The 249972-nt window shown below is 39.7% G+C and overlaps 1 protein-coding gene across 2 annotated transcripts; it reads left to right on the top strand.

Moving 5' to 3' along the window:
* The first annotated feature begins 58356 nt into the window (after positions 1-58356).
* On the top strand, positions 58357-204036 carry SH3RF2 (SH3 domain containing ring finger 2). 2 transcript variants are annotated; one of them, XM_063445246.1, is made up of 9 exons: positions 58357-58782; positions 139933-140202; positions 161490-161585; positions 163323-163637; positions 182462-182544; positions 187528-187698; positions 197414-197640; positions 201375-201712; positions 203165-204036. In XM_063445246.1, the coding sequence occupies exons 1-9, from the start codon at positions 58402-58404 to the stop codon at positions 203495-203497; spliced, it is 2214 nt and encodes a 737-aa protein (XP_063301316.1). In that variant the 5' UTR covers positions 58357-58401; the 3' UTR covers positions 203498-204036. The 2 variants fall into 2 exon arrangements, with proteins under 2 accessions (XP_063301316.1, XP_063301317.1); XM_063445247.1 differs by having other exon boundaries at positions 203168-204036.
* The last annotated feature ends 45936 nt before the right edge of the window (positions 204037-249972 follow it).

A 249972-nucleotide genomic window follows, 5' to 3' on the forward strand; every position in this document is an offset into this window, starting at 1 on the left:
AGTTCTTTACCAAGGTCCTCCAAAATCGGTGGGTCAGTAAGCAGATTCTCATTAAGACGCCAGGTTCCCCTCCTCTTTGCAGGAAATTTTTCATTTAGGTGGAGTATAATCGGAGCATGGTCCAACCATGTTATAAGACCTACAGTCATGTCGATAATGTTGCTAATCAGGGAGGTGGGTAATAAATAAGTCTTTTTCATGAGGGTGTGTCACCCTTCAAAGGTCTATGAAGTTCTGTTCTAGGAGAATTCGATTGAGGTGTCTTGTAGCCGCCTACCTTCCTAACACAGTAGATGAAGAGGAAGTGTTGAGTTGGGTGTCTAAGATGAAATTCGTATCTCTTCCTATCACAACGTCCCCTAGTCTCCATTTGTCCAGGTTGTGGCAAATTTTTGTAAGAAAAGCTGCTTGATCTGTATGCGGGCCGTATAGATTTATTAAAGTGTACGGGGCATTGTTCAGTAGGCATTGCAAAATTAAATATATGCCTTGTTTGTCTGTATGTTTTTTCACTAGTTCGAATGCCACATCTTTATCTATAAGAATCGATACCCCCTCCTTTTCTTAGAAAAGCAAGAGTGAAAATCAAATGGGTATAGAGGAGAATTGAATTTAGGCCTCTTACCCCATCGAAAGTGGGTTTCCTGAAAAAATGCGATTTGGGCTTTTGCCTTTTTCTCCTTTTATTTGGGTAATTGAGTCTCTTAGAGTTCAATGAGAGAAAGGTCAACACCATTTAGTCACAGGTATCCTAAGTAGCTGTCCATTATGTCTACATACATTTCCATACATTATGTCTACGGCATTTCCACATGGCCCCGCCTCCAGCACCAGCTCTCTTGCCAGCCAATAAATGCCATACCAGGGAAAGTGAGGTCTGGGATATCAGTCTGTCGTCCACCTCCTCTTCACTCCCTCTAACATACAATGGTACTTTAAGCCCTCCTAAATTCAGGCATTGTGGTTCCCTCAGAAGAAAACATATAGAAAATAGATAGAACAACCTAAGAGTGAACCAAACAGAGAAACCTTTATACAGTTGCCAATGGTCATGTCATGGGCACATGATAGACAAGTAGTAAGAGTGGCACATACCGCATACGCCACTTTGGCTTGGACTGGGCCAATGGGGGGTGGAGTGACGGAATGTACCATCTAGTGGGTTTGTCATGTCATTTAGGACTGTCCTTTACCAGCTCTCTAAGACTGGACCTAGGCCTGAATACATTTGCGCATAGAGAAAGAGAACACACATTATACTTTATGATTATGCAGATCACTTCTATGCCTACAATTTTAACCTGGGTAAGTATGCATTTTTTGTACACAGATCAGCATAAGCATGGAAATACACTTAATAAATCAGATTGTCTTAAACCTTATTTAAAAAAAAATGTATTACATTTTTCAGATGTTTTTATATTATTATTATTATTTTTTATTTTTTTAATAAACAACTGTGGTCTAACTTAGATGTGGCTCGCACACGGCCACACTGCCCGTGCCAGAGTTATCTGTCTGCAGGTGGTCCATTTTTTAGAGCGATGTGGGCAATTCTGCTGGGCACCCCTGCAGCCCGAACCTTTTATACAACCTCTATGGGGCCACAAAATTCATATTAACCTGCAAACCTTAACACAGTCTCTCCTTCTAAAAGAAGCAACCTAATTGTCTATTATTAGCTTTTCACTTAGCTGCGGCGACACGGTTCCAATCTCCAGCCACTCGGGGCGTTTGGGCAGGGGGAGCTCCAGTTGATGAGTCCGTCTGTGGTAGGGGAATGTTCCACTGCTCCATGGCGGTCTCCCCATCCTCTGTGTTAATAAACACCTTCTTCACTCCATTCCTCCTTACGATCAGGCGAGTTAGTAAGCCCCACTTGTAGGGTATGGATGCCTCTCTGAGTGCTTTAGTAATGAGGCCAAAGGTTCTCCTTTTCGCCATTTTAGACTCTTTTGAATCACCACCTTGGATTCCACATGTTTTAATATTGCACTATGGAATAAAAATAAATTTTGTTTGTATTGGTATTTTTCCATTTGTTTTATACCATATGCCAGGGGTGGGCAATCTGCGGCCCTCCATAAGTCTTGGACTACATCTCCCATAATGCTCTTAGGGCCATAGTGCTAGCAAAGCATCAAGGGAGATGTAGTCCAAAACATCTGGAGGGCCGCAGATTGCCCACCCCTGCCATATGCCTAAGACCTGGAAAAAAAAAATGTATTGCAACAAAAAAATATAACTAATTAGACATGTTGGTTGCATATATTTCATTGTCATTGCTATGAAACCCTTATATATAGTCTGGTGCTACTGCCTGACTACAAACGTCACCTAATTAATTGAATGCAGATGTTTTTGGTTGGCCCCAGAGTTTGCAAGAGAGTATAATTATTAAAACAGCAAGATGAGCAAATAACTCCAAAAGCTATCAAAAATGACAGAAATTTAGCTCAGGGAAGGTCTTTTCAAAATTAGGTTATTAAAAAGAACTTCTTAAATATCTCCAAAAATCTAATTCAAGCTAAGCAGCATGGTGGTGAGCCAGATCACATTATGTGGTTCTACAATGGTGTCATTTCCAGCATGCAGAAGCAACGTCGCTTTCATTCTACCTGTGTGTAACACTCCTATACTACAGCAGAGCAATGCACTAATATTTATCTTTTCCATGCTACGGCAAAGCAGTGTACCATTAGGAACCCCTTTCATGCTGGAGCAGAACAGTGCAATCCCTTCCATGATGTTGCAGAGCAGTGCAATATTATTACTCCCTGCTGGTATTACCGTGGTAGTTTTGTAGTACCTTGTCTATAGATTTGATTTCTTTTTAGGTGGTCATGCAACAAAGTTGCTGAACAACCTGTTTTGTGACGATATTTTTCAGGTTTTCAAGCAACAACGTTGCTGAACAAACTATTATTTTATATTAGGGTTATTATTATTATTATAGGAGACCAAGCAACAAAGTTTATGGACAACCTATTGTTTTTGTTAAGATTATCATTTTGTATTATTATTATGTTTATTATTATTATTATGATATTTATAGAGCGCCGTCAAATTCCGCAGCTTTACAATGGGTGGACGAACAGACATGTAGTTGTAACCAGACAAGTTGGACACACAGGAACAGAGGGGTTGAGGGACCTGCTCAATGAGCTTACATGCTAGAGGGAGTGGGGTAAAATGACACAAAAGGTAAGGATAGTATTAGACTAGTGACAGAAGAGGAATCAGTTGGGAGCTATTAACGGTTTAATTGATACGCTTTTATGAAGAAGTGGGTTTTTAACAATTTTTTGAAGGAGTGGAGACTGGGTGAGCATCTAACGGAGGAGGGAAGCGAGTTCCACAGGAACGGTGCAGCCCTCGAGAAATCTTGAAGGCGAGCATCAGAGGTGTGAGTACGGACAGAAGATAGACGTAAGTCTTCAGCAGATCGTAAGGGCCTAGACGGGACATACTTGTGTATAAGGGAGGATAGATAGGTGGGAGCAGCATTATGTAGAGATTTGAAAGCAAGAACCAGAATTTTAAATTGAGCTCTATATTTTATAGGAAGCCCATGTAGGGACTGACAGAAGGGTGAGGCATGGGAGGTGCAGGCGGACAGGAAGATGAGCCTCGCCGCCGCATTCATTATGGACTGTAATGGCGCAAGTTGGGAGCACGTAAGACCACTGAGAAGCGTATTACAGTAGTCAAGGCGAGAAAAGACAGTGGAATGGACCAACACCTTAGTCGCATCTGGCGTTAAGTAGGGGCGGATGCGCGCAATGTTTTTGAGATGGAAATGACAGGATTTGGCAATAGATTGAACATGAGGCTTGAAGGAGAGGTCGGAGTCAAAGAGAACACCTAGGCAGCGAGCCTGCGTGGTGGAGCTGATGGTAGCACCGTTGACTTGGAGGGAGACAGACACAGGAGTAACAACACTTGAGAGAGGAAAGACCAGAATTTCAGTTTTGGTCAAGTTTAGTTTAAGGAAGTGGGCAGCCATCCAGTTAGAAACAGCAGAGAGGCAGTCAGAGACACTAGTCAAGAGGGACGGGGAGAGATCAGGAGAGGACAGGTAGATTTGCGTGTCATCTGCATAGAAATGATATTGGAAGCCAAAGGAACTAATGAGTTTACCAAGGGAGGCAGTATAGATGGAGAACAGTAGGGGACCAAGGACTGAACCTTGGGGGACACCAACAGAGAGGAGTTGGGGAGAAGTAGCAGAGCCAGAGAAAGAAACACTGAAAGAGTACTGGGAGAGGTAGTTTAGGTAATGTTTAGTATTGATATTAATATTCCATTGTTTTATTCAAATGCCTATAAAAAAACAATCCGTTTGTAAAAATCCTCATGAAACTTGGCACAATGGTAGACTACACTATAGGTAGACTTTGCAACATAAATGTCATAGGTTACATGGCCTTTCAGCATGCCTCCCAACAGTCCCGATTTCAGTGGGACATCCCAACTTAATTCCCTGGTGTCCCGCTTTTGGGGAGACCAAGTAAATGTCTCCAACAATCATAATGTGAGTGTGGCATAAGACGTGCTTGTGCTATGTTCAGGGCACTTAGACCCTGCATTCTTTATATATCTTTCTCAATGAAACTGTTTGACAAAACAACTCAATATTTGGCCCAGTATACATGTCCACCGCAATATCTTCTACCACGATTGTTTAAAGCAAATCAGTAGGAAATTCAAGATGGCTGCTGCAAGCCAATTACATTTGCAATGTCCTCCAATTCCATAAATGTACCTTTAGTTCACTGTAACATAACTTGCTAAACATTTGATTACTCCCCCTCCCCTCTGCAATTCGAACTCTACACAATCCACCAACAACATAATAGCAATGGGATACAATACCGCATGGAGAAACCCACATAAGCATCTCCCCCTCCTCACTCAGGGATGACACCCACACAATGCTACACACATATACATACTCATGAGCAATGAGCACAGCACAAACCAACCTACTCTGGCCACCCTGGAGACTGACACACGGACCCAGCCACCTGGTGGCACAAGAAACCTGACCTGCTAGGTCGGTAACCAGCCCCTTGAGACTAAGCGCTAAAGCCCTGCACCACCGATGCCAACTACATTGCGCCACATAACACCACGCGGTCTAAACGATACTCTACTTACAGGACATACCAAATGGCCCACAGCTGTGTAATGATACCCTTGTGGAACTCGAACCACTTGTCTGCAGGCCCAGTAATCATCTGATACCCCTACTAAGATAGATTAGTTGCAGATGCTGAAACAACCTTACGCTCCATATGTTTTCTCTCGACACACTAAATTTTGAATAATAACAAAAATAAATAAAGTACAACAGTATCACCACTATGAAAAGGCAAGCCTACCCACAGTGTTTAAACGATAGTGTCTCAATATACCATGGGCGGGTTGGGAAGACTTTTACAGAACCCCCCCCCCCCAAACGAAAAGCCTCCTGGCGACAGACCTCCCCATCATAACGCAAACCAACCCACTGACCACAGATTTCCCCACTCAACCCATTACTTACCGAGCAGGTATGGCCGTAGTGAGGCCCAAGCTTAAGTCTCCCTGTTAGTTATAAGATTTCTCTCTGCTTCCTTGACTGTTAAGTTTTATGGTTCACTACAACATCTACCTAGAACTATACGGTCCACCGACACTGCTTACTGCAGCTAATTTCTATCAAGCAATGTAACCACATAGGTGATACAACAAAGGCGCTTGTGGCTCTTAGTTAAAGTTGTTGGTTGCACGAACTGACATGCATATATTGTACACTCACAAACTACGTATTGAATTGTATACTTTTTCAATTGGTCAATCATTGTACATTGTCATGTGAACGTTATCTTCTTGTGATTACTAAACAACAACAATAAAAACTTTGAATAAAAAAAAACTCCAAAAAAACAAATTTGATTACTCAAAAATATAATGGCCAACAGCCATGTTGGGGCACAATGTCACATAGATTAGCAGCTATATTGAATTTAAAAAAAAAATCCTAAAATGTTGGCACAATGTAATACATGTTTTATATGCTGTATATGAAATATGGCTGCCAATTTGATGTATGTGCTCATTTTTCAAAATGTTATGAATATCTTCTGTGAAACCTTTTATGTGACAAATTTGAAACTTTGTTTGTGTTTTTTTTTGTTCAAGATAAGTCAATACATCATGTGGTTTAGCAGCCATTATAAAATATAAAAAAAACATTGCAGTGTATTTTTGACATAGCTGTAAAATAAAAAAATGCTAAACTTTAAAATCAGTGTGCCAAGGATGTGTGTAGAACAAAGCCCAATGGTACAGACATCTTCCAGCGAGCACCTATCTGACTTAACAGCAAAGCTAGACAACATATGTAAAAAACAAACAAAAACAACCACACAATTTAGGTGATAGACCAATATATCTGCTAACTGCCTGCAGTATCATGATTACAAAAAACAGAACCTACTTTAATATATCAAGCAGTCAGCTTAAAATGGTTTTCCTGTAAAATTATAGAATTTAAATGCACACAAAGCCAGCGCTAAACAAATAGATACAAAATATTAAGTGTAGTGGTGTAGTCATCTGCAATAGAGAGAATTAATAACGAATGCATTCACGTGCACAAAACAGGATAAATAGAAACAAAATATCCTGTATTTTAACAATGTATCTGGTATGTAATTCACAGTTGGTAAAATGAAATCTTCATATAACCAGGTGATAAGGTTCTCTGATATTAAATAGAAGTACCCATAGAGTAGCACTGCAAATTTATTTGAGAAAGCACACTAAAGACAAAATAGAGATCCTTACAATGTAAAATATAAGACCCTTACAATGTTATTCTGTCTCTCACTGTTAAAATACGCCTACCATTAAAATTATAGACTGATCATTTCTTTGTCAGTGGCCAGTGGGCAAACGTTCAAAATCAGCAGGGGATCAGATACTTTTTTTCCTCACTGTAAAATATTAAGTTCTCCAAAACATCTTAAAGGGCTTCTCCGTGCATCACAACCATTTCAGTCCACTGGCACCATTCCTTTGTAATGGGGCAAACCATTTAGCAACAATTTGCCTTTTACTGAGATCCCTTAGGGCACCGAGGCTCCTAAGATGTCAGCTTCACCATCTCTGGCTTTGCAGTGCTGTAGAAACCAGATGCTGATTCTGTCAGTCATTCATTCGCTTAGAGCATCAGCACTGTTTTGACATTAGGCAGCCAAGAACTCTCGTTTCTGGCTGGCTAATAATGCTACCAGAGGTTTAGTTACATGTTTGACAACTTGCCTGAACTGAAACTCTGCAAATATGGATACACTGAAGTGGTCATAGTGCTTGGAGTAAACCTTTAATTTTCAATGAACCGTGGAAGGTAATGATGCTACACAGCAAACAACCCACAGTTGCCAGAAAAATAAAATGATATGCCTGTCCCAGACCCACTTAAATGTCAAATTTATCTTAACTCACAGGAAAAAAGCTGATGTGATGCAAATCAATTGTGGGTTATAGAAAGAACTAGGGGGAGGGTTATTAGATGATGTTTTAATACCCACGAGTTAATATTAATCTGTGGATATTTTTTATGCTGAATCTATACATTTTTAGGTAAATGCATTTTCACTCCTTATATATATTTATGTCTTACTGACATACTTGTTTGATATGTTTATTATCTTATGTTATCTTCACAAATTAAAGGGTCAAACTAAACGCTATAACCACTTCATCTTGCTGAATGAGTTATTATAGGCAACTACCCCGGCCTGTCAATCAGTCAACTGGCATACTCTCGTGCTGGCCTTTTGCTCCCATGCAAATTAATTCTATAAGTCACTGATAAAGAAAAAAAAAACATAAGTCGGTTTTGGTTTTTGACCACTGCTGTACACATGCCACTGTGATTTATGTCTCATCACATTGAATGCAAGATGTTGCCTGTCTCTCTGGGGGTAGGATCTATCTCCTCGCAATTTTCTCCAGTCAATACTGGTAAGCTGTGGGGTTTCAAGATCTTAAAAAGCTGAGAATATTTTTAATTACTTATTTTTAAATGTATTTCAAGCATTATCTAAACAATGTATAAAGTATAATCCCGTGGACAGACTTAGTAGAAGGTCAGTTTTCTTTTATATCTGTTCTAGGGCATCACTAAAAATCACCCGTGCCCAGTGTAATTGATTAATACATTGGATTTCAAAGGCTGGGAAGTTTTTCTTTATTTTCCTGGCTGAGAAGTTCCTGTTTCAACTAATGTGATAGTGAGCACAGAAAATGTCAAGCAGAGAACACCAAAATCAGGCCAAAGAGATCAGTATGCATTTCATAGAATTGACACTACCTAATGATTTACTGATTATTTAAATTAGACATATGCTGGTCTATAATATTACACAGTTGGAGACCAATTTAGATTAAATGTGTTTTATCATGGAATTTACGGGGTTTCAGAGCTGCGCTAACACTGTTGAGAACCACTGTATTCTTGATATTCTCATTAGATTTTTACACCAGCTGCAGGGTTATCCACTAACCTGATGGGTGATAACAGATGAGGGTTTCTGTGTGAATGGTCCTACTCATGCAATGCATATGGAATAGATAGAGATGCTGAGATAAAGTGATATGTGACATATTATACCCCTGCAACCTCCAGCATAATGCGGAAGCCTGGTTAACCCCAGATACTTCAGTTTCTAGGGCAATATTGCAATGGCCCAATCTAGCCCTGAAGAGCAGTGAGATTATTGGCCATCTGCCCAAAATACAAACTCACACAGGGTAGACATCCCAAAACACCTTCTCATGCCACCTAACTATCCCGATTTGAGCAGGACAGTCTAAATTTTTGGGTCTGGTCCTGTCATCCTAAATTTGTTCTTTTGGGTACAACTGGGAACTATTGCAAAAAAATGGAGTGCATCATTAGTCATCTAAGACCGTACAGAGTGAACAGCTTGATTGGAAAGCAACCTGGTGTGCATTTACACCTGGATGACCTGCCAGTAATTTGTGCGAATCCACTCGCTTCTTGGTGGAGTTTAATTGAGTTTAAAACACAGATCATGTTTATGAGTCTTTAAAACCCCATTACTTTTAGCCTTACCTATAATTGCATTCTAAGTTCAAGTCTATGTCGCTGTACTTTCTCTGTAATGTCAATGCCATTACGGGTCATGACAAATGTCACATTTGTTTTTATCAAATAAAGAATAAGACTTAAGCACTCGGTAATATCGGGTGCAATGTAAGTTTGTCAGCCATCCATCAAGCCAAGCTTTGCTGGATGGATGAATAAACCTACATTGCATCTGATATTACTTTGTGCCTAAGTCTTATTCTTTATTTGGTTATACTTTGGATCCATTTGAACAGGGGTTTGACATGCGGCACAGGTACCAAGATTTGGAGTTAAAAAGTGCCCCTCCTCTATAATAATGCTTGTTTTATGTGAATTATTAGATACCTATCTTGTAATGGTCACAGCCCTTGAAGTTATGGGCGCTCTTTCCTGTCTGGCTCATATCTTAAATGTAAATCACAACCATAATCCTAACCATAGGTGTTAGTGTAAACAAAATACCTAGTGTGTGCTGGATGTTAGACTTGTGCACAAAAAAATCCGACTAGGCCGAATAACTTCATAAAAATCTATTTTAGGTAGTTCGTCCAGATATCGTCCATGAAAAAATTTATAGAACTCAAAATCAAAGAAATCGTCCATTGTGCAAGTTGCTTGTTCAGTTATACATCTATATGGTGCTTCAGAGTTTGGATGACCTGCCAATCAGCGTAAATTTGGATCAACCACAGTTCAGCAGAAAATGTATGCACAAGTCTACTGGTTATGCTTTTTATCAAACTGAACTAAGATCCCTTTAGTGTAAGAAAATGCCAACAGACGTCAACTCCTGTTTCATTTTGTGTTTAATTTTCACTTTTTCTACCAACTGTATTCAAAGCCATATTTTATGAATTTAGGACTAATTAAACATTTTTAAAAATTTAACCAGCCAGCTTCATCTCTGAGTATTTTGGAAGCATTTGGAATTATTTTGGATGTAGACAAATTTGAATCAATTGAAAGGTGCTTAGCAAATTTTTGTGAATATTCCTATAAAATGCAGGCATTAGCATTTTTTTTTTCCAAATTCTGAAACCATTTGGGGTTTATTAAGTAACCCCTTTATATTTTGTTCTCCACTTACTATCAAAGACAAAGCTAAATTATTTACATCCAGGGGACAAAACTATTATTTTCTTTTAGTTCAAAACTTAACAGACTTGAACACTTCATAGTAGTTTGTTTCATGCTTTGCCGTAGTGGGACCATATACCAAAACATAACCAATCTAGGAGAAGTACTCCTTCGGGCTGTATTTAGAAGTTTTGATATCTTTCATTGAAATATCTCCAATTGAGAAGTTCATTTAGCTGTTAGCAGTTTGAAGCAATGTCCTCCCATAGGTATTTTAAAAATAGTTAATTTGGTGCATTTTTCTACAAAAATAAAAGACTATATCCAGACTCGATTTAAAATTAAACATTTTTTTTGCTTATTTAACCCCTTAAGGACACAGCTTCAGAAGCTGGACATACCCTTAAGGACTCAAGCAATTTTTGCATTTTTTGCTGTTTGTGTTCAACTGCAATTTGCATCTCTCTCATTTATTGTACCAACACATATTATATATCGTTTTTTAGACAACAAAAAGGGCTTTAATTTGTTGTGACATATACATATATAAATTCTCATTTATTACCAAAAAAATGCAAAGTAATGTGGAAAAAAACTAAAAAAATGTTTTTTCCCCAAGTTTTGGCAATAATAATGTGTGTATAATATGTCCAGCTTAGGAAAAGTAATTCAAAATAAATTCATTTATGTGTCTTGATTTGCAAAATGCATAATATGTGTAGGATTTCAGTTTATTTTGAAAGTTACAGGTCACAAACTACAAGGTCTAAAATAAAATTTCAATGTGAAACAATTTTAAAAGTTGGTATGTTTGTATTGGAAGTTTAATAACCATTACAGGAAGCAAAATTGCCACACAAAAGTATATATTTATATCAAGTAGACATCACAGGCTATTTACCTAAGGTTAGTTTGACACTTTTTGCGTAGCCATTTCACCGCCAATCTCTGCTAAATATTGCAGTGAAATTTATTTTTTTCTCTATTTTTTGGCATATACACATATTACAATGTTTTTGTAATGTGTATTTCGTAAACCTAGTGTGTGCTATCCCTGTACAGAACCCCATATTGTGTCCAGCTACATCTGCTGAGTAAAACGATACCCCCATTGTATACCTTTGCCCATATTCTGTGAAGCTACAATGCCATATAGGAGACCATGCTATTTCAGTTTCTATAGTTGGAATTTTCATAGATGGTCATATGTCTGATTTTGTGGCATTATAGCCATTTGACTGTTCAAATAACCCCACAAAGGCCTTCCATTTGAGAAAGCAGACACTCCAGGGTATGTTATTATGCATATATTATACCTTAACTTGCCACCATTTTTTCACCAATTTCTTTCAAATTTTGTGGTGAGAATTTTTTTTTTTTTTGCATACATGTTGCATTTTCGCTGGGTATTTCTTACATTTGATAAGTGCCGCTGTCATATATTCCCCCTAAGTATGCCCAGTTACCTCTTCTGAGTAAAACAATAAGCCCAATGTATGACCTAGACACTATTTTGTGAAGTTACAGTGCCGTGAAAGAGACGTGACAAGTTCAGGTTTTTAAGTGTGAATTTACATGGAGAGTTTTAATGGGTCCGTATTCTATTTTGAAATATGTTAGCAGGCTGCTTTTTCCAACTAGGCATACTATTTCTTAAAGAAGACGCCCAAGGGTATTTCAAAAGGCAAATTTTGAACCTTAGCGTGGGATAATTTTTCCGTTAGCTAGTATCAAATGTAGTGGTAATAAGCATTTTTTTCTGCCTTTTTGACACACAGTGAGTTTGTACTGTGTATTTTGCAAACCTTATGTGTGCTACGGCTATATAATACATCCTATCTTGCTCAGCTATGTCGTCTGAGCACAGCAATACCCCCATATGTACCTTTGCCAGGTACATGCAGACATTGAAGGGGCACATTTGAGACACAGCCATTTAAGTTAGAATTTTTACGCTGGGTCCATGCCCCACTTTGGATTTTTTTTAATAGGTTGTGTATTCCAATTACTTCACAAAGGCATACTATTTCCTAAAGAAGACACCCCAGGGTGTTTCAAAAGGCATATTTGAAACCTTAGCGTGGTATCATTTTTTCGCTAGCCTGTACCAAGTGTAGAGGTAATACATATTTTCCCCCTTTTCTAAACATTTTTTTTAACTTTTTAAAAGTTTTATTTAGCTTTTAACAATTTATTTTACTATTTTAAAACTTTGTGTAAACTTTTCAAAAGTTTTTTTTCACTTTTAATGGTTTTCTAACTAGCATAACCGGAAATCCCCCAATTTCCCCCCTAACTTCTACCCACCCTAGCTAAATAAATATTTTAAAATATTTAAATGAATTGATTAAATACATTTAACCCCTGAGGATTAAAAAAAAATAAAAGTTAACCCTCAGGGGTTAAAACAAAATAATCAGATCACAGTGAAATACTGTGATCTGTATTTGGATCACTGCAGACAGTGATCAAAGGGCAGGGAAGGGGCTACATTTTATTTGAAAGAGGTGAGGGGGGTGGGATTTTATTGCTAACACTTTTTTTTTCTTGCAGAGAGAAAGATCAGCACCGATCTGTCTCTCTGCAGTTCACAGCTCACACGGAGCTGCAGGGAAACAGATCGGGTTTCACTGCAGCACGTGTGATCGCTCTGACTCCCGGTCAGAGCGATCACATGGGCTGAATCAGTGAAACTGCCCATGGTAGTGTGCCTCCGATATGGAGACACACTACAGGAAGATTAACCCCACGATTGCCGCGATTGTGGCAATCAGGGGTTAATTTTCATTTTGGATGAAAATTTTCCGTCCAGCGTCCTTAAGGGGAGTGCTGCAATGACGGAAAATTTCTGTCCAGCGTCCTTAAGGGGTTAAAGTGTCAATGGATATTTCATTTTGTTAACATGAATGCCGGTCTTTCAGAGTGAATGTAAATATATGCATATTGAGATAGTCAACTCTAATATTTGTACCTGATTTGTCCTGATCTGTCAAGTTATCACCCAAGTTATCATCATCATCAGCTGTTGTTCAACGTCAACTCCACTGATTCTCAGCCAATCCCTAAAATAGATGGAAGCTCAGATCAATACCCCTAGGTAAGCTGGTTTACAAATTGTATGTTTGGTTATTATGTCATAAGCGCAGCACAGTGATCAAGTAAGATTTTAAAATCTCAGTATGCTTACTAGTTCACTGATTGGTTAAGAAGATGATCAATTAATCATGTAGCAAGCAATCTACACAGTGAAGTGGTCCTTAATTCTCGTCTAACATTTCTATCTTACTGTAAATAGTGGTCTGCACTTGTAGAGAAGCCCTGGTCAAAGAATGCCCATCACCACATACCAACACTAGCTGTAACAGTCTGTCACATGCACTGATGGTACTTACCTGTCCCAGGGCGCAAACATTGCTGTAATTGTTGTTTGATACACTGTGCCCCTGAGGAAGTCGGATGATTCAGACTAAACGCTAGGGCTGTATAGTTGTTTACTATTTGCCTAATATACATGAGTTTTTAACATACTTACCTAAAGACTGCCTGCAATTGCACTTCCAGTAGGAGTCTTGCACATCAGTGATGAAGTGTCCCTGTTCTTATTGATGGGCTTGCAGGAATTGTCTGTTTTCTACCAATAAATGCTTGTTATATTTTGATATACTGCACCATATTCTGTGTCCTTTCTCCCCATATGTACTCCACGTTATACCGAGGAACTCTTCAAGGGACATTGTACCTATGAAGTGCCTGACACTCCTTACTATCTAGCAATCATTGACTATTCCCTTCTAGATATACCAACTGTGCTACTCTATGTATGTTTTTTCTCTTGGCACTTGTAGATTTTTCTGTGTTATGAAGAGATATTTGTCAGTGTTATGCTCAGACCTCGAACTTGAAATATTGTTTTCAGGATAAGAAGTATAATACTGTCTTTTTAGATCAACAAATTAAGGAAGTAAGGCAAATCCCAATTCATACAGTATTAGAGTATAAAACCAAGGATATTAACAAAAAGAAAAAAAATGAAGAATAGCCTTTGTTAATTTTGGGCTATAATGCGGAAGCCAATCAAATTAAATCCAGACCTTTTAAAACCGTATACGTGAACACATGGGCAACATACAGAGGAGATACGCCAAACATAGTGTTTCCTCACATTTTGCGGAACATCATGGTGGTGATCCTTCCTTGATTGGTCTTATGGTTATTCACCAAAAGAAAAATGACTGGAGGCATGAGGATAATTTTAGGGAATTGAATAAAGTTTAAGAAAGGATTTTCGAACTAGAAATTTTAGCACCTCAAGGTCTCCATTTAGACTTTGAGCTTACACACTTTTTAAAACATGTTATATAACATTATTTTTTCCATAAAAGAATTCCTAACATCATATCAATATTTATAGTTTCAATATGCTTTAACATGTTATTTTTTATATATATATTTTTTTATTATTTTTTATTAATATTTTATACTTGCTAAATTTCTCCAACATTCAGACCCTCCCTTTGACTTTGCTAAGTTCCCCCACTCCAATCCTATCCTGACAACCAAAATATTGTTTTATTGTATTACTGCAATACCTGTTTCTCGCCTCTAGTGGCCTCCCTAGCCACCAGTCAATCCTCAGTCGCTCTCACCTGCTTCATATGATCTTCCAAATCTGCTATAAAATTCCACACCCAACTAAAAGGGGTTGCCTTTACATTGAAAGAAGTTGTGTTCTACACATGGCTCTTGCTGATACTTGTTTATGGTCTGATATAGACAAGACATCTGTTCCTGGCTCAAACTGATTCCTGATAACCCGCTCAACTCTGATTTCCTTTGATCCATCCTGATTCACCCAAACATCCTGCTTTAATTCAAACTGGACTTTGTTTTCTAACTATTCCTTATTTGCTTTGGATCTAACCTGTCTGGACTTTACTAACCATCCTAATAATTTCAACTCTCCTGGAAAACCCTGATCCACATATCTGGTAACTTCTGTACAAATCCTCCAAATTAAAGAGACTGTTCACCTTAACTTAGAACCAACCTGAATTCCATTATCCTTTATTATGCTGTTTATTATTGTCTGATAATATTATGTTTACTTGTTACCTATTATTTCACTGATAGGTTTTCCTGTCTCCTGTAAACCTGCTTTGGGACATATTGCCTAAACGTCTAATTCTTCTACTACTACTCCTTCATACTTACCTGTAATTCTGTTTCTAGGTTCTGCTCTCCCATTATCTTTATTAATCTTTTTATACTGGTATTCTTTTTGTTATCTTTGTATAAACCATGTCTAATAACTCTAACTACCTGAAGTCAGCCCTGGGATAAGTCTCCTCTCTGACCTGCTCAGAATCATGACCCTTATTCTTTCATCTGCAGTTGAGTTCCAAATTAAGTTTTTCCAAGTATTATACTAACATACATATTTGTTTTAATATTTTATACAGTATTTGATAGGCAGTTTATTAATCCACCTATTCATAAGTCAAAACTCTTCTTTTTTTTATTTTTGTAAATCTGTTTATTTAAGAGAGAGAGAGTTTACAAGAAGATTCGGCTCGCAGGCCAGTGTAAGATACATATACATCGTAATGGTGCCGTTGAGGTTGGAGTTAGGCTTTGTTGTGCCTAAAGTATCAGATCATCCATTGAAATTTAGTTACAACAGTACTTTTCATGCTTAACAGGAGGTATAGATGAAATAACAGAGAAATAAGGTTTATAAAGTGTTGACCGAGTTATTTTTGGTACCCGGACATATATACATCTTGGCATATTCTCAACAACATTGTACATTTTCCTAACACTAGGCTGAGCGGTAGGTCGATTATAGTCATGCGGTACAGTGTAGATGTCAGTAGGAATACTAGATGACGGGGTGGGCGTGGATGTCTGGTGTCTCGTGTGTGAGAGGCAAAGATGTCTCGATCGTAATAGTAGGTCAAGTCATCCCATGAGTGAGCACCCATGTCCCTCAGCTCGAAGTGCCCGAGGTAGTGTCATTATCAGGTATTCCCTTTTTAGTCCCCTGTTATCGATTACCATGGTTCGTGTTGGCAGTGTGGTATGGAGAGATAGAAAGGGAGAGGTAGAGTAGCGATCAGAGTGGGTCCCCCCGGGTCCCCAGAGCGCACCCCATATGCGCGTTGGCGTCATAGACATGGTAGGAGTGGGAGATCTCAGTTGGGTCGTGTGCTCTCGACCTCGCGAGGTGTTTGTGGGAGGATCGGGTCGTTGGGCCGATGCTGATTCTGCCAGTCCTGGGGGTATGCCTCTAGCGATGTGTTAGTCCCAATCCCAAAAGTGTCAGTGGCGTGGGGTGCTAGCTGTCTCTTAGGCCCCCGTCCCCCCCTTCCCACGGGATGTTTATCGTCCCCTAGCCTGGTATGCGAACCACGGTTGCCACATCTCCGCATGCCTGGCCTCCCGACCCATCAGGGATGCCTGCAGTGCTTCCACCAGTTGTATGTCCCCAATCCTATGTAGCCATTCTTCGACTGTGGGAGCCTCAGCTCGCTTCCAGTACACAGGGATAAGGGCTTTAGCTGCGTTCAGTAGATGGCGTAGGATGGACTTCTTATAACCAGAGATAGACAGGGAGGTGATATGTAGGAGGGCCAGTTCTCTGGACCATTCCGTGTCTTCCCCCAGCATCGTCTTGATTTCAGACCAGATTCGTTCCCAATATGGGGCGATGAGCCTACAGTCCCACCAGAGGTGTACAATCATACCCCTCTCTTCCTGACATCTCCAGCATGTTGGGGATGTTGTCGGGAAGATCCTGTGCAGTGCGACCGGTGTTCTATACCACATGGATATTAGCTTATAGTTGACTTCTTGATAGTGGGAGCTGGAGGAGCTCTTGTATTGCCACAAGAGTGCTGTGTCCCACTGTGGTTGCGAGATCGGGCCCCCCAGTTGGTTTTCCCATTGCCTCCTGAAAGTGTTATTCAACGTGGTGTTACCCACCAGCAGGTGTTGGTAGAGCAGTGAAATTGCTTTATCTAGCGTGGCTCCTCAGTGACATAGGCCCTCAAACCACGTGAGGTCTCTGTGAAGGTGTTCCTTACGCGGGTGAGATCCATAGTAGTGTGTTAACTGTAGATAGCGAAGGGACGCCATAGGCGTATTAGGTCTATCTGCCATCAACGTGCGAAGGGGTCGAATTGCACCCTCATGGAGGACCGTTCTAATCGGAATGTAGTCCCTCTCTTCCAAGAATATCCAGGCCCTGGCTGGGATGCCACCTGCTAGGCTTGGATTGGGAACTATAGGGAGAAGAGGACTAGGGATCGGGGACACATGTGTAGTCTTCTGCAGTGTTTCCCATGTCTTTAGTGACTGTGTCGTCGGGTTCTCCATTCCTCCTCCAGTGCGACATCCCGTTCCTCCTCGCCACACCATCACTTTAAGTGTGGCACGCGATTCCCAACCGTCCAGAACGACCCAGTGCTTCGGGGGTTCAGCCACGTGCCACTCCAGGATTCGTTGCAGAGTGGTGGCTTGATGATAGCGTTTGAAGTCTGGGAGTGCTAGGCCACCTCCAAGTCTAGGTAGGCAGAGCGTGTCGTAGCACAGTCTAGACCTCTCCCCCCTCCAGACATAACGGATGACCGCCGATTTCAGGGCGGAGAAGAAGGTAGTTGGCGGTGCCATGGGGATTGTTTGGAATAAGTAGAGAAGTCTTGGAAGCACGTTCATCTTGAGCACTGCGATTCGTCCGTGCCACGTGATGTGTGGGTATGCCCATTTATCAAAGTCTGAGGTTACCTTTCGTAGGATAGTAGCAAAGTTATGATGATAGAGCTCCTGTGGGTTCATGGTGATCCATATGCCAAGATATTTCATCTTCCCTGCGCACCAGCGAAATGGGAAGATGGTTCCCAGTTCCATGTATTCTTCCGGTGGAAAAGTTAGATTGAGCACTTCACATTTTGAGAGATTAAGTTTGAATCCCGAGATTTTCCCGAAGTTTTTATGCGGCCACTTTGTGTTCCGTTCCCATCCAGGTATATCCCGAGATGTCTGGGTTATGGCGGATCGCGTGCAATAGCGGTTCTAGGGTCATCGCGAATAGGAGCGGTGACAGGGGGCATCCTTGTCTAGTTCCATTATGGATTTCGAAGCTGGAAGTAAGGGCCCCATTCACACGGATGGTTGCGTGGGGTTTATCGTATATGGCTGTAATCCACTTCATCATGTTGTGTCCCAATCCCATGGCCCGTAGAGTGTCCATCATGTACGACCAATTAACACGGTCGAAAGCCTTTTCGGCGTCCGTGGAAAGAAGCAGAATTTTATCCCGTGTCTCCCGCGCCCTGTGTTGTATGGAGAAGAGGCGCAGCGTGCTGTCCCGTGCCTCCCTCCCCGGTATAAACCCCGTCTGGCCTGCATGGATCAGGCTCGGTAATGCTCGTTGTAGCCTAGTTGCCAGGACCTTCGTAAGTAATTTCGTATCCACGTTTAGCAAGGATATTGGTCGGTAGCTGCCGCAATGTTCTGGGTCTTTCCCCGGTTTGAGGAGGACCGTGATAGTAGCTGCCAGTGATTCCACTCCGAAGCTTTTTCCATCTGTGACGGTGTTAACGGCTTTGGTTAGTCGAGGTAGTATGGTTGAGGAGAAGCGCTTGTAGTACCCTATAGAAAATCCATCAGGGCCTGGTGCTTTGCCTGCTTTGGTATTCTTCAAGGCTGCAGCCATTTCTTCAACGTTAATCGGTTCGTCCAGTGTATTCGCCGCTTCCGGGGACACTCGTCTGTCTACGTTGTCGCGTAGGTAGTCTTGAATGAGTGTGTTGGTCCGGTGTCCCGACGGTGTGTCTTCAGGGCCAGAGATGTTATAGAAGGCACAGTAATATCATCGGAATTCATTGGCGATGTCCTCAGGAAATTGTGACACTTTTCCCGATTGCAGACGTATTTTATGTATCCTCATGCGGGGGGGTATCACCTTTCAGGATGCGGGCGAGGTACTTGCCACCTTTGTTAGCATGGATATAAAAGACATTTTTGGAGTGTTGTAGTGAGCGGTGGTATCGTTTCGTGAGGAGATCTTTCAGTCGGTGCCGGGCATCCGTCAGGCAGGGGAGGGCTGGCAGCCTTAGGCCTGGGGGGCAAAACCAGTCAAGTGGCCCATTGCGCCACCAAATCAGTTCACCATCCATGCCCACCTTTTTCTGGTTTTATAATGGATATTGATGTTATGCTAATCGGTAGCTCTTTGCCATACCTGCTCCTTCACGTCTCTGACTTTCAATGTTGTCAGAGCACAGGCTTAGAATCTCTGAGCCTGTGCTCTGACTCACTAACTGAGCACCGGAAACCACGAGGGAGAGGATTTGATCTGACTGCACCTACTGCTGGTGCGCACCAGTGGACCACCAGCGAATCGTTTAAATTAAATATGCTGGTGTACCCAACTTGTGAGCTGTGTTGGCCGCCGGGCGCCTCTGTTTTCATGGCACCCTGCGTGACCGCACAGCTTGCCCACCCTAACGGCTGGCCCTGCTGACACACACTGATGTTACTACTTAGACATCCCTCAATATTAATACAGAGATGAGAGTAAACACCAATAAACTGTGGAAACAGAGCTGATCCTCCCAAATTTATAAAGGTTTGCTTAGAGGATTTATTCAAGATTAAATCATGCCTCCTCCTCTCTCCCCCATGCGCTGCTCTGTAGGCTGGGAGGAAGTGAAGAGTAATCACAGTCTCCCAGCACAACGCCACCTGTGGCTGCATGGGGAACAGCTGTTTAATGTAATGCTTGCAGGACGGCCAGCTGCCGCAGAACCTCTTTGTTTTCGTCTCTGCAAAGGGCTCTAGGCACTGCTTGTTGTGAGCGTGAGCCACTGTAAATTAGGGGCAGAGGGCACTTGCACTGCGGTCAAGACGGGTCTGGGCAGGAGGAGAGTGCAGTGCAATCAGTGCACTCCCCTCCTGTGGGTCACCAGTAGACTGGTGCACCTGCCCAGGATCAGAGCCGGTGCAAGGATTTTTGCCGCCCTAGACAAAATATAAATTTGCTGCCCCCCCCCATGTGACATCACAATGCCCCACCCATATGATCTGCCATATGAACTAACGCCAGTGCTGCACACAGTGTGTGTTTACATTAAAAAGCCTGCAGGGACCAGCTATAGACACCAGAACCACTTCATTAAGCTATAGTGTCCCTTTAATGTGAGGTAAATTATAGATTAGTGTCACTAATAATATACTAGATTGCCTACTTACAATTAGATGAGGATGATGATGGGCTGCAGTTTGGCTCCACTGGTCTGGTGTAGAACAGGACCTCTGGAGGCTGTTTGCAACTGTGGTCACAAAATTCAACGTTCTGGGAGAATTGGAAGCAGCTCCATTTTTTTGGGGCCTCTTACACAGCTCAAGGTCTGGGCCCCAGTGCCTGACGGTGAGTATGCCCATAAGGCCCACTCATAAGTCCACTTATATGTTCCACCCACCCATGAGCTCGCTCACAGGGAGTGGAGTGTGTAGGGGATGTGTTATGTCAGGGCTCGAGTCCTGCAGGAACGCACGGGAACGGCGTTCCTGCACTTTTTCCAAAGCAGGAACGCCGTTCCCATTACCAGTCCTGCAGGACTTGCCCTGCTACCTGCACACAGGGACCCATCACACGCTGTGTTCCTCTCCAGCACTAACTCTCGCGAGACCCGCGGCTGTAAGAGCGTTGCCACGGGTTACCATGGCAACGCTCCGCACAGGCAAGTCTCGCGAGAGTTAGTGCTGGAGACGAACACAGCGTGTGATGGGTCCCTGTGTGCAGCGTCTGCTTCCCTCCACCGGACCACCAGGCGATCTCCCCCCTCCCTGACAAGGTAAGAAGCAGGGAGGGGGGAATAAAATAAAAAAAACCTAAACACATACAGTTTAAAAAACAAATGCTTCCCCCCATCATCCAGCACACACACACACACACACACACACACACATCATCCAGCACACACACACACACACACACACACACACATCATCCAGCACACACACACACACATCATCCAGCACACACACACACACACACATCATCCAGCACACACACACACACACACATCATCCAGCACACACACACACACACACATCATCCAGCACACACACACACACACACATCATCCAGCACACACACACACACACACACACATCATCCAGCACACACACACACACATCATCCAGCACACACACACACACACATCATCCAGCACACACACACACACACATCATCCAGCACACACACACACACATCATCCAGCACACACACACACACACACACACACATCATCCAGCACACACACACACATCATCCAGCACACACACACACACACATCATCCATCACACACACACACACATCATCCAGCACACACACACACACACACACACACACATCATCCAGCACACACACACACATCATCCAGCACACACACACACATCATCCAGCACACACACACACACACATCATCCAGCACACACACACACACAAACACACACATCATCCAGCACACACACACACACACACATCATCCAGCACACACACACACACACACCATCCAGCACACACACACACACACATCATCCAGCACACACACACACACACCATCCAGCACACACACACACATCATCCAGCACACACACACACATCATCCAGCACACACACACAAACACATCATCCAGCACACACACACACACATCATCCAGCACACACACACATCATCCAGCACACACACACACATCATCCAGCACACACACACAAACACATCATCCAGCACACACACACACACATCATCCAGCACACGCACACACACACACACACACATCATCCAGCACACACACACACACATCATCCAGCACACACACACACACATCATCCAGCACACACACACACACACATCATCCAGCACACACACCTCATCCAGCACACACACATCATCCAGCACACACACACACACATATCATCCAGCACACACACACACATCATCCAGCGCACACAGACACACATCATCCAGCGCACACACACACTTCATCCAGCACACACACACTTCATCCAGCACACACACACACACACATCATCCATCACACACACACATCATCCATCACACACACACTTCATCCAGCACACACACACAAACACATCATCCAGCACACACACACAAACACATCATCCAGCACACACACACAAACACATCATCCAGCACACGCACACACACACACACACACATCATCCATCACACACACACTTCATCCAGCACACACACACACTTCATCCAGCACACACACACAAACACATCATCCAGCACACACACACAAACACATCATCCAGCACACACACACACACATCATCCAGCACACACACACATCATCCAGCACACACACACACATCATCCAGCACACACACACAAACACATCATCCAGCACACACACACAAACACATCATCCAGCACACGCACACACACACACACACACATCATCCAGCACACACACACACACATCATCCAGCACACACACACACACATCATCCAGCACACACACACACACATCATCCAGCACACACACCTCATCCAGCACACACACATCATCCAGCACACACACACACACATATCATCCAGCACACACACACACATCATCCAGCGCACACAGACACACATCATCCAGCGCACACACACACTTCATCCAGCACACACACACTTCATCCAGCACACACACACACACACATCATCCATCACACACACACATCATCCATCACACACACACTTCATCCAGCACACACACACACTTCATCCAGCACACACACACTCTACATTCATTATACACACTCTGCACTCACTAAAAACCCACTATATTCATTATACACACTATGCACTCACTACAAACACACTACATTCACTATACACACTTTGCACTCACTACACACTACATTCATTATACACACTGCACTCACTACAAACACACTACATTTATTATACACACTGCACTCACTACAAACACTTCATTATACACACTCTGCTCTCACCACAAACACACTACATTTACTATACACAATCTGCACTCACTACAAACACACTGCATTCATTATACACACACTGCACTCACAACAAACACACTACATTCATTATACACACACTGCACTCACAACAAACACACTGCATTCATTATACACACACTGCACTCACAACAAACACACTTCATTATACACACACTGCACTCACAACAAACACACTACATTCATTATACACACACTGCACTCACAACAAACACACTACATTCACTATACACACTTTGCACTCACTACACACTACATTCATTATACACACTGCACTCACTACACACACTACATTCATTATACACATTCTGCACTCACTACAAACACACTACATTTATTATACACACTGCACTCACTACAAACACGTCATTATACACACTCTGCTCTCACCACAAACACACTACATTTACTATACACAATCTGCACTCACTACAAACACACTGCATTCATTATACACACACTGCACTCACAACAAACACACTACATTCATTATACACACACTGCACTCACAAAAAACACACTACATTCATTATACACAAACTGCACTCACTACAAACACACTACATTCATTATACACACTCTGCACTCACTACAAACACACTACATTCACTATACACACTTTGCACTCACTACACACTACTTTCATTATACTCACTACACACACTACATTCATTATACACATTCTGCACTCACTACAAACACACTACATTTATTATACACACTGCACTCACTACAAACACGTCATTTTACACACTCTGCTCTCACCACAAACACACTACATTTACTATCACAATCTGCACTCACTACAAACACACTGCATTCATTATACACACACTGCACTCACAACAAACACACTACATTCATTATACACACACTGCACTCACAACAAACACACTACATTCATTATACACACACTGCACTCACAACAAACACACTACATTCATTATACACACTCTGCACTCACTACAAACACACTACATTCATTATACACACTCTGCACTCACTACAAACACACTACATTCACTATACACACTTTGCACTCACTACACACTACATTCATTATACACACTGCACTCACTACACACACTACATTCATTATACACATTCTGCACTCACTACAAACACACTACATTTATTATACACACTGCACTCACTACAAACACGTCATTATACACACTCTGCTCTCACCACAAACACACTACATTTACTATACACAATCTGCACTCACTACAAACACACTGCATTCATTATACACACTCTGCACTCACAACAAACACACTACATTTACTATACACAATCTGCACTCACTACAAACACACTACATTCACTATACACACTTTGCACTCACTACACACTACATTCATTATACGCACTGCACTCACTACACACACTACATTCATTATACACACTCTGCACTCACTACAAACACACAAAATTTATTATACACACTGCACTTACTACAAACACACTACATTCATTATCCATACTCTGCATTCACTACAAACACACTACATTCATTATACACACCCTGCACTGCACTATATGCATAGGAGTGTAATTTAATTTACCCCCCTTAAAAAAAAAAATTACACTCCTATGCATATAGTGCAGTCCAGGAATCTTGGGTGAGTTCCCACACTTTTTTCCCCAGGACTTGACCCCTGTGTTATGTGTTATCTCATATGTGTGCTTATGGTATGTAGTGTATAGGGATACCAGTTTGTGCAGGTGATGCAGTGTGTTTGTGTGTAGTGGAAGCAGTGTGTATTTGTGTATAAGGGATGTATTATGTGTTTCTGGTTGTGTGTGAGGGATGCATTGTGTGAATCTGTGTTTGTATGCATAAGGGATGCAAGGTGTGTGTCTGTATGTGTGTGCATTGAGTGTAAGAGATGCATTGTGTTTCTGTGTGTATGTAAGAAAAACAGTGTGTGTGTTTGCATGTGTGTGTAAGGGTTTGCATTGTATGTTTCTGTGTGTGTGCAAATGATGCATTGTCTTTGTGTGTAAGGGTTGCATTGTGTGTGTGTGTAATGGATGCATTGTGTGTTTCTCTGTGTGTAAGTGAAGCATGTTCTGTTTCTGTGTATGTATAGGGATGCATTGTGTGTTTCTGTGTATGTATAGGGGTGCATTGTGTGTTTCTGTGTATGTATAGGGATGCATTGTGTGTGTATGTGTGTGTGTGCGCGTAGTGTTAAAGAGCTCCCTGTCTTGCCCCCTGTCCTATAGAGCTGTCCCTTCCTTCCCTTAGAGCTCTCCCCTGCCCCTTAGTGGTCTCTCCTCTCCCCCACCCTCCCCTAGCGGTCTCTTCTCACACTCACCCACCCTCCCTGTGCTCTTCTCATCCCCCCTCCACCCTCCCTGTGTTCTTCTCACTCCTCCCTCTGTGTGTTCTCACCCCCCCGTGTTCTTCTTACCCCCCCTCCTCCCTGTGTTCTTCTTACTCCCCCCTTGTTCTTCTTACCCCCTTCTTCTTATTACTACCCCCTTCTTCTTAACCCTCCTACTTCTTCTTACCCCCTCTTCTTCTTCTTACCCCCTCCTCTTCTTCTTACCCCCTCCTTCTTCTTCTTACCCCATTCTTCTTCTTACCCCCCTTCTTCTTCTTCTTACTCCCCCCTCTTCTTCTTACTCCCCCTTCTTCTTCTTACTCCCCCTTCTTCTTCTTACCCCCTTCTTCTAATTACTCCCCACTCTTGTTCTTACTCCCCCCTTCTTCTTCTTACCCCCCTCTTTTTCTTATCTCCCCTCCTTCTTACTTCCCCCTTCTTCTTACTCTCCCCCTCCCCTCTTCTTACTCTCCCCCTCCCCTCTTCTTACTCTCCCCCCTCCCCTCTTCTTACTCTCCCCCCTCCCCTCTTCTTACTCTCCCCCCTCCCCTCTTCTTACTCTCCCCCCTCCCCTCTTCTTACTCTCCCCCCCTCCCCTCTTCTTACTCTCCCCCCTCCCCTCTTTTTACTCTCCCCCCTCTCCTCTTCTTACTCTCCCCCCCTCCCCTCTTCTTACTCTCCCCCCTCCCCTCTTCTTACTCTCCCCCCTCCCCTCTTCTTACTCTCCCCCCTCCCCTCTTCTTACTCTCCCCCCCTCCCCTCTTCTTACTCTCCCCCCCTCCCCTCTTCTTACTCTCCCCCCTCCCCTCTTCTTACTCTCCCCCCTCCCCTCTTCTTACTCTATCCCCCCTCTTCTCTCTTTTTACTCTCCCCCCTCCCCTCTTTTTACCCCCTCCCCTCTTTTTACCCCCTCCCCTGTAGGTGGCCGAGCTGCACTCCGGTCCGCGGTCCCGGCCGGAGTGATAGGAAGGTGCTCCGTGTGCACCTTCCTGTCAGTCCGGCCGGGTACAGGAAACAGAAACTCCTGTTCCGCGTGGAACAGGAGTTTCTGTTTCCTGTACCCGGCCGGACTGACAGGAAGTGCACACTCAGTGTGCACCTTCCTATCACTCCGGCCGGGACCGCGGACCGGAGTGCAGCTCGGCCACCTACAGGGGAGGGGAGGGAGGGAAAAGCAGCTGCAGCCGCCGAGCGCTCTTTACAGAGCGCTCGGCGGCTGCAGCATTTAAAGGGCCGGCCCGCCGCGGCTGGTCCTAAAATAATTTCGGGCGGCCTGGGGGGCAATTGCCTCCCTGCCTCCCGGCCCAGCCCGCCCCTGCCGTCAGGTCCTGTTGAACTGTGGTAAGCTGGGTTTGTTTGTGTTGGAGTTCCAGCCTCGAAATGGTTCTATATAGGTCTGTCATTTCCTGCATGGTTGCCTTACGTCTACGGGAGGCTATTTTTATGAGAATGCCACGTATGGTACTCTTGTGTGCTTCCCAAAGTGTAATTGGAGAAGTGTCTGTCACATCGTTTTCCTGGAAGTAGAGGTCAAGAGCTCGCGTGATTTCACTTTCCACCTCGGGGTCCTGGAGCAAGGTTTCATTCAGACGCCAAGTCCACTGTGCCGGTTTGAACAGTGGGGAGTCCAGCTCCACAGTTACCGGACCGTGGTCCGACCATGTGGCGGGGTCGATTGGGGCTTTCCTCAGACGCGACAAGCCTTCTTGTTGGAGTAGTATGTAATCAATCCGCGAGTAGCGGTTGTGGAGTGCAGAGTAGTGGGTGTAGTCTTTGACATCCGGGTTGAGCGCCCTCCAGCAGTCCACCAGTCCCAAGTCACCCATCGACTTACGTATCGCATGAATGCTAGACATAGGTAAAAAGCTGTGTCCCGTTGACGTGTCCATCTGAGGGTCCAGCCGGGTGTTAAGATCACCCCCCACAACTAGCGTGCCTTCCGAAAATTCACTCAGTTTGCTCATTGTTCTTCGTAGAAAACGTGCTTGGTTCTTATTGGGCACATATATGGAAGCCAGGGTATATATTCTGTCTGCTATCGTGCCTTTTAAGAAAATAAATCTCCCTAGTTTGTCAGTTACCTTGTCCAATTCTTTGAAGTCCAGGTCAGCTGCAAGGATAATAGCAACTCCTGCCCTACGGGTTGTGGGGTGATTGCTGAAGGAGTTGTTGGGGTATTGCCGATTTCGAAGTTTAGGTGCGGATCCCTCAAGTAAGTGAGCTTCTTGGAGCATTGCTATGGAGATTCGCTTTTTCCGCAGTTCACGAAGCAGATGAGTGCGGCGTTCAGGTATGTTGAGGCCCCGACAGTTGAGAGCCATAACATTGAGCGGAGCACTGAGGTACGCCATCGTCTTTCCGCTCGTCGGGCCAGGACACGCGGAGGTTCAAGCATTAGTTCCCATATCACAGTTATCCAGAGGCCTTTGTACACCTCCGAGCTGTCACCCGGTGGCCAGACTATCGTGTAGTCTTGAAGGCGGAGGGTCAAACGGCGTGGAAGTCCCGAGAATACAGGGGCCCCACCCCGTGGCCGATGCTACGTCAGGTCGACAGGCTTGTGGGCTTGTGGGTCTATATACGTCGCCTTTATTTAGTAAGGTCAGGGTGAGTAAAATAGTAGGGGCGACGAGTCTTTCTGTATGAGGGGTGCGCCCTAGGGCCAGGGGGAGGGCGTCACAGGAACGCCAAGGTTAGGGTGCAGAGTATGGAAAGTGTGTAGAGTAAAAAAGTGGGGAGTTAAGAGGATCCCCAAGTAGAGGTGACCCCGATAAGGGGAAAGGAAAGTGTCCACCTCAGTCCTCCTTCGAGAAAAGGAGGGAGTAGCCGTGCGACGGCAAGAGATGCCCGGGTCCACCCAGGTAACCAGACCAGGGAGTGGGCCTACGGGGAGCTCCGTCATCCAGACCTATGCACGGCCCGTAGTGGGGGTTAGTAGCCCTGCCCCGATCCTTAATGGACCAGAAGCAATAGTGTGGTGTCCGGTCAGTGTCAAACAACTCTTCCCCGCCAGCACCACAGCCTAGTGCCGTTATCCGTACATGGAAATCCAAACGTATAAACACAAGCATATACACATTTCAACAATATAACTTAGTAAAACAGTGGTTAGAACCGATCCGGCCCGCCCCCGTCGGAGTCCCGACCCCCGCCCCCCCCATCCCGGGGACGTCTCTTACGTCCCGAACGTCAGCCAAGGAAAAACAAACAATGCTTAAGCAATTGCATCACGTACATTAGTCACATATGCATAGTATATTGTTGACAGTACGATTATTATGTGTTTTTTTTTTATATATATATATATATACATTTAATAATAATACATAAAAGATAGGTTACTGGGAGGTAACACGTGTCTTCGAAATATAGCTTGGGTGTGTCTCATCTACGTCCCAGTCCCGTCCCCCTTCACAGCTATCTATTCCGTGGTTTCTTATCTGTTTTAACGGAAGCGATATAGTGAGATCCCCCCCTCCCTGTTTATGGTAGTCTAGCTATCCACTAGTCAGCGTGAGGTGTGTTGTGTTCCACCCACCCATCCGTTTCTATGTGGTAGAGAGAGAATAGTGTGTGTTGGAGGAGTGTGGTCTATCTAGTGAGTGGTTTTCGAGCCACAGGGAGGAGCAGTGTGTGAAGCTATGGGTACGATCTAATCCCTGGGTGTCGTGTGGGCCCTGTAGCCATACAAACGGAGTACCTGACATGCATTTGAGCGGGACCGAGCATAACCAGTGTCCTGTGTATAGGGGTATTGCCCCGTACCGTATGTTCGTGGTGAGCATCTTCTCAGGCGGTGGTGCAATGTGGGGAGTCCAGGTCTGCGGTTGATGGAGGCGCATGCGCCCCGTCCAGTGGTGCCCCAACGTGTAGGTGGGTACATGCCCAAGATATGTGTGTCCCCCCAAAAAACTTAGTCCAGCTGATCGCCGTGTCGCCTCCAGCGGTTCTTCCCATAGAGGTCTGCCCATGTCGCAGAAAAGGTGCCCCCAGTTATCCCCACCCCAAATTCAATGCATACGTGATGGTAGGGTAATGGTTGCTCAAGCCCATAGTCCCGGCAAAAAAGAAAAGAAAATCTGTACCTTCATGTTATCAAGCTGGTTAGGTCCCCAGGTCCCACAGTAGGGTAGTGCGGTCAATCACTATGTGTGACGTGAAGGTCAAGGCGCGTGGAGGGTCCCCAGGCGGGAATGAGAGTCGGGGAAATGTGCCCAAGGGGGCAGTGGACATACCCCTTATTCTGGCGCCTCCGGGTTGTTGCGCCTGCGTTGCGCTGGGCCCTGCGGTGGTCCCCCACCTCGCCTCCTGGGTGCTCTTTGCGGTTGAGGTCTCCCCCCTAGTGGGCCTAGGACCCAATCAGGGGTCGGGATATGTGGCAGGTCCATTTCCTCCAGAAATCTCGGGATCTCCTCGGGCCAACGTACGGAGGCCCAGCCATTCCGGTGGCGGGCCAGCAAGGCAAAGGGATAGCCCCATCTGTATTGGATATTTAGTTCTTGCAGTGCTGCTGTTATGGGCTTCAGTGCCCTCCTGGCCTCCAGTGTGATGGGCGAGAGATCATTGAATAGGGAAACTACTGCGTCCCCAAAGTTCCAAGTACATCAAGACCTGGCCGTCTTCATGATGGCATCCTTGTCTCGGAAGGAGCTGAGGCAGCATATTATATCCCTCAGATTGCCGTCTGATGACCTGGGGCGTAACGCCCTGTGCGCTCGCTCATATCTGAATGTGTGTGGAGCGTCTTCTCCCAGAATCATATGAAAGAGGTCATTTAGGGTATTCTCAGGATTTTCTTCTCCGTCAGGTTCAGGGACCCCGCGAACCCTGATGTTACATCTCCTCCCCCTATTATCCAAGTCCTCTATTGTCCTCCTCATGTGTAGTAACAGCTCCCCTTGGCGTGCAAGGGCCATATCGGTCGCCTGCAGCCTTGTGGCTTGTGTTTCCTGGGAGCGCTCTAAATCTTGGATGCGGCCTGTGTGTGCAGTTACCTCTGTCCGGATTCCTGCTATCTCGGCTCGCAGAGCGTCTTGTATGGAGGTGGTGTGTACCAGGAGGTCTGCCTTTGTGGCCATAGCAGCAGCCATAGACCTGATCTCCTCCCCGATTTGTTCCAGTGTAGCGCCACAAGGTTCTCTGGAGGACGGCTCCGTCGGCGCCATCTTGGATCTGCTCGCCTCCTCGCACATGTCGGCTTGATTTTGGAGGAAGCCATCCATCGGGCCGTGAGTGTGCCCGGTTTGGGAGCTCCTCGGGTCTGGGGGGTGTCGGTATGGCGGTGGCGTCCCATGTATGCTGATGGGATCAAATTAAAAGGCTGTGGTGAACGCTGGCGGGTCAGAGCTCTCACTCTATGCGTCCATCTCGTTCAGAGCTCAGGCCACGCCCCTCAAGTCAAAACTCTTCTATCTTACATCATCAAAGTATGGCATTCGTCTATTTAATTTTTGTATGAGAGAGAGAGAGATTTATTTTTCCAGATAGGAAAGATAGTTATTTTTAAGATATCAGTCAAAAATATTGTATATTAGATTTCTATTTCATTGTTTTTATTTGTTTACAAGTTTATCATGATATAACAGGGACATTTTGGGTAAATCGCCCTCAATAAACATGGCTGACTCGTCCCAAGAACAGGAGGGATGTTTTGCTGATACCTAAAGAGGATAAAATGTCTTATTCCATGGTCCGGAAATGATGTCACACTGATTAGAACCCGTCCCGGCGTGATGAACAAACGACTAAGCTCACGGCTATTTAAACATTGCATACAGGATTTGTTAGAGACATTGAAAAAGACTTAATAGTCGAAACGCGCCTGATCTCTATTGTGATGGACTACCTATAAGTATTATTTAATTTGTTTTTAACATTGTTTTCATTCTCCTCAATAAACCGTTTACTATTGATCCTGCTGCTTCGGACATTCAACTTTTTCTGTGTTTTCTTCACCTGGACCGGTCCATAGGCGGTTTCCATTTGCCTTTATAAGCACCAATGGGCACATTATACAGAGCTTGTATTCTCATATTGAAGCATTGTGCTGTGGTTAACTTCACAATAAATTGCATGGATGTATCAGGCCAATCAGGATGTCATTGGTAATGGTAAAACAAGTTTCTGGGCTTACTACCATGTTTAATATTGTTCAGCCTCTCTCCCCCTGAAGAAACCAGTAAACATGCTGCAATGGCAGCACTAACTGGTTTGAGTCTCTTTTTAGCAAAACTAAACTAACTGGGAACTAACTACAACTACTATCATCCCTAGCAGCATGGACTAGAAAGACATCTAATAGTCCATTTTACCCACTACCTAAGGCAGTGTAGGAAGCCATAATCTTACCTGGCATGGCAATCTATAGCGGCATGGTCCTTAAGTGTTTTTGCAGGCTTCACGTTCCAGAAATGTCAGCTCGTTATCGCGTTCCGGGTTTTCCAAGATGGCGGCGGCAATTACTTTTGTTTCTACCGTGGGGATCTTGCACACGTGTGGTAAGTTTTTGTAGATGGAGGCGAGGGCGCCATCTAGTGGTATAAAAGCATACTGCGGCTAGGAAATTACCCGGGAATGCTTCAAAGATTAAAATTGCTTCATTTAAGTAATTATTTTATTAAACTATATCTAATTTGTAAAGATAGCCTCTTCTCCCACCTCCCTTAGAAGTTAATATTGAAGAAAAAGGAGAGTCCAGTTCGTGGGGGTACAAAAAGAGTGCACTGACTAAGAAGATATGGCCTTGTCATTACAGCGCTAGAACCTCTCAGGATTTATCTCCCAGAAAGAGGAAACAAAAAACCAATTGCTGCATGGGCTGTGGTACAAAAGCACCAGAGGGGATGAACCTATGCTTCCAATGTATGGAAGAAGTAGCGGAGAGACAAAGTAAAAGAAGATCACCCCAAACGGAATTTAAAAAAATGGATTTATGACGCCATCTCTGAAGTCTTTCAATCAGCATCCAAAAGGGGTTATTAAAAGGTATAGAGAAGCTTGTCTCTTCAGCATCTAGCCTGAAGCAAAATGATCCAAATTCAAAGGAGAGTATTATTAATACTGGAACAAATCTCTACACTCCAGGAAGGTGGATAAACAAATCTCATTAGTTAGATGCACATTAAAAATTCCAGAGGATAGACCAGAAATTTCAGCATCAGATGTCTTCTTCAAAGACCTAAGATCTGCAAGGCCTACTTTTCTGCTCCATTCTACAATAAAATAATTAATACTCTGAATGGTCCAAACCAGAAAAGAGATTCGCCCTACAAGCAAAAGTGAAAATAATGTACCCACATGCATCAGAAGAAGTGAAGCATTGGGAAACCATTCCAAATGCTGACGCAGCGGTAATCCGGTTAGCAAAGAAGACTATACTTCCTATAGATAGCATGGCATACCTGAAAGAACCTATGGAAAAAAAGAATGGACTCAAATCTGGTGTAACAATATCTGGCAATTGGACTTGGATTACATACAGCTGCAGCCTTAACATCAGTAGCCAGAAGCGTGAAGGTCTGGATTGAAAATCTAGAAGAAGATCTAGCCAGTATCATAAGTAGAGAACTTGATTCCATGAAAGACCTAAAACTGGCAACGGACTTCATGTCTGAATACGATCTAGACGTCATAAAAGCCCTATCAAAAAGCCTTGCATTATCAGTAGGGGCTAGAAGAGCACTGTGGCTTCATTCCTGGGGAGCAGACTACACCTCCAAAGCCAGCTTTTGTGCCTTACCTTTTTCAAGGGCAAAGGTTATTAGGTAAAGTCCTCGATCAAGCATGTCAAACTTGTGGCCTGTGGGCCACATTCAGCCCACAATAAATATATGAAGATCAGGAAAAAGCAGAAATTTAAAAAAATATATTTTTCTTCAGTATATATTAATGAGGATCCTATGGCAAGAGATATGCAAATGATTGCTGCAAAAAATTTGCAGATAACTTGTGATTGGATAACTCGAGACAAGGTGCTACAACTGTTAAAGAAAATTAATGTAAATAAAGCTCCGGGGCCTGACGTCATTCACCCATGGGTACTTAAGGAGCTAAGTAAGGAAATAAGTGAACTTCTGTATTTAAACTTTCAAGATTCTTTTGTTTCCGGTATTGTACCAGAGGATTGGAGGAAGGCACATGTCGTTCCTATATTTAAAAAGGGTTCAAAATACTTGCCTGGAAATTATAGACCTGTGAGCCTAACTTCTGCGACGGAAAATATTTGAAGTGCTATTAAGGGATAATATTCAGGAATTCATCGGGAAGAACTTTGTTATTAGCAATAATCAGCATGGTTTTATTAACCTCCCTGGCGGTATGATTATGTCAGGAATTTTGTACCAAAAGCGGTACCATTTTTTTGCATTTGAATTACCCGCCCAGTTCCGCCCCCATGTCAGGCATGTCAATCAAATTTTAATTAATCAAATCACATAATTACATTAAAAGATTATTTAAATATACATGTAGAATTTTAATATATATGCATTTATAGGTATTTAAATTCTACGTGTATACTAATGTAATCTTTTATGTAATTATATGTATTTATCTATATATATATATTTGCGCTTATTTGTATTTTATATATATAGATATATATAGAATGTCATTCTAAGTGTATTTTGTTACCGATATATATATATTAATAACAAAATACAGTTAGAATGAAATTACATATGCATATATAATTTATATAAAATTTTGTTTCAATATTTTATTTATTTATTTTATTATTTTATTTATTTATTATTTTAATTATACGTATTTATATATAATATATATATATGTACATCTATTATATATATAATATATATACATATTATATATATATATATAAAAATATATTTAATTTATTTTTACACTTGTCTTTTTTTATTTTTTTTATACTTCCCACCAGCAGGGGGACTGTCTGATATTTCAAACAGTCCCCCTGCTGGCAGATCCACAGCCAGCTATAGAGGGCCATGTGATCGCTCTTTGAGAGCGATCACATGGCCCCCGGGGGCCTGATTTGCCGTGGGAGGGCTGCCTGGGCTGTGAGGCAGTCCTCCCGAAGCGGATCGCGGCGGAGGTAAGTAAATCTTATCTACCCCGAGCGTGACTCGGGGTTACCGCTTCTGGCAGCGAAAATTAACCCCGAGTCACGCTCGGGAATACCGCCAAGGAGGTTAAACATAGGTCATGTCAAACTAACCTAATTGCATTCTGCGAAGAAGTAGAAGTATAAATCAGTCTTCAAACTAAAAGAAATTGGTCTAGATGATTATGTTATTAATAGTAAATTTTCAGGCTGGACAAAAGTGGTAAGTGGTGTCACTCAGGGTTCTGTTTTGGGACCGCTTCTATTTAACATATTTATAAATGATCTTGAAATAGGCATTGAAAGCCATGTTTCAGTGTTTGCAGATGACACAAAACTTTGTAAAGTAATACAATGTGAGCAGGATATTGCTTTGCTGCAGAGGGATTTGGATAGATTGGGGGACTGGGCACTAAAATGGCAGATTAAATGTAATGAAGAGAAATGCATAGTTATGCACTTTGGGGTCAAGAATGCAAAAGCAACTTACACCCTAAATGGTAGTGAATTAGGGATAACCACACACGAGAAGGATTTGGGAATTGTTATGGACAACAAATTAGGCAGCAATATACAATGTCAATCTGCAGTTGCTAAGGCCAGTAAGGTTTTGTCGTGCATAAGTTCTCGGGATGAAAATTTTATTTTACCTTTTTATAAATCACTGATAAGACCACACCTTGAATATGCTGTGCAATTTTGGGCACCTGTTCTAAAGAAGGATATCATGGCACTAGAAAAAGTGCAGAGAAGAGCTACAAAATTGAGGAATGGAGCATTTTAGTTACGAAGAAAGGTTAGAAATTTTGAATCTCTTTTAGTTTGGAAAAACGGTGCCTCAGATGGGCTATGATGACATTATACAAATGTATTCGGGGCCAATACAAACAATTATCTATTCATAAACAGGGTGTTACGAGCGTGAGGACGTCCAGTGTCAGTTAGGCAGCTTTTTTTTTTTATACTGTACTTTTCTAAAGAAACCAAAGTTTCTATGAAAACTTTTAGTTTTTTGTTTTTTTTTGCGGCCCACATGAATGTAAACCTTGTTTATTTGGCCCCTGTAAGCCTTTGAGTTTGACATGCTTGTAGTACACTCATATATTTTCTTGCTTGTATACATGCTCTTAGAATTAGTTCTGATATTTTGTTATTGATCCTAATAATGCAATCGCTTGACAGAGAAATTGTTGAATCTTCTGTGTTTATACTTGCTCCTAGGATGGAATAAGGTTGCTATTGTTTTTGTTTATAACATATTGTGGACCGCAAGTCTGACATGCTTGTCCTACATTAACACACATACTCCATTCAAACCCATGCTTGCATACAAACACTGCTCAGTGCTAAATACAACCCTTCAATGAGAGGCAAATGGTAGATCCCCAAAGCATTGTGGTAGGTATACAATAGATGACAATCTACCTTTTGGCCATCCTTATGATAGAGGAGGCCCAACAAAAATCTTGCACCAGGGCCCTATCTAGTCTAGTTCCGTCCCTGGCCCCACTATCTGAAAACGTTTCTAGCCGCCAGTGGTTGTAAAGTGTGTGTAGCAGTGTACATACCGTGTTTGCCCTGAAAATAAGACAACCCCTTGTTGTCTGGGGATGCTTGTAATATAAGCCCTACCTCAAAAATATTCCCTAGTTGCTAGTTCGCTAATCTATGTTCAGGGAATTTTCCCCGAACATAGATTCACAGGATTCCATTCACGATTAAGCTAATCTATGTTTGGGGAAGTTTCCCCCAACATAGACTTGTGGGATTCCATGCATTATTGGACTGGTCTATGCTTTCTAGTGCATGCTTGCTACCATTTTCCCCCAAAATAAGCCTGAGTGCATTTTTCGTGGGGAAAATTTTATATAAGACCCGGTCTTCTTTTCGAGGGAAACACAGTAGAATGTGTTTGTATATAATCTGTGAAGTAATGTGTGTGTCTGGAATGTATGTCAGTGTAGTGTGTTTACCTGGGTATGTGTATATGTGTAGTACTGCCACAGGAAGCACGTCCAGTGGCTACTAGAGGTGTCCCTTCGGGTCAATGTAAACACTTCCTTTTCTCTAAGAAGACCATGTTTGCATGGAAATGCCTGAAGGGAATGATTATATTCACCAGAATAATTACATTAAGCCATAGTTGTTCATGTGACTATAGTGTCCCTTTAATGTGTTTGTTTTAGAAAGATTTATATGTATTACTCCCATTTTGATATGCAAATAAAGAGATGACAATGTTTTATAAGTACAGCATTAATGTACGGCTAAATATTTAGTAACTTAACTTGAAAAAATTTATATTTAACTCTCTCAATTTCCCCTTCCGCAGTTCAGCGCTCTCACTGAAAGCACTTGCTGTCAGATTGGATAGAAGGAAACAGACTCTCTACTGTGATCCACTGCTCAGCCACGTTACATGCTGTGACTGGCAGGAGGGGAGCACTGTGCAGTGTGCTCCACATCTGCCAGTCTCCCAAGATCTCACACCCCCTGCTTAGTTCGTCTAGTGCTCGTGCCGGCCCTGAGTGTGGGTTTTATGTGCCTGTTACCTGTTTTGTTCTTATCTGTAAAAATATTTAATTAAATCTTGAACATAAAAATTTAACAGAGTTTCTAATTTAGATAAACTTGGAGAATGATCAATTCTAATATCTGTTTTACTTGGGTGCAAATTAAAAATAATAAATCTTATTGTGCGCTTTATTAATTTGCCCCAGGAAGTCTATATAAATGACCAGGGAGTCATAAACAGTTAATTCCACTTTTATTTTATTTTTTTATCATTTGACAATTAAACTCATTGGTTAATTTCCTCCTCAAGCCATCATGTGGAAATGTTTTTTTATTTTAAAATTAACCCATTTTTCATTGACCTCATTCTCATAACTGCTCACCACCTGGCTGGGAAATATACTTTTCAGCTGAGTATCTATTCAGTCTCCATGCATACAGTCGGTACATATGCCATACCATCTCACACTGTACAGACAGGGCTGGATTTACCCACCTTGCTATCTCAAGGACCGTTTCTTTCAATGCCCCTCCCCCCCATACATATATGCAAAAGGTTTGGTATATGTGCTTGGATGGGCGAACAGGACTAGTTTGGGGTCTGACTGGATAGTGAATGTAACTGAGTGGGTAGTTGGATAAGTGGGAGAGTGTGTGTGTGTGTGTGTGTTTGTTTGTATGTGTGTGTATTATTGGGGCTGTTTATGATGTAGTATGTATGTTGAGGGACCAGGGGCTCTAGTGTGTGTTTGAGGGTTAGCAAGGAGTGTTTTGGGCAACTACAGATTAAACAGTTTATTTTACCACTTGTATTTATATTTTGTTGCACTCACAAAAAAGGAAACGATTAATTAAATATATGTAATTTCGTTAATTAACATCAATTTCGTATTTAGGTATCCTAACAAAATAATAATAATAAAAAAAAAGACATAGAAAGAGAGATGCATAGGAGAGACAGGTAAACAACTCAAATATAGCAACAGGAACTTTCATTCAAAGCAAGTAATAAATGCTGTTAATGTTTCTAGATGTTTCAATAAAAATGTATACATTGAAAAAAAAAACATTTAAGAAGTAACTTGTATCTAAGAAAATCTAGATGCATAATAAAGATAAAAATAATGGGGTCCTGTTTCCCAAGTCTCAGAAATTATAGGTGCAGTGTACTGCAAAAATGTTGGCAACTATTAGACTGCATATTTTCCCTCTGAAGTTCAAGGTTGAAATTGTATTTCTTCGAGACTTGTACAGGGCACAAAATAGTCTGGTTCGTCTGAATTGATGCATCCAAAAATTGTTGTTTTTTTGGATGACTATTGTTTTCTTCTTGTGTCATTTGAGGTTCAAAGAACAAATTTCACACATCAAAATTGCATGAAAATGTGCCTATTAGTCTACTGCAAAATATTAAAATAATAGAAAATGGCATGAAAATGTGCCTATTAGTGTACATCGAAATGTAGAAATTATATTTTTGCAGTAAACTAACAGGCAGCTTTTCATACCATTTTCTATTTGTTAATATTTTGCAGTACACTAATAGGTACATTTTCACAACATTTTATATAATTCTTAAATATATAGATTTGTTTCACTGCTCCTCCTGGTTTCCTTCTGTTGGTTACTTCTTACTTCCTGATCTGTGAATAAAATCAGTATTTAGTACTTTCCCCCTAACCATCAGTTATCGTTTTTTTCCATCAATCGTCTTTTTTTTTTGGCTCCATATACAGAACCTTGAATTCCTAAACAATTTTTCTATTGTCAATTTTGTTTGTTTCATTCAACGTCCATATAGTGTTTTGATGTTTTGAAGTTGCGGAATTCAGACGAATCGCTGATCTCCCAAAATTCTGATAAATCGTAATTCACTTGAAAACATAATTAAAACCAAATTTGCACATGTCTAATTTATTATAATTTCTTCCTTTTCCATTTAAATACAACCAATTTATTTGTCTGACATACACTATACCCATTAAAGCAGAGTTGCCAATTATTCATTATTACTAAATTGCAGAGGATTTGGGGGCAGGAGTTCTGTTTAGGCACCTGCAGAATAATGCTTTAAACTCCTTTTCACAATATTATGTCTACAGTGTGAACATGCGGAACAGGTGGATGCCATGTACAACCCTACCACCCCTAAAGATGTGGCTATGTGCATGGACAACACCTTGGAGAACCCTGTGCCCATCCCAATAACAAAACAGTAAATAGGATTGAGATATGGCTGATATGGGAGAACGTATAATTACATACCTAATATTCATCAATAAGTTAATGGCTGCCAATGAGACTTTTATGATCACGATCCCACTATTCCGATGCTTTTTCAACAGCACCATTATTGAAACAGTGAGAGTTCTTAGACTGTAACTCGGCTCGGTGCCCACTATGTGGATTTAATAAATAAGCAAGAAGGTTTCATGATTTACTCACTTCTAAGTTGAGGCTGTTTTTTGGTATCAAATACCCATGGGGCCAGCCATTTTGTTACCGTGATCTGTATGCAGAAGAGGAGACGTCATGGTAAGTCTCCCCATATCTACAGCTGAAGGCTCACCAAAGTATTTTTTTTTTATTACAGTAGTTTCCTACTCATTGTTGCAGCCCCTCCATTTAATTCTGTACTTGTAAAAGGTTGGTTTTTCTATACCTTCCATAAATGAAGAAAAAGATTTTTCATGTCTCCTTCTGTGGAGAGAGAGATCATCATCAAAGTTGGTCGTCCATCATATTCCCGTGGAATGTTATGAGGTAAGTAGATCCTTATCGATTAGGGAGTGATACAAGTCATCAAGACATCTCTGGGGACCTCTAATAAAATTTTAATTGACTCACCCTGAGAAGGCCTTTGAAACAAGAGTGGGATATAAGGTAAATAGTGAGACTTCTTGTGTGTCCCCACCGTTTCACCAGAGTGGTAAGTATTTCTATGTATATCAAATCAGTATCTATCCATGGTAGAATAGAAATTATTCATGGACCAACACTGGAGCTCCATTCACTCATGTCTTGCCTGTAGCACACCTAACCACATACAACATTATATAATAGTAAATGCTATTGCATCACTGGTGCCTTAAATCTCCAGTGAGGTTCATTTACTGTTTAATTCCCATTACATATACATATCCAGGTGTCTCCAACATAAATATCCACATGTGCAAACCAGCACCAGCAAAGCAAACAGTACTTAGGTAGTAGGCAGTGCCTTGAAGTCATATGGACCACCACAGAGAGAAGAAAGGATGAAACTTAATGCAAAGTGATGCGCCATGAATTGTACAGATGTGGCATTAAAAACCTGAAAAACACAATTTACCTCATATTAAATATTAAAATATCCATTGCAATTCTTAGACACAATAAATGTAGACTCTACCTCCACTAGAGGCCAGTAAAGTCTCATTGAGCCTGAAATCAGCTCAATACATGTTTAATTTGCATAAAACATTCAACCTTTTTTTCAACTTGATGTATTAAACACAAAAAATATAGAACATTTCTAGTAATTTGCTTCACTTCATTTTACCTATACGTTTAGGTTCCCTTGATTAATTAATTTGTGTTAAATATTCATAAGCACCTTCCTAAAATGGGGTTTAGAAATTACGTTACTGCTCTGAATCTAATTCTTCTCTTTTTTTTTTATGTATTTTTTAAAATCTGTTTTCTTACAAGATTCTAGTTTATGTGAATGGCAAAATATGGTGTTTTTTTCCATTAATACTTTATAAGCACTTTTGCATGCCAATCATGATACATTATATATGAACATCTTCTTAGTTTTCCTATTTATAAATGAGACTCCTTAATGTAATGCTTTGTCATGGGTAGCATTTCCCACTATATTTGTTAACTTTCTGGATACGCGGCTATTGCACTCACTGTCACATTCTAACAGATAGATTTTTGGACTCAGTTGGCTTCTTCTCCATGTACCTCCCAAGAGTCATGGATAAAGTAAAAAATAGTCCAAATTTAAAAACCATGTCCCTGTGTTTGGCTTATGCCTCTGGTATGCTGCTTTTAGCCAAAGATAAAAAAAAGCCATAGAATCTCTTTAACCAAGAACTATCCCTTCCTTGTACAACTTTCCCTAAGTTGTAGTTCATGGGGTTCTCGGAGTGTTAAGAGTAACAAAAGATCTCATGGTCCAACAGTTTGTACCTTTATATTGCATATCGTAGATGCATTCAATAGTACCTCTCAATACTTTTTTGACAAGGGAGGGTTGGGTACTTTTGGCCTAGGAAGCAACTCTAAAAAGTAGCCCAATTTCAGATCAAAGCAACACCATATGTCAAAATCGAGAACAAATGTTCCACGGAGACCAAATGTTCCACGGAGACCAAATGTCCCACCATATTACACTACCGTTTATTTTCATGTACATATTGTATACTAATGCTCCACCTCTTCGAATACAATGATAATATTAAAATATACAGTTGCATATTGCATATTGTAGTATTGTGCAGGCAGGCGACAACCAAAAGCCATCTTAATACTAGTGGTTCTGGGGGGCAATTGCTCCTCTGCCAGACCTCCCCTGCTTCTTGAGTATCTCAATTAGTGCCAAATTGAATAGTGTTTTAACTTAAATTATTTCTTGAGAATAGGTGGCTTAGTTAATAACTTAGTCTTGACAGGTTATGGCTTTCATAACCATAATACAGAACCATATGGAAATAAATACTATGTAAGTTTTTCTATATTTAAGGTGTAATATAAACAGTGTGTTTGTGTGTGTATGTATGTATATATATATATATGTATGTATATATATATATATATATATATATATATGATATTTCAATATTTAAGGTGTAATATAAAAAGTGTATTTGTATGTGTATGTATGTATGTGTATATGTATGTGTATATATATATATATATATATATATGATTTAAAAGCATGTATATTGTATTCCATATTTATCAAGTGCACAGTTTAAGGCTGTAGGCCTTTAAAAGCTATCGCCACCTTTCCCCTAAAACTTTCAAAATTATAATGTTCTGGCAATATACATACATATATATATATATACAAAAAAACACACCTTTTTTTTTTACTGAAAGTCAAGTGCAGTTTAGAATGGGAAGTCTTTTGCAGAGGCATGCTTTAAAGTTGATTTTTATGACAGGTAATTTAAAATTATGGCTTAATTACTCAGATTTTTGAGTTCCATTTAACTTCGTAAGCCTAGATGAATGAATACATATGTTTAAGCTTCTTCCTTGAGCAGATTGTCTGAGATAGGTGTTGGCCCTGCAAGAGTTAAAAGGGGTGTTTACAAAACCTGATGCCAAGGTATGCTAAAGTTTTTGATGCAGCTCTGCGTATTTACCTGGCTTAAAGTTTAGGCTACACGAGTCACACGTTGAAGAGATAAGGTCAGTTTCACAAAGAATATTTTCTCAGTTTAGATGCTCTGATTGAAGATATTGCTTAGAAATTAGATATAGATTTGTAGTTTCTGGAATCGTACAAGGTAAACCAGGATAAGGGTGTCGTAATCCTTAGTAGCAATATGCAATCTATGGGGATTTGGAGGAGCACAGTTCTTCTTTAAAATAGATACAATATCCAAATGCGTGTGCTGTTTGATTTGCCAACCTAAACATCTGTCTAAGGCCCCCTGAATACTGAAGGCGATTTGCATTTGTATAGGGCGTATTAAATGTAGCAGGCAGTAATCAGTGATACGTATTTATTTGACGTCAAGTTGAAAGAAGCAGATCTGGAAATAGTATATATTTAAGTAAGTTGGAGATTTTATAATCGAAGTTGGGTATTTTAGCCAAACTGCTACAAGGCAGGTTTCCATAATTCGCTTTATAGTGAATATCTTTCAAAGTGTATTACAAATTAAACTGCTTACAACAGATGCAAATGTCAGTGCACTGTCATGGAACAATGTAATCACAAACTAACTTGTGCTTAAATGTATTTTAAATCACTGTAGTTGTCAAATTTCATAAAATGTAAAACTTGAGAATGTTGAATTCTACGTTACACTTTTATCATCTAGGAAAAGTCATTAATATGTATATCAATTAATATTGTAGAGAAATATGATTTCTAAATCCAGAGCAGAAATGCTGACCTCAGTAGTAGAGTATTGGGGTAATGTCATACAAACAAAAAGTGATATTTACACACAAGAAAAGTGCTACTGTAAGCAGTCAAAATACTGCACAGGCGTATCAATTTTGTTGTTGTTGAAAAGCTTCATGGGAACTGTAGATCTACAACAGCTGGGTATCTATCAAGCAATATACAAACAGGAAGGCTGAGGGACGTCCAGAAATTTTGTCTAATCTGCCAAAAATTCTAGGTATGCCTCTGTATCTACCTTTTATCTACTATTATGCGAATGGTAGGAAGCCTGGACTTAAAATCGCATTGATAATATGAAACATTTACTGCCTCTTTGACCTCTGTATGGAATTTAATGGGACATTATAGGCACCTATACCACTTCAGCTAATTTAATTAACTGCAATAAATCCTTTTATGGGTGAACTCCACCTCTAGTGGCTGTTTAAAAGAGGAACTTTTGGGTCTTTAGGTGACTTTTGGTTGCCTAGCTGACGCTGGACGTTCTCACGCTATGCATGAGGACTTCCAGAGTCACCAGAAACCCCACAGGACAACATTGTATAATGTATTCTGATGGGGCTGTTCTAATGGGAGCGTAGCTATTGCAAAGGCAGTCCCCAAGCCAGGGCCAACAGACATCGGTTTAGGTAAGTAACAGAAGGGTTTTTTTACCCCTTCTTCCCACAGGGTTAGGAGAGGGGGCAATATAGGGAGCAATAGTGCCAGGAAAACATCTTCGTTTTCCTGGCACTATAGTGATCCTTGAAGCAGAAGCAAATTGTTACCATTGAGTTTGCTACTTAGAGGAAACATACTTGGACCATAAATATTTAACCGACAAATAATAATAAAAAAGATTATAATATATAAAAACATTCTGCATTTAAAGGCATATAAATATCTATTTTTATAATGATAGGTTCTATTTTACTTTACTGGCATTTATGTCAGGTAATTTTTAATGCTGTAAATACATTTCATCATAAATAATAATTTTACTAAAACTGATATTTATGGGGGTTTTTACATTTCCTTTGTAAATTACAAGGAATTTAAAAATTTCAAGGGGGAATAAACATTTTAAGTCTGATTTAATGTCTTTAACATTTTTAGGAAAATGCTTACAATAACTTGCTATTGCAGAACCACTGCAGATGTCCAGCCAGTCACAGAAAAAGTATAGTGACAAACGAAAGACATCTCTGGCATATCACGCCAAACTTAAAAAGAATAAACTGGTGATTTCCAAATTGTGACAATAAACTTTAAAAGGAATTGATGAAGAAATACCTGACCGAGGATGTTGAAATTCCCTATGTGGTGTACTATAGCTTGTGTGATTTTCATGCACATATATTGTTTGTGCTTTTAATTTCAATTCAATGTTTGCTAAGCTTCCTCAAAATAGACATGCACAGTGCAAAAAAGAAAAAAAAAAGACAAAATGTATACTCTGTGACTAGTAAATATTGATGGTAAAATAGCTTTAACCCCTTCAGGACGGAGTCAATAGTACACGTTGTGATCAAAACAAAACGTAAACAAAAACTGGAATTTGCGCTATATGTCTGTTCAACCGTAATTCACCTCTTTCATATTAAGTGCACCCACACTTATTATATATCATTTAGTTCAGGAGAAACAGGGCTTTAATTTCTCATGAACTATTCATATATAAAACATAGTTTATTATGAATACAATAAAAAAAACTGTGAGAAATTAAGATTTTAAAATAATTTATAGTTCTGCTTGACATTTTAGCTGTACATATCATAATACTGTTAGCTTTTGCTATAAAATGCACATATTTGTATTCATCAATGTCTCACGAGTAAAACAGTACCTCCCATTAACAGGTTTTACAGTGTTTTGGAAAGTTACAGGGTAAAATATAGCACATTTTTCATTTTGTTCACATTGAAATTTGCCAGTTTGGTAATGTTACCTTTGAAACCGTATGGTAGCCAAGGAATGAGAATTTATATCTTATATATATATATATAGATGTAACTTCACTCTGAGTGTATTTTAATACTAATATGTATGTACTTAATATTAATATTAAAATACACTACGTATGACGTTGCATATATATGATGTGTGTGTGTATATATATATACATATATATATACACTTTTAACTTATTTTAACATGTCTAATAATATTTTTTTTTACACTACCCACCAGCAGGGACACTGTCTGAAAGCCCAGATAGTCCCCCTGCAGGTAGATCCACAGCCAGCTATAGGGGACCATGTGATCGCTCTTTGAGAGCGATCACATGGCCCCCAAGGGCCTGATTTCCTGATTTTCCTGATTTCCTGTGGGAGGACTGTCTGGGCTGCCAGGCAATCCTCCCGAAGAGGATCGCGGTGGAGATGAGTACCGCGGAGCTCCTGGAGGCTTAAGTCGTTATAGCGTTCTATGCCGCCTCAACGGCTTTAAAGCCCATTATAATGGGGATAGCATAGAACGCCGTAACGGCATTAAGGGGTTAAGTACTGAGCCAAATGTACACATTGTGATCAAAACAAAACATAAACAAAACCTGGAATTTGACTATATGTCTGTTCAACCATAATTCACCTCTTTCATATTAAGTGCACACACACTTATTATATATAATTTTATTCAGGGGAAACAGGGCTTTCATTTAACATCAAATATTTAGCTATGAAACATAATTTAATATGAATAAAATATAAAAATGGGAGAAATAAAGAATTTTATTTATTTAGTTCTACATGACATTTTAACTGTGAATGTCATAATATTGTTTGCTTTTACTGCAATAAAGTACACATATTTGTATTCAGCGATGTCTCATGTGTAAAACAGTACCACCTATATACAGGTTTTATGGTGTTTTGGGAAGTTACAGGGTCAAATATAGCATGTTACATTTTTCAGTTTTTCCACATTGAATTCGCCAGATTGGTTACGTTGCCTTTGAGACTGAATGGTAGCTGAAGAATGAGAATTACCCCCATGGTGGCATACCATTTGCCATAGTAGACAACCCAAGGTATTGAAAATGGGGTATGTCTAATCTTTTTTTAGTAGCCACTTGGTCACAAACACTGGCCAAAATTAGCGTTGATATTTATTTGTGTGTGAAAAATGCAAGAAACTAATTTGAACGCCAAAAGTGGCTTCTAAAAAAGACTGGACATACCCCATTTGCAATACCTTGAGTTGTCTACTATTGCAAATGGTATGCCATCATGGGGGGTAATTTTCTTTCCTGGCCTACCTGGGCTCTCAAAGGCAATGTAACCAATCTGGCAAATTTCAATATGAAAAAAACTGAAACACAAGCCTTATATTTGACGCTGTAACTTTTGAAAATATTATAAAACCTGTACATGAAGGGGTACTGTTATACTGAGGAGACTTCACTGAACACAAATATTAGTGTTTCAAAACAGTAAAACATATCACAACAATTATATTGTCAGTGAAAATGTAATACATTTTACTGTTTTGAAACAATATTTGTGTTCAGCGAAGTCTTCCGAGTAAAACAGTACCCCCCATGTACAGGTTTTATGGTGTCTTGGAAAGTTACAGGGTTAAATATAATGTGGGCAAATTAAATTCCCTTGACTTTCGACTTGAGTTGTCAGTCAGGTCCCGCAAGTTGTAATTAACAAAATGACCTAATTATAAAAAAAATTACATAAATATATGCGAAGAATTATTATATATATATATATATATATATATATATATATATTGATTGTGTACACGCGTGTATATATATATATGATATATGTTTATGTGTATATGTACATATATATATATATATATATATATATAATTATTTTATAAATTGAAGGAACACTATAGTCACCTAAATTACTTTAGCTAAATAAAGCAGTTTTAGTGTATAGATCATTCCCCTGCAATTTCACTGCTCAATTCCCTGTCATTTAGGAGTTAAATCACTTTGTTTATGTTTATGCAGCTCTAGCCACACCTCCCCTGGCTATGATTGACAGAGCCTGCATGAAAAAAAAAAACTGGTTTCACTTTCAAACAGATGTAATTCACCTTAAATAATTGTATCTAAATCTCTAAACTGAACTTTAATCACATACAGGAGGCTCTTGCAGGGTCTAGCAAGCTATTAACATAGCAGGGGATAAGAAAATCTTAATTAAACAGAACTTGCAATAAAGAAAGCCTAAATAGGGCTCTCTTTACAGGAAGTGTTTATGGAAGGCTGTGCAAGTCACATGCAGGGAGGTGTGACTAGGGTTCATAAACAACTGCTAAATGGCAGAGGATTGAGCAGTGAGGCTGCAGGGGCATGTTCTAAACACCAAAACTGCTTCATTAAGCTAAAGTTGTTCAGGGGACTATAGTGTTCCTTTAATTTTATTTATATATAGGTATATATTTAGTGACTAGCCTTGGTTTGCTAGCACACGGTCATTAAGGGACTTTAAGCGTGAGAGAGCTTTTTCTCTTTTTTACTTATGTATATAGATATATATATTATTTTGTTCTATGTGTATTTTGATATTAATATATATGTCTATATTAATATCAAAATACATGTAGAATGATATTGATTAAATATATAATATATATTTTTATATATAATAAAAAATAAATAAATATGTAAATTTTACATATTTATTTATTTTTTATTATATATAAAAATATATATATTATATATTTAATCAATATCATTCTACATGTATTTTGATATTAATATATATAATTATATATATAGTAATATTAAAACACACTTAGACAGTGTATGTGTATGTATGTGCATATATATATATATGTGTATATATATATATATATATATACTTAGATCATATATATAATGCTGCTGGCACTGCTGTGGACGGATATGCCGTGCATGTGATTGTGAGGTCCTCACAAGGACCTCGCGATCACATGACCCAGGAGGGCTGGAATGGCAGCAGGGGGACTCCCTGGGATGCCCGGTGAGTCCTCCCACCGTGATCACCGGCGTGGGATTGCCGACAAGTGGGTAAGTACATATGACGGCAGGGACATGCTATGCCGCCAGCCGGCGTTTAGAGCCGTGTCGCCCGCCGTCCTTAAGGGGTTAAACAGGAACTGTCCCTTCTCTAAGAATTTACACCACTAAACAAAATGTAAGAAAAACACCTATAACTTGTGTTAAACATTTCTTAAGAGAATGTTGTTTTGACAATTCATATAAAAGATCTAGAAATCACATCATAATCCAGTTTAGGTAAGGCATAGCGAGGGCAAATATTGCAAATGAAGAGGAGAAAATGAGAATAGAGAAATAGGAGAAAACTATTTTTCTCCTCCCCTCTGTATGCTTTCTCTATGCTGACTGACACGTGCAAAGGATGTAGCTTATATAGCAATGATTGACATGGAGCTAAGATAGAGGCACCCAGGTGATGGGTAAAGAGGCATGGATGTTTACTTTTATTTTTTTACACATCACACAAACTAATTTGTAAATATAGGGATGAGTAAACATAATATAATAAAAAAAGTGGGAACAGGCAGTTCCCCTTTAAAAGTGAAAATAACCGTAATGACCCCAGTTGCTTCCTTTTAAAAATATTTGTTTTTGACATGATATATTGCAGCATGCTGCAGAGTATAGCTGAATAATACCTGGAATGGGCTCTAGTTCTTGATCTAAGGGGAATACAATAGTAAAACTGCACATTTTAGAGTGGCCTTTTATTGTGGCTAGCCTAAGGCACACCTGTGCAATAATCATGCGGTTCAATCAACATCTTGATATGCCACTCCTGTGAGGTGGATGGATTCTTTTGGCAAAGGAGAAGTGCTCACTAACACAGATTTAGACAGATTTGTGAACAATATTTGAGAGAAATAGGCCTTTTGTGTACATAGAAAAAGTCTTAGATCTTTGAGTTCATAATTGAGTTTATAATTTTGTTCAGTGTATATATGCAAACTGAGACACAACTCCACAAGCGTAATCCACACATGCATCTAGATAGACTCTGTCTTGTGATTATTTACACAACATAAAATCTCTGAAAGTTATTTAACCCCTTAAGGACGAGTGACGGACGAGGTCCGTCACTCAGGGGAAACCCTTAATGACGAGTGACAGACCTCGTCCGTCACGCGGTAAAATTAACCCCAGATCGCCGCAATCGCGGCGATCGTGGGGTTAATGGTGCTCCGGTCTGCCTCTGTATTAGAGGCAGACCGGGAGCACCGGATCGGGCTGTCCCAGTACATGTGCCCGCTCTGACAGCATGTCAGAGCGGGCACATGTGCTCAGTATACTCACCTCCGCCTCCCTGCACTTCCGGGTTCACTGTGAAGTGCAGTGAGACGGATCAGTGCTGATCCTGCCCCCTGGTGGGAAAAAAAATTAAGTTTAATTAAAATCCCACCCCCTTTACCCATTTTAATAAAAAAATAACCCCTTCCCTGCCAATTGATCACTGACTACAGTGATCAATTGGCAAGGATTACATTTTAATATGATCTCATTTTTTTTTAACCCCTGAGTGTTAATTCTTTTTTTTTTTTTTTTAACCCTCATGGGTTAAATTTATTTTATTAATTAATTTAAATATTTTAAAATTATAAATTTAGCTAGCTGGGGAGGGTGGAAGTTAGTGGGGAATTGGGGGATTAAGTGTTAGGCTAACTAGGGGTTAACATTAAAAAAAGTTTTAAAATAAGCTTTAAAAAGTCAAAAAATTAAGTTAAAAAAAGTTTTAATAACGTTTAAGTAAAAAATTAAAAAAATAAACCCTTTACCCAGTCCAAATAAAAATTAACCCCTTCCCTGCCAGTCGATCACTGCCTAAAGTGATCAAAATACAGATCACAGTATTATACTGTGATCTAAATTTTTTTTAACCCCTGACGATTAACTTTTATTTATTTTTTAACCCTCAGGGGTTAAATTTATTTAATTAACTAATTTAAATATTGTATAATTAAATATTTTGCTAGCTGGGGTGGGTGGGAGTTATGGGAAAATGGGGCATTTACTGTTTGTGCTGCTTACTGCTAGTTAGGGGTTAACGGTAAAAAAAAAGCTTAGAAAAATGTTAAATCTGTAAAAAAAAGTTTTACGAAAGTTTAGAAGAAAAAAAAATTAATAAGCAAAGCAAAAGTTTAAAAAATAGTTTTAAAAAGTAAAAAAAGTTTTAAAAAGTTAAAAAAATACATTTAATAACGCTCATTACCACTACACCTGGTACAAGCTAGCGGAAAAATTATCCCACGCTAAGGTTCAAAATATGCCTTTTGAAATACCCTGGGATGTCTTCTTTAAGAAATGGTATGGCTTTATGGGGTATTTGGATTATATAGCCTGGTAAAATACGCTAAAATGGGACATGGGCACAGCGTAAAAATTTAAAGTTTGAAAAAAAATGGAATGGCTGTGTCCCAAATGTGCCCCTCCGATGTCCACATATACCTGGCAAAGGTACATACGGGGGTATTTTTGTACTCAGCAGACATAGCTGAGCAACATATGAAGTATTATACAGTGGTAGTACACATAAGGTTTGCAAAATATACTGTGCAAACTCACTTTGTGTGTCAAAAAGGCAGAAAAAAACGCTTATTACCACTACACCTGGTACAAGCTAGCGGAAAAATGATCCCACGCTAAGGTTCAAAATATGCCTTTTGAAATACCCAGGGATGTCTTCTTTAAGAAATGGTATGGCTTTATGGGGTATTTGGATTATATAGCCTGGTAAAATACTCTAAAATGGGACATGGGCACAGAGTAAAAATGTAAAGTTTGAAAAAAAATGGAATGGCTGTGTCCCAAATGTGCCCCTCCGATGTCCACATATACCTGGCAAAGGTACATACGGGGGTATTGCTGTACTCAGCAGACATAGCTGAGCAACATATGAAGTATTATACAGTGGTAGTACACATAAGGTTTGCAAAATATACTGTGCAAACTCACTTTGTGTGTCAAAAAGGCAGAAAAAACGCTTATTACCACTACACTTGGTACACGCTAGCGGAAAAATGATCCCACGCTAAGGTTCAAAATATGCCTTTTGAAATACCCTGGGGTGTCTACTTTAAGAAATGGTAGGCCTTTGTGGGGTAGTTTGAATTTAAAACCTGCGAAGATGCTTGGAAATTGCACATAGGCCCAGGGTCAAAATTCAAAGTTCGGTAAAAACTGATATGGCTTGGTCTCCTATATGGCACTGTAGCTTCACAAAATGGTGCGAAAGACATTCATTGGGGTTGTCTTTTTACTCAGAAGGCTGAGCATAATGTGGGGGTTTTGAACTTAGTGGCACATATGAAATATACAAAATGCCCAGCAAAAATGCAATCCATATGTAAGAAAATGGCCAAAATAATTTTTTACCACATACTTTGGCATATATTGGTGGAAAAATGGGGGCATGTTAAGGCACAATATGCACCTTATGCGATACCCTGGAGTGTCTACTTTTACAAATGGTAGGCCTTTGTGGGGTTTTTATGAACATTCAAACTGTTATAATACCCCAAATGGAAGCATAGGCTCATTAAATCCGTCTCTCAAAACTCTACTGTGAATACTGAAAAGGGCAGGTCTCCTGTATGGCTATGTAGCTTCACGAAATAGTGCCAAAGGCATACAATGGGGGTGTAATTTTACTCAGAAGACTTAGCTGAGCATAATTTGGGGGGTTTGAACTTAGTGGCACACATGAAATATACAAAATGCCCAGCAAAAATGCAATCCGTATGTAAAAATGGACAAAATTATTTTTGACCACATACTTTGTCATATATTGGTGAAATAATGGGGGCATGTTAAGGCACAATATGCACCTTATGAGATACCTTGGAGTGTCTACTTTTACAAATGGTAGGCCTTTGTGGTTTTTTTTTTAAACAGTCAAACTACTATAATACCCCAAATGGAAGCATAGGCTCATTAAATCCGTCTCTCAAAATTCGACTGTGAATACTGAAAAGGACAGGTCTCCTATATGGCACTGTAGCTTCATAAAATAGTGCCAAAGACATACAATGGGGGTGTCATTTTACTCAGCAGATGTAACTGAATACAAAATAAAACTTTGTACAGGAATAGCACACACCAACTTTACAAAATACACATGAGAAAATGCCCAAAATATTTTTTTACCACATACTTTGGCATATATTGGTGGAAAAATGGGGGCATGCTAAGGCACAATATGCACCTTATGTGATACCCTGGAGTGTCTACTTTTACAAATGGTAGGCCTTTGTGGGGTTTTTATGAACAGTCAAACTGTTATAATACCCCAAATGGAAGCATAGGCTCATTAAATCCGTCTCTCAAAACTCTACTGTGAATACTGAAAAGGGCAGGTCTCCTGTATGGCACTGTAGCTTCACGAAATAGTGCCAAAGGCATACAATGGGGGTGTAATTTTACTCAGAAGACTTAGCTGAGCATAATTTGGGGGGTTTGAACTTAGTGGCACATATGAAATATACAAAATGCCCAGCAAAAATGCAATCCGTATGTAAAAATGGACAAAATTATTTTTGACCACATACTTTGTCATATATTGGTGAAATAATGGGGGCATGTTAAGGCACAATATGCACCTTATGAGATACCTTGGAGTGTCTACTTTTACAAATGGTAGGCCTTTGTGGTTTTTTTTTTTAACAGTCAAACTACTATAATACCCCAAATGGAAGCATAGGCTCATTAAATCCGTCTCTCAAAATTCGACTGTGAATACTGAAAAGGACAGGTCTCCTATATGGCACTGTAGCTTCACAAAATAGTGCCAAAGACATACAATGGGGGTGTCATTTTACTCAGCAGATGTAACTGAATACAAAATAAAACTTTGTACAGGAATAGCACACACCAACTTTACAAAATACACATGAGAAGTTCTTTGTTATAAGTTTGTGTGCCAAAACCCCCCAAAAATAAAATTTTACTCCAATATTTCAGGTTGGCGGTGAAATGGCTAAGTAGAAAGTGTCAAAACAACCTTAGGTAAATAGCCTGTGGTGTCTACGTTATATAAATATATACTTTTGTGTGGCAATTTTGTTTTATTTTATGGCTATTAAGCTTACAAGACAAACATACCAAATTCTAAAATCGCTCCACATTAAACGTTTATTTTACTCCTTGTGCTTTGTGACCTGTAACTACCAAAAAACTTAAAATCACAGACACATTATATATTCTGTAAATCAGAACAACTAAATGAATTTATTTTTAATTACTTTCCTTAACCTGCACTAATTGTGCACACATTATTATTGCAAAAACTGTAAAAAAAATATCAAAATTTTTCATTTTGTTTGCATTTTTCTGTATTTTTTTTAATAATAAATAAGCATTTATGTATATATATATATATATATATATATATATATATATATATATATATATATTACATCAAATTAAAGCCCTTTCTGTCCTTTAAAAAACGGTATATAATATGCGTCGGTGCAATAAATTAGTAAAATGCAAATTGCAGTTGAACGCAAACAGCAAAAAATGCCGTTGTCATTAAGTGAAAGACAAGCTTCTGAAGCTCTGTCCTTAAGGGGTTAAACAACATACTTCCCAATACTAAGAGGTTTCAATCTGGGTCACAGCGTGTGATTTACTTGGAAAGGGTGTGGCATACTAGTTGACAGTCAATTAATCAGAACAGATTATATTTTAGTGTGTTCTCATTTTATTATTTTCTCTGTAAATGCATGACATCAGATCCTACATTATATCAATTGACATAATTTGATGTACGCACACATATGTTCATGTAAAAACACTTACGTTGTAAAAACAAGGAGTAGCCTGCTAACAATGTCTATGACGATAATAAAAAATGTAGAGCTGCATAACTGGCTATCAATCAGACAACTGGTCCTGTTACTTCCTGGTTTGGTTAGCTCAGTGGTGCTAAATTCAAGAGACCGCAATTGCCCAGATCATCTGCCTTGCAAAGACTTATCATTGAGCTGCACTGGACAGCCACAGAAAGTCTCAGCAGGGTTAGAAGGGGAGGGCTTGCAAAGGCTTCAGACCAGATATTTGCAGCTTTGACAAGCTGTTTTTAGATACACTCTGTGGCGGAACCAACCTCGCCACCGGGCACTGGAGAAGCCTGGTTGCTTGCCTGCTCACTTTGGACTATGGCCCTACAGGTTAAAGCTTTTATTTTCCCTGCAGAAAGGCTTGTTCGTGCCTTTCTGCCGGGGGTTCGGTAGATTCCAGCTACAGAAAAAACTACCATATGAGGGACCACATGGGAGCTGGAGTGTGCCGTCAATTGACCGCCCAGAAGCTGCGGTTAACCGCAGCTTAATTGATGAACGCTGGGTGGCCTTTGTTCGTTTGCCGAACACGTAGCAGCGGCCATTTTAACTCCCGAACGGCCAGCAGTGTTCAGCACTCAAACTATGGAACTGAAAACGGACACTTTATTGCGCGAACACCGCTGAGCCGCCAGCCTCCTTACCTCTGCATTCGGAAATGGAACCGACTGGCTGTTCATTCGGTAGTTTGACCGTATGAACAGCCTCACCCCAGATAGCCATGCCATGGAGCCTATTCGTGTAACGAGAGACTATGGGATTGAACTGTATGTATGTGATCTGAGCGCCATTCGGTAATAATGTGCGCTCAGATCTAAGCTATCTGGGGATATGTAAAATGTATATGTTTTATGTACTAAATGTATCAGTACGTAATTTTAAGTCTTTTATTGTCTTTTTGTCTGCCATGTGTGTAATGGAGTTTTGCCTCTGTCCTTGGAGATAATTGGATTACTTCTCAATTATCTCCAAGGCAGAGAGCAGGAATTGTAATGCATTGTGGGATTGTTTAAAGGTGTATGTCTGTGATTGGTTAGTGTCCTATTTTTCCCAGTTTCCCATCTGGTCCCCTAGGGGAGTGTCCACCAGGTGGGAGACCTGCATAGAAGCCGGGCAGTTAGCCCCAGTAAACCAGATTCTGCTTGACCCTCAAACCGAAGTGTCGTCTTGTATTTGGGGGAATTGGATTGTATGCTGATTGCCAGGAGTGTAAGCGGATTGTATGTTTTTCCTGTTCAGCTATTCCAGTGTTCGTATGTTTCCAGTTCGGGAGATTGGGGAATTCAAGTGTGTGCAGTTCGGGAGTTGGAAGATTCGTGTAGTTTGCAGTTTGGGAGATTGGTGCTTGCAGTAGCTGGTTGTCTATTTGGAAGGGGAATATCGCCTAAACGTTTTTTAACCTCTGGTGAGCCAGTTACACTGCCAATGTTTAATTGGGGTTGTATCTACTTATCACTGATTTTAATTTTTATTTTTTGTATTTGGGCAGTGGAGTGTCCCCGTAACCGTTACAGGACTACAAACGTTTGCAAATATTAAGTAATCAAAACTAAATTGCTATCACATTATTATTATTATTATTATTATTATTATTTATAGAGCGCCATCAAATTCCACAGTGCTTTACAATGGGTGGACGAACAGACATGTAGTTGTAACCAGACAAGTTGGACACACAGGAACAGAGGGGTTGAGGGCCCTGCTCAATGAGCTTACATGCTAGAGGGAGTGGGGTAAAATGACACAAAAGGTAAGGATAGTATTAGACTAGTGACAGTTGCAGAAGAGGAATCAGTTGGGAGCTATTAAGAGTTTAATTGATACGCTTTTATGAAGAAGTGGGTTTTTAATGATTTTTTGAAGGAGTGGAGACTGGGTGAGCATCTAACGGAGGAGGGAAGCGAGTTCCACAGGAACGGTGCAGCCCTCGAGAAGTCTTGAAGGCGAGCATCAGAGGTGTGATTACGGACAGAAGATAGACGTAAGTCTTCAGCAGATCGTAAGGGCCTAGACGGGACATACTTGTGTATAAGGGAGGATAGATAGGTGAGAGCAGCATTATGTAGACATTTGAAAGCAAGAACCAGAATTTTAAATTGAGCTCTATATTTTATAGGAAGCCAATGTAGGGACTGACAGAAGGGTGAGGCATGGGAGGTGCGGGCGGACAGGAAGATGAGCCTCGCCGCCGCATTCATTATGGACTGTAACGGCGCAAGTTGGGAGCACGTAAGACCACTGAGAAGCGGATTACAGTAGTCAAGGCGAGAAAGTACAGTGGAATGGACCAACACCTTAGTAGCATCTGGCGTTAAGTAGGGGCGGATCACATGGATACAACCTGGAGAATCATACCCAAGAAGGAAACGTAGTAACAAAATTAAAAAATCACATAGCAACATTGTAATACAAAATAATCAATTTAAAAATTAAAATAAAAATTACACTTGATATGTGCCACAAATTGAAATTTTAAAAATTAAATCAAATTTGATTTAACCATTGGGTTATTTGATGTAATAATTGCTCAGGTAACCTGTTTAACAGAAAATGTTGGTATTTTTTTCCATTAATTTAATATTTAATAGGAAACTTATACCAAAACAATGTTTCGGAAACTCTAGGTAGCCTTTGACAAGGCTACATTGAGCTGCCAAAGCATTGTTCTTTGCATCTGATTCCTATTAAAGCCCACAACCACACTTATCCAGAGTGTCTCCCTCCTCTCCCCCCATTGTAAGTATTCAAACCATTTTTGAATTGCTATGGGGACCACCAGGCACCACTCCCTACCTCCACTACTTCCTGCAATGAGCCAGAAGCTGTCTGTCTGAGGTATGTCTGGCTCGTTGGCTAAGGGCAGCTATGCCCTGTTTTTAAAAAGTTTAGACAGTTGTTCTGTCTAGAGGTCCTCATCACTCTGCCTCCTCTTTACTCTTTTTGGCTGTTCAGCTAATAGAGGAGCAGTGACTTGGGCACCCAGTGATGGAGTAAACATTTCAGCTGATGTTTTCAGCCTATCATCGGCTTGCCCTTTTTGAGCAATCGTATGTACTGTTACTCACCATGTGAGTTCAGTAATAGGCAGAACTTGTTTTCGACACACTCAGCATATGATTGGCTGGCTATATGCATTGCTTCCATTTAAAGTATATTTGGTTGCCTTTACATAGCCCAAACCCTTGCTATCAGTTTGACTTCTTACCCTGGGTCTGCAAGGAGAATCTCCCTGCAGTGGGGTGCTCTGAGCCAAGTTTGGCGCAGGGCTTATTTCATTCGTTGATAGAGATCAGCTGGCAATCTCAGCCAATGAGCTTGCCCTGCCCTGCTGGACTTATCTCAAGCTCTCTAGTGTCCCTGCAATGTAAGTAGTCAAACTATTTGAAGCTCCCTGTCTCTCTTTGATTTGTGCTGAGATCCAGAAACTTCTGCTAGGAGGTGCGGTTAGTTCTCCTGTGCTAAGTCCTGCAGTGCAGTGCTGGCTCATTGACTGAGGACATTAGCTGATCTCAGCTAATGAGCTAAGCCCTGCAATCTCAGATGCCTGGCAGACCCCAGGTAAAAAGTCAAATTGGTTTGATTACTTACAAGGAGTCTGTAGTGTCAGGGCACTCACTGCCCCGTAATTGCTATAGCGCACTGTAGTGGTTATGGTGTTTGCCTGTAGGTATGCCATCTATAGCTGTATCTTTCATTTACCACTATAAAGGCTTGATGGAGCATCTTAGTTTATTTTAGTTATACTTTACGCATTCTTCATATATCCATGTATGATATACTCATGTGTACAGAATTTACGCCATACTGTTTAACCGACGGAGATGCTCCTGTCAGTTTTCTAAATCTCCACTTGCCTATGAGCCAAGCTATTCAATTTCACCATCAGAGTGAAAAAAAATTTCCTTGGAACTTGACAGCCGGTTGAAATGAAGGCAGCATTTTATGGATTCTTTTCTTTTGTATTTGTGAATCACAAATGACTCACTTGAATCTGGGCTGTAAAACAAAGGTACACATCTGCAAATTGTCTACGGCATTACTCGTTTCTCAAAGTATGGGTGAACTAATATCATGCTCCTGACTGATTTCTGAAACTGATTTCTAATTTAGGAAACATAAACACTGCGTATCTTTTTGACATTTTAACTATTATCTACCAATGTATTTTTTTTAGTTAGAAGAACCATGTCACCTTGATATTTTCGTTTGGCTGGATTTTTGAGAAAACATGGATGAACTTCTTCTTTTTGACCTGCTTTTGGATTGCCCTATGTGCCAAAGGAAATTGGATGTCACTGCCAAGGTACTGCCATGCCAACATACCTTCTGCCAACCTTGCCTGCAGAGGTTATTGAAAGCAAAGAAAGAACTCAGGTGCCCGGAATGTCTTACCCCTGTATTTTGCAACATCAATGAGTTGCCAGCCAACATGTTTTTAGTGCAACTACTGCATGGCGTACGAGGCAGGCAAAGCCTTGTGAGAAAAAACTCCTTACAAAGAGTGGGTGGGCTGTTTGCCAATGAATCCTTCAAGAGAAATCGAGAACAAAAGGCAAAATTTGATCTTCAGTACAGGATTTCCTCAAAGGCCAGGATGCCCAGAGAAGAGGTAAGATGTCCTACTGTAATTATCTATGATTTAAGTGTCATGTAATAGAGAATCCACAATGTCAGTAAGTCAGAATTATATGTATAGTGTTTGGGTCAGTAACAAGTTTGGACATCTTGATCGTTCTTTTTTAAACACAGTGTTAAATAGCAAGTGTTATTAATAAATGATAAATTGTTTGCAGTTAGTATGTTATAAAATAAGCAAAATGTGTATCTCCAGAGATAACAGCAGGGAAGATGTTAATACATTTTTTTTAACTGTGTATGATTGTACCCCCAACAGTCAGTATGAACAGTTTAATGTGACTTCAGCGACGACTAAATTTGTTACCAGGCAAGAGTTTGGGGTTTTTAATGTCTTGATGGTTTCTATCTCTTATCCAACAATAGAAATAAGCAAATGTTAGAACATCTCTCACAGAAGCAAGATTTTACTGTTTTAACTGAAAAAGGATGTGAATTTAATGAGAGCTTTTAACAGTCAAAAATTAGAATATATTAGCCTGAGTTTAGGAATTCGCCAATTTTCGGCTACGTAAGATTTATTTGTACATGTTTATTGATTTTACATTGTAGGTCAAAGTTAATAAGGTTGCTATAAATCTCCGAACTAGAAGTCATTGTTTAAAATGCTTGGCTGTTAACCAACTACTCCCACAGTATTCTCCAAATAATATAGTTTAGGGATTTTTTTAATTCAAGGTCATTGGGCAGTCTAGCACAGGGGTAGGCAACCTTCTGAACTCCAGATGTTGTTCGGACTACATCTCACCTGATGCTTTGCCAGCCTTGTGGCTGTAAGAGCATTATTGGAGATTCAGTTCACTCCACAACATCTGGAGTGTCGAAGGATGCCTACTTCGATCTAGCATAATCACTTTCTGTGGGGGACAAAGTTGTCCATCATTAAATTATATGAACTACAACAGAGATTTTTTTTTTTTCTATTCTTTCTTGTAAAGTGTGTATGAAAAAAAACTATTTAAGAATTTTTAACCTGGGTCATAAATCAAAGCCAACAGAATGAAAAATATACACAGAATTTATCGTTATTAACAATGAAATAAAAATTAACCTGAGGCTTTCAGCCTGCTATTTCATTAGTCAGCAGAACATGCTCCGCTGGAGGTATTAAAGGACTTATCAGATTTGTTTCATTTTTTATAGTACTAAATGTTTTAGTTTTGTCCTCAGAAAGCCAACTTAAAAAAAATGACAAATTAAAAACTCACTTTTCTATGGGTTCCTCTTTCATTTTTTTTGTCAATCTTTCTTTTATTGAGGCATAGGGTTATGGTGATACAGAATAAAGAGAGGGAGACTTGCAGGGGTTACACAGGTTAATATCATCATATCAAGTTACAAAATCTCCAAGAGTTATCCGCCTCATTTTATATATATATATTTTTTTAAACCAGCTTAAAACATTGAGCCATTCAAACATGTGTGTTATAATGTATGTCTCGGTTATCCTGCTTAATTAACGTGACGTTGATACATCAAAACATATTTTGTGTAGAAACATAAAGATATCGGGCTTTACAATAGTAACAGATTAGTTTAAGTACGCTTATGGGTCGTTCGGTGAAGACGATTTTAAGCAAGCTAGAAATAGATGCAATACAGCAAATCAAAGCTTTACATTCAAGGGTATTATCATGTGGAGCATCTAAAGTGAGTGATTCAGGCTAAAACTGAGCCGTGGAGGCCAAGATAGGGACAAGTTAAACTGAGACCACAGGATTATGACAGTCGTATAGTTTAGTTATGCTAACAGATAACAGGTAGGCCAGTATATCGCACAAAATGCCACTTAGTGTCTCGTGCAGCTAAGCCTAGGTATGATGTTTAACGGCCTATGTCAGCCAGACCGGGATAGAGGGTTTACACTGGTTTCAGCAGCCTATTAGCAAGTCGGTTCGCCAGTAGGGGTACCGCTCGAGTGGCCTATGGTTTTTGCACCGTATGGTGGCAAGTAACATTAGGATGTATGTGGGTTAGGAGCCTAACAGAATACACCAGCATAGTCGCATTAGTGTGAGCAGCAAGCAGCTAAAAAATATCGCTGGGCAGGACTGGTTAAAGGGTATACATGAGACATTGGACATATAGAGGAGACATATATTACATCGCTGAAATATAGGGCAGCATGCATGGTGACTGCCTGGAATAATAGTGTCCCTTCTGTTACTGCATATTGTCCAGTGGAATATGCCTGCTGTGCTCCGGGGTGTATGGGTTCTGTCCGTTGAACCATGGGTCAAGTGTGGTCAGGCTGTCAGGTAGTCCAAAGCAGCCCATAGACAGGTTCCTGTAGGCGGTATCCGGGTTGTGTGGCCCAGAACATGGGTAGGCTTGTAGGGAGTCCATATATGGTGGTCGGTGTGTCCGGTCATCTCGGTTATATCTCGCGCCGGGTGCGCCGTGATACCTCAGTTGCTTGGTCGTAGGATTTCCCGGCGTTGTGACATTGCCAGCACCATGGGTCACCAGCCTTCGGCCTGGGGCCTTCGTAGGCGCTCGCGCCCTTGCGCCATTGATCCCATCAACAGGATCATGGGCCCTGGGTTCCGCCGGGTTGCGGTCTGTCCCCGGGGGATATGGCAGGCTGTAGAGGGGATCCTCTTGGTGAGCGCCCAGCCCAGAAGAGGGGTGTGTGGTCCCACAGGTAGCTCCGTCTCCAGGAGTAGAGTGATGCGTGTCGGTGAGTTACCGGATTTAGATGTTGCTGTACGGTATATGTCACCACAGGTTTGCAGCTTTGTATTCCATGCTGGGTCCTGTCTGCAGTCTGCCTCAGGGTCTGCCGGTCTGGCCTCGCACACGTGGCCGCCGCCATTTTGACTGCGGGTCTCAGGCCTTCTTGGTGGGTAAGTAGTGCCTCCGAGTGTGGTCATAAGGCTTGGACCGGGATCACCCCCCCGGTCCGGTGGGGGGGGGACAGGGCCGGACCTGCCGATGTGCTGTGCGCTTGATCGGCTCCGTCGGGCAGGATAGCGAGGTGGCGGCCGTCCACCTCACTCACCGCCAGGTCGGGTCCCGCTTGGTGCTGCAGGGATCCCGCCTCCGGGGGACTGGAACTTCAAGAGCGAGCCTCACCCCGACTTCGGTAGTCCGCATACAAGGTAGTTGGTCGCTGGGTGCCCCATAAATCGCGGGTTATAGCGTGTATATCACTCAGTCTGCAGGAGCTGCTCTTCCCTGCGACCGCTCGGCTCGGCTCGGCGGCCCGGCCCCGCCCCCCCTCTTTCATTTTTAAACACAACTAATATGTTTAAAATTGAGGTAAGTATAAAGCACACTTACCCCTGCTGGTTCTGCCATCTCCATCTTCTGTTAGAGCCTGGCAGGTCATTGGTTTAAAATTTGTAATGAAATTATATTTATATTATATTTTTATATGTACCAGCAATCTCCTTCTTGGTAATGTCCCATATCACGGGTAGGCAACTCCAGATGTTGTGGATTACATCTTCCATAATGCTCTTACAGTCATAATGCTGGCAAAGCACCAACATATATGTAGTCCACAACATCTGGAGTGCCACAAATGCCTACCCATGTCCTAGATCATACGCTTGTTTCAGCAGGGCCTTGTTTACTTAATGTTTTTATTTATAAATTAAAGGATCACTATAGGGTCAGGAACACAAACATGTATTCTGACTCTATAATGCTAAACCCACCATATAGGTGGCTTACCTCCCCTTAGCACCCCTATAAAAATTTAAAACTCAGGTTATTTCCAGCACCGCGCTGGCGCTGGTTCCGCCCCCTTTGTGACATCATCAAAATGGCAGATATTTAGCCAATCCAATGCTTTCCCATAGGGAAATATATCCATGTGTAATATACTCATGTGTGCAGAATTTATGCCATACTGTTTAACCACTTGCCTATGAGCCAAGCTATTCAATTTCACCATCAGAGTGAAAGAAATGTCCTTGGAACTTGACAGCCGGTTGAAATGAAGGGAAAGCATTGGATTGGCTAAAATTGGCACGAGGGCGGAGCCAAATGGTGTTTTGACCAATCAGGACCTCCTCATAGAGATGCATTGAATCAATGCATCTCTATAAGGAAAATTCAGCATTTCCATGCAGAGCGTGGGGACGTTGAACGGCAGCGCTGCTTGCTGTGCAGCCCTGAGCCAGGAAGGCCCTCCATCTAAGGAGTGGCCACTTGGAGTTGTCCCTAGGGGCAAAGTAAACACTGTTTACATGAAAATGCCTGAAGGGAGCTATTATACTCACCAGAACAACTACATTAAGCTGTAGTTGTTCTGGTGACTATAGGGTCCCTTTAACTCATGTTATATCCCTACTATGTAACTGTAAAATAACTAAAGACTACTTTGGTACTATATAAATGCTAATAATCATAACAATAATAATTATTAGAAGTTTATCCTCTCAAGCATTACCCTGGAAGACCCTGCTTGTTTGGGCAATTAGTATAGAAGGTAAAGAGCTTAATTTTTCAAAAAGAAAAGTGAGAGAGGATGATAACTTCAGGTTGCTTAGCAACATTTAATTTCAGTGCTATTCCATCTACAGTTGTTTGCTACTCCCGTGCTAATTTTGTGCTAGACAAGCGTGATGTTTGATAGAGTCAACTGGCACTCAATACTCAAGATCACAGGTCCCATATGTCTACTAGGTGTGCTGATCATTATGGGATTGCAATCATGGGGTTTACTTTTATTTACATATTTATGAGGATGAGATAATATATTATACATATTGCACATTTAAAATGTTTACATAAAAAGTGTCACATGAAAGTTCGCGTGCCTTTGCCATTTGTCCAATATGGAATCTGTCATAGCTATAAACTTGTATAAACCTGAACATTTTTACATGGGTGTATTCACAACCTGTGATTTATTGACATGTTATTTTGTCTCTTTCGTGTATGTTAATGAAATCTTTTATGAGTGCACAAGATATAAACAGACTATTTATAACATTTGTATTTTACTGGAAGTCTAATTGTTTGTCAAAACAAGTGTCTGGCTCATTTAGTATAGTTCAGAAACATATAAGTTTGTGAAGCAGTCTTCAGTGATAGGTACATTTGGTTTGTAAAGAAAATCATGCATAAAAACAGTTTTTTGCTGTTACCTGTATATCGGTGTATATATATATACTGAACAATATAATAAACTGAACACTTTTTTGTTTTTGCCCCCATTTTTCATGAGCTGAACTAAGACTTTTTCTATATACACAAAAGGTCTATTTCTCTCAAATATTGTTCATAAATCTGTCTAAATCTGTCTTAGTGAGCACTTCTCCTTTGTCGAAATAATCCATCCACCTCACAGGAGTGGCATAACATGATGCTGATTAGACAGTATGATTATTGCACAGGTGTGCCCTAGGTTGGTCACAATAAAGTCAACTCTAAAATGTGCAGTTTTATCACACAGCACAGTGCCACAGATGATGCAAGTTTTGAGGGAGCATGCAATTGGCTGACTGCAGGAATGTCCACCAGATCTGCTGGCCGTGAACTGAATGTTCATTTATCTACCATAAGCCGTCTCCAAAGGCGTTTCAGAGAATTTGGCAGTACATCCAACCGGCCTCACAACCGCAGACCACGTGTAACCACACCAGCCCAGGACCTCCACATCCAGCATCTTCACCTCCAAGATCGTCTGAGACCAGCCACCAGGAAAGCTGCTGCAACAATCAGTTTGCATAACCAGAGAATTTCTGCACAAACTAAAAGAAATTAGAGATTGAGGCAATATTCAAACTGGTACACTGGAGATGAGTAGACAAAGAGTAGTGTACCAGTGGGCACTGGGATATAATATACTCTAATTAGAGGGCCAGCTATCTTCCAGACTAGGAACAGTTAAATGACTTCCAGACTAGGAACAGTTTAAAAAAAAAAAAAAATACATACAAGGTGCTTGTATGCAATAAGTGAGTGAACCAACCGGTGTGTGATAGATAGATACAAACAACCAGCTACTTTAGTAACGTGAAATTCTGCTATTTATGTAAAGCTAGTCTCAACATATCAAAATTGCCTGTTTGCAGTGATATTGAACTGCCTCTTACTGGTAGTATGAGGATAGGTATATGTATATTAATTTGCTATAACCCATTAGTACTGGTTGATGTAAATTTGCTAGGTAACACAACAACCTGTTAAGGGATCATAATATATGATTAAACAGAAACTGATAGGGATATTACCTTGCACACGTCTGTGCCAGTGTATATCTCCGTAAAATACGGCAAGAGGGGAAAATAACATAGCAATAGGAATATACGTGGGGGGGAAATTGGGGAGGAGTAAACTAAGCGGTTAGTCAGAGTAGATGCCGAATCTATAAATCAGTGGAGTGGCTATCTGACTATGTAAGAGGATGATAACCAGTGTAACCAAGGTCATATACACACATTTTCTGACCGATAGCTTTCATTGGTATTGCCGATTTGAATAGATATCCGAGTAGTGCTATCGGAACGGAATAATAAGTACTAAGATCTTCGCTGCTTAAGTGGTCTCTATAAATTCCCTTCCGTGCCTAAACCAGTACCTCTCTCTATTCCCACACTTGATGTCAGGTTTGTCAAAGTAATTCTCCCTGCTTACAAGCGTGGTCCCACGCTTAGTGGCTATCTGACTGTATGAGAGGAAGGTAACCAAAATAAGCACTGTGGTGAGTTCTATGAGATCTTTGCTGCTAGAGGGATCCATATAAATTCCATTTTGTGTCTAAACTAGGCCTTTTGTGTACCTGGAAAAAGTCTTAGATCTTTGAGTTCAGCTCATGAAAAATGGGGGCAAAAACAAAAGTGTTGCGTTTATAATTTTGCCCAGTGTATTTGGCACCTTTTCACTTGGGGCAATTAAAAACATAAAACAATTCTAAGGCTAAGCTCATTTAGCTTCTTGAGGTTCAATATTAAAATGACAAACGAGGAAATGACAAAATATAATTTTAATTCATTTTTTAACATCTTATCTAATCATATGATGCACAAGTAAGTCCAGGCTGTTTGTCTATCTATCTATCTAGTATTTTTTAAACTTAATATTTCATCATTTACCAATGTGAGAAATCACACATCTTAGCTGGAAGTATCCATAGGTTGGACTATCAGGAAGAGTTCATATTAGAAGCCTAAAGAAATAGAGATATGATGAGTTTATGCACAGTAAGTGCTATTTATAAAGAGCATTGTAAATGCAAAAGATGATAAAAGCTCTAGTGTGTGTGTGTGTGTGTGTGTGTGTGTGCGTGCGTGCGTGCATGTGTGTGTGTTTTAAGTAATCTCATATATATAAATATATATCTATCTACATCATTGTACTTGGACAAGAGTCTGCTAATTTAATAGATATATTTTCTATTTTGTCTCTTTATACGTACATAAATATTAGGAGAGCATATGATAATTGACTGTGGATAATTTTACATTACTCACTAGGGAGGTTTCCGAAAGCAAAATGGAATTTGTCTGCAAACCTGCTGGAAGTACGTTGCTAGCTCAGTAAAATATACTGCTTTTATAGGCAGTGATTATTGAAATGGATGGTGTTTATTAGAATTACATCAGCAGTTACACCAAGATGCAAATGATAAGTCACATGCGAAGGTTAGTCAGTGAATTCAGAGGCATCGTATCAACAATTACAGGTTGACTTGTTGTTTGAAACAAACAGTGTCATGTACTTCGTTTCGATTAGTTTTGGCATTTCTGGTGCATTATAGGGATGCATGGAGTTTGCAGTGATACACAATTAACGTAAAGCTCAATATACACACGTATTTTACCTGCTTAAACTCTACAGTTTCACAGATAGCAGTGTTATGTTAATTATTTTGCAGTTGAAGCTGTTTTTTGTAATAGTAATTTTGAACTTGCAATTTTACTAACTGGTGTAAGTCTGTCATGACTCCAATGAGTAAAAGATTCCATTTAGAATACAGACCATCTCATTGAACTCATAATTATAGATTCTAGTTCTCATATTACTACACTGCGTGCAGAATTATTAGGCAAATGAGTATTTTGACCACATCATCCTCTTTATGCATGTTGTCTTACTCCAAGCTGTATAGGCTCGAAAGCCTACTACCAATTAAGCATATTAGGTGATGTGCATCTCTGTAATGAGAAGGGGTGTGGTCTAATGACATCAACACCCTATATCAGGTGTGCATAATTATTAGGCAACCTCCTTTCCTTTGGCAAAATGGGTCAAAAGAAGGACTTGACAGGCTCAGAAAAGTTAAAAATAGTGAGATATCTTGCAGAGGGATGCAGCACTCTTAAAATTGCAAAGCTTCTGAAGCGTGATCATCGAACAATCAAGCGTTTCATTCAAAATAGTCAACAGGGTCGCAAGAAGCGTGTGGAGAAACCAAGGCACAAAATAACTGCCCATGAACTGAGAAAAGTCAAGCGTGCAGCTGCCAAGATGCCACTTGCCACCAGTTTGGCCATATTTCAGAGCTGCAACATCACTGGAGTGCCCGAAAGCACAAGGTGTGCAATACTCAGAGACATGGCCAAGGTGAGAAAGGCTGAAAGACGACCACCACTGAACAAGACACACAAGCTGAAACGTCAAGACTGGGCCAAGAAATATCTCAAGACTGATTTTTCTAAGGTTTTATGGACTGATGAAATGAGAGTGAGTCTTTATGGGCCAGATGGATGGATTGGTAAAGGGCAGAGAGCTCCAGTCCGACTCAGACGCCAGCAAGGTGGAGGTGGAGTACTGGTTTGGGCTGGTATCATCAAAGATGAGCTTGTGGGGCCTTTTCGGGTTGAGGATGGAGTCAAGCTCAACTCCCAGTTTCTGGAAGACACCTTCTTCAAGCAGTGGTACAGGAAGAAGTCTGCATCCTTCAAGAAAAACATGATTTTCATGCAGGACAATGCTCCATCACATGCGTCCAAGTACTCCACAGCATGGCTGGCAAGAAAGGGTATAAAAGAAGTAAATCTAATGACATGGCCTCCTTGTTCACCTGATCTGAACCCCATTGAGAACCTGTGGTCCATCATCAAATGTGAGATTTACAAGGAGGGAAAACAGTACACCTCTCTGAACAGTGTCTGGGAGGCTGTGGTTGCTGCTGCACGCAATGTTGATGGTGAATAGATCAAAAGACTGACAGAATCCATGGATGGCAGGCTATTGAGTGTCCTTGCAAAGAAAGGTGGCTATATTGGTCACTGATTTGTTTTTGTTATGTTTTTGAATGTCAGAAATGTATATTTGTGAATGTTGAGATGTTATATTGGTTTCACTGGTAAAAATAAATAATTGAAATGGGTATATATTTGTTTTTTGTTAAGTTGCCTAATAATTATGCACAGTAATAGTCACCTGCGCACACAGATATCCCCCTAAAATAGCTATAACTAAAAACAAACTAAAAACTACTTCCAAAAATATTCAGCTTTGATATTAATGAGTTTTTTGGGTTCATTGAGAACATGGTTGTTGTTCAATAATAAAATTAATCCTCAAAAATACAACTTGCCTAATAATTCTGCACTCCCTGTATTACCCTTTACAATACAATCCACTGGGTGCAGGGAAGAGTACAAAGAATTGTCATTTCGGAATAAAAGATGAAATGAAAAACTCTCTGCAGAGTTATGTTCCCTTGCCTTTATATTTTATATATCGTTTGGAGACTTGCAGCTCAAATACATCTTCAAGTAGGGACTTTATGACCTATGCATAACAAATAGAGCTAGGTTTGGCTCTAATACGTGTGAGTGTAACATATATCATACATCACATATATACTCACCTAGTTTTCATACTGAATTATCCAATTAAAGTGTTTTTGTCTTCCACGTCAATTGAATCAGGATAGGCTTCAGTCAATAATAGACATAATTTTAGAATATTGCCATACCCATAAATACATTCTTTGTTGCTTTCCTGTTTGTTATCGTGATAAATTATACTTATTCTGTAGAGATTAGTTAGTGCAGCCAGTTCAACGTGTATCTTCTATTATACTATGTTGTACATATTGGAAGTTGAGCTACTAGTTGATTGAAGATTTATCATATAATTTCTTGGAGCTTTAATATTATTTTATCCTAAAATTCCATTAGTGTTAGGGGTGCCCTGGAAACCCTCTGCAATGTAAAAGTCAAACTGTCTGGTAATGGTTTCAGTTCTTACCTGGACTCCTCTCAGTACAAAGTGAGAGCCAGGAGCTCCTTCTATTAGCTTCTGTTAGCTCTTCTGAGCTATGCCCTGCAATATTCAGTTGGTCCAGAATTGTGATTCAACCGAATTGTAGACTGTCAGTAAGCCGTTCGTATTTCCAAACTCAGAAACAGCACATTAACAAGTAACAAAGCAAACAAAACAGACAAAAGAGGAGCCATCTCGTTTGTTTTTTAATTTGGAGTTTCATCTGTGTGGCCCAGAAAAAGATGATTGATGAAAAAAAAAAAAAATGATTGACGTTTAGTAGACAGCCACAACATTTTTAATTTATTCACAGATGAAGTGAGAAGTGACCAAGAGAAGGAAAAAAAGGAGGAGCACTAAAATTAAAAAAAATATTTTTATATATTATATTTGAAAAAAAAATCCCAAATTGCATGAAACATTATTTTTTCATTTTTTTTCCATCAAATCGATTCGGATAAACCAATTTGTTTCTGCATTAAAAAGTCTATCTTCAGTTATAAAAACAGATGCAAATAAATTCAAATAAATATACAATAGAATCTTCTCATACAATTACAGAAGTAAAACAACTTTTTACTATGTTTACTCTGTTTGGAAATGAAGTCATATTTATATTTCCAGAAATAAGACAATGCCACTTATTTTGATGTTAGTGTGTAAATCTGAATTTTTTATATATTTACAAATCTGGAAGCAAAATACCGAACTAAAATATCAGGCATTATTTTGTAAACTTTTCCTTAGTATATCTATACCTTAGTGTCATATTATTTTTCTGCATTTTAAAAAATTAACAATCCACTGCCCAGATAAAACATGAAAATGACCGTTTAGGAGATATACATGCAATTAATGATGCATTTTTCCTTTTGGGGGTATACATAGAAACAGATTGCAAAAGGTGCAGATCTCTTGTCTTGCCTTTGCAAACCCTCTCCTTCTAACCCCGCTCACACTTTCTGTGGCTGTCCAATTACATCTCAATGAGACGTTGTCTGATTGACAGCCGGTGAGATGTAACAAGGTTAATTTATAAAAGTGCCAATTTCTACTGAAATATGTACTTTTTGTAAAATCAAAAAAGAAGACACACTCTTCACACGAATAGCACTTCAGCTAGCTAAATTACTTCATGGTTGTGGAGTGTCCCTTTAAGTTTTTGATTATAATGCTATTGTATTAAAAATATATAAAAAATATAGATATATTGTACAATGGACCGATTCTCTGCCAAGGGGTTTGATTTCTGAACTCATACAAATGCAAGTTTCAAATATATCATATTAAAAGGAACCTTTCAACACTGACTTTTTTTCTGGTGAAACAATTTTAGTTTCATTTGATATATTATTCATTACAACATAAAATGGTTATTTGAAAGTTATGCTTTCAAAGGTGAGTAAAAGATGACTGACATTTACTTCTTAAAAAGTAATTTAAGCTGATGATAATAATAACGATCTGATTCTTCCTGCATTAAAACAAAAAAAAAAAAAAAAAACTTTCACTCAGTATGAGTGATTATTAAATTATGCAAATAACAGAATTCTGATCTCTTCAACTCTATGTGGAAATATTTAACTTTGCTTTGCTTTTTTTTTCCTGGCTCTAATCAGAGCAAAATTACAGTAGTATCAAACTATGTTACAGTAATATGTACAGGATTCTCTGCATGTTACAGGAACAGTAAAACGCACCATATGTAACATAATATAATACGGACTGGCCTTCAATAGTGAAAGAATAACATTGGGAATTCTGCTTATGTTATCACGATTTATTACCTCACGTCTTCAGCGAAATTGCATAAAATGATCACAGCGTTAATATTTGTAACACTCCTTTTGAGATGCCTAACTTAAACAACTGTCACTTCCAGAGAAGTGATAATTCCTCGTTCCCTCACCTGTGGAAATGTTATTTCAGTATTTACGTAGGTGAATGAAGCAGTGGAGGTAAGTAAAAAAAAAATACACAATTTTCTCACCACAGAACGCCATGGGCATTCTTGTACGCATCAAACAGAGAAATTCTGTACACATGCATGTGCCCTGTGTTCAAAACCACATTCGGTAACTAATTTACATATGTTGCCGGGCAAAACATGCACGTAAAAATACAATTAATTGTAAAGAATATTTTTTAAAAACTTAGCACCTACCAATAGCAGACTTTTAATTAGCTATCCAGTTGCGCTAAAATTCCAGAAATTAAATACATATTTTTTAATTGTCTGACGTATGATAATCACTAATTAATAACAATTATTTATAATTACAATTTCATTATAATTAACATTAATACTGTTATTACTACTAATGTTTAGGTACACTTATAAATTTATTTCTAAAATATTACAATACAGTCAGTTAGTAACTAACAGGTCTGTGACTACTTGGTCATTGTAAATCTTCCTTTATGGTTTCTCTTTCTCACAACTCAGAAACTAAAGTCTCTTGCCCTAGTTTGTACCCCTGAACAATGTATCAATTTGTTACTTTGGTTAATGAACTCATTACATAATTATTATATATTTTTTTTTTAGTGTTTTGTTTTTTTGCAGTTTTGGGGTGGTACAAAGTTACAGCATGTGTATATTTTTCGTCATCATCGTGCTGTTACATGTTGTTACATACATTGTTCTATGTTAACATTTCAAACGTATCTATCGTCCTGTTTTTCGTCAGGTTGTATACTTGTATTATCCTACTTCGTGTAGGAGTTTGTCATGCTGAACTCTGTACACTTTTTGGTCTTATTTAATACACAATATAATATAGTATAACGAGGAATAGTGAGTATGGGAGGGAGAGACGGGGGGAAGGGATATGTGTCGAGGTAATTAGTGCTCATGGCTCAGTTATGGTTGTTTTTCATTCCAGACGTGTGTTAGTTGGGGTTCTTTTTCTGTTATATTCATCCCACAACTCCCAGGCCTCTACCCAGAATTTTGTATGGGTCCTGTCTTTCTGGACATGGTCTCGTATTTTTTGGAAGATTCTATAATTTGGGTGCATGTCGTCAACTTCGGTGTGTGGTTCGATAGCCAGTTTCTACTGATCGTTTGTAATGCCGCTATAAGTATATGGTATGTTAGATATTTTGTAGTTTTTGTTGTGTTGTGGGAGTAATTGTAGTAGGTATTGGTCGGGTCGAGGGGGCATGATCACCTTAGTGGTGTCTGTTATCAGCTGCGAGATTGGCGTCCAAAATGGTGTGATTTTCGGGCATGTCCACCATATATGGTATGTGGTGCCAGGTTGGTCATTGCATCTCCAACATTTTCCTGAAGGATTTATATGCCTTAATTTAGTTGGGACAATGTGCCAGCGGTATAACAGCTTCCTGGACATTTCTATATGTGTGGCGCATAATGTCAAGTTTTTATTTGCTGTGAATATGCGGAGCCACTGGGATTCCTCCAATTGTATATTGAGATCTGATTCCCAGGCTAAGATGAAAGAGGGTTTTGCTATATAAAGCTTTTGGATGATCGTGTGGTACAACTGGGATATAAGTTTGGTAGGTAATTTGCTTTGTAAACACAATTGCTCAGTGGTTGATAATTGCCTGTCCTGCCTGAGTGGAGTGTCCGGGAGGTGGTGTTTGCGAAACCATGACTTTATTTGTATGTACGTGAAATTTAGGGGTTTCGGCACCTGGTATTTCATCTGTAGGTATGCAAATGGGACTAGTTTGTCATTTTCTACTATTTGATGGAGGGATGTGACTCCATGAGTGGCCCACTCTTTTGCGTTAAATTAGGGTATGAGTGTTGTGAGAGCTGGCTGGTGACGGGTGTGCTGATGGCCATGATTTGGTTCTGTGTGTGTCCCATATGGACAGAGTTAACCTGGTGGTTGGTAGCATATTTTTGTATTTGGGTCTAGTGAGGCGTGGTATCCATGCCAGTGTAGTTATGTTGTGTCCTTCCATGTATGCAGCCTCTATTGTAAGCCACAACGGTGCTGGCACCTGATGGAATGCCGTGATAAGTGGGCTAAGGAGCAATGCTGAGTAGTATGTGTCAAGGTGTGGTATCCACAGACCGCCTTGTTTTAAAGGTTTTTGTAATGTGGATGCTGCTACCCTCGTTTTTTTGTTGTTCCATATGAATGCATTTATCAAGGCCTGTGTTTCGCGCAGGAAAGTATTCGGGTTTTTGATGTGTAGCGTGCGGAATAGGTATTGGAGCTTGGGCAAAAGTATAATTTTTGTTGCAGCTATGCGACCTAGCCAGGAGACATACTTGCCCCTCCACCCCATAATTAGGCTCGTCAGTTTGTTTACTAGTTTGATATAGTTTGCGTGCATCATGGCGTGTGAAGTGGCTGTAAAAGCTACTCCTAGGAAAGTTAGGTGGTCAGTGCGCCATTCATACGCATAGGCCATTCTCAGGTCTTGTGAAGTGTGCGACGGTATATGCATACCCATCGCTTGTGTTTTTGAAATGTTAAGTTTGTAGTATGAGCACGCGCTGTAGTTGGCGAGTATGTTGTGTAGGTGTGGGAGTGTCGTGTTTGGTGACTTGAGAGATAGCATAATGTCATCTGCGAACATTGTGAGTTTGTGTTCAGCATTCCCTATTTGCATTCCCTTGATGATCGCGTTTCTCCTGATGTGTTGCGCTAGTGGTTCTAAGACCAGGATGTACAACAGGGGGGACAGCGGGCATCCCTGGCGTGATCCGTTTGTGATTTTGAATTTTGATGAGGTGAATCCGCTGTTGGCTACTTGTGCTGATGGGGTTGAATATAGTGCTGTTATCAGCGACATGAAGTTTGGACATAATATTTATATTTCCTCATCTTTTTTTTTTTTTCTTCTGATTTATTTTCCCAAATCTTTGTTCCTTAATTTTTATTTAATTAGCACACTGCAGTCAAATTTTTTTTTCACCCTTGTAACACTATCATTGCCAAATAAAATCATTAAACAGATGTCGCACTCTCATTGACATAAAGATAAGTAAAATAATCTGTAGAAGTAGTCCTTTATGCTTTAAACTGGTTTTGGCTTTTAATAAATTGTTTTCTTAATTTGCCTGACACTGAAAAAATGTCTTTTAACTATTGATGTGTTTATCAGAAAAGCTGCACACACACACAAAAAAAAAAATCAGGTTAATAATGTGCTATTGTTTTGTTAGAAGATAATAGATTACTTAAATGCAGATAAAATAGACCTTTTTCAATCCACAAATAGAATGAGCTTTACATTGTACAATAATTACTGGCATGAGCCAAGTGTATTCCAATATTTCTATAAGCAATTTGTAGATTGTAGATTGCAATGTGCTTTTGGTAAAAATGAAGGAAACAATGAGCAATTAACTCTCAAAGAAAACAAGCAATATATTATCGAGATCAAGAATATAAAGAATTCAGCATAGCCATCCTTCTTAAACATAAATGCTTTCAAAGAAATAAAAAAAGAATGGTAAACTTGTTAAGCTCCATAAGCAGTACAGTTCGGTATGGAAATGAGGAAGCAGCGCCTTGTAGACAGTAGACTCAAATCCAGGCGATGGTCAGTGGATATGTGGAGAGAAAAGAACAAAGAGAAAACAATATAGTGTAGTATCTTCTGGCAGTTGGTGAAAGGAGTATAAAAAAAACTTACAATTTTCAGAAGCTATAGATCAGGTCCAGATGTTAGCTCTTGGGCGGTACAATCTCTGCCTATGGATGTGATGGTCCTGTAGGGCTTTGGCATACGTTGTATCTGGATCTGATTGCAGTAGAAATTGTGTGTATCTCCAAACTTGAAAGCAGTGGGTCACCATTGTAGATCTGTATGAAAAAACTAAAAAAAAAACAGCAAATAGTATAAAATCAAACTTAAAAATAAATAAAACAAGAGGTACTCACAAAAGGGGAGCAAAAAAAAGTTATTTTTGCTCAATCCCAATCGCATACGTGGTATAATTCCCACCAAGGATATAGCTGGAGTTTTCCTCTTGATAAAATCTTCTTTCAAAACTTACAGGAGTGTCCAGAATAGTGATAAAAGAGATTAAATATTTAATTATAAATACAAATATTAAAAAAACACTTATGTGTTTCCCCAATCTATAGGTTTTTTCAAAGTAAGAAAGAGCTAAATGTAATTTAAACATTTATTGAATAACTTAAAATATATATATATATATTTTTTTACCTTTTTAACCCTTTAAAAATATGGGAGTAGAGAGGGACTAGCTATTTTAATATCCTAGGTGAGCGGGTAAGACAAAGCAGATACCTCCCGTACATTATGGAAATTGGTGAGATGAAAAACGTGCTGCAAACATTAGGAAAAAAAATAACAAAAAAAGGAACATAAAAGATGCTTACATAGAAATGCTGCAAAGGTACAGGGCATGACAATAAGTATTTTACATGTGTGTGTGTGTATATATTTTAAATGGGCAGAGTGTGCTTTCAAACCTTGTACTGCAAAATAGGTGCCTTCATCCATGTGTTAAATTCTGTAATACATAGTTGTGTTTCCAGACTGCAGCTGTTTAGAACAAGTACAGTTTGTGTGTGTTTGAATGTGTCAGATTTTAGTGTCTTCATGCAACATAAACGGTGACATGTAGTGCAATTTAACCTTTAGAAACATGAAATCTACATTTGAATATTTTTGAATAGTCTTAAAAGTGGACTACTACAAGGAGATCATCTCTTCAACATGTTCACATTTTCTGGTCATCACCTTTTTGCACTTTTGCTTTGAATACATGAATTGAAATGTGCCTAAATCAGTCTGCTTTGCTGTTTCATACTGCTAGTTTTGGCATGATATATTTTATTTCACAGAGAAGCTAATTACGGTATATATGTCTGAAAAGTTTTAATTCTGTCCTTGGGTCAGAATTCCCTCTGGTTTACTATGATAATACTATAGTTCCCGAGCTTTCATAATGTAAAAATGGGACAATATTTTTGGAGAAAACAATAGAGCTAAGGATTGAGCATTACAGACAGCGTTGGGCTTCTAACTGTGTAGAGGAGTATATTATTTACAGTGATTAATTAAGTGCATTTACTGTAAGTAAAAGATACAAACATGTTGTTGTATGTTCCTTAAGTAGGGGAACACAAGATCAGGAATAGTGAATTTGTGTCTCAGTATAGTAATGTCAAAGGATGGACAAGCAAAGGTACCAGAATGCAATCTAAACATCCCACATTAGCTGACATGTTAGATATTTGAAGGCTATTATTTTCCCAAAGTTTTATTATAAATAAACTAACTGAAGGTTTTCAATCTATATGATACAAATTACCATAGAAATCTGCTGATTATGCAGCCCTCGAGAACCAGATTTTGAAAGCCCTAGGCTAATTCAATGTTGTTTTTGAAGTTTCTTGTAATCTATTTTTTTATTTTTTTTGGTCAAACTCAGCCAAGGTTAATACATATAGTCAGTAAATATTTATTGTTTTGTTTGAGTGTATTAATCATAAATTATTCTTATTTTGTCTACTATTTTTATTAACTTGTCGACACTTGTTTTATTTAAGATGTCTACATTTATTTTCACTATGGAAAATGTTTTTGGAGCATGAACTTTTCTTAAAGGGACACTATAAGCACTAAGACCACGGCATCTCATTGATGCTTCCATGGTGAGAACCGAGTCAGTCTTCGTTTTTGACAATCATGTCATCACACATTGCATGATGATATCAAACATTCAATCAATGCATCTCGTGGTGCATTTGCATTAACTCCACAATGCTCAATGAGAAGCATTTGATTGGACAGGTCTGAAGATATCAGTGGAGGTGGACCATGCTGAGAGATGATTTATACATTTTTTTGCCTAATCTAATCCATTGACGATTCCAGATAATGGAAAAGACAAGCATGGTCATGTATCTATAAGAACTTTAACTTGAAATAATGAATTGGTTAAACAAAATTTTTAAAGTAGTTCTTTTATACAACAAATTGCATGGCTGTCAAAAATGGTGTATTTATGCATTTTTCTCTTATTAATGCATGTATTCATTTAAAATCACAAGTATCCATTTCGAAATTAGAAATCTCTGGTTTCATCTTTCCTAATTAAAATTTGAAAACAGTACATTAATGAGAAGTGGTGCTTCTGATTTCTAATCAGCTTTTAACATAGTAAATTATTTTAATTATAAGCTAATGCTTAATATCAGGGGCAATCTAAGACATTTAAAGAAAAGATTCACAATTTAATCCAGCATGCAGAACAAGTAAACACATGAAAAACACTGTTTCACTGACAAACAGAATTTTAAAAGAAATGATCCTTTGAATAATGTAAGACCAGAAAAAGATTTGTCAGGGCAGATTCTTTCAACTATTGACTCATACTCACCTGGTACGGCAGGTCTGACATTTGGAGAAAAAAGGGTGTGTGGGGCTCACCAGGCATTTGGCATCTGGCATCATGTATGGTGTACCCCACTGCAAAGGGGCATGTGTGCCAGGATGACAGGCTGCATGCAAATTAAGGCTTCCCATACACCCTTAAATGCCCTGTATTTCATAGCAAGTGCAGTCAGGTGATTAGGGAGAAAATTAGAAAAATGTTTCTTACGCAAGAACATTGTGTGGCATGACAAGTTGGCTGACTGATGCTATATTATATTTACAATACTAGAGCATAGTCTGTCATATACAGTTTATTTCATAATGTTATGTTAACCATCAAATAAGAGCTAGGTTGAAGTGATAGTCTAACACTTTCTAATACATAGATTTGTATTTTTTATGTAAAATGCACTATTGGGCATTTTTAATAGGTTCCCAATATAATAATAAAAAAAAAAGATTAAACTCCCCTTAAATCATGCACCGGGCAAAATTCTGAGTGCATGCATGCAGTCTGAGTGGGGGGAGGGGGTGTTTAAAAAAACAAGCTATTGTGGCAAGGGAGGGAGGTTCTAGGGAGGAATGGAGGAAAAGCTATCTTCTCCTTGCAGGCACTCTCCCTGCATGGGAGAAAATCTTTACCTCTGTTGCCAGCGCACTGCGTGCACTGACAACAGATGTAAAATATGCACAGAACTGACATTTGGATGTCCGGAACAGAGTTCAAGCAGAAAAGCTGCACATACAGACTCCTACTGCCATGCAGTGGTCTTGGTGGTTTGAGTAACCCTTTAATACCCATGGGGTATTGAATGCAGAATATTCACCAGTTTTGGTAGCAGAAAATAATATGACAGCATTCCCAGTCAGACTGGTTCTCTTCAACTTATCAATTTACTAAGCACCTATTTGTCATTTTTAGATTTATATGTTTCATAACCTCCATTTATTTAATTTTTTTTATAATGTCCTAATCTGGGACCAGGTTAGTGCTCCAATATTGTACAAAAAAATCTCTGTTGCCTCTAGTGTAGGACTCTTGTCAGTACAGATATTGAATCTCTCTGCTGTTGACCATTGCATGTCCCCTCAATATAATTCCAGGAACACCACACACTTTTACAACTAAATGTTATATATTCTTCAATGTGTCACATAATCTGGAGGGAAGTAAATCATTCATTGAGCTTGTAAATTGCAATACCAGATGAATCATTCATAGTCTAGACTTGAAATCCATCACTCTAATGGTAACTTAAGTTTCTTCGGCAAAACTATGTTTAACAGGAATGTCTGCTTCCGTTGCCCCAGGGAGACAAGTGATATAGTCTGAAGTTCATATAAACTCATAATTTTTTATTTTGAACATTTCACACTGAAACTGCAGAAGTAATATTTAACCAAAAAACATAATTAAACAAGTGCTAGGTTTTTTCATGAGCTAGGGGAGTTTTTCTCTCTCTTTAATATGCGTTAACGAACAGATCTACTAGAGCAGTGGTTCTCAACCTTCCTAATGCCGCTCCTCATGTTGTGGTGACCCCCAACCATAAAATTATTTTTGTTGCTACTTCATAACTGTAATTTTGCTACTGTTATGAATCGTAATGTAAATATCTGATATGCAGGATGTATTTTCATTGTTTTGAACATAAAGTATAGTGATTAATCACAAAAACAATATGTATTTATACTATACTATACCACCATTTTACTGTGGAAAAATTGGGGGTACTGCTCTCTTTCCCCTTTTCTCTCTTTCCCTTTTTTCTCTGCTCTCCTTCCTCTTTTTTTTTTGCTCTCCTTCCCATTTTCTTTGCTCTCCTTCCCATTTTCTTTGCTTTCCTTCCCATTTTATCTGCTACTCTTCCCCTTTTTTTGCTCTCCTTCCCCTTTTCTCTGCTATCCTTCCCTTTTCTTTGCTCTCCTTCCTCTTTTCTTTGCTATCCTTCCTTTTTTTTGCTCTCCTTCTGCTCTCCTTCCCCTTTTCTCTGCTATCCTTCACTTTTCTTTGCTCTCCTTCCCATTTTCTCTGCTTCTTTTCCCCTTTTTATTGCTCTCCTTCCCTTTTCTCTCTTTTTTTTGCTCTCCTTCCCATTTTCTTTGCTCTCCTTCCCATTTGCTTTGCTTTCCTTCCCATTTTATCTGCTACTCTTCCCCTTTTTTTTGCTCTCCTTCCCCTTTTCTCTGCTATCCTTCCCTTTTCTTTGCTCTCCTTCCTCTTTTCTTTGCTATCCTTCCTTTTTTTTGCTCTCCTTCTGCTCTCCTTCCCCTTTTCTCTGCTATTCTTCCCTTTTCTTTGCTCTCCTTCCCTTTTCTTTGCTCTCCTTCCCATTTTATCTGCTACTCTTCCCCCCTTTTTTTTTGCTCTCCTTCCCCTTTTCTCTGCTATCTGGGTGTGCAGGCTTGACCTGTGGCCTGAGCTATCCCAATTTGCGATAGAACTTCTGGCCTGCCCCGCTTCAAGTGTCCTGTCAGAAAGGACCTTTAGTGCAGCAGGAGGTATTGTCACTTAGAAGAGAAGTCGCCTAGGTCAAAAAAGTCTAGATTACCTCACCTTTATTAAGATGAATGAGGGATGGATCCCGAAGGGACTGACAGTGGGTGATACATTCGACTAAAAAAGGCCTGATGAGGGGGACGTAACAGGGATTAAACTGATAAGAATAGTACTACTTAACACACCACTCCTATCTGGTGGCACATTAGATTGCACGCGCAGTGCCCCAAATTTGAAGTAGGAGGACCGACCAAGCATCTTTTTCCATCTCCCTGTTCCTAAAATCGGTGCCATATACACATCCCCTGATAGGGGATGTAACAGGGATTAAACTGATAAGAATAGTACTACTTAACACACCACTCCTATCTGGTGGCACATTAGATTACACGCGCAGTGCCTCAAATTTGAAGTAGGAGGACCAACCAAGCATCTTTTTCCATCTCCAGGTTCCTAAAATCGATGCCATATACACGTCCCCTGATAGGGGACGTAACAGGGATTAAACTGATAGGAATAGTATTACTTAACACACATTATAATAACACAGAGAGAGGCAACGCAGAGAGAGGAGTCTGAAGAAGAGGAGTCAGAGGAGGAAGGTGGCTTTGAGGAGGTGGAAGACCAAACACAGCAGGCGTCCCAGGGGGCTTGTTGTCACCTTTCGGGGACCCTTGGTGTTGTACGTGGCTGGGTGGAGGAAGAGACCTTCAATGACATCAGTGAGGACAAGGAACGGGACATGGCTAGCTTGGTATCCAACCTTGTGCAAATGGGGAGCTTGCGGTTGTGCAAATGGACTGTTTGCGGTTGTTTGCGGTGCGTTAAACGGGGAGTTTGGTCTGTCACTGTGAAGCGGGTGTAACCCTTACACTACCTGATCGATGCAACATCATACCTGATGTTTTAAAGCACGTTATTCCAAACAATTTAGGAATGTTAGGTGATTTATGCCCTTTATGGATTAAAACCAGACTCTGCATCAACTATGTAATTTTCCATGGGAGTTTTGCCATGGATCCCCGTCCGGCATGCCACAGTCCAGGTGTTAGTCCCCTTGAAACAACTTTTCCTTCACTATTGTGGCCAGAAAGAGTCCCTGTGGGTTTTAAAATTCGCCTGCCTATTGAAGTCTATGGCGGTTCGCCCGGTTCGCGAACGGAAAATTTTATGTTCGCGACATCTCTAGTTATGGAGGCTATGGGCTAATAAGGAATGTAGTGTTGAAGAGTATCTGTCTTTAATTTGCCATTAACTATAACACACAAGACTCTCAGCCAGGCTGGGTATACATTATGGGTTTCCCTAGCTTTCGGTTCTTCTATTAGCATTAAAGTTGCCTCTTACGTTTTTTTTTTTCCTTTAAAATGTATTAAAATCATGTTTTAAGTATTTGGTTGTGTAAATTGTGCAGCTGTATGCAAGGAATAATGGAATTTCTATATAAAGCATTTTCCATATACCCCGCCTAACTTTGTAACATTATACATTGGTATATCCAAAATATATTGCCACAGAAATGGAAGCCGTTGTATTTACTTCTAGAATCATAAATGGATTTCCACAGCCTAAAATGATTTTCAAGTAGGTTGAATACCATAATTTTTTTTGTTTTTTTGTTAGGGTTTTATTTAACCCCTTAAGACTGCAGGACGTTCTATGCCGTCCTTATTTTGGTGGCTCTAAACGCCGCAGGACGGCATAGAACGTCCTGCGATCTTTTGTACTTACCAGGTCGCCGGCGATCCCACGCCGGCGATCGCGGTATGGGGGACTTACCTGGGAGCCCAGGGAGTCCCCCTCTGTCCTCTTCGGCTCCCCAGGGCCATGTGATCGCGAGGTCCTTGCATAGCCGTCCATGTCAATGCCAGCAGGGGGAGTGCCTGTAATGACAGGTACTCCCCCTGCTGTCTGAAAAAAAAAAAAAAAGTTAAAACAGTGTAAAAATAAGATTATATATACTTAGATCATATATATATTTATTATATATATGATCTAAGTATATATAAGTATATATATATATTATATATGATCTAAGTATATATATACACATACACATAAATATACATACACTGTCTACGTGTATTTTAATATTAATATATACATAATTATATATATATATATATATTAATATCAAAATACACGTACAATAAAATTGATTAAATATATATATAATTTTCATTATATATATATATATATATATATAAAAATAAAGATAAAGATAATTCAGGCACTCACCCTTAAGAGATTTGCAGTTATCTTGCCTTAGGTGCTACCAGCGTCTGAGATATATAGTCAAAGATGAAGTAGGAGCACTCAGAAGGACTTTTTTCGGTGATTTTAATGTAGTGAAAAAAAGTTTACAACAAAGTGTAACGCATCTATTCAATCGACGTTTCGACCCCTAAGGGTCTTTTTCAAGATCAAACAACTAGTGACAAAACGGCATTTAAATATACAATACAGATGAATAACTCACCAATCGCTTGCGTGTGATTAGCCGAACCCGGAAGTATCCCAACGCCTCACGTGGTACTGGGCGTGCGTGGTGACGTGCATCGTGGTTGCTAAGCAGCGAAGCTATACCCGGAAGTGTCCGGTCCTCGCTCAAACTACTGGGCGTGTATAGTGACGTGCACCCCAGTTGCTAGGTGATGGAGTGTAAACTCCAAAGGCTAAGGTACATGTAACAAACCCTCGTGAAAGAAATGCTGTAAGCAAAATTTAAGGGATCTCAAAAATGAGATCTAGATGTGGGATATTTGAAGGTGAAAGAGTACTTAATTCGTATTCTATGGAAGAACATTTTTCTTACTATTCATAATGTAAGAATGAGACAGCCGAGGGGTCAATAGTGCTCCCACTGTGAAAAGTGTGAAAGTGTATCAATAGTGACAAAGTGACACATACAAAAAAAGTTACAATCTACTCGGCAACTATGTCTCTAAAAACAATATGTTTTTAGAGACATAGTTGCCGAGTAGATTGTAACTTTTTTTGTATGTGTCACTTTGTCACTATTGATACACTTTCACACTTTTCACAGTGGGAGCACTATTGACCCCTCGGCTGTCTCATTCTTACATTATGAATAGTAAGAAAAATGTTCTTCCATAGAATACGAATTAAGTACTCTTTCACCTTCAAATATCCCACATCTAGATCTCATTTTTGAGATCCCTTAAATTTTGCTTACAGCATTTCTTTCACGAGGGTTTGTTACATGTACCTTAGCCTTTGGAGTTTACACTCCATCACCTAGCAACTGGGGTGCACGTCACTATACACGCCCAGTAGTTTGAGCGAGGACCGGACACTTCCGGGTATAGCTTCGCTGCTTAGCAACCACGATGCACGTCACCACGCACGCCCAGTACCACGTGAGGCGTTGGGATACTTCCGGGTTCGGCTAATCACACGCACGCGATTGGTGAGTTATTCATCTGTATTGTATATTTAAATGCCGTTTTGTCACTAGTTGTTTGATCTTGAAAAAGACCCTTAGGGGTCGAAACGTCGATTGAATAGATGCGTTACACTTTGTTGTAAACTTTTTTTCACTACATTAAAATCACTGAAAAAAGTCCTTCTGAGTGCTCCTACTTCATCTTTGACTATATATATATATATATATATATATATATATATATATATATAATAAAAAATAAATATATATATAAATATGTTAAAAAAATAAAATTAAAAAAATAATAAAAAATAAATAGATAAAAAATATATAAACATGCGTAATTTCGTTCTAACTGTATTTTAAAATTAATATATATATATTGATATCAAAATACATGTAGAACGAAATAATATATATATATATCTATATACATAAGTATATATGTATATATCACTATATATATATATATACCTATATATAAATAAAAATAATACAAAAATTATATACATATATATATATATATATACACATATATATATGCACACACATATATATATATATATATATATAATAATTCTACGTATATATTTATGTAATAATTTTACATAATGAGGTCATTTTATTAATTACAATTTGCAGGACCTGCCTGACAACCCAAGCCGAAAGTTCAGGGAATTAAATTTTCTAGCACTATATTTAACCCTGTAACTTTCCAAGACACCATAAAACCTGTACATGGGGGGTACTGTTCTACTCGGAAGACTTCGCTGAACACAAATATTAGTGTTTCAAAACAATAAAATATATTACAACGACGATATCGTCAGTGACAGTGAAATTTTTTGCATTTTTCACACACAAATGGCACTTACACTGACGATATAATTGTTGTGATACGTTTTACTGTTTTGAAACACTAATATTTGTGTTCACCGAAGTCTCCTGAGTATAACAGTACCCCTCATGTACAGGTTTTATGGTGTTTTCAAAAGTTACAGAGTCAAATATAAGGTTTGCGTTTCAGTTTTTTCCCATTAAAATTCGCCAGGTTGCCTTTGAGACCGTATAGTAGCCCAGGAATGAAAATGATCCCCATGATGGCATACCATTTGCAATAGTAGACAACCCAGGGTATTGCAAATAGGGTATGTTCAGTTTTTTTTAGTAGCCACTTAGTCACAAACACTGGCCAAAATTTGCGTTCAAATTAGTTTTTTGCATTTTCAAATATTAACACTAACTTTGCCCAGTGTTTGTGACCAAGTGGCTACTAAAAAAGACTGGACATACTCCATTTGCAATACCTTGGGTTGTCTACTTTTGCAAATGGTATGCCATCATGGGGGTAATTCTTATTCCTGGGCTACCATATGGTCTCAAAGGCAACGTAACCAATCTGGCGAATTTCAATGTGAAAAAAATTAAATATGTAACACGCTGTATTTGACCCTGTAACTTCCCAAAACACCATAAAACCTGTACATAGGGGGTACTGTTTTACACATGAGACATTGCTGAATACAAATATGTGTATTGTATTGCAGTAAAAGTAAACAGTATTTTGACATTCACAGTTAAAATGTCACGTAGAACTAAACAATTTTAAAAATTCTTATTTTCTCCCATTTTTTTAATATTTTTTTCATATTAAATTATGTTCCATACCTAAATATTTGATGTTAAACGAAAGCCCTGTTTCCCCTGGATAAAATGATATATAATAAGTGTGGGTGCATTTAATATGAAAGAGGTGAATTACGGTTGGACAGACATATAGCGCAAATGCCAGGTTTTGTTTACGGGTTTTTTTGGATCACAATTTGTACATTTGGCTGCGGTCTTAAGGGGTTAAATAGCAAATGTTTTTTTTCTATAAAAATGCATTATTTCCTTGACTGTGTGACAACTTCTGTTTTGAAAACCTGCTTTGAATTAAAAAAAGAAAAAAAATCCCAAGCCTTATTACGGCTTTGAAGATATCAATATTAAAATAATATCAGCATATAAAATACTTAGTTACACAAATCTGTTCATACAATGATTGGTATCTTTGGGAAGACTAATTAATATGTTAAGACTGCAATGTGAGAAGTTGCAATTATCATCTGCAATACCGTGAAATAGAATACAAAAAAAGAAGACACTTCAATTGTACCAAATTAAATGATAATCATGATAATGCTAGTCAGATTCTTGTTTTATTTTTTTAAGCTTAATAGCCCTAAAGAGAATCGGATAGAATTATTAATTTTATTCTACATTCTATACAAGTTACAGTTCCCTAAAATGTTATACATTTGGCAACAATCTGGTGCATTTGTAAAGCAGTTAATGCCAAGGATTTTAGGAAGCCTAATGTTATCTAAAGCAAGATCAAAATACTTTTTTACAAATAGTAATTCATCAACACTGTTATTGTAATTTAATCATGCATTATTGTGGTTTTCATTGTTGAGAAACACACTGATAAACTTCTTCATCATACGCATCATTATTGAGAGTATTGTTGATTTGAAAGTCTGTGACACATTCTTAAATTTTGACTAATAATATGGTATTTCTGGGGAGTGCTGCAATACAGATAAAGGGTTACTCAAACCACCAAGATCATTTCAGTGATTTGAAGTGGTCCTAGTGGTTGCTGTCAGTATGTGCAGTGTTTCAGAGAAGCCTGTGATTTAACTGCGCAAGATTCCTGTAAAGTTGGAGGGGGCGCAGTAGATCAGCACCGGGGGCACAGTAGATCAGCACCGGGAGCTTCACCTGGCACTGGATTCCAGGTGAGTATAAGCTTTATTTTGCAGATCATACTGCATTTTCCGCATTTTTATAGAGTAACACTTTAATCACTTCACATCCTAAATCGAACATAAACTTTTTTTTTTAAATGTATTTTGTAAAATGAAGTTTACTCTAGTTATAAGCCTGTAGAGGAAGTCATTTCTGTGCCAGAAGCTACTAGTCACTGATATAATGCCTGCAAGTTTGTTAAAAATGTAAGCTCACCACCTGCTTTCAAACTGTACAGGAATCTGTAATGAGACATATCATTCCTACAATCAGGGAGGGGGTGGAGTGACTGGACTCTACCATTATTCTCAAATGCAGACATTCATTTTTAATTGTAGAAAGACTGAACAAATAAAAGTGAAAAATAAAAATTGTGTAAATATACATGCTTTTATTGTTTTATATTTGTCTCCAAACCAATGTATACACAAACTTCCTATGGTATGATATGTGTATATGCTAGCTATGTGTCCCTTGCTCAGTAGTGAAGGTGTTAAAGAAACTGGGTGTTTCTAGGGGTTTTAGAGATAATATAAAGCTCATTTGAAAGTCAAAACCTTTTTTATTTGCTTTTATTTGCAAGCACATTGTTATAATTTACATCATAGATTCTATTTAAAACTATACGATGTGTAATTGTTGTTAGTTTTTGTCTATGATTAAGCTTCTCAACAGATGAGACACAATCGGTTTCACTGTCACTGCTAGAAAAAAATGAATTTTTCGAACAATTTATGTTCAGTATCTCCAGTAGCCATCGTTATCTTGTGCAAGTTGGGAAGCTATGGAGTAATTTAATTACCATCTGACCTAAATAAATTTCCCAATGTGTTTGGTAGCAATATAATTAGTATCTCCACCTAAAAAAATAATTATGAGTCTCACTTATTTGGCATAAAAAACAAACAAGGTGCATGCTTCATGATGTATGAATTATGTTTCCAAAAATACTGCACTGCAATACAGGAGTGTAAATTATCTTTGTGCAAAGTACATCTTTGTAACATTTGTTTTTAGTGATGCTCTGCCATGATGAAACAAAAAAACTTGATTGGTGCATTGTTCATCAAAAATTAAATTAACATGTATAGCTTGGATTAAAGACGAGACAGGGGGGATATGATAGAAACATTTAAATACATAATGGGAATCAACACAGTAAAGGAGGAGACTATATATATATTTAAAAGAAGGAAAACTGCCACAACAAGAGGACATAGTCTTAAATTAGAGGGGCAAAGGTTTAAAAATAATATCAGGACCTATTACTTTACTGAGAGGGTAGTGGATGCATGGAATAGCCTTCCAGCTAAAGTGGTAGAAGTTAACACAGTAAAGGAGTTTAAGCATGCGTGGGATAGGCATAAGGCTATCCTAGCTATACGATAAGGCCAGGGACTAATGAAAGTATTTAGAAAATTGGACACACTAGATGGGACGAATGGTTCTTATCTGCCGTCACATTCTATGTTTCTATGTTTCTTATTAAAGGACCACTATAGGCACCCAGACCACTTCAGCTTAATGAAGTGGTCTGGGTGCCTGGTCCAGCTAGGATTAACCCTTTATTCTATAAACATAGCAGTTTCAGAGAAACTGCTATGTTTATGATAGGGTTAATCCAGCCTCTAATGGCGCTTCCGCGCTTCTCACTGTGATTTTCACAGTGGGAAGACGCCAGCGTCCATAGGAAAGCATTTGCATTCAGCCGATGACGGCGATATGGAGGAGGAGAGGAGGAGGAGAGTGCCCCGCCCAGCGCTGGAGAAAGAGGTAAATTTAACTTCTTTCACCCCCTAGAGCCTGGCGGGAGGGGGGCCCTAAGGGTGGGGGCACCCTCAGGGCACTATAGTGCCAGGAAAACGAGTATGTTTTTTTCCTGGTACTATAGTGGTCCTTTAAGGCTATGAATTTACAATTACAGTTGCTTACAATTCATAACCACTTGTTCAGTCTTACTGACCTACACAATACAGCCTTGCTTTTGACTGATTCGTTTGCAGGAGAACATACTTTTATATTATTGTGCTTAGCCTTATGCATAGTTACCATGTCACAAAATGTTGTATAGCAATAATGCTACATTGTAGCGGTGAGCAAAATACATTGCTCACAGAAAAGTCGTAAATGTCTGTGGATTTCTCACAGTAAATGCACAGATTATGCACAAAGAACTCACTGTTCAAGAAAATAAACCTCAATCACACAGAAAGTTGATGAGAACATTATTACCAATGCTAAATTGCCTACGATGCGCAAAAAGCAAAGGCTGTGCATTTTGTAAATTAAGTCTAAATTGGGGTGTAAGTTTTGCTTAAAAAATGTCACAGCTATATAGTAATGCATTTTTTATATATATAGAATTTGAGGGGCACATACAATTACAATAATGTTTAATACAGCTATACAGTGGATAATTTAGTTGTAAGCAATTAGTTTGAAGAAAATTCCTTCTAATCTGCGAACAAATTTAGTCCAAAAATTCGGTTTGTTCGTAAAGAAACCAAATGGTCTTAATAAAAAATGTTTTTTTAAAAGATTTTAATTCTAAATTTTGTACAGGCAAAAAGTTTTTCACATGTCTACTACTGGATATGGACATTTGGTTTACATATACATTTTTCAGAATTCTTTAAACATCTTCATACATCTCATTATATACTGTACAGCGCTACAGGATTTGCTGGCGCTATATAAATAATAAAATAATGATCAGTTGTTTTAAAAGTATCATATTTTTTATTTTCCTGAACATTGCTGTATTGACTGATGGATAGTTATTCCCGGGAAACAAAGCAAAAGAAATAAAGTTCTTACATATAACCTGTATGAAAAATTAAAATACATAGAACTGTCAGTTGGAATTATGGGTATTGCCTCCAGTCTACATCTGTGAATCTGTTAGCATACACTCATAGAGATTTCACACGTCAGTGCTTTAACAGAAGACATAATAAGAAAGTATATTTTAGGTAAGAAGGGACACTATAGTCACCTGAACAACTTTAGCTTAATGAAGCAGTTTTGGTGTATAGAACATGCCCCTGCAGCCTTACTGCTCAATCCTCTGCCATTTAGGAGTTAAATCCCTTTGTTTATGAACCCTTTTTTTCATGCAGGCTCTGTCAATCATAGCCAGTGGAGGTGTGGCTAGGGCTGCATACACAGAAACAAAGTGATTTAACTCCTAAATGACAGTGAATTGAGCAGTGAAATTGCAGGGGAATGATCTATACACTAAAACTGCTTTATTTAGCTAAAGTAATTTAGGTGACTATAGTGTTCCTTTAACATCACATACAGAAAATTCACATACAGAAACTATTCCTATAGTTTTCCATCATTGGGAGACTTACGTTCAGGTGCATGCACACCGCTAAGAAATGTATTAGCATTTATTATTTACTAGGTAAAAGGAACTCTAAAGTAGAAAACTGAGTGCTATAGTTGTTGTGGTGCCAGAAGTGTCCTGGTCCCCAGTGTAAGCAGTCAAACCATTTGCTAAAACTTTGACTTCTTACCTATTGTCCCCTGGATGCCCCTCCATGCCTCTCTGTACCAGAAGCCTGACTGTGCAGGGTTTATCTAATTTCCTGAGAATGATCATCTCATGCTTTTCAGCCAATGTGCTGTTTCTGTACTACAGGGCTTAGCACAAAATTCGGAGGTGCCCCCTGCTCCCCAACATGTATTCATATTTGAAAAGTACATATGTATAAATGTATGTATGTGCATATTTTTTGCTCTGCTTGTAATATATTGTGTTTGAATCTATGAGTATGGTGAGTGTATGTAGCTGCATAAATGCATGCAGGGAGATAATGTTAGAAGTGGTTAGGGTTAGGGGGTTAAGGAGGAGTTAATGTTAGAGTTAAAGTACATAGGGAATTTAGTGTTGAGACTAACTGAAGCTTGACAGGTGCTAAAAGTTGTACTGTAAGGTCTGTTTAGGATTGTTGGGTTAGAGTGGGTTAAATTTAGCATCTGGTTACACGGGATGTTTTAGGATTATTGAGTTTAGAATTAGCATTAAATTCAGTATTGGGGTACATGAGGTGTATTTTTTTTAGGAGGAGTTAAACATAGCATCAAGGTAATGGGTTTATTTTTGGGTTTAGGCTGGAGCTTGAGAGGTTACTTGCAAAGTGTGCACCTACCATGTAATCTATACGGCATTTCAGAATGTTTGTAAACAATAGGCACCAAGATTCTTTCGGGTGGCAGAATGCAAGTGGCTTCCACTGAACTGAAGAGATCCAGCCGGCTACTGTAAACATAGAGAAGATAGCAAGACTGCCTGGTGGTGGAGTAGCCACTTCCCGGACATTCTCCTCTCTTGAAGGTATTAACAGTCACTCTACGACTTTAAAGATACAATATAGTCACCAGGACAAATACAGCTTATTGAATTTGTTCTGGTGAGTAGAATCGTTACCGTCAGGCTTTTTGCAGTAAACACTGTCTTTTCATAGAAAACGCAGTGTTTACATTACAGCCTAGTGATAACTTCACTGGCCACTCCTCAGATGGCTGTTAGAGATCCTTCCAGGGTCATGACTGCCGAAAATGCATCCAAACATTCAGTGTCTCCTCCCTCTGCATACAGACACTGAACTTTCCTCATAGAGATTCATTGATTCAATTCATCTCTATGAGGAGATGCTGATTGGCCAGGGCTGTGTTTGAATTGTGCTGGCTCTGCCACTATTCTGCCTATTTGTCAGTCTCAGCCAATTCTATGGGGAAGCATTGTGATTGGATCAGGCTACCACTTCTGCTGATGTCAGCAGGCAGTGGGCAGGTCTAAAGGAAACATGGACAAAGTAAGCAGCTGCAGACTTTAATATAAGTAAGATTTTACTATATTTAGGGAGGCAAGAGGGTGCCAGGGGGGCTAGATGGTGGTTTTAACCCTATAGGGTCAGGAATACATGTTTGTCTTCCTGACCCTATACTGCTCCTTTAATTCCATTACTCTGTGGTCATTTTTATTACAAACATTACCTAACATGCATTGGCACTCCAAATGAAATTCTACCCAGAAGGGCTTGTGAGTAATGCAAAGGAACAAGTTATTTTACTTGTATCGTAAGTGTTGTTTTTTTGTGCTTGTTGGTGTGTTTTTGCAGCTGGTGTTGGCGACTTTATTGGTGGTCTGGGGCCTGTGCTACTTGTCCGGAGGTGCCGGGCTTGCTCCTTCCGGCAGGTTTTGTGCTCATGCGGTTCATGGGGGTTGTCATGTGGGCCCTGGCCTTGTTGACCGTGTTGATGTCTTTGGTGCCTTGTCTTCTGCTACTCCAGTGGTGGAGAACAGGGCTTTGGCTGGAGATGTTGGTGTGGGGGTTCGCCTCGTCGCTGGCTCGGTGGACGCATTTGCCCGGTGGGGGAGTGATTGTGGGAGTGAGGTGTGTCGCTCCTTGATTGCTTTCTTTGTCGATGGGGTCTCGCGGCGGTGGCTTTTGCGTGTTGCGTGGGAGCGGGCAGTGGTTAGGGGGGTGGCGGCCTATTGCCTCGTGATCATTTTTGTGATACTTGTTAATCTATGGAATGCACGGTAAACAGACAGAAAACTGTCTGAGAATTGCGGTATATGTACAGAGCTCTAAAAGCCTACAATGATAGAGCTGTACAGCAACTCTACATGTACATGGAAGAGAGACTCATATATATTTTAAAACTAATACATTTGTGTAAACGCTTTCATTAACCTGAACCACTAACTTCATTCATATTTTTTACTTATTCACAACTTACACACAACCAGTTCTATAAGCAGAGTACAGCTTTCATCTGAGAATGCTTCGGCTTTTGCCACCCGGAAGAACGTCTATTATTGCTGTGACGTCATGGTGAATTGTTGTATAGATCAGTAGATTGATTACATACTGAGGGTTTCCCCTGCAATGCATTTCCTGTGTGAGAGGCTATTAGTAACAGATGGAAGGTGATCCCTCCCTGTCCAGCCTTAGTCTCGCACACTGTTAGGGACCAGGAACCAGACATAGACTGAACGTAGATGCAAAACAGCTCTTATTAATAAAAAGAATAGCAAAATGAAAATAGTCCAAAAGTAATGTCCAGGTGGCGAGCAGAGATCAGGAACTAAAGCGGGTAGTCTTACGAGCCAGACTCAGAAGAATGGAGAGGTAGCATAGTCAGGAACCAGGAAAACACAGGAAACACAGGGAATGTTCTGGGAAACAGGAAACCGTGCAAAGTCAAGGAGGTGTACTGGGATTAGTTGCTTAAATAGGCTGCCAGGGCTCCTGGCACTTATCTCTTCCCACCAGCCTATTAAGTTCAAAAATGCACATTATAAGTGCTGAAAACAGGCTCCCAATAGTGATCAGGCACCTGTAGATGCCTACTTTGCCTAATGGGAAATCTTCCTTTAAGTAGTATAATTATTATATATTTACGCATCAGTTTGGAACTTTGATGAACCAGTATTCTTATAATTTGACCAATTATCTCTCTGAGGATTGATTGTACCAAAATGCAACAACATTATATCAGTTTGGGCTTATATATTGCATGAAAACATATGAAGGGCTTCTGATATTCATATAAGACTTTATAACTGTATTAAGGTAAATCTTTTGAGATCAGTATATGTTGATAATAATAACAAGAGACATTTTTATTCTGTTTGGAACTGGAGATGTGATTCTTACAATGGTGTCATTTACACTCTTGTTGCAATTATTTACCACAAGTGGGTCATTGCTATGGTAATTTTCAGTAATCTGCAAAATGTTACAATTACAACCACGGAATGATAATCAAAATGTTATGGTCTCCCCTAGAGATTAAAAGGAGAAGGTAAATTCTGAGTAACACCTGGTTTCCATGTTAGACGCCAAAAATTACCACCTGTCTCTATATGACAAAAATGTAAGCCTGTTTCATCAAGTTATAAAGAAGAAAAGGCATGTTAAATGAAAACCTTTAATACATCCTCTATCAAAACAGCGTGACACATCTGATTCTGCTCTATCCTTCCATTCCCACATTCCTACACTCTCTAAATTTTGCCACTGTCACTTATAGAGACACTCTAAGCACCAAAACAACTTTAACTTAATAAATCAGTTTTGGTGCATTGCTTACGTCTCTGCCATTTAGGAGTTAAATCCCTTTTGTTTTTATTTATACAGCCCTAGCCACAACTTCCTTGGCTGTGCCTCACCCTGCCTCAATGAAGAAATAGTTTCATTTTCAATCAAATCGTTTTACTTTACACATTCTCATCTCCTGCTCTGTTACTTGAACTTGAATCACACACACACAGGAGGCTGCTGCAGGCTCTAGCTGGCAATTAGTATTATAGGATATAAGAAACTCTAAATTAAACACACCATGCAATAAGGGAAGATAAAAGACTGTGTAGGAAGGCTGTGTAAGTCTCAGTCAGGAGAGGTATGGCTAGGGGTGCACAATAAACATAATTTAAATTCTAAAAGGCAGATAATTGAGTAGTGAGACTGTAGGGGTATAATCTGTACACCCAAATAACTAGTCATTAAGCTACACCCAAATAACTAGTCATTAAGCTAAAATGTATTGACGCACAATCAGACTTCATCCTCTATTCAACCTATTAAGTCTCTCACACTCACCCCCTACTAGATTGTAAGCTCATATGACCAGGGAACTCTGTTGTTCTAGGTGTTGGCTAGGGTAAACCTTTGTGCTATGTACTAACCATCAACTGGAATCTGATGGCATAACATATGGGAAAAAAAGTAATTAAAGATTCTTTATTTTCAAAATAAGCACCAAAGCTTGAACCTCTAGTAATTTACTATATCTCCTCTGTAGCACTAAAATTGTGAATTAACTAGTTCGTGCTACATACATTTACATACGATATATAGAAATAGGCAAATTGATCAATTAAATGTTGAACAATAGATCAGGGTTCATTGCTATATGGAAATATAGAGTATTGCAATTGAATGTTGATGTTTAATGTGAAATGCAGATGGAATGCTTATTTTTAAAGATTTGAGGTCAATGTAAAAAACATTAAGTAGAATAGATTGCTTTTAAAAAAGGCTATATTCTTATAGTGCCTTTTACTGCACTTCATAAACCTTTGCTACTTTTTCTTATTACCTTATGACATAGCAGAAAGGTCGTATGTGCATAGAGGTGTATTTTTAAAATAAAAGGAAAATAAAGAGGTCTAACAGACAGTAAAATTACAAGTTCCAGCTTAACCATGAAAACTAGTCATTTCTAAACAAAATATGTACTAGCTGCTGTGTGCAATTTTCAGCTCCAGAATACATCGCAGCCTACATGCCACATGGAGAACTATTTATGCTCAGTGAATTTAGAAAGCAATCTGAACAGCTATCGGAGATTTCAGTTCTCGTATAAAAACGCAAGTGTTGCTCTTATGCTGTCTTTTTCTATGAGCACCGAGCCATGGATCAGCAGCAATCAAGATACAAATGCAAGGTGAAAACACATTTCAAAAGATAGAAAAAAAATAAAAAAAATAAACCATAAGTAATGTATTGCAGATAGAAGGTTTCGGCATAAAGTAAAGGAGGAGGGAACACTTAAGGCGCAAAGCTAAAATCCGCATCCATGAAATCCAGGTCCATCATATATATATATATATATATATATATATCCTAATACGTTTTATTCTGTGGTCTATATATCTTTGGGGACACACGCACACGCACACGCACACAAGCGCACACTTTTCAATCATCTAGCAATGGCTTTAAGCGTCTGTGTTCAGAAATGACGGTGGATTGCAATGTGTCCAAGTGCCTGCGGCATTGATGTCATTTGGCCGTATTAAATATCCCAATTACAAGTTAACCCTTGTCACCTTCTATCTGCTAAACAATAATAAGCAACAATAACACTGAGTCGACCAAGCCAGAAGCTCCTTTTTAAATATGCATGAATGCCTAATTAACAGTGTTACATGTAAATGATTGAGTTATTTCTCACAGTAAAACTGCAGTTTGTTTTGCAGAAGCTTGTTCGTGGAAATAAACAGATAATGAAATCATAATATTAAGAATGTGTAATTTAATTCTAGTTTAAATGATACATTTTTATGTACAGACTTTAGGCTCCTCAAACCCATGCAACTATTACCAAATGTTCTTTATCTTCTAGGCACGGTTTTTGTTTCTGGTGGACCAACAGGTGTGCAACAAGTTCCTTAAATAATTTATCACTTAACTCTATGGAGATTGGAGGAGACAATTTGGTGTGTTGAGCACTGGCCATCACAAGGATGCCTGTGCCATAAACACTGTGGCCTCCTCAGTCTTACCCTGAACCGGTGCAAAAACAGAGTTAGTGGGGGGTCAACAGTATGTATCATCACTATTAACATTGTATCAAAGTTAGCTAGATGAGCCTCTTTGGCTTTATATATTCATCTTGGTACCGTTGAAGGTAACCTGACCTTTCTCTGTATTTTTTCTCCTCAGTGGGTGTGGGATGAAACAACACAATCTCCACTAAAAGTGCAATTCTGTGATGCAAAGTGCACATATATATTTACAGCAAATATCACTCACAAGCGTAGAGCACACTCAATCTCACTTACTGATTGGTCTTTTTTAACCGAAAATAAGAATAGAAATGTGGACAGCGAACTCTGTATATATTTTAATCTCCAGTAAAGAAAATACATGTTCTGTGTACCTATAGTGCATATCTTACATATAATATGTACATTAATTTAAAAGACTAAAATATGAATCCATTATAAATGAAGGTGCATCCACCGATCCTGGCAAAGCCTTCATGAGCTTGAACCCAAATAATCACCAAAGTAAATAACTAAAAGCATGCCATAGGTGAAGAGGACACTTTCAGTTATGTTGGTGATATACACATTAACATTGTTTTACATTATTTTAATGTTATTTCCATTTTTATAATAGACGCTGATATATTTCTTAAATTACTTTTAGAATTCAAGTTCTTCAACACTGCCTAGTGGAAGGCCCTGTCTTTTCTTAAAGGAACCCTATACAAAACACTATATACAATACAATATATACATTTGTATTTCTAAGGTCCTACTAACTATTAGAACTATTTCCAATAAAGAAACTGTTTAATTTACCTTGTAGCCCATGCCACACTGGTCTCCTGGCTGAAGGTCCTACCACCACGGCTGAGATAAGAAATATTGATGTTCTCATCCAATCCAATACAATGCTTCCCTGTAAAGCATAGGGGGCTAGTGGGCATAGGCAGCAAGTCATCACGCTGCACAAGTCAGCATCTTTTCATTGAGCCCATCCATACCTATGGGGCGTTTTCATCTTCTACATGTAGAACAAAGACCCCGCAGGGACATACTATATGCCCCAGAACACTATATTAAGCTGTAATGGTTCTGGTGACTATAGTGCCCCTTTAATATGTCAGAAATGATGGTTCTAATTCATGAATTGAGATGTTGCACTCACATTGTTGCTTCACACAGTTATATAATGTTTCACAATGTCAATATGTTTCTTTTATATATCAAGCTAAATAAACAGTATGTACTTTCATCAAGCACTCAGGTATACCTCCCCACAGTCAGGAAAAGGCCATTCTTGTGTGTATTGCTGTACAAATAAATGTGCTTTGCATCACAGAATGAGCCTATTGGGGCTGTTCATGTTTTGTACATCCTCTGACGAGAACGAAACCTACAGGGTTAATCACTAAAGTGGGAATTTGAAGTGAATCCAAAGTGAATTTCAAATTTAGGCCTTGATTTAATAAGATTTCCGAATGATTCATTACTGTTAAAAAAAAAAAAAAAAACCTTTCCAAATGACTTATCTACAACAGTTCCTATAGACGTTAATGGAGACATCTGCAGATAAATCATTTTGATAGTGTTTCTAGCAGTATTAAATCATTTGAAAAACGTCATAATTTTAAGGCCTTAATGTCAAAATAACCGAGTTGGAAACAATCTCAAAGCCAGCTTTGCTTTCAGTTCGACTACTCTGGCCTTAATTTTGAAATTCGCCTTGAATTATCACTTAAGGCAGCACTGTAACCCCCTCCTTCCCCTAAATATTTAGTATATCATAAAGATAGAATCTTTATAAAATACTCACATTGACTGTGTTTGAAATTCACTGAAATTCCAACCCAGTCTAGAGACATACTGAGACAAAGTAGGGACTACTTTGTCTCTGTATATTTCCTACGCCGGACACTTACATTCCTTTCCCCACCCTCCCAGTAATGCTCCTGTCAGGTACCATCACAGTGGGCCACATGAAGACTATAAAGTGTAATTGTGCAGTAAATGATGAACTATGGAGTAATCAGTAGTGCATATACAGTCCTCCCTGCATAGTACATTATTATCCTATGAATAGAGTGAGATATTCCAGTTTCATAACCTCCACAGTGAAACAAGTTACCTATTGATTTACTGGTGAAATCGTATGACCCAATTTGAAAGCCTTGGTGTTTTGCTTTATGATGTGTTGTGACCTGATCGATGAATCACTAGTAGTTTCACAGTCTATTATTTGCTTTCTCCAGGGAGCCTCCTTATCCAGGCAGAATACTGATAATTAATCCCATTCTCTAAGCCTAGTCTCTAATCATTAATCACTTAGCACAAACCTTTAATCAGCAAGCATATACAGAGTAAAGCTTGCATTCACACAAGATGATTCAATGTACCCTAGGTTAGAGATAATGAATGATAAATCAATCAAATGCATAGTGTGTTGGCGTTTAACTTTTAAGGAAAAATAAGTGATCACTGGAGCAAAATGTATTCTTGATTGGGTTATATTTGTTCAAGCTGAGTTGTATTTTTTATTTGAACCCATGTTTTAGCAATGGCTATTTTCTACCTTGGGGATCATTTTTTACATTTTTGCTTAATCTTTGTTCTGTGATTATTGTTCTCTTGCTGTTTTTGTGCATACATACATAGAATACTCTGGATTTTAAAAAATAATAATACTTAGCCTTTTTTTATTTATAACCTACAAAAATATATAACTTCTCATTTATCATGTACAAAAATGGGAGCGATTGGAAAATTCTTCTAGATTCTAAAAAAATATAGAAATACATGCAACTTATGCAGCTAAAGTAGTTTGTGAAGATAGCTTTGTCCTGATTTAGCAATACTTGATCAGTCTAAGATTTACATATTTTTTGTATGCGGTCCTTAAGGACCGTTTTTTGTCAGACTTACTTAGTATGTCCGCGGTCCTTAATGGGTTAAAGACAAATTAATGTGAGTTTCCTTGCTGTAGAGCTCTGTTATATACTCAGACTCACCTATAGTATGTAACTATTTTAAAAGAGGGACTTTGGGACCGAAATAGAGACTGTCCCTCCTAAATAGGGACACTTGGAAGGTATGGATTTATTTAAAATTCTTTAATGTCAAACTAAAGAATATGTAAACCAAAATGTAGTTTTCCGAACGTAATATCTGTTTTACATTGTTTCGAATTTCTGCTTCCAAGTAGACTTTTTAAAAAAGGTTGCAGTGTGTGAGATGCCAATTGATAAACTATATTTTTTATCATCTTTGATGCACGGCCTTATTAACCCTTGACAGTGGACTGAATAATGTACTACACTGCATGCTGTCCTAGTACGGAAACAATAAGCATGCAATTAAATAACAGAACTTAAAACCTTCATGTTGTATAACATAACAGATCACAACAGAAACAACCTGAAAAACAAACAAGATCTCATTAGAATTATTTAATGTTGTGAGATAGAATTTCATGACAATACAAAGTTGGTTTGTGCTGAACCTGTTTTGCGGGTTTATAAAGTTTAGTTAGAAAACAGAATTTTGTGGCCAAGTGAAATGTGTGCACGATGACTCAGGCTTGGTTTAAAAGCAGGCAGGGAACACTGAGAGCATTGTCATGAAATAATAATGCAGTAGAATGGGATAAATGGATCATGTAGTCGTCTCCATTTAATGATAGCTAGTTAAAGCCAATTGGGACTATGTCTTGGAAAAAAAATAAAAGATTCTCCAACAGGAAGTATCTATAAACGGTGAATCATTAAACAAATGGATGTAACGCACAGCATAATTTTGCATATTTATGTGCTACTGCAGGACCTCAGCAAAGAGAGTGCATTGCCAACACTTATACAAGATAACAATAAATTTTTGTGTATGCAAATGGCTGTGGAAAGTAGTGACATTGCTGCAGGGGGGTCGAAAGAGTCTGCCACAGTCCTCTTTGCTCTGCCTGCCCCCACAAGTGCACCCCTTGTATTCATTTTTATTTAATATACTGCTAATTCAGCAATGTATTAAAGGAACACCCTTGGCACTGTAACAATGACACCTCCATGAAGTTGTTATGGTGTCTGGATGTTCTGGCCTCCTACTTACCTAAAGATGTTTAACCGTATGGAACTATTAAACCACAAAGTGTAGACGGTGCCTGTTAGCTCGACCCCTCATCTTCTAGTGAAGTCCTCTGCTACATTGAGGAAGCCTCAGATAAGGTGCTAAGTCTATTACTAGCTTCCCATTCAGAAAACTGTGTGAGAAAGGTACATATCTTTGCGTGTTTATTTAAATAAAAAATAAATTATGGTATAGGTGAAAGGGATGGTCTGCACCAGTTGCACACGGTGTCTCTGTGTAAAAGTAGTATGTCTTTACATAGTAGTATGTTTTCTTTCATTTGTTCTCTGCTTTCCACTATTTAGTTAAAAGTTGCAGATTATTTACTATAATTAATAATATAATTAATCAAAAGGTAGATCCAGGTGCTGCTAGTGTTTGTCTTTCTCCTATAGCCTCTCAAGGCTATTTACTAAACTCAGTTAATTTCAAATTTAAGGCCAGAGTACCTAAACTGAAAGCATAGATGACTTGGAAATGTTCCCAGTTCCACCTTAAATTGACTTTAAATTCTCACATTGCCAGGGTGACCAGACGTCACAGTTTTACCGGGATCATCCCGGTTTCGTGTTCTGTGTCCCAGAAACTTTCTCGGGGCGCATAAATGTTTAGTTTCTTTTGTACTAATAGAGGTCTTGTGGCCAGCCAAACTTAAAGGACCACTCTAGGCACCCAGACCACTTCAGCTTAATGAGGTGGTCTGGGTGCCAGGTCCCTCAAGGATTAACCCTTTTTTATAAACATAGCAGTTTCAGAGAAACTGCTATGTTTATAATAGGGTTAATCCAGCCTCCAAATCCTCTAGTGGCTGTCTCACTGATAGCCACTAGAGGCGCTTGCGTGATTCTCACTGTGAAAATCACAGTGAGAGCATGCAAGCGTCCATAGGAAAGCATTGTAAATTGTAAATTGTAAATGCTTTCCTATGAGACCGGCTGAATGCGCGCGCAGCTCTTGCCGCGCATGCGCATTCAGCCGAAAGGGAGGATCGGAGGCAGAGAGGAGGAAGAGAGCTCCCCGCCCGGCACTGGAGAAAGAGGTATGTTTAACCCCTTCCTCCCCCTAAACCCCGGCGGGAGGGGGTCCCTGAGGGTGGGGGCACCCTCAGGGCACTATAGTGCCAGGAAAAAGAGTATGTTTTCCTGGCACTATAGTGGTCCTTTAATGAGAGAGTCATTGGCTCCTAAAATGTCGGTTCTATCAAAATGGATGCGGCAGAATGCGGACCCCTCCGCTCCTAAGATGGAGGGGTTACATTACGCATCCTCTCCTCCTGCCACTGTGCTGCTGGCAATGGGTCAATCCGTGTCTTAATGCTACGCGGATTGTGCCAATTGCCACCCAATTAGAAACCACGCTGAGTGGTGACGTCACGCCACAACCTCACACCCTCCCTTCAGTACCCCGCCTTTGGTGAGCTGAATTTGCTGAAAGCAAAAGCAGAATTAAGAGTGGATAATGGAGAGAAAGGTAAATAAGCAGAATGGAGAGAAAAGTAAAGGAGAGAGAGGGAAAGGAGGAAACAGGAGAGAAAGAGAAAGGAGGAAACAGGAGAGAAAGAGAAAGGAGGAAACAGGAGAGAAAGGGAAAGGAGGAAAAAGGAGAGAAAGGGAAAGGAGGAAAAAGGAGAGAAAGGGAAAGGAGGAAAAAGGAGAGAAAGGGAAAGGAGGAGGAAAAAGGAGAGAAAGGGAAAGGAGGAGGAAAAAGGAGAGAAAGGGAAAGGAGGAGGAAAAAGGAGAGAAAGGGAAAGGAGGAGGAAAAAGGAGAGAAAGGGAAAGGAGGAGGAAAAAGGAGAGAAAGGGAAAGGAGGAGAAAAAGGAGAGAAAGGGAAAGGAGGAGGAAAAGGAGAGAAAGGGAAAGGAGGAGGAAAAAGGAGAGAAAGGGAAAGGAGGAGGAAAAAGGAGAGAAAGGGAAAGGAGCAAAAAGGAGAAAAAGGGAAAGGAGCAACAAGGAGAGAAAAGGGAAAGGAGAGAAAGGGAAAGGAGCAAAAAGGAGAGAAAGGGAAAGGAGCAAAAAGGAGAGAAAAGTAAAGGAGAGAAATGGAAAGGAGCAGAAGAGAGCCAATGAAAGGAGAGAAGACAGTGTCAAGAGGTCTTGTGGGACCCCCCAGAGACTTCAATGCTGTACTTTCATGCTTGCGCAAGAGTAGAGCAATGACATCAGCTGCTAAGAGAAGAGGAGCGACCGGAAGAAAATGACAGTGACCTCGAGAGGTAGGTTCAGGTAAGCAAATCTCACCTTCATTGCCCCCACTGCAGCTACTAGACCACCAGTGGCAAAGTCCTTAGGCATGACAGGAAAACAGTAAACGGGAATTAACCTAATTTGTGAATGCAACAGGCAAAGTGGTAGATAGATTACAAGGATGTCAAGTAATATTCTTCATGTGAATTCCATGTAATAGACGGGAACAATAGGCAGAAATGATTTCCAAAGTTTCAAATTCATTAACTATACAGATACAACATACATAGGTGCATCTTGACTTTTATTGTTTGTTTGTTTTCTTAACTCAGGTGTGGCACATGCCGTTCTAGTTAAGCTGTTACTCATGTTCAATTATATGTTATTTGGTTCGGTTTTATATATACTTTTATTAATAAATCTACATACACTTTGGCTTCTCAAAAAGCACAGATAGGGAATATCTAATATATTGTCATTCTCAAATATAATAAAGCTGCATAACTGAACTTTTTTGGCTTTTTTTTAGACAGTTTTGGAGTAGACAGTGTATAAAAAACAGAATGAATTAGTCAATGTATTGCTCAATATACACAAATAAAAAGTTTAACATTTTGGAATGAAGAGTACACATGCAACATACACTCTGAAGGGTGCTGAGTTTGTGGTATTGTAAAATCATAAGGATTTTGGAATAATTATAACCACGAAGTCTGCGACAATGTGCAATGTCAGTCAGCAGTTGCAAAGGCCAGTTGTATGTAGTCATGCATTACATGTGGTTCTAATTCACAAGTTGAAAATTAATTTTGCCTCTTTTTTAAATCAAAGGTAAGACTCCACATTAAATATGAGGTTGTAATTGTGTGCCCTACTTTTTAAGAATTATATTATGAATATGAAATTGCAGAGGTGAGCTATATAATTATAAGAGTAATATTTTAATTATATGGTTGGAAAAAGTGGGTTTGTTTCCAAAAATTCTTTGCATGGATGCACTCGGATATCAGATTCAGCAGATGTATAAAAAAAAATGGTCTGCCGGAACAAAATACCCTATATATCTCTATATGTTTATGCAACTTTTTGTAAGCCTTTGCATTATATATGAGGCAAATAAACGTTAATTCCTACCGGAAACACTCCATATATGGTAAAGAGGACGGACCATCAATTCCACAGCTGTTAATGTTTGTAATGTAATTTTATTCATTATGTATGCTATATAAGAATGTTGTGGTACTGTTTATGTTATGCACCTGAGGAAGACCTATTGCATTAGGTCAAAACGTGTTGTGCTTTATTTTTATTTTTGTTTTAATAAAAGTACTTACCTTTTATTCATTTGGTAACCTGGTTCCTGACTTTTATAAAAGAGAAGACTCTAGACGTTTTCCAAGGGACCTACACATCCAAATCCATATCAGATTGATATATCTGCCTCTAAAGTTCAGAGCCAGCACTATGCAAGCACCGGCCCTACTGTGTGCCATGAGGGCAAGTAGGGAGAGCAAAGATCTTCCTCACTGGCCCACAGGTAGTGAGATGCGGAAGCCGGCACGGGAGGGAGAGGAGACCAGGGAGCTCTTGCCAGGTTCCTCTTGTAAGGTTGGTGCAGTGTTACCATGGCAATGCTCTGATCTTGAGAGAGTGAACTCTCCTACAACTGTCATCAAAACAAAACACTAAGCCCACAATGAATACTATCCTAGCAACCTACTTTTCTACCCTACCCTTACCTTTTGTGTCACTATACCTCACTCCCTCTAGCATGTAATCTCATTGAGCAGGGCTCTCAATCCTTTTGTTCCTGTGCGTCCAACTTGTCTGGTTACAAATATGTGTCTATAAGTCCACCCATTGTACAGCTCTATGGAATTTGCTGATGCTTTATAAATAGTAATAATATTAATAATAACTCTAGATGAGCTGCAGGCTAGAGTGTACTCCCCACTAGCACCACCAGGGATTGTAAGCAATGTCCCCCCTCCCGGGCCAAAGGTAAGATGGGAGGGTGAATACAACGCCTATTTTTTTTATACATTATATATATATAATATATTTGCATTAATCTGCCACCCATACACAATACTTTTAAACATATTCACACACAGCAACCCTCTCAAACACATACTGCACCTCTCTCATACACATACTGCACCCCTCTCATACACACTGCTCCTCTAACTCACACACAGCACCGCTTACACAAAAGCACCCATCTCACACACAGCACTCCTAACACACACACACAGTACTCCCTTGTCAGTGGGCTGATGTGATTAAAAAATGCCTGGGCCATATTTTTTCCCCAATCCGGCCATGAAGGCAACCCAAAATTATTTTATCATTTAAATATTAATAATAAAAATATTTGGCCAAATATAATCATCCCTCTTTTATTTGGATAGTTTAACTCTCCATCAATATTTTGTTCAACATTGTAGTTATATATTTCTTCATCTGCATGAAATAATCGATCTTCTAATACAGCGACACACACTAAATAAACAAATCCATCTTTATTTACATTTAAAGTGTGAAATGGAACATAATCTGTTATTTTCCAGAACTTCACTTACTTTGGTGTTTTAGTCAAGTGGAATGCTATTGTGTGACCTTAATGACATTGAACAAATGAACTAGCGCTGGGCACTTCTGGTCCATTTTCTTTGGAATGAATTGCACTGTTCCGGTCTCCTTAACAGCAGTTTGTTTCTTCTACATGACACTTAAAAGAGCAGATTGCAAGTGCAAATATAAATCAAGCCTTTGATAGCAATTATTTGAAGACACCTGTTATTTAGTCCAGGTGATGAATCAGCCATGGTCTCCTTTCCTTTTGGGAAATGTCTGCATTTCATGGCAAAGTTATTTCCCGTGCTGTGCAATTTTCTAAGCATGTGTTGCAGAATCTAGCACAATCTTTGTCTAAATTTCTAAGCATTTGTTCAGTGATTGTTTGATCCACATTTGCTTTCTGATGATGGAGACATACGGAGGTGTAGACAATATCCCTCTAGTCACCGTCTGGATTACCCTTTGAAAAACAGGGTGCATGAGAATACTAAGAATGCTCAATCAGCTTGCTCTTCGGTGGGCCGCCACTCAGATCTAGTTTTAGCTTGTCTTGTGCCATTACAAAGAGAACCTCAGACATTTGCATATCAGACTGATCCCACCCAAAATTGCAATCTAGAGCCAAAATGCAGCCTAGCTCTCTCTTCAAGACGTTCAGCAACCCCAGACAATCGTTTTGGCCTTGTTAGGTCTCATCAGTGAGGTATAGCCGATACCCATCTAGGCACTGTGAGCAAGGGGTCCACATTTTGTTTACCCTTTAAACTTAGGGAGAGAAAAAAAAATCAGGGTGCAAGAGAATACTGAGAATGGACAACAACTCAAGTATCTTGCCCTTAGGTTGGTCCCCAGAGTTTTTTTGGAATTAAGATTTTTGAATAAAAAAATTTATTTTTACAAATGTCCACTTATATTTACAACGCAAGACTTAATTGAATCCTTTATTCTACATCCCAGTAACCAGTGCACCTTACATGACTCTGAATGCTGCACTGGTGTTACTGAATTACGCACCCTGAATGGTAGTTTATACGTGCAGTGGTTTTTCCCTAATGTACTGAAGGTTAATGGTTAATGATGGTATAGTGTAGGGGTTAAAGGAAACCACCAAGCACAATAAGCACTAGGGCCCTGGCATCCCCAATATAAATAGTCAATCCATTTCATAACTTTTTGCCTTTTTACCTGGGGCCCCTGGAACGAGGTCTCTGCTCCTCTGCATCTTCCTCTCTACTAAAAACTCTCAACTCTGTGTTAAGCCCAGTGGTGCAGGTTTTGGCTTATCGGCTGAGAGTGATTAGCTGAGAGTAGGCTGCAGTGGAGATATGGCAGGTCTTAGCCCAGTGGAGCTAAAAGGAGGTAACTAGAATAAGCTTCCAGCTCTGATTTCCAGGTGAGAGGAAAGGCGCCCTGTGAACCCCAAAAGATTATTGGGATTCACAGAATATTTCTATATTCTCAAAAGAAAAACTCAAAATACCTGGATATGTTTTGGCAACAGTCTAATGCAAAAATACTTTAAAAGGTTATTTTTGTAACATATGACAAATATGTTTATCCTTTAGCAGCAAAAAATAAAAGGTTTTTAAGAGGCTTAATATGTGTGAACCAATTACGTAGTTATTTTAATGATTGTAAGAATAAAGCTTTATGGAATCTTATCAGTTCCACCAATAAGTTGTTTTTAACTGCTGCCATAATTGTGAAAGTGAGTTTCTAAGACAAGGTAATGGATTCATAATTAGTTGCAACTTTAAATTTGGTTTTATCTACAATGCTAGCTGTAATGGGCTCAGTAATGGGCTCAGTAATGGGCTCAGTGTTCTACATTACGTTGCCTCTGCTTGCTCGCTTACAAACCACTGTCCTCAATGTCTGTCTGTACTATATGCCCTATTGCTTTTAATGTGGATATTATTATCGACTTATTATGAGATTAAATTATTGGATATCTGAAAATTATACATTATTTCCATCATCATATTATCCCAAAAAATGAAAAGATGCTGCATAGATGTTGTGCCTTTTTCTTGACTAGGTGAATGTAAAATGTTTCCATTTTGTCTAAAAACATGCCCCTTTAGCTGCCGGACAGACAGTTACTAGAGGCAGTTCCTACTAAAGTCCTTCGATTTTCAACGGTATTTGTATTTGGCTGCTTCCTTTGCAATGCTTCTCACAGAATGAGTTGGATTCATTGCTTCTCTATGGGATTTATGGAGCGCAGAGCTTGCGTCCTGTGTCTTAGGTTGATCTCTATGAGAACCATTGGATTGGACAAAAAGCATGGTGATCTCAGAGATGATGGAGAGGTTGCTTCGAGGTGACTGTCCCAGTTAAGGATTACGGGTCAGGGTATAGGCTTTCTCAGAAAGCAAGGCACATTAGAAATGATTATATTTTTTTCAAGTGTTTCTTGTTTTTTGTTTTGTTTTCTTAAAGTGCCATAATCACGACAGCACACTTACCTGGGTTACCTGGGCGCACACGATCTGACCCCTCTCCTGAGATCAAGTCCCTAAGTCTGCATTAGTGATACCAATCCCACCTGTATTTGAGTAGAACGCACCTGCTTACAGCACCAGCACAGGAGCTTAAAAATGTGTACTTACAAACATAACAAATAATGGAAAAAATATTAACTCTCCACTGGTGCTGATTTTGAAATTATACCTCATTATTTTCTACAAATCCTCCACAGGAGGAGTGTTTAGTCTTTAGACTATTTCATCACCCAGTCAAATTGTCAGACTGGGGTATAATTCTTGAATGGACTGGAATTCAAGTTAAATTAAAGTGTCTATTATTTATAGAATCTACTAACAGGATTATTTACTAAGATACTTTGTCCTTAAATTTGGAATTCACTTTGAATTCTCGACGATACTTACCTTAGTAAATAATCCTGTACTATTTTAAATGGGAATAGATTCATAAAGAGGTTGAAAGTGGTGAGCTGTTACAGAACATTTTAATTGCAATGATCCCAGCAGAGCTGTAGTCTTATATCCAATTTATATATCCTTGATGTTTGCAGTGGCAATAATTATTCTTATATATATATATATATATTTATATATACGTGTACATATAATATATGTATTCGTATACCAACACTTGTGTTCCATCTTCCTAAAAACCTTTTATTCAGTTCTGTTAAACCCCTGCTGTACATGCCCCCATAAATGTTATTCGCACAGGAACTGTAACAGATGTGGGAGAAAATCCCCTCAAGAATGCATAGGGGTATTTTGTGGGGACTGTTATTTTGTCCTAAGTTTTGCAACTAAGAGAATAAATGACTGCTTATTTATCGTTTTTATTTTAATAAGGCGGTGTGATTACACATAAGATGGAGCAGTGATTTTTCTTGTATATTACATTTCAACAGTTTAGTAAAGTGGAAAAATATCTCCGGGAAGCAAGGCATGTCTTATCAATGAAAGATTAATGCATGGATGAAAACGATCTTTAAAATAGCATTTACTTTACAGAGCAGTCCAACGAAATGTTACACATAACTCACAATTTCTGCAATCGTTGGCTCGTGTTACCCTGCGGCCAATCCTGATAGCTTTACGCTTTGTGATAAAAGAGAGACATTAATGAACATTGGGTGGTCCAGTGATAAAGTCAGACAATTATGGTGCCTGGTGTAATGTGTACGTTATGAAATAATAAATACAAAACTTAAAAGCGCTCTCTGGACTTGCTTATTAAATTGATATTTACAGAAATGTTCAAAATTCTGGGAAAAAAGAGCACATTTTTATTACTGAATTGTAAGGTTGACCATTAAACTACAAAGAACAAAAATGAATAATTTACTTTGGGATGTATAACTAGAAGAAAATATATACCGAATTATGCTGAAAACATTTTGGAAAGGACTGATGCCTTTGGGTAATAAGTCAATAAAGTCAATAACAGCTTTCAGTTCATGCTGTATATTCTTTGGGACAGTCATTCTCTTCGGAAAGTAAAAGATTCCTTTTTGTGTGCATATTTTCTGTTTTCCCTTAGATGCCCAAAGTCAGATGTCAGGTGCCTGTAGGTACAGCATTCTTAGTTTAATGAATGTATTAAACGGACCTTGCAGGTATAAAAAAATAAATTCAAATATGACAAGTGCATATGTATAAATGTAAACGTGAGCACACTTCTTCTTGTGATGCATTGTGTTTGAATCTATGACTATAGTGAGTGTATGCAAATGTGTAAATGTGTAAATGCATGCAGGGTTAAAGATAATGTTAGAAGTAATTAAATGGGAAAGGGGGGGATAAAGTTTAGAGTGGGTAATGTCAGAGTTAGGGTTCATAAAGTGTTTGGACTGACAACTTGAAACTGGTTGTAGTTGTGATGTAGGGTGTGACAAATGCTCCTTAACCTGGACGTTTGTCACAAACTCTTCGAGGAGCCTGCTAGCTTGACTCATGCCCAAGGACTATGGGCCACATACAAAGACCCTGTTCGGGAGTTAAATCTCCCCAGCCTCCATTACCTGCTTTCCCTGCGTGCCTGAGACTAAGGGGAACAAACACTACCTAAAAGCCAGGCAGAGCACCCTGTATTGCGGCCACAGGAGCTCCAGAAAGTTGACCCGCAAAAGCACCAAACGCCCTGGAACTGTTTTGGGCATAGGACCATGTGTGCGGCCAGTCAGAACTTTGACACTGTGGCGTTTCCCCTACACTGCATGTATCTGAGAGCTATTTGGACAACATGCTCAGATCCAAGCTATCCAGGGATAGATATAACATTTGTGGGGGATCCTATATGATTATTGTGTATTTTTACGTGTTTTCTTATTTTATGTAATTTATGGTTAGTCATGCTGACTCTGTAAATTGTAGCCATTTTGTGGGAGTGTTCTGGGCGTGTTCTCCAGCCTCCTGATTTTGTATATAAGTGGGCCAGATTAAACACATTCATTTCTACCCTTCATCAAGTCTAGGCTGATGTTTGGGGCATTGGTCGCTATAAACACTGCTTCACTGGGGATTTGGGAGAACTACAGTGGATATACTCAGTCAGAGTATAGGGCAGGCCTGTCCAACCTGTGGCCCCCCAGATGTTGCTGAACTACAACTCCCATGATTCTTTCAATTAAACAGGGAATCATGGGAGTTGTAGTTCAGCAACATCTGGGGGGCTGCAGGTTGGACAGTCCTGGCATAGGGGATCTGTTACATAGGGGTGTTTGTGTACATAAAACACAGGATATATATATATACTAAATTGCATTACACAAATCCTCCCTCCCTCCCGCCCCCCCCCCCCACAGTAACTGAATACCATAAATTAAACCACTATGCCTTACATCAGTTCTTGTATGTCACAGCCAAGCAAGCAGGGGCTGTAGCTTTGGACATACCTTTTCATGATGGCCTCTCTCCTCTGCCCATTCCCACCAATCTGTCTGCGAGATGTGTGGGAGAAAACAGGGATTTTTATATAATGTTCCTGTACTCTCCAAACAGTCACAGCTAAGCAGCAAGGGATTTCTTAACACAGTGCCAATCTATTTTGCATAAACAAATATTAATAAACAATACTATTTAAAAAAAAATCTGGCTGCTTACGAAATAATTCACTTTTGCAAAAGGTTCCAAGTTGAGGTGGGAGCTTTGTATGTGGTTTCTGCTTAGCCATTCCAGCGCCACGTACGTAATGCACTGGCAACATATCCAAAGTTCTACACAGCAATGAATGGGAAAACTGTAACAAACTGATAATGAATGCTCGGTTACAAGATTTGAAGACAGCAAGAGAACAAATTCTAGACATGTTCTTCTTCTGACGGACATCGGCATGGGTTCTATGAGTGAAAGGTGTGGAGGAGGCACAATTTTAATAGAGAATTATCTAAAAACCAACACATTGGCTAGGAAATTCCCTAGCACTATGTATAGATGGTTTTCAATGATGAACTGAATTGTAAAGAGTACAAAGTAAATTTAGGGTTAGGGAAAGGAGTATTTAGGGTACAGGCACTTTGAATTGAATATGAGAATTCTGAGAACCAGCAAAAGCTCAGAGGAACCTCAATGGTTTGCCCTTCAGTTAGTCCCCACACAGGTGTTTAAAAATAGTTTTGCTCACTTGTGCCATTACAGAGAGAACCTATACCATTTACAAATCAGACTGTTCCTGCCAACAAGAGTAGTCCAGATCCAAATGCCGGCAGTTCTTTGTATGATAGATACTGCAACCCTGTACAATCATTTCAGACTTCTTTGGCCAAACTCAACAAGGCGTAGCTGATAGCACTCTAGACTCAGTGAGCACATGGTCCACGTCTGGATTACCCTTCTAACTTAGGGAGAATCTAATTAAACGCTTTGCAGCAAGAACAGCATAACCCTGAGAACAGGCAAAAGCTCAGAGAAACCTTAATAAACCTCATGTTTCAAAAATGCTTTTGCTCACTTGTGCCACTATGGAAAAGAATGTATACCATCTACATATCAGCCTAATACTGCCCTCAAGGGCAGTCTAGGCCCGAAATTCTGGCAAGTTTCCTCTTGCCAGAGAGATACAGCAACCCCTGATGATTGCTTTGGTCATCAGCTATGATTGTTTACACCATCAGCTAAGGATAGCTGACACCCCTCTAGGCACATTAAACAAGGGGTCCATATCTGAATTACCCTTTTAACTTAGGAAGAGCCTAAGTAAATGCATACAAAGTAAATTTACATTATTTGCAAAGGACTCACCCTTGTGTGATTGATAATATTGCTGCAGAAGCTGTTATACAGTGTGCATCACCCATTGCTGTCCCTGATCCTCTTGCAAATTATTTACTGTGTATCAGGTTGTTAGTGGGCAGATGGGAAGCAATCCCATACACTTCCTGTCCAGCCTCATTGGTTTTTAGACACTTTATAACTTCCAACAGCATTGCTATCACGGATAGCTGACTGAATAGACTACAGAGAACGCTACCCAGACCCCCTGGTACATTATAAGTTCTGTAAATAGGTGCCTCTACAGAACATTCGCCTGTAGTCAGGTGTTTACTCTGCCTAATGGGAAACCTGTCCCTGTAGCTTCTGTTCATACGTTTATTCAAGATGCTATTTTCAAAGATCTCCATCTTATTACTGTGCCTTGTCATTCATTCAATATGAAGCTTTCACCCAGATAACCTCTCTTACCCTATCTGATTTCTATGTTTCTTTGAGAAATTGTTAAACTGGAAAATTTGATAAAAAATAAACTATGCAAGAAATTGTCACTGATATAATCCATCACCAAGTATATTTAATAGGGTGTAATAGAGAATGAACATTAAAATGCAGGGGTAAATATGGCCCAGCAAATGCTACTACACAAAACATCAATAATTTTCTGATATTCATGAGAGTTGTAGTCTAGCATCATCTGGAAGGGTACAGTTTGTCACTCCTGGTATAAAGGAAAGACAATATTATTTGTTATATTGCATTTTTGTACATAAAACTGCCAACTTGAGATAATGTGTTAATGGCACATTATAGCAGGGGTTTACTTTTTGAGTTCATAGACATCGTGAAAAAAAAATGGCATGTTAGGGTGTAAATATGTAGGTTACATATTCTTTGAATTTGCTGAAAGTCTAGGGTACCAGTATCTATACAGTGGTCTCTTCTGAAACATCCAATATTCCAACTCTAACATCGAATGGTGTATTCATAGTTGATATCAAGGGAAGAAGGGCTGTTGAAAATTAGACAAAACCTTTCATGGTTGATCTCTCTCCAACTCCATACAGACTTATAAAATGCTCAAAGCAGGGTACGCTAGTAATAAGATGTCTCAATTAGGTGCTTGGTTTATTCTCTATAAATAGCTTGTCAGTAAGGCCAGTTTATGGTGTTGTTTTGGACAAAAAACACAAAAGCCTGGATTGGATTAATAGATCTCACTCATTTTTCTCACTTCACTCTGTACATACATATTTAGCTGAACTTGGAACCACAAGAGCTTTCCAAATAATAATCTAAATTTTATATGGTATCATTCACCTTTTTCCCCATAAATTATCTGTTCTCTTTTTGGCACTACAGTTTGGAATTCAGAATCACAAATCAAAACGATCATGTTCAGCTATTGCATGGCTCGTTTGGTTCGTGATTTGGATCCATTTTGGCTTGTAGTTGGGGAACTAGAAAAGCTGCAATTTCTGGGGAAATTGTGTGAAGTGTTCTTGCCTCCACCAGTAGTCTACAACTGGAGTGGGCGTAGTAACTGTTAGTATTTATTTATATAGCACATTTAATTGCAACGTTGTTGCCCAAAGTGCTTCACAGTTACATTAAAACATACAGTTATAAAAACATTAGCAGGTGTACAAAAGGCCCTGTCTATGACATCACTTGCTGCTCCAGACTGGCACAGGTCAGAGTATTTTGGAGGTTGCCATCTTCAGAGGGTCGTATTTTAAAAACTATACATCCAGAGCTTTATATTGTGAGAATCACAAGATCCAGACCTACATTTTGATGCATAGTATGTCTCTGAAGTATTAAAAATGAAGGCACAGTTGCAGTTTAGAAATTGTCCTTCAAGTTTGACCTGGCTGGAGTGGAGTTTCAATGAATGTCAATGGACGGCGTGAGTTGCAAACAAATGGTCATATTGTGAAAACAATCAGGACTATGGCTTAGCCGTGGACATTTTTAGTGACAGCAGGGATAGCTGAACGTTTTGATATAAGATTTGAGGGAGTGGTGGCAGTTTAGAAATCATGTCCTGATTTTTCAGCTTTTGCCAGCTCCCACTCTAGCTTTGCCATTCATTCCTATGGGACAAATTTCGCCACAAGAACGACGATATTCCGTGAACCATTCGGCGAAACGTTCCACAAAGTAAGCAAATTTAGCTATAATAAGAATAATAATAATAATAATAATAATAATATATACCGTATATACTCGAGTATAAGCCGAGTTTTTCAGCCCATTTTTTGGGCTGAAAAACCCCAACTCGGCTTATACTCGAGTCAGAGTCTGTATTATGGCAATTTGCATTGCCATAATACAGACTGGGGGGAGAGGGGGGCTGGCAGAGCTGTACTTACCTCTCCTGCAGCTCCTGTCAGCTCTCTCCTCCTCCGCGCCGTCCGTTCAGCACCTCGGTCAGCTCCCAGTGTAAATCTCGCGAGAGCCGCGGCTCTCGCGAGACTTACAGTGTGAGCTGATAGAAGGAGCTGCACGGACGGCGCGGAGGAGGAGAGAGCTGACAGGAGCTGCAGAACAGGTAAGTACAGCTCTGCCAGCCCCCCTCTCCCCCCCACTGAACTGCCACTGGACCACCAGGGAAGGAGAGCCCCCCTCCCTGCCATGTATCAAGCAGGGAGGGGGGACTAAGGACCACTATGGGAGGGGGGGGTGGGTTAAGGACCACTATGGGAGGGAGGTGGGTATAAGGACCGCTATGGGAGGGAGGGGGGGGTATAAGGACCACTATGGGAGGGGGGGGTGGGTTAAGGACCACTATGGGAGGGGGGGGTGGGTTAAGGACCACTAAGGGAGGGGGGGGGATGGGTTAAGGACCACTATGGGAGGGAGGTGGGTATAAGGACCGCTATGGGAGGGAGGGGGGGGGTATAAGGACCACTATGGGAGGGGGGGTGGGTTAAGGACCACTAAGGGAGGGGGGGGGTGGGTTAAGGACCACTATGGGAGGGAGGTGGGTATAAGGACCGCTATGGGAGGGAGGTGGGTATAAGGACCGCTATGGGAGGGAGGGGGGGGTTATAAGGACCACTATGGGAGGGAGGGGGGGTATAAGGACCACTATGGGAGGGAGGGGGGGTATAAGGACCACTATGGGAGGGAGGGGGGGTATAAGGACCACTATGGGAGGGAGGGGGGGGGATAAGGACCACTATGGGAGGGAGGGGGGGTATAAGGACCACTATGGGAGGGAGGGGGTGGGATAAGGACCACTATGGGAGGGAGGGGGTGGGATAAGGACCACTATGGGAGGGAGGGGGTGGGTATAAGGACCACTATGGGAGGGAGGGGGTGGGTATAAGGACCACTATGGGAGGGAGGGGGTGGGTATAAGGACCACTATGGGAGTGAGGGGGTGGGTATAAGGACCACTATGGGAGGGGGTGGGTATAAGGACCACTATGGGAGGGGGTGGGTATAAGGACCACTATGGGAGGGAGGGGGGTATAAGGACCACTATGGGAGGGAGGGGGGGGATAAGGACCACTATGGGAGGGGGTGGGATAAGGACCACTATGGGAGGGAGGGGGGGTATAAGGACCACTATGGGAGGGAGGGGGGGTATATGGACCACTATGGGAGGGATGGGGGGGGATAAGGAACACTATGGGAGGGAGAAGGGGGATAAGGACCACTATGAGAGGGAGGGGGTGGGATAAGGACCACTAGGGGAGGGGAGGGTAAGGACCACGGGGGGGGGGGGGGGTGAAGGAACACGGGGGTGGGGAGGTAAGGACCACTGAGGGAGGAGGAGGGGAAGTCAGGACATATGGGGGGGGAGGGGGCGGCAAAATGTTTTTTGCCTACGGCGGCAAATATCCTTGCACCGGCCCTGCACACACTGCATTCACACACTGCATACACACACACACTGCATTCATGCACACACTGCACTCATACACACACGCTGCACTCATACACACACACACATACGCACACACTGCATTCATTATACACACACTGTAAATAAATATTCAATTAATATATTTTTTTAGGATCTAATTTTATTTAGAAATTTACCAGTAGCTGCTGCATTTCCCACCCTAGTCTTATACTCGAGTCAATAAGTTTTCCCAGTTTTTTGGGATAAAATTAGGGGCCTCGGCTTATATTCGGGTCGGCTTATACTCGAGTATATACGGTATGTGAGATAACATTAAGTCGTCTTGCTATGCAAGAACACTTAATAATATATATGTGAGATAACATTAAGTGGTCTTGCTATGCAAGAACACTTAATTATACTAATCACCTGATCGTCACAAATTCAGATGAAATGCAGTACAGACTGAAACAAATCTCAAAGTCTAGTCTATAATATCTGTTGAAAAAAACTATATTAAGTGTGACATGACTGATACATTCAGACCCAGAAAATCCCCCACAATTCAGGTCTCTTGGATATATTTCTCCTTCCCAGACCCTTCCCCAGCCCTCTCTTTCATCCTTTCTGTTTTTCGCCTTCCTCCTTCCTCTCTAGTCTTGCACTTGCCCTAATTCTTATTTGAGGAGACTAAACTAAATGTTCTTACGATGATAGATAAATGGAACTATAATAAGCAATGCATTTATGTATTGTTCTGTTTATTCCATTTCTGTTGGTTGCCATTGTTTTATATTAACACACTGAAATTTGAATTTTAAAAAGCGTTATTGCATTAAATAATTATCTGTTAAGTGTGGGGTCGCATAATTAAGCAAGGTAAATTTTGCAAATTTTCATGCACAAAAATGTATAAAAGAACCTACACCATACAGAAACAGGAAAGAAATGAAATAAGCGTAATATTTATCTTGTCACTGTTACTAAAAAGAGGGTGCTGTCAGGTACAAATTAAGTTGAATGGCAAGCCCTATAGCTCTTTCATCTTTCAGTTGATACAATAGGAGATAACGTATCAAATCAGAAAATCTATTTTTATGCTAACTGAATTCCCTCAAGTAAAATGTATGCATCCAACAAAAGCCATTAACAGGGAAAACTTTATCTGGGAGGATTTACTAACAGGTTTAATCATGTTCACTGGCGACAAAGCCTAATACAGGAAAATGATGAGTTTGCATTCCTTTAAACTCTTGGAGTGCCAGATGTAGAATTTGCAAGACACACCCTGCTTCCACTGGAAAACAGACAAAATTATCCACTACCGTGTAAATTTGGTGCAAAGAAACTGAAAGTGAACCGTGACAGGTACATGCTCATTAAACGGTTACTCCAAGCACCATGACCACTTCAATGACTTGCAGTGGTTGGGGTGTCTGGAGACTGTATTTGCAGCATTTTGCTCTGTCACAGAGATGTAACTCCACCTACGGAAGAGTCATCAGCCAGCTTAGAACAAGGTCGCAGGAGCCAGACAGCTAATGGCAGCATAGCACCCACCTCCATGCCACCCCTGTCCTCCCCTCAGTCCATCGCCCTGGCCTCCCTCCTGCTTTGGTGAGAGGGAGTGTCATCATCCAAGGAGGTTTAGGCTAAGGGAGATCTTCGGCTTGGCGAGGGAAAATAGGCTTAGGCCTTTTTTTGTTGTTTGGGCAGGTGTGAACAAGTACAGAAGAGGTAACTTTTATGAAAACACTGGTTTTGTTGAAGTAACCTTTTTAAGTGAAAAGTCACAATGATCCATGATATATCTAACTTTCTATTCACCTCCTCTCTAGCACGCCTCCATTGCCATTACATCATTTTCATGGCTGTTACATTAATGCAAAGCCGACCCTAGCTCTACTTGCTCCCTCCTTCCTCTAACATAATTTGCCCAATTTCCCCACCCAATCACAGCTTCCCTATGTTGACACATGTTGACACATTGGCTGTAGGAGGATTCTGCTGCTTGTTTACTGTCACTCATTCCTCGGTATAAAGGTTAAGGTCTCTGCTGAAGATTGATTGACCAGTGGGGGAAGATCTATTTACCAGATAGCAATTCTGCTAGCACAATGTGTAGGTGAAATATTGCACTCTTTGAAATTAGCATAAGTTCTGTGTACTATGATAGGTACATAAAACAAGACTTTTTCTCATCCCATACACTTATTTATTTGTATTATAAAATATAATCCATGATATCTATGATATGTCCATGAGATACAGTTCAACATTTCTTTTCAAATATTTTTTACTAAAGTTTAGAAAATTTTTAACAAATTATAATGAATAGACAAACATTCTATTCGGGGTAGGAAAGGTAAGGAGAATTTGGAAGTGGGAAAGGGTATCCAACCATTTTAATAGCAAACCAAATGATGTATATGAACAGTAATTGTACAATCTTAACGTTTAACAATACATTTATTTTATAAACAATAAACGTTTTACATTTCTTCTTCCCATTTATCCCAACCACATTTTAGTTTTGTAAATTAATGCATAATTTTCCTATATGACCCTTTCGTGTGCTTTATTATCTAAGATTGAATTCAAAACTTCTTTAAATGATGGAACATTTTTGGATTTCCAATACCATGGTAAGCATGAGGTAGCAGCAATCAGGATGTGGCCTATTGTTATTTTACCTGTTCTATTGATGGACTCCTGGAATTTTTTGAATAGTGCACGTTCTGAGGTAAAGATACCAATAAGCCGATCCACTTTAACAATTAAGTTGTGAATGATTTTCCAGTATCTAGTTATTTTGGAAAAATACCACCATATATGGGCCATGTTTCCCATACCCCCACAATCCCTCCAACACCGGTCAGAGTACATATTGTTCTTATTGTGCAGTCTAGACGGAGCCAGGCACGAGCCATATAAAATTTTGTAATGATTTTCTAAATGGTCAGTACAAAAAGAAATTCCTTTTAGTGCTTTAAATAAACTGAACCATTCCTCAAGCTCATATTGTGTATCTAACTCTGCCTCACATGACACCAGGGAGGGAACAATCTAAATTTTATTAAAGACAGGAAGCAAATATTTGCTTTACCTTCTTTACTGAAAACCTCCAGCAGCAAAGAAATAGTTAACATAACTTTTCAGAACAACCAATCAGAACAAAATAACAGCCGTATAAAACCATCAAGCAGACCCTCCCACTTCCTCTTTCTTTGATGAGGTCGAGCAGGAGAGAATGAAGACCAAACAAATCCAACTGTAACAGGCACACCTAGATGAGAAACCACCAGATTACAATGCAAGGAAAAAGAAACATCGTGAAAGTAAACTGCCAAGGCAGAACGTCATACCATATTCATCAGTACTTGAGTGGAATAGGACATGATGAATAAATTCACACGACAACCAAAACCACATCACAGAAAAATGTATTTATTAATCAAACATGAGACCATACATTACAAAGAATATAACGATACCCCCAATTGATAAAAGATTTAAAAAAACAAATCCGGTGAGGGGGGGGGGGGGGGAATCAAGGAGGGTAAATATTTGCCACCTGTCTTTCAGGAAAATTAGATTATAAGGTGTCAGGGTAGGAAGGGGTGCTGCCCTGAGACAGCAAAATCCCTTTAAAGGACCACTCTAGTGCCAGGAAAGCATACTCGTTTTCCTGGCACTAGAGTGCCATGAGGGTGCCCCCACCCTCAGGGACCCCCTCCCGTCCGGCTCTGGAAAGGGGAAAGGGGTTAAATCTTACCTTTTTCCAGCGCTGGGCGGAGAGCTCTCCTCCTGCTCTCCTCCTCCGATCCGCCTCTTCTCCTCCCCGTCGGCTGAATGCGCACGCGCAGCAAGAGCTGCGCGCGCATTCAGCCGGTCACATAGGAAAGCATTCATAATGCTTTCCTATGGACGCTTGCGTGCTCTCACTGTGATTTTCATAGTGAGAATCACGCAAGCGCCTCTAGCGGCTGTCAGTGAGACAGCCACTAGAGGAAATAGGGGAAGGCTTAACTAATTGATAAACATAGCAGTTTCTCTGAAACTGCTATGTTTATAAAACAATTAGTTAACCCTAGCTGGACCTGGCACCCAGACCACTTCATTAAGCTGAAGTGGTCTGGGTGCCTAGAGTGGTCCTTTAAGTGCAGGAACCCAATATGCAGAGAAAAATGACAAACACAAGGAATGAGAGTACAAATAAGTATATTATGAAACAAACAAAAAGACACAAGATAACCAAACCCTTTACAATAATACAATGCCAATACAAAATATACAGTAGACCTAGGTCTAGCACGGGAGGTGCAGGCAGAGTGTCAGGTACAGTCTTGTAGGTTAAATGGAGTATACTGGGCAGGACCGGGCAGGCACCATGAGAGACAGACAGGACTCAGGTCCAGAGCCGCAGGATATACATCTAGTGCCAAAAGGATGCAAGGCCAGAATCACAGGATACAAGACCAGAGGATGCAGGGTCAGAGTCACTGGAAACAATGACACAGGATACAAAACCAGAGGATGCAGAGTCACACAAAACAAGGCCACATGATGCAAGACCAGAGGACACAGAAACATAAGACCAGAGGATGCATGGTCAGAATCACAGGATACAAGGAAACAATGATTTGACCCTGAGGGAAGGGTGAGGCCAGACTATAAAGGTGCCTAACAAAAGCCAGATGAATTGCCTAATGTTCCAAGAAGTAGGAAATAGCACCAAACAGGGAGAGTGGTGATCAATGGTACTGCACAAGGGGATCTCATCTAAGGAGTGAACCAGGAACCGGGACACAAGGCTAGAATAATCCCTAATTTTATGGCAAGACAGAAGGCTTCATATTTGCAATTTCAATGCACAGACATAAAGACAGAAGAAACATGAGTAAAAAGAAAAAAAAAGTAAAAAGTACGGAAAGTCGACTCCCTAGGCCAGGCTTTCCCAAACTCTGGCTCGATGTTGCTGAACTACAACTCCCATGATTCTATGAATTAAATAGATATGCTGAGAATCATGGGAGTTGTAGTTTTGGGGAAGCCTGCCCTAGACCAATCAGCGGCATTGAGAATATCCGTAAGGGACCCACCGGCTTCTAGAGCCGCTGCAGTGCCTGAACCAAATGTGCCCCAAAAGGAACTCGCCACGCCAGCCGATGAAAGAAGCCATTGAATCCAACGAGCGATCGCAGGTGCAGAGACAGTCCTAAATTGTCGAATGTAGGAAATCAATAGCGGCAAAGGGGCAGAGGGGTGAAAGGGTGAGGACACGGAGATATACGTCCCCAAGCAACGTGCCACACAGAGATGTGGTCTATCTGGAAAGTAGGGATACGACACAGAAGACAAATTAGATTTCGTCCTGCGTGAAATGGAAACAGACACACCGTCCGGTGAAAAGGAGATTCGACATCAAAAGCATGAACATCAGAAATGTGACGAAAAGACACAAGACATAAAAATAAAGCCAGCTTAGCAGAAAGCTGGCGCAGAGACTATTCCCTGTTTTCAGGGAATACAAGCAATACAAGCGAGACATCTCAAAATGAGGAATAGCGAGAAGCAGGGGGTCTCGAAAGGTGCACACCTCAGAGCAGTCTGCAGACCAAAGGATCCTTACCAATGCTAGAACCTTGAGAAGGTACATGATCCATCGAGATGATAGGGGCCGTAAAGGGATCCAAACGTCTCTCCAGACACCAGCCAGATATTCTTTCTGATAGCGGATACCTTGGACATCGGGAGGCGGAGCACCTCCTGAACCGTGAGATAAGCGTCTCTCTGATCCATTTGGAAAAAACAGTTTCCCACGCAGAGCAGGTCTCTGAGGAGATGGATGGCTTCCATCTCGAAATGTCGGTAGAAGACATATGCATTGAGGGCATGCAGATTGATCACAGGACGGGAGTCTCCTGTTTTCTCTCTTACTACGAAGATATTGCTCAGGAAACGTGGGGGACCTGTCACACTCTCCACTGTGCCCTTGACCAGAAGGGATAGAATTTCCGAGTGAACCAAATCTGAACCTCCTTGACCATACGTATCGGCCGTAGGGCAGAGACTTGTATTGGAGGCTCTACAAAATCGATCCGGAATTCAGACACGGTCTGTAGAACCCACGGATCTCCCGTGATGGCTTTCCACTGAGGAAAAAAGTGAGACAGTCTGTCCGCAATGGGTAAATTTGGCAAATAAGGAAAGACTCTTACCTCAGGCGTATCTTGCCCATGTGGACAAAGTACCTAGGCCTCTGGAGGACCCTCGGGAAAACAGCGGTCAGTATTGATATCGAGAAGAGGATGAGGAGAAGGACTCCAAAATGCGGAGCCTGTAGCCAGTGAAGGTAGCTCTGCTGGTGGCGCGGCCCCTCTGCCGACCAGTCCTGGAGGAAAAACGGTCTCCTGAATGGAAGACCCTTTTGAGAGACAGTTGAGCTTTGTTGAGGTATGCGTGATGGTTCAATTCCTTCATAAAGGCGTCACCGAAGAGTAGGCTTTTGACATCAGGACCCAATTCCTTAGAGGCCAAGTCAGCCAGCTTGTCATCCAGCTTGTAATGGGCCGCCTCACGGCGTTCAGAGTTGAGGGCCATATTGGCATTGCCCAGTAGACAAATTGCCCTGTGTGCCCACTCCCGTAGGAGATGAGCGTCAATTGGAGCTCCACCGTGATGGGCAACATCCACCATAAGGAAGATCTGTGTCAACGGACCACTGATATCGAGTAGTTAATCCTGGGTGGAATGTAGACCCAGTTCCAGGCCTTTGTGTGGATCCTTCCCGGGTCTTGTCATGAAGGTGGCGAACACCGGGTCAAAATCAGGGGTAATGGCAACTTTATCCGGTAGCATCGGGTGGGGGCATTCAGCCCCAAGTTTTGCCTGGACCTCCTTGTGGAAACTCCACGATGTGGTCTGGATGTGCCCATTCTGCGGAGCGAGGATGTTTGAGGAGACATGGGTCAAAGAGTGGGCGACCAGAAGGGTCCAAGATCTCTCCTGGGGTATCATTGGTGGTCGCTGAAGCTTTCAGCGAGTATTTTGGGGGGAGCCTAAAACAGTCTCCTTCACGTAGCGTGAGGGTCAGTCAAAGAAACCCCCAGTGAGTGATGCATTACCCAAGCTGCCAGCTCGGTACTCATTCAGTATGTTGTAGCCAGGTGTCCCTGAGTATGAGTCTTCATCCTGGCGACCGTCGGAACCGAGGCCCAGTGTGGCAGCTTGGCTGGCATCTTTCCCTTGCCAGTGATAGTACCTTGACTTGCCCAAGGTCTTTGCGTGCGGAGTCCATGTCCGCAGAGCGGAGGGAGCCAACTGAGTCAGAGTCTTGAGCCCCAAAGGTGCCAAATGCAGATCCCGAAGGGATGCAAGGACCTGCAAGGGCCTTAGGGAGGGAGTCCATCAGTGCAGCACATAGCCAGGCTTGGAAGTAAGATCCGTCAGCCATAACTGATGACTCTTAAACAGAGATAAGGTACTGTCCGTGTGGTACCTGGGCAAGGCCAGCTGGGGGTCACCCAGCAAGCACAAGCATATCATGCAAATAAGACCAGTAAAGGAGGGGTCACCCTCAGAGTAAGTTTAATAGGGTCCAGGGCTAAACCGTACAGCAGGAGGGAGGGGGTCACCCAACCCAGAGAAGTGCCACAGGCACAGTAGTGTGGCCCAGCAGGGGCAGAATAGCAGGCGCAGTGTACCATTAGCATGTAGTATAAGGAGGGGTCACCCCTTGTACTAATAAGCCAGAGGCCTTGTTCCACTGTGGAGTGTACAGCTCCTAAGCACCTCAAGGTGTGGATAGCAGGGGAAGAAGAGGCTGGCAACATAGCCAGCAGCGGTAGGGGCAGTAGGGTGGGGAGGACCGAACTGCACGGAGCCCACGTGGCTCCAAAAAGATGGCCGCCGTGGCTCCAAAAAGATGGCCGCCGTGGCTCCAAAAAGATGGCCGCCGTGGCTCCAAAAGATGGCCACTGCAGTTACGAAAATCGAGCGTGGCATACCTCCCACAGCTCAAAAAATATGGCCAACGTGTCTCCAAAAGATGGCCCCCGCAGTCACGAAAATCGAGCGTGGCATACCTCGCGGCAGTTGCGGAGGAACGGTTCAGAGGCTGCTTGTCTTGCCATAAAATTACTATGAATTCAAAGAGAATTTAAAATGAATTTTTAAAAATTAAAAGTACAATTAATTTTGAAGGTTTTTTTTCTAATTTAGCTGTCTTGGTATAATATTTTAAACATCACTTTCAATTCACAACAAATCTCACTTAAGTAAATGACTCTGAATAAGTACTGGCTTAGGGGGGAATAATTGTACCTCGAAGAACTACTGGCATAGGGGGAGTGCCTTGTACCCTACCAATAATACTAAACAAAAAAATCTACTCTGAATGGTGATTCATTGTATTGAATTATAATATATTTGAACCTGATATACAGAGTAAATAACATTATAACAAACCTAAAACGTATTCTTTACTTTCTGAATACCTCTTTAACAGTTTGCCCGTTACGGTTCAGTGCTTGGATTTTTATCACTTGGTTCCTTAATTAGTTACAAAGGTATTGCTACATTATCCTTGTCTGATGAGCGCTATTTAAACAGAAGCTCATCACCCATTCCCCATTCTAATATGGTTATTTTTCTATTTAGCAAAATAGCAATGCTTGAAAAGGCCATTATTATGTAGTCACTATATTGAAAAAGAAGAATGAATGAGTTTACTTTTTGCAAATGTATTCTAGCTTTTAGTATAGGAACAGTTGCAACAATAGTCATTTGTGTCTATATATGATTGTGTAAACACTCTTATCTTGGCACAATGATCCATGGGTTTTCAAATCACTATTTTATTTCATTGCTTTTCTGCATGTGACAGATAGATGAATGGATGAATGCATAGATAGATGGATAGATATATCTGATAGGTATATATAGTAAGGGAAAAAAAGTATTTGATCCCCTGTTGATTTTGAACGTTTGTCCACTGACAAAGAAATGATCAGTCTATAATTTTAAAGGTAGGTGTATTTTAACAGTAAGAGACAAAATAGCAAAAAAATAAAAAAAAAACAGAAAAACATATGTCAAAAAAGTTATTAATTGATTTGCATGTCAATGAGTGAACAAAGTATTTGACCTCTTCGACTTAGTACTTAGTGGCATAACCCTTGTTGGCACTCACAGAGGTCAGACATTTCTTGTAGTTGGCCACCAGGCTTGAACAAATCTCAGTAGGGATTTTGTCCCACTCCTCGTTGCAGATCCTCTTGATCCCAAGTCATTAAGGTTTCGAGGCTGACGTTTGGCAACTTGAACCTCCACTCCCTCCACTTCAGGACCTTAATGTGCTTCTTCTTGAGCCACTCATTTGTTGCCTTGGCTGTGTGTTTTGGGTCATTGTCATGCTGGAATACCCATCCATGACCCATTTTCAATGCCCTAGCTGAGGGAAGAAGGTTCTCACCCAAGATTTGACGGTACATGGCCCTGTCCATCGTCCCTTTGATGCGGTGCAGTTGTCCTGTCCCCTTAGCAGAAAAACACCCCCAAAGCATAATGTTTCCACCTCCATATTTGACAGTGAGGATGGTGTTCTTGGGGTCATAGGCAGCATTCCTCCTCCTCCAAACACGGCGAGTTGGGTTGATGCCAAAGAGCTCGATTTTAGTCTCATCTGACCACAATACTTTCACCAAGTTCTCCTCTGAATCATTCAGCTGCTCATTGGCAAACTTCAGACAGGCCTGTAGATGTGTTTTCTTGAGCAGGGGGACCTTGGAAGTGCTGCAGGATTTCAGTCCTTCACGGCATAGTGTGTTACCAATTGTTTTCTTGGTGACTATGGTCCCAGCTGCTTCGAGATCATAAACAAGGTCCTCCCATGTAGTTCTGGTCTGAATCCTCACTGTTCTCATGATCATTGATGGTGGAGAGTTTGGAATCTGATTGATTAATTGCGTCTGTGGACAGGTGTCTTTTATACAGATAATGAGTTGAGATTAGGAGCACTCCCTTTAACACCTTAAGGACCAAACTTCTGGAATAAAAGGGAATCATGACATGTCACACATGTCATGTGTCCTTAAGAGGTTAAGAGAGTGCTCCTAATCTCAGCTCTTTACCTGTATAAAAGACACCTGGGAGCCAGAAATCTTGCTGATTGATAGGGAATCAAATCCCTATTTCACTCATTGACATGCAAATCAATGTATAACTTTTTTGACATGCGGTTTTCTGGATTTTTTTTGTCATTTGGTCTCTCACTGTTAAAATACACCTACCATATATACTACTAAAAAATTATGGACTGATAATTTCTTTGTCAGTGGGCAAACATTCAAAATCAGCAGGGGATCAAATACTTTTTTCACTCACAGTATATATGTATATATACATACCTGACTATACTATTTTATACATATATATATATATATATATATATATATATATATATATATATACTGCCTGGCCAAAAAAAAAGTTGCTGTCTGGATTTAACTAAGCAAATAGGTAAGAGCCTCCTATTGGATAGTTACTGCATGGGCGGTTATCTTTCAGCTGGCAACAAGTTATTTAACCCTAACTGATGCAATGAGTAAATTCTCATTTCTTAAACAACCATGTCGAAAGACACATCCCGTGGTCGTGGAAAACATGTTAGTCTGTTTGAGAAGGGTCAAATCATTGGCATGCATCAAGTAGAGAAAACATCTAAGAAGATTGCAGAAACTACTAAATGTGGGTTAAGAACTGTCCAACGCTTTATTAAAAACTGGAAGGATAGTGCGGAAACACCAGCGATGGATGCATCAGGGTAAGAAGAGAGGCAGATGATGTGATGCACCATGCCTTGTGCCGACTGTACAAGCCTGTGGGGGCAGTGCTATAATCTGGGGTTGCTGCAGTTGGTCAGGTCTCGGTTCAGCAACATTATGGGCCCAAATAATGAGGTCAGCTGACTACCTGAATATACTGAATGACCAGGTTATTCCAGCAATGGATTTTTTCTTCCCTGATGGCACGGGTATATTCCAAGATGACAATTCCAGGATTCATTGGGCTCAAATTGTGAAAGAGTGGTTCAGGGAGCATGAGACATCATTTTCACACATGGATTGGCCACTGTAGAGTCCAGACCTTAACCCCATTGAAAATTGTTGGGATGTGCTGAAGAAGGCTTTGCGCAGTGGTCCGACTCTCCTATCATCAGTACAAGATCTTGGTGAAAAATTAATGCAACACTGGACGGAAATAAATCATGTGACATTGCAGAAGCTTATTGAAACAATGGCACAGCGAATGCGTGTTGTAATCAAAGCTAAAGGCAGTCCAATAATATATGAGACTGTTTAACTTGACATTTGCAGATATATTCCTCCTACATAATTTCAGTTATAATGTCTGAAATACTGTGGGTGATTGTGCTACTACATTTACAATCTATTATTGGCGCAGGGGTTTTCATTATATAAAATATCACAGATACTTATTGGCATATTTTCATCAGAGGGACTCTTTTGTAGGGCAACGTTGAAACATAAGGTCCCATAATTCCCATCTCATTCCTCCAGACATCAAACTCCCCCAACAACGTGAGTAGCAACCAGTGGCTGATTGATAACTCACACAGTCACAGAGCAATAGGTGCAAGATGCAAACAGGGTTGGATTTGCTAAAACAATATTTTAATGAAACATTGATTGTTATTGGACAACCCTTGCTGAAACTCCAGGCACTATAACAATGTCAATGAGATGAAGCAGTTATGGTGCCTACAGTGTCCCTTTAATATTCTTCTATGTAGGCAATTTAATTATGTATTTCTAGATGCAAAATAATAAACGGATATAATATTTTATCCTAATAAAAAAAGTCGGACCTCTACAGATTGTGAATAAATCACATTACAATTATTTGAATAACTGCTATGCTTTATGATCATGATTATTATTGTGTCATTGCTTTACTATTTTTGAAACATCAACCAGCATATCCCACGTCTCATTAATCTGTGACTAAATTACAGTCATATTTGTATTTATATGATGCCAACAAATTTTGTAGAGCTGGATATCATGAGAACAAGGTGCAAAATAAAAATATATTTAAACAGACTTAAATCAACTGACAGTGTTTTTTTAAAGTCCTGTCTGCTTACAATCTAAAAAAGAAAGCACAGCGCTGATAGAATAGATTGTAGAACATGAGTGATGGAATTTCTGAAATGACTGGCATGTCTCTTCATAAATACTTTTGAGAGAGAGGTTGACGTTGTAGAAGCAAGTCAGACATAAGTGTGGAGATTATAATGGCATAATTACAACTGGTGGGGGTGGGGGGATATAAATATAAGAGGTAGAGGTAGCCAAATTGTGGATATCTTTTAAAGTGAAACCGTAACATCTATGGAAAATAAACCATTGAATAAAACATTAATTTAAAAATGTTAATCACTTGTAAATTGTTTTAACTTTTTCTGTGATGCTTTTAAAATGTATATAAAAGAGTTAGTAAGAGATATCACAACCCAGTTCAGTTCAGACAGACACAAGGCTCCCCATGCAAATGAGTAGGAGAACAGAAAAAAAAAATGTCAGCTTCTCCTCTTCTAAGTGTAGAAAAGGACAGCATTGACAATGATTCATAGTCAAGATGGAGGCAGGGTCATCTTTAATATTCATTGGGCCCTGGGAAAGCATTTGATGGGACCCCCTGACCACCACTCCCTGACATGCAATCACACTCTCCACTTCCCAATGCAGTAGCGGAACCATTTTCCCATGCTTGCAGAGTTGTATTTAGCACTAAGCTGTGTTTGTGTGTTTGAATGGAAGCATGTTTTTGTATGGAGTATGTTTGTGTAAATGATGGGGTGTGTTTGTATGTGGTGTTGGTGTTTGAACGCAAGCATGCATCTATGTGTGGTTTTTTTTGTTTAGTATTTTTAATGCTCGGGTGTGTTTATATATATATTTTGGTGTTTAACACAAAGGTGTGTTTGTATGTATTAGGCAAAAAAATATATACACCCCCCTTTTACTTTTATTTTCATTTTGTTTTTGTTGTTATTTTGACACTACATCTCCCTTTGGAGAGGATTGGAGGATTTTTATCTGATCCACTTGCCAGTGGAGATAAGTGAGTTGATTTCATCTTTGATGTAAGTGCAATTAGTGAATACATTTATGATATTTTAAACAGTATTATACTATCTGCATTCTCTTTTTGCCCTTCTGAGGATCCATCTAGCCGGAAGGATTTCCACTATCCAAAGATACGCCTAAGGGGAGATATGCACAGAACTTCTATATTTTCTTGTAAGTTCTCTACCTCCTGGAGTTAGCCATTTAGCTTTGCATACTTCACTATACGTGATTTTGTATTTTCAGATTTGTACAATATTCCATCCTGTGTTTCAGGTTATATCCTCTACATATTATATTTCCCCACGGGGGGTGTATATATTTTTTTGCCTTAATAGTTTATTAGTGTATGTGAGGTACACTTTGTATAGGGTGGTGGCACTGTTTCTTTGTGTTATAATATAGTACATACTTTATTGATTCTTTTGCTGTTTGTATGTATTGTTGACGTTTCAATGCAGGACTGTGTTTGTATGTAGTGTTGAAGGTTGAATGATGAGATGTATGCACATGTACACATACACTGCCACACACACACTCTGATACACACACACACACACACACACAAACACTGAAACACATGCAGATACACAGATATAAACACTGACACTCACACTAACACACATGCAGATACAGACTGACACAGATACACACACTAACACATACAGACACACAGACAGTGGTGTATCTTGGTTTTGTGCTGCCCTAGACAGGACAAAACTCAGACACCCCCCCCTCCCCCCGTGCGCGCGCGCCACCCCCACCCAACCCTTCCCCCCTGCCCCGCCTTCTAAATACACACACATTCACTGAGAGATACGCATACACTAGCTAACACACACACAGTCAGACACACACAGTCGGACACACACACACACTAACAAACACACACAGTCGGACACACACACTAACAAACACACACAGTCGGACACACACACACTAACAGACACACACAGTGAGACACACACACTAACAAACACACACAGTCGGACACACACACTAACAAACACACAGTCGGACACACACACACACTAACAAACACACACAGTCGGACACACACACACTAACAGACACACACCCTAACAAACACACACAGTCAGACACACACACTAACAAACACACACACTAACAAACACACACAGTCGGACACACACACACTAACAGACACACACACTAACAAACACACACAGTCTGACACACACACTAACAAACACACACAGTCGGACACACACACACTAACAGACACACACAGTGAGACACACACACTAACAAACACACACAGTCGGACACACACACACTAACAGACACACACACTAACAGACACACACTGTCGGACACACAGTCAGACACACACTAACAGACACACACACACACACTAACAGACACACACATACACACTAACACACACACACACACACACTAACAGACACACACACACACACACACACTAACAGACACACACACACACACACTAACAGACACACACATACACACTAACACACACACACACACACTAACAGACACACACACACACACTATCAGACACACACAGTCAGAGACACACACTCACATTAACACATCTTTTTTTTATTTACTCCCCCCCCCCCTCCTCCCTACCTTTGGGAATGCTGGGGGTGGGGGGGATCTCCCATTCCCTGGTGGTCCAGTGGCTGCAGGACGGCACTGGCGGGCAGGTTGGGCGGCCGGCGAGGGAGCTCTTCCCCTGAGCTCTCTGCTCAGCTCCCTCGCGCGCCGCCCGCAGAGTGAGGCTGGGAGGCGGAGCCGGAATATGACGTCATATTCCGGCTCCCAGTCTCACTCTGCGGGCCGCGCGAGGGAGCTGAGCAGAGAGCTCAGGGGAAGAGCTCCCTCGCCGGCCGCCCAGCAACCAGCAACCAGCCCAGCATGTCTGTTAGCCGCAAGGCTAACAAGACATTTGCCTTGGGCATTTGGGGGCGGCGTTTTTTGCCGCCCCCTGGAAAATGCCGCCCAAGGCAAATGCCTTGTTTGTCTCGCGGCTAATACGCCCCTGCACACAGATACACAACCTGACACACATGCAGAGACATATGTACACACACTGACAAATATGAATACTCATAAAGTAATAGAGGTCCAGGCACTTGTTGGTTCAAGACAGGTATTTTATTAGGAACCACAACAACAACGTTTCGACCCCAAAAGGTCTTTGTCAAGCTGATACATACATAAGCACCACAGAAAAGAAAGAAGATATAGTTATTAATCTTTCTTCAAAAGAACTATCTAGTGAAGAACTGGTGGTGTTGGAAAAAGGTTTGAATTTGTGTCCTATGTATACCCCAAAGCTCTAGATATTAATCTATGTAGATTCTTTCGTAGTCTGGGACTCAAAGTATTCTTAAGTAAGCGAAGGGCTTAACTCAGGAACCTGACCTCATCTCGTTAATTTTATTTGTTTTTAAATTTTGGTTACTTATAAATAATTTTTTCTGTTTTATGTAATTTACTATCTTGTCTTTTTTGTTATTACAGACATTCCTCAATTGAGGGGATTGGTGCTGGTGTTAGTGTTCTAGATACATTATATCTTATAATTTGACCATTCTTATATTGTGAACATGAAATTTCATAATATAATAGTGAGCATGTAATTCCTTAAAACAATAGCATAATTACATGATCTATGTGTTATTTTCATCTATATTTTTACTTTTCCTTTTAAGTATCCAGATTATGTTTGTAGTTGGATTGAGATGACAGTCCTCTATTATATCCTTTGTGGATATCTCTTTAATTTAAATTATACTGCTGTCATCTCTCTTATTTTTTTTTGCACCATTTTTTACCCTTTTTATATTTATTTTTTTATATTTTCTTATTTATACTTCCTTACACTTTGTTTGTACTAGTAACACTTTTAATCTTTCATATACTTTCTTATTTTGTTTGGTATTTATTTAAATTTAATAACCAATGGCTTCACATTCATATATATATATATATATATATATATATATATATATATATTTATATACCGTATATACTCGAGTATAAGCCGACCCGAAAATAAGCCGAGGCCCCTAATTTTACCCCAAAAAACTGGGAAAACTTATTGACTCGAGTATAAGACTAGGGTGGGAAATGCAGCAGCTACTGGTAAATTTCTAAATAAAATTAGATCCTAAAAAAATTATATTAATTGAATATTTATTTACAGTGTGTGTATATAATGAATGCAGTGTGTGCGTATGAATGCAGTGTGTGTATGAATGCAGTGTGTGCGTATGAGTGCAGTGTATGAATGCAGTGTGTGTGTGTATGAGTGCAGTGTGTGTGTGTATGAGTGCAGTGTGTGCGTTAGAGTGCAGTGTGAGTGCGTTAGAGTGCAGTGTGTGTGCATATATATTAATTGAATATTTATTTCCAGTGTGTGTATATAATGAATGCAGTGTGTGTGTATGAGTGCAGTGTGTGTGTATGAGTGCAGTGTGTGTGTGTGAGTGCAGTGTGTGTGTGTGAGTGCAGTGTGTGTGTGAGAGTGCAGTGTGTGTGTGTGTGTGAGTGCAGTGTGTGTGTGTGTGTGAGTGCAGTGTGTGTGTGTGTGTGAGTGCAGTGGGTGTGTGTGAGTGCAGTGGGTGTATATGAATGAAGTGTGAGTGTGTGTGATGCAGTGTGTGTTTGTGTATGTGTTGGTGGGGGTGGGCATTTTTTAATATTATTAATTCTTTTATTAATTATGTTATTTTTTATTTTTTAATATTATTATATATTTTTATTATTATTATTTATTATTTATTGAATTATTATTATTATTTTTTTTATTATTATATTATATTTATTATATTTTTTTTCGTCCCCCCTCCCTGCATGATACATAGCAGGGAGGGGGGCTCCTTCCCTGGTGGTCCAGGGTCATTGGCAGTTCAGTGGGGGGGAGAGGGGGGCTGGCAGAGCTGTACTTACCTTTCCTGCAGCTCCTGTCAGCTCTCTCCTCCTCCGCGCCGTCCGTGCAGCTTCCTCTGTCAGCTCACAGTGTAAGTCTCGCGAGAGCCGCGGCTCTCGCGAGACTTACACTGGGAGCTGACCGAGGTGCTGAACGGACGGCGTGGAGGAGGAGAGAGCTGACAGGAGCTGCAGGACGGGTAAGTACAGCTCTGCCAGCCCCCCTCTCCCCCGGTCTGTATTATGGCAATGCAAATTGCCATAATACAGACAGTGACTCGAGTATAAGCCGAGTTGGGGTTTTTCAGCACAAAAAATGTGCTGAAAAACTCGGCTTATACTCGAGTATATACGGTATGTGTGTGTATATGTAGCCACTTATCTAATTCGAACACAGTTTAACACTGGGTTAAATCCTATACACTTTGCACTTCGCGATCACCTACAGTGATTATAGTTGAATTTTTGTCTCTTTAAAAGTTTTAAATTATGCAGATATTATATACACTTCTACTCCAAATTAGTCGTTATAGCCTATTTAAGGTTATTTTTCTATATACACTTTCTTCTATATATAACAATTCTGTGAATTTGATGTGTTAAAGGGACACTATAGTCACCTGAACAACTTTAGCTTAACCCCTTAAGGACACATGACATGTGTGACATGTCATGATTCCCTTTTATTCCAGAAGTTTGGTCCTTAAGGGGTTAATGAAGCAGTTTTGGTGTATAGAACTTTTTTCTTGCAGCCTCACTGCTCAATCCTCTGCCATTTAGGAGTTAAATTCCTTTTGTTTATGAACCCTAGTCACACCTCCCTGCAGTTTAGTAGATTGGGGCTAGAGTTTAGTAGAGGAGGCTAGAGTTTAGTAGAGGGGGGCTGGAGTTTAGTAGAGGCGGACTGAGATTTAGTAGAGGGGGCTGGAGTGTAGTACAGGTGGGGGTTAAAGTTTAGTAGAGGGAGCTGGAGTTTAGTAGGGGGGCTAGGGTTTAGTAGAGGGAGGATGGAGTTTAGTAGAGGGGGCTGGAGTTTAGTATAGGGGGCTAGAGTCTAGTAGAGGTGGGCTAGAGTTTAGTAGAGGGTGGCTGGAGTTTAGTATAGGGGGGCTGGAGTTTAGTAGAGGGGGGCTAGAGTCTAGTAGAGGTGGGCTAGAGTTTAGTACGGGGGCTGGAGTTTAGTAGAGGGGGGTTGGGATTTAGTAGAGGGGGCTAGAGTTTAGTAGAGGGGTAGCTGGAGTTTAGTAGGGGGGCTGGAGCTTAGTAGGGAGGCTGGGATTTAGTAGAGGAGGGACTTAGTAGGGGGGCTGGAATTTAGTAGAGGGGTTTTTAGAGGTGGGGGCTGTTTTGTAGAGGGGGGCTGGAGTTTAGTAGAAACATTAATTTTATCTTTGTTCTTGTTTGTTTGTTTGATTTGTTTTTTTTATACTGTACTTTTCTATGAAACTTGAAGTTGGGTTTATTTTGTGGCCCACATAACTTTAATCCTTGTTTATTTGACATGCTTGATGTAAGCCATATATTCACATGCTCGTGTTTCTTTTTCCCTTTTATATTTTATATAATCTTACATTAACTTATATAGTATACTGTTTATAATTGCCTAACTTACTTAGGCCTCAATTTAGTATTGTTGGATATACTTTCTAAATGATTTCATATTTTTGGAGAAACTATGATTTAAAATGATTAATTATTATAAAAATATTTAAATGTTGTAATATTTAGATTTTTGTTAGGTATTGTTTATATAAGATATATATTTTTGACATAGTAATATTTTTTACAAAAATAATTTAAAAAGTTTATCTAAATATATTTAATATTATATTGAGGCTTGGGTTTATAAACAACACTGTTCAATAATATCTGTGCTTCATATATTAAATAATAACATTTCTATGGTAAGGGATGGAGAAACTGTTTCCACCCAACTGATTTGTGCATTAGGAGATATAAAAAAAAATGAATGGAAACCAGACCGAACATCAAACTATCAATCAACTATGGTCTAATAAAAAAAGCACTTTGGAAAGTAGATGATTTATTTGGCAAAGCGATCTTTATCAGCTATTACTTTCTTAATATCTGCTTGGCAGCACTTTGGGGTTACTCTGTCTAAAATGAATAGCAATTGCCTTCTTGTCATTTTTGAGATCACATAATATAACTGCCACGTATGATTGCACCCTTGCAGTGAAAGATTATTACAAGGTAGTAAATCAAAAAAATTACTTTTAAACAGCTTTAGCAAAGAACCAATTCCTAAATACTGTTGTTAATATAAATGATGGTTTAACTTAGAGAAATTCTAAACGATGTTTATAGTCCTAATCGTTTACTTTTACATAGCATAACAGGCAGTGTGACAACAATAAGTAGCACCTATGTGGCACTGCAGACAATGAAATGGTCTACTGAACTAGCTCAGCTTCCTAACCAACCAGAGTGTTTCTCGAAATCAACAGTGTAAACATATTTTTATATTTAGAAGAATGGGGAATGGTGGGGCACACCTGGAACATGCATTTGTAAGTACTGGTGCTGCCGTGAGGGCCAAAATATATACAAAACACAGGTAAAGGAACATCACACATTCTACTTAAAATAACCTATCTTAGCAAACAAATATGGGGATTCAGTTCCACCATATGGCCATATTGTGTTAAGTCCACCACAGTGCCCCAATTTTGGTGGGTCCTTCTCGAATATTAACATTGGAGATTAACATGCTAACTGCAATACTTACTGCTTAAACTGCTTCCAGAGAGGCTTAATTTATGTTTTCCTGTGATCGCCTCTGAAGGGGCACCTATAGTGGATGGGTGGGGTGTTGGACCCAATAGGCATCTGGTGTGGTTTCCAAATCTTCACATAAAAATCGTGAATTAGTGTAGGACTCACTGATATTGAGGTACTGTGACGTAGTGGCGGGCTTACCACAATATGGCTATATAGTATAACTGAATCCCCATATTTGTTTGCTAAGGTGATTTTAACTAACCTTGTAAAATGTAAAACTGTATTTTTTTTTGTGTGTGGCTGTTTCTTTATCTGTACTTTGCATATTTTTATATTTGTCATAAATACTTGTGATTGTGAATCATGGGCATCATGTCCCACACTCCACACATTTTAGGTGCAGCTTGGCATACATACTTGCAACTTCTGGCACAGCTGAAATGCTATTTCTACCATTGAATATAGTAAATGAAGGTGGAGAAACTGTTTTTCTAGGTTGAAAAAAGACTCTTGTCCAATGAGTTCTACATTTGAAAGAGGTTCCCTTTGATGGCTTCTTTTGCTTCACACTTATAACAAACAGCCAGTGGTGTACTAACAGGGGGAGGCATCTGCCCCAAATGCCACTCATTAGGGGGTGCCATTCAGGAGTTGGCTGAGCAGTCAGACACTTTGCCTGACCGAGGAAGAGGACCCGTCATTCTAGCCCCAGCTCCCTCGCGCACCCTGTACTGATACTAGAGTTGGGTATGATGTCATCACAGACCCGGCAACAGTACAGAGCTACAGGGAACTGAGCAGTCAGGGAGAAAGAGATGCCTTCAGCTCCCTACTGGACACCAGAGGTGAGGTTCCACTCTGGCCCTCCCTGTCAAGGAGGCTGGATAAAAAAAAGAGCACTATTTTTTATTAATATAAACAAAATTATAGTGTGGGGCTATAATTATGAATGTTTATATGTGAGTGTGTGTGCGTACATAAATGTGTCTGTGTGTATATACGTGTGTCTCTGAGTCTGTGTGTGTATATGTGTATGAGTGTGTACATATATCCATGTGTGTATACCAACATCTGTGTGTATGTGAGTCTGTGTATGTTTATTTTCTTGTTTGTGTATCTATATAAATGTATGTGACTCTGTATATGTGTCCATGTGTGTGTTCATGAATGTCCGTACATGTAAATTTAAATATTTATGGATATGAATGTGTAGATTTCTATGAATGTCATATAGAACGAGCGACCCCAATTTTATTTTTATTTTTTTTACAGATTGGGGGTGGGGGTAGTCAGAATACTTTTCCAGCCCATGTGCCATGTAACCTAGGTACGTCTCTTATAACAGCCATATAGACAACTTTACACATACCATAAATGTATAAAGGAGAAAATGTTATACATATGTATACATGTATAATTTTATACATACCCCAACAAGAATTTTTTTTTTTTAAATAGGTTATATAAAAGGTAGCTTTATTTTTATATCCCCCCAATGTCTTACTGTAGATAAATAATGTTTGGTAACATTTGATTTTCAATGTTTTCTGCCAACAAAAGAGATTCCACACACTGTTCCCTTAAATCTGTTTTTGCCTTTACAAACAATTTGTAGCCACATTTCACGGCAATCAGATAGCCTTAAGTTATATGTAACAAACTGCAATACAGTCTGTCTGTGTAGTCATGCATTATTTCTGTAGACCTCATTTACAATGGAAATGGCTTGAAAGGAGCGCTAATTTGTCTTCTGTGCAATGTCCATTTGCCATTATTTCAATAAGCCCATAGGCTCTGAGATTTGCAAGGCCAGCATTCTAACTTTAATGCAAATCAATGTCAGATGTGTGGTGTTTCCCAGAATTCCATTTTCTCAAATATTTATATAAGACTGGTTGACATATAAAATTATTGCTGTCAAGGCATTTCACTTGACATAAATAATTAGAAGTTTGTTTGTGGAATTCATCCTAATAAATTAATCGTATAAATCTTTTTAATTATAAATCGTATTTCATGATTTGAGCATGTAAAACTTGATTTGTAGGGAGATGTGTTATGGCCTGCCATTAAAAAGCAATATAATTGCTCTCAATCTTGTTAGCGATTAGATTGTTTCTACTGCACCTCCCTCTCAATGTCTCTATTAACAATGGCTACAGTATTTAAAGAATGAATAAGTATCACCATGTTACTGTCTGCCTTCTATTAAATGACTCTCAGCCATGGTCAGACTTATAAAGTGAGAATCAGGATAGGGTTCATTTTCAACATCAAATTAAATGTGAGTTAAAGGGACACACCAAACAGCAAAAATAAATCACTACAGCTCTAAGTCCACCCCTCTCCACTTGATGACATCACATCAGGCTCTGAGAGGGGCTTTTAGCCCCTTCTGCACCACAAGCAAAGAGGGTATGTGACATATTGGGGCACTATAGTGCCAGGAAACCAACCTTATTTACCTTGCACTATAGTTTCCCTTTAAAGGAGATCAGATCACATATGCTAAGCAAGAGGTTCTTCCACATCAGAGGCTAGGATTGCAGTATTTATGCCTTCTTAGGAGATGAAGAAGAAGCATACAATGTAAAAAAAAAACAGACCGTTCTGAAAAATATCAGCTATTGTGCAAGGGAAGCATAGATGTAGGACGCGTGAACAGCTGAAATGCAGGAAGGTGCAGCGCAATTAAGAGCTTTGATTTTAGTACATTTTAAATACTGTGGATATGTTAAGACTGAGAGAGTGGAAGTGTATTACAACATGAATGAGTGAGGTGCATTAATCAGAATTCACTGGCTATTAACTGGGGACTGTCAGGTTGGAAGAATCCTAATTAGAAGAAGGTTATGGAAAGTACGTGATGAAAGGATTTTTCCTGATATGGTAATTGTAAATCTGCGCCTTTCTTTTAATTATCACGTTAGAACATACTTCTGTCCTCCCTTCCCACATGGCTTATAAAGGATAACATTGTATTGACAATATGAAACACTTGCTAAAACATGCTCAGGCTGGGCAGCCCAACCCTGTTGCTGCTACTGCTGCTTCAACAGTTTCAAATCTGGTTTTTGTGTGCTTTTTAGTAACAAGCCAAAATTTTAAAGTGCAACTCGCGTGACTAACGTGACTACCTGTGCTGCTTCCCCAACAAATTGTGTTCAGGTGTTATATCTTTTAATTTACACACTTGGTGTTTTTGCCAGCACAGTTTAGATCAAGGGCATGCAACCTTCAGCACTCCAGATGTTATGGACTACATCTCCCAGAATGCTCTTACAGTAATAATAATAGCAAAGCATCAGGGGAGATGAAGTCCACATGTGATAATTTTTTAATTTTTACAATCCTGTAAAATTCTAACACAGTCAATGAAATGAAATACAGTGGAACCTCGGAACTCGAACTTAATTATTTCCAGAAAGCTGTTCGAGTTCCGATTTGTTCTAGAACCAAATCAAAATTTTCCTTAAGAATTAATGTAAATTTGAGTAATCCGTTCCATTGAATTGAAAAACAAATTTCAAAATTGGGCCTAAAATAGTCAGTGGTTATATTTGCGTTGGCCAATTTTTCCACGTCATCTTTGTCTACATTTTACAATAATATTTGCTTATTTTAATTCTGTGTTTAGTAATGAAATCCCAAAATGTACTATTTTATGATATCTAAAAGGCATTTGTTTTCTTCTAATGGCATGGCTCCAAAACAATTAAATCTCTTTGAGATTTTTGCACTCTTATGTCACTTGGAGATTAGTTTTGTAATGAACTGCAATTCGTCGGAATTTCGCCCGTTCAGGTGATTGCCGATTCACAAACCAAACAACATGAGCAATGGTGGATGGCATATTTGTTTTGATTCATGATTCTGAATTCATTTTCAAAAAAGAGATGATTGATGAGAAAAAAAGATGATGGCCAGAGGACAGTCACAAAATATCAATTGAGAAGTGACCATTAGATAGAAAAATGAGGAGCTCAGAAAAAAATCTATATGTATACTTTATATAACTATATAGATATAGATATTAAATAAACATTTCATTGTTAATTTTCCTCCTCTTTTTCCCTCTATTGGTTACTTTTTCCTCATTTGATCTGTGTATATTTTCTAGTCACTGTCTAGGCATTTTCTTGCCCTTTTAGTTCATCTGATTTGTTTTCCAAGAACTTTTTTGCTTTACAAAATTTGAGCCGAACAGACAAATGACAGAATTTTGTATTTTTAGCAGTAGCATTATGGCTGCACTGAATTTTTCTGTTGTGCACAATTTTATTAAACACTCATAGCAGTATCAAAAAAAACAAATGCAACTTTGAGCCGATCAAACAACAGGTCTGGCTGTCATTTCAAAAACACATTTGACTCTTTATTTATATATATTTTTTCATCTTTTTAGGTCAACTTTTTCTCTGAGCTTTGAGAAAATAGGAAGCAATTCAGAAATGTATTTTTTATGCCATCTAAAGATTAACAAACAGATATGCCACCGCAGAAACGTACAAAAATAACAAAGCGTGTGCATTTAACCTTCCTCTGCTCCATTGTTTTCAGTTGCTTCGTTAAGCACTGAAGTGGTTGAAATGGAAAAAGTATTTTCCAGATGTATTGCTCTATAAGGTTTTTGTGTGCTTTTTTAAAAGGTTTCATAGTTCTTCCCTGGCAGGTAGGTCTATTAAAATTACCTAGTTGGTGAATAATGGTTTGAAGTCAGTGAAAGCTTTGTTATGGGTTCGACAGCCTATGTTCTTTAGAAAATTAAGATTTTGTATAGTGCAGAAATTGGAGTTCTACCAAGCAAACAGATATTTTTAAAGGAACCTAAACCATGTGTAAAAGTGGGATATATATTCACTAAATTGGAAATAGTAGCAAATCAAAATGTAAAAAAATGATGCTAAAATAGCTGATGTGGAAATATTCTGCAATTTACTAAAAGGCAGAGTGTGTAGCTCCAGTTTTGCTACTTGGATTTGAATTTTCTATAATTCTGAGTTTAATAAATAAACCCCAGTGTGTGCAAATCATTGAACCTGTTGGGGTTCTCTAAATGGAACAATTATTGTGCGAACCACCGGAATGTCCCTGCTGGAACTTTTCCAAGTATTGATGTTCTAAAAAATTACAAAACAACACAGTTTACAATCTGCAGGTAGAAATTTCAAGCAACTGTACAAATGCACCAATTTAAATATATGACGTTTGTTTTGGTTATTTTAATATTTTGATATTATGTATTTTAGAAGACAGAAGGCAGGTAGTAAGTCCAAGCCTGTACAGTTTCATAAGGTAAAACAAATTCACATTTGGAAAGCTAGAACACATTTATAATATTACTTATCTTGTTTTTTTTTCTCTCATAGATGCCATGTGCAAAGGCATTATCAAACTACAGAGGTCGTGCACCCACTGATTTGACCTTCGATAAAGGAGACATCATTGTGTTGCACAGGCAACTTGACGATAACTGGTATCACGGAGAAATCAATGGAGACAGTGGTTTCTTCCCAGCCAGCTCGGTAAAAGTTCTGCGTAACATAGAGCAACCACCTGCACTCTGTAAGGCTCTCTATAACTTTGAGCTGAAGGACAAAGAAAAGGGTGAAAACAAGAATTGCTTAACATTCCTAAAGGTAAGAATGTTTTAATCCCATTAAAACATTAGGAAATAAAACTAGGCAGACCATTTACACTAAAAACTATTTTATTTCATTCTATAGTGTTAGAATCAAATTGTTATCATAATCTTTGATAAAGGAATACTCCAAGCACCATAACCACTACAGCACAGATTTAGAAATGCTTTGACTTCTTACCTCGGGTCCAGTGGATGTGGCTCTTTACCTCCCTGCCAGGACTCCTCTCAGTTGGCTGGCCTTAGATGACTGGCAGGCAGCCTGGCATATATTTCAGTGATTTGTGTTTATCTGTCCCCTTTCATGTGGGTTTGCAACTTTGGGCGGAGCCAGTGATGTAATCACGTCACTGACAACCTCCTTTACCCCCCTTCCACCAGCACCCCACTTCTTGGGACATTGGAATTGGATGGTATGGTTTAGCTTATCAGCTGATGCTCTCAACCAATTAGCTGGTCCTGAACTACAGTGCTTTGCACAGGGGAGCTAACAGAAGCTCCTAAACAGTTTTCCTGTAGCTGTAGCTGTAGTGGAGATACAATTAGATTACATTTTTTTATAATGGGGGCAGTAATGGTTATGGTGCTTGGAGTGTTTCTTTAAACTTTATTAGTGCTAGTAACCAAACCAGGAGCTGTGAAAAAAATTGACTGGAAAATTGCACATTTCCAGCCAAAATATCACACATAGCAAAATACCCAAGTTAGAGAATAATTTGAATTTAGCTATTGAAAATGAAAAATGTCCTGGTCAATTATCCACAATTTCCAGTACAGTGAAATATTGGTCTATGTTACAAATACTTGATAGTTGGAAGATACACTATATATCTGAATATTGGTCCACATAGCCATATTTCTCAGTAAGATAACCTTACTTAGTCTTCTTATGACAAAATGGCTTCTGAAAAGTTGTTTGCTGTAGATATTTATATCTTATTTCTGTGCAAAATCTGGCCACATGAATAAACAATACCAGAAAATGTATTAATAAGAGAAGAACCAGCAGAGCTGCCTTACATCTTGTTAATTCTGGATTGTTCGTTGTTCTTGCTAGTATTGAGCATTACAGATTTTACTAGTGAAATAATAGTGGATATAATGAGCAGTAAAACGATATACAAGATTAGTTGCCTAATGAACAATTATGAAAACATCAGCATTTAGAAATCAATTTGTCACCGTTCCTTACATTTAGCATGAACATTACATCCGATTTTGATTAGCAAGCAGATTGTTTTATATTTGCTGGTCTTGACAAATTTGCTATATCCACTTATGTTGCTTAAGCAAAGAAACATCAGTTGGAATTACCATTAGAGCAAACTAAAAAGCTCCATATCAAACAAGAAACAAGTTGTCATATATTAATTCTATCCTCTCCTGTAAGTGAAAACAGTATGGATGAAGGAGGTTTTAAACCAAATGATGAGAATTGCAGTAACTTATTTACCGGTATTTAGAATAAAAAAGAAAAATGAAATAGAATATATTGGCCACAATTGGGAGAAGGTCTCTGTATGCCCCATGGGCTCGAGGAACCCCCGCCACTCCCCTCCATTGCACGATACAGGACACGCTCTGTTGTCAGCGGTTATTGATCATGTACACCTGAATGTATACTAGCCAATGTTTGCGCTTAGACTGTGTCCCCTTATTATGTGACTCACCTATGCCTTTGAAACTACGCTTGAGGTATATGTCAATACCGTTACCACCACGCTTGCTACTGTTTACGTTTGGGAGTATTCCCCAGTACGCCCCATTGGTCCGAGGCAACCCAAGTCTCCCCTATGTAGCACGGTGCGGACCACATGATGGTATCAACCGCTGGTTACAAATATTTCAGCATGAGTGTCTACCAGTTGCATATTTTGGTTACTCTATAGCTCCCCATACATGCCTTCGATGTGACTTAAATGTGACGTGTCATTAATCCTTATGCCATTCATTTATGTTAACTTTTTATGTTGTTGATGATGAGTACATACTACAGCTTATCTTTGTTCCTTGTCAAGTGTAAATTGAAAATTGAAAATAAAGATTGTCAAAAAAAAAAAAAAAAGAATATATTGGCCTTCTAAATAGTAAGTTGGGACAAGTAGAGAATATTGATAGAGGCATGGAGATAGAGTCTGGATAAAGGTCCCTTTCCAGGAATTTTAACAAGAGAGTGATAACCATAAACTGCAGCCTATATTTCAGAAACGAGAAATTCTAGTAAAAGGAAGTATACAATATCACAGCCGGTTATACAAAACCTGGGGTCAGAGCCATTGATCAGTTCAGTTGTAGGAAAAAGCAAAAGAGGAATCCTAGATACAGAGCCATAAATCCATCCGGTAATAGACAAGAGGCAAATGGGAATTCAGTAAGGATATGCAGAGGTCAAAGCTGAGTATCCATTCAACAATAAATATTAGGAATATTCAGAGTCCAGAAATGAGTCCGAAGATCGAAGCCAGTGAAATCAGTCCAAGGGGTAATCATTACAAGAACAGCTAAAAAAAACAGAGCGTAATTTCTCTTCTATGCCTTGTACGTCCTTACCATAGAGACATGCTATTAAATGCAATTAACATGCAGGGCAGTTGGTTGAGTTGAGTGAGAAAATTTAAATAACAATATATTTGATTGGCAGAGGAAGAAAAGGGATAGTAGTAGATATATCTATCTTTGAGGGAAGATGGAAAAGGGTATATTATTTATGATTTTCTTGGGAAAAGACAAAGGAACCGGGAGTGAAGATAAGCCAAATGAAAGAATGGGACAGGAAAGATGGATGACTGGGAAGATTAAGGGAAGGCTAAGCGCAGGATATGTCGCTGGAAGAGAGAGGCATGTATTACATTTATCTTTAGGTATGGTGGAGAAATCATTGGATATTGGGTGTAGGAAAGGACAAGTGAGGGTAAAGGTAGAAGTGTGGATATTACACTTTTAAATAGAACAATACAAATCCCCGTATTTGTATTTATATGTTTTTCTATGATACTCCTTTTATTTTTATTTTATTTTTTATGTGTCTTGAAAGTTAGGAATTGATTTCACAATACAGTTCAGTGCAGGCACAGTCTTTGTATCTGAAGAAGAGGAACAAAAATACTTTTTCAGTTCTCCTTTTCTCTCAATCCTCTCTCGATACTGACCTGCCAGGTACAACTAGCAGAGCGGATATCACGTATTGTTTGGGAGCACTCAGTTCTAGGATAGTGGTAAATACATGATTTTATATTTCAGAGTCCACAAACACTTAATTGTTAACTTTAACATGATATGGAAAATCTTTGCAAGTGACAGTTTCTCATTAAGGTTTTTTGTTTTGATTTTTCTCTATATTTTAAAGCTGCTTTCATTTTTTTCCATCTGTAATTTTCCAAAAATAATATAGTGGCAAAATGTAAAAAGGAAAAAATACATCCTGATAATTATATACATTTTTTTCCCACAAATATTTCATTTTACCTCATTTGTAAGAAATTAGTCATCTGAAACCTGAAAAACATATCTGGGTTCATCTCAAACCTATGTCAGGTTGACACACCCCTTTTTGGGAGACAAGCCCATTTTCAAAGCAAGTCATGCCCTATGGACTCACTTGTGATGGACACTGACTGTCATCATTACCTCAGTCTCACATTCATATGTCCCAATTTTAGCCATGTACAAAAGCAGGGACAAACTGTACTTTCTCTCATAGAAACACAAATCAAGGACTAATATTGTGCAAACAGTATAATAAGATGCTGCATGCATAAACATAAACATATGTCTATCCTCTGTTTGTACTCCCACCTCTGATGCTCGCCTGTACCGCTCCCATGGAACACTGGCTTTCCGTTAAACTTTCACCCAGTCTCCATTCCTTCCCAAAAAATTTTTTTTTTCCTTCATATCAATTAAGCTTTCCCCTCCCATACCTTGATTCCTCTTTTGCAACTGTCTAAAAAAAAAAGAAATATAATACACTATGCCATCAATGAATAGTATTCTAGCCACATCATTTTTTACAATACCCTTACCCTTTGTTTCACTATACCCACTACCACTAGCACGTAAGATCATTGAGCAGGGCTCTCACACTTTTTGTTCCTATGCGTCTGGTTACAAATACATGTCTGTTAGTTCACCCATTGTACAGTGCTGCGGAATTTGTTGGCGCTTTGATAATAATAATTTTAATAACAAAAGCAATTTTCTCAGGATGCAGCACTTGGGTGGTATAATCCCCCCCCAATAATAAATATAGCAACAAGTAGAAGAAGTCAGGAGAGCCAGGCTAATTGGAAAATGTGTATCTAGGGATATGTTTGAAAACTGAAAAAAAGTTTAAAAATAACATTGAAAATGTAGCCTCCATTGGAGAAGTATAGTAGTGCGGTGCCCAAAGTTAACATTATGACAAAGAATCACAAGAAGATCCCTTTTTAGCAGGTCATGAGGCAACTGTGGAAGGTGCCGGGCAACCTCTTAAAGTAGAAAGAATGGCTAAAGTAAAGAGATCAGAATACCACAAAAAAAAAGAAACTTAAAAAAACACAACAAGATTTAGGCAATAATGAAAGAACAAATATATTTTCCTGTAATGCATGACAAAATACTATACAGTCAAACTGGAACATGTCCATAAGATTCAACATATAGACAGATAAACATTAGAGCAGCTAGTGACCTTAGATCATTCTACAACAACATAAACACATCGTTTCCAGATACCAGGCTGAGACAAGTCATGAAATTCCAGGCACTGCTGAATAAACACAGTCATACCCTGTTATCAAAAAGGAAGGAAAATATACAATTGAATATTTCACTATCCTGCAATCATCCATTTGTTAAAGACATGTTTCTTACTAGATAATACCCTGTGAGGGGCCCATTTTTATGGAACCCTCTGAACTGCACCTTCCTGTAAAAGTAGGTTGATTGTTGTAGACAAATAGGAACCTTTGCTATGACAAACATTCTGATTCTCTGAGATGCTCAGGCTCCCATACTATGCTTTGTGAATTATGTCACCTCTTTTGTTACACAAAGTTACTGGCTGGAGATCAATATTCCACAAGGAGAGGACCAGTGCAACAAGAGAGGCGATGTGTGGGTTTTTACTTTGTTTCCATGTTGCTGTGAAATGCACAATGAAACCAGCCCAGTGTATATGAGAAGTACAGGACATAAAAATGTAAGCATTACATAAAGTATAGATAGCCCACACACCATAATAACATATATTAAAGGACCACTCCATTCTTCCAACCCACCCTCCAAAAAAAACCACAGTTTAGTAGATATACCCCCCAGGGATGTGTCTACCGCGAAGCAAACAAGGCATTTACCTTGGGCGGCAATTTCCGGGGGGCAGCAAAAAATGCCCCCAAATGCCCAGGCAAATACCTTGTTTTCCTCGTTTTATGGGAGCCCAAGAGCTGGCCGGCTGGCCACCTTGGGGCTCCCCCGGGACAGGCGGCCAGTTGTTTCCCGGCCGGACGTACAGGCAGGTGGGTGGCGAGGGAGCATTTTCCCCTGAGCTCTCTCTGCTCAGCCCCCTCGCGTGACCCCACAGTAATCCCGGGAGCCGGAATATAGGAGCTGAGCAGAGAGAGCTCAGGGGAAAGTGCTACCTCGCTACCCGCCTGCACGTCCGGCCGCCTCCCTGCCCAACAGCCCCACTGGACCCCAGGTGAAAAATCCACCCAGCTATTCCAAAAGTAGGGAGGCTGGGTGGATTTCAATTTAAAAATAAATAAAAATAATAATAATTGTGATTGGGGGAAATGTGTGTGTGTGTGTATGTCAGTGAATGTGAGTGTGTGTCAGTGAATGTGAGTGAGTGTGTGTCAGTGAGTGTGAGTGAGTGAGTGTGTGTCTGTCAGTGAGTGTGTGAAAGTGAGTGTGTGTGTGTCAGTGAATTTGAGTGAGTGAGTGTATGTGTCAGTCAGTCAGTGTGTATGTGTCTGTCAGTGCGTGCGTCTGTCAGTGAGTGTGAGTCTGTCAGTGTGTCCCCGAGTAATAGTGTATGTCTGTCTATCAGTGTATCAAATCAGTGAGTGTGTGTATGTCATTGTCAGTGTATATGAGAGTGTGTGTCTGTCGATCAGTGTATGCATCTATCAGTGAGTGTGTGCGTCTGTCAGTGAGTGTGCATCTGCCAGGCAAAGACAGGAAGGGGTGGGGAAAATGTAAATTAGGGGGGGGCCCGAGCACCGTCCTGCCTAGGGCAGCACAAATCCTAAATACACCACTAATACCTCCATTGGAATCTAAAATAGATTACAAAAGCTGCGGTTCTTCTGACTGTCCCTCAGGCTTGGTCGATGCTCTGCCTCCTCCAACATCACTCTGCGGATAGCTAATGTGCAGCGCTGTCAGCCTATTAGGCCCTCCCCATAGGAAAGCAATGCTTCTTCTATGGGGATTTACCTGACGGATGTCCTCAAGATGTCCTATAGATAATAAAAAGTCGCCTAGCAATCAAGAAGTGCCTTTAGTGCCTGTCTGATTGATAGCCACTAGAGGCAGTCTTAGTGCTGCAATGTAATTATACTGATACTCCATAATATTATATATATAATTAAATAAAAAACAATGAAAATAAAATGCTGGAGAGGAACATTTTGTTCAGAAAGCAGTCATGCTCTGAAGGATAAGATAATTAGGGTGCACTACATTTTAAAGTTTGGAATGTTGGTTAGCAAATGCTATTATTAAAAATTCCACATAACAGAGTTTCTCTCAGGTTATATAAAGTGCACCTTCTGAAGAAAACCTCTCCAGGTTCTGCTTTTAAAGCTGAGTGCTGAATTGCTCTTTGTTCTGTGTGAATCTATAAGGTGAGATTTATTATATTAATATTTTCTTTCCTGTAGAACATCTTTTTAGTGATGGATACCTATAGCAATAGAGTTTTCAGAACATCAAAGATTATTAAGGCGGTTTTGAAATGTCCAGTTTGAAATAGTGTTCCTTTATTTTACACCTCGTCATTTTAGTACCCAGTGCATTTAGCAAGATTATGTATTAGCTTTAGCTTTTAGGTTTTGGATACCTATAGGTAAATAGGTCATTTAGAAACATAGAATGTGATGGCACATAAGAACCATTCGGCCCATCTAGTCTGTCCAATTTTCTAAATACTTTCATTAGTCCCTGGCATTATCTTATAGTTAGGATAGCCTTATTCCTATCCCATGCATGCTTAAACTCCCTAACTGTGTTAACCTTTACCACTTCAGCTGGAAGGCTATTCCATGCATCCACTACCTTCTCAGTAAAGTAATAATTCCTGGTATTATTTTTAAACATTTGCCCCTCTCATTTAAGACTATGTCTTCTTGTTGTGGTAGTTGTTCTTTTAAATATAGTCTTCTCCTTTACTGTGTTGATTCCCTTTGTGTATTTAAATGTTTCTATCATATCCCCCCATCTCGTCTTTCCTCCAAACTATACATGTTAAGTTCCTTTAACCTTTCCTTGTAAGTTTTATCCTGCAATCCATGAACCAGTTTAGTAGCCCTTCTTTGAACTTTCTCTAAAGTATCAATATCCTTCTGAAGATACGGTCTACAGTACTGCGTATAATACTCCAAGTGAGGTCTCACCCGTGTTCTGTACAATGGTACCTCTTTCTACTGTTAATACCTCTCCCCATAGAACCAAGCATTCTGCTAGCATTTCCTGCTGATCTATTACATTGTCTGCCTACCTTTAAATCATCAGAAATAATTACCCATAAATCCCACTCCTCAGAGGTTAAGACTCTATCAAATATTCTGTACTCTGCCTTTGGGTTTTTACGTCCAAGATGCATTATCTTGCACTTATCCACATTAAATGTCAGTTGCCACAACTTTTACAATTTTTCTAGTTTACCTAAATCATTTGCCCTTTTGTTTTATCCCTCCTGGAACATCAACCCTGTTACATATCTTAGTATCATCAGCAAAAAGACATACCTTACCATCAAGACCATCTGCAATATCACTAATAAAAATATTAAAGAGAATGGGTCCAAGAACAGATCCCTGAGGAACCCCACTGGTGACAAGCCCATGCTTCGAATATACTCCATTGACTACAACCCTCTGTTGCCTGTCACTCAGCCACTGCCTTACCCATTCAACAATATTGGAATCCAAACTTAAAGATTGCAGTTTATTGATAAGCCTTCTATGTGCAACAGTGTCAAAAGCCTTACTGAAATCTAGGTAAGCAATGTCTACTGCACCACCCTGATCTATTATTTTAGTTACCCACTCAATAAGATTAGTTTGGCATGATCTCCCTGAAGTAAACCCATGTTGTCTCTGATCTTGAAATCCATGTGATTTTAGATGTTCAACAATCCTATCATTTAACACGGTTTTGATTATTACTTTCCCCACTACTAAAGTAAGGCTTACTGGCCCGACTACCTTTCTTGTGAATGGGCACAACATTCGCTAACTTCCAATCTTCTGGGACTACTTCTGTTAACAATGATTGGTTAAATAAATATGTTAATGGTTTTGTTAGTACACCACTAAGCTATTTTAATAAATTTGGGTGTATTCCATCAGGTCCCATTGACTTATTTGTCTTTACCTTTCTGTAACGGATCGCCTGGCACCCCGACTGAGTACCTCCGTTAATGGATGCTCCTAGTGCTTCCTGAGGACTCCAAGCACTCTGGCAGACACCACAATCACCGAATCCGAGAAACCTTTTAAATTCTCCCAAGCATATGAATGCTGTAGACCATTGAATAGGAACCATACGAATAGGCTTGTACTCCTAGCAGTCAACTGGAACAGCATGCAATAAATCCTTCCCCCCAATAATGAGACGACACATCACTTTGAGGGTAAAACAGGAACTCATTTACTCAGGGCTACCTGCCCAGTATTTATGCAGGTCTCTCACCTGGTGGACACTCCCCTAGGGGACCAAATGGAAGACTGTAACAAAGGACAGACATAAACCAATTACAGACACACAGCAGTAAACATTCCCACAATGCATCCTGGTTTCCTCTCTTCTGCCCTGGAGATAATTGTAGAGGCAATCCAATTACCTCCCAGGACAAAGACAAGACTCCATTACACATGTGGGGATCTAAATACAGTATTATGCTTTAAAATATATAAAGTCACTTTTATTCCACCCAACACAGACATGTTACATATCCCCAGATAGCTCAGGTCTGGGTGCACATTATTAAGTGACTGGCACCCAGACTACACGAATACAGTTTAATCGCCATGGAGCCAAAGTCTTTAATCACACAAATAGGCTCCATGGTATAGCTATCTGGGTTACTACAATTCCCATAGAAATACCGAATTCCAGTGTTCGGTTAACCTTGTACGATAGGACCCAGGCGACAGACGGCTCAGCGGTGTTCGTGCAATTAAGTGTCCGTTTATAGTTCCATAGAATCCTCGCCGAACACCGCTGGTCTTTCGCACGATTAAAATGGCCGCTACCTCGTGGTCGGCAAACGAACAAAGGCCACCCAGCGTTCATCAATTAAGCTGCGGTTAACCGCAGCTTCTGGGCGGTTAATTGACGGCACACTCCATCTCCTAGGTGGTCCCTCATACGGTAGTTTGTTCGGTAGCTGGAATCTACTGAACACCCCGGCTGAAAGGCACGAATATGCCTTTCTGCAGGTAAAATAAAGCTTTTTAAAGTCTGGTCCATAGTCCAAAGGAAGCAGGCGAGCAACCAGGCTTCTCCAGCTCATAGTGGCGAGGTTGGTTTCGCCACACTTTCAAAGTTGAAATAGAACCTCTTCCTCTGTAAACTCACATGTAACAAATGACTCATTTGTCCTTTTTCCTAACTGAGGACCATTTCCTTCATTTTCATCTGTAAATACTGAACAAAAAAAATCATTGAGGCAGTCAGCTAGACCTTTATCCTCTTATACATACCTTATACATATATTTTGTTTTTAATCTAACTAATCCTTGGTTTACTTTCCCTTTCTCATTTATATATCTAAAAAAATGTTGTCCCCCTTTTTTTTTTACTGACTGTGCTATTTTTTCTTGTGTGTGTGATTTGGAAGCTTAGCCTCTTTCTGATTTTCTTATAGATCATTCTGTCTTCCTCACTCTGGGTTTTCTTATAATAACTAAATGCTTACTTTTTGTTTTTTACTATTTTGGCCACATCTGCGGAGTACCACAGTGGTTTCTTGAATTTTTTGCTTTTACTGACAAGCCTAATGCAATTTTCTGTTGCCTTCAGCAGTTCAACTTTTAAGTAATCCCATTTCTCTTGGACTCCATTTAAATTGATCCAGTCTGATAATGATTCCTTTACAAATATTCTAATTTTAGAAAAGTCTGTTTTTCTAAAGTCTAAAACTTAGTTTTTTGTGTGGTGTGACTCAGTCACTGTTCTTATATTAAGCCATACTGACTGATGATCACTGGATCCTAAACTTCCACCTACAGTAATATCTGATACCAAATCTCCATTTGTTAACATTAAATCTAGTATGGCCTCTTTACAAGTTGGCTCCTCTACACAACGACTTGTTTTAGAGACAATCCCAGTAGGGAGTTTAGATTATGTGTACTCCTGTCACAAGCGGCTATTTTTGTTTTCCAATTCACATCAGGAAGATTAAAGTCACCCATGATGATAACTTCCCCCTGCATTGTCATTTTAGCTATTTCCTCAACTAGTAGATTATCTAACTCTTCTATTTGTCCTGGGGGCCTATAAATCGCACCTACACGAGTTACTGTGTGATTACCAAATTCCAATGTAACCCAAACGGACTCTATGTTCACCTTACTAACTTTTATTAGGCTAGATTTTATGCTATCCTTCACATACACGGCCACCCCTCCCCCTTTCTTGCCTTCCCTGTCTTTTCTACATAAAGAGTACCCTGGTATTGCTATGTCCCTGTCATTTTTCTCATTATACCATGTCTCAGTAACAGCGACTAAATCTACATTATCAGTTGCCATTATTGCCACAAGTTCATGGATCTTATTCCCTAAACTGCGAGCATTTGTAGACATGACTCTAAGCTTATCATTTTTAACACACTTGCTACAGGCACCTTCTGTTCTTGTTTTGGGGGGGGCAATTGGATTGATATTTTATCACCCTTTAACCCCCCTCCTAGTTTAACCCCTTAATGACACATGACATGTGTGACATGTAATGATTCCCTTTTATTCCAGAAGTTTGGTCCTTAAGGGGTTTAATACATCCTATCAAAGCCTCTGAACTGCTCACTGAGAACATTTGTTCCCTTTTGAGAAAGATGTAAACCATCTTTTTTTGTACAGTTTATTTCCATTCCAAACAGAGCTACCATGAGAAGTGAAGCCAAATCTTTGCTCCCGACACCAATCACCAAGCCACAAGTTAAAGACCCTAATACACATCTGCCTGCCGTTCTGAGTGTTATGCACAGTCAGAACTTCAAAGAATGACAGTCATTGGCAAAAACACTAAAAACTTCCTTTGTTCACCCAAAGTGTATCCTAGCAATTCTGCAATCTTATAAACTCACTAATGTGCAAAGTAGTAAATATTAGCTTTTAGTATAGCAGGCATTTTCATTACTATCAGGCTGAAAGTGTACAAAATGTGGATCTTTTACTTCCTTGCATTTTAGTTCAAATAAGTCTGTTGCGTACTCTGTTTTTTAAAGTGTACCATTTATGAAACATTGCATGCATCTTTTAACTCACCAACATAGTGAATTATATATTCAGAAGCCATGATAATATATACATTCTATCAGCTAGTAAATATTATTTTGTTAAAAGGGTTATTCACCAAAGTGTGAGTGTGGAAATTTAAACTTTTAGGCTACAATAGCCAAATTGGAAAAAAAAAATCTCTTATGCTTTCATGTCAGCTATTTTGGTCTAAATTTTGATATTCAAATCTAAAATATACAGATTGAGATCTATTCCCTATTATTCTCTGTTGCTAGATCCATGATTTAGACTGGGGGTAGGCAACCTTTGGCACTCCAGATGTTGTGGATTACATCTCCCATGATGCTCTCATAGCAGGCTTCCCCAAACTCCGGCCCTCTAGATGTTGCTGAACTACAACTCCCTCGATTTTATGAATGAAATAGATAGGCTGAGAATCACGGGAGTTGTAGTTCAGCAACATCTGGAGGGCCGGAGTTGGGCTAAGCCTGTCTTACAGCCATATTGCTGGCAGAGGATCAGGGGAGATGAAGCCCACATTACATTGGAATGCTCTTTTCTCTCAAATTAGTACTAAATAAAAAATACAGTTTATTTTAACATGGTCTTGTTGAAACCCACATTGAGCCTTTTTTTGCTTCATGTTTTACAAAATTAAAAAATTAGTCAATTCGTCCAAACCTTGTGTAAACCTTGGCTATATATGTTGTGTTTGGATCTTTAAATTCAAAACGGAACTTGAAGAATGTTAGTTTGAGAACATATTTTGAGAATGAATATTACAACTACATATTTCTAAATGTAAACCCCCTGCGACATATAAATGTTTATTGAATAACCTATTAATTCAAAAAATCACGTCATCATATTCTGAGTTTAAACTTTTTAAAAGTTACTAATATTGTACTTAAGTAATTAATCATGGACCAGACTCAATGCAAATAAAAAAAATAGAATACTATGACTCATCCAAAAAACCTGGTTATCAGCCCTTATTTCATTCAATTAGTTCTCTCAGTCCACCAGTGTATTATAAAATTCCCTGCTTTCTCATTACAGCGTCACACTTCATTATAGTATCCGACATCTTGAACACCCCACTTCGCCCCACTGAAATGCATCAAAGTCTTTCAACACTCCCTGACAACTCAGTGAAGGCTTTCTAATACCACCTGAGTGATAGGCTTGTACTTCAAACGGAACACCTAACACCTGTGAAACATAGTTTAGGGCTTAACGATATCCTTTTGCATTGAATTTCTCAATTAGCTCTCTTGTGACATATAGGAATAGGAATTAGTTATGTTTAAATATAAATTTTTTAGACTTTATCTTGTAACTTCTTTGTAATATGCTGCACAAGGTGTTTTACTTTATGCATTTATTTATATGATGATATTAATACTAATTTAATCGAAAGGACCAGCTTTATATGTACAATCTGAGTACTTTTATTTTACTAAAATGTCAAAATATAGTTGCATCTCTAGAGATCTGACCTATTGCACAGTCTATTTTAGTATCTCCCTTACACTACCCACCTCAAGATAAAAATGACCCAAATTGAATGGCTCCTACTGTACTGTCAATACCATAACTCTTATTGACTCAAAACCTGCAAGGAACTTAAAGAACCCTTTTTTTTTTCTTTTCCTTTCTTTATGTCCCATGTTCCTTTATGATCACACTCCCCTCCATGCAAGCTGTGTTTTTTGTATTCATTTTTACTAAGTGACCAATGTGAGCTGTGATAGTAAATATCACACATTATTTTACTGACATCAGCAGTCTTTAAATTATTGGTACTGAGGGAGAAATAAAAGCAGTGATACTGTGTGTTTTACCCTTGCAGTCACCATGTCTGTGTATGAGATAGCCTAGGATCAGGCATAGGCAACCTTCAGCACTGAAGATGTTTTGGACTACACCCCCCATGATGCTTTGCCAGCATTATGGGGGATATAGTCCACAACATCTGGAGTGCCAAAGGTTGCCTATTCTTGGCCTAGGGCATTGATTCTAGTGTAAAACTAGCAGGGTTATTCACCAAACACTGTATTTGGTTCTGAATAGACAAAATCCAGTGAAAATGACTTAATTTCAACCCGTATTAGCAATTTGCATGTTTATTAACTCCCAAAGCATTCATAAAATCACTAATATCCACATGCAAACCAATTTAACCCCTTAACGCCGTTACGGCGTTCTATGCCGTCGCGGCTTTAAAGGGCTTTAAAGCCATTGCGGCGGCAAAGAACGCCGTAACGGCTTGCAGCCCTGGAGGTCCGGCGGTACTCACCTCCGCCGCAGTCCTCTTCTGGGGGGCTGCCTGAGAGCCCAGGCAGCCCCCCTCCGGCAAATGAGGCCCCCGGGGGCCATGTGATCGCTCTCAAAGAGCGATCACATGGCCCCCTATAGCTGGCTATGGATCTGCCAGCAGGGGGACTGTCTAAAATATTAGACAGTCCCCCTGCTGGTAGGTAATGTAAAAAAAAAATTATGAACAGGTTATAAAATAAATTAAATGCCTTTTTATATATATATAATATATGTATATATATTATATATATAATATATATACATATTATATATATGTAACGTCATACGTAATGTCTTTTAATACTAATATAAGTATATATATTAATATTAAAATACACTTAGAATGACGTTACATATATATAATATGTATATATATTATATATATAATAGATCTACATATATATATTGTATATATACGTATAATTACAATAATAAATAAATAAAATAATTAAATAAATAAATAAATAAAATATTGAAACAAAATTTAAAATAAATTATATATTCATATGTAATTTCATTCTAACTGTATTTTGTTATTAATATATATATATTGGAAACAGAATACACTTAGAATGACATTCTATATATAGCTATCTATATATAAAATACAAATAACCGCAAATATATATATAGAGATAAATACATATAATTACATAAAAGATTACATTAGTATACACGTAGAATTTAAATACCTATAAATGTATATATATTAAAATTCTACGTGTATATTTAAGTAATTTTTTAACATAATTATGTCATTTGATTAATTAAAATTTGATTGACATGCCTGACAACACAGGGAGAAAGTGCAGAGAATTTAATTCACAAGCACTATATTTGACCCTGTAACTCTCCAAGACACCCTAAAACCTGTACATAGGGTGTACTGTTTTACTCGGGAGACTTCGCTGAACTCAAATATTAGTGTTTAAAACTGGTAAATTGTATTACAACGATGATATTTTAAGTAAAAGTGACGTTTTTTGCATTTTTTACAAACAAACGGCACTTTTATGGACTATATTATTGTTGTAATATGTTTTACTGTTTTAAAACACTAATATTTGTGTTTAGTGAAATCTCCCAAGAATAACAGTACCCCCCATGTACAGGTTTTATGGTGTTTTGGAAAGTGAGAGAGTCACATATAAGGCTTGCGTTTCATTTTTTTGACATTGAAATTTGCCAGATTAGTTATGTTGCCTTTGAGACCGTATGGTAGCCCAGGAATAAGAATTACCCCCATGAAGGCACACCATTTGCCAAAGTAGACAACCCAAGGTATTGCAAATGGGGTATGTCCAGTAATTTTTAGTAGCCACTTAGTCACAAACACTGGCCAAATATTAGTTTTTTGCTTTTTTCACACAAAAACAAATATGAACGCTAACTTTGGCCAGTGTTTGTGACTAAGTGACTACTAAAAAAGGCTAAACATACCCCACGGTCAATACCTTGGGTTGTCTACTTTTTCAAATGGTATGCCATTATGGGGGTAATTCTCATTCCTGGGCTACCACACCGTCTCAAAGGTAACATTACTAATCTGGCAAATTTCAATTTGAAAATGGAACGTTCTATATTTGACCCTGTAACTTTCCAAAACACCATAAAACCTGTAAATGGGGGGTACTGTTCTACTCGTGAGACATCGCTGATTACAAATATGTGCATTTTTTTGCATTAAAACCTAACAGTATTATGACATTTACAGCTAAAATGTGAAGCGGAACTACAAATTTAAAAAAAAAATTAAAATTTCTCACAGTTTTTTTTTATTTTATTCATAATAAATTATGTTTCATATATGAATATTTTATATTAAATTAAAGCCCTGTTTCTCCTGAACAAAATGATATATAATAAGTGTGGGTGCAGATAATATGAAAGAGGGGAACTACGGGTGAACAGACATATAGCGTAAATTCCAGTTTTTGTTTACGTTTTGTTTTGATCAGAACGTGTACTATTGACTCCGTCCTGAAGGGGTTAAAGAAAATTAATCAGATTTATTAACCACCACATAGCGACCAAAAATAAATCAAATGTATCCAGCAGGATGCAATTTCGCAAATTATTATTCGCTTGCTTTTTTGACAGTAAATTGATCATTTGAAGAACTATTGGTTGTCAGTTGCTAGTTTTAACATTTAGAAGACATGACCACACCTGCCATGCATATAGAAGTTCAATAACCCTATTATACTAATATGGGGGTCTTTTGACTCCATAGGTCTTTTATTTATTTGTGGCGGCTGGCTAGAAAGGGCTGGCTCACTGCCAGATGATTAACCCTTGCACCACTGAGATTATTTAACTATTTGCACGCTGGCTTCTAGCACTGCTAGCCGACAAATTATTCCGAGTTTTTTTAAACCCTGGGCCAGGCGGTGAGTGCAGTATCATACTGTTAGCCACTGTTTCATACTTAGAAACACCAATTTGCAGTTTGATATTTTTTTCTTTAAATTAAGTTTGGAGAAATAAAATCCTTTTTTTTTTTTTACTTAGTATGTTCAGTCCAGTGTGTGCTATGAAAGAAAGTAAATGCAAATGATGTGGTGTGCAGTGCATTTTATGCAGTGTGCAGTGCAGTATTTCTTAAAGTCAAGTACAATAACATCGCTCTAGTAAATCCACCAAGCACAAACCCATTTTGCAACACAAACACCTATACACAATCATTCATGTAAAAAAATGTATTGTGAAAAGAAAAACAAACTTGCCATCATCACTGTTACATCCTTATCCTAAAAAGAAAATAAGGAAATCTAGTGCAAGTGGTTGTGTTGCCCAGACCACCGTCAGCAGTAGTGCCATGGCCTCTGAGAGTCCAAACACCTTCCTCAGCCATGAGAACTGCTAACAGCTGTTCGACTGCCGACCGTATTGTGGGATTAGTAGCATGTCCATTATGTCCAATACTCTACCCAGGAGTTAGTTGGATTTTTTTTGCCCTGCAATAACTTCCACCAGCACTGAAGCTCCTACTACCACAGCCAGATGAAGCGTTACAGTTTGTGTTTTATGGTGGAGCAAGGGATAGGTGAAACCAGTGGATTTGTTGATTTTGCCCATGTTACCCCATATTTCTTGTTGCCCCAAAGAAACAGCTAAGGGAAAGCTGTATGTAGATGTATGTATGTAGATGTAGAGCAGAGTACCTAAGTAGTATCTATAATGTCTGATCTTGGTGGTGTTGTTAAGAAATCTGGTGATGATGATATTGCTCTTTCCCCAACCACACTAGACATTTGTTTAAGTGTGTTCCAGGAAGACTACAATACAGAGGAAATACAAGAAGAGAATCCGGATAGGCAGCAGCCCACTACTTTCTGCACCTTCTGTGCACGATCAATGTTGTATCTCTATTTGCAGTAGAATCTCCTAATTTAAAGGAAACATCTGAAGTGACATCTCCAACCAAAGCCAGAAGTAGCTCACCCAGTTATATTTTATTAATATCACCACCTCCCTTCCCAATATCACTAGTCTACCAAGTGCAAGTCTAGTGCTGTGACTGCTTCCACTTTCACAAATGAAAAAACAAAGTTGAACTTTACTTTGACAGCCTCCAAGAAGTGTGAATTGCAGTATAAATTGTGCAGCAAGGAAACTAGTTGGGGAATAGTAATGGATCAACTTACTAGTGCCAGTGTGAACCAACATCTGAAAAGATACCACAAGTCTGAATGAAAGATGCAGCAGAAAGAAAGAGTACTGGCAATTCGGTTTAAAGCACTTTGGCAATTCGGTTTGGTTCGGCACTTCCGAAATTCGCCAATTCGGGACTTCGGCACTTCGGGACCTCGAAAATTTGGCAATTCAGCACTTTGACAATTCAGACATTTGGAAGCAGTAATGCAAGTTTGGGACAGGTCATCCCCTTGTTCACACATCCCATAAACAAGGGAAAGCGGGCAATTAGTTATTGGTTGCACAATCCAACAATGTAGAAGCAGTGTCCAGGATCTACTCAATGATCGTCTAAGTGAACAAATTTCTCATTGCCCTGGACTGATGCTAGCTTCTTTGTGTGATCCTAAGATTAAGGTGAAAGTTCCACTCCTATCCAACAGAATGGCATACTGGAGGGACGGAAGATGATACGGCACTTTTTTCCCCCCACACTAAAGGATGGTCACTCTGGATATGTAGAAAAGCTTTGTTATTGTACGTGTAAAAGGGGTAAATCGATGGTCAAATGCCCATTGACTTTTTCCTTTTATTTTTAGGTAAATCCCCTTTTTTCTACTTAAAATGAAAAAACAAAGATAATGAATAATAATTAATACAGGATAACAAAAGGGTAAATATAACAATCAATCACTATAAAACTATTTTTTTAATCCTGATATGTAAAGATTTATTTTGGAAATGCAGAATTCCTGTAGCCCCATGTAACAGAGTGCAGCTTGGTGGAAAGGGGCCCTGACAGAGCAAGGAGGCGGGTTTAGGGGGAAGGTACTGTGGGATTGGTTGTTAGTTAATGGAGGTTGAGTTAGTATGAATAAGCAGAAATTTTAATATTCTTCACGATTAACCTGCTTAGCTGGCTGAATTTGTCCATCCCTCCCTCCCTCCCTTAGGGTTAGATGTCCCTGGGGATTTGGTTCCTGTTTTTTCACAGTGGCGGGTTAGGGAGATGAAGGTTAGGGTTAAATAAGGCTCTTTTGCTAGTCAGAAAAGTACAAGATAGTTATTCAAGGTTAAGAAGCTGGTGGGTATCTGGGTATACCCCTAACATGGTTATGGAAGTTTTTGGCACTTTACTTATGTGCAAGTTATGATGGTAATTGATCATTATATGTTAATGTTTATTTATGTTACAGATATGGGTCATTGCTTTTCAGGGCTTGGTGGGCTATCTTATGCTGTATGTGGGGATCCGTGGGCAATGCCTTTATTTACTCTTATGTTATTTATAAGTATTATTATTATTTTCATTAATAAAAGCTGTGGACGTTTTGACCCAGATACCTGGTGTATGTGTTTTACTGGGTTAGGTTTGATGGTTTGTTTTTTTTATTTCCACCTGCCCATATGGCGACAATGTGCGTCACGATATTGTATTTCCATTAGACCAGATATTTAAGTAGCCATTTTTGCATATCAACACAGTGATTGGCACCTCTTCTTTTTCCTGTTCTTTTCGCTGCCCAAATTTCTCTCCCAAATCTTTTTGGGTACAAAATCGCCTCAGCAGAGCCATGGTATAAAGTTTATTCGGTCATGCTGAAAAGAAAATTCTGCCAAAGTGGTTTGGAAAAACCATAATTTTTGCTGTGCACAAATCTAGTCTCCTGCACTGAGTTAGTATGAGTGCTACTGTGGATATAAATCTAGCAGTCACAAAAACACCTTGTATTTTCCATAGTTAGAATTTTATCACTCATAAACCCTTTTTCCTTAGTTCATGAGGCAGCCTAAAATGCTAAATTAGAAATAAACCTTTTAAGAATGATGACATATCAAGCATAAATGCTTTTGAGTGACACATTTAGTGTTTAGTAAATCAGTATTTATGGAAGTTTTACCAGTCACAGAACAAATAAAAGAGGCAAAACAATGAGCTTGTTTCAAGTTCTGCTGTTACACTAGAACCACGGTAATCAAAATGCATTATTTCTGTAATTACAAAAGGTAGGATAAGCGCTAAGGGATCAATTAATATAAACAGTAAATTAAGCTGCAAACACTGAAAGTAAGGAATACCCCCAACACCTTACTAAAAAGAAGCAAAATAACACAACCACTATACGCTGTTTAACTCAGAGCTGGTCTATAGCTCTAGCAAATGTGAGTGTGATCCCACATATCCTTGTTGTATGTCCTTCACTAAGTATCTGGCTATCTGCACTATTACTGGTTATTTTCTGCTTTATTACATATACTTTCCACCAACAGCAAACCGAATACATACAGTATTCATTGCAACCTGGTTTTTGTGTTTTGTATAATTTCTGTAATGATTTAATAAAATGTATTTAAATCACATGATTTAAATTAAACTATAGGCAGCCTGGATCCATTCAGATACCCATCTATGTATGTATATATATATATATACATATTCTAATTGGTATATATATTATGGTAGTGCTGCTTTTTGTAAAATACATCCTGTCACATGACTAGCAAACAAGCCAGCACACACAAAATGTAAACATAAATACTTTAACCCATTAGGACAAAGTCAAATGTCTACGTTTTAAGCCAAAACAAACCTAGAATTTGTGCAATGTGTTTGTTCAACCATAACTTAAGGGTTTCTCTTTAAATATACCCAGACCCACACTAATCAGTCACATTAAAAACCACTGACAGGTGAAGTGAGTTGTTATAATAGCCTCTGACAAGGGGTATGATATATTGGGCAGCAAGTAAACAGTCAGTTCTTGAATTCCAAGTGTTTTATGCAAGAAAAATGGACAAGCAAAGTGATCTGAGTGACTTTCACAAGGGCCAAATAGTGATTGCTAGACAACTGGGTCAGAGCATTTCCAAAACAGCAAAACTTGTGGGGTGTTCCCAGTAAGCAGCGGTTAATAACTACCAAAAGTGGTACAAGGAAGGACAAACAGTAAACACACGTTAGGGTCAGGGGTGCCCAAGGCTCATTGATGCACTTGGGCAGCGAAGGCTAGCCCATCTGGCCTGATCACACAGAAGAGCTGTTGTAGCTCAAATTGCTTAAAAATTGCAGGCCATGACAGAAAAGTGTTAGAACACACATTGCATCGCAGTTTGACCCCATGATGACCCCTGTCCACCACCGAAAGTGGGTGCCGGTCACATCACTTGGTCAGCCTATACAAACACAGGCACATACCCGCAATCAGTGCTTGGTTGCTCTGGTGCTTTGCTATAGACTCCTGGCAATGTGTGCTTTGTTCCTGCCCTTCTTTCAGATCTTCTTTTGACTTCTCTCCTGAATCTCGCTCTCTTTTAAATTAAAGGCCCACGTGCCACCACTGATCCCACCAATATTTGTTTCAAACTGTCAAGGATATTACCCAATGATGTATATTTATAATCTTAATTGCTGCAGGAAGAGATGTTACATGGAGAAATAGAACAGGCCTAACAAGCTGACATAAGAAATATTGCACATTTAATTAAATATGGAAATTAGGTGTCAACAGTTACTTACATGCAATAGTACAGTAGTTCCTTCTAGCAGAATATGTTTGTGCTACCTAATATTAGAACTAAGTTCTGTTTATTTTGGCTGCGTTCAATAGTTTTACCCACCACATCAAATACAAATATAACACACGTTTGTATTTTACAGGGTGACATTATCAACGTGATCCGAAGAGTGGACGATAATTGGGCCGAAGGCAAGCTGGGTGACAAAGTTGGCATATTTCCTCTTCTGTTTGTAGAGGTATGAGCCGAAATGCTATACCTGGTAATATTGCAAGTCGAGGGGTATCCAGGGAATAGATATGTAGCAGTTGAAGAACTACACCACCCCATGATGGTAAAAAAAACATGGGAGTCGCAGTTCTGCAAGTGCCGGCATATTTTTATTGACCACCCGTGCACTATACACAGTAAAAGAATTTTCATTGTGTATTTTACATTCCTATCTTTCAAGCTGAGAAAAAGTTTAGATAATATAGTAAAGTTGGGCTTTTGTAATTAGTTTTTTGGTTGTTTATAGAATTAAACAAAATGCCTATTTTATTACGTTTTTTTGTATAGTCTTAACTACAAAGGAGATGTTTAAGGGGGAACTGTAATTTTCCATGTATGAAAAAGTTAAATAGAGAAATTCACAAATCTTTATCACAAATGGTGCCTCCCTCTTTTTCCATGTCAATCATTGTTACATGCTCTGTCCCCTGCACTTGGCAATCAGCATAGAGAAAGCATAAAAAATTAGAATTTAAACATTAGGGGATGTTTATCAAAGAATTCTGAAAAGTGACAGTTAAATTCCACCACTATTTTGTGTTTATTAGGGTGTTCTCAAAATTATGTAAAGAGTGCTATTTTTTTCTGTATAGTAAATTTTGCCAGTCTACACTGAATTTTCTTTTTAGAAGACAGTTCAGTTCATAAATGTGATGTGTTGCTTAAAAAATAGCATGTATTGAAAAAACGCAAAAACTAGTAACAGATGGAAAAAAAATCCCACAGGTTTAATAAATTGCATCAAAAATTAAACATTAAAGTGTCAGCAACACTTCAATAAAGAACCCCCAATGTTTCTATTATTTCTCTTCATCTCAAATGTTTCCCCTAGTTTTACCTTGTCTGAACTGAGTTGTGATGCCATTTGCTGAACCTTTAATAGGAATTTAAAAGAAAACATCATGAAAATAAGTTATCGCCTATTATATAGTGCATATTGTCACTCAATCCATGCTTTGCAGAGAATACGTGATAACATTACTCAGCGTGCAGTATGTGATTTGAAAACGCATTCACCCTATTGAAATAATTTTTCTATAATCAATGCAGAACTATTATAGCATGTGTCTAATAGCATTCAGCGTTTCAGATTCTCCATTTTAATGGCTACCTTTGTTACCCTTCATGCGTTATTTGATTCTTATTTTCTGCTGAAAGTTACTTGCAGTTAATTACACCTTCAGATATAAATATATATATATATATATATATATAAAAACAAAATAATTCCTGCACTCACGCTAATGCATCCCTTAATGACCGCGTGCCAGCCATACATAGCTAATGTATCCAGAAAATCCAAGTAGATGGCTGCACTCACGGTTTTGTAAAAGTCCAAAGTTTATTGAAGTAGCATAAAAATATCTGCGATCAACGTTTCAGTCCTTCCAGGAGGACTTTCATCAGGATCAGGTGATCCTGATGAAAGTCCTCGTGGAAGTAATGAAACGTTGATCGCAGATATTTTTATGCTACTTCAATAAACTTTGGACTTTTACAAAACCGTGAGTGCAGCCATCTACTTGGATTTTATATATATATATATATATATATATATATATAATATTCATTTTAAAATGATACTTTTATTAAACATTTTTATTAACTGTGCAAATGTAAAATCTTGTTAATTGCATATAGTTAATGTTTCCTAATTGTTTAAAACATATGTGTAATTCATTGTTTTCTGTTCTTCTTTTCTCAGTTCAATGACACTGCCAAAAAGCTTCTTGAGTCAAACAAGTCTAAACAAAATAATCTGAATAATACCCCTTCCCAATCAAAGAAGTCTCACTCCAAGACTAAAAACTCTGAATCCTCAACTATTCGCAGGATCCCAGAAGGAAGGAGGAAAAGCCTGAGACCGTTCTCAATTACAAATGCTCTTAATACTTTCAACAAGATGGTCCATTCTCCCATCCATCATCAGATTCCTGAAATAAGCACCCCAGTATTGATTAGTTCCAGTAATCCTGATGTCATTTTGAAGTCTGTGGCCATATCTAACTCACCAGTAAAGGTAAACCTTTAATCTTGTCCTTATAGAATGGTTGAGTTAATGCTTTGACCAGAGTAAACCAGGCTGACCACACTGCTGTTTTTATCAGGAATTCTCACACCCATTGGGACTGTAATCTTTTTAAGGACCAAAGGTCTATACAATCATAACAATCTGGTTGTTATCTATACTGTTCCAAAATAAATAATTTAGCAACATCAGAACTGTATGAAGCTGCCTGAAAAAAAAATGGTCATGTTCCATTCTTGTTTCTTGCCCAAAGTCTCTAGGGATCAGATGAATACAGACAAAGCACCTGTCTACTGTTTAGTAGAAATACCCTAACTGAAAACATGCGTGCCTTTAATTATGTTTTTTTTTATAAATAATAGGGTATATCTAAAAACGGCATGCAAAAGTGTCAGATCTATTGTCTGTAGCCTTTGCAGGCCCTCCCCTTCCTCCCCAGCCCAGTCCAATGCAGTTCAATGAGAAGCCTTTGTATGTCAGGTGCTCTGAGCTGCCCTTTGAGTTTAGCTCCACTAAGCTAACAAAACCAGGAAGTAACATGACCACTATTCAGCCAGGACGTGTAACAAGCACTTTATAGAAGTGCCAATTTCTATAGACTGTGTATGCTTGTGTGTATACCCTGTCTTTGTGTACCCCTCTGTGTATGCCTGTATCTTTTTAGCCTGTCTGTCTGCACTTGCCTGTGTGTGAGGGCCTCTGTATGCCTGTATGTGGCTGTCTATGTATGTATGTATGTCTGTCTGTCTTAGGTTACCCTGTGTGTGCGCCAATGTGTTTCTGTGTATGTGTATGTCTATATGTGCATGTATGTGCCTGTCATGGTGCCTGTCTGGGAATGTGTCTGTAAGTGTCTGTGTCTGTTTTGTAATTGTCAATCTATATTAGAGAGGTTAGTGAGGTGAGCAGCGTTAAGGGAGCTTCAGCTCTGGAAACAGTGGAATAAAAACCTTTACATAATTTTACAACACATGGGGGGGGGGGAGGAGGGGGTATACAAAGCTTGGGAATACATGCTTGGTTCCTTTAACTCCTTGAGGACCAAACTTCTGGAATAAAAGAGATTCATGACATGTCACATATGTCATGTGTCCTTAAGGGGTTAATAGTATTTTTGTGATATGAGACATTCTTAAAAATGAAAGCTATTCTGTAGGTGAAAGACTCTTTAAAATGGAACAGTGTATGTCAGATTGTTTTGAGAGAAACTCTGTTGCATTTTACACAATTCAGTGGAGCATGTGCTCAATAAGGTTAAACTATAAATGCTTTATGAGCCAAACTTCATAAGAATGTAGGAACAGGAGGAACGTTTCCATCAGTGGTGTGGAATTAGACTTCATCACCTCTCCAGAGACATGGGAGTCTTAGCATTCTGCATGGTATCTTGGAACTATTATTGCCTTCACTTTCCACATCCTTTCTAGGTCCTCTTTTAGCCCTTGGTATTTGTCCATCTTCTACTATCCCTTCATCCTGAGGTTATGGTCACTGGGTTTTGCCACATCCCACATCCTCACATCCTCAATCAACACTGTAGTCTGCCGTTGGAGAATTGTCTACCACCACAATGTCTGGTTGGTTGACCACTACTTGTTTGTCTGTTTGGATCTGGATGTCCCATAGGATCCTAGCCCTGTCATTCTCAACTACCCACTGTGGCACCTCCCATCAGGACTTAGGAAGGTCTAGTGCAAATTCTGTGCAGATGTTTTATTGCATAATTCCAGCAACCTTGTTGTGCTTCTCAGTATATGCTGTTACTGCTAACATCTTGCACCTGGCTACGATGTGCTGGGTCATCTCTGAAGCCTCTGTACAGGTTCTGCACCTTGGGTCCTGTCTGGTGTGGTTGACCCCCACTTCTATTAATCTATTGATCTAGTGATTATACATTTTCTAAATAATGTCTTTGGCATACTTTTGAAAACCATAGTTGCCCTACTGTTTTACACAGGATAATTATATTAGCCTAATGTTGTGAATTTTGTAAGGGGTCCTTTAATCAGAACAGCTGGACATAGCCCACTATTACATGAAGGTGAGAAGAGAAGGCAGTTGTCATTCATTCTGTTAGCTCCAACAAATAGTAGAAGATGGGTACATCTTTCTGATAACAAGAGATAAATAAGTGTCATAATTTTCCATCTTATAGTTATAAGAATGGCACTTAGTGTTGAATCCACAAAGCTATCTCCATAAAGTTTAACATGTTAATTCAAGATAAAATAAACATTGATACATATGTACCAAGCCTTTCATGAATTATAATAGGTCTGTACTGACTGGTTCTTTAACAAGGAAAGGGCTTACATGGTAGAGCTGTAGGCATTTCCATAAAATATTTGAAGTTGGATTTCTTTCATGATATTAAAGACCCCGGAGGTAAATGACCAGATTCCATATAACCAATTTGAAAGTTGGTATATTTTTCAGCTAGCGTCTGTTTATTTAACTAGGGCATAGATACTATAGAGTATTTACATGGCTAGGGTAAAATTAATCCTTGTCGTTCTATAGTTTGATTCTTCATATTGGCATCATCACTAGCAAGCACCTAGAGAAATTAATTTTCAATTTCCTATTTTTAATTTTAAGTTGAAAAAGGACCCCCTTTTTAAAGGGAAGTATATTTTTTATGGAAATAAATCTTTGAATAAAACATTGTAACTTAATGAATCTATAGTGTCAGGAATCCAAATCTGTATTCCGTACACTATAGCTCCCTCTGCCCCTCTTGGCACTACAAGGGTTCAAAAACCTTCCTAACACTTAACTAATTCTAGCTACCGGGTCCCTAGCCACTGGATCGGCGCTCCACCTCCACCGACGTCACTCAAAGGGAAGGCCTAACATGCATGCTCGGAGAGTTTTAATGCTTTCCTATGGGGGTAATGGAGATTTAACTAACACTCAGTTAGGTGACCAAAAGTCAAAGGAATTGCCTCTAGTCGTTGCCTGATTGACAACCACTAGAGTCAGTCTTAACCCTGCGATGTAATTATTGTAGTTTATTTCAAGTTTGACTCTGTTTCTCTTTTAAACGTATATTAAAGATTTAGCTATTGCCATCACAATCTACTTCAGTACTGCCACAACAAGGGCACACAGTGCATTGGAGGATAAACAAAAACATTGTCAACACATATCAAGAGATGTAGTCCTGAAAATAGATGGGAATGATGAAATGTTTCTATTTTAGTCTTTTGAGGAGCTTAAGAAGGCCACCACTTTACGTCTTCCTATTATCTACTTGGCACTTGAGATGCCATTGCTGAAATCTGGGATGGTCAGGTGGTGAAAGGGTTAAAAGTAAAAATCACTGTCTGGTCCGCTGGCTCACATCCTGCTTCTGATTTTAGCTAATAGGTGTTGCTAGAAAGCTCTGTTACGCTGCAAGACTTCTAATTTCACGCTGGTGGCTTCCAAGGCAAGGAGAACAGCACAGTGCTTCTATCTCCCCCAAACAGCTCGGGATGAAATATAACATTGCATGCAACAGACAGGCCAGTGCTTTTAAAATGAATAATGCACATACAATTATGACACAGATTAAATGCTTTTATATTTCCAATTTTGTGGTAAGTAGCTACAAAGAACAGTTTTGTTATATCTACTTCTGCTATCCTGAAACTTTTTCCCCCCCGGGCTGGGTTTTATGGTTCAGTTATGATGTTCCGGGAGCTAACTGTGTGAATGTTAATAAATGGAAAATCAATTTTTGACCCCAATTAAGGGTTCGTTCAATATATTGCAAGGATCATTAAAAAAGCTTAGGCAATCACTCACAGAAGAGTCATTAATGAATGGGCCTCATAATAGCTAAAGTATTTAAGTCAGTTACAATGTTTTTCCCCAGGATGTAGAAAATTTATATAATTAAAGAGGAGCACAATGAAACAGATGTATAGTAGTCTAAGATTCAAGACCCATGACATTAAAACAATGTAAATGGACTAAGGAAGGGATGCCCCTAAATGCCACAAAAACAAGCCATAATGATAAACATATAGGGAGAAAATTTAGATTTGAGAATCTTTGAAATGTCCTGCTACTATATTTAGGACGATAAACCTGTTTTCACCAATTAGGGTAATACACTTGACATCAGTATTGTTAACTATATATTCATTTATCGGAAATGCTTGATCATTGATGCACCAGTTTAGGAGTATGTTAAAGTGCTTACATGTTGGAGTTTTCATTAGTTCTAGTTAGACAACCAAAGGGTGAATATGCATAGTGTATCATTAAATGGGAGTTTAGTGATGTGCAAATCTCTTGAGAAAGCTAATTTTCCCGGCACGAATTCCTCCCAACACGAGAAGGGATAGAAAGAAAATAGTCAAATCAACCCTCAACCCTATACACAATACAGAATTGTTATTTGAACTAAAAACTAAAGTTGTTTTTTTCACTAATAATCTCTTTTTTTCACTAATAATCTCCATGTGTGCTCGGCTTTGCAAACTTCATTAAGTTATGAAGAATGGCATTAATAAAATAGTGATTTTAACTGCCCCCAAATTAAGAAAGTGTGATGCACATCAAGCCTATTTTTTTGTGTGCATTTTTTTAGGTTGATGTCTGACTCTAGACATCCGGTACTTTTTTTTCCCCTCTTTCTTAGTTCTGACCTATTTTCGTGACATAAACATAATTTGTCATTGTTAACTTTTCCACATGACCGGATTTGTTAAACCTTCCATACTGTTGATTTGTCAAGAATAAAGCAGTATTTTTGTGGGTTCTGTGCACTCATAATTCCTTTCACACACGAGCACTACTTTCATTATTCAATTTCTAACTTAAGGGACTCGATAGTCATCAGAACAACTACAGCTTATTGTATTTGTTTTGATGAGTATAATCATTCCCTTCATGCATTTTGCAGTCAACACTGTCTTTTCAGAGAAAAAGCAGTGTTTACATTACAGCCTAGGGATACCTCCAATGGCCACTCCCTTGATGGCTACTAGAGGTGCTTCCTGGGCAGCACTGACATTCAGTGTATCCACCCTCTGCATGGAGACACTGAACTTTCCTCATGGAAATGCATTGATTCAATTATCTATGAGGAGATACTGATTGACCAGGGCTGTGTTTGACTTGTGCTGGCTCTGACCCTGATCTGCCTCCTTGACAATCCAATGCTTTTGTGATTGGCCGACATCACAACTTCTGATTAGGTCAGCCAAAGACGCAGATCAGGGCAGAGCCAGCACCAACAGACTGGCTTAAAGGTAAGAATTTACTATATTTAGGGGTTCAAAGGCGACTAGATAGTTTTTTTAACATTATAGGGTCAGGAATACATTTGTGTTCTTGACCCTATAGTGTTTCTTTAAGATATGGTTATTCCATTTAAGAAATATTAGGAAACTGGATGAAGGTGGTACATGAACAAAGATGTTGTTAAAGGATGTTGTCATTTTGAAAGGATACAGATTGTAGAGGGAAATATATAACTTCATATTATAACTCAACTATACCAAAAACCATTAGAACAAAAATAACCAAAGTATATTTACTTTCATTTTTGTTAATCGTTCATGTAGGATAGTCAGTCTCTGAACTATGTATGAATATACATTAAGTTTCACTTTAAACATGATTCTTTAAACTTAAAAGCAATATTGCAGGATATCAAAGGAATTATTGATGTATTTTTTACTGAAAATGAAAGATTATCCTCAAAATGTTTTTTTTTTTTTTTTCAAACACAGTGAATGTGCCTGCTACCAAGAGAAATGTATGAAATATTTACTCTGCAGGCTATATTAAAAATAAAATTAAACTTTCAAAATGCATTATACCCAGTGGTGGAACTAAAATAGAGAGGGCCCTGGCACAATACTTTTTTTGGGGGCCCCCCTCTTGCAAGGATAGAAAACAAGGTAGATAACCGTCTGTCGTACAACTGCCACAATGCTTTAACAGCTAGGGATCTACCATTTGCCCATTCTTGCAGGGTTGTACTTAAAACTGAGCAGTGTTTGTATGTTTAAATGTAAGCATGTATATGTGTATGAATGTAGGGGTGTATTTGTGTATAGTGTTGTGTTTTGTGTTTTATGTACTGTTGCCATTTGAAAGCTGTGCTTTACTTGTGTGTAGTGTTTGCCTTTGAGTATAGGGATGTGTCTGCAGGGCCGTCATCAGGGGGTGAAAACCATTTATGTGGGCGGGGTTTGGAGACGGATTTGGGGGCGGGCTTGGAGGCGGGCCCCCAGGTGCCCAGATGTTGATCAGTGTTAGGGGCCCCAAAATTTCTGATGGCGGCCCTGTGTGTCTGTATGTAGTGTTGATGTTTGAATGCAGAGGTTTATTTGTGTGTAGTGTTGACGTTTGACTGCTGAGCTGTATGCACATATACAATATGCACTGCCACACACACACACACACACACACACACATACACATAGACAAACGTAGATACACAGACACACAAATACACACACTGACACACATGCAGATACACAGACACACACTGTAACACGCATACAGATACTTCACTAAATTTTTTGGAGTATTTTATAAAAGTTAAATTTTTATGAAAAACAGTAACCAGAATTCCATTAAAATCCCAACACAGTCAAAAGATACCATACGACAACAAGGACTGCCTCTGAGCGTTTAGATTCACCCTAGATAGTTATGTCCTTTTTTATCTTTTTTTTTTTTTTGCATGACATGATTTGATCTTGTTAGAATAATACCCTCCTCACCTTTCATTCCACTATTTATAAACTTGTACTGTATCGTGCAGTATGTCTGTACAATGAACAATGGAACACAATATGCTGGAGATTTATAAATGAACTAATAAAACAATAATTATACTTTTGGTAGTACATCCTGAATAGAACGTAATTATAGTGGTCAAAATGCTTAACCCCTTAAGGACCAAACTTCTGGAATAAAAGGGAATCATGACATGTCACACATGTCATGTTTCCTTAAGGGGTTAAAAGAACTTAGATGCCATTCTAAAGTGATTATTAGCCTAGTCTTCAAAATATAACTTATCGAACAAGCCTTGCTTGTTTGATAAAATATCTTTACAGCACATTCCACTGCTTTGTTGCAGTATTTAGATATTTTTATCTGTCCCTGTTCAGTTTGTGACTATTGAGATCTGTGAATTTCCCAATTATCAGTCAAATTGATCAGTTCTACCTAAGGATCTGTATATTCTCATCACAATTGACAATGCAGTCGTCCTCTACTTTCACAAATGGACCTCTGATCTAGCCTCTAAAGGTAATTAATGGTCTGCTTAATTAGCAATTGCAGATTTATGCAGCTTTGGTACAGTTTAACGAGTCTGGTCTGTTATGGCTAAATTAAGAGAGAGAGAGAGTATGACCTCCCTTTTACGTACATTTGACTGTTGCATTATGTTAAGACTACAACTCCCATAAACACATAGAAACATAGAATGTGACGGCAGATAAGAACCATTCGGCCCATCTAGTCTGCCCAATTTTTAAAAATACTTTCATTGGTCCCTGGCCTTATCTTATAGTTAGGATAGCCTTATGCATATCCCACGCATGCTTAAACTCCTTTACTGTGTTATCCTCTACCACTTCAGCTGGAAGACTATTCCATGCATCCACTACCCTCTCAGTAAAGTAATAGTTCCTGATATTATTTTTAAACCTTTGCCCATCTAATTTAAGACTATGTCCTCTTGTTGTGGTAGTTTTTCTTCTTTTAACCCTTTAAGGACCAAACTTCTGGAATAAAATGGAATCATGACATGTCACATGTCATGTGTCCTTAAGGGGTTAAACAATGTTGCCCCATTCTTCTATTCTGGAGTTTGATATCTGGATTTCCCTTGTTTAGCATCACCTGTAGGATCCCTGTCGCTTTAAAAAAGAATAGTAAGTACCAAAAATTGTATATAATAACATTCTAAATACCACATTTAAATATTTGCTATCTGTCCGTATAGATAAAAATCAGAACAGTTTTTTTAAGCAATACAAAGGACTTAACTGAAAATGACAATAGTCACCTTACATTGTAAGAATGAAGTGTTAAAATTGCAATTTTAATTAGAATAAAACTGCCATTTTTCTGGAAGGGACAGTTCCTTATTTCCTCACCATCACCCCAGTAGACACGTGACATATGCATAGTCGTCCTCTTGGCATGTGCAATAACCATTACCCCAACCCAAAAAACTCAGACAACACTTATAAGGGAAAAATTATCACAGCTTTAATAAATTAATAAATATTAAAGAGTAAAATAAGGTCATTTTCAACATAACTTAAACATGGCAACCCCACCGCCTTTAATAATTATATCCCGGACAATGACCCACTTAAACAATAAATTGATACCACATTATAAACAATATAAATAACATAAAACACATAAACCACTGTCACCCCATGTTTTACAATGTAGAGTTATACCGAGATTCCTTTCACACACACCAGGTTCCGAGCTGCCAACAAGCTTGAACTTGATACCATTCCAAAACCTAACTATTCTTACTGAACTAAAACTATCCCACATATGAAAAATGACCTAACCCCCCCCCCCCCCCCCAACTTATCTATCCATCCCCCGCCTACGTGACCAAATGGGAGCTCAAAATGTTAAAAAAAAGGGAGGGAGGGAGGGTGGGTGGTACAAGAACAGGTAAATAAGGATTTAATTAAGATGGCATCTGATCTAAAATGGCCCCTATATATACCCCTATGACACAACTCTGATCCCACTGCGCTCAATACCCAACCACTGACACTGTCAACATTCTATTCCTGTCTCCTAGCAATGTCAAGGCCCATTCCTCTTAGCTACACTGCTCCATGGGCTACAATTCATGCATTTATAGTAAGTTAGTAGTGCAACTGAGATCCAAATGAAACACATCACTCTGTAGCACTTCCGTGTCTAGGCTGAAATCATCACCCCAGAATGTTCTATCACATTCTGCATACACTTCTAGGCTAAACGCTATAGGGTTACTTGTAGGCTAAGCACTATGGGACTCACTTTATTTACATAGTATGCAATGGCTGAGCCAAGCTATCCAAATTATAAAATAAAATAGTTTTTCAACTAAAAATGAGAATAAATAAAATTGCCTGATCGATAGTTAAAGGAACACTATCTGTATTCCTAAGTCAATTGCAATAAAAAATATATATATTTTTTAAGTTTCACATAACTTTTTACAGCGCCAGGACTACTTCTGTGCTGCTCACCTCTCACTGAATCAATGCTTTCCTATGGCGGATTCTGCATCATGTGACCGAGTTTACTGGTGGGGGACTTAAGCCTGCAATGTAAACATTGCAGTTTCTAAAAAAAAACTACCATGTTTTACAATGCAGGACTAAATGGACAAGGACACTACACCAAGACCACTTCATTGAGATGAAGTGGTCTGGGTGACATTAGTGTCCCTTTGACTTTTGTTAAGCAATAGAGTTGTGGAAACCCTGCAACAGTTTCCTTTAAACTTCAGGTCTCAATTCCCATGTTTTTTTCTGCATTATTAATAAAAGGCACACAACATTTTCTGTGGCAATGGATGACGTGATTAATAAGAAAAATGGTATTGAACATCTAAAATGATAAACAGTTATAGTAAGGGCTGACAATCAAGAGTTAATATAATATTATATTCCTACTTGAAACATTGATGATTGTTGCAGATACTACTAACACCCAACAAACTAAACAGACAGCAACATTATTGGCTGTCTGAAATAAATGCTCGCTGTGATAACAGTAATGGGATTTAAAATTCATCGTGCATTAAGGGGGTTAGCTAGTTTTGACAGGTACAGCAGTGGGCTGGAAAGCTTATCAGCCGAAGACAGGGAGAATTGTAGGACTTAGCTACATTATCCCACGCTGATTATAAGACACAGCGTCACGTTTTAGGATGGCAGATTGCACAGTTTGATTGTGGGATAGTTTGATAATTTTGGGTTTGAATGAATACGCAGCTGGTGATTAAGGGAAAAGGTGATCAGGGGTTTAAAGCACATATTCAAACAAAAAGCATTGTATTACTTGGCTACATTACAGATAGTGGTATTATTTCTGTTCTTTGTGACATGGTATCGCATTTACATTTTATTATGTATTTCTTTCCGATGCCTAAGCCAACTGGGTAAATGACGTCTGATTTTGATATCTAGCAAACCTTCTTTTCAACCACATAGGCCAATATTACTTGTATGAATAGATTAACATTTTACTTTGACAATGTGTTGTAAGTCAGACATTATGGCAAAAGAACACTGATAATCAAAAACAACTCAAATAGCGTGCCCTTCTCTGGGTCCTTGTTTAGATTTCAAGATAGTTTTAGCTTACTTTTACTTTCTTTTAACTTACATTGGTAGGTACACTGGTAACAGAAATGGGTCTGTTAGTTAATGAAGACTAGGAAAAGGCAGACATTTTAAATAACTATTTTTCTTTAGTTTATATTAATGCGGATCCTATAGCAAGAGATATGCAAATGATTGCTGCAAAAAATTGCAGATAACTTGTGATTGGATGACTCGAGACAAGGTGCTACAGCAGTTAAAGAAAATTAATGTAAATAAAGCTCCGGGGCCTGATGGTATTCACCTACGAGTACTTAAGGAGCTAAGTGGGGAAATAAGTGAACCTCTTTATTTAATCTTTCAAGATTCTTTTGTTTCAGGTATTGTACCGGAGGATTGGAGGAAGGCAGATGTCGTTCCTATATTTTAAAAGGGTTCAAAATCCTTGCCTGGAAGTTATAGACCTGTGAGCTTAACTTCTGTGACTGGTAAAATATTTGAATGGCTATTAAGGGATAATATTCAGGAATTCATTGGGAAGAACTTTGTTATTAGCAATAATCAGCATGGTTTTATGAAACATAGGTCATGTCAAACTAACCTAATTGCATTCTACGAAGAAGTAAGTAGAAGTATAGATCAGGGTGTTGCAGTGGATGTGATCTACTTGGATTTTGCCAAGGCATTTGATACAGTTTCTCACAATAGGTGAGTCTTCAAACTAAAAGAAATTGGAGTAGATGAATATTCTTGGGTAGAACTTTGGCTTAAGGATAGAGTACAACAAGTTATCATTAATAGTACATTTTCAGACTGGACAAAAGTGGCAAGTGGTGTCCCTCAGGGTTCTGTTTTGGGATCGCTTCTATTTAACATATTTATAATTGATCTTGAAATAGGCATTGAAAGCCATGTTTAGGCAGCAATATGCAATGTCAATCTGCAGTTGCTAAGGCCAGTAAGGTTTTGTCATGTATAAACCGGGGCATAAATTCTTGGGATGAAAATATAATTTTGCCTCTTTATAAATCTCTGGTAAGACCACACCTTGAATATGCTGTGCAATTTTGGGCACCTGTTCTAAAAAAGGATATCATGGCACTAGAAAAAGTGCAGAGACGAGCTACAAAATTGATAAAAGGAATGGAGCATTTTAGTTATGAAGAAAGGTTAAAACATGTAAATCTCTTTAGTTTGGAAAAAACAGTGTCTCAGAGGGCATATGATAACATTATACAAATATATTTGGGGCCAATACAAAACATTATCTGGAAGTCTATTAATAAACATAGGACACAAGGTCACGCATTTAGGCTGGAAGAAAAGAGATTTCATCTAAGGCAAAGAAAATATTTTTGGGGTCAAGAAATAATTTTGTCCTACTTTGTTGCAAAATTGGAAGCGATTTAGACTGTTTTTTTTGCCTTCTTTTGGATCAACAGCAAAAACATATGTGAGGAAGTCTGAACTTGATGGACGCAAGTCTCTTTTCAGCAATGTAACTATGTAAATATGTAACATATTACAGAGAAAACATTCCATTTGCACCAGACTGATTATACCCAAAATGGCAGCCCAGATCACAAATGTTATCAAACTCCCTTTACACAAGGGAAAAAACTAATTTAGAACATCATTTTGAACTTGGGTGGGCCTCATCTGTGAGATATAGATTAGACTTGAAGAATTGGTTTTAGAATAACAGTGATTCTGCTGAATTTGGGCAAAACGACGATTCTGCCCAAAAAAATGAAACCAAGCTGCCACAAAGACTAATCTTAAAGCAACCGAAATACCCAATGGTCAGTTTCTTCAAGATTTGGGGTAACTATTTTCCCACTGGTGGCACTAACTGCCAGCAGGCAAATAGTTAAAAACTGCTAAACTAAAATACAAGTGCAAAAAGGGATTGCATGATGTATCAAGTTTATTACATTCAAAATTAAATATACTAAGTCCACTCAAGGGTGCTCACAAAAGAAGAAATTGTACGCTATGTAAATTTAGTTGGAGTTCTCTGACTAAGCTTGCATAGCGTGGGCAAGCCCTTAAAAAGGGTTTACCCACATTGCAAGCACATTCTGCACAGACGCATCAATGGGTAAAGATGGATTAATTTTTTATACATCACCATTTTTATTCTGTTGCAGCTTTTTTTTTTAAATTTCACTGTTATGGTTTCTCTTCTATCACCACTGGGGACTTGCTTACCTGCTACTAATCCTGAAAGATTTATTGTTATTATTAGGCTGAAAGAGAACATTTAGCTAATCAGACAATCATTTGTAATTAGCTAGCTCCATTGAGGTAGTAGTTATCAATATTATTTGATTAACTTTTGTTGCACGGTGGTGATTACTATCTAAGTATTAACAGCACATGATCCAGCTGTATCTAACTCAATACTTTATCTTCATTCATTATCCCAAGATTGCCTAATTTTTAGAGACTGTGCCGTAATTCTTCTACTTTGAAAGAAGGACAGATATAAATGGCTGTTTTATGAGCTGGTGATTTTTTCCTCCTATTATCCTGTATCTGATCATGCTGCTTCAAATCACTTAGGTTTACCTGCAATATCTGAACTATGTTCCTGAGTGTACATTAGATGCCTTCCTGTAACTATCTTTCACCTGTATAATTTAGGAATCCTCAGCAAAGTGTGCAATCCTACATTTTCTTTAAGTTCTTCCTAAAAGAGATTCCTATAACTCATTGTATCATAAAAAATACTCTTTTTCCTACTTTACTCTTCTGTTAAAGAAGAACTATAGGCACCCAGAACACTTCATCTCAATTCAGTGCCCCTGTCCCCTGTAATGTTTACATTGCAGGTTAATTCCTCCTTGAGTGGTTGTCATACTGACAGCCACTAGAGGTGCTTTCATGGCACATACTGAGTAAAACGGGATCATGTGACATGGAAGACCCCTAGGAAAGCATTGATTCGATGTTAATGTGTGTCTGTGTGTTTGAGCATGTTACTAATTTGGACCTCAATTTAATATTTATTTAAGTTTTTCAAATCATTTAATATTTTCAGATAAACTTGTAAAATGATTTAATATTTAGAAAAATATTGAAATATCTTAATATATTGATATTTTAATATATAGAAAAATCATTTGAAATGCTAATCCTAAAATGTATCATTGAGGCCTAGGTTTAGGCATGTGGCAAGTTATGCATGTGAGCAAGTGGCTACTTGTGCATGTTTTATGTGCATGTGGCTAATTATATGTATGTGTTTGTGTGAGTGTTGATGGGAATGGGTGAGTGGCTCTGCAAATTTTCATTGCCCAGGGTCCCTCAAATGCTAAGAGCGGGCCTTAGTCCCTGATGTGTAATGCAGTGTTGTTAATCAATCAAGACATTTTCTGAACTGCAAAACAGGTTTCAAAGAGATGACAATACAAAAGTAAAGGACCATTTTAGTGCTATTAATGTCAGCAAAGTCAGAAAATCTAATCAGTCAGTTAAAACCAAATCTGACTTATGGTTTGTTCATTAATCATTCGATGTTGAGCTTGACAGACTGATATAGTAAGGTTAATGGTAAAGAATACTAGCACATTCTCAGGCATTTTAATTACATCGCAGGCTGAAAGTTACAGACATTCAAGTGCAAAATGTTGCTGGTGGGTGACAGATGTTTAATTAAAGGGGCCGTTTACACCATAATCACTATAAGATGTTTGTGGTTATGATGTTATTGCTGCATATAATGTCCTCTGGTTCTTAGTCTAAGAGGTTTCCCCCTGAATGCCACCCAAATGGCAAATGGGTTGGGCTGTGGCCATTTTGGGGACCCCAGCTTCATTTTCAAGAGGTTTGACCGCTTAAATTGTAAGTTGACGCACATCTGTCATGGCCTAACCTGTATTTTTTTTTATGTCCCCCTGTAACTGTCCAAGTCATCTGTGACTCCTAGTGTTTTTATTTTGGCCCCCCTAATTCCTCTATTCACATTTATTTTTTTCCTTGTTCACGGTACTTTTCAGGGATTCTTTTCTATAGTGACACAAACTATCCTTGTCCTCCTCTGCCTATACTCTAACCCACCATCTTATTCTGAAATACCATGCATACCGACTGCGGAGCAATCGCAAAAATACAGGCAAGGGACATGACGATCAGGTGAGCATTATGGTTGTATAGAGCTTGACAAAGGAAGTGGAAGTTTACCTTAAGCCTCACACTTTGTCAAGCATTGTCAAGTGTAGGAAAGCTTAGGGAGAAGGGAAATTGATTGAAGAACGGTAAGTATGGGGTGATGGATGTCCTGATTTGTCTCTAAGCAAGTCGCAAGCGTTCAGCGCCATTGTGTGACTGCTTTCAATGTACATAGTCATCTCTGTATTGTGTGTACCTCTATTATACACAAAGCAATGTGTGTGTCTGTATATGCAGCTGTAGGTCAAGAGAGGGGTTCTGTTGCATTGCTAGTGTGTAATGTATTTTGTATGTTAATTAAGGTAAGTGACTGCAAAGAGCTTGCTCTAATAGGACACTGGGTCCAGATATCTACCAGGCCAATCAAGATAACCTTTTGTTGTCAGCAGGGGCAGGTTGGGATGGGGGTCAGGGAGGCAATTGCAGACTGTGTCCGGTCCTCGGTCAGTGACCGAGGACCCAACACCAGGAGGGTGCCCGGTGGCTTGCTCAGTATGCTGCCAGGTGCAAGGCCCCTCCACGCTGCCTGGCCCGGCCGGAGAGCCCCTGTGGTCGCTTGTCTGCAACTCTGCACACTGCGAAGCTGCAGACCGGATATCACCACTGGACCACCAGGGAGCCCACTGAATTACCAGGGAGCCCACAATGAACCACCAAGGAATGAGAAGAGGTATTTAGTCCCCCCTCCCTCCCTCACACCATCACCCACCTCCCACACATTATTCCCCCCCTTACCTCTCACCATCACCCCCCTCCACCTCACCATCACCCCCTCCCTCTCACCATCGTCCCCCCTCCCTCACACATCACCCCCCCTTCCTCACACCATCACCCTCCCTCCCTCTCACCATCACCCCCCACCTCTCACCATCAACCCCCACCTCTCACCATCACCCCCCCACTTCTAACCATTACCCTCCTTCCCTCTCACCATCACCCCCTCCCTCACACTAATACCCCCTCCCTCTCACCATCAGCCCCCTTCCTCACACCATCACCCCCTTCCTTACACAATCGCCCCCCTTCCTCACACCTTAATCCCCTCCCCCCCCACACACACACACACTTCCTCACACCATATTTGTCTTACTTCATAACATCAATATCTGTTATAAAACCAGGAAAAGGTGGGCATGGATGGTGAGCTGATTCGGTGGTGCAATAGGCCACTTGACTGGATTTGCCCCCCAGGCCTAAGGTTGCCAGCCCTCCCCTGGTTGTCAGGGTGGACTTGCACAAGGGGGATTGGGGGGAGAACTAGAGTAATGAATCACTTAGTAGTCCATTATTTTACTGTGTGTTCTATTTGCCCAACTCTGTATTCTCATGAAAATGAAAATGTCAGTGGTCAATGTTTTTCTTTACTGTATAATGTGGTCTATGCAGTCTGGATGTTTCTACAATAAAGGGTCTACAGTAAAGAGTTATTTTGAGTGGCCAAGAAGAAGCTTGTGTTGTCTCTTCATTGAGGTCTCACAGGATATTGCTATTCATTGTCTTTGTAACGGATCACCTGGCACCCCGACTTAGTACCTCCGTTAATGGATGCTCCTAGTGCTTCCTGAGGACTCCAAGCACTCTGGCAGACACCACAATCACCGAATCCGAGAAACCTTTTAATTCTCCCAAGCGTATGAATGCTGTAGACCATTGAATAGGAACCATACGAATAGGCTTGTACTCCTAGCAGTCAACTGGAACACCATGCAATAAATCCTTCCCCCCAATAATGAGACGACACATCACTTTGAGGGTAAAACAGGAACTCTGGACTGGCTCATCCAGCCTGGCTTTTATTACACTAATCCACATACAGGCCACACCCAGGGGGAGGCATAAAATAACCAATCACATACATGGTTCAGCCCACACATCCCCTCCCCTCAGATAACATTAAACTCAATTATCCGGTACACTTTTTCAGCCAAGTTCTGGATGTACCCCAAAACCCGGGGGTACACCTTTAAATCCAGCATCGCTGGATAGCCCTTATTCAGGGGGACAACATATCCAAAATTCAAGTAATTCGGATGAATGGTTCGTGAGATATGGGGTTCCAAAGATTTGACCGACCGCATGGGTAAAGTATCCGAAAACAGTTCCATGCATTTTGGCCCTGCGGTCGGTCACAAACAAGGGAATGAAAACAGGCGAATTGCCTGTGTTATAGAGCCTGGAGAGGGTTTGAATGAATTCCCTTGTTTATGGGGTTCTTTCTACCGAACGGCGGGTCATTCGGTAGTTTCCATACGAATTTCTGGAAGTATGGAGGTCTCAGCGGTGTTTGCCTAGTCAAGTGTCCGATTTTAGTTCCAGACACTCGACGGCAAAACACCGCTGTTCGGTAGTTTAAGATGGCCGCCGCCACGTGTTTGTTTCCCGAATGGCGGCCACCCAGAGGACAAAGAATACATTACACTGATTGCCAATTACCTGTTTGCAACATTGTTGCAAACTGTAATTGGAGGCACACTTGTTCCTGGGTGGTCTGGTTGTTCGGTAGTTTCACTCAATATAATAAATGGAGTGATTCTACCGAACAATCAGATGAATGCTGCATACATATCCCAGGTTAAACTTAACACACAAATACACATATAATATTACAGGCAGTACACTAGAATATGTATCACAGTCTTAAAGGGACAGTAGTCCCAAAAGTCCCAATATGTCCATAGATGCTGTTAAAAGGGCCAGTAGCAGCAATATACAGTACAATATGCCCCAAATAACCCAGGGGCCATAGTCAGCAGGTAGGAGGCTAGCAAACAGGCTTCTCCAGGGCCCAGTGGCGAGGTTGGTTTCGCCACAGTCTTCTATAGAGTAATTACTAATAAGAGTATTGCGAGAGGACTAGATGGATAATATATATTGCCATATAGTAACCAGGCACCAGCACAGGATATCCTGCATTGCCAGTGAATACACTGCCAAAGATGAGTCCTAGCATTTAGTGGAGCAGTTAGTTGTATCGTACTTGAACTGTTGGCCCTTTCGGTAACAGATGCCAGGGCCGTATCGTTACATATGGCATGACAGACATATTTACTATAGGCACCAAAACAACTTTAGCTTAATGAAACAGTTTTGGTGTATAGTACATGCACTTGCAGTCTCACTGTTTAGCTTTCTGAGTTATGAGTTAATTTATTAGTTAAATCACTGTTTATATAGCCATAGTTACACCTCCCTGCATGTGACTTACACAGCCTTCCTAAACACTTCCTGAAAAGGAACATAGATACTTTAAGTCCCTGTATAGAACAGTCTGTTTAATCTTGAATTTCTTATCTCCTGTTCTGCAGCAGATAAAAACTACTAAAGCAAGTTAAGGTATGATTAAAAATGAAACCATTTCTTTTTCATGCGGGTTGTGTCAGTCACAGCCAGGTGAGTTAAACTTGTGCAGTGAAATAGCAGGGGCATGATCTAAAATTGAAAACTAAAACTGCTTCATTAAGCTAAAGCTGTTTTGATGTCTATAGTATCCCTTTAAGGTTAGCTGACGTTGCTTGCAAACATCATCAGCTTAGCTGAAGTGTTAATGGTGTTCACTTTACTCATGAGCAAATACTTAAAATACCTCAGTCTTTATCAATTGTTAGAAAAATTAGTCATTTAGGTGTTGAATTCACTTTGTGTGTATGTACATATTTTTTTCATGAGTGTTTCATGTAAACTATAGGACCATCCATCACAAAACTGATTATGGAAAAAGTGTCATTGAAATGTAATGGAACAGGGGGGTTTCTTTGACAACATTATGGTTCATTATCAATGGGTTAATATTTAGGAAATTATTTATAGTTAAATGTATCCCCAATATGTACACTGGAAAAAATCTCACAAATAAGCTATTCTTTGTTTGGGATTTTGGGACTAAATTTTGAAAATTGCCGTTCAATTCTGCACACTTATCAGTTTGGTGGATAAACACAATGGCATACTTTATCCCAGGGATAGAAAACCTTCGGCACCCCAGATGTTGTGGACTACATCCCTTGATGCTTTGCCAGCATTATGGCTGTAAGAGCATTATAGGAGATGTAGTCCAAAACATCTGGAGTGTTGAAGGTTGCCTACGCCTGCTTTATCCAATGGCTTGTGATTTGTCTTTTCCCTACTTTCCCATTCGTTAGGCTTTATCTTCCCTAATTGATAACAGATAATATATATTTAGCAATTTGTTATATAACTGAAAAGGATAAACAGGCACGTGGATGTAGATAGAGAACCTAAGAAATCTCTGAAATCCATTAGAAAATACTATTGGTCTGTAAACAACTAAAGTGAATCTGAGAACTATTCTAACGATATGTCATTTTGTCCTAGGTGAATGCAGTGTATTATACTACAGGCACAGGATCACCCTCAGTCGCCATTCCAAATTCACAACAGAGTATCTTGGCTAACATGTAAGTACAAATCAGTATCTCTTTTATCAGATATAATATACAGAAATATATTATCACCTATCACAAGAGGTCCGGTACAAACCTTTTAACTGAATATCTAATATGAAATAAAACGCCTGAACAGAATGCAAAATAATAACAAATTAGTTATGAAGGTATCTCAAAGAAAACAAGACATTCAGCACATACTAGTGGGGAAACTGGAACTCACACCATAACTTGAAAACCTTGAATTAAAAAGCATCAAAAAAAATGAAATGCTCAAGAGGTAATGTACACCAAGGATGTATATTCATGAGTTTGGTGTCTAATAAGTATTACTTCAAAAAATTAAATATGAATCCTTCACTGAGGAGCGGGGTTCAATAAAAGTCCCATATAACTGTAAGGTAGGTTTTAAACTTCCTTATGACCACACCTACCATGTAAATAATACTTTAGATTATTTTTCCCTTGAAGAAAGCAAGTGAACATTAATTTTGCAAATGTGCATTCTGCCAGATACATTCGGTCACGAATTTAGTAAAATCAATGCTTCGTGAATATTTAGAATCCTATACTGTGCATGGGCTTGAAATGCGAAAGCACTGATTTTTCATCTAGAAAATCACAATTATTAATGAAATGTATTTATTATTTTGTTTCTAACACTGAACTGTAATTTTCTGATTTGTGTGGAGTAACATAATTGTAGATATTTGTGGGATATGCCTCAAGAAAGACAAACAAAGGGGGTTATCATCTTCTTAAACTATTTTCATTACAATTTAGTAAATCATTTAGCATGTTAATCTATCCATTAGCTTTATGGCATAAATCAACCATAAAACAGCTTGTAAATGAAATTCTCGTCAAATATGAACATTAAATGAATTTAGCCCCATTAGAAACTGACTGTATCCACTGAAAGTGAATCAACACACATAAACTAAATAGAAAGCTCACGATTTTAAATCACATCATTAAAAATGACATGTACTTCACCCCAACATAATGCGTAATGCTGAGGTAAAGTACATGTCAAGTCCTGCCATAGTGTAAGAGCCATGACATTCCTTAACAGAACATGCAAAGAGCTTGCTTTGGAACATGAAGGGCATGAATACTTGTTATGTATTTTCAATATTCAGACACTCTCTAAAACGATTTAGTGAAGTAGACAAGTAAATCGAAAGTTAGAGGTAAATCCTGCACTATGTTTGCATAGCTTTCTTTTTACCCGGAATTTCTAGTCCAGCTTCTGTGAAGTCATCAAGATTGATTTATTTTGTCAGATACTTTTGTTGCATCCAATACATAATTCTCATAGAGAAGCATTTAATAAATTAGGATGCTCCACCATTCAGATGTTTCTCATAGAGAACCATTGAATCCATTATTCTATGAGAAGCATAAACAGCATTTGGCATCATCCTTTGGCTGTAAGTGATAATGCCAAACGTAGAAGCGTTCAATTTTTAAAGGTCTTAAGGAGAAAGTGCCCTTAGTGTTTCTCACTCTGAGAGCTATGGCATTGCAACAAGGGAGAAATCCTCCCTCAGTGTGCCAGTGCTCAGTGGGCCACTTACTAAACTTGGCATACTAGACACCTGCATTCCCCATTGGCAGATGCTACTTTGCCAAAATATAACTGTGTCCTGACTGGTGGAAGTGCATTTATTTATTTTGCTCATGTTCCGGCATTGGCATCACTATAAAGCACGCATGGAACCTGTGCAGGAAGAACACAGTGATCTTAGTGCCAATCACTGGCCACCAGGGAGAAGATCCACTCCAGCCCTCCCAGAGCAAGGTAGGGAGGCTGGGTGGACCTCTTGATTTACAAAAGAAAATGTGTGTGTGTACAAATGTGTCTATAATTATGTTTTTGTCTTTGATTGTGTTTCTGTACCTATGAGTGCCTATGTCTGTGATTGTGTGTGTGTCTCTGTATGTCTGTGAGTGTGTGTATGTCTGTGGTTATGTGTGTCAGTATATCTGTAAGTGTGTGTGTGTGTGTATCTAGTAAAACAACCGAAAGGCCTTTCTTTTGTTGATCTTTCAGCTGTTTAGTACATAATTCCCTAAATCGGTTGCCTTATGTGAGATTTTCATATTTAAGGTTACCAAAATACTGCACTGTATCACTAACATCACTAACAGAGCAAAGCTGCTACAGGAAACTTTTCCGCTGGTGGATTAATGGCAAATTATTTTTACAGGTATGGAGAAAAAAGGGATGGGGTCATTACACTTAACAACACTCCAGCATTATAAATAATTATATTATTCTTTCAAAAAAACAAAATTCAAAGAAATTTAATTTTGGGGTTTTGGTGGCTTGTAAAATTAGTAAATTGATAAAGTAAGTAACAATGAACCTGAATCTGGGAATGTAGAGGGTAAAATGCAATTTTCCAAACCAAAGGCAGGGTTATTCACAAACCTTCAATTGATAGTAAATTAAAGTATAGATTTAATATTTTTGGTTAAGCTTGTAATATTTTTGGTTAAACTCTTTAAATTATTTACTAGTTTAAAAAATATTTTAATAACTTGATATATAATATGTTTTAAAATTTTAATATTTTGAAACAGAATCATTTTAAAAGTGTATCCAAAAATATTAAGTTATTTCAAAAAGCGTATCCAAACATATTTAATTAAGGCCAAAGATTCAGAATTGCAAAATTGAGATCAGTGGCTTTGACTATAGCTGAGTTGGAGAACCAGTCTAAATTGCAATGTGTTGAATTAGCCAAAAAAAAAAGACAGATCACCTGCCACCCTGACCGGGTGCCTCCATTATTCGATGCTCCTAGTGCTCACCAAGCACTCCACCAGACACCATCAGCAGTGTAGCTGTAGCCCCCTAGTTGCCATAGCTTGGTTGGGGGTCTCGCTGTCCCTTCCCACCCTGGACCACTCCTGGATCCAGCTCCCAGTGGGAAGGCCTCTCTTTCAAGAGAGTATAGCAGGTATAGCTGTGAAGCTTTTATAAGAGCTAGTGATAAAGCTTGTAAAGCAGGTCCCTACAAACACGAGTCGAGGCTCTATGTTGGGGAGTAAAGCAGGACCCTTCAAACATGAGGCGAGGCTCTATGTTGAGGGTAAAGCAGGAATGGTTTAATGGTAGCCACACTGGCCTTTTATGCAAGTCTCCAAGAAGGGGTGACACCCACATGGACCTTGTTGGGGACAGGGACCCAAATGTATACATCAATCACAATAGAGTTACAATCTAAGGCACTCCCACACATAATACAATAAGCCTTCCCCTTTACTTAGGAGATAATCGAGTCAAGCACTATACTAAACTCAATTATCTCCAAACACAAAAAAAAACATTTTACAAAACCTCAAAAGTACCCCAAAAACACATGAAATCCCCACAATTATTACATCCTTTGATAGCCCTGATCTGGGTGACCAACATATCCAAAAATCACCCAGATCAGTTCAGGGGTTCAGGAATTCTATGGAAGTCCCATTTTGACCGACCGCACACATGGTTTCATGCCCAAAACATTTCCACAGAACCAGGCTGTGCGGCCGGTCTACTTCGAGGATTCGAAGCAACATTCGAATTACCGAACGAAGCTGTTTGTGGATATCGTTAGTGTATGTCTCTTGTTCTGGGGCATCTTCTTACCGAATGCCGTTCGACTTCCCGTTCGAGTAGCCAAACCTCCATGGAAGGTAAAGTTTTAGCGGTGGTCATGCCGTCGAGTTTCAGATTAGAGTTCCATGCACTCAATGACCAAAACCGTTGTATGCGTTCGACAAAACAAGATGGCCGCCACCATGTTTTCGAATGCCACTTCGATGGCTTCGGGAGTTCAACAGTTCGAAGTGCCACTTTGAAAGTTCGAATGGTTCTTGCTATAAGTCCAAGAGGCACAAACAGTGTTTTTAAACATAGGCTACCACAGGGCCATAGTCACAGGGTAAGAGGCTGGCCAGTATGCCCCTCCAAGAATCCATTTATATGAACAGCTATTACCTTTTGGCATTCATGGAAATGTTATGACTTGTAAAAGAAAAAAAACTAATTCCATACAAAGCTGACTTTTACTCAGCTGGTATAATAGAAGAATATTTATTGCCCAATTGAAGAAAAAAAAAATGTTCCCCCAATACGACAGCACAGCGTGAAGCAAATGGATAAATAATTCCAGCAAATATATTTCCCACCCATATAATATAAGAAGCATGTTGGACACATACTTTAGTGTTTTATGTTGTGGTTGAATTGTTTAGATATATATTATGTATGAATATATCCATTTATTAATATATTTTGCCTCTTTACAAACCAATGGTAACCTGAAACCAGTTTTAAACGAAGAATACTGCAGAACTGGACAAAGTGCAGAGACGAGCTACAAAATTATTAAGGGGGATAGAAAACATTAGTTATGAGGAAAGACTAGAAAAACTGCATTTATTTTCTTTATAAATAAAGTGCCTCAGAAGGGATATGGTATCACCATACAAATATAAACAGAGTCAGTACAAACCGCTATGAGTTGACCTGTTCATTAGCAGGAATATTCAACAGACATTTAGACTGGAAGAAATGAGTTTTCACTTACAGCAGAGGAAAGGGTTCCTTACTGTAAGAACAATAAAGTTGTGAAATTATCTGTCTAAATAGGTGGTCTAATCAGATTCTATAGATAATTGAAAGAAAACATTGATGCTTTTTTGCATAAACAGAATATTCAAGGTTATAATTGATATGTATGTAAACAGGTTGTTGATCCAAGAATAAATCTGATTGCCATTATGGAGTCAGGAAGGAATTATTTTCCCTTTTTGTGGCATAATTGGAAATGGCTGCAATTGGATTTTTCTTGCCTTCTTTTTGGATCAACAGCATAAAAGAATGGACGTCATTTTAGTCTTTTTTTAACCTAGATAACTGTGTAACTATCCATCATTGTATGATGTGCATGGAATAATTGTGCAATCTCATCTAATAATTTCTTGTTATATTGCCAGGTATGTTGTTTTACACCCGTACACAGCTAATTCACCAGAGCAGATAAACCTCAAGAAAGGAGAAGGAGTTCGTGTTCTGGGAAAATTCCAGGAAGGATGGCTTCGAGGGGTCTCGTTGATGACAGGAAAAATTGGCATCTTCCCAAGTCACTGTGTTAATCCAATTTACAGGTTAACTGATTTAATCATTACTATTCTATGCTAATTTAAAGAAACATTCCAATCACCACAACCATTGCAGAAGGACCACATTTCATTTTGTACAAAGTCAACATGGTTTCACTACTTTCATTGGTGGACACTCCTAGTACCAGCGCACAATAGCGGTTAAAGTGCTTGGTGTGTTCCTTACATTTTACAATACAGATTTTTTTAGAGTTCAGAGTTTAGCAGAAAACCATGTGGTTATTGGGACTATGTATAAAAGGTGTTCCTAAGAGAAATGCAAATATGGTCACACTTCACCAATGCATTGTGTCTGCAGGTTCCACAGGTTCCACAGGTTTTCATGGTGGCAGACCCACTTTTAGTACTTTACAGAACATTTCACTTTTTTTATATAACTTGTTTTATAGCTGAAACATACTGCCAATTGGAAATCAATGCAATGGGAGTTATTTATAATAGTAGTTTTGTTTTTTTTCCGGTTGTCTTCATAATTTTCCAATTGCATTATTTTTTTTTATGTACAAAACCGTTGTGTCACTCTTTATATATTGGCACATTTTGCTGGTTCAAAAATAGATTGACTAATTACAATTAGCGAGCTTTAGTGGTTATGGTGCTTTGAAGGTTCCTTTAAAACATAAGTACAATATCTATGCCATAGATCACGAATATGATGATAACTGTAACTCCATAACTATAAACACAAATGGATAGACAATGTCTGTCATATATCAGAAATATGATAGAGTTATTTATCATTAATAACATTACATAAATCATTACCATTACCATAAATGCCATCACATCATGTTGGCAGGATGGATGAAGGGACCTCTCACACCTATACGCTACATATGGCTGCTAAATATATCATTTTATAAAGTATGCCATAATTTTTCCTAGTCTTATGGGGTAGCTCCACATTCAACTCTAGAGATAAGAGAAGATGTTAAAGTAATGGTATGACCACAAATGAGCTGTCTCTACAAGGAAGTTCTCAAATATCACTAAATGAATGCAGTTGTATAAGAAAAAGATAGATTAAATCTCTTTAAAATCAATGTGGACAATTACAAGTAGTTAGACGAAGTACTTACTAAAAGTTATCAATTTACATTTTTATTTCCATTTTCAGGCATGGAAGTTGACTGTTAAATCCTTTATCCATTATTAAGTGTTGTCAAAGTAACATGTTGATGTTTTAGTTTACAATCTGATAAAACTGCTTGTGTGAAATCTGTGCCAATTCTAGCTCTTCACCACTGTACAACAATTAGAAGCAATTGCAGGGCAGAGAAATGATCAATCACCACATTTTAACATCTGGAATTAGTACGTGATGGAGACTAATTCATTTAATTTACTGTTCTACATAAAGAACTTCTAAAGTTAAATGAACGCTGTAGGCACCCAGCCCACTGCAGCTCATTAAATTGATCTTGGTGCAAACTCCCATCACCCTTAACCCTGCAGTGGTAATTGCAGTTTTTATAAGCTGCAATAATTACCTCTGAGGGTTAACTCCTCCTCTAGTGGCTATCTATCAGACAGGCACTAGAGGGACTTCCAGAATTGAAATGCACTTTTGGTCCGTTATCTGACGCTGGACGTCCTCACGTTCTGCATGAGGACTTCCAGCATAAGATTTTTCCCCATAGGAAAACATTGAATAATGCTTTCCTATGGGGAAATCCTAATGCGAGCGCGGCCATTGCTGCACATTCACTTTTCGCATTTCTCACGTTGGCGGGAAAGGAGCATGGGTGGAGCTGAGACCCAGGTAAGTGACTGAATGGGTTATTAACCCCTTCAGTGCTGCGGGAGAGGGCCTTGAAAGATAGTGAAGCTATTGTGCCAAGAAAACCAGTTTGGTTTTCTGGCACTATAGTTTCCCTTTAAGTATATCACCATCTTTTGCCTTTGCATTATTGTGTCTCTAGTGATGTCTCTTAGTTAGTGATGTCTCTTAGTTCTGTAACTCAAATCGAGGGTCTCCTGGGAGCTCATCACTCTGCATATTGGTGTTACTGAATTTACATTTCCACATGAGCAATATTAATTTTGTTCATATTTGGACTGCATTCATTAGCTGATCATTTCATCTGGCGTGCTCGTCAATATATGCTTACCAAACTCTGACAACATTGATACCGCTGATATGAAAGTGTAACTTTCGCAATAGCAATATGCCAAGTGAGGAGCAAAGCCACAGCTACTAGAGGACCTTTGGTGTCCAACATCTCATAAATGGTTTGACCTTAATGTAGGGAATGGCACCTGAGTCAGGCTGGACTCATTATTGCTACAGAGAGCTGTAGTGGTTATGGTACTTTCATATTAGAAATAATTAGCCATGTTACTAGATCACATAGATCTTTGATTCATCTGGACAAAGCATTACAGGAATACTATTATCCAGACTGTCAAACAGTAAATTGGAATTGCAAGAATAGAAAATGTTCTCCAGAGTAATTCCAAATGAGCAAGGATGGACCATTGATAATCCTAACAGAATAGACTATTTGCATCTTCTCCGATCCACAAGAATAATAAAAGGATGGTAGATTTCAACTGGTTGACAAATACAAACGATCATCTCCTTGTTTTAGTAGCATCCTACATTAGCCATGCACTGTTTATTAACTAACTAATCTTTTTCCGTTTACATCATTTCATTGGCGGTATAAAGGAACCAGAACAATTACAAGCTCTATTGCTCTCTTTCACTAAAGTGGGATGACACAATTGACAAAAAAAAGTCTGTTCTTGCAAACTTAAAATGTTCTGTTCAAGTACATACCTGCATTTTAAACTCAGAAGATCTTTCTCATTCTCCCCATCCTTATGAATTCTGCACGGATGTGCACAATAAATTCTTATTGCCTCTTGTGTTGGAGAGAATCCATGCTCAGAACAATTGAGCAAAGGGAATAGAAATCATTGTTTTTCTCTTTTTTTGGCTTTTTTACTATTTTATTTTTTTCAATGTTCTTCCCCTAAAACTATAGCAATAAAATGCTAACTAGAAAAGGACATAAATAGAAATATAATCACGAACGCAGTATTCCTGCTGAACAGGCATATCTTGATGGCAAAGTCTTTTTTTTTTGTGCAGAAGCATCCTTGCTAATGAAATGAATTGGTACGCTGGGTGCTTTGCCAGAATGTAGCTGTATTATTAAGTTGTAAATCAAGCTCTCTAGGCAGCAGCAAACAACGCGAGGCAGGGAAGTTGAAATTGTACCGTATGGCATAGTTTAGGTTGAGTTATGAGATCTTAGTCTATAGCTGTGGGGAAAGAGAGGCCTGTTTGTGAATCTTTACTCATAATACATACGGATTTCTCCACACTTAATTAAAATACATAAATATACTTTTTAATTCCACTCCACCAGTAGCTCTATTTCATGCACGCTGCCTATAAATAAAGGGTGTAAGCTGTAAATGAAGGGACACCCGTGCAAAATTATAAAAACAAATAGGGCCATTTCTCACTAATTTAAACTAAATCGGCCCCAGTAGTGGAAACGAAGGGATAGAGCAAGCCTTTGCAAAGAGAAAGAGCTCAGAAGAGCTATAGTCCCCAGCATTTTCATTATGTTTCCTAATTTCATAATGAGAACATGGGATGCAAAAGAACCAATAGATTTTGCAAACTGTAGATAAAATATATGAAGCTATGCAGAAAAGGTGATGGGCTCACATTTTAGGCTTGTTTTTTGCTTTTACTATTTGCGCCTATTTATTCCATCATTTGTGCTAAAATATTCCTTGCTGTGCCTCTTCTGTTTTTTGTTTTACTTTTCCATTCTGGTTCTTTTTTTTTTGGCTCGCAAATGTGTTTTCAGTATATAAAAAAATACTTACCAAAGGCTACCTTTTCGTTCTCACAAACAGTCTGCCGCTGTACAATTAAATAATATAATCTGTATTAGAAATACAAATAAAAAAAATAATATGATCACATGGGCTATACAAAATCAACTCCCAAAAAATACTTGTATATACATCTATTCAGCCACACGATTAAAACCACCTGCCTAATATAATGTTGGTCCCCCATATGCTGCCAAAACATCTCAGCTAAGGAAATAATTCTCCCCTCCTTGCCTTTCTGTTTCTCAACCACACATAAATCATGCCTTTCCTACCCTTCAGACATTCTCCCCAGCTACTGACCAAGAGGTGTCTGCTCTTCTTTGCTCCTCTCGCCCCACCACTTGCCCGCTCGATCCTGTCCCATCTCACCTTATCAGATCTCTCTCCACTTGTCTCGTGCCTTCTTTAACACACATCTTCAACTGCTCTCTCTCTTCTGGCATCGTCCCTGCTGACCTTAAACATGCCACTGTAGTACCTATACTAAAAAAAACATCCCTCGACCCATCCACCCCCTCTAACTACCGTCCCATATCCCTGCTCCCTTTTTCCTCAAAGCTTCTGGAAAGACTTGTCTTTACCCGTGTGTCTCATTTCCTCAATTCCAACTCTCTCCTTGACCCCCTTCAATCTGGCTTCCGCCCTCTCCACTCTACAGAGACTGCCCTTATCAAAGTTACTAACGACCTAATCGCAGCTAAATCCAAAGGCCACTACTCCATACTTATTCTTCTTGACCTCTCAGCGGCCTTTGACACCGTTGATCATGCTCTCCTTCTTCAAACTCTTCAATCGCTTGGTCTCTGTGACTCTGTCCTCTCGTGGTTTTCCTCTTATCTCTCCCAATGCTCATTCAGTGTCTCTTTTTCTAATGATACCTCCTCCCTTCATCCTGTCTCGGTTGCAGTCCCCCAAGGCTCTGTCCTTGGTCCTCTTCTATTTTCTCTTTATACTGCCTCTCTTGGCAAACTTATTACCTCTTTTGGATTCCACTACCACCTCTACGCTGATGACGCCCAGCTATATCTCTCCTCCCCGGACCTCTCCCCTGCCGTCCTGCAATGTGTCACTGCTTGCCTTTCTTCCATCTCTGACTGGATGTCCTCCCGCTTTCTGAAACTCAATCTCTCAAAAACTGAGCTTTCCTCCTCCTAATACTGATCTTCCTCTTTCGCTCTCCCTTCAAGTTTGTGGTACCAACATCAGTCCATCCTTGCAAGCGCGCTGTCTTGGCGTCATACTTGACTCTGGTCTCACCTTTGAGCCTCACATCCAGCATGTTGCCAAATCCTGTAGATTCCATCTTAAAAACATAGCCCGCATCCGCCCCTTTCTTGCACCAGATACCACCAAGGAGCTTGTCCATGCTCTAGTAATTTCCCACATGGATTATTGTAACCCTCTCCTGATTGGTCTTCCCAAAAGCCGTACTGCACCCCTACAGTCCGTAATGAACACTGCTGCTAGACTGATTTTCCTCTCTAGTCGTTTCTCTCACACCTCAACCCTCTGCCAGTCCTTACATTGGCTTCCTGTATGCTATAGGAGTCAATTCAGGGTACTAACTCACACCTATCAAGCACTGAACAACTCTAGCCCTTCTTATATCTCCCCAAGATCCATAGGTATGTCCCTTCTCGGTCTCTCCGCCCTGCCCGTGACCACCTCCTGTCCGTTGTCCGCACCCGTACGGCCAACTCACGCTTTCAGGACTTCTCGAGGGCGGCTCCCTTCCTATGGAATAGCCTGCCTACCGCCATCAGACTCTCCCCTAGTCTTGCATCTTTTAAGAAGTGCCTTAAAACCCATCTCTTTAGGAAAGCTTATGGCCTCCAAGACTAACCCCAACCTCACATACCTGTCTCTTGCCCTCTCCTAAAGGGCAGCCCACCTTATTTGATTACAAATTCCTGTCCTAATGTGTTTTACACCCCACCTCCTATATAATGTAAGCTCGATTGAGCAGAGTCCTCTTCAACCTATTGTTCTTGTAAGTTTATTTGTAATTGTCCTATTTATAGTTAAATCCCCTCTCATAATATTGTAAAGCGCTACGGAATCTGTTGGCGCTATATAAATGGTAATAATAATAATAATCTCTGATGCTTCAAGGCATTGGCTCCACAATGGACTCACTTACCTATGATTACACGCAGAAAGGAGCATGAAACATGTTAGGAGGAGATGTAGGGTTCCTTTTTTTTTTATTTTATTTTTTTTTTACTATTTTTGCATTTAATAAGATTTATTCCACTACAGCAAACTGCAACATGGATACCTTTTCTGCTACTTTGTACATCAGATTTCTGAGCTTTGCGTTGGCTATTTATTTCTGTATGTCCTGTGGTATCTGGCAGCAAGATATTAGCAAGTTGTTGTTCCTGCACATCCCAGAGATGCTCAATAGGATTGATATCTGGGGAATTTGGAGGCCAAGGCAACACTTCATTCTTTGTCATTTTCCTCAAGCTATTTCTGAACAATTTTTAAGTGTGGCAGGTTGCATTATCCTGCTGAAAGAAGCAAATGCAGTCAGTGAACACCATTGCCATGAAGGGCAGGGCTGGATTAACATAGGGGATGCTGGAGCTGCAGCTCCATGCCCATGGAATAGGCCCATTTAAAAAAAAAAAAATATATATATATATATATATATATATATATATATTTGTTTTTTTATTTTTATTTTTTTTGTTTTTTTTACTACTCTTCACATGTGGATGTAGGGAAACAAATCTTGTGTGGACTGGCTGACAATGAAATTAGTTAATGTAAAGCTGACTTTGCGCACTATGCAAATGCTCTTGGTGCTTCAGTTTCTCTAACACTGTGGCATGTTCCCTTTCTCTGTCCCAGACTGTATAACTGGAGCTTCTGCCTGCTAGTAAGCAGATAAGGAGAGGAGTGGACAAATTAGTGTTAGGGGTCAGCCCTTAAAAAGCATGGAGGGAGCGCATCATTAGACGCATTTATGCCAAGCTCAGGGTGCTGTCTGCATAGTATTTCCTTAGTTGGCCAGCCTGCATGATTGGCAGGCCTGCATGATTGGCAGGCAGCCTGACATGCATTCCACCTAATTCATCTGGCAGATGTTTTTGGGAGGTACTGGTTACGTGATTTGCGTCAGTGGCCCACCCTTTTACCCCGCACACCGAAATCCTGCTTCACCAGACACTGCTTTTAGTGGGTATGAATTTACTTGAAAGATGAAAGTAAGGTATGTGTTTTCTTAAACCTATATTCTGTGAGTTTCCCTCCAGCACCACCTCCACCAGATACATGATTATTGGGAGGTATTAGTGTTTTCTGTCGATACGATTCTATAATTAGCCCCATTGTAATTATCAGCACCAGGCCCAATGGGCTCTTAATTATTGCCCTGATGAAGGGGTGTACGTGGTTTGCAACAATCTCAAGGTACATGTCAAACTAACATCCACATAAATGCCAGTATCCAAGGTTTTTTAGCAGAACACTGCCAAGAGCATAACACTGCCTCCACTTGCCTGCCATAGTGGAGGCCATAGTGCATCCTACTGCCATCTCTTCTCAAGGTAAACAATGCCAGCCACCTCATCTAACAGAAAACATTATTCAACACACAAGGCAACCTTCTCCATTGAAGGCACTTTCAGTGGTGGACAGGGGTCATCATGGACACTTGGATTGGTCTGTTGTTACGAAGCCCAATACGCAGCAAACTGCGATGCACTGTGTGTTGACATGTGTCTTTTATGACCAGCATAATTTTTTTTAGCAATTTGAGCTACAGTAGCTATTCTGTGTGATTGGATTAGATGAGCTAGCCTTTACTCTCCATGTGCATCAATAAACCTTGGGTGCCCATGACCCTGCCGCCGGGTGACCGATTTTCTTCCTTTCACCACTTTTGGTAGGTGCTAACCACTGCATAGCGGGAACACCACACAGGACTTGCCATTTGGAGATGCTTTGACACAGTCGTCTAGCCATCACTATTTGGTCCTTGTTAAAGTCACTCAGATCTTTTAACGTGCCAATATTTCTTATTTCTAATACATGAAATGCACGAGTTAACTGTTCCTTTGCTAAATAATATATCCTACCCCTTGACAGGTGCCATTGTCAGCACTGTTATTCACTTCACCTGTCAGTAGTTTTAATGTTGTGGCTGAACAGTGTAGATATTTCCAATTTTATAGTTCAAAAAGTACTATATACAACAGGAGTATAAAAGCAACCAAAAACACAAAAATAAATATATATTACAACACACAGAATTAATCATATTTGCCATGGATTACATACCAGACAGCATAATTATACAGATTAAGTGAGAGGAGAAGTACCTCTGATGACAAACTTTCTGCCATTGCCTGAGGTTTTTTTGACAAGTAAATAGCGTTCACAATCTTACATCTTTTTTAAAGAATAAAAAAATTATTTCAATTGTGAGTTGGATTTTTTTTCCTAGTAGCAGTTATCTATATTATATTGTGAATGTAATCGATGGTAAAACCATTGGAAAAAAAGAGCAAACAATTTATAAAATGTGATTTATAGTTAACTATGAGGCTATACTAAAACCGAGAAAGCGACAGTTCCTTGTAGACCCCATAAGCACTTTAAATGTTTGAAGTGGTTATGGTGCTTTAAGTATGGGTGTGCTGGGTCCAACATCAATGTTAAAAGGTTTAGATTTAGCAAGGATTCCCAACCCCCAATGGTTGTGAATCCAGTTCTCGCCTTGCCAGCTATAGTGGAAGGGTGAGTGCGTCAGATGAGCACTCTCAGCCGATCACTGCCAGCAATGCCTAGTATGAATAGGTTTGGAATGGTCTGCCTTTGCCATATCATAGTGGGGCTGGGATGCAGCCTGCAGGGGACCCAGCATTTCAGCTAAATAGTGTGTAAACTGATTACTATTGATGTGGGGACCTAGTGCCAGTAGACCTCCCTGGACACCAAATCACTTCAATAAGTTATAGTGCCTACAATGTTTATTTAAGTCACTTTCTTCAACATGTAAAAGACTGGCAAGTGCCTTTCACTCAAAGTATGTTTTATTTAAAAATATATATATATATGTATAGATTGCTGTTTGGAGTTAACTAATAAAATTAAATAAATAAAATTATGTAAAAAATGCACAATTAATTTTTTCATAGTGACAGTAATATAATTTGAAAAAAATACTCCACATGATCAACATTTCTCTTTCTCCTTTTGATCCAAGAGAAAGCAAAAAAGTAAAATTTGCTCATCTGTGGTAGGAAAAATTACTACTGATGTTACTAATCTTTTACCTGTGATGTAATCATAAACCCACAAGATAGCATTTTTTTTTTAATCTTTACACTCATGAACATGGTCTATGGGGTTTGATTTATATTCTTAGATTGTGATTGTGTTAAAAACTCAATACCAACCAAAAATAGGTACTCAATTGTAATAGAGGCTAAAGTTGGAGATGCTAACATTGAAGGAGAATAGCAACCCAGTCGCATACAGTGAGTGCGATAAAAAATAAAAATGGTTAAATTCAGTGCTTAAAGGAATTCACTAAGCACCATAATTACTACAGCTCCTCCCGGTGCTTAGCTCATTGGCTGAAATGAACAAGCCTTGAAATAAAAAATAAATAAATATAGAAATAAATCAGCAAATATACATGTTATATGTTGCATATTAAATTGAATAACACAAAGATGTTGAGTTATAGAATAAGACAGACAAAACATGTAGAGAAATATAATCTTTACAGTTAGCTAGCTCTTTTCCCCGCTATATATAAAATGCTTGTATGTAAGGACAATAACAACAAACATTTTGTTGACTGTATCCATTTCCATTTTTTCAGAAGATCTTCAAATAGTCAAGATCCAAGGACTCAGTCTTATCCAACTGCCTGGATTTCAAGTAATGCGTCTGTTTCTTCACAAAGCAGTGTGTCCGATTTTGTGCCCACCAAGCCTCTAAGGTCTTTCTCTGCGCCCTCCACTATGGCAGATCCACTGAAAAAGATCCCAAACGCATCGTCAGCAATGGTACCAATATCTCAGCGAAAAAGAAACAGTATTAAAAGTGGTATGTACTGCAGTTTTATAAACTCATAATATTTACCTGCTCAGTTTTATTGTATAATTGCAATACATATTGTACTTCATAGTATGGCAGGACATGTCACATGCCCAGTGGATATGACCCTGATAGACCTCATGAATGGCAGGAATGACATAGTATGTATATGCTCTACGTGCTTATATTTTGCGCTTCATGCATATAGTTTTGGGCTCACATTAAGCACTTTATGTCACATGATTAAGATATATTGTTAAGGATTGGGTATTTATTTGCACTAAAGTATTGACTGTATGGTAGTTGGTACACTTATTGCACAGGTATAGTGGTCTTATTGGATGGAATTTTTGTATACTTTTTTATTTATATTGGGGTGTTGGGTTGTGTGTTAAATATGTATTTGGTGGCCCTATTGTATAATGTCAATGTATTATTAGGCTGGAAATTGGTATTAATGAAGAAGGATTGTATTTCTTAAGTACTAGGGAATCTTGGTATTAGGTATAGATTAAAAAAGCTTACACTGGGAGTACAGTTTTTTTTTTTTTTTTACAAATTACTGCTGCATTTCTATTCAGAAACTGTATTTCATTGCTTAAACTGAATATGAATACATAGGTAGCTTATTGCAGATGTACCTATGCATCTTTTCTTCATAGTCATGCTGGGCTTGTAGACCTGCTTGTCCAGTTGCCTCTGGCTAAGGTTGAGATCTCTGTGGAACATTTTTTGTTCAGTTGGACCCTTGTCCTTTTAAATTAGGTTGATGGGTAACCTGATCACCAAGGATTGTAGCCGAAGGTGACCTTACTTTTAGCCTAGGCATTACAATACTGCCTCTTACGGACATAATGATAAGCTGAAAAGATTTGTATCTAACCTTGCCTCAGTCCTGGAATTCTCGGTAATGACCACTCTGTTTTGTCAGTGCGTTCACTGTATCTCCCTTGTCTCCCTGCAGTCAAGTACCATAACTGGGTTTATGCCCTTAGCATAGTCTGCTGACATCACCAAAGCTGAGTACACTGAATGCACATGAGGCAAGCTTTAGCCCACTGTCGGGAAAACATTAGATATTGAATGGTGAAATGTTCTTTATGGAACACTACATTATATTGTAATGGTTAGGGTGCGTAGAGTGTCCCATTAAATCAGTAAAAAGTCACCAGAGAGAGACACACCAACAACAAAGTGAAAGGCACAGACAAACAGAAATGAGTTAATATACAGACCGGGATGTGTTACATTGAGAGACACACATATAGGAGAGAAAGCTAAAATTACAATTGTATGGCCAGTTACAAAACAGAAACCATTTATGGCCTTCAAGGATATGATAATGCTATGTAAAAAAAAGTTTTGTGCAGACCAAATACTCTGTTACAGAGAATTTTAATCTTATGGCAGTAAAAACCAGGCTTGTAAACCACTTTCCATTGATTTAGTAAGTGTTGGGATATATTTTATTGCAAGTGCAGAGGGTTGGGGTACCATTGCTCATATTGTGGTGAAGTCCTCCTATTAGATATATCGGCTGATGGGCAGTAAACGAGCAATAGATGAGTCAGCTGATGGACAGCAAACGGGCTGCGTGCTCGGGACGTTCGTGTCCCTTCGAAGGCCCTTGCAGACGAACGTCCCGAGCGCGCAGCCCATTTGCTGTCCATCAGCTGAATCATCTGTATATATCTGTATATATAATGAATTTGTTCTATGTTTATGAGATATGAATTGAAGAAAGGATCATCAATTCTCTTTAATAGTATTTTTCTCAATGAAAGAGACGGAATCAGTGATTAATAAAAAAAAAATTTCTGCATACTTATATATGAATTTTGTCTTAGTGTGCATGGTAAATGCATTGAGTGCGGTATTTATATTTCAATTGTTGTATATATTATGAGGTTTCATTGGGGCTAAACCTTGAATACCTGTACCAACACGTGACTGAGTGCCAGCAATATTTGTATGTTTTGTAAGCTACAGTATATACCTGTGTTGAGTTGAGGGGAGACTTTTTATATATAGGAGAAAGTTGTCAATGAAATCCAGAGGAGAGATTAATTGGACATCAAGATAGTTGTCATTGACCAGGTATACCCAATACTTTTTTTTTTCTGCAAGCAATTCTTTATTGTATCACATGTATTAACTGCACAACAATAATGTTAGATGGGGCTCCGAGAGTCATGTCTGTAGTTTACATTGGCTTAATATATCCTTACATTGCGGGGCTCGCAGGTCCCTAATATAGCTTGATGCATATACAGTAGCAGTCATAGAAAATCACGACATTATGTGGGCACATACGCCCCAAGCATCTGAGGACTCGCAGGTCCCTTATTGAGCGCAATTTTAGTGTTTGTATTTCAGTGCAAGAAACAGTGAGACTTGCAGGTCTCTAGGAGCATATAACGTATATCAATAAAAAAACATGTATCAATAGCCCATTCAGATGGGCTCGCAGGCCCATGGTTTCGTTGGACTCATAGGTCCCTTAAGTCTTTCCTGTTTGAAGGTGTGTGTGTGTTGTTACGTTTGTTGTGAAGGTGTGTGTCAGGGAAGGTCCCGCAGCAGCCGAGGCCCAGAGATCCACCGATCCGCCTCTTAGTGGGGCAGTTAGTTCTTACTAGTCTTATATCCTGTAGTTGTTCAGGTTACCCATTTCTCAGCGTCTTGGGGACTCGTTTGGTCCGGTGGATGTCTAATGGGTATATTTTGTGTTTACTTCGTCTTGTCCCATCTGTGCCCGTGGGGGTTGTCAGCGTGCCTGTCTTGTCCCTATCCCCCAGCTAGTCGCCGTTCAGATTATGCGTGTGTATTGTCTATGTGCCTAGGCTCCCCGTGACTGATTTGGAATGGGGTGAGGATCTCGGCTCTGGCGTGGTGGGGTTATGGGGGGCTCCGCTACATTAAAGGGTTGTTATCCCCCTGCCTCTCTACTTTTGAGATGTCTTTATTCTAGATTGAGGGCAAAGCCTGTAGCATGGTAGTGAAGTCAGGTTTGGTTGTCTGCAGAATCCAGTGTGTCCAAGTGTTGAGGTATTTTTGGAATGTGTCGTTCGCGGTGTTATGGATTTCCTCTAGGGATCTTAGTTCCTCCATTTGTGTGAACCAGGTTTGTAGGGGAGGGGTGACTTGTTGTTTCCAGTACTGTGGTATAATTGTTTTGGCTGTGTTCAGTATGCGAATTGTGAGCGATTTCTTATAAGCAGTTCTGGGGATCTTGGTGTGGTGTAGCAGCATGGCTGCTGGGCTGAATGGTGGTGGGTCGTCTGTGAACTGCCTCAGTATCTTGTGTATGTCCTTCCAGTACGGGGCTATCTTTTTACAGTCCCACCAGATGTGTAAGAGGGTGCATTGCGTGCATGTAGTACCAGTGTGTCAATAGTTTATAGGCCGTTTCTTGTGTCTTACTAAAGCTGGAGCAGTGGTGTGTAAGATAGCATATTTACTCCCAGTCTCCTTTCTCCAGTGTGTGGCCCAGTGCTGCCTCCCATTTCCCCATGAATCGTGGTTGTTCTATTGGTGTGAGTGTTAGTAGTAGGGTGTATCAGGGGCACTTTTTATATCTGATGAAATGAAAAATATAGTTTTGAAGTCTAACAATGCCTCCTTCAAGGATCAGAAGAGGGAAGCAGCAGAAAAAATAATGTATCTTGGGATAATTGTTGGAGCATAATGCCTCCCAAGCTGGGAGTGCTTCTATAATCTAATTCATGTTTATGATTGTTTTCCAGGTGCATCTCTCCAGAAAAGCACACAGGGCAATCCTCTTGCAGTGGCTATAACCTCCAATAACAGATCTCCATCATCCACCGCCCAACCACAGGTCTTTAGTAGTGCCTCTTTTTCTGGAGCAGCTATTGGTGCAGAGACCTGGTCAAGACAAAACCCCTGTGATACACTATCTTTTCCAAAAAAAACTGTTGATCGCAGAAGATATTCAGCAGCGAGCTCAGTTTTCTTCGAAGGCAAAGATTTCTCCAACAAAAGTGAAACAGCATCAAAATCATTCACTTCTGCTCCTCCATCAATATTAGTGAAGCCAGACACACCTAAGGGTGGCTCTGAGAAGGTATTTGTGGAATCTTTTCAATCTTTTGATTCTGTATCTAATAGCTCACTTGCATGCATAGGTGTGCACGTTGGGTGTGCAGAGTCAAATATCATGACTAGGTTATTAACTTGCACACACCTGCAGACGTTGAGCACATTGGAAGACATGAGATTGCCCTCATAGCAACAAAAAAGGGTTGATTTACTGAACATGAAATTGTGGAAACCTGGAAACTGAAAAAGATTTAAACATTTAAACAAAAATACCTGAATTGGAAAAAAATCTTAAATTCATTTGCAATTTTCTTTTCAACGTTCCACAAATTCGTATTTAGTGAATAAAGCCCTGGGAGAATTCCTTATCGCAATTTACGAATTATGATATTGACATACAATCTACTGTGGGTTAGTCCCGAATTGGCATGACACGGACAGAGCCACGCTACACACTGTTTAGTGTTACCTGTAGTCACAGTGCAGGTGAGGATCGAAATAGGACACAGCAGGAGCAGCAGGAAATAGTGATACATAATTTTGGAACAACCTATTCAAATGACCATGCTTGCAAGCATAGGCTGATGGCAACACTGTCTATTCATGTGCTGCCTGAGCGTGGTGAGAGTTGAAGACTAATACAAGAAAACCAGATGATTTTGCAGTGCACTTAAACCACCACTGTTGAAATTATGCATTTTAAATAGGCAGCACAATTATAGGAATACTGAATGGTTCTGCATTCTGTGGAACTGTCTCGAGTCAGGGGTTAGGGCTTGTGATGTTTATGTGGTATTTTGTTTTGGAGGATCTGGGGTTAGGAGGGCCTTAGAGTTAAGAAGAACTTTGAGGTTAGGATTCTAATTTGCATCCTACACACCACATTCATCCCATGCCCAAATACAAATAAATAAATCACTTTTTGTAAAATTGAAAAAATGGAGCACATGCTTCACACTTCAAGAAATTCAGCAGGCTTAAGTCTGAAGTTTCCCTTTCGTTTATCCAGGTCCATAATATCAGATTTTGCTGTACAATTGCCCCTTTTCCTTGAACTTTTCTACAATTATACTTTTTTAATTGTTCTTGAATGTCACTAATTGTGAGTGAAATATAGAACTGACCTAATGACTGTTCCCAAACCTTTTTGTTGTATCTGCATGGATGCTGTGAAAACTAAATGAATGTACAGTAACATGGGTTTTATGTGAAAGGGTTGAATTGTTGACCCAGAGTATTTTTCAACCAAAATGAGCCTTTGAGGGTATCCCTCCCATTCCTGTCAAAACATTTTGGAGAAGTTTGATAAAAAAAAAAAAAAAGGGTGGTGTCCCTAGCACCCACCCTGGGTTGCTTCTGCATTGTCCATCCACAACCCTGCAAAAAACATATCTCTATCATTACTGATGCATTCAAAATGGGATTTGCTATATTTTTGTTACGTAATCATTAAAGCTGTTTCCTATCTTCTATTAAGCAGGTGAAGACCGTGAGATTCATGAACTTTAGTCCACCAACATTAAGGAGGCAGAGTTTTCAGTTTCCAGAAAGGAAAAATGACCAAACAACCAATGTTTCAACTAAGCAGGAAGCAGCTCTGACTCAAGAAAGTTTGTTGCCCACTACACAACGCACAAGTTCTAGTTCGGCGCAACCAGAAGTCAAAAGAGTGCCAATATCACGGAATATGATCAATGACCCTACGCTGTCTACACAATCAGCTGTGTCCTCTCTCAGCAGGAGAGCTTCAGCTGATTACACTAAAAGGTGGAGTGCCATCTATCATACACAAGATGTCCTGTCATCTTAATGCCTCTATCTTGAAACCGATGATTCAACTTGTGCAGGTTTTAGCAGTGCCAAATATTTTATTTTATTTTTTTACCCTCAACATAAAATTAGATTTAGTTTTTGCCGTGTTTCCATATAATTTTTCATCGATCTACTTTGTCACAGTGGACAGACTTACAGAGACAAGCAAACTGTCACTGGCAGGTTCACTTATAAATGCCTCTTCTCCGCCTCATCCATATTATCAAACTAGATTTGTGTCAGGTATTTTGTCAATGCTCTTTGCTACATGAAGATATATAGTGGATTATTCTGACATGTTGACTGGGCTATTTTTCTTATCGGGAAATAAGGTTATTTACTCAACACTGTTGAAAGTAAAAATTACCGAGTCGTGTATGTCACCCAAAAGTGGACAATGAGCTAAGCGTCTGTGCCTGAAGTGTCTGGCTTGATAAATAATACACTTTTTAAGCTTAACCAGAATACTTTATGTTTATGTGAATTTGCCTTTTGCCACCTCTGCTGAAAGAAAAATAACGTTGCCCTTGAATAAAAGTTGACTTTAGAAAATATATTGTGTGCATTGTGTGTGTGTGTGTGTGTGTGTGTGTGTATATATATATATATATATATATATATATATATATATATATAAACATAGAAACATAGAATGTGACGGCAGATAAGAACCATTCGGCCGATCTAGTCTGCCCAGTTTTCTAAATACTTTCATTAGTCCCTGGCCTTATCTTATAGTTAGGATAGCCTTATGCCTATCCCACGCATGCTTAAACTCCTTTACTGTGTTAACCTCTACCACTTCAGCTGGAAGGCTATTCCATGCTTCCACTACCCTCTCAGTAAAGTAATATTTCCTGATATTATTTTTAAACCTTTGTCCCTCTAATTTAAGACTATGTCCTCTTGTTGTAGTGGTTTTTCTTCTTTTAAATATAGTCTCCTCCTTTACTGTGTTGATTCCCTTTATGTATTTAAATGTTTCTATCATATCCCCTCTGTCTTGTCTTTCCTCCAAGCTATACATGTTAAGATCCTTTAACCTTTCCTGGTAAGTTTTATCCTGCAATCCATGAACCAGTTTATATATATATATATATATGTGTGTAAAAAATTCATTATTCAATTCAAACTTTCCACTAGCCACTGGTGAGTGCAAAGGCCCACCAGGTCAAAACATTGGCGTTGGGTGGTTTGGTGTTTCGGTTACTGCCCCATACTATTTCTTTTGAAAAAAAAAATCCCCAATATTCCAATACTCCGGCAACGACAAGTAATCCTCAGCTTCATGAAGAGGACTTCTCCTACAACATTTGTAGTCCCAGTGATGAGATCTGGAAAACATTTTTTTATTAACAGTGATATATGTTGTCTAATCTAAAGAAAGTGAAAGGTGGATCTAATGTAAAGCAACAGCGGTGTCACCCTGTAGACGGTACTTGGTTTTAAAGCTTTTTGGGGCTTTATCTGTAAAATCTCCCGTTCTTTGTGTAGGACAATTTCCTTAATAATTTAAGACCAGATTCCCCTTGCTATATTAATTTATATATTTTTTTGCATCTTTTTTCTTTCTGCATGTGAATATTAAGAATTTTCATTTTTTTTAAGAAACAGACACTGGTACAATATGGTATAAAAATGTTATTTATTATTTTGCACTAAATAAGCACTGCAGATTGCACACTGTTTTTTTTTTTTTTTGTGTGTGTGTATATTACTTGATGAATTTGTAGAAACACTAATTATATTTTTATAATTTTTGTTTTATTAACATTTTGTGTTATAGAATTGCATGAAATAAGAGGCCAGAATAACTACATGAAATTCAAGAACTTACTGTTAATTTGCTGCCTAATATATCCCACCCATTGACAGGTGCCATTGACACAATACAATCAATGCTAGAGAGAGAGAGAGAGAGAATGTGTGTGTGTGTGTGTGTGTGTATATATGTGAATATATATATATATATATATATATATATATATATATATATATATATATATATATATATATATATATATATATATATATATATATATATATATATATATACAGTGCCTTGCAAAAGTATTCGACCACATTGACTTTTTACCTATTTTGTTACATTACAGCCTTAAGTTCAATGTTTTATTAATCTGAATTTTATGTGATGGATCAGAAAACAATAGTCTAAGTTGGTGAAGTGAAATAAGAAAAATATATACATAAAACTTTTTTTTAGAAATAGAAAACAGAAAATTGGCATGTGCGCAAGTATTCATCCCCTTTGTTTTGAAGACCATAAAAAGCTCTGGTGCAACCAGTTACCTTCAGAAGTCACATAATTAGTGAAATGATGTCCACCTGTGTGCAATCTAAGTGTCACATGATCTGTCATTACATATACACAACTTTTTTGAAAGACCCCAGAGGCTGCAACACCTAAGCAAGAGGCACCACTAACCAAACACTGCCATTAAGACCAAGGAACACTCCAAACAAGTAAGGGACAATGTTGTTGAGAAGTACAAGTCAGGGTTAGGTTATAAAAAAATATCCAAATCGTTGATGATCGCCAGGAGCACTATCAAATCTATCATAACCAAATGGAAAGAACATGGCACAACAGCAAACCTGCCAATAGACGGCCGCCCACCAAAACTCACGGACCGGGCAAGGAGGGCATTAATCAGAGTGGCAACACAGAGACCTAAGGTAACCCTGGAGGAGCTGCAGAGTTCCACAGCATAGACTGGAGTATCTGTACATAGGACGACAATAAGCCGTACTCTCCATAGAGTTGGGCTTTATGGCAGAGTGGCCAGAAGAAAGCCATTACTTTCAGCAAAAAACAAAATGGCATGTTTTGAGTTTGCAAAAAGGCATGTGGGAGACTCCCAAAATGTATGGAGGAAGGTGCCTGGTCTGATGAGACTAAAATTGAACTTTTCAGCCATCAAAGAAAACGCTATGTCTGGCGCAAACCCAACACATCACATCACCCAAAGAACACCATCCCCACAGTGAAACATGGTGGTGGCAGCATCATGCTGTGGTGACGTTTTTCATCAGCTGGGACTGGGAAACTGGTCAGAGTTGAGGGAAAGATGGATGGTGTAAATACAGGGATATCCTTGATCAAAACCTGTACCACTCTGTGCGTGATTTGAAGCTAGGACGAAGGTTTACGTTCCAGCATGACAATGACTCCAAGCACACTGCTAAAGCAACACTTGAGTGGTTTAAGGGGAAACATGTAAATGTGTTGGAATGGCCTAGTCAAATCCCAGACCTCAATCCATTAGAAAATCTGTGGTCAGAATTAAAGATTACTGTTTACAAGCGCAAACCATCCAACTTGAAGGAGCTGGAGCAGTTTTGCAAGAAGGAATGGGCAAAAATCCCAGTGGTAAGATGTGGCAAGCTCATAGAGACTTATCCAAAGCGACTTGGAGCTGTGATTGCTGCAAAAGGTGGCTCTACAAAGTATTGACTTTAGGGGGGTAAATAGTTATGCACATTGACTTTTTCTGTTATTTTGTCCTATTTGTTGCTTGCTTCACAATAAAAAAAAAAACATCTTCAAAGTTGTGGGCATGTTCTCTAAATTAAATGATGCAAATCCTCAAACAGTCCATGTTAATTCCAGGTTGTGAGGCAACAAAACACGAAAAATGCTAAGGGGGGTGAATACTTTTGCAAGGCACTGTATTATATAGCCATATGCACTTGGTCTTCTGAGAACATTCAGGTCACTTTATAAGCAACTGACTACTATTGTGTAGAATAAGAAGCAAGGGCCAGAGTCTATTAAAACAGATAAAACTGACTCTGGTAGTAGAATAGCAGTACTTCCAATTAGTGGCATACGCTTGTTGGCCAGCGCCTAGGGCAAGGCAAGTGTTGCGCCCCCTAACCAGTGGACAATTGGCACTCCCCGATTCCCTTAGCAGCATAATTTTGAAAATTCAACTTACACCTAAAGTAATGTGTGTAGTATTTACAAAATTAAATAGAGTGGAAGCTGATATGGATCAAAAAAGAAATCATAGGGCAGTGAAGAGGTTAACCCGTGTTGAAGAATATGAATGAAAAAAGGAAAAAACACACTGTCCTGTATCAAGATAAACTTCTAACAAGAGAAAATTGATCTTAAAACATAACTTTTAATAGTAGAATATATGAAAGTGGAGAGACAAATGTTTAAATAGAAAACAATTACTTAAATAAACCTAAATGTGTAATGAGGGAAAATGAACAAAATAAACATAAAATATAAAATAAGTATTAAATCAGTAGACAAAGTGTCAATGTTGACAGACCGTAGTGTGGGATATAAAGGTTTATTTAAGTAATTGTTTTCTATTTAAACGTTTGTCGCTCCACTTTTATATATTCTACTATTAAAAGTTATGTTTTAAGATCAAGTTTCTCTTGTTAGGACTTTATCTTGATACAGGACAGTGTTTTTTTTCCCCCTTTTTTCATTCATAATGAAAAATAAATAATAATAAAATGTATAATAAAAATGTATGCAATGCAACTATCAGTGTCACACACATCAGGGAGACGATGCAGAAAGGGAGATCGAGGCTATCTAAGCGCTCATTACTGACTTACCAGTATCATGCCATTTAATAGTCATTTGCATTCACTGGTGAGGATTACGCAAGGACATTAGGGTTGTTATTAGCAAGAAAAATACTCCTATTTTAAATTAATTTACTACTTTTTTTTGTTGTTGAACTTTTGCACCCAGTGCATCCGCCACTGTGCTCTCCCCCCACCCCCCATTCTACGCAAGTTCTTCCAATGGCTCTAATGGAAAAAGGTGCTGTTCAGTTACATGAGATAGGATAACCTCTTCCAATAGACTCTACCCTTTAGAGTGCACATACAAACTCTTCACTTGCAACATCTGGAAGAAAAAAAAGAAAATCTGTGAAATTGAGTAGCCTAGAATATATTTAAAGGAACACTATAGTCACCTAAATTACTTTAGCTAAATAAAGCAGTTTTAGTGTATAGATCATTCCCCTACAATTTCACTGCTCAATTCACTGTCATTTAGGAGTTAAATCACTGTGTTTCTGTTTATGCAGCCCTAGCCACACCTCCCCTGGCGATGATTGACAGAGCCTGCATGAAAAAAAAAACTGGTTTCACTTTCAAACAGATGTAATTTACCTTAAATAATTGTATCTCAATCTCTAAATTGAACTTTAATCACACACAGGAGGCTCTTGCAGGGTCTAGCAAGCTATTAACATAGCAGGGGATAAGAAAATCTTAATTAAACAGAACTTGCAATAAAGAGAGCCTAAATAGGGCTCTCTTTACAGGAAGTGTTTATGGAAGGCTGTGCAAGTCACATGCAGGGAGGTGTGACTAGGGTTCATAAACAAAGGGATTTAACTCCTAAATGGCAGAGGATTGAGCAGTGAGGCTGCAGGGGCATGTTCTATACACCAAAACTGCTTAATTAAGCTAAAGTTGTTCAGGTGACTATAGTGTCCCTTTAATTGGGCCTTTGCACAGAAGATATGTGTCCTATTCTCCAGTTTCTTTGTAAAGATAATCTTTTCGAACAAAAGTACTTTGTTTTTATTTTATCCAAACAGGATGTATTCAGTGGCCTAACAGATATATTTAAAAAAGAGATTTGTTACTAAAATGAAGTAATGCTGCTTATTATAACATCATTTTACAACACAGACACATTCTAATCATTTCCACCCGTCACTGCGAACTGCATGAATTCACCTAGCTACAGACAATTTGTTAAAAACTTGCAGTAATTTGAGAAGAAAGAAAATAAGAACCAGGTCATTGAGTATTTTATTTAGCACATCTGACTGGTGAATAAGAAGATTCAGTCACCACACCCTCATTTTACAATGCTGTATGTGTCAAATTTTTTCATTGACCCATTAACGTTCAGTGCAAATAATTCCTGCGTGACACATTAATCGACGGTCACATTCCATTGAGACTTCATGAAATTGTAAGGCAATAAGAGGCTGACAATTGCGTAGAGAAGGGTATTATCAGGACATAAAGAAGATATATATGTGTGTGCTCCCAAAGCCAATTGGAAGCGAATATTCATGGACATTCCAGGACATTTTGCTATCCCCTAGTTCTACAGTGTTTGTATTTCTTTTGGCAATGCATTGAACTTGGTTGTGTTTATTACATTGTTTATGTATCAATGCCACATCTCTGTAAATTTTTTATTACTGTGACAGTCTCAAATTGGACTTTTATACAATATGAATTCTACAGCTATTACGGCTAACTACAGCTATTCATAATCCATCATTAAAGGATCACTATAGGGTCAGGAACACAAACATGTATTCCTGACCCTGTAGTGTTACAGTGTTACAACCACCATCCAACCCCCCCCCCCCCCTGCACACACACACACACTCCCCCGATTTTGCTGCAAAAAAAAAAAGTATGGTTGTATTTTCCACTGTACATTTTCCACTCTCCCATCCATTGAGGAGATGCAGCTGGTTTTGAACAATGCATGGGGTTAAATGGGTACAGCCTAACACATCAAGGGGGCAACGTCACCAGCCATCACAAACCTCTACACTGGAGTTCAATTAGTTATTGTAAAATGCTTGACCAGCCTTTAAGAAAGTGTTTGAGAATGTTTAACATTCACAATAACCAAGTTGTGATGTTCCCCATGGTGAGCTTAGCAGCTTCGCAGATCTGAAACTGTTAATAGTGGATGCTCTGAAAAGTTAATCTGTAAGGTTCTAATGGAGCGCTTGGTTATCCAACGCAAGTCTTATTTTTAATGTTTTCTTTGCAAGTGATACATATTGGTATATGACAACATGCTCTATTTTTTGTAAAATGGAGGTTTCAAAGCACGTTATTATATTTATATGCATTTATGTTACTTACTTGAGCTTTGATTTGTGCTGAATACACCTCTAGCAGTCTAAAGTGTAATAGAATTACAGTCTAAGGTGTAATAGAATAGAATTTAAAGAACCAAAACTGATATATTTTCATAAATTTGTAAAAAAAAAAAATGTGTGGTGTATCTACTTTGGTGAAATGACTTTAAATGCTTAGAAATGTCCTATAGTAAAGGGTATATAAGAAATACACTTGTATATATGTACAGTAAAATATATTGTACTGTTTATCTAATTATTTGATATTATTATTTGATTTGGTATGGGGGCAGTGTGTGTGTGGGGGGGCGTGTGTGTGGAGGGGTGTGGGAGGGGTTGTTGTGGGGGGTGGGGTCTGTGGGGGGTGTGGGGGTGGTAGGCCAAATTTATAAATATAAAAAAAAATATTAATACTTTTCATATCCCCCTCCCTGCTTACCTTTGCCTGGAAGGGGGGACAGTGCAAGGCAATCCTTGGTGCTCCGGTGGGGAAGCACTGGTGGTCTTAGTGGTGACAGTGAACTCTAGCAGCCTCAGTAGCTACTAGAGTTCAGTCTCGCGAGATTTGGAGCGTTGTCGTGGTAGTCGCGGCAACGCTTCGAGCTCGCGAGAGGAGAACCCAGTGGAGCTGCAGGTTAGAGCTCCCCCGGGTCCTCTCTCCCTTCCTCCCCTGCCGGCTGCCAGCATTACACTGCTAGCAGGCCGGGGAGGAAGATCTCCCTGGTGATCATAGCACCGGGAAAATATCTTGCGGCTCCCCTGTGTGCCCGTGGGAACCGCTAGGTTAGCCCCTAGCTTTCATATAGCTACAGCATCAGGATGAATGAGCATCATGGTAGTTGCAGATCTACTTGAGCTAGAGAAATCCATCATTTGGCAATCTCTTTTTAATATGATAATGTCATGAAATAAACCTCCTTATGTCCACAGAGGTTTAGGGGCTTAGCAGAGAGGCAAGTTTATTTTTCAAGTAGGGTCATCAGCCCTATTTATTGACCTACCAAACCCCACACACCTGCTAGGCATGGGTGTAAATGTAAGGTAGGACCACAGTCTCTATCCTACCGCTAAAAGAATGGAGGAATAATGTTACTCAATTGTTCATAGGCTACTTGAATGTTAAATTGTTAAAGGGACACTATAAGCATCCAGACCACTTAATCTCAATGAAGTGGTCTGGGTGCAGTGTCCCTGTTCCCTTAAACCTACAATGTATATTGAATTTATATTGCACGGTTAAGACAACTTCCTGGACTTCCTGGGATTTCATGGAAACCAAATTGGACATCCTCCCACTTTGCATGAGGACGTCCAGCATTTTAAAAATTCTCATAGGAAAGCATTGTTTCAAAGCTTTCCTATGAGTGAGGTCTAATGTGTATGCAGCGCTCCCCCATCAGCGTGACGTCGCTAGAGGAGGAGATTGATTCAACATCAAGGACAGGCTTCCCCAAACTCTGGCCCTCCAGATGTTGCTGAACTACAACTCCCATGATTCTCAGCCTATCTATTTCATTCATAGAATCATGGGAGTTGTAGTTCGGCAACATCTGGAGGGCCGGAGTTTGGGGAAGCCTGATCAAGGGAATATGGTGCTTGAAACAGGTAAGTGAAAAAAGGCAGAGAGACACTATAGCATTAGGAATACAGTTTATCACATCATGTGGGTGTTAGGGGAGGACTAGATCCTACCAACTGTTATATAACTGCCATGCTTATGAATGTACCTGAGGGACCACTTAATGGAGCAAGATAGCGGTTACTCTATTTTGCACTAGCTTTGTTCACATTTTCAGTGAGAAAAGGCTTTTTTTTCCACAGAGAAAATGTTTACATCAAATAAGACAGATTTTGTACTTTGCGAAGTCTGCCTTGGAACAATAGGCTTGGGGTATTTTTCTAGAGGACATAGCCCATAAAGCTAACAAAACTGTTTACTTTTGGTTTTAAATGCTTTTTAGAGATATTAGCCTTTAGTGGTAGAAGACATTTACGTGAAATCGTATTCCTATAGCATTGGTTGCAATGCCCAAATATAAAATGAACCGACCATTTCACGTAATTGCGGAGTGTTCAAAACTGTCTTGTGCATTACAAACTTATACTAAATAATATCCTCATTTGTATCCATCGCCAGTGTTCTATCATGTTTCGTCAAATCTCTTATGGTTGTTTTCTGCTGAACTTTATTCGACCAGCTTATTCAACCACTCGCTTCACATCTTGACTTTGAAAGGTCAGGCAGTTTTGAATGTGCTCTGTACGAATAAGCATTGTGTCAAAGTGTGATTACTTACAAGATGTATAGGGAAAATAGGAAACAGCCTTGTGTATAATGTCTCATTCAAGCTGGAGTCATTGGGGGGAAAAAAAACTTGTGCAATGAAATTAGGCTGCCGTCTATGGAAATTGGTTTTGTTACAAACTCGCGTCTTATAATAGTATTCTTGTTGCTGGAAACGTATGATAAGTTTGATTGTCTTGTGCCTTTTCGAAAAACAATAAAAATACTATGAATTGCATTTCTCATTAACAGATTCTTTCTCCTACCCTTTTCTGATGAAATACATATAACCTACTTTATTATTTGTCTACAAAAGTAGTTATAAAAAATACCAACTAACATCACAAGATAAGGAAATAAAACACATTTTGTTTTGAGGACATAATTGTAATAAAAGAAGAAAAGTCTTATTTGTTTGATTTTGCTCTAAGACACTTTGCATAGCTGATGACTTTAGTTCAGTTCATCTCCCTAGCTAGACACTGAAAGGTGTATTAAAGGCATCATAACCTAGCTTACTCAAATGAAAGAATATTGATCAGGAATCCATTAACGCTGTTCTAATATTTATATATTGATCCCTTTAAATCTTTCCTACTAGTGCCAATGCTTTGTTGTTTAGGAGGACAGCTGTGTCTAGGTCCCCATCTTAGCACCGTAAGCAATACGTTTTTTGGTTACTTTGTTTCTCCCTTGAATCTGAATGTTTTAAACTTTCACTTGTATTTAATTTCCCTAAGGGAGAGGTGGTTAGTGACTCACACAGTAAACGATGCTCACCCAAACTAGACATTCCGTTCTAGTCACTATATTGCATCCCTACTATACCTATAGTCTCATATGAAATGATTCATTATATTTGTCATTTTTCACCTCATATGCCAAATGTAATCCCTTTTGTCTAAATCACGATGGAACTACCACATGCAGCTGCGAGGTTGGTGGGCCCTTCGGGTAACTCTACACAGGGCATTAGAGCCCATTCTCTGGTCATAAGGCATGAAAAGAGGAGGCATTTAAAATGTGCATGCTCTTTATGTGTGTGTGCTTCTGTATGTGTACAATTTAATATATACGTCTGCCACTGTGTGTATTTGTTTGTGTCGTTCTATACCCATGTGTGTTATTGTGCATCTCTGTTTCTGTGGCACTTTGTGTGACAATGTTTGTTTATCTGTGTATTACACTGTGTTCATATTTGTGAATGTTCATCTTAGTGTGATCTGTGCATTTGACTGTATGTGTTTACATCTCTACAAGGGAACGGGAAGGCCGGCAGGGCCGGTGCAAGGATTTTTGCCAACCTAGGCAAAAAAAAACACACACACTCTGACAAAAGCAGACACACACACTGACTCAGACACGCACACACTGACCAAAACAGACACACAAACTGACTCATGCAGACACACACTGACCCAAGCAAACACACACACACTGACTCAAGCAGGCACACACACACTGACCCAAGCAGACACACACACACACACTGACCTAAGCAGACACACACTGACCTAAGCAGACACATACACAATGATCCAGACACACACACACTGACCCAAGCAGACACACACTGACCCAAACACACACACTGACTCAAGCAGACACAAACATACTCACTGAAGCAGACTGACACACATTCTTTAAAGCACACACACTGTTAAGTACATCTCTTGCCTTCACTTCACTTTGACTCTCCGTATGTCCCATGCTTCTGAACTGCATCTCTCAGCTTCTTCCCACGCAATAGGTGGGAGCAATCGTAAGATGCACCCTTGCGCTGCCGGCGTACATGATGTGTGAACTGAAGTTGATGGTGCCAGGCGCTAGTCTGCAGCTATGTAAGTGCTTCCTAGCGCCCGGTGCTATGACCTGCGGCATGAACTACAGACTTTGTCCCACATAGAGGGGCAGCCCAAATCAGCACTAAAGCTGCTGCTGACGCCCACCTTAAGGAGCGCCCTAGGAGGCTGCCTAATCGGCCTAAGGGACCTGGTTTTAAACTTTAGTCAAAGCAGCTGTCTGATATAAAAAAATATTGTTTTATGCTAGTATAGTGCTCAATGAGGTTAATGAGAGGATGGGTGGCACCCCAGTTAACTATCAGAAGGGGTCGCTGAACAAAACTATGCTGCACAAACCTCTATTAGGTAGATCGCATTGAATATCTGACTTGTAGCATGTCCTTGTTTCTGGCTATGCTTTCATTGAGATTATGGGACTCAAGCTCCAGCAATGTCCTTGCACTCCATATGAAAACATTTCTGCATCCAAGCACACAAATACAATCTTGAAAGTATGGGAAAGTGGGAGACCCTCAGCGGGCAAAGCAATATGGGCGTAAAACAGTTGAGGATCAATCTTTTGGCCACACATGCTTTTTAGGGGGCCCCATAAAATGGATTGCACCAGGACCCTCACTTCATATTCACCCATAACCATCTATATGTGTAATGTCTGTGTGACTGCATGTGAGTTTATATTTATTTAACCAGTTTATATGAGTTTTTGTGTGCATTGCTAGTTCCATGTGAATGCTTCTGTGTGTGGTACCAGTATAAGAGGAAGTGAACATTTTTATATGTTAGTGCTTCTGCTTGTATTGTGTTGTGAATACTTGTTTAGCTGTGCAATTATCATATACGTTGTTTTTTTCTGTGTACATTTTTGCAATGTCACTGAGTGCATTTGAGTGTTTCTGAATGTCCATTGCCACTGTACATATGTTTTTCTGTTTGTGCACGGTCAGTGTGAGTACATGAGAGTGTTTAGGTGCATGCACATTAGTTTAAATATATGCAAGTGTTTCTATGTATGCATTGTCAGTGTGAGTGACTGCATTCTGTGTGTAAGTGCATCTTGTTGTGTACAGTATCACTGTGGATGCATATCATATTTTTTGTGTGTGCAGTGTCAGCATATATGTGTGGTTATGTGCAAAGTGTGAATGCACATCAGAGATTGTACAAACATCAGTGTGAGTGCATGATCATATATCAGAGTATGAATACTTTGTTTTCAACATTAAAGGATCACTATAGTGTCAGGAAAACAAACTTGTTTTCCTGACACTATATAATCCTTGGGGGACCCTCACCCTTCATTGAGCTGAAGTGGTCTGGGTGACTATAGTGTCACTTTAAAGGTACACTATTGACCTGAACAACTTAAGCTTAATGAAGCAGGTTTGGTGTAAAGAACATGCCCCTGCAGCCTCACTGCTCAATCCTCTGCCATTTAGGAGTTCAATTCCTTTGTTTATGAACCCTAGTCACACCTCCCTGCATGTGACTTGCACAGCCTTCCATAAACACTTCCTGTAAAGAGAGCCCTATTTAGGCTTTCTTTATTGCAAGTTCTGTTTAATTAAGATTTTCTTATCCCCCTGCTATGTTAATAGCTTGCAAGACCTTGCAAGAGCCTCCTGTATGTTATTAAATTTCATTTTAGAGATTGAGATACAATTATTTAAGGTAAATTACATCTGTTTGAAAGTTAAACCAGTTTTTTTTTTCATGCAGGCTCTGTCAATCATAACCAGGGGAGGTGTGGCTAGGGCTATACCAGTGATGGCGAACCTATGGCACGCGTACCACAGGTGGCACGCTGGGCCCGCTTTGTTGGCACGCGGCCATAGGTCGCCGGGAGAGAGGGGGCCGCTGGCTGTCTGCAGAGTAGGCACCTGCCTGCCCGAAACGGCAGGCGCCTACTCTTCTTCCGGGTCGGGAGGCAGGGGCGATGCTGTGTGGAGCGTTGCCGCGCGTTACCATGGCAACGCTCCACACAGCATCGCGCAGGAGGACAGAAGAGCTGCTTCCTAGCTGCCAGAAACAAACTTACCACCGGACCACCAGGGATGGCTGTGTCCCCCCTCCCCTCCCCCTTCACCAAAGGTATACAGCATTAATATAGCTTTCCTTTTGTTTTTTTTAATGTATTTTTACCCCTACCACCCACAGCACCCCTTACCCCTACAGCACCCCTACCACCCACAGCACCCCTTGCCCCCACAGCACCCCTTACCCCCACAGCACCCCTTACCCCCACAGCACCCCTACCACCCACAGCACCCCTACCACCCACAGCACCCCTTACCCCCACAGCACCCCTACCACCCACAGCACCCCTACCATCACAGTACCACCCACAGCACCCCTACCACCCACAGGACTCATACCACCACAGTACCACCCACAGTACCACCCACAGCACCCCTACCACCCACAGGACCCCTACCACCACAGTACCACCCACAGCACCCCTACCACCCACAGCACAGCACCCCTACCACCCACAGCACCCCTACCACCCACAGCACCCCTACCCCCAACACAGCACCCCTACCACCCCTTACCCCCACAGCACCCCTACCACCCACAGCACCCTTTACCCCCACAGGACCCCTACCACCACAATACCACCCACAGCACCCCTACCACCCACAGCACCCCTACCCGCCCACACACACACACACAAAGCACTCCACACCCTTACACACACACACTGCACCCCTCAATGCAGTATGTGTGTGTATTCAGCAGTCTGTCTGTATGTGTACTCAGCGGACTGTATGTGTATTCAGCGGACTGTGTGTGTGTGTGTGTGTGTATTTAGCGGACTGTGTGTTTATGTATTTAGCGGACGGTGTGTGTGTATGTATTTAGCGGACGATGTGTGTATGTGTTTAGCGGACGATGTGTGTATGTGTTTAGCGGACGATGTGTGTATGTGTTTAGCGGACGGTGTGTGTATGTATTTAGCGGACGGTGTGAGAATGTGTTCTGCAGTCTGTGTGTATGTATTGCATTTGTTGGAGATACTAATAAATATAAGCTGAATTTTATCTATTTATATCATTATTTAAAATTTGTATCATTGAACTCTCTGTTGTGTTCTTCTTTTAAAACAAAAGTTGTTAATTAGTTCGGACAACTGTACAAGCGTTTTTTTCTAAACTTAAACCTCAGTATTCAGGTTTAATTGCAGTGTTGGCACTTTGAGGAAAAAAAAGTTGGCATATATCGCGGTTTGGGCACTCGGGCTCAAAAAGGTTTGCCATCACTGATCTATACGCTAACACTACTTTATTTAGCTAAAGTAATTTAGGTGACTATAGTGTTCCTTTAACATATCATCATTCAAGCTACTACTAGTAATTCATAATGATCAACACAATTATTGAGTTATGTAATTGAATATTTTTAAAATCCATTTTCGCTGTAATATTTCACTGCAAGTTTGAACTTTAGCACATACTTCTTATTTCGAGTTGGGGACCATTGCTGGATCCTTTTGCAGTCAACAGTTTCATATACACAATAAAATGTCTGTTCTTAGACAACTTATTTCAATAATATTAAAAAGCAGTTCTGTGTCAATATAAAATAATCTTATTAATGATTTAAAAAAAAAACATGGCATATAACAGGTACTCCATTTTAGCTAGCAAACATTTCCCACAATTCCCTGTAATCAATATGGCTGACAGCTTTTACCACCAAATACAAACGCTAAACTTTGGAAAGGATAATATCAGTTCACAGTAACTTCCTGAAGCAAATGAAAAAAATATAAACAATGTTTTGATGTGTTTATGATTGAATAAATATGTAATACAAACAAGTACTTTCTTGTCCTTTTTTTATTGCTCATACCAAACAATATGTCTATCATTACATACCCTACAGCTGAATATAAACAATGTAAAGCAAATAGACTACATTATAATTAACAACTCTATATCTGTTGGAATTGTTTAACTGGTTACTAAAGAATTTTATGTTATCTTTTTTTTTTATTGTAACACATAAAGAAGTCATTTCACATATACCTCCAAGAACACCTACGTCATTAAACACAGGGAAACAATAAGAGTAATTATTATTTTTGTTTTTATAGTTTTTCTATTTATTCATTTTGTAGATGTACTTTAAGTGTGGAGTAGCTTTGTGTTCCTGTTTAACTATTTGTCCTTAAATGAAGTGCAGCAAGTCTCCTTTACATTAAGTTCTACTTCATTTACCAAACTGTAGTGAATTGAAAACAGTATTTCAAAATGTTGCCCTAAAGGGACACTCTAAGCACCAAAGACAAGTTTAGCTATTTTAGTCTATAGATCATGTCCCTGCAGTCTCACTGCTCAATTCTCTGCCATTTATGAGTTAAATCACTTTATTTATTCAGCCCTAGCCACACCTCAATTGGCCAAGACTCACACAGCCTTTCTAAACACTTCCTGAAAAAGACATAATTTTTAGCTTCACTTATTGCAGTATATTGAATTTATATTTTTTATCTCCTGTTTTTATCTCCAGTTTATAGCCTGTTAGCAGCCTCCTGTGTGTGATTACAGTTCACTTAACACAGTAGGAGATGGGGACATCTCTAAAGTAAACATTCAGGCTTGAGAGGTGTGCTCTACATACCACACCATATGTCTATGTTTTACAGTTGTGCTCAAAAGTTTGCATACCCTTGGAGAATTGGTCATATATGAAAACATGAGTGACCATACAAAACACATTTCTTTTATTTCTTATGGGATTCATATTCAACTGTAGGTTATAAACAGAATGGCACAATAATACAACTAAACATGACAACAAAGAAAAAAATGAAATGACCCCTGTTGAAAAGTCTACATACCCTTAATTCGTAATACCTGTATTGCACCCTTTAGCATCAATGACCGTGTGCAGTCTTTTGAAATAGTTGTCTACAGGGCCGCCATCAGAAATTGTGGAGCCCCTAACACAGCTCAAGGTTTGGGTTCCCGCGTGCCCGCCTCCATGCCCACCTCCAAATCCCGCCCACAGGAATACACACACAGACACACACACTGATACAAAAGGACACACACACACACAGAATGATACACACACACTAACATACACACATACTGAAACAGACAAACAAATATACATACATACAGGCATACTGACACACACATACTGAAACAGACACACACACATGCATAAGGAGATACAGACACACACACACACTGACATACATACTGACATACAGACATACAGACACATACATACAGACATACATACATACACACATACATACTGACATACATACACACACATACACTCTGGCATACATACATACTGACATATATACACACATACATACATACATACATACTGACATACAGACACATACATATAAATACACATACTGGCATACATACATACACATATATACATACATACACACATACATAATGACATATATACATACATACATACATACACACACAGCTAATTTTTCAGCCACCCTCCTGTTCCTAACCTTTTTGTTGCAGGTGGGTGGCTGCGGATGATGGGAGTCGGCTGCCTCTCCCTTCCTCGCGGCCTCCAGTCTGCTTCATCCCTCCCACGCGGAGTAAGCTGGGAGGAAGTGACCGGCCATTACTTCCTCCCAGCACAACTTGCAGCTGCCATTTTTAAAGGGGCCTGGTCGAGCTATTACACGGCCGCAGCGCTGACCAGGCCCCTGAAGATATAGGGCCCATCGGGTGGCCCTAAATGCTTGGGCCACCCGATGGGCCTCATCAGAGTACGGGCACCAGTGTAGCTTCACTGGCTGCAGTTCCGCCGTTACATGTGAGGCCCAGGCAGCCGGGCACACTAAGGCCGCCGGGCCTGTGACAACCGTCATGGTTGTCACCCGCCTGATGGCAGCCCTGGTTGTCTATAAGGACCCTTATTCTTGCAGGTGATATAGCTGCCCATTCATCTTGGCAAAATGCCTCCAGTTTGTTCAAAGTCTTTGGTCATCTTGCATGAACTGCACATTTGAGATCTCCTCAGAGTGGCTCGATGATATTAACGTCAGGAGACTGTGATGTCCACTCCAGAACCTTTGCCTTTTTCTGCTGTAAACACTGGAGGGTAAACTTGGCCTTGTGCTTAGGGTCATTGTCATGCTGGAAAGTCTAAGAACATCCCAGGCACAGCCTTCGTGCAGGAGGATGCAAATTGTCTGTCAGTATTTTCTGATAACATGCTGCATTCATCTTGCCATCAATTTTCACAATATTACCCGTGCCTTTAGAGCTCACACGCCTCCCTTAGTGGTCTCCCCCCCCCCCCCTGTTCCTTAGTGGTCCCCCTTAGTGGTTTCCTCTCCCCTCCCCTCCTTGTACCTTAGTAGTCATCCCCCTTCCTTCACTGTACCCAGGGCCGGTGCAAGGATTTTTGGGTACATAGGCGAAGATGAATTTTTCCGCCCCCCCTCTAAAATTAACATCTTCACCTATGTGCCTCCTAAACAGCCCCTCCCTCTTCCCCGTCCCTTAGTGTTCCTCTCCCCTCCCCCCTCTTTTCCCTGTCCCTTGGTTTTTCTCTCCCCTCCCCTCTCTGTCCCTTGGTGCACCCCCCACCCTCTTAGCGGTCACACTCCCCTTCCTGTTGTGCCTCCTACCTGTCTTGTAGCGTTGCGGAGCAGACCCTCTGCAGGAGCTTCAGTTTTCTGTACCTGGCTGGACTGACAGGAAGTGCTCTCTCAGTGAGCACCTCCTCTCAGTCTGGCCGGGTACAGGAAACAGAAGCTCCTGTACTCTGCTCCACTCCGCCACGCTACACTCAGTGGTGTATACACACTAACAGCCACACACACTCAATGACAAACACACAGACGTCACTGACAGACACAGACTCACTGATCTGACACACACTCATTCATTGACAGACACACACTCAATCACAAACATACTCTCACTGATTTGACAGACACTCACAAACACACACTCATACACTGACAGACACACACATTCATACAATCATTCACAGACACACACAGACACATACACACACTCACACATACACAGACACACACAGAAACACTCACAGACAAACACATACACAGACACACACTCACAGACAAACACATACACACACAGACACATACACACACTCACACATACACAGACACACACACTCACAGACAAACACATACACACACAAAGACAAACACATACACACACACTGACAAACACATACAGACACACACTGACAGACACATACACACACACTCACAGACACACACTCACAGACATACACTCACAGACAAACACATACACAGACACACACACTCACAGACACACACACACTCACCCATACACTTTCAGACACACACTCACAGACACACACACTCACAGACACACACTCACAGACACACACTCACAGACAAACACACTCAGACAAACACACACTCACACATACACTTTCAGACACACACACTTTCAGACACACACACTTTCAGACACATACACACACACTCACACATACACTTTCAGACACACACAAATTAATAATAATATCCACCCAGCCTCCCTACCTGGAGAGCTGGTGTGGATGTGTCCCTGGGGTCCAGTGGGGCTTCAGTGCAGCGGGCGGCAGCGTTCTAATGAGAGGCGGCGAGGGAGCTCTAACCTGTCTGCTCTGCTCCCTCGCGGGCTGTCTACTGATGCCGGGAGCTGGATTATGACATCATATTCCGGCTCCCGCAGCATCAGCACACGGCGCGCGAGGGAGCAGAGCAGACAGGTTAGAGCTCCCTCGCCGCCTCTCATTAGAACGCTGCCGCCCGCCGGGGGTCCAGAAGGTGACCTGGCAGGAGGGAGCGCTTCCCTCCTGCCGGTCACCGAAATCTTGCGCCCCCAGAGCCGATGCGCCCTAAGGCGGCCGCCTGTGCTGCCTTATGGACGCGCTGGCCCTGACTGTACCTTAGTGTTCCTCTCCCCTCCCTGTTCTTTAGTGGTCCTTTTCCCTCCCTATCCATTAGTGTACCTCTTCCCTCTCTTCCCTGTTCCTTAGTGTACCTCTCCCCTCCCCTTCCTGTCCCTTTGTGTTCCTCTCCCCTCCATATCCCTTAGCGTACCTCTCCCCTCCATATCCCTTAGCCTACCTCTCCCCCCCATATCCCTTAGCGTACCTCTCCCCTAGCTTCCCTGTCCCTGAGTTGTCCCCTCCCTGTCTCTTAGTGTTTCTCTCCCTTCTTCACCCTGTTCCTTAGTGCCCCCACTTTGTGTACCTCCCCCTCCCTGTGCCTTTGTGTTCCTCTCCCCTCTATGTCCCTTAGTGCCCCCCTTAGTGTTCCTCTCCCCTCCCTGTCCCTTTGTGTACATCTCCCCTCCCTTCCCATTCCTGTCTCTTGCGGTCCTTTACCCTCCCGTTGTTTCTCTCCTCTCCCTGTCCCTTAGTGTGCCCCCACCCTTAGTGTTCCTCTCCCTCTCCCCACAAGCAGACTTGCCCATGCAATGCCACAAGCAGCCCCCCACACACACACTCACACACACACACACACACCAAACACACAATGTGACTTTTCATTGAGACACACAATCCCACAAGCAGCCCCCCCCCTACACATTCATCTTTATCATACACAATACCACAAACTACTCATGAGCCTATCCAATATAACACTCCACATATGCACAAATACAATGTTGCAAAGCAACCGCAGCCCCCATAAATAACAAAAGCAGAATACGGTAACATACACACCTCAATTTAAGAAAAAAAAAGTTGGATCGGCATGCCAAGGGACTTCAAGATCTTGTCTGGGTACAGTACTACTAAAAGCTTGTGTTCCCCTGATCTAGACATTTATAAGTCAGGGGTGCTTAGAAATGCATGATACATCCCCCAAAAAAAAATTACAGTAAACTAACTTGAACATCAAGTCAGTGATTGATATTTGTGGGTGTGGTAGAGAACCTGATGTGTCCCTTTAATTAGAATGAGCAGATTAGGTTCAGATGATCGATTAGGGCACAGAGATGAAAGAGTTTCTAGAAGAACTTGGTTGTGTAAACAGATTCTTCTTGCTGTTGTAACCTGTGTGACTCATTGATTCATTTAGCAACTGTGCAGCCACACCTTCAAATGTTAACTATAGTGCTGGCAAATAACAAGGTTATTATATATTTATAAATCTCCTAGAATGTATGCCATTCGTAATCCAGTACTTAAAGGATGGTACTAAAACTATTTTTAGCAGATACCGGTTACAATGGAATTTAGGGTGGTCCTGGTAACCCGAGGCTGTTCCAGGCATCCTCAGTAGTAGTCCTGTTGTAAGTTATATACTGGCATAAGCTGTCTAGCCCTGTCAGCTGCCAATGTGAATGAGGAAATCGTTTTTGCTTACCCCATGCATTATTGCTTCTCCAAAAGGTAGACAACAGGGACACTGCAGCTTCAGCATCCTCTCATCACCCATAGAGCTGACAGAGATAACTCTAGTCTAGGGGAAGGAAAGAGAGGTTTGCTTAATAAAACCGTGTGTATCATTATGTGACTATGTGTATGGGAGTGTGTCTATATATCTATGTATGAAACTGTATGTCAATGTATGTACAGTAAGTACTGTATGTATGTATGTATGCTTATTACTGTGTGTGTGATTGCGTGTCCATATACTTTGTTTGTGCAGTTGTGTGTCTATGTGTTTGTTATTGTGTTGTGTGTCAATGAATGTATGTGACTGCAAGCGGGTGTATGTTTTTATTAGACATTTGCGAGAACCGTTTTTTCCAGTTTTGTCCATATGTTGGTTTGGCTCAGTAGAATTTTATTAACAAATTTTTGACTTGTAAAATTAAAGAGACGGACCAAAATGGTGTGAAAATGGGCCAACTGATTGATGTGCTCCAACACATATACATTATATAAATGTTACTTAGCTGTTTTGCATTTTTTTATTTTTTTTTAAGTAACCAACAGGGGGAAAACAGAATTAAGAAAAAAAGAATCTTTATTTACATTATTATTAAATATCTTATTATTATACTTTATTTATAAAGCGCCAACAAATTCTGCAGTGCTGTGCATGGGTACAATTGGCACAAGTTAAAAGACAAAAGGTACAACACATCTGCAACAATACAAAATTTGACTAACAAATATAGGAGGAGTTGTGGACCCTATTCCCGAAGGAACAAACCACCTAGATCAGGGTAGGCAAGATGTATGTGTTTGCAGAAGACTGATAAAAATATTCGGGAATGGGTACACAGCCCAGACCAACTTGGGCAGTCAAAACCCAAATACATCACTGGTTAAACCAGTCAAAATAGAGGCAAATTGTTCAAGGGTTGGTTTTTGAGGGTAAATCAGCAAAGGAGCCGCACCGGCTAGCCCCACTCGCAGGCCACACTCACATGCCCTAAATGTACTTTGCACAGTGTGATGCAGGATTGGACACCAGAATCTGAACAGTACCACTGAATCCAGGACTGTTAGAAGGTATGTTTATGGTATCCCTTCTGTATGGATTTTTGAGAAAATCCGTAAAGAACAAGAAAACATATATTTATTAAACAATATGTATTAATCCAAAAAGCACTTGTTCTTTTCAAAGTTTTTTATTGTTTTAAATAATAATAATAAAAATAACAATGGTACATTTTTGTCCACGTTTTAACAGTCAATAATATTTAAACATTATGGTATATGGACAGTGATATAAATGCAAGGATCTTTGTTAAGGTTATATTATTACTATGAGTAACAACACAAAGATCACAAAGATCAGAAAAACTGGGAAAAAGCACTTGTGCTAATGCATCATAGCATCATTTATATTTCTAGATCTTATTCAATTGCAAAAATTGATGAGTAGAACACAAATTAAATTAATATACTTACATTGTATCACTCTGAGGACAATAATATTAAAAAGGAATCTACATGTTTGATCTTGCTCTACTTTGTTAAAAGTAATTCATCACAAATTGAGAGTGATACAAATATTGTAAGTAAACTGACATGCGGATGTTGTCAGATTTGTTTTTCCCTGTAGGACCAATAAAACTGTCCTGGTATTACAAAAATATGAATTTGCTGTTTGCCTGTTTGCTGTTAGTAGCCCTCCCCTCCATGTTGATTTCATGATAATTAAATGCATATTTCAGGACATTGTACCAAAACTAGAATAATTCTCCATACAGTTATTTTTCCAGATCAGCTATTTTTTTCCCTGAAATTAATTAGTTGTTCCATTGTAACGTGTTCACAATTCTTAGTTTAGTGAATATTTCCAAGTTGGCGATGTTGGAATTCTTTTGACTATTATATGGGCCTTCATTCGCTCAAATTTGTCATGTACAGTTGTAATCAGAATAATTCAACCCCCATTGAAAAGTTGGTTTATTGTCAAAATGTACAGATTTTCAGTTGTTTGCAATGTACAATTCAAATACAAGCAATTGAAATAGCTCAATAGTTTCCCTAAATTCAACTGAAAATGAGTTCTCCAGTCTCAAAATTATTCAACCCCTTCATGGCAAAGACCTTTAATACTTAGCAGAGCACCCTTTTGCTGTTATGACCTGCTGCAAATGAGATGCATAGCCAGACCACAGCTTCTGGCAGCGTTCCTGAGGAATCTTAACCCATTGCTCATGACCAATGGCCTCCAGTTCAGTAAAATTCTTGGGTCCAGGGGGCGGGGCCGGGCCGCCGAGCCGCATGGCAGCAAACTAACAGGGCTCCGGGCCCTAGCCACAAAAAAGGCATTAATACCGACTAAAAACGGCCCTTAGAGCCGGACACCAGCACAGGATCAACCAGAGAACTACCACAGCTCCGGATTGATACCGCACATGTCTTTAACGCACCGGGAGCGATGAAACCGATGCACCCGGCCTACCAACCTCCACAAGCAACGACATGGCAAAAATGAGACCTGGCAACGGAGGACCGCACCAAGAGGCACACATGCCGGAGACACACACTGCCATGGAGTACTGCACCGGCTCGGGGCACGGCCCCGTTTCCCCCCCCCCCCCGGCCGGTGGGGGTAATCCCGGCCGCGTGGGGACCGCACACGCCGAGGCTGGGGCCTCCTGCCGGGACCTCCAGCCGGGACCTGTGCCGCTCTCCTACACTGGCAGAGGCTGTCATACTGGGACCCACCAGCAGTGTGAAGTGGAAGACGGCGAACCCGTGTGGGGGGGAGACCTCGGCGCCCGCCGCCTGACCTGTGGAGGCCGGGGCCGCGGACTGGCTACCCGGGCGGCCCAGGAGCCGATACCATGACCGCTCTACCTCCGGATGAGGAGGGCACCTCGAGGAATCTGTCCCCACCGCTGTGAGCCCGGCAGAGCCGGGCGGTGCGTGCCTCCGGCGGACCGGTGGCTGAGAGGCCGTGCATCCCCTGCTCTGCAGAAGTGGCCGGAGATGGGAGAGACTTATGGAGCGGGTTTTGGACCCACCGGGGCACTGGAGGTACGGGGGAGGTGCAGGGGACACTGGGAGTGTGGACTCTTTGGGTGGGGGGACCGCAACAGCCCATGTTGCCCCCGAGTGCCCACCGAGCCGCGGTGCTCGCGGGGGGCGGCCTGGGCCAGGCTGGGGGCCGGCCGGGACCTGGCAGCCGGGGAGGCAGGGGGGCGCTTGATGCTCCCTGACCTGCATGGGAGACCCGACAGCTTTGCATGTTCACAAGGGCCTTGCACGTCCTCAATCCCACACAGTCAGCCAGACCAAGCAATCTTCTGATGGAACATATCAGACACCAAACCTGGAACTTGAGCTATACCCATGATCTTTACTAAATCACTATATGCCAGGCAAACTTCAAGGCGTATTCTAAGCATAATTTAAACGACTTTAAGTATAACAAGCGCTGAAGCGCGATCTTTACTATATTAATATATGCCAGGCAAATTTCAAAGCGTATTTTAAGCATATTCTTTAACCCCTTAAGGACCAAACTTCTGGAATAAAAGGGAATCATGACATGTCAGACATGTCATGTGTCCTTAAGGGGTTAAGCAACTTTAAGCATATTAAGCGTCTGAGCGCGATCTTTACTTTTAACACTGTTTTAAGTTTATGTACCTATCGAGCACTGTAAGCTTATACATTCTAATTACACGAGTTTGTTTCTTGCATGTTATTCAAAAAAAAAAAAATGTGCCATTTACACTGCCACGTATTTGTCAACCTATGAAAATGCCTGCAGATGCTGTCGTGGCTCTGCATGACTACTGTTATCTGATGCACAAATAAAATAAAGAATTAAAAAAAAAAAAAAATTCTTGGGTCCAGAAATTTTCTATGAGGTTCAAGTCAGGTGTCTGTGATCGCAACTGTAGAATTTCCCAGGACTTCTTGCAACCAAGCCATGGTGGAATTTGAGGTATGCTTGGGACGATTGTCTTGATAGAAGGTCCAATGATGCCCAAGTTTCCGCATCCGCACAGGCAGCATGACTTTTCTCCTAGGATTTTCCTGATACTTGGATTAATCTATCCAGCCTTCCACATGCTGCGGGATGCCAGTGTTAGAGGATGCAAAGCAGCCCAAGAGCATCACAGAGCCACCACCATGCCTAAATGTACCCAGCGTGTTTTATTCAGCATATGCTTCATTCTTCGTTTTCCAGTGCTGTTAACTTCTGATTACTGGTATTTGACCCTTGCCTGTGTCATCATTTATGAACCTGTGCCACCTGACCCGACTTTCTTCATTCTTTCCATGCTTTTGTCTGGCTCTCATCTGTACTGTGATCTTGATATAATTGTATCCAGCTTCCTGCTGCATAGGGAACTCCATCTGCTACACCTAACCTTGGTTCTGAAACGCGTAAGATATTGACTTAACTCTCATGTATTGTAAGTGCCAATAAAGTTGTTTTATTGCTTGAGATAGCAGTCATTTTGTCATGCTGTTTTCAATCTCGGTATGATTTTCCTCTTGTATTTGGAACTTGTAATTTTCTTCCTGGTGCCAAAGTTTATTTTGTCTATAATCTGGCGTTAATAGTATGCACTATCTATTTTTTTCCTTTTTACATAAAACAAATGATCTCAGTGACACATTTTTCCTATATTTATATTTTACAAAAATGTTGGGGGAATAAAACCTTATATCTATTGGCATCACAGCTTCCAAAATATGACATCAGTGTATAAAAATATAAAAAACAATCTGTACAACATAAGGCATTGCTGTCCACCCTTGTCTCTTTCTGCCAATTAGAATGCAGTCATAAAATTTGTTTAACAATCTACATAGGAATAGGTAACCTTCGGCACGCAAGATGTTATTGACTACATCTCCCCTGATGCTTTGCCAGCATTATGGTTGTAAGAGCATTATGGGAGATGTAGTCCCCAACATTTTAAGTGATAAATGTTGCCTACCCCTACTATAAGGTGAGGGAAAAGGAGGGAGAGCTCCCATTTACAGTGCTTCTACAAATATGCTAATGGACAAAATGGAACAGTGGCAGAGATAGGAATTGAAAAACAGGCTATATTTGAAAAAAATAAAACACACACTGGACCACAGGGAAAAGTAAGGTAGGCATTTTATTATTATTATTATTATTAGCATTTATATAATGCCAATATATTCCACAGCGCTTTAAGAGCTACAAGTTGTTCATCACATTTCCTGCAGTTTGTCACCACCAACCTTCTCCCATCCCACTTAATGTCATGGGCTTTTGTCTATCATTAATTTTGGAACAAGGAAACGTGACAGTCATTGAAATGATTGTTTTATGACATTAAACCCTTCATGATTGATGGCTTGTCTAAACTCTCATGCCACAAATAGATATGTATAGTCCATAGTTTTAACCCCAAGTTAATTTAAAAAAATATATAATAATATTTAAATGAGGGCTTTTTATTTCTTAATGCAATTACTTACTGTGCAGCCTCCATACAAAATAATCAGTTTTAGTCACTGAATTCAGGTCAAAAACGTTTAAAGTGTACGTGTCATGCAAGAATAGAATGAGAGCACGCATAATGTTAAACACTGAGTCTAGGAATTGTGATAGCCAGCATAATAGCATATATATAAATCAGATTTTGTTTAATTTGTTTAATTTATTTAGTTTCATTAGTTTAAGCTTTTTTTTATTTTACTATTATTATTTTCTAAACACACATTTTAATACAATACAGGCATTCACACAATTATCTTTGTATGCAGGTAAACAATGGTTCTACAAAGAGAGATAAAGACAAATAAAAGACACTAGAAATAGACACAATAAATTAATTAAGGTAAAATTATCGCAACTAAAGAATCTCAATATCCAAAATTCTGCTTAAAGGGGAACTGTCTCACATGAAATCAATTAAAAATACTTTAAAACACGTGGTAACCTTTGTCATGCAACGCTCCATTTTATTTAAACAGGTATCAATGATTTACAAGTGACATCGCAATCCAGCTCCGTCCAGACACAGTCATGGCACACATTGCAAATGGGTCAAAGAAACAGACCCCCCTATCTCCTCTCCTCCTACCCCCCCTCCCTCCATTTTGGGGGAAACCACTTGAAGCATTTGTTGTGTTGAGTTATTTCAATTGCTTAGACTCTCCCCTCCCTGAACAACCAATTGCAGCCGGGGAGGGAGTCCAGCTGTCTCCACTACCAGTAACTCACTCTGCTGCTGGGGAGGGGCACTAACTGCCGCTGGGGAGGGAGGTCAGCTGTCTCCTCTCCCTGCAAAACAAACTACCACTGAGGAGGGAGACCGATACTCTCCTCTCCTTGGAGTACCCACTGCTGCTGGGGAGATGGACTGACCTAACTCAGGCTTCCGTGTGGAGGGGTGCCGACTATCTCCACTTCGAGTAACTTCTACTGCCACTGGGGTGGATGACTGCTCAAAGCCGCTCCCAGTTGCTCCAACTGCTGCTGACAGGAAGGCCGACACTCTTTGCCACCTGTATCTCCAGCTGCAGCTGGAGATTGAGGCCGACACTCTCTGCTTCTTGTAACACTGAATAGTACTCGGTTTTACAGGGAGCAGAGAGTGTCAACTGTCTCCACTCCCAGAGTTGTGCTCTGCCGCTTGGGAGGTAAGCCAACACCATCCATTACCGGTAACATAAGTCGCCCCAGGGGAAAGAGACCAGCTATCTCCGCTTCCAGTGCTGTGATCTGCCGCTGGGGATCAGCTCCAGCTCCGTGACTTCTGAGAGGTTCAATAGATCTTCCTGCTCATCCCAGATGCTCCGGAAGAGAGAACTCTCTGGGTTCCCAAATTCTATATTGTCCTCAAAACACTTCTCTCCTAGTAACTCACTCTGCCGCTGGGAAGGGAGACTGACACTCTCCACTCCTGGTAACTCAAGCTGCTGCTGGAGACGGAGACCAGCTATCCTCACTCATGGTGATGGGATCTGCCGCTGGGGAGGGAGGCCAACACACTTCTCTCCCAGTAACTCACTCTGCTGCTGAAGAGGGAGGATTATACTCTCCTCTCCCATGTTTGTAAATTATAGCAAATCACCAGTATCTGAGGCCCACGGCTGTATACAGTGCAACAGGCGTACATAGTCCTGCTCAAGCTCCCACTCCAGGGTGGCAAGAAAGGTCAGACCTGGCTCCAGCTCTGTGACTTCTGAGAAGTTCAATAGATCTTCCTGCTCATCCTGGATGCTCCAGAAGTGAGAACCCTCCGTTTTCCTGAATTCGATATTGTCCTCAAAGACTTCCACAGAAGACCAAGGCCATGGTAATTCTCCCCTTCAATACAGGCATAGCTGGATCACATGCCACCGCAGGGCACGGCACAACTGAAACTTCTGTCATGACAAGCACATCGAGTTCCCTTAAACCATCAATAGATACCACACTCAAAAATGTAATGCTCAAAATAAGTTATTCTGAACATTAAATTTTTGAGAGCTGTATCTATTTTTATGATTTATGGTTTGGATATTGAGGTTTAGTCAAGGGAGGGCAAATTCGATACCAGCACCTAATCACAGCCGAGTGCAAATGTCTATTTATTTTTTTGGTACAACAAGTTCTCTTACCCATTCTTCCAGGTAGCTGGTCTCCCAGGAACGGCATCTGCAACTCAAGTTGCTTCCATCCGCACTGTTTTGTAGTTAGGAGGAGCTCGCTCCGGAAGGTTTGAATCTTCTCGAGGATCTCCTTGCACAGGTCGGTTCAGATCGCCGCCCTCCATTCCACTTCTTTCCCTGCTGGGATAGGGTCATCATCCCAGCACAGAACCTCTGGCAGCTGCTACTTGTCAGGATCGGGACAGGGATCCAACACGCAGAGTACAGACAGTAGAAAGGTACGTATACCGGACCTTAGAATGGCCGGACTAACGTACGGAGATAGAGAGAATGGTCAAAGGCAAGCCGAGGTCGAGGGAACGAGATGACAGGTAAGCGAGGAACAAGCCGAGTCAAAGGGTAACAGAGATAAGCAGAGTAATACAAACAAGCCGGGTCGGAACCAAAAGGATAACTGGAATACAAGAGCGCTGGGTGACTAGACAGGCTAGAACCACGACAGGGCAATGAGCAAATGGAAAAAGCACTGTTAAATACATTGGCTCAGGAGAGTAGACACGCCTCCGACGAGTCCTGATTAGTTTCCAGACAATTGAGTGACAGGTCGGTCCGGGTTGGCATCATGACGTCGACTGCTGGGCGTCGTGTTACAAAAGGAAGTGGATCCCTCGCGGCCGGCGTGTAAATGACCGGAAGGACCGCGAGGAACGGAGGAAACAGCCCTTTTGGACGGATAAACTTCTAAGTCTCTACCTCTCTCAAAGGTAGAGACTTCAGGTACCCTGACAGTACCCCCCCTCTCAGATACGCCCACCGGGCGGAAGGAACCGGGACGAGATGGGAAGCGGGAGTGAAACGCCCTGCGGAGGCGAGGAGCATGAACATCCTCTTGAGGTACCCAACTCCTCTCCTCAGGACCATATCCTTTCCAGTCGACCAGATATTGTACTCTCCCCCGGGAGATTCGAGAATCGATGATAGAGTTGACCTCATACTCCTCCTGACCCTCCACCTGAACAGAGCGAGGAGAGGATACCGTGGAGGAAAATCTGTTGCAGACTAGCGGTTTCAGCAATGAAACATGAAAGGAGTTAGGGATGCGTAAGGCAGATGGGAGAGCTAGACGATACGCAACTGGGTTAATTCGAGTCAGAACCCTGTAAGGTCCAATATAACGAGGACCGAGTACCATTGGGAGTATTGGAAGGGTTAGCACAGTAATATTTAGTACAGGCTTATAAAATAGCAATGTGCATGTAGAAATGCAAAGAAAAGATCAATATCTTAAACTATGACAATTAAATCAAAATGACGTCATGGTAATGCTCATAATATAAACAAGGCATTCATACGCTTTGATAGACATTTTTTTAATTAGAACTACAGTGTCCAGCAGCAACATTTCGACTGCTTCAAGCTTGAAAAATACGTTTGGGTCAAAACTTTGCTGCTGGACACTGTAGTTCTAATAAAAATGCATATTTAAGCCTAGGAGTGGCTGGACCTTTTTTTGGTGACTATTAACTATTATGTTGGGCCTTGATGCTGGCCCCAGGCTTAGTTGCAGCCAGGCTTTTATTAATGGATTGAGTAGAGTTCCATTTTTTGGTTCTTAGCATAATACACAATATGACATATGAAAACCAAGAGTATCTGATTTCACAAATGGTAATTTGAATTTGTCATATACTAAAATGTCTCAAAATGAGACATCATCATACACCATCTTAGCAAAAACTAACTGAGTAATCATTTTTACCAGTATTTTGGGGGAAATAGGTGTGTATCCTCCTCCTGTTCTTTGATGGTTGAAAAAAAAAAGCCTATTTAGGATTTACCTGGGATGTGGGTAATCCACAATCAATATTTGATGTCAGATTTCACAAGACTATACATTTTTGAAGGATCACTATAGTGTCAGGAAAAACTATAGTGCCCTGAGGGTGCCCCCACCCTCAGGGTTCCACCTCCTGAGGCGCTGAAGGTTAAAACCCCTTCAGCAGCTTACCTTAATCCAGCGCCGGGCTCCCTTGGCGCTGGTGACCTCTCCTCCACCGCCGACGTCAGCTCCCGAGTGGAGTGGAGTGCGCATGCGCGGCAAATGCCGCATGTGCATTCTAACAGTCCATAGGAAAGCATTTCTCAATGCTTTCCTATGGACGTTCTGCACGCAGGATGCGAATTTCGCATCCTGCGTCGCAGATGCACCTCTAGCGGCTGTCAGGAATACAGCCACTAGAGGTTGGATTAACCCTGCTATGTAAACATAGCAGTTTCTCTGAAACTGCTATGTTTACATGTGAAGGGTTAAAACCTGAGGGACCTGGCACCCAGACCACTTCATTGAGCTGAAGTGGTATGGGTGACTATAGTGTCCCTTTAATGTTTCATACTCCATAGCTTCTAGAGGAAATCTTTCTATATGATTTTGATACATAGAGTGAAATTATATCGAGCAGTATTCCATCTGACTGATCCCATTATTGTACAGTAAACAGAAACATAGTTTAAGCTTGTTATGCCAGCCTGGGGTTGCCCTAAAACAAATAATACATAATTAATGTGCTCGGCTGCAAGTTCACTTGCTTACACAAAGTAGCAGAATGTAAATTATGCAGAACTTGAGCTTCAGTTTAAATGGACTGTAAAAAGGCCTCCAAGTGACACTCACACAATCCATTAGAAACCTCACTCAATAGATGGTTAATACACAAAATGAGAATTACCTTTGACAAGTTCTAACTCTTGCCTTGTCACTTGGGCATAATGTTCTATATATACATTTTTGGATCTGTAATGGCAAATCACAATCGCTGTCAGCCGGTGGGGGGGGGGGGAGACCTAATGCGAATGCTTGGCAATGGCTGCACTCGCTTCCTCATTGGAAAGCATTATTTAATGCTTTCCTATGGGGGAAAATCTGACACTGGAAGTCCTCATGCAGAGCATGAGTAAGTCCAGCGGCAGATACCGGACCAAAGGTCCGTTTCAATTCAGGAAGTTCCACTAGGGAGGAGTTAACCCTCAAAGGTAATTATTGCAATTTGTCAGAAGCTGTAGGGTTAAGGGACATGGGATCAATGAACTGAAGTGGTCTGGATGCCTACAGTGTCCCTTTAATCCCTTAAGGACCAGACTTCTGGAATAAAAGGGAATCAAGACATGTCACACATGTCGTGTGTCCTTAAGGGGTTAAAGCTGCCCATCTGTTTACACAGACCTAGCAACACCTCTCCTGACTGTGGCTCACACACAGCCTGCATTAAAACAAAATGTTTTTATTTTCAGACATTAAAGGGAAACTATAGTGCCATGAAAACAAAGTAGCTCCCTATACAGTGGCGCACACACAATCCATGGTGCCCCGGTGCGAAACTGATCCGTGCCCCCCCCCCCCCCACCGGTCCCCCCACACACACATACAGACACACACACACACGCACATAGATACATACACACAGACACACAGACACAGACACACACACATACATACAAACAGACAGACACACACAGACAGACACACACACATACATACAGACATACAGACACAGAGACAGACACACATACATACAAAGACATACATACAGTCAGACACACATACACATACAGGCACACATACATACATACATACATACATACAGACAGGCACACACACACACATACATGCACAGAGACAGACACACATACATACAGGCAGACACACACACAGACATACACACACATAATATTTAAGTCACCCTCCTGTTTCTTACCTTTTAGGTGCAGGAGGGTGACTTTCCCTGGGTCCAGTGGTGGCTCAGGTGGATGGGAGTCCTCCTGCGCGGGCTCTCTGTATGCTGGGTGGAGTGACGTGCGGTCACTTCCACCCAGCTTGTGATGTCATCACAGGGGGCCCGGTCACGCAGTTAAAGCGCCCAGCGCTGACCGGGCCCCCTTACAATCCATATCCATCGGGTGGCTCTTAGAGCATGGGCCACCCAATGGGCCCCTTGGACGGCGGCCCCGGCGGTTTGCCGCGCGGGCCGGGTCCGCAAATGGTGATAGCGGGTACCCAGTTGCAGGGGTCCGCAGGGCGGCCGGGCCCCCTGGAGTGATGGGCCCGGTCGCAACTGCGACCCCGGTATGTACGCTAGTGCCCCTATAGTGCCCCCCTCTCTTGTGCACACCCTCCACCCCCATGGTACAGAAGCATCTGTCACTTATCTGATTCCAGCACCAGTGTCTGCTGGCGCTGGTTCAAGCTCTGTTTCCGCCCCTGCAGACGTCGACGGTGGGGAACCTAATGCGCATGAGCGGCTGTGCCACCCTCACTTTAGTACTTCCCCCAAAGCAAAGCAAGGGTAAGGGACCTGGGACATTGCACCCAAATCATTTCAATGAGCTGAAGTGATCTGGGTGCCTATAGTGTTCCTTTAATTTGCTTTAGAAGTTTTTATCTCCTGTTATGTAAATTTCACTTTAATCACACACAGGAGGCTCCCGCAGGGTAAAGGAAGCTATTAATAGAACAGGAGATACGACATTCTAAATACAGTAACCTAAAATATCTAGGTTCTTTTTCAGGAAATATTTAGGTAGCAAGTTATATACAAGGAGGTGTGACTAGGGCTGTATAAACATTAACCCCTTAAGGACAGACGACGGATATATTCCGTCATGATTCCCTTTTATTCCAGAAGTTGTGTCATTAAGGAGTTAACTCCTAAATGGCAGAGAATTGAACAGTGAGACTACAGGGGCATGATAGATGTACCAAAACTGCTTCATTAAGCTAAAGTTGTTTTTGTTTATATAATGGAGCTTTAAGTGACGAAACACACTGTGTCAATGTGACCAAGGTCTGAAGGTAATGGTGACTGGTGTTATTGTTGTGATATGCTATTGTATTCCATTTTAAGGTTGAGTGCAAAAAGTGGTTATTTTTTTTATAGTATCGGAACATTGGGCAATATTATTTCTGTGTATAGCAGTATTGATTGAGTATCTGAGGGTCTGAATTCCCTTTGGAAATTGAAGAAAATAGTTGGCTTATTGAAAAATTGAGAAATAACTTATTAAATCCATCCACAGTTCAGTGAAGTCATACTGTTGGGAGTGGTATTCTATTTAATTACATAGGGATCATTTTACGGTGTAACACTATTGTGCTGTAATTCTATTTTGCATTTACCAGTATATTCAATGTGTGAAAGTAGCCAGGAAACCATGAAACAGGGAAGTAAAATGCTGATATTAAGACAATAATAACAAACTACATGCTTAGTAGAAACTAGAATCAGATTAATGTGTGTGTGAACAGATTGTTGGTCCAAGGAGAAATTAGATTGCCCTTATTTAGTTTTTCATCCTCTTTGTGGCATCATTGTCCATTGTTACAAATTGGGAGGTTTAAAGGGAAATTCCAGTGCCAGGAAAACGATCCGTTTTCCTGGCACTGGAGGGTCCCTCTCGATCCCACCCCCCAATCCCCGGTTACTGAAGGGGTGAAAACCCCTTCAGTCACTTACCTGAGGCAGCGGCGATGTCCCTCGCCGCTGTCTCCTCCTCCGCACCGCTCCTCCTACTGGCTCCGTCGGCCGGCGGGCGAGACTGATCCCGCCCACCGGCCGAGGAGACCTAATGCGCATGCGCGGCAATTCCTCGCATGCGCATTAGGTCTCCCCATAGGAAAGCATTGAAAACTAATTTCAATGCTTTCTTATGGGGAATTGAGCGACGCTGGAGGTCCTCACACAGAGTGAGGACGTCCAGCAATGCTCTAGCACAGGTTTCCTGTGCTATGGACCAGGAAGAGACCTCTAGTGGCTGTCTAGTAGACAGCCACTAGAGGTGGAGTTAACCCTGCAAGGTAATTATTGCAGTTTATAAAAAACTGCAATAATTACACTTACAGGGTTAGGAGTAGTGGGAGTTGGCACCCAGACCACTCCAATAAGCAGAAGTGGTCTGGGTGCCTACAGTGTCCCTTTAAAGATTGAACTCGGTGGACTTGAGTCTTTTTTCAACCTAAATTATTATGTCATTAAAGTGCGAATTCCGAGAAAATTCAAAGTGAATTTCAAATTTAACGTCAGAGCTGCTAAATGGAAAGCATAGCAAAACTGAATTTTCCTTGAATTCTAGGAATAGAGTGAATAAGCCTGTATTTAATCACAAAAACATAGTGATGTTAACCTGGCTGCTTTTCATATAGATCCAGTGATTTCTTTCATTCTGCAAATTCCAAATCCAGAAAAAATGGCATCAGGTTGTAATTTTCCAGTTTCCAAAACGACTCCAGGACATGATATCACATGCAGAGAACACAGATATGCCCCATGATGGACCTCAAACACAGGCACAGCATGAGTTTACAAGACTTACTGTCATTTTTGGCCATAGATAGTTTCATAATTATGGATCTATTTATGTTTAAACTCTTTATTTAGTTGTGTTTTGTTTTTGTTGTTAAAGACATAAGCAAGAGGTGCCTTTATGGCTTTTTGCAGTTACAATGATATTGACGTTTTGTTACAAGGTAACACAGTAACAGGAGATAAAAAAAAAACAGAAAACGGTAACAGAGATTACCAGAAGTTTGGTATCTATCTATCTATAAAACTATCTAATCTATCTAATTCGGTCTTTGCTATGGATATCATTTCCTTACATTCCGTACATGATTACATATAAAGGTTTTCGGGTTGTCTAAGGATATGTAGAGTAATAATTATGGATTTGTATATATAAAATTGATGTTATGGCTAAATGTGCATAGATGATTGTACAGCGCTGCGGAATTTGTTGGCGTTATATAAATAACATAATAATAATATGATGGCTATCATTCACCTGCTCCTGTTACATGATTCTTTTAATGGGCTGGGGGTATACAAATTTTGGAAAATAATAAAGCAATTATCCCAACTAGCTCAGCTTGCAATTGGGTCATGTAACTATTGTAAGCAGTTGATCAATATTGCACACATATTAGGTTTGTTGATGTAGATTTCAAGGAAGCTTGCATTTTACCAGGTGATATGAACAGTTACAAATGTTTAAACAGCGCCATCTGCTGTCACTCTATGGGTACTAATGATCTTGTGCACATCCTCAAAACATTTCTCTGCATGATCTATTATTTGACAATGTTCTCCAATATTACACCTTCAGTATGTTAATATATTACATGGAATACTTGATTACTTCTATACTTGAAAACAAAAAACAAATACACTAGTTGGACCTACCAGGTGTGTTGGTCCAGGGCTTAACTCTTACGTCAACTATAGAAATAATTAACAGTTCCCAAAAGAAAACAGATGGGATATGCTACCTGGTATAGAAATTAGAACAGAAAATAACCTTGTAATGCTTAACTGGTACTAGTAAAATAAATGGTCAGTGAAAAATTAAAATTTAAAAAAAGGCATTACTGATCTGTCTAGTGATCACTTAGACTCTCAGATATCAATAAAATAATAGTAGGAGTAGAAAAAGAGCTTTATTAAAGTGTTTGCCAACTAGCCCCTCCTATATTATTATTACTATTATATGCTGGTTAGCACATATAAGCGAGTCAGCAAAAGGGAGATAGCAGGCAAGAATCCTAAATAAACTTTATATACCAGTAGCAGTTAAAGTAACCACCCTTTCCAAGATCGACAGTGATAAGGAATACAAAATAATATCTCGTATGTATACACTTAAAGGGACTCTCCAGTGCCAGGAAAACATATTCATTTTCCTGGCACTGCAGAACCCTGCAGTGCCCTCCTCCCTCCCACCCTCCATCCCATGTTGCTGAAGGGATTAAAACCCCTTCAGCGACTTACCTGAGTCCGGCGCCGATGTCCTTTGGTGCTGGGTCAGGCTCCGCCCACGCTCCTCCCCCGCCAACGTCAGCCGGCGAAAGAGACCTAATATGCATCCGCGTCAATGGGCGCGCGCGCATTAGACCTCCCCATAGGAAAGCATTATTCAATGCTTTCCTATGGGGATTTTGGCGACGCTGGAGGTCCTCATGCATAGCGTGAGGACGTCCAGCGTCGTTTAAAACAATTTTTGTGTTCTAAGAACACGGAAGTCCTTCTAGTGGCTGTCCACTGGAGGAGGACTTAACCCTGCAAGGTAATTATTGCAGTTTATGAAAACTGTAATAATTACACTTGCAGGGTTAAGGGTGGTGGGAGTTGGCACCTAGACCACTAGAATGGGCAGAAGTGGTCTGGGTGCCTGGAGTGTCCCTTTAAGTGGTAGAGTAAACATGTAGAGTAAATAGGCTTAGCCTCCATGAGGATCAATAGAAAGGTATAGCATAAGGTAGAGCTATGCAAAGATCCATCTCTCCCTTTAAAACTGACTAGACAGAGTAAATGAAGTTATAACAATCTATATCTATATCTTTGCATATCTCTACCTTATGCCATACTTTTCTATTGATCCTCATGGAGGTTGAGCCTATGTATTCTACATGTTGTTGTTGTTTTTTCGTTTTCAAGGTTTATAAAAGTGAATTCACAGCAAGCGGAGATGCTTTGTTTGTTTAGAGTGTTGCTTTAAAGAGGTCCATCGCTTGTGATGTTGGTATCCAACAACATCCCTAAAAGACAGGACTATACACCGGCCTTATAGGAAATTTAACATATCTGGACCAATAAAAAGCCAATGGGGTGCAGACTCCAATACCCAGAGAAAGGTTATTTTTTAGAAAAATATCAATGAATATCATCATAATTAGTTGCTCTAGCCATATATACAGGGAAACCTGCAGAACTAATGAAGACAGACATGTCTGTTTCAAACACACTCCACTTTAAGTAAAATGTCTCAATTTTTATTTTATTTTTTATTGCATATATATATATATATATAACATGCATATTTTCTTTGGGGGTATATACTATATCGTAAAATATATATATATTTATTTCTATATATATTTTTTTTTTCACGATTTAGTATATACCCCCAAAGAAAACATGCATGTTTTTTTCTACATGATTTCTTTTGGGTGTATGAAAAAAAAAAATGCTTGAAAAAGCTGTTAGACTGCTGTCTGCCGTGTATTAAAACCCTCTTCCCTATCCCCAGCAAAGAAATTCTCCATTCTTATTGAAAAGCCTCTGTGCTAGAGATACATTTGCAGCTTTCCAATGCTTCTCAAGGAGTTGTAGTACAGCTTATTGAGAAGGGGGAGGGGGCTTGTGCACTCTAGCCCAATTGATTGACAGTCAGGGAGGTGTTTCTGCCCCAAATTATAAAGGTGTTAATTTCTATTGAAATCAGCACGTTTATAAACTGTTGAAAAACAGCAGATTTGATTTTACATTAGTCCTTACCATGACAATACATTTTATTTTTTTATTTTTTTTATTGCAACTAAAACTAGTGGGGAACTGCCCCATCTGCCCCCTATGGTGCCAGCCTCCACCGATTTAAAGACTGCAAAGACAATGCCTCTTGATTGGTTTAGTCTCATTCATTCCCTAAATTGCTGTGGATAAACTGTTAAATAACAAACAGAAATAGAAGTAGTCCCTCGGACAATTTAATAATCAGGTGAGAGATTCAAATGTGGAACCAATAAAGAAACAGGTGGTCTTGCATGTTGCTGGCATTTCTTGCTTAGTATTGATTACAAATGACAAGGGCAGATACAGGGTTCAGCAGCACAATGGTAATAAACTACTGAATATAAGTATATTATATATACACTCTTCTTGGTTTATTGTAAGAAACAGATTGCCTGTTTCAATTCAGGGAACATATCTACAGAGAAACGAACTTTTGATCCCTGTGTATGAAGAATCTATAATCTGTGGCTGTATGGGGGAGAGATGTGCAAACCGTGATAAGCAAACAAAAATAACTGAATATAATGAAAACACAAAAACAATGTATTTCTTTTATATTACAGTCCTATTCACTCTAGGATCTAAAGCAGTGATGACAGACCTATGGTGTGAGAGCCATAACAGGCACAGAGAAGTCTAGTTTGCCAAGTCGCAGGTACTCTTCAGGACAGTACTACTGTAAGCCAACATAGATGGTCAACTTAAGGCACATCGTCAGAGGTGATCCTGCTGCCCCCATCAAAATCAGCAATATATTAAATTTAAAAAAAAATATTTCTTGGTGGTAAGGTAGTGGGGCGCATGGTCTGCACTTCTGTCTGATGCAGACCTCATCAATATCTCCCTGGTGGTTCTCAGGACTCAGTGCGAGAGTCAGGGCAGTTGACGGGATTCCCAGCCTAATTGCCAAGTCTGCACCAGACAGAGAAGCAGACCATGCACTCCACCAGTGGACCAAGAGTGATCTATTATTAACTACAGTGTGGACCATCGGGTTTTTGTTTTTTTATTGTCCCCCACTGGACCACCATAGAAAATAGCTCTCCCATATGAGCTGTAGAGAGGGCAAAGCATGTTTCTATTTTATTAATGCAGGGAATTTAATACAAAAAAACCCAGCACAGATATATCACACACAGTTTGACTTCTGTTTCCATGCTTATTTACAGTTTTGGCACTTTGAGATAAATACGTTGGTTGCCAGTTGCAGTTTAGGCACTTGGCTTCAAAAAGATTAATTATTTCTGCTCTATAACTTTAAAGTTTGGGTTGTGTTTTTGTTGTTATTTTTGGAATCTTCTCTAAAGAGAGACCAATTGTACATGTGCTAAGGTTAATTTAAAATGAAGACGATCTCCTTGTAGCCTGTTGCTTGCATTTGATAAAGTCAAGGTTGTTCACTAAACTCTTAATTGAAATCCGAAAGGTAAGATTTAGGTAAACATAAATAATCTCAAGAAAATCTCCAACTCATCCATAGAAACAACTTGGCTATTTTATCCTTAAAGGGACACTGTAGACACCCAGACTACTTCAGCTAATTGAAGTTGTCTGGGTGCTGTGACCTGTAAAACATTGCAGTTCCAGAGAAGTGCAATGTTTACATTGCAGCTCTAAGTCTGCCCTCTGTGGCTGCCACTAGAGGGCTTCCGGAATCCAAACGTACTTTTGGTCCGTTATATGACGGACCTCCAGCATCAGATTTTTCCCATAGGAAAGTATTGAATAATGCTTTCATATGGGGAGGCCTAATGAGCGCGCTGCGCACTGACCCAGCTCCGAGGTGACGTCAGTGCTGGATTCATGTAAGTGACTGAAGGGGGTTTTAGGGATTTTCAGCCCTGCGGGAGGGGGGGGGGGGGGGGGATGCGAGGGGGGGATTTTTGTTGACACCAGTATGGGAGTTCCAAGTTGAGGCACAGAGTGGGATGTGGGGTTTAAGTGGCAGGCAGCAACGAAACTGACATATCTATTAACACTTATCACATAAAGTGTATCTTCATATAGACACATAAGCCAGGCTCTCCTTTTGCCTGTGTTTACTGTTTTCAATTGACCATTGATGGGGAGACCATATTCCATTTTTTTTTTTTATTATTATTCCCTTCCCTTGTTTAAAAAAAAAATAGCTCAATTTGGATACAGTAAATTATTCTCTGGAAAATAGAAGTTTGAGCATAGACAATGATAATAGTTAAATGTACTTACTATACAGTGCTAAAAGGCTTCACAAAATTCACACAGTCGCTTTCACTCCTTTCATTAACACTTCTTTGAATAAAGTATTCAAATAAACATTTATTTTCCTTTCACAACCTTCCCTTAGTGGGGAGATTAGTATTCACGTAGACTGATCAGCCACAACATTAAAATCACTGGCAGGTGAAGTGAATAACATTTATATTGTTTAGATTGTTACAATGGCACCTGTCAAGGGGTGGGATGTAATAGGGAGCATGAAAAATGGACAAGTGGGTTTGCAATAGGACAAATAGTGATGGTTAGACGACTAGGTCAGAGCTCTAAAAAAAGCAAGCCTTGTGGAATGCAATGGTTAGCACTTACCAAAAGTGGGGCAAGGGAGAAAAAACTGTGAACCCGCATTAGGGTCACAGATGCCCATGGCCTGCATCTGTCTGGTGCAAACTTGCCAATTGGGCTGGGAATCCCGTCAACTGCCCTGGCTCTCTCACAGAGTGCTGAGAACCACAAGGGAGAGATTGATGAGGTCTGCATCAGGCAGAAGTGTAGGCCATGCGCTCCACTAGCTGACCATCAAGAAATATTATATTTTTATTGAATATATTACTGATTTTGATGGGGGTAGCAGGATCACAACTGACGATGCACCTAAGTTGGCCACCTGTGTTGGCTTACAGTAATCCTGTCCTGAAGAGTACCTGCAACCTGGAAAACTAGACTTCTTTGTGCCTGTTATGGCTCTCACTCTGTAGGTCTGTCATCACTGCTTTAGTACTGTAATATAAAAGAAATATACATTGATGAACTTGGGGAACGAAATCTAGATACACAAAAAAGATACCGTAGCTCAAATTGCAGAAAATGTTAATGCTGGCCGTGATAGAAATGTGTCAGAACACACATAGCATTACAGTTTGCTGCATCTGAGGGTTGCATAGCCGCAGACTGGTCAGAGTGCCATTGATGACCCCTTCAGTGGGGTTGTGCGCATCATAAATGGACCATGTAGCAATGGAAGAAGGCTGTCTGGTCTGATGAATCACATTTTCTTTTAGAGGAGGTGGATGGCCGGGTGTATGTGCGTCATATACCTGCGGAAGATATGGCAGCAGGATGAACTATGGGAAGATGGCAGGTCAGTAAAGGAAATGGTATGCTCTCGGCAATGTTATGTTGGGAAAACTTAGGTTCTGGCATTCACGTGAATGGCACTTACCATCTACCTAGAGATTGTTGCAGACCACCTACACCCCTTCATGGCAATGGTGTTCCCTGATGGCAGTTGCCTCATTCACCTTGCTACACTACAAACATTGTTCAGGAATGGTTTGAGGAACATGACAAAGAGTTCATGTATAACTGCATGCCTCCCAACTAAACCATATTTGGAGGGACATATATCCCATATGGACCCTATATCTTGGTCCTGTCCCAACATCTCAAGTTGGTATCTTGGTATCCCAAACCTTGGGACACAAAGTAATGGTCCCCATCCAGTCCAGTGCAAGTACACCTTTCCTTTAGGCATATTCACCTTGTGATGAGGTCATTAACAGCATGTATTGACACCAGGCTGACACACCAATTTTGCAGGTGGGCTCACTGTGACACACGTTGCCTCACTGGAACACCGCTCTAAGGCCCACCCACTCTATCCAAATTTCATGTTGAGAGGTATCGGATTTATTAAACTTTTCTAAGGTGTATGCCATTTATCTTGAATAGCATTGTACATAAGATGCAAGATCTGCCTGAGAACTACTTATAATTTAGTTTGTTTGGTTACTCCACTTCAGTGGTTTGACGTCATGGTGCCTGGAGTAAGTATGTGCAACGTTTCACTTAAAGTAGCATCACTGGAGTGTCATCAGCCAGCCCAGAACTAGGCTGGCTAATGTAAATTTTATGCAACAGATTTGAAGTGCATCTAGTAGCCGTAAGTCTTAATTGTAAACATTGACATTGCTCTCAAAATGACAGTTTTATAACGCGTAAAGGCATCATCTCCCATGCTCCTGAGGAAGTCCCGAATATTGCGAGACAAAATGCGTTGAGCCAGAAGACGACAGCCCAGAGACCTGATTACCGCCACGGTGTATTCTACTCCAGGTATCCCCTAACCCCCAGGAGTCGCGACCCAAGGGCTTTGAGAATACCCATTCTCACCATATCTAGTGGTTGGTGCCGGATATTTATCCCGGTCTTACAATAGTGCTGTTTATGTATATATTTTTATAAAGTTTGTTAGTTTTATAGTCTGATTTGACTATTTTGTAGTCCCTATTTCTCATTTTCCTTGCGTCCTCAGTTGGTGTAATGTTGGGGTTAGCCCCAATTTTCCACCTCTTTTTTGTATACTAAACTGGTTCAACTTACAAGGAAAGGATAAAGGATCTTAACATGTATAGCTTGGAGGAAAAACGTGATATGATAGAAGCATAAAGGGAATCAACACCGTAAAGGAGGAGACTATATTTAAAAGAAGAAAAACTACCACAACAAGAGGGCATAGTCTTAAATTAGAGGGACAAAGGTTTAAAAATAATACCAGGAAGTATTACTTTACTGAGAGGGTAGTTGATGCATGGAATAGCCTTCCAGCTGAAGTGGTAGAGGTTAACACAGTAAAGGCGTTTAAGCATGTGTGGGATAGGCATAAGGCTATCCTAACTATAAGATAAGGCCAGGGACTAATGAAAGTATTTTGAAAATTGAGCAGACTAAATGGGCCGAATGGTTCTTATCTGCCGTCACATTCTATGTTTCTAATTAGTAGAATTTCTGCTGCAAAGTCTATTGCAACTGTGAAAGTTTCCATTTCTGCCTCAAGCAAACTAAACAGTAATAATTCCTCAGTCACAAGTGCGACAATTCTGTTGTCGTTCTAGTCTTTATCTATACATTCTTGTATGTATTTGTTCTTCCAGAACTTACCTTTCAACCAAAGCTTGATTACAGAGAACATGCATTAAAAAAAAATTATATATATATATATATATATATATACAGTATATATAACAAATAAAAGATAAAGGATCACTTACCTCACAAGAATTCTATATTGCAGCATAGTACATACACATGCAAAACATCATCACAACAAACCAGTGATTACCTATGTGGTTAAATTGAAAGTATCATTGTGAATGCATGTGATATCACATGTCCTATGGGAAACACGGATATAAGCAATACTGCAGTAGGTTCTACTCTGTGCTGCAGTAGTTTTAACAGTTCATTTCATGTTAAAAATGGAGGCTAAAGTTGTTACCTGGAACATTCATTTTTCTTCAAATCCTGGACAATTTTCATTCACATTAGTTTGTAGCACTGCTGAGATTATCCCGTAAGCCGTGCTTTATGGAAACAGCAAGAGTTTTTGGCATTTTTGAAAGCCAGTAGCTGACATACAACTCACAGAAATCCAAGTCATAAAATTCTGTTCAGGTATATTATTGCGAAACACACAAATGCCTAAGGATACCCTCCAAGTTTAGTTTGCACAGAATTTTACAGGTGCCTGGAGTAATGAGAGTTTTATGTGTTGAGTTGAAAAGCAGGCAAGCAGGAGATATTTTTTATTATATACACTCCACATCAAATCACTTTGATGGTATATGTAATGCTCATCCAGCTACTGTACACCAATTAACAATTAAAAAAATAAGCATAAATGCCAAAACAAAATTTTTTGCCCCCTCTAGCATTCATTGTAATTGACTGGTACTACAAGCCTATATATTTATTGTCTAAATTAAAAAATGCAGGAAATTGTTTAAAATGGAGCACAAAGTTAGCTGGAACGTGCAGCATTTTCAAATGTAGGGGTGCTGTGTTAATTTATGAAGAAGATACCTGGTAGGTGTGATGGCTTGGTATTAATGCATCTCTTTTCGTTTATTTTTTTATACATTGGTTGACAGGTATAACATAACATCTATCCTAAAGATTTTTTCTGATGGCATTCAAAAAGTTCTAAAACCAAAGACTAAACCCAGAACATGATTAAAAGGGACACCAAGCACCCAAACAATGTTAGCTTAATGAAGTGGTCTTGATGTATTATCAGGCCCCTGCAGTGATACGGTTAATTGCCATTTAGGAGTTAAACCAATTTGTTTAGGTACCTCCCAATGACTCAAACAGCTCCCCCTACACACGTCCTGAAAGAATAACATTTATTTTAGCTTCCTTTATTGCAGTATAATTTAATTTCGAATTTCTTATCTCCTGCTCTATTAATAGGCTGCTAGCATCTGCAACTGCTGCCCTCTGTATGTGATTAAAGTTAAATTAACAGAACAGGATATAATAACTTCTAAGGTAAACACACGGTGCTGTAATATTTGACTAAAAAAAATGAAACATTTTCATAGAGGCTATGTCAATCACAGGCAGAGGAGGTGTGGATAGGGCTGCATAAAAAGGGATTTAACCCCTTAAGACCGCAGCCAAATGTACAAGTTGTGAACCAAAAAAAATGTAAACAAACCACAGATTTTGACTATATGTCTGTTCAACAATAATTTACCTCTTTCATATTAAATGCACCCACACTTATTATATATCATTTTGTTCAGGGGAAACAGGGCTTTCATTTAACATCAAATATTTAGGTATGGAACATAACGTAATATGAATAAAATATAAAAAAATGAGAGAAAATGATTTTTTTTAAATTTTCTTAGTTCTATGTGACATTCTAACTGTGAATGTCATAATACTGTTTGCTTTTACTGCAATAAAATACACATATTTGTATTCAGCGATGTCTCACGTGTAAAACAGCACCCCCTATGTACAGGTTTTATGGTGTTTTGGGAAGTTACAGGGTCAAATATAGCATGTTACACTTTTCAGTTTTTTCACATTGAAATTTGCCAGTTTGGTTACGTTGCCTTTGAGACTGTATGGTAGCCCAGGAATGAAAATTACCCCCATGATGGCATACCATTTGCAAAAGTAGACAACCCAAGGTATTGCAAATGGGGTATGTCCAGTCTTTTTTAGTAGCCACTTGGTCACAAACACTAGCCAAAGTTAACGTTAATATTTGTTTGTGTGTGAAAAATGCAAAAAACTAATTAGAAAGCCAATTTTGGCCAGTGTTTGTGACTAAGTGGCTACTAAAAAAGACTGAACATACCCCATTTGCAATACCTTGGGTTGTCTACTTTTGCAAATGGTATGCCATTATGGAGGTAATTCTTATTTCTGGGCTACTATACGGTCTCAAAGCCAATGTAACCAATCTGGTGAATTTCATTATGAAAAAACTGAAACGCAAGCCTTATATTTGACTCTGTAACTTTTGAAAACACCATAAAACCTGTACATGAGGGGTACTGTTATACTCAGGAGACTTTGCTGAACACAAATATTTGTGTTTCAAAACAGTAAAAAGTATGACAGCAAAAATATCGTCAGTGTAAGTGCCGTTTGTGTGCGAAAAATGCAATAAATTTCACTTTCCCTGACGATATCATTGTTGTAATAAATTTTACGGTTTTGAAACACAAATATTTGTATTCAGCGATGTCTCCCGAGTAAAACAGTACCCCCCATGTACAGGTTTTATAGTGTCTTGGAAAGTTATAGGGTTAAATATAGTGCTAGCAAATTAAATTCCCTATACTTTCGGCCTGGGTTGTTAGGCAGGTCCTGCAAATTGTAATTAATAAAAGGACCTAATTATGTAAAATTATTACATAAATATATATGTAAAATTATTATATATACACGTGTGTGTATATATATATATATGTATATATATATGTATATAATTTTTTTACTATTATTTTTTATTTACATATAGTTATACATATAGTGATGTATACGTATATACTTGGGTATATACATATATATTATTTTGTTCTACGTGTATTGATATATATATATATATATATATATATATTAATATCAAATTACAGTTAGAACGAAATTACACACATATATATATATTTTTTTTTTTTTTTTTTTTACGTATTTACATATTTTTTATTATAATATATATATATATATATATATATATATATATATAATTATGTATATATTTAATCAATATCCTTCTACGTGTATTTTGATATTAATATATATATATATATATATATATATATATTATATATATAAATATTAAAATACACTTAGTGTATGTGTAAATGTGTGCGTATATATATATATTATATATAGATCATATATACAATATATATATATAAAATATGTAAGTGTATTTTATTTTTAACTTTCATTTTTATTGTTTTTTACTTTAAGGGGTTAATAGGGGAGGAGAGGGGCAGAGACAGTGTCAGCCAGTGATTTTACATCACTGGCTGACACACAGGATCAGTGATCACAGTGACAGGCTGTCACTGTGATCACCTCCTGCAGATCGCGGTAATTGGCCACAGGGGGAGTGCCTGGGTGGCCAGGCATGCACCCCACCGCGATCTGCAGGGGGATCCTGATTGGAGTTACTATGGGTCAGCCAATAGGCTGACACATAGTAACTCTGATCGCAGTGACAGGCTGTCACTGCGATCAGATCGCAGGGAGAGGCTGTCTCTGCATTCAGATCGCAGAGACAGCCTCTCCCTGCGATCAGACTCTGCAGATCGCGGTCACTGACCGCAGGGGGACTGCCTGGGGGGCCAGGCATGTCCCCCGACCGCGATCTGCACAGTGAAAACGCGGCCGGCTCCATGTGTCAGCCGATTTTAAAATCGGCTGACACATGGTAAATACCGATCGCAGTGACAGCCTGTCACTGCGATCGGAAGCTGCAGACCGCGGTCCCCAGGCACAGGGGGGCTGCCTGGGGGGCCAGGCATGCCCCCCGACCGCGATCTGCAGCGGCCATGTGCCGCCGGCCACGTGGGGCTGAAGACCGCCCAGGACGTACCATGCCGTCCTGCGGCGTTTAGAGCCGCCCAAATAAGGACGGCATGGTACGT

Source organism: Pelobates fuscus, chromosome 3, assembly GCF_036172605.1.
Source record: "Pelobates fuscus isolate aPelFus1 chromosome 3, aPelFus1.pri, whole genome shotgun sequence".
NCBI classification, from domain to species: domain Eukaryota; kingdom Metazoa; phylum Chordata; class Amphibia; order Anura; family Pelobatidae; genus Pelobates; species Pelobates fuscus.

Bases quoted from the DNA above. Each gene is read 5' to 3' on its own strand.
- SH3RF2 (XM_063445246.1), top strand. From the start codon at position 58,402: ATGGATGAACTTCTTCTTTTTGACCTGCTTTTGGATTGCCCTATGTGC. The intron at 140,203-161,489 runs GTAAGAATGTTT...TGTATTTTACAG, and splicing joins ATTGCTTAACATTCCTAAAG to GGTGACATTATCAACGTGAT. The intron at 201,713-203,164 runs GTATTTGTGGAA...TCTTCTATTAAG, and splicing joins CTAAGGGTGGCTCTGAGAAG to CAGGTGAAGACCGTGAGATT.